The sequence below is a fragment of the Rousettus aegyptiacus genome, unplaced genomic scaffold (genome assembly GCF_014176215.1).
Source record: "Rousettus aegyptiacus isolate mRouAeg1 unplaced genomic scaffold, mRouAeg1.p scaffold_m13_p_5, whole genome shotgun sequence".
NCBI classification, from domain to species: Eukaryota; Metazoa; Chordata; class Mammalia; order Chiroptera; family Pteropodidae; genus Rousettus; species Rousettus aegyptiacus.
Genome location: NW_023416308.1, coordinates 42,483,561 through 42,727,353, shown reverse-complemented (window position 1 = coordinate 42,727,353; position 243,793 = coordinate 42,483,561). Strand labels below are relative to the sequence as shown.

The following is a 243,793-nucleotide window of genomic DNA, read 5'->3' as shown; positions in this document are numbered from 1 at the left end:
CCCCTTTGGAGCAACGCAGACATCTCTTTTAGGCAGGAAGTGCTATAATCGGTCTTCTGAAGCTTGTTCCTTTAAGAGTCCTCTACTCCAGATTCCGGAACTCCTGGGTCTACGTTTATGGCTTAGGTTCTTCTGGCAGCCTGGATGGGAGGGTAGGAGCCAGGCTGGCTCAGGCTACAAGCAGGGTCAAACCCACAGTGCATACCAACGGAGAGCCTCAGGGCAAAAGCAATAGTCTTTATTCCTTTCCCTCAGGCTGTGAGTGGGAGCCAGCCTGTGTCTGAGATAGTCCAAGAAGGTTGTGGATTTAGGTTTGAGGTAATAAATTAGTTTCAAAAAAGATTTTGTGTTTCTCTTTATTTTTATTTTGTACAGCTTGGAGGCGAAAAGGGAATGGCCTCCCTATTTTATAGATGGAAAAACTGAAGTCATGAGTAAAGTGGCTGGGTACCCATTCATTTCTACTTTAGAGCCAGGATCAGAATCCAAAATGGCTGAAGTTCTAGGCAATCTACTAATAATCCAAAATGTTCAGAAAAATATTGCTTTGGTTTTAAGTTATGCAAGAAAAACATGCTTTATTTAAAAAATTTATTCAAATAGTACAGAAGAGTTTAAAGAAACAAGTAAAAGTCCCCAAGCCCAGTCTTTCATCTCCCTGGTCCCATTAGTTACCCTTTGAGAAATTTCCCATCTCTGCACAAGCATGCATGTTTATATATATTTTTTCTCTTTTCCATAAATTAAAAAGTACTTTAACACTGTATTACCACTTTATTTTTTCATTTGTCTATTATAACTTTATTATTCTTTACAGTTTATAAAGTGCTTTCATTCTCACATTAACGTATCAAAGTAAATGGGATAAACATTTTTGTCCCAGTTTTTAGATTCGGAGAGGTTAGGTCATTTGCCTACCATTAGGTATTCGTTTATTGTTGGAATGGGAACTCAAACCTGGGTTTTCCTGACTCAGATCCAGTGCTCTTGTCACAATAACAGCAATAGTAAAGCCTGGACTTCATAATAATGATAGCAAACACTCACGTAGCCCTTACCGAGTGCCAGGGGCTCCTCTACACGCATGTATCTATTATCTCATTGAATCCCCATGACTCTATGAAATGAGCACTATTATTACAATTTTCAGTTCACAGATGAGAAAACCAAGTCACAGAGAGCTTAAAGTACTCACTCAGGGTTACACCACTAGAAACTAGTGGCGCTAGGGTTCAAACTCCAGAGTTTGCACAAAGGCTGTGTTCTTCACTTCTGTACCACACTCTTACTCTGTGCAAGGCACTGCTAGATGCACTTTACATATGGTAGCTCATTTAATCCTCACAACAACACTGTATCAAGTGTTGATAAGAACATCTGACCACAGGACATCTTCACCGATGTCCCAACATCACAAATAAAGAGTCTCCCAACAGCCCTGAGACTCTTCATGGCCTACCTAAATACTGAATAAATCAATCGGTGGCTCAAAAGGAACACCCAACTAAATCTTAGCTGGTGACACTGATAATAATACCAACTATTATCGACTGAGTATTCACTCCATCCCAGGTTTGTACTAAATTTCCGTATACCTCTTGATTTCATTTTTACAACAATCTTGTAATGGAAGGGTTGTCATCCTCACATTACAGATGGAGACCTAAGGCTCAGAGAGGTTAAATAACTTTCCCAAGGCCACACAGTTAGTAAGCAGAAGAGCCAAGATTCAACTCAGGCCTATCTGATCCTGAAGTCTGACTTTGTTTCTGCCCAGCCTATATTTCGTTTTCCAGAGTGATTGGGGGATATCAGTATCTTCTTTCATTTCCATTCCAAGACCTGGGGCAGCCCCAGCTGCCTGCCTGGGGAGAAGTAGTCCATCTATGGCCATAGCATCTTCTATTCCATAAGAACAATGGCTCCTGCCACTGATTCAGTCTGCTCTCACCTCTCCTGGAAAAGTAGCCCCCAGGCCATTAGCATTTGTCAGTTGGTTTGGCTGGACACATTGCCAGAGGTTGAACATCTCGTGTGCTCTTTGAACCCCTTACAGCATTTGAGATGCATCTCTTGATGCTTTGCATCTGCCCTGTATTATGATTAGCTAGCTGGGTCCTTGGCATCTGCCCTACTAGATTGTAGGCACTACAGTACACCTCGAAGCATGGTGTCAGGAGCATGCAAATTAAAGGTGCTCAATAAATGAGCCTTCCAGTAGCACACTGACTTGAATTTTCAGAGTCAGATTTTTCTGGCAAGAGCTCTGTGTATGCAACATTCTTCATGAGCAGCCCACATTTAAAGTTCCATCCCTAAACATCTTTCTTCCTCATGGCCTGTGCTTGAGAGGAAAGACTTCATTCCAGCTCTCCCCCGGTGCTCCTGGACAGGATGCTCATCCCGTTCTCCCTATGTTGATTGCCAGCACCTCGGCCTCCATTGCAGACAGTTGCAAAGGTTATATGTGAGGTTCTGGTAAGAGTTCATAGGTTTGAGCTGAAGAAGCAGCTGTCACTTTGGTTTCCCAGCATTCTCCAGGGCCAACGGGTGTGAGGCCTGCAAAGCAAGACAGACTTTCAGAAATGCAAAGCCTGCAAGTTGATGAACAGCTGTACTTTTGTGCAAATCAAGGAACAAAAATGTGAATGCATATGTTTATCTCTCAGACAATTCGGGGAGGCAGAGGCCAGATGCAAGTTTTCACTGGTTATAGAGGGGAAGGGGAGGATTAGGGTGGGGCTTAATCCCACTCAAGCATGCTTAGCGCTATGGAGTGATTTAGCACTCATGTTTCTTAGTTGTGGGGGAGGGGCAGACTGTTACACTACCCCACAGGCCTTTATGGAATACCTGAGGACTCCCTTCTACTGTCATCCCCTCCAGAAAGCCTTCTTGATCACTTTCCTCCAACCCCAAGTCCCTGGTAACTACCATTCTACTTTCTGTCTCTGAATTTGACTACTCTAAGTATCTCAGACAAGTGGCTTCACACAGTGTTTGTCCTTATTTCACTTAGCATAATGTTCTCAAGTTTTATCCATGTTGAAACATGTGTCAGATTTTCCATCCTCTTTAAGGCTGAGTAATATTCCATTGTGTGTGTAGACCACATTTTGTTTCTCCATTCATCTGTCGATGGACATACAGGTGACATTTTAAGCTCCATGATGGTATAGTTTTCTTCTCTTTCCACATGTGTGCAGCCAATTGCTCATCCATTTACATGTTTATGTATTCGGAAAGCGCACATGGAACATCTATAGTTTACCAGGATCTCTGATAAGCTTTGTAGATGATTAGAGAAGCCAAACAGTGTCCCTGCTCTCCCAGTGCTCATGGACCTGGCAGGGAACTAGTTCTTTAATTAGGGCACAGTGGGGGCTGCATAGAGGTGGGGTGGTTGATTTCTCTGGTGTGAGAGACAGGGGTGTGGATATGGAAAGGTGTCACAGAAGAGGCAACATTTGAACTCTGTCAGATAAGTAGGTGATTGGCAGGCAAACAAGTCTGGGAGGGTATTTTAGGTAGGGGAGCAGCCTGGGTGTGGGGAAGCAGCATGGGGTCCACAGGGAACAGCATGGGGCCTCTGAGAGGTTACAAGCAGTGCTAGTGACTGGGGTCTGGGAGTGGTGGAGGGGAAGGCACACGGAGAGATGAGGCTTCAGGGGCAGCAGGGGGCCAGATTAGTAGGGGGCCTTGTTCTCCATAGGGTGTTATAAAGGAGCCCAGTCCGCAAAAGTCTCACTGGGAGCTTCCAGGGAAAGAGGAATTGAAATCATGCTAGTTTTTCTCCTGCATGGGATGGTAGGCTACTTCAGGAGATATGGTGCTGGACAAAATGATTTTCAAAGTTATTATAACCTTGTCCTTGGTAACTCAAAGATGCAAGATCCCTGGCCTATCTATAGAGAATAACTATGTTCCTAGCTTGGACCCATGTGAGGAAATGTAAGAGGTGCTAGCTGCGTTCAGTGGGGGCTGGTGTTGGCATTTGCTAACTAAGGGAAACCAACCAGCTATATACTTGAAAAACCGCAAGCTCCAAACTGCCCAGACACTTTGGGCCGAAGTAGCTAAGAAAGTCAGCTCTAGCTTTCGCTGGGAAGGAAGCGGTAGAGCCACTGAAACATTGCCAGAATGAACACTTAGGAGCAACCTGAGACTCTCTGCAACTTTCCTAAGAGAAAGAAACCTGGACAACTGATACAAATCCTGGCTCTTTCTGTCCCCAGCTGTGTGACCTGGGAATAACTGCTCAACTTCTCTGAAACTGTTTCCTCATCTGTAAAAGAGGCATGACAAGACCTATTTTGCTTATTTTTAAATAGAAATTCAGGAATGATACAAATGAATAAGAAGGTATAGGTGATTATATCTGTGAGGCATCGCCATCACTCTGAACTCTCTCATCTGGTGCTGAGCTATGCCCTGAAAATGATGGAATGGGGTGGTTTGCAGAGTATAAGAAGGGAAGTGAAAGAGTTAAGCTAGGAGTCCAGGTGCACAGACGAGGCTGAGAATCTTCAGCCCTTGGGTGTTGGTAGCAGAAACTTTTTTGGAGGTTACTTTGAGATATCCTGGTGATAGAGCCTGGACTGAGACCTCATGAGGGGACTCGTCTCTGTGGGCAGAAGGAGCAGAGGTTTTTGAGAGCTGGTGCCATGCCAGACAATCCGAGGAAGAGAGCATCAGATCTGTACTAAAGAAAGAAAGCTGAGGTCTAAGGCCCAGCTCTGCCACCCCTGCTCTGCGCAGCCTCTCTGAGCAGGGCTCCTCACCTATCAATCTGAAATAATTTCTACTTTACCTGGTGGGCATTAAATGTCAAAGTGCTGTTTAAACTGTAGAGATCTGAAGAAATGCTTGTTTCTTGTATCGCCCTTCCCCATTCATGATGGTGCTGTCTGCACACACACACAAAAACTTGTCACTCTCATCAATTCTGGGTCCTGGGGCTCACCCATCCACCTAAGACATTTTGCTGTTTGCCAGCCTTGGCCACCCAGCATGCCTGTAAAAGCTAAGAATACGTTATAAAACTGCCGTAAGGTTTTATGAGCCCCCTTTCCTTCCCAGGGACTGATCTTGGTGCTGTGAATCATACCAGCGTCTATATCTAGGGCTTAGAGCGTGGGGCTGGAGGAGAGCAGATGGGATGGGAGAGGTGGCTGTGGGGGTTTTTGGAGCAGCAGGATTGTGCTGCCTTGAAAGGGCTCCAGTTCTGGGTGACTTTGGCTGTCTCTCTTGCCACCTTGGTTAGTTGGGTCATTTGGTCTGGCCCACGGTAGAAGAAGAAAAAAGAAGAGAAGGGAAAAATGATGTATTGGTTCAACACAGAAGTTTGGAGTCACGCAGACATATCTCACTTCTTCCATTTTCTAGTCGTGTGACTAGGAAGGTCACTTAACCTCTCTGAACCTTAATTTTGTCATCTGTAAAATAAGGATAATAATAGTATTAAACTTACAGGGTTGTTAAAATGAGATAATGGAGGTAAAGTGCTTGGCAATATATCTGCAATGAAGTGATCAATATGTATTAAATATTATTTTTTTGCAGTGTTTAGTAAACAGTGAGTGTCCAATAAACATTTTCTGAATAAATAAGTGAATGAATGAATGAATAAACAAATGCACAAAGTGAAATAGTTGAAGAAGAGGAAAAAGAAAAAGAAGAGAAAGAAATTCTGGCTCAAATGTCACGTCCTCAATCAAACCTTCTCTTACCCTCTTTGGTTTCTGTTTTCCTCACCCACAAATTGAGGGTTTGAGATTAGTTTATCTTCAAGGTCTTCTCCAACTCTCATATTGGAAAATTCTTAATTCATTATTAATTCATTCCTTTACCCATTATTTATTGAGCATCTACTATATGCGAAGCAGCGTTCTATTTTACTGTGATCAAAATGCACAAAATGCCTACTTGACACTCACTTTCTAGTGGTGGCAGAAGTAAAACACACAAAACCTGTTAGATAAATAAGTTATAAAATAAATTAGAAGTTGTTAAATGCTATGGAGAACTGGAAAGCAGGGTGAGGGGAATGGCAAACGCTGGGAGGAAGGTATTACAGTTTTAAATAGAGAGATCAGGGTAGGTCTCCACTGACATGGTGATCTTGGGACAAAGACTTAAAGGAGGTAAAAGAGAAGGTCCATTTGATGTCTGAGGAAGTCCAGATAGAGAGAATGGCCAGTGCAAAGGCCCTGAGGCAGGAACTGTCTGGCATGGCAGAAGAATAGCAAGGACTACCCAACTCCATCCTCACTAAAAAAATAGGATACTAAATGCATTTTCCTTATTTGACCAGGAAGGACTTCAGCTGTGGTCCACCATCCCTCTTCCTGACTTCTGTCCCCCTATTGTCCTGTCCCTAGTCTCCCTTTGTCCTGTCCTGGTCAACTTTCTCCTGCCTGAGAACAGATAGCATTGAGGAAGTTTCTTTTTAAATTGAATAATTGAAATATTATCAATTCCTCTGCTGGGTCTAAACAAAACAGCAGACTTTGGTTGGGCAGTAAGGATTGAGGAGCATTTTAATCTGAAAAAAAGAAGTAGGTGGTGGGAAGAGATAGCACATCTGGTTCTAGCTGTAACCCTACCACAAGCATGCTATGAAATCTTGCTCAAGGCATTCCATTCCTGACCTTTGTTTCTTCTTCTATATAATTTGGGGTGTTGAACTTGAAGATTTGCAATATTCTCCATGTCTAGCAGACATGTATCTGTCTTTCCCACAAGAGCCTAAACTCCTACAAGGGTTAAGTCCCATTCATCTTTAAACCTCAGCATCTGTATCACAAGGACCATACTCTATGAATAAATTGAGGGCTTGGTCTGAGGGGAAGGGGCTTCCCTATAGCCTGAGGCCTCTGTCAGGCAAGCCTTTATCAGAAGGCCCTAAGCTTGAGCCCTTTGCCTGCTCTGACCTGAGATGTTTTGCTCCATTGAATAGTGACCCCTTCAGCCCACTGAACCTTGTATCCAGGGAGTAGTTGATAGGAAAAGTCAGTTTGTTTACCTTTCATTAACTTCTCTCAAGGGGGCTGTGTGTGTGTGTTGGGGGGGGAGGGTGAGAGGATTCTGGGAGCTGGTGGATGGGTGGATAGCCCCACCTTAATCTCTCTTCCTCTGAGAGACCCCTTAGGCCAATTTACCTCTTCTTTTCTTACTCATCCTCAGTTCAAAACTGCCTCAGTGAACTGCTCCTAGGCCCCAGTCGTGGGAGTCTCCAGCCTTATTTTGGTCTCACTTGGAGGCTGGCTTCCCTAATGAAGGGAACCTATGCATCCTCACGCTCCTCCAGAGTGAGGCCCTGCCGGCTACATACAAGTCTCAGTAATTGTCCTGCAATTGATCTGTGGATAATAATTCTGAAGCCGCTATCGGTGCTCTGTAGGGGAGCGAGTGGTGGAGATGTGGTGATTATGGAGTAATGGCCTTGACTGCCGAGGAATCTCCATGAAGTTGCAGTGGCTGTCAACTCTGCATGGCACTGCCAAGGTTCTTGTGGAAGAGAAGATGGGGGACAAGATGAAGGGTCCCACTTCTTGTCCTGATTGGTTGACGAGAAATTCCTGAATGGGAATCAAGAAGTAAATTCTTCATCCAGGACCTGACAGTGCCTTTTCCCATAAAGGAGCTGAGGCATGCTGGTGGCTCAAAAGTGACATTTTAGGCTGGTGTGCCAAGTGAAGTCTCCTCCCGTGGGAAAACAGCTCCAGATGACTGGGTCGCATTCAAGTGAAGAGAGGTTGGCTTAACAAAAATTAATAAGTGTAAAGAAATAATGAAACCTAGTTTTAGCACCTTACTCACATCTTCAGTCTCATGCAGAGAAATCCCTCCAACCCTGGCTCAGCTCCCCAGGAAAGGCTGGGAGACACAGTGCGAAGATGCTGGGCCTGAAGCCTTAGGTGTTCCAATAACAACCTGTGAGACCTCTGGGGAGCTCTTTACATCCTTTGAGTCTTGGTTAGCTTATTCGAAAATGGGGATTCCAATGGAACAGGGAAGTGAGAAAATTATGTGAGAAAGCAGGTGGGAAAATGCTTTATAAACCATAAAGCACTAACAAAAGTTAGCTGTCACTGTTTTGTTCACTTTTAGCAGCTGCCAATAAGTAGCATTTCAAATCAAGATTCATAATACAAATGAGGCTTTTTCTACCTGTCACAGAAGCCACTACAATATCTGCCCCAAAAGGCAGTGAGGGCTTAGAGGGTTTGAACAGCCCTCAATCCCCTCCCAACACCTGCCCATACTCACTCCCGCCCCAGGCAACAACCTTCCAGCTCCTAAAATCTTGGACAAGTGACCTAACCTCTCTTGTCTTGTTAGCTCTGACACAGAATCCGCTGCACTATGCATTCTTGTTATCTTCTGCTACCTCTCTCCTCCTCCCCATTTCTTCACCATCTTATCCTCAGCTTTTTGTCTCTGTGGACCTATATTTGCCTCCCTCAATCTTCTCTTTGCTACCGTCTTTCACACACACCCTTTCTTCATATTCTTTGGTCTTTTCCAGGTTTTGGCCAGAGAGATCTGTGTCTTTCCCCTAAGAGATGCCCATGAGAATTCTTTAAGCCTCTAGGAGGGGGAAAGTATCTCATGTATTTTTGGTGCCAGAGATAATCAGATAATCGTGCAATTAGCAGTAATTTTATCGCTCCTGTAATTTCCTTTTAACAAGAACGCTCTATAAAAAAATAAGCTGGATTTCTTCTTTTTTCTCCCCCCTTGTTGTTTTGTCTGGAGTGTCTGTCATTAGGAATTTGGTCAGACACCCACGCGATCTGAGAAGAAGCAAGGGGGAGGGGAAAAATGCAGGTGGCAGGACTCCTGGGGAAGGGAATCTGCCAAGCGGGCAGCTTTCCTCAGCTCCCAGCCGAGCACAGACTTCTGGAGGCAGCCAGCCAGATGAGGCCACAAAGGTCTACAGGGACCATCTCCTGTCTCTATAACGACCCCCTCCCTACCCACTGCCCGCAGCAACTCGGTACTAGGGCTGCTGGGGAGGGATACTCGGGAAAGATACCAGAGGCTGGGCGCAGTCTCACGCGGGACTTGGTGACAGGGATGGAGACCATCCAGGTCTACGTCGCAGCAGGGGTGCAAGGGGCAGCTCTCCAAGTTCCACCGGCTGGGCTCAGTTCCACCTGGGCCCAGTGCCAGGGCTGGTCACCACACTCTCCCTCCAATCCCGTGGGCTGTGGCACCGAGGGGTTGCGCAAATTCCCGGCGATTTCCTCACCTCCCCCAGGGCAGAGCCTGCTGTGTGTTCCCTGATTTGGGCCAGCTGTGCAATCAGTGCCAGGTTACCTGCGGGGACCCGTAATTGCCCTGGAGTGGCCTGGGACTTTGCAAGGTAAGCACACGCGGCGCTCCTCCCGCGCCCTGGGTGCGCGTGGCGCGGCGCGCCGGGCGCCCGTCCCTGCTGGCGGCGGGATGCCCAGACCCGGGAAGCGGCGCGGGGCGGGGGGACGCGTGGGGAGGGACTGCGGGAGGCTGCGCTGGGCCAGGCAGGGCAGACTTCGACTCTGCGCCGCTGAGACACCATTCTTCCGCTAATGGGGCTGGGGTCGGGAAGCTGGTGGGTACAGGAAAGACTTATGGCAGAAGAGAGGCCTCACCGTGTCTCCCGGACATAGGGCTTGGGGGACATGAGATCCTCCTGTCCCTTCCCTCCGGTAAAGAGGTCCCTCATTGATGAGCCTTGTCATCATCCTTCAAGTGTAATTTTTTTAAATTGCAAAAATCTTACAGAGCTATTAACCTCAAAAGAGTTTAACATATGGCAGACCGAGACTCCCTCTTACCCTAATTATAAGGCTTGCAGTAATGGGGCTGTCTTTTAAGTTACAGCTGCTGCGCTTTTGGCTTTCGCTAACATTACATCCTATTAAAGAGCTACATTAAATGCATGCAAATTGCCGGAGAGACCGCGCTCTCCCGACCAATGAGGGGGACTAACTGCAGCCAAGGCTGCGATACGGAGGGTCAGACTCACCCTGCTGAGAGCGCCATATGATCTATCAATCAAACTCCTCTCATTAATTAACTAATTCATTAAATATCTTTATATATGAAGGCCCGGCCAGGCGGAACATTGTGTTGACAGGGACGTCCCGTCAGCACTTAGCCCTTTGCGCTCCCCTCCCTTCCCTGACACATCACCTGATGACTGAGAGAGGTCAACTTCCTAGGGTCTGCAGGGGACAGAAGCAGCCATTGCGCCTGTGCCCACCCCTGGGGGGCACCCTCCTTGGGCCTCCAGCACTTGACCCCTGTGTGTTTGGCCTGCTCCAGTAGGGTTGTAATGAGCTACATATGGGTCTGGAACCTTGGCTTCCCTGGTACTCCTAGAAAACCGGCACTGGACTGAACCTTGCTCACTTTGTAACCCCAGTGCTTAGCACAGGGCCCGGCACATGCTCTAAATTTTTGTGGAACGGAGGAAGACATGCTGTGTTGGAGTGCTTTCCTCTCTACAATACCCCTAAGCCCCTAGGAGGCCTTCCCTTGCGATGCTTTTCTGGAAGACTGGACATGCCAGGAAGGACAGGAGGACAGCCCTGTGAGCGGATGGCATCCCTGGAGAGCAGTGGCTTAATAATGGTACTGGAAGAGGGGCAGCGATAGGGGGAAAGGAACTTTTGAAGTTCAGAGCTGGTAAACCATGCAGCCACAATACTTGGACCCTGAAACAAACTCTTGCAAGAATGAAGCTGTCATTCTATGAACAAAAGAGAGACATTTTAGAATGCATGGTGGGCTTCCTTAGTTATATATATAGTTATATATATAGTCATATATATATATAGTTATAACTATATGTGTGTGTATATTTGTATGTGTATTTATGGTATATACTTACAGATATACATATATATATTTATTGAACAACTATTATATAATCACTCCTTTCCTGTTATCTCGTTCAATGTTGATATCAACTTTGCCAGGTGGTTATTTTTACTTCTAGGTTCTAGGAGATGAAATAGAGGCTCAGAAAGAGTAAGTAACTTATCCAAGGTCAAGTGGCAGAGCGAGAATCAGACTCAGGCTTGCTGGATCCAACACCGGTACCTACTGCTATGTCATCAGCATGTAAAAAAATAATGCTTCAGAGATCAGTGGATGTGCTGCTTTCCTCGGTTGCCTGCTGTTCCCCCTTTATTCGCACAGTTGCCTTGCCTTGTTTTGCAGCAGCCATTGTCAGCACTGTCTTCTCTGCTGGGCTGGAGGGTTTTTGCTCTATATTTGGGAAAATGGAGATCACAGCACACCCCACGATCGAGGCTGCCGGCTCTTGACTGCTTGGAATGGCTTAGAGTGATTTTTCATATATGGTACCTATGGCAGACAAAACCAGCTATCTCAAAAGACCTGGGCCCTGAGCAGCTGGGTACCAGGAGTGGTGGTGGGATGGGTACCTCCAAGCCAACTCCTGGAGAATTCTCCTCTACTAGGCCCTGGCCCTTGATAGGGCAGTCACAGGTGAGGACTGCAAGTCAAAATAAAGAGGCTTTATGCAGGTGTTAGCTCTAGTTCCTGCTATTCAGTTCATTCAAGTTTCTCATCCACTCAGATAAAGTGAGGTGTGCAGGTAACTTCCAAAACCTTGGAATTCCCAGGAAATACATGCCCAGATCCTTTTATCCTCCCTATTTCCCTGCCGCTCTCCAGCTCGCTCTTTCTCTTGCCCTTCTAAGACATGGGGCTGATGGACTTTGGCTAGTAACCCCTGTGATGTTGGACACCAACCTCACCATGGGCTTCTATAGCTTCCTCTGACCTCCTCAGTTACCGAAAATAGTTTCAGAATGGGGAGTGCTGTGCTAATGGGGGTTAATGGTAACCTCGGAATCAATTTTCCCTCCCAGAAGAAAATACTACCGGCTTAGGCTGCACAGACTGTAATAGTGAAAATGGCTCTAGATTTGAAAAATTGGCACGTTGTAGTCCAACAAGGCAATTTTTGAATTGTTCCATGCAGCTGGGCACCTCTGGATGCTATGCTGCTTGCGTCCTAACGCTGCAGGATGGAGAGCACTTTCCAGCCACACACAGCTCTGAGGTGGCTTTTTTTTTTTTTTTATCCTACCCTAGCCGGAATTTTTGGTTTTCTTTTGTTCACCTGCCCGAAACCCTCAGAGCTTTGGCCTCTCCCGTAGCAGCTTCCAGAACTATTGGTCATGGCTCTCTGCAGAACCTTACTCTTGAGGGCAAAGGGCCTGGGAAAGAGGGTTTCCTAAAGACCACGGGTCTGTACACAGGCTGCAAGGAAAGGCGGAGAATGCTCAGGACCACTACTTCGAACCAGCTTTTTCTGGCAAGTCTTAAAGCTAAGCCTGTCTTGGACTTAATGATGAGAACCAAGAGGAGGGAATGTGTGTGATCATTGTGCAAGACACTTGATTTTGATGAGTTATGTTTTCTCTATTATAAAAGGCAAACCATTCATCTTGTTTTTATAAACATTAAAATGCAAAGCATCTTAGGATAAATCTATATGATATGTATTACAAGTAATAGAGCCACAGGGAGAACTGCAAGGCAGTTAACCAGTTACTTAGTAAACACCCTCATTGTACAGATGGGGATATGGAGGGTTGCCCAGGGTCAGATATCTGGTTGATGGAAAAGAACTTGCTCCTACTATACTGTGTACTAGGCTTGTTGGGTAATGATCCAAGTGGCCAACTGTTAGATTTCTCTGTTCTCGGAGCCACAGCTCTCTTCATCCGGTCTATTCCCCTTTCTGTGAGTTCTCTTAATGGTGGCCCCTATTTGATGACTCAAGATTAGAACCACTTAATGTGTTGAAATTGAACATGGAACAAGTGCTAAACTGAGACTTGACCTATGACTGGTCTCCCTACTGTCCACCTTGCTGCCTTCCAATCCATTTTCCTCAATACATCCTGTGATCTTTGCCATGCCCATAGATGATCTCATTCTCTTACTCCCCTGGATACAGTGCAGCCCCCTCTCTGTGGCTTAACATGCGATTCATGACATGACTTGTGCCTATTTCTCCAACCCTCACGGCTCACAACCATTTACTTTCTACTCTATCTTTACCTCACGATCGCCAGTTTTCCCATCATGTTGCTGTCTCCTTAAATGCATCTCGCCTTCATTCACCTTTGCATTCCTCTTTGCCTTTGCACATTCAATTATAACTCCTCCTAGAAGTCTCTATCTACCTCAGACTGTCCCCCTCATTCCCACTTCCCTTCATTTGGATAGCTCTAACTCATCCTTCCATTCAGCTGAGACGCCAGTTTCTCTTCACTGAGCCCCACAGTCTAGATTAGGTGCTCTTTCCATGGCCTCTTAAAGCATCCTTTACTTCCCCTATGCTATCCCTTTCTACTCTGTATTACAATTGCCCATTAAACAATTTTAATCTTCCATTAGAATGGCAGCTCCAGGAAGGCAGGGTCATATCATGTTCACTGTTTATGCCCAGCACCTGGAAGACTTCCTGGCTCATGACAGGTACTCCACGAGTAGTTGAATGACTTATATAAAAATGCTGCTGCTACTACTACTATAACAAATAACAATAGCTGATATTTACTGAGTGCTTTCATGTGCCAGAAACTACGCTAAGTGCTTACGTGCATCATCTAATTTATATTAGTTCTTGTATGAATTGAATGAGTCCAGAGAGAAAGGTTCTCATTCTGGCTCTGCCACCTGCTGACTATGTGACTTTCAATAATTACCATGGTTTCCTCAATTTTGAATAAAGGAGAGGGAAGGGGGCAAGCCAAATGTAATTTCTCGGTTCTTTTTCTTAGGCAAAGAGGGCGTCAAGAGTCAGTCCACATGGGCCTAGGGGAATCAACCCTCAGAACTGAGAGAACCGGCAGACACAGAGGGTCAGCTTTGTAGTCTGGGAGCAGGAGGAGGGGTATATGGCTAAGGCCGGGCAGGGCAGCGGGTTGCTGTCCCACGCTGTGGTAGAGCTTCAAAATAGAGAAGCCTACTGCTAGCTGAGTCATTAACGCTGGTCTCCTCGCCGTCACCTCAGGCATTGTCTGATTTAAGTGTAATAGCTTGTTTGGTGGATTTTGCCTTCTATAGAAATCCCCCCAAGAGTGAAGTGCTGCATTCAGCTGGGAGAGCACAGGCCTTTGTGCGCTGATGGTTGGGCCTCAGCTGAACGGCTGAATGTGTTTGGAGTTGGTTATCAAAGGGGTGGATAAATTAGAGTGCAGGGCTGAAAAGAGAGGAAGAAGGGGTCCTTTCAGGAGAAGGGCTGAGTGCTTAGGCAGCTGACTTGAGGCTGGGAGACCCTAAGGTGAGCCCTCTTCCTTTTGGCAACTGTACTAGTATTAGTACTAGTATAAGTAGGCCTGGCTATACCTGGGCGGAGTGCAAACTCTGAGGCCCAACCAGGTCCTGGGGGGCAGGAGGAGGGGTGGCAAATGATGTTCCTAACAGAATGGCCTCCAGTGCCTGGAGAAGGGCTGCTGGGAAGTTGGTGCACACAGCATTTTCACTCCTTGCTGCAGTCTCCATTCTAGCTGGGTTAGATAGTTGCACAAGCCTTAAGCGCCCATCCCCTGGATTTATTGGATCATGTTCTGGTGGTGCTGAAGGCTCCAAGGGGCCCCTTTTGTCTTATGGATGTTATTTGGGGCATTGGACCCTTCTTTTTATTGGCCCCACCCTCATACACCCATCTTCCTTCCATCTCCCAACACTCACATAGGCTGGTTCTCAGGACATTTTTACAGAATGCCTTCATCAGCCCAGAATATGGAGCTCTCAAAATAAGAGGTCCTGGGCATTCACCCCTCTCTATGAACTTGGCTTCTGATGTCCAGATTCAGAGGCCAAGCTGGGCACAGCTGTCAGCTGAGTCACAAGCAAGGCTGACTAAATAATAAGTTGTACCGAGTACCCAATTTTTTTTCCTATAAGAATACCTCCCTCTGTCTTTCAGTGGGCCTTTCCCCCACTATCAGTGTCTCTGGGCCCCTCATTGACAGCTTCTTATCCTGTGGGATCTTAATGAACAAGGTCATTCCTCAAGGAACCAGTGACCTGTCTTTTGTTTGTCTATTAGTGACTAACCCTTAACGACAATATCTTAGGTGTATATCGTTTTCCAGGTGGAAGGAACCTGAGACACCAACCTGTAGACCTATTATTAAAACCTGTTTGGAGCTGCACATATTTTAAAGGATTGTCTGTAAGTTATGACCCTCACCCCAGCAAAACACACATAGTCTCACACATACAAAAATTTACTTGCCATTTCTGGGGGTTCACACCCTCTAAATCTATTTGTACATCTCATCTTGGCTGCACATTTGAATCATCTGGGAGCTTCTATAAAATTCCAGAGGTCTGGGCCTTACACACAGAGACTCTCACTTAATTGGTCCAGGGTGGGTCTTGGCATTAGCGCTTTTTTGTTGTTGTTAAACACTCTAGGAGACTCTAATGCAGCCAGGATTGGGAATCATTGCCCTAGGGCCTCTTAACCTCCCTCCACTCCCTGGATTAAGAACCCCACCTGTGGACAGCCAATACCTGTAGAGAAAGGCACATAGGAAGGCACATGCTGGAGACATTGCAGGAATGCATTAGATACCATGAGCAGATTTGTCATTTTGCCCACTGTGTTTAAAATCCTTTTCTTCTTTCCTTACCCCTTGAGGGGTGCTTCCTTGGTGTTCGCGTATAATAATTTAAGTATACCACAGTGGGAAGGGAGCCTGGTTGCCTTGATGTGCTTCTGTCATTTCAAGGAGCTCAATAAAAATTTAGTTTCGGTGTTCACTCAATGCAACTTCCGCATAGAGGTCTTATGTTGCAAACCAGATTTCTCTTTTCATCTGGTCACCCCTGGGGAAATTGTGTATTTGAAATTCAAACAATATTTGGGCAAAGAGAATTTCTCATTATATGTAGTGGGGAAGGCCAATGAGAGGCAAGCGCTGAGAAATGATTGAGTGACATTTCTATTTGCTAGTTTGACTTTTCCACCAGTGGCACCCGTGCTTTGGGGCTGCCAGAGAACTTCAGCTTCCTGGTGTGGACTGGAAATGCCAGACCCTTGGAACAAATCATCTGGAGGAGAAAAATGTGAGTGGGGTAGAAACAGATTTGAAGAGTCAATGTGACCTCAAACCGATATCATTGGAAGCAATGGGTGTAAGATAGGGAAAGAATTGTGTGTTTTGCACAAGTTCTCTCTAGGGAGAAGATTGTTCAATTTATAGACTCTCATGATTGAAGGGAACTCAGAAATCACCAGAATCTACCTTCTTTGGTAGGTGAATCCCCTCTCTAAGTTCCTGACACTGGTCAAGGATTCAAATTGATTCATACATTTATTCATATATTTATTGAGCACAAGCAATATCTGATACTTGGCAAGGTATGCAGGGGAATTCACAGATTGACAGATAATACCTGCCCTTAAGTAACTTACAGTTTTCTGAGGACCCAAACAGCTACAATGTCAGGGAGACATGGTACATGTTGGGAATGCAGGAAGCTGAGGAGAAGAAATGTAACCTTGATTGAGAGTCCGTTAGGAGCCAGGTACTTTCCCCAAATTGCTTCTTTTAATCATTACAGCTCTTGAAAATAAGTAGTATTATCATCACCCCCTTTTTCCAGAAAAGGAAACTGTTGCTCAGAGAGGCAAATTTGTTTTCTCAAAGTGGCAGAGCCAATAACAAGAGTGAACATGTTAGCCCAGCATGTTCCGGGCCAATACTCTTGCTGCTGTAACTATCTGCTTTCCTAAGAGGAGCTCGAAAAGGGCAAGGACTGGCTTTAGGCTGGGGTGGGGAAAGATCAGGGAGGGATATGAGCAGACAGAAATGGGGTGATAGGAGTTACACTGAGAATAAAGCTACACAGTGCTTTAGTGTTTGGAGGAGAAAAGGTAGCACCTTTGGCTGGAATGCTGGGGTAGAGATGACCCGGAATAGGAAGCGGGGTTAGAAAAGATTTTTTTAAGGGCACAGAAGCTGAGGAATTAGGATTTGTGGTGGGTTAGGTAGTGAGAAACTCCTAAAAGTTTTCAAGGAGAGAAGGAGTATAATGTGATCATTGTTACACTTGATTTGGGAGTAAACATGGAGATTCTCAATCCTGGCTCTATCATTCCCCAGCAGATTATTTAATCTCTCTATGATTCAGTTCCTTCATCTGTAAAATGAGAATGAGAAATAACATTTACCTCATGGAGTTGTAAGGATCAGATAAGTAATATATGTGGAACACTTAGAATAATGCCTGGCACGTAGTATGCTCTTCCTAAATTTTATCCTTTGGGAATTTAATTCTAATAATGGTGTGTATAGTAGGAGTTGAAGAGTGGAGAGGTAGAAGGCCCTGATATTAGTTAGGAGGCTATCGTAATAGTCTGGGTAAGAGAGTCTAAGGGCTTTGCCTTCAGTAGTACTGATGGAATGTGAGGCTGTGAGAGGCATGGGGAGGTGGAGTCTGTTACTCTCCTTCTGATTGGCGGTGGGGGTGCATTCAGGAGTCCTCTGCGATCACTCTGGGAGGAGAGCAGTGTCAGTCATAGAATTCAGGGGCATGGGGAGAGGTCACAGATGAGTGGGGCAAGGTGAGAAATCAGGTCTAAAACTATGTTAAACTAGAATGAGAAGCAGCCACAGAGCTGAAAGAGATGGGGAAGGAAGTCAATACTTGCCCTTGGCTTGATTCTGCATGGCTGCTCTGCTTCTTTGTGCCCTCTGGGTCTTGGGAAGCCCATCTCCATGCTGCTCCTATGCTCCTATCTCTTCTGAGCCCTTCCCGAGCTCCCGTCCCCTGCCACGTGCCCTCTACAGCTGTTTCGCCAAAGGGCAGGGTGTGGAATCCTGGGTCTCTGTCAAAGCAGGCAATGTGTCCTGCTGATGCCTTGGGTAGCTGGGTGGGAAGGATGAGTTAGTAGAATGCTCAAGCTGTGTGAGCTAGGAGGGAGAGGAAAACACTAGAGGAGGATGGTAGGTCGTAGTAGAAAACAAGTGTGCCTTGGGAGGGGAAAACTGATGAGTCATAAGCTTTGAGGCTTTCAAGGGTTTCCTGTTGCCTCAAGAATCCCTTGATGTGGGCCCAGTGCCCTTCTAAACTCCCCAGGCTTGTCTGATAGTGTGCACATGCATTGTGGGTGGTGGTAGCACTGGCTTATTGCCTGGAAGGGATGTGGAGGGAGGCTGGATGTCCTCTGGTGAGTAGGGCTGCTCAGCCTGGAGCCCCCCAGCTCTCCATCCTCCATTTAATTCTTCCATTTGATCCCACCCGCCTCTTGGCCACATTGCTGCTCCTGCCACCATTGACATAGGTTCAGATAGTTCCCTGAGTTGAACATAAGGAATTCAGACAAAAGGGGACCTACAGTGAAAAGGAGTGTCTTATAACAAAATTACCAACCTGCTGTCAACTAGGTACTCTGCCTCTGCACAACTGACTCCAGACAGGCTATAGCCTGTCAGGCCAGAGCTTGCCTAGGGAGTTCTGTGGGCAGACAGAGTCCATTACCCAGAAAGGTTCCACTTAACCTCCCCTGCTGTTTGCGGACCCTGCCCCATCCTCTGCAGCATCACTGGCCTCGGTCAAAGCACCAATGGCCTGCACCGGAGCCGGCTGCTTGCCAACCCTGTCCTTGGATATGTCTGGTGCCACCAGTTCCAGAGGGCCAGCCTCTTGCCTGCATCTGCTCTAGGGTTTCCTACTCTGGCTCTTAATCAGTGGATTTCTATTTTTCCCCTGCAGACCTCACAGGATCATCAGGTGAGATGGACACCTAGGGTCTGCCTCATCTCTCATGTTCACTTGGCAGCTAGCCTCCTGCCCTCTTTTGAGCCTCATGGTCCTCATCCTCCTTGGTCACCTGTCCTACTGCAGTGGGTTACGATCTGGAGTCAGGCAGAGATGGGTTTGAAGCCTGGATCAGCCACACACTGCTGTGTGACGTGGCACATTAATTTAACATCTTTAAATTTCAGTTTCACCATTTGTGAAATGAAAATAATAACATATATTTTATTATTACAGTGAGGAGCGGGGAAGATAGGGGGTATAAAGTACCTAAAGTGTCTGGCACAGACTAAATGCTTAACTAACATTCTTCTCTTTCTCCTTCCCTCCTTCCCCCTCTTCCTCCTCCACATCCCCATTTCTCTTCCGCTTCTTTCTTTCCTTCTCCTGTTTATTCCTTTTAAATCCTCACTATCGGAGAGTTTGTTGTTTCTGCTATAGAAACCTACATTTGGAGAAAACCTGGCTTCTAGTACAGACTTGTCTACCAATTTTCTTCATAGAGAATTTAGTCCACCATTCCAAAATATATCATGAAATTAGGATATGTTTTCCCCGACTGGTTAATTTACAGGTCAAGGTTAACCCGACTGGTTAAGTCCTAAGTGACACTAACTTCTTCCTGTTTAATAACTGAAATTTTGGATTTCACAGGCATATCCTCCCTGTCTATCTTCTCAACCAGCAATCTCCCAACTATTTGCTGTTAATCAGAAACATCTCAAGGCACAGTTTAGAGCTCTATAACGCTCTGATAGGATTTCAGCTTCAAACATGTGCTCCATGGATGGAAGGCAGAACCCTCAGTCATTTGGTCATTAAGCCATTCAACAAACACTTATTGAGAGCTTACTATGTACCTGGGAGCTGAGGGTTTGAAGGCAAATAACATATAGTCCAACCCTTCAACAGGTGAGTAGTCTGCTGGAGAGGTGGATAAGTAAACAGATAATTACAATACAATGTACTAAATGCTATGACAGAAGTAGAATAATGTGACTGAGGAAGAGGGGTTGGAGAGGCTTTTTTGACTGTCCGAAGCCATATTCTGCAGTTCAAGTGGGATTTACCTGAGAGAGGCCAGAAATGTGGAGACCTAAACTGTCCCTCCAGCTTTGCTGGGGAGGAGTGGTACCTCAGAATGGGAGCAACTGACTGCTTAGTAGGCCCCAGTCCAGCCATCGGCAATCTTTCCAATTTAGATTCTTTTGTTGCTATCCATTCACAAAGCCTTCTGTCCGAGGGACCAATCCCTGATGGCCAGGACAGCTGGAGCAGAAGGCTCTCTCTGCGTGTCTCTCAGGTTTGGGCCAGTGTCCTCCGTCTATCTCCCTGGCCATGGAGGTAGGTTGGTGAGGTGGGACTGATGGATTCTGTGAGCGGTGACTGCACCCTAGCACTATACTAATTGTGCTAGACAGAGCTGTTTAAATACCACCAGACAGAATATTACTCAAATTAAAATGAGGCCTTAAATGTCATTATTTGTGTCATTATTAATAGCCCCTAATTGTGTTCTCTAATCATCATGAAATTATGTTAGTATTAATATTCACGTCAAAGCTGCTTAGGGAACTTGGAAGATTTAAAAAAAAATTATACCATATGCCAGTTCCCATGAATGTGAAGCGAATGCTGGTTTTAGTGCTTTAGTTCAGGCTGGAGATGAGACAGTGGCTTCGATGGCTGGGGACAGCCCCTGATTGCAAAGATCCCCCTAATTTCTGCCCCCTGAGTGCCCAACTCCTGCGCTCCTCCACCTGGGAGACCCTTTGAGGTGTTAGGAGGACCTGTTCTCACAGAACACTTTGCAGGTCTCGTGCCAGCTGCTCTCGCTGGCGGGGGCACTGGAATCGGCGCTGACTGGAACAGGTTTGGTGCCTGGGACCCGACATTCCTCCTCTTCTCCTGGAGCTTTGAGACTTGCCTATATCTAAACACCGTGATAAAAAACATGTGGCAACCCCACCCGTCTTCACTCTCCAGCTACTCACAGTCCCCACCTCATGGTATTTTGGGTTCTGCTCAAACTGCCCTTCATGGCTTGAGGAAGCAGTGCAAAAGGAATGAGTATGAGTCTCCCAGGGAAATTCATTGTATACTGTAAGATAGAAAAAACTTTCAGATAATGAACTTAGAGACTCAGAATTTGAAAGCATATAGAGTGTCCATAAAATCTGGAAACAGGTGAATCTAACTATATTCTCAAGGATATCTTTGTACTGTAAGGAAATAAAAATAGTATCATTCATGTTTCTACATTTTATGGGGAATCTGTACTTTGCCCTGTGCTAATCCTGCCTGGGCTTTTGGGGTAAACACTGACTTCCAGTATTTGAATTGGGCTCTGGGGCTCTCTTTGGGTGGTTTCTTATCAGAGGCATCACGCCTGAGAGCCTCAATCAGGGATAAGCTGAATTGTGCCTTTCCTCAGCTCACATGGGCTTCTAATTCTGTGTCCCTCTCAGACTGACTCCAGGTACAAGAGGTGAGGTGGTAACAAGGCAGGCAATATTGCCAATTAGAGTTTCCCTCCCTAGGGGGATGTGTGGGGCGACTGCCCTGGGACCCCCAGAGGCTTCAGTCTCCTGCTGACATCACTCACAGACTTCTCTTCATGTTCCTACAACATTCCTTCAGGCTGCCTGCTCGATGCCTCAGTCATCCACTAATGGAGTCCACGTGACCACAATGTGTCAGACAAATCTGGGGCAACCGCCTCACTCTCTTCCCAGAACCCTTGGAATTCTCTGGAACTGAGAATATTTAAATGCCTTTCTTGGTGAAACAGCAGGCTTCCAACCCCCCAAATATTATGACTTGAGTTAAATATAACCCAGAACATAAAAATAACGGCACAACGGGGGGATTGGAGAAGCCGTTGAGTGAGCAGCTCTCACATAGTTACGCTATCTGTCACCCTGAGTGTGGCAGGGTGTTCACAGACCCCGGAGCCACTCACACAGAAAGCCCACCAAAACACGCAGAGGTCTTGGTGCATTCTGGGCTGGCGAATAGCTATATTAGCCTAGGTAGGCCTTAAAATCTGCTCGTTTCTGCATATATTCTCTCTCTCTCTTTCTCTCTCTTCTTTTCCTAATCAGATGTGGTGTTATTTAAAGGGTGGGGGAGGAACTATTTTAATTGTGGTGTGGAAAGGGACACCTGCTACTTTCTCAGATGTGAAGCCGGGATGAGGAAGGAGTGGGGCACTCAGCGATGACTTGTCATACTGATGCTTATTTCTAAGCCAGAGGGCAAACAACATGCACTCCTGGTCACCGGGCTGCCTTTTAAGATAATCTAGAAGGAGAAACTTTGATCTTCAGAAGGGGAGGGTGGGGAGATGTACATTTGGGACTGTAAGCCACATTCTCAATCCTCTCAGGGTTTCTCTCTTAACCCCATGCATAAGTGTATGGTAGAAACTCAGTGGGTAATAGATAAACAAAAGGTCTTCTGAAAGTCAGACTCTCTGAATTCCAAACCTAATGATTAGGGTAATTGTCAGCCTAGGGCTGGATTTGAACCAGTGAAACTAGAATAGTAGAATAGGCCCTCTCAGAACCATTCTACCACTGAGTTACTCAGCAACATGGCCACATGGCTGCTCCTCTCTCCTCTGCTTTAGGCCAAACAGCAAATAGTTCAGGCCAGTCTAAAAGAGCAGATATATTGGCATAGTCTTGGTAGAGTGAATACGTTATATGTGTAGGGGGATTTATAGCGTTTGTGATTTGCTTCTACTTCAACTGCCTCCTTTAATCCCCATAATGTAAGTAGGACAGATATAATTGCTTCCCATTTTGCAGATGACACAATTGAGTCTCAGCACAGGTATTACCCAAAGGCTAGATGGCTTACAAGTGACAGAAGCAGAGCTGACCCCCAGTCTTCTGATTGCTGGTGCTGCATTTTGAATAGCCGCCTTCCATTAGGGACACTTCTCTCTGTCCCTCTACACCCCCTCAAGGCAATTTGGGAATCTCGGGGAAAGTTAAGGGGCCAGATCATGATTGCCATAAAGACAGCAGCAACAGTATTAGTAAGTTCTCTGCCCTCCTCCAAATCTTTTTTTTTTTTCCCAGTTATATCTCAAGGTACGTGAGATCAAGAGCAGTGGGAAGATGTGTAAGAAGGTGGTGAGAAAGATTTTACCCTGTCAAGGTCTTTGCTTTTGTTCTCTATAGTCCCTTCCTTAAAGACTTGTCAGTAGAAAGAGCCCCCATTCCTCCTGAATCTGAAAACAAAACCACAAGATACCTCCTCCCCTTCATTTTCCCACCCTTTAACCAGATGATCAAATTCTGAGACACTTTATCAGAGAGAGGACTTGTATTGAGGAGGGCAGTTCCTACATCACTCAGCTGCTGGTTGAGAGTCTCAGGGAGAGACAAGAGCCATACTGAGGATGTCTACTCAGGATTCACACCTGGAGCTGACTACCTGCCTTCTGCTTGAGGGAAATAGACATAAAGCTGTTCTAAGGTCACTCACAAAAAGACAGATGATATCCCCCCTCTCTTCCATTCTGAGACCCACTGTCCAGTTTTCCACTCCTGTGCCCCCTAATCCTTCCTCTACCCCCATCTTCTGCTCTAGAAGCCCCAGCTAGAAGTCGACAAAGCTGAATGGCTGCTTAATGTGCTACAGGTGTTGTTGCTAGGCAACCACCCCACTCTGCAACTTAGACTCTGTCAGCCCAGATCAAATCCCTGGTAGCACTTAACCCCGTAACTGCTTAACACAAATGCTAATTACTGGGACCCACCAAACAGCATATTTATACATCATGATCAAGGATCAGGAGGGTGGATTCTCAGCACCTTTAGTCCTTCAACCAACACTTCTCACCACTAAGACCTGGGTCAGGCTTCTCCAAGCAAGATATGAAGGGCTTTTGCTTATAAGCATCTGTTCCTCTTTTCTAGCTACATCCGGCAGATACAGAATGTAGTGTTGGCTGTCTCACTTCACTGAGCTAGATTCTTCTAATTCAAACAAAAGCCTTGACTGCACTCTGGCCTCGAAGAAAGAGGTTGCAGGGATTGTTCCTGCATTTTAAACTACTTTCAGGTTAACAGTCTTGACCTAAAATGTCACGGTTATGAATAAAATTTATTTCATTGATGTTTGTACTCAGTTGAGCTGGGGACGATCACCAATTTTGACAATTCTAACACTTGAGTATTTTTATACACTCCTATTTTCAGGCTTCACTTCCCCAGATGGAAGTCCTTTAGCTTGACCAGGAATCATAGGAAGCTATAGACATATATAGATAGATACTTATATTAGAACATAGATTGATCTCTAGTAGAATTGATCTATCCTCGGTTTTGCCTCCCTTTTTTGGACTGTGATCACACTGCCCAGTTCACAATAGGGCCTCAGCAGCTATTCATGAATGCATGAACATAATCATGTTTTTAATTTCTCTTTTCTAAACCACAGAGTCAGATTGACAGAGATGATGAGAGAGACCATTAAGGGCCAAAGCAAAGTCCCCATTCTTTCTTCCTACTCTTTTCTCACAAGACCAAATCTGCTTATAAGGAGATTCCCACATGACGCTGAGTCCCCTTTCTGCTGGAGGGGTGCCAAACAGGCTAGCCATGATTGTGAGGGGCGGGCATAGGTCTGCTGGGTCATGGAAGTGGAGAGTACCACCCATTTCCCTAAAACAGCTTCTCTTAATCATGCTAGGCATCTCCCCATGATGCCAGAACTCTGGAAGGAGTTTCAAGGGGTTACTACTACTCTCTTTTCTAGTTGGAAAATCAGTTATCCCTTCCCCTGATGACAGAGATCTAATTATTCAGGAGTACAGGAGCAGAAAGAACTTATTTCTACTGAGCATCCATGTTCATTATTTATTTATTAGCAAATATTTCAACCTCAGGGCCCCGCTGCTAAGTAAGCATCATGCACCCTGTGAATGGAATATGTCAGGCGCCGCACTAGTGCTATGTAAACAGATTTAGCTAACCTTTACCATAGCTCTAGCACATGGATGTAAATATCTCTATCCTACGTGTGAAATACTGAGGTTCAGAGGGGTGAAATAATTTGCTCAATTTTCACAACTAGTGAGTGGCACAGCTGGCATTCTAAACCACACAGTCTCCTGGGAGATTTGAAAAGCACAGCTCAGGGAGGTTAAGTGACTCGCTCGAGAACTCACTGCTGGTAAGTGGTGAGACAAATTTGAATTCTTATTGATCTGGCTCAAAAGTCCTTTTCCTGTTTTGTCCTCTATAAAACACTATTTTTAAGAGCTATCCCTCCAATTTCTGATTTGGATGGTACCTCCTTAAGTGGTGAAAAATCCATGTGTCCAGCATGAAGGAGGAGCAGGTTCCAAGAGGCAGTATAAACTATCCTGACAGGCTATGTCCTGAAATGAGGGTCTCCTGTCCATCCATTTTTTTCCATTTCCTTGAAAGGACTGCATTAGAGAGAGAGAGAGGGAGGGAGAGAAGAACATGCACGCATACACACACGCGCGCACACATGCACGCATGCACGCAAGACTTCTTGTTCTGCAGCCCCATGGCCCCCAGCTTCCCTCCTGCATCTTGAGTCAGTAATGCCTTGGCTTTGGATAAAGCCACTATTACTAGCTCTTGGCACTAAGAGTTGAGAGTGCCAGTTCAGTTACAGGTGACAGAATTGGGAACATCATGATGGCCCTGGCTCCTTCCCAGTAGACCCAATGGGTCATGGAAAGCTCTAGTTGGGGAATTAAAAGGGGGTAAAAAGAGACAGCACATTATGGATCCAAGTGGGTTGGGGAGGGTGAAGGGCTCCCCCACGAGTTTAACACTTTCATGCAAGTGGTTTCTCCATAAAGTATTAATAATGTTCCTATAATTGATACTTCAGGGCAATAACCTCTGACAAAATGGCCCTGATTAGCAGATAATTGAGTGTGTTGGATTGTGTCCTGAGAGAGCTGAACGCCAGGCAAGGCCCATTAGCCCATCATAATGACCCCTTTTGTCAGGTATTAGTGTCATTAAGAGCCTGCTCTCTGAAATCAGTCCCTTTATTTAACTCTTTTCCCTAATTATATGGATCATTTTACAAATCAAAGCAAATGTTTGCATACAGCCCCAGTCATGCAGTAAAGTAAGGCGCCTAAGAAGCAGGCTAGAGATTTCTGAGTGGAGAGTCCTTCGTAAGGAAGACACTTGTAGTAGCAGGGAGTTATCCAGAGGAGATGGGACACCATTTTCACAAGGGCATGGCACATCCTATCGCTCAGGTGCCTGCATAGGGGAACATCTGGATAGGGGCTGCCTTGCCAAGAGAGTTTGCAGGCCACATACAGGTCACCTCCTGTGCACCTGACTCTATCTTGCTAAAACATCTGGCCTCCTGGACTCAGAATAGTTGGATTCTTGACACAGAGAGCACTAGGATGGAAGAGGTCAGCACCTGAGTCCAGCTGCAGAGCACTCAGAAGATATAGAACACCTGTGTTAATGATCTGGTTTTGCCCAGAGTTGACTCACATCTCTGTCAGGAAGCAGGAGTCTCTGGGAGTGGCTGAAGAGGACGAGTAGGGCCAAATCCTCCAGTTCTGGGAAAATGTGGCCACAGTGGCCACGTGTCCATACATAGAGTTGGCAGCTAGCTATGCAGCTAGCACTTCTGGGACTCCCAGAGACTTAGAGCATGATCAGCCCCTGGGCCACACACACAGAAGTTGACACAACAGGAAGCTCAAGGGACAGAAAGCCGCTTTTGACCTGTTCTCCCTAGCGCCTTCTCACTCATTAAAAAGTATAGACAGTTTCCCATTTATTTGAATCCAGTCACTGCCTGACACCTTTTCCACCCTCCCAGCTCAGTACAAAGCTTTTTATCCTAGGGCAGGTTCAGTGTGGGTGAATCAGAAAGAGGTCTCGGTCTCCAACATGAATTGCTTAGAGACGAGGGACTGATAGCTTGTTGGCAGGTAAGAAGGGTATATTTTTATATGTACCAAAGATGAAGCTAAAAGGATATCATTTGTTATAGGAAAGGCCTAGAGGTTGCTGAGCTAGGGAAAATTTATGTGTTAAGCAAAGTGATGAGGGAATTTCCTGAGGAGATTTAGGACCTGCTGTGGGTCTTGGCATGGGGTGTTTGGACCGTATTTCCTATCTTAACCCTGTACTGCATAGTGAATGCTTCTTGAGTTTGCTTTGCCTTGTTTTAATCACAGAGGAGCTTGTGCTCTCATGATTTGCATTGGGCCTGGTGAATTTCCCAGCACCGGCCTTGGGTGGAGAGCTGCCAGCTGTGCAGAGAAACTGTCGGGGTTTTGCCGAGGAAGCAGAATTTTGGTGGTAGTGTGTGACATTCTCCTTTCAGAAATAATACCTTTCATTTAAGGTAGGAGAGGAGGGTTGACATCCCATGAAAATATGATTTTCAGCCCTGTTCTGCTTGAGGTTGGCTTTTTCTGCAGGGCCTTGTTGCTGAAGCCAGAAATGCGAGCACCTCAGCTGCACGTGGGGAGTGGTGGTCAGAGGGACACGTAGGATGCTGCCGAGAGTGGGCCTGGACTTGGGGGGGGGGGTCTACTTTCTGACTGCGGCTCTCCTGTGGTCCAGTTTTGCTTGAGCCCCAAGGAATGCTGCTTCTATGGAATAAAGAATGTGCACCTTACCAACTGGAAAACAATAGAGCAACAATATGTATGTTTAGACAAATAAATGAACCGATATTCTATATTATGGCAATTTCTAAGTAGTAACTTAGAATTCTATATCTGTTCAATCAACAGAAATGTCTTAAACATTATATTGCCGAGACCCTGAAGTAGGCACTAGGTATACATAGATAAACGGCACATAAAACGTACTTTTAACTAGCTGTTTCCTGTGTGGATGGTGGAGGTGCTGCTGGTGCTGGTGGGGTGTACACAGATGCTTAAATCAGTCCATTATATTGCTGCTGTAATAGAAATGTGGGTTTCTTCTGTTATAGGAATGCACAGGGGAAAGAACTACCTACCTCTGGCTTGGAGAGAAGGGAAAGCTTTCCCAAAGATGTAATACTTAAGCTGAGATTTAAGAGTTTGTCAGATAGAGGAATGAAATAAAGCACCATAACAACAAAGAATAGCTACAATTTATTAGGGATTCTACTATAATAATCACAATACCTAATCTTATGGAGCAATTACTCTATGCCAAAACAGTTTGCATAACTTATCTCATTTGATCCTCATAGCAACCCTGTATGATAGCTATTATTGATATCCCCCTTTATAGTTGAGGAAATGGAGATTTATAGGGAATTTACAAAGATTAAATGCTCTGCTGGGACCACACAAGTATGAAGTGTTAGGAATCAAGATTTGAACACAGACTACACAAGCCAGAGCACAAGCTCTTTTTCATCCACTATCCTGACTTCCTAAGCAATGTATAAATGTACATTGCATGTACAAAAACACATTTAATCCTTACCATGGCCCAGAGAAACAGGGATCCTTTATCCTCATTTTCAGGCAAGAAACTTGGGAGTGTGACATGGCGACCTATGGTATGAAGAGGTAAAAGAGGAAGGGCATGCTGGGGAAACTTCCAGAGGTGACTTGTGTGGTTTCCTGTAGATTCTCATTCCTACCACCCTGGCTCTTCAGATTAACAGCTCTAAGTCTCAAGTTATTTGTGGTTATAATGTAGAGTTTGAGGTGACAGGTAGAAGGAGGTGAGGTTGGTAGTAGGTAGAATAACAGTTCTCCTGTCAGTATGCTTGGTTATATGACAAAGGGGTTACAATGGAATGAAGGGTGCTAATCAATTGACCTTAAGATGGGAGGTTGCCCTGGTTTATCTAGATGGGCCCAATGAAATCATAAGAGTCCTTGTGGAAAAGGGAGGCGTAAGAGCAAGAAGTACAGATAAAGCAGTGTGAGAAGGACTTGACCTGATGTTGCTGGCTTTGAAGATGGAAGAAGGAATGCAAGTGGTCTCTAGAAGATGGAAAAGGAAAGGAGATAGATTCTCCCCTCGAGCCTCCAGAAGGAATGCAGCTCTGTCGACATTGTGATTTTAGCTCAATGAGACCCATTTTGGATTTCTGAACACTAAACTATAAAATAGTAAATCTATGTTGTTTTAAGCCACCATGTTTGTGGCAACGGCTTGTAGTAGCAACAGCACTGGAAAACAGAAAGAGTCAGCATGAGAAAGATCTTGCAACCAGACTGAGTTCAGTTATTAATAGTCAATTTTTAAAAATGACTGAAGAGACCACAACCCTGCTGAGTCTAGTCTGTCTGTGACCCAGAGCAGTTCAGCCTTAGAGGATACTACCCAAATCCTCTCAGAAGCCTGGCTCAGCCAGACCATTCTAGACCATCAGGATCTGCACGTTCTTTGGAGAACTCAGAAACAAGATCGCCATTACTCGACCATAATCACATAAACAGGGAGTGAGGGGATGAGGAGATAGTAACCTAGTTCTGTTCCAAGCTGAGTCTGCCCATCATTGAAGATATATTCTTGGGCAAGACGTTATTTTTTCATTGGATTATTCACTTAACAATTATTGACTGGTGACATAGGCCAGATACTGTGTGCAGGAGATACAATGGTGAACAAACATGTTCTTAACCATAGCTGTCACGAAGCATGGAGCTTCTGAGCAAGTCAGATGTTAAAGAAAAAGTCAAAATAGACATGTAATTACAAATTGTAATAAGTGCTATAAAGCGAAAGAGCAGGATATGAAGAGATAATACACCAGGAGTGCCTTATTTCATTGGGGTTTTATGGGAGGTCTCTTGGGAGGTGAGATTTAGGCTGAGATGCATGCATGAAAAGGACTTTGTAGATAAAGAGCCTTCCAAGAAATGGACGCAGCATGTTGAAAGGCTTGTGTCTGGTAAGAGCGTGGCACATTTAAGGAACCCAGAGAAGGCCTGTGAGGCAGAAAAGTGGTATACGAGGGGGAGAGTGGCACAAGATGTTGCTAGAAAGGTAGACGGAGGTTAGATTGTGTGTGTTGGGGGGCATTGTAGGCCCATTTAAGGACCTTGGACATAACCCAGAGCAATGTGAACAACTGAGTGGCGTGATCTGATTTACACTTTGTAAAGAACATGCTGGCTATAGTGTGGTGAATGTTCTAGAAGGAGGTAAGAGAGGACATAGGGAGAGCAGGGAGAAGTCTATGGCAGTAGTCTGAACAAGAGATGATGGTGGCTTAGACAAGAGTAAAGTGCTGGTGAAAATGGGGTGGGTTTAACATTATTTTGAAGATAGATTCATCCAGACTTGGTGATAATTTGGAAATGAGAAGTAAAGGGAGGGACTGGGAAAATTCTCAGGTTTCTGGGAAAAAAATGACTAAATGCATGGAGGTATCATTTATTAAAATGAGAATGGTTGGGGAGGAGAGAAATTGTGATGTGAAGAACTCCGAGGGTTTTGTTTTGAATATATTAAATTTAAGAAGCTTTCGAGAAACTCTTTTAAAAAGACATCTTTAGCAGTTAAATAAACAAGATTGGAACTCAGAAATGAGGCCGAAATCTGGGCTGACGATATAAATTTGGAAAGTCTCAGTATAAAGGTACTAAAGGGACAGGATTAGATGAGTAGAGAGTGAAAAATGATAATGGCCTAACACGAAGCTGGAGAAACATCAACATTTAAAATTTACAATTGCATGAACAGTTATCTTAGCAGACATTCTAGTTGCCCCCCAATGTTTTTTATCCCCCTTCTGGTTAGGTAGGGCCATGTGACTAGTTTTAGTTAAAAAATAGAAATGACAGGGGAAAGCTATATGTGAGTTTCCAATCTTTCTCTTTACTTCCTGCAGCTACAATGTGGGGTCTTTAATTGCCTGGGTCCTTGAGTGACTGTGTGGAGCAGATTCCTTGCAGCTGTGTCTTAGATAGGTAACATGAGATGTAAATCTACTCTTGTTATATTAAGTTACTGAGATCTTGGGGTTGTTTATTATTGTAGCCTATTCTATCCTATTCTTACTATTATAGCCAGGTAAAGAGACAGCATAACATAGTGATTAACAACATAGCTTAGGAACCAAACTGTTCAAATTCCTTCGCGATTTCTAAGAAAGTAAATTGGGGGAAAACCTTCTCTATGTGTCTTAGTTTTCTCATCTGGAAAATGTGGAAAATAGCATCTATATCATAGGATTGCTTTGAGGATTGAAGCAGTTAAAATATAAAGTATTTAGAATTGTACAAATAATGAGTCAGTAACATTTGCTCAAGAAAGAAGAGGCTGCAAAAAAAATCACAGCAAGAGAGTTAGGTGGAAAGCAAGGAAATGTGACATCACAGGAACTGAAGAGAAAGTGCTTCCAGAAGGAAGGAGGGGTAGACTGGTCAGATGCTATTGAAGATTCAAGAGGATGGAAATGCCAAAGAGTGTGCATGAGATTGAGGAAACTGGAGGTCACTGGTAGTCTTAGCAAAGCAATTTCCATGGTAAGCTGGGGCAGTATGTAGGTGAGGGGAACCTTTTGGGGGAGCATGGTTGGAAAGGGAATAAATACAGAGTTAGGGTGGTAGTTAGAGGTGGGTGTGGGGTCGATGAAGCTTTGATTTTAATGTCTTCTGCACCCATCTCTTTTCAACTAAATCTAAATCATCTTTCTCAGTTAAACTCAAGCCCCAAAACTTTGGTGAAGCCTCTCCACCACACAGTCACCAACCCCTTCCTACAGTGCTTGGCATATACCTCCTCCTGCTGTGAATAACACACTTTGGACCTCACCCCCAGGGCCACTATGCTTTGATCCATGTGAATGGAGTCCTTAAAGTTGTGTAGTTGGCACCTGAGTAGCCCTGGATATATCTCCTCAGAAAGTATGCTTCTTCAAGTGAGGACAGCCATCTTGTCTTATACATTTCTGAGTCTTCCTTGATTCCCCATTCATAACAAGTACACACTAAATATTGATCGATGGATTTCCTAAGGTCAGTAGATATGAGAAAACTCAAATATGAGGATACCGAAGCTCCACCTGGATTTGTTCTCTAACTGGCAGCATTTTCAGTAAGCTCTGAGTCTAGGTTGCAACATCTTCAAATTGAGAGTGAAGCAGTTCCATCCACACCACTCTCACTCTAAAAGATGCATGGTGACCTTGGGCAGAAAGGCCTGGGATGGAGAAAGATGTTATCAGTGCTGATAAAGTCCTTGTATGTTGGTCAGGGCTTGTTAATTGCCAGCAAAGAATGATAATGGGCAGGAATGCTGAGGCAGGAGAAGAAACATGTTTGTGCAGAGTCGGAGGCAAGATGAGGGTCCCCTTGGCTGTCAGGCTGAAATCTTTGCCTCTCTGCTGGTTTCCCATCCTAGATGCTCCTAGGAGAGCTGTGTGGGTGTGCAGTTTAAAATAACACAGTATTTTGGGTTTGTTTGGCTTTGAATGCAGTGCCCTAGTAGTATGTAGCAACGTGCTCACCTGGAGCTTATTTGGGGCCTGGAACCATTTCTAGTTGATTAAGTAGAAGCAAGTGAGCTGGGGAGAGCTGTCCAGTTCTGCCACAGGTAAGCCTTCACCTTCAGGGATCTGAAGGTCATCCAATGAAAGTAGCACTCTAGAAGACAGGCTAATGCTGGAGACCAAACCAAGCTAGACAAGAATCTGAATACCAATTAAGAGACATGGTATCCATCACTCCTCTCCTTTGCTTCCATTCATGCTCCTGCCATTGCCTCCCTTCCCCTCCTTTACTATCCAGAGCCATTGTTATATAGAGGTGGAACCCGTTAAAGAGAAATAGGCAGTGGTTGGCATTATCCTAGCAAAAGAAGAGGTCCTCAGTGGCCAGGCGAAATAAGAAAACAGAGTGGGTGCTCGATGACTTTGTCGAAACGAATTGAAGAAGGCATGAGGGATTAGCTCCAATGAGAGTGGTCCTGGGCTGCTCACTGGATGGAGCTCCTTAAGAAAGGAGCAAAATGAATTGCTGATGGGGAGTTGCAAAAACACTCTGTCAGTCCTTTTAAAGACAGATTTTTTTCTCTAACTGAGGTCCCACTTAGAATGAGAAGGGCCAGCTTGGCGAGTTTACCCTCCCTCCCATCTATCCCTGGCCCATTCACTTGCTGATGGCTGATGGCTTCATAGCCTGCCTCACCATGCAGCTGCCTTCTCGCCCTGCATGCTCCTCACTCCTCCTGCGCCCCAGTAGGTCAGCAGGCTGTCTCTTACATTTTTGTCTGTTTCAGCTAACAGATCTCCGACAGGCAGGCTATTTCCCTTCCCAAGAAGACTGCTGGTTTAACAGCGAGGTGGCCTCTGTCCTCCTTGGAGGGTTCTGAGTGTATGAATCAGAGTGGGGTCTGGGGACAGTGTGCTTGCACCCCATGGTGAGGCTGATATAGAACCTGCTCAGATTTGAGATGGGGAGGAAAGTGCTTTTGAACAGCAGATGGAAATTGCTTATGTTTCTGTCATTCTTAATTCCTTACTTACTCAAAAGGAACAGAGAATTCTAAACTCATCTTTTCTAAGAAGGTGCTCCTGGTGAACTAGCTTCCAGAATCTGAGAACCAGAGTTCTCGGATTTCAATGGCCCTAACAGTGAGGGGCCTTGGGGTAGACTGGAAAAATATTCTGGTGTTTTGTAGCCCATGCTTTTCCCTGATGTTCAGTCCCTGTTAATCTGGGAGCATGAGATGTGTTTTGACAAGGGGAATTCTTTGTGTTCTGACTATAAGGGGTGACTGGTGAGTACCCTGACTTTGCTTCTTCCATTGGGAATCCGAAAAATGAAACAGACAGCAGAGGAGTCATGAGGGAAAAATTGAGGAGAGCTACTGGGTGTGTCAAAGTGAGGCTGGGAGTTTTCTGCATTCCTCCCACAAATGACCTCATTCATTATGGAAAAGGTTTAACTGATATTGAGTCATACATGCAAGAAGGAGAAACAGCCCAATCAATACCTCTCTGGAGCTCCTGGGGGTGGTGAATTGCCAGGGGTAGGGTGGGGAAAAAGCAGAGAGGAAAGAGGGGAGAATATTTAGAAACTAGTCTGGCTTAAGAAGTGGCTGTGGAACATCTGTGCTTTCATTAACCATGGAACATGAGCATCTAATCCCAATTAACTTCTGCTACCATCTCCAATCTCAGCTTCTTTGTTCAGGCCAGTGACAAGACCTTAGCTGTAGGCCAAGAGACTGAAAAGACCTCCCATTACCTAGGTAGGAAGAACCAGATGGGCTTTGCCCGTTGTTGGTGGTGGTAGAGACAAAGCAGTAGCTGGTGTATTACCTAAAGTCTTGCCTTGGCTTCCAACTCTTTCTTGACCGTTGTCCTTAGGCCATACAGAGGGACTCTTTTAATAATAATCCTGAAAGTGGAACCCCTTCACAAATACTCTGTTTATGTGCAAGAAAGCCATAACAGTATTGAATATCAATGTGCTGCCTGCCTGTGAAGGCCAGTGTATGAGCTTGGGTGATGTCCAGGGGCTACTTCTCTGCTGAACAAAGTGAGAATCTGATTAGGTGGTCTATACCTGTACTGTCCAATATGATAAGCACTAGCGACATATGACTATTTAAATTTTAATCAATTGAAATAAAATTAAATGAGAAATTCAGCTCCTCAGTCACACTAGCCACATTTCGTGCTCAGTAGCCACATGGGGCCCGTGGCTACTGTATCAACGGTGTAGGTGTAGGACATCTTCATTATTATAAAAGTTCTGTTGGACAGTGCTCATCTAGACTGTCTTGCAATTCTGCCATAGCATTATTTTATAATTGTCTGTTAGTAAGAGTCCTGCAAAATTAGTTTCTTTGCCTCCTCGAGTTTCTTCCTCCCACCAGCTGTGATCGTATGCCACCACATCCACAGCACACAGCACACACAGCTATTCGTGCATGCGCGCGCGCGCACACACACACACACACACACACACACACACACACACCACCCACGCACATTGCTTTCTTTCGTCAGGGCAGTGTTGAGGAATCTGATAGCCTGGCCTAAGAACAACTGACTAATTGGGTGTTGCCCCTGACTTCTCATTAAATTTAATGAACTCTATGTAATTATTTATTGTACATGAATTCTCCAAATGCCTACTATGTGTCAGGTATTGTCCAGGGCAGGAGTGGAGTGCGGAGTTTAGGGAGGATCCTTTATCATGTATAATCCTTGTGCAGTAGAGGGGCCAGGACCACGTGAGCACAGTGATCCCTTCAGTGTCCACTCGCTAGTTGAACAGAGAGAGTTCTGCAGAGGTGATCTTGCCCTTGAAGGGCTTGCGTCGCCCAAACAACTCTCTGACTTTATAAACGCTTTATATAAACTAATAGGGAGTCTGTGAAGAGCTAATGATTATGTAATGTGATAGTGCTTTATCAGAGGCATGGACAGTATGTTATGGGGGACAGAAGAAAGTCACGGCCACCTCCGGGCTTTAACTCCCCCATGTGAATGAAGGGGCAGGGCCCATCTGTGTTGTCGCTAAGCTCCTCTCAGGAGTCTGGATGTCTGAGAGCTCTTTAAAGGAAAAGGCTTACTATGTGCAAATTTCAGGTTGCACAGGTTTTTCTCAATTTCCCAACAGTGCTGCCCTTTACTTCTTTTAAATCCTGAGGCAGCCTGGAGGCTCTTTCCCCCGGTGCCCCTCCTTCTTTCAGGTTGCACAGCCCCAACCTAGTTCTTGTCATATTTCCTACTGGATTGGGTGTTTAATTAAAATCATAATTAAAATTGATCTCCTCATTAGCATGCACCTGCTCTGCCTCTCACATCCTTGTGTTCCATTATCCACTGAAGATGTCAGGACTGACAGGTGAGAGCCAGACCCCAGGCCAGCCTGGCCTGATGGGGTTGGCTGATGACAACATCTGGACAGAGAGGACTTTGGTGGAGAAGCTGTATTTGCCACAGAACATCAAACAATTAGCACCAGGTGGGCTCTCAGGGGAGAGACTGGGCTGTGTGGTGGCTTGCAGGCAGCTGGCAAAATCTAGTGGTCCTACTGGAAGGACACCTCCCGCTTTTATTTCTCTACCACCCTACCTCACCCTACGCATGTGCATGAGCACGCACACACACACACACACTCACATACACTCAGGTGATATGTGACAAGACAACAAACTTTTTGCTCTGAAGGGTCTAGAGAGTGAAAGAGGACAGAGCCTGTGATTTCCTTGGGGTGAAACTCGATTGTGCCCTCAGGGCTGTTATTACCACCATCACGATTTCCCTCCAGAGGGCACCAGTGAGTGTGAGGCAAGGGACCGCCAGTTAGGAGAAAAGCTGACCTGACCCTCCTCGCTTGAGGAGATCTGTGAAGAAGTGCAGGTGTGGCGGGCTGTAGTGTGAAGATCAGGAGAATGAACCCCGATGGCTACTTGACCTCTTCCCTGGCTCCTCTCACAATGGAAGGGGGAGGGGGCCTGGAGGAGATGCTGACAGGGCACAAACCAGTGGGCATTTCAGAGAGCAGGAATATAAGTGCCATGAGAGCAGGGTGTTTCTTTTTTATTTAATTTTTATTTTTAGTTGTGATAAAAAACACATAACATAAAATTTACCATCTTAACCATTTCTAAGAATACAGTTCAGCAGTGCTAAATATATTCCCACTGTTGTCCAAAATTGACACTCCATATCCATTAAACCACAACTCCCTACTTCCCCCTCTCCTCACCCTGGTAACCACCGTTTTATTTTCTCTATTTTCTCTCTCTCTCTGACTACTCTAGGTACCTCATATAAGTAGTATTATATGGTATTTGACTTCCTGTGACTAGCTTATTTCACTTAGCATACTATCCTTAAGGTTCGTCCATGTTATAACATGGATCAGAATTTTCTTCCTTTTTAAGAGTGAATAATATTCCTTTGCATACACACACGTGTGTGCCACATTTTGTTTATATATTCTTCTGTGGATGGATTGGACACTTGGGTTGCTTCCACTTCTGAGCTGTTGTGAATGGTGCTGCTGGGAGCACACATGTGCAAATCCCTCTTTGAGATCTTGCTTTCGATTCTTTTGGATATGTACGCAGAGCTAGTATTGCTGGATCATATGTAATTTTATTTTTAACTTCCGAGAAACTGCCATCCTGTTTTCTATAGGGGCTGCACCATTTTACATTCCTACCACCAGGGCACAAAGGTTCCAGTTTCTCTATGTACTCAGCAACACTTCCTTTCTTTTCTTTTTTTTCCCTTCTCTTTTTTGTTTGTTTGTTTTTAATAATATCCATTCTAATGAATGTGAAATGATTTCTCATTGTGGTTTTAATTTGCATTTCCCTAACGATAAGCATCTTCTCACGTGCTTATTGGCCATTTGTATATCCTCTTTGAAGAAATTTCTATTCAAGTTCTTTGCCCATTTTTAATTGGGTTATTTTTCGTTGTCGTTGAGAGGGTAGGGCATTTTATCTGTCTTGTTATCTGCTATAGTCCTGGCATCTAAAACAGAACCTGACATATAGTATGCACTTGGTTTATTTATTGAACACTTGTTGAATTAATGAATATCTTTCACTCCCAGAAATCACTAAATGAAGTGGGATTCTTCCAAAGGGGTGGTGGGAACATGATGTGATATGAAATGTGATATCCCACTTGCTTTACCTTTTTGTAAATCCTATGCAAGTTCTTTATTAGAAGGCTAGGTCAAATGGACCTCACATCTAAGGGGGTTTTGACCAAGGGGAACATCCCACAGTGAAGAGAATTTAGGGTCTGGGGTTAGACCTCAGTTCACATCCCAGAGCTCAGCCGCTCACTGGCTATGTGGACCTGGATCTCTCTAAGCCTCAGTTTGCAAATGAATAAAATGGGGACATTAATGACTACCCAATGAGGTAGTCAAAAGGAAGAAATGTGGCAATACGGCTCTGTAACTGATTATTCCCTTTCTTGCTCTTCTTCCTTGTTATTCTAAAACTCTTTTCATAACATCCTACAAAGGACAAGAACACCAGGACTCATATTGTTCCTCTTGTTAAGCACACAGTATCTATTGAGTACCTTCTCTATGCAAGATACTGCACTTAGGAGTGAGGAGCCTCAGAGATATGTAAGATATGGAACGAGGCTCAATGCCAGGTGAATGTGAGGCCAGAGAGGGAGGGAGGACTTTTGGCTGGAGCAGCCTGAACTGGCTTTGCAAGAAGGGTATGGCTTGGATAGGTCAAGAGCATACCCTGAAGCGGGAACTGAATGGCTTGAACATCAGGCCCCTGTGTTTAGACTTCCTCCCACAAGGGGAGGCCACTGAGAGGATTTAAGCAGGAGAGTAAAGGTAAAAACTGGTAAGGGCTAGCTGCGCTGCAGGAGGATGTATAGAATTTATCCAAGGAAGCAAAGCCTCTTTACAGTGAGGAAGTCCTTCCTCTGGGCTACTTAAATTCTTCCTGCTGGAACTGAAGTTTGTTTTTTCTTCCGCAGTCTTTTAGGGGATAGGAGAGTGATGCTAATGACTCTACTCCATTACCCAGCATTGATTTATGGGAGGGGAGCTCCGCCATCACCTGGTCTGCCTTCCTTTCCCTGTGTGTATCTCTCTGATGTTACTAACAAGGGCTTAAACAGAGTAGAGTAAATGCCAAGGCAGCTTTAGCTTACAGCACTTCTCCAAAATTCCTCCCCCCACCCATTCCCCTCTTCCCTCTCCTCTCCACCCCTCTACCTCGCTAGGCCCCGTCCTTGGGGGCTCAGGGCACAGGTCGCTTTCCTGGGGGAGATGATCCCCCAGTCCTACCCAGGTGGGCTCACCTCTGCTTCTCCCCAGGAGCCGCCAGCAGGCAGCTTGGGAGCCCTGGGAAGTCAGGTCAAATGCAGACGATGTAGGAGCAGGAGCCAGGGGGAGGCTGGGTGTCCACCAGGGAGGTGATTAGCTCTGTGTTGCCTCTAATAATAATCTGTGAGGCTAACAAACAGCATGGAGGAGGAGGAGGAGGTGAGGGCAGGCTGTGTCTGGCTGTCTCTGTCCTTGTTAAGGTTAGCTGAGGAGGAAGACTTTGTGAATTGCAGACTTATCCTGATTACTACTAGCTCTCAGCCAGTGATCCACAAGAGAAAAAGCCAAGGCTTAGTGAGAAGACTCAGAGCAGCCTGCTGGTCGGGGGTCAGGTGTCCTCTAGACTCTGGGGACCCAACTTGTGAGAAAACTTGGGGATTGAAAAACTCAGCTCACCTGTCTGTCAGTATTGACTAGCTGCAGTGAGTTCTATAGATATACATTCAAAGTAGCCCTGAATTTTTTATTTTGGAAAATATAAGCCAAGAAAGATTACTCTCCTTCTCCCCCATCGGAGGACCCCTCCAACACACACCTGCACACACACATTCATACATATGCACACTTACACTCAAACATATTTGGTTCTGAGCCCTCCCTTTAGATACCCTATAAATGTCTATTGCATCGAAGTAGACTTAGAGAAGAGGTATGTCTGTTCTTACTCTGGCTTCCTGGGCTCTTTTGCTGCTCCACCCTGTTGCTGGCTAGAAATGAGAACACAGAGTATAGTGGAAGAACCTCTCAGCTAGGAGGTAAGTATGGCTTCTGGGACTGAATTGGCCCACCACAAGGGGCCGCAGCAAAGGCAAAATAAGGGTCAGGCTGGGAGCCAGGGGCTGAGAGAGCACAGACAGGACACCCAACCCATCCTTAAGGCAAATGCAGGCTCGGATCTTGGCCAGAACAGGAGCCCTGGTTAGCGTCGTATGGAACACACTCAGGCCAAGCCCCATGGGCAGGAGCCCAAAAAACTGTGTAGGGAGATAAGGTATGGGCAACAAGGGTTATCAGGTATCAATACAGGCAAGTTTTAAAAAATGCAGTTCTCTGAGGCTGGCCTCTGACAGAGATTGAATGAATCTTACTCCATTGGATTGTAACTGAAGTTCACAAAGGGGCTCCTAGAAATGAGAAGCTTTATGGAGGACACTAGAAAGAAGGGGGTTAGAATTTCATTCTGATTATGTGGAAGTTTGTCTTACACAGAGATCTCCTGGTTTAATTGTCTCTTACATTTGGGCAGTGCATGGGCACAGAAGCCCTGGCTGGCTGGCTTACCATGGACCACACATGGGCCTCTGAACTTGCCCATCTTCTGCAAGAATTTCTTAAAATCCCCTTTCTCCCTGGTCATGCCTCCCTTCTCCTCTGCAGACCTCATTGCTGCCTACAGTGGCCTGGAACTTGCTGCTTCCCTAGGCCCCTACACCTGACATCCCTTCTAAGACCTGATCTACGGTAGCAGGGTACGAGTGGTTCCATTAAATAATAATGATAATAAATGAATGAACGAATGACCATTTATTAGGTTCTTAATATGTGCCAGGGCCCTGTGCTGAATGCTTTATAATGCATTATTTCATGCAAGCCTTTTAGCAATCTCAAGAAGCATCATTTAATGATTATAAGACTTGACTTATAAGTGAGGAAACTGAGGCTCAGAGACATTGCACAACTTACCCAAGGTCATTTAGCTAGCGAGTCACTGAGCTGGGATTGAAACTCTGCAGCACATGCTCTCTCTACTCCAGGGAGGACTGGGGAGCAGGAAGTTTCTCTGTGAAGTTGTCACAGGGCTAGGGTGCCCAGCCTGAATTTATTATCCCCCTTCACCCTGCTTCAATCTCATCTCTAGCCTGAGATGGTCAAAAGCCTGGCTTCTTCACCTGGGTGGAAAGTACTTTACCTCAATGGAAACTCCAAGAGCTTCTATTAGTGCATATATGTGGCCTTTGCCTCTTCCTTATGGTTCCAGTCAATAGACATAGGAGGAAGTCGCTTTAATCCTTCTGTTGTTGGGGAAAAAAAGGGTTAGACAGCCTCAGAAAATATTTTCTTCAAGGTTGTCAGAGTGGGGCCCTGTGTCCTTTTCACCTTGGCCTCCAAAGTGAGAGGCCCCCAACAGAAGTTTCTCTGGGAGTTCAGTCAGCAGGAAGTCCTTCTTAGGGCTCTCTGCTCCTTCCCCTGGGACCCAAGGCCCCTTTATAACTTTTCTCATCTTTTTCCAGCCTCTTGCCCTATTGGCTCTGCCCTGAGCTCATGAGTCATAATCAGCTAGCTCAGAGCTGGTGAGAGTGAGGAGGTGGGGGGAGGCCACCAGTGCCAGCATTTTGAGGCAGGGGCTTTCCCACAGTGCTCTTCACTCCATCTGGGTTGGCTTTTGTAGTTCCACTTTGACAACTGCAGTTACTGCATATTAAACACTTAGTGCTACTCTGAGTGCCTACTGCCATTGACTCATTTAATCCCCACAGCAATCCAATAGGGTGTGCATCGTTTCTGTTTCCCGATGAGCAAATAGAGGCACAGCAAGATTAGTAACTTGTCCAGGAGCACAGTTTGTAAGTGCTAGAGACAGTAAGTAAACCTCTGCAGCCTGAGTCCCCAGCTTCAACTCCTCACTTGTAGTACTGGGTGCTGGGGACATTTAGAAGTGATTGGCTTTTTTTTTTTTTTTTTTTTTTTTTTTTACAGGCTTGCCTAGGAAACTTTTTTCCTACTGTGAAAAACACTGCTCTACATGCCAAATTCCAAGCAGCTGATGTATTAATGAGTATAGCAGTGGCCTGCCTGCTCCTTTATGTCCCCCTCAAAACTAACAAAAGACACGCTTCATAGGTGTTGGGTGGGTGGTTGATTGATTGAATTTCTTACCTGCAGGAAGCTCCACTGGCTTCCACAGCTGCTGAGGTCGGAGAAGGAAAGGCGGTAAGGGAAGGCTGAGACACAATAGTCCATGCTAATGCCCCCGCCACCCGTGGGCAGCTCAGTCCTGGGGCGCATGCCGTACCTCTTTTTTGAGTTGCTGTTTCAAGGCATGTACTGAGTCCCTTTGAAGGTGATGAGGCAGATGTGCTGCCACCTCCCCTCCTAGCGGAACATCATTCTTCTTTTGCCTGGGGAGCTGGCAACCCTGGGGCCCACGTCTGCAGGATCAGCTGAATTGGCCTTTGATTACAGGAAGATAATCCTTAGGGTCAGCTGTACTTGCTTTTCTCTGGACCTCCCATGCTTAGAGACAGTAAAGGGAAACCAGAGGAGGCTTGACTCCTGCCCCCACCTCTAGGAGGGAGATCAGGCTGTGTACAGATACACGGGTTAGTTCTAACAGGCATCTGCCTCCTGCCTCAGGCTCAGGGTACCCACACCTGCTGCTACTTGTCCAGGTACTCCACCAGCTAGATTCCTACTATGAGGAGGCTGGGGGCGGGGATGCCAGGGAAAGAGCTGGGAGGAGAGGGAAGAAGATGTAATACATTGAGCCGAGAGCACTCAGGAAAATAAAGGATCTATTTTTTTTTTTCCATTTGTTCTCAGCAAACATTTGTCATTTAATTTCTTCCTAATTACACAATTACGTAATTATGTAGTATTAGTAAAATAAAGCCTAAAGACGTTTGAGTAAAGAATTACTTAAGTAAATAATGTCTGACTGAAGTAATTATTTCCTGGGTTTTCTTTTTTTAAAGTAGAATTGGATGAAATTAGTTCAGGCATTGTTGTAGAGCTGAGTGGGGGTGGGTGGGGGGTCTGCACAAAGGGTGGGGTGGCAGAGATAAGGCTTCCCTTGTCCCTTTGGGATTTTACTCCCAGCATCTTGGCACTTTCCTCTTTTTTTAGATGAGACTCGGATGGCAAATTTCAACTCTCCTATTAGCTAAGTGGGTTGGGAACTAGCTTCTGTGTTGAGCCTCAGTGGGCCTGTCAAGATAGTTTGTGCCCCAGAGGATGAGGAAGAAACTCAGGGCAGAAGTAAATACTCGGCTATGGAGGGTGTGGCTGGGCCTCACCAGGTTTGCAAAGAGGCAATACATGTGAGGCCACCAGGTCCATCTATAGACCACCCTCCAACTGCAGAATAAAGAGTTAGATGCCATGAACTACTGGTAGAGATTTGGGAAGATCTCAGGGCTGCAAAGCTATGTGGAGACCTCATGTGCGTAGGCCCTGAGAGTTAGGCTGCTGTCGACCCTGGGTGTTTCCTTCTTGGCCTGCAGTATTGTAGAGAAGGCAGACTGCTTCAGGGTTGGCACTCACCTCCTCAAAGCCCTGGGAGCCTGACCAGGTTCTCTGATAGACTTGGGCCTGGCAGTGTGTTTGTGGGAGAAGGAACAAGTCGTCCCAGAAGGGATCAAGAGAACTCTTGTTGGGGGAGCTGGTGACAAGGCCACCAGATTGCCTCCTGGTTGCCTGGCCTAGCCTGCTCTTGATGAGACCAGAGGTCAACTCTCTCAGGCACAGGAGCTTTATTTCCCCACACTTTAGAGTCTGATGAAGAACTGATTCAGCAGCTTCATATGGAATGTGATTCCTGGGGAACCAGGCCAGCCTGCCCTCCCTAAATCGTCCCTCATTTCCACTTTCCACAGTGTTTATGCATCCTTCAAAAAAGATTCCTTCATTCCTTTGATCTAAAAATCTTTTCACACTTTGAGAGTCTCCTATGACAATGCAAGTAGTCCCGGATACATAAATCCTCAAGACTTCTCAGCTCTTTCCTTAAGACAGTAGACCTGTTTTTGAGTTTCCCGAGGCCTCCCGGACCTTGGGAGGAAGCAGAGGTACAAGTTACAGTTTCCCAATGCTCATGGTGGCAATGGGTGTTGGGCAGAGTTGCTGTTTATGGTCTCTGCTTCTGCAAGTCTCTGAGAGCTCAGAGGAGACCAGCTTGAAAATGAAGCAGGTAAGACTTCTTGGTCTTCTCATTTGGTTGTGGAATGGGCCTTTGATAGTTGGCTCACTAAGACCAGCATCCTCCAGGAAGGAAACACAGATGAGGCTCCTGGAACGTTACCGGAGCCACAGGAGAGTATTGGAAAGGAATGCCAACACAGTCCTTCAGGCCAAAACTGATTAGGAGGGTTAAAAACATCAGTTTGAGTGGTTTATCTCTTGTTCACTAAGCAGCAAAAGTTTGGCAATATTTAATAGAGACGAAGATACATTTGTCTATAATCCAGCAACTCTACCCGACATTCACACTCTAGAGAAACTCACTAAGCACATAAAGAGGCATATAACAGGAAATATTTGTAACAGAAGAGAAAAAAAGGAAGAAAACAAAACAAAACAACCTAAATTTTCATTGTCAGGAGAATGAATAAGTTGTAGTATATTCGTTCAGTGGAATTCTTTCCAATAAGAAAAATGGATGAAGTAGAGCTACATGTATCAACATGGATGATCCTACAAACACATCATGGAGCTAAAAAAGCAAGTTGTTTCTGAAGAATATATACACTGCGATATCACTGATAAAAGCTGTAAACTATGCAAAACCATACTGTGTACTATTTATGAATAATATATATGACTATAAACACAAATCCAAGATGGCCCAGTTCAATGGAGTGGGACCAGGGGGCAGTAGGGAGGGATGGGAAGGAGAGGCTGTAACACATGGGCACCACTGTATTGGCCACATTTTATTTATTGTGCTGGGAGGTGGGCACAAGGGTGTTTATCATATTATTCTTAAAATTTTTGAATGATTTTATTTTGAAAAAATAAAAATATGAAAATCTGAACAGCAACAACTAAGGATGTCATTGGCTTTTCCCAGAATGCTGGAATGTGTGGTGTATGAGTGTGTGTGTTTGTGTATGTGTGTATCTCTGTGTGAGTCTGAGATGGCGGAGGCGGGGAGGGGTCATTGATGAGGGGCAGTGGGGAAGACCTTGAATGCAACAGGCCACGTATGGCTCCTGGGAAGTTTTCTAGGTCGAATACTTATTCAGTAAAGTTCCTCTCTTCACATAATATTTGCCTACGTAAGAAGCTAAATATTCATTGAGTAATTAGCCAGTTCAAATTTGTGGTATAAAAAGACAATTTCTTCTAATTATAGGGATGTCAGTTAAAAGATGCCACACTAGGATGCCAGTCACTGCCAAGAGAGCCTTAATAAAATTCTAGCTGTGATTTAGATTCAAAACGCTAAAAAAAATTTAAAAAAAAAGACACCATTATTTTTGATAATTAAATATTTACCAGAGCTGAGAAAATAAATCACATTAATGTTTCAGGCTAATCAAAAGCTCTTTTAAAAGAAGTCCCTATAAAGATATTGTTGCTCTAACAGCTTTGCTGCAAGGTTCAAAGAGTTTCTGGGCTAACATCAGCTCCATGACTGACTTTCCTGGAGGGCCCTGACCACTCATAACTTCACGGGCAGGCAGTCCTCACACATCCATCCCTCCTGGAGGCATTATTTAATTTATGGTTGCTTTTCTGCTTTGTAATTTTCAATAGTTCCACTGTCGTCCCCCCATTTCCAGTTAGATTCTAAGTGTTATGACTATAGAGCTGTGTCTGTTTGAGGGGTGGAGGTAGGCATGGGAGAGAGGTATATCATCTCAAATCCAGTTCTCTATAAGGGAAGCTCAACAACTGCTTAATTAATACGTTAGTTGAGATGGTAGAAATGGCACCCTGATATGTGATCTAGCTCTGATCTGTCCCAATGGTGAGACTTAGAACAAGTTATTTAGCCTCTCTCAGTCTCGCTTTTCTTCTGGAAAAAATGGAGATATTATATAACTACTGTAGAGGATTCTTGTGAAAATTCAATGAAGTAATAACTGGGAAAACGGGTTGTATGTTGTAATTTGTCACATAAATGTAAAGCCTTATATAAACATAAAATAATATTATTACAGATGACAATGATATGTATTGAAAATGGGGAAATTAAGGCATTTAAACTCACTCCTCCTTATAATAGACTCACGAGCATTGTCTGCTCATATTTCTCTTTACATCTAGGACCTGCCGTCCCTCCCTTCACAGGCAGTGGCCAGCATAGGAGCTATCTTGTCTCTGTTCAGCTCCTGGCCTTTCTCAGGACATTCCCCCATGAGCACAGCTGCTTGGTCCAGGGATAGTACCTGACTCAGAGTAGGGCACTCTGAGAACTTTCCCAGGCTTTTAAAAGCAAGAACTGAGAAAGCCAGGTAGACCCTCCTTACTTAAAGTTGCTGTAAATAAGAAACAGCCTAATTGTAGTATGTCAGTTAAGATTTGGTTTTGCTGTACTTAACTGAAATGTCCTCCCCCTGACCTCATGCCACAACAAGATAAAACGAAACAAAAAACAGAAGTTAAATAAAAAGACATACATGTCATACTTAAGTAAAAGAAATTCAGAGGTAGGCAAAACAGGGCTAGCCAGAGAGCTCCAAGGTCAGGCTCCCGTTTTTATGCTTTTCCAGCCTCAGTGCGGTTTCCAGCCTCCAAGTCATCTCATGTTTTAATTAGGGTGCAGAAACTTTAGTGATCTTGTTTGTTTTCCAGGGAGTTAGGACAAAAAGGAGGGGGAAAAAATGTCTCTCCCTTTTTAGAAGCCTTAAATCTTTTGCTTACATCTCGTTGGCTAGAACTTAGTTACACGGCCAAGTCTAACTGTAAAGAAAGCTGGGAAATGTAGTTTTTTGGGGGGAAGCATCACTGCCCAGTGAAACTGTGGTTCTGTCACTAGGGAGGAAAGGAAGAATGCATGTTGGACTAAGCTACTAGTAACCTCTGCTACTTGGAGTAATTCTGCCACATGGAAGCAGCTGGTCTATTGTGGTTTCTGCATTTTCTATGGTGTGGTTTTTCAGTCTTAGCTCAGGTTAGAGGAAATACTCAGGATCCTTTTAAGAAATTCCTTCTTTTCTTCTTTTCATTAAGAAAACAGTCAGCCACTTACAATCATAAGAGTACTGACAGTTCTCTCCTCTAAGACCCCTTTACAGCTCTCTGTGGCGCTAGACTTGAGAAATGGAGGAACTTACTGGTATTCGGCAACCCTTTTTTGAGATCTCAACTTACTCAGAGTCACATTAGAGCTGGTAGGGAGGGACCCTGACAGACGCTGTAGGCCTAGAGGATGGGTGTCTGTGCTGTTTATTTGCCAAAATGTCATGGCCCTTTGCCCTTTGAGCTATTCTCTGCTTCTTTAGGTCCCAAATCAGACTCCCTGGCTCTCTCCTTGGCTTTGGGTCCTAGAACACTGCAGATAACTTAGAGCTGGTTTCTACTTTCTCGTTTCTTCCAGTGTTGTCTGAAATCACTGTTGTTTCTCCTCTTCATTCAGAAGCACTGGGAGATAACTTGAGCTCCAGTGACTCAAGCCATGAAACTGCTTCCTCTTCTCCTGCCTGGCAGGACCCCAGGGCAGGTCTCCAAGTCATTGGCCTGCCTGCCTGGGTAGTGCCAGGGACCAGAAAAGAGTAAGGTGGGAATACAGGAGAGAGGCTTTTTTCCTTGACAATTCTCTGGACACTTATACCACACTTCTGGTGACATCCAGCCTAAGGTTAGTTTCAGTTGACCTTGAGAGAGTCTGGAGGTGTGTTTTGGGGGTAGAGCTAGACGTTCTGAATATTATGTTTTGGCAGACCTAGTAACTGCATAGAAACAGAGCTCACGCCACCCTACCCACACACCCTGTCCCAGGGAGTCTGGAGATGGAGCTCAGAACTGATCACAGGGTTTGCAAGGGCAAGTCATTGTGGTTAGTTGATGGACATTCGAGAATGCATTTTGTGCTGAGTCTATGGGTAAAAAATACTTCCCTATAAGCTGATTTTATTGCTGCAATGAACCTCATCTCTGTGTCAGAAGGTCATCCTCTATAGCAATCATGTGACTGGGAATCAGAGAAAAGAGGAATCGACAGGCTTCCAGAAGTAATTTTATACACCTCTTGCCTCTACTCCATTAAATCCAATTGCCTAATAACTAACAATTATTGAGCACTCATTATCTGTAAGTACCATGCTAAGAGCATTATCTTATGTAATCGTCCAACAGCCCTCTGAGTTCGATAATATTAACATTCCAGTATAGCAGATGGGAAAACTGAGCCTCAGAGTCATCCATCAAGTCGACAGAGTTGGAATTCAAATTCAGTGCTAGTTTTATTCCCAAGGCTACCCTCCAACTCACCATGCTCTACCACCTTCTTCGATGTTTACTGAAGGTCCATTGTGTACCTAGAGCTGCTAGTTTCTAGATCCCCTTGACAGGACCAGCTCCAACTGGAGGTTGTCTTAACCACCTGCAGGGAGGCCCGCTTCATGCCTCCCTTACTATAAAGTTTCAGTGTGTCATGACCCAGAGCTAACACTGAGCAAGCCAATAGAAATGAAATGTAAGCCACATACATATTTTACATATTTTAGTAGGCACATTAAAAAAATAAAAAGAAACGAGTATTAGTATAATTGATGCTGTCTGTATAAAATATTTAAATAACCGCATTACAATGGTACATCAGTGCATAGGAAAAAGGAATCATTCAAACAAAATCAATACATTGACACCAACATAATCAGTGACGCGTTTTTAATACTAGAAATAACACGTTCCCACCACACGTACTATGGTACGATAATAATATCTTATGGGATGCAATGGTTAAAGTGAAATGCGGTTCTATCAAAACAATAAAGGTGGATCTAATGCAAAATTTTTTTACATTGTTTCCACATTTTTAATTTAAATAAAATAAAATAAAATAAAATAAAATAAAATAAAATAAAATAAAATAAAATAAAATAAAATAAAATTTGTTTCCTCGGTATCATTAGCCACATTTCAAGTGCTCAATAGCCACATGTGGCTAGTGGCTACCATTTCAGACGGTGCAAGTCTAGCATCTAAATGAAATTCTTTATGATGTAAATGCATGTAACATGACCTGAACAGAGAGAAGACAAATTTGGCTCCAGGAGGGTATCTGGACAGAAGAGAAGTGGAGAATGACGCCAGGATGGTGTGAGGTCCACGGGCAAGGGAAACCATTGTCAGTTTTTGAAACAGAAAATAATATAAAGGGGATGGTGCTTTAAGAAGATTAATCTGGATGCATGGAGCAGAAAGTGTTGTGAGGACACAGAGTAGAGGTAGGAAGATTACATTGTGGGGAGGACAGATGATGAATTCATGAACTACAGTGAGAGTAGCTAGAAAAGGAAAAAAAAGTCTCAGAAACCTTATGAAGAGGCACTCTGAGTCTGTGGCTGAATGTAAAAAGGGAACGACTGATGCAGAAGAGTTGAATTTCACCCTGCGCTTTTAAGTTTCAGTTGATAGAAAATAATACCATTGATAGAAATAGGGAAATCAGGAGAAAGCGTGCTGCGGCCAGGGCGGGGAGGAGATAGATAATGAGCTCAATTATTTACAGACTGAGTTTGTGGTAATTTCTTCCATCGTTTCTTCTTTCTTACCTCTCCTCCCCTCTCCTTCTCCCTTTTACCCTTCTTTTTCCTGTGTTCCCTCATTTTTCTGTCCCTTTCTTCTCTTGAAATAGATTCATTGAGCACCTATCACGTGCTAGAGACAAGTAAGTGAAACAGGCATTTCCCAGGCCTGAGGAAGGACCATCGAAAGGGGTGGTGGGAACTTCTTGAAGACAACAAAATAAATGTTCTCTATTACAAACATTTTCATTTGCCATACCTACCATAACAGTTAGAATTTGGCCTGAGTGAGGAGTGGAGGTGGCAGAATGAAATGAAAGTAAAAATTGATTGTGTTTCTTAGGCATTTAGTATGGCTCAGGCACAGCTCTAAACATCTCTGACTAGCATCCAATTTCCCATTTCATGGGTCAAGAAAATGGGACACAGAGAGAGAGAGTAACTTACCTAGGGAACGCCACTGGTGAGTGGTGGGCAGGATTTGACTACAGTGTGTGTCGAATATCCATTATGAGTTAGGTAAAAAGTGGCAATCACTTTGTTATCGGTTGATTTTTGCGTGCCCCCTTTTCATATATTGAAGCCCTGACTCTAGTGCGGTAGTATTTGGGGGAGGGGCTCTTGGGAGGTAATTAGGGTTAGGTGAAGTCATGAGGGTGTGACCTTTATGATGGGATTAGTGCCTGTATAAGAAGGGGTAGATGGAAGGATGTCACTCTCCAAGTGCACATACCAAAGAAAGGCCGTGTGAGCCCACGGAGAGAAGGTGGCCCTCTGCAAGCTAGGAAGTGGGCCTTCAGCAGGAACTAACTCTTCTCACACCTTGATCTTAGACTTTCCAGTCTCCACAACTGGGAGAAAGGAATGTCTGTTGTTTAAGCCGCTGGGTCTGTGGCATTTTGTTATAGCAGCCGAGGCTGATTAAGACAACCTACTTCAGGGGTACCTCACCTCTCCAGATGTTTCCAAAGGGCAGTCTCTTCAGACAGTGGGTGACTCCCGAAAACCTCTGAGAGGTTTTCCCTCCCGCAGGCAGGTGGGGCCGGTGACTTAGCAGGGCAGGGAACTTGTGTGGGAAGCGAAAGACTAACTTCCTCTTCCTCCCAGCAGAGGGAGAGGCAGGATGGGGGTATACTCTCCAAGTACCTCTCATCGTTAATCCAGTGACTGTTCCCAAGGATCTGTTTTTCTGCTCTGAATGCTGTGTTTTGATGGTGTTGTTTTTAATATAGTCACTCACCTGCAAGTACATCCCAGAAAATAAAAAGGCCTTCAAGTGAAATAGGAGCTGGGGGAGCCAGAGGAGGGCATAGGAGACAGGAAACACAGCACTGCTACCTTATAGCCGCTCAAGAGATTTACTCTAGGTTTTCAGAGCTGCACAAATATTGCTTATTCATGTGCAATCTAATCCTCCATGCTGCCTGGAGGCTGAGGGCAGCAGGGATGACCTGGTCGGAGAGGACCAAGGAGAGGCTGGAGGGTCCGTCCTGAGCAGGAGCACTGTGGGGCAGACCAGGCCTGTGTATTCTGGGAGAGCTGACAGTAGAACAAATTGTCCCTGGAATGGCTCGGATAGGTGTGGAGGGAGGGAGTAACTATGCGCTGGAGGTGGGATCGGTGATCAGATATAAGATCCCTCAGCAGGCAGATGGAGTGGTGCCAAGTGTGAGGTTCAAACATCCAGGGACAGAAACTCCAGGAACCCCTCTGCCCTGCACCCTTGGAAGGGTGGCAGAGCCACAGACTGATGCACACTCCAAGGCAGAGAACGACTTAATAACCCACTCGGCGGGTGATAGATCATCAGAGGAGGAGCAGCAGAGCTAGGCTTGGCCACCCCGAAGCTCTGACTTGATAACATGTGATAATTCACTTAGGGGCACCGGGAAGGAGAAGATTTCCCAACTGCGGCTAACCAGCGTTGAAGACCTGAAAACAGCCACTTGGGACTGCTTTTATGTTTGGCTGTCGGCTCAGAAGCAAATGTCTAAGAGAACCTGGACACGGATCAAACAAATGTGCTGGGAAACTGCATGCATGCACAAATCTGCTATTATATCCTGCTGAGGGCCTGTGTGCCCAGCCTGCTCCCCTCCAGCCACACAGGAGGAAAGAATCAGAAGAGGAAAGGCCTCTCTGAAACAGTTGAGAGGGCTCACATTGTGGCTGGCCTGGGCTTCGGGGGCAATTCTAGCATAGAAAGATCATACAGCAGCAAGTGGTCACCTCTGTAGGACATAGTAATTGAGCAGAAAGATAAGAGCCCTTGTTTGACCAGCAGAAGCTAAGGGGCCGGTTGCCAGAGGCCCACTCTCTGGTCACAGGGACCTTTGACAGTGTAGATGTGGAGAGCTGGGCTAAAGGAAAACCTTATTTTCTGTGGGGAAAGGGAAGGGCTCCCTAGAGCCCCTGGGTAGAGGGGAAGAAGACGTCTTCTCTACCAAGCCATCTGTTGTTCCTTTCCTCCACTGCCAGCCAAGAAATAACCTGCAATGGTTTCATTTAAACCAAAAACCAAGTTGGCCTAGGAGGTTCAATCCTTTGGGTATTCTAGCCATGGAAAGATGTATGCCACCTTAGGATCGTTCCACCTAAGATGAAGAACAGAACAGATGTTCGGTGTCATAAGAATAATAGAAATAGCAGTAGATATCACTATTGAATGTTTGCCATGTGCCAGACACTATGCTAAATGCTTTGTGAACAGAGTCACATTTTGTGCCCCGTACTCTGAGTGTTGACATACTCCTCCTCTGACCTTACAAATACTCATAACCACATTCCCTAGGACTTAGGCATTTGGGAACATTTACTGAAAATGAGCCCTGGTAATCTCTGAGCAGAGATGTATTACCTTGGGTTGGCTCCAGGTGAAGTATTAACTTACTGATACGTTTATTGGCTGGCTCATGGCAGGTGGGGATGGAAAACAGTAAAGCAACTGAATAGGTGAGGGGTGATAAGACACCTGACGAAGCTTCAATACTGTGGCAACACTACGTAGTTTATAAACAGTAGCTTGTCCTGAGAGAAAAATTCTAGGTTGACAAAAGTACACAAGAAGGTAAATATTTTAGCCGCCATTTTGTATATGAAGCTACTGAGGTTGAGAGAAGTGGAGCCATTATCCCAGAGTCACACAGTAAGCAAGTTGTCCAATCAAGACTTGAATCCATGTCTATCTGGCACCAAAACTATGTATGTCTCCCTCTAGACCAAATCCTAGCTCAGAGGAAAGTATTAACAACCACATCCTGAATATAAAAGAGAAGTTCAGCTTAGCAGAGTCCACACCTTCTGATAGATATTGCTTTGGGGATGAATAAAAATAGGAAAGTGTTCTGTTGCTTCTAATAGAAAATACCTTTATAAACTGGAGGATCATTTCCTAAACCAATTACTCTTTTCCTTGGCTGAATCACAGTGATAGACTCTCAGAGATAGAAGGGGTGTTAGAGGATATCTAGTTCCAGCCCTTATTTTTACAGAAGGAAAATAGGCCCAGACAGAATAACCAGGTTGTTGAGGTAAGCGACATGATTGAGAGTAGGACTCAGGGATTCTGACCCTTGGGCTCAGGCTCTTTCCATACCTCTATGAACTTTCTTACATCTTTGGGTTCTTCTTACCATGAAGGACACATGGCAACTTACCCCTATCTCTCTTAGTCTAAAGATGGAACTTTCACAATATATCTTTCTCCTCTTCGTACTCTTTCCCCTCTTCCCATCCAACTAACTAGACAGATAGTTTGGCACCAGCAGAGTCTACCTGAGACAAGGAAGAGGGCACCCATTTCCACAATTCCTGGATTGCGACGATATTGGCATTGGTTTTTTAAGGAGTATCTTCGGGACTTACATAAAGCTATAATTATTAAGATCGAGTTCTACAGATGAGATGGTAGACATGTAGACCAATTGCACAAAGTACATACAGTCTAGACTCAGGCCCCCATACATATTCATTCGCCTCATTTCTGGTAAAGATGGCTCTGCAATATTGTGGGGGGAAGGACGGCCTTTAGCAATAAGTGGTGTTAAGTCAACTGGATATTCTAATTGGAAAAAATTTTTGTAACCCCTACCTCATACCAAACAGATACGTTGTAGTTCTAAATGAGAACCGTAAAGTGATAAAAGCTTTTAGAAAAAACATAGGGGGATATCTTTAGGACCGAGGCTAGGTAAGATTTCTTCAGTAGGACATGAAAAGCTTAACCATAGGGGAAAAATTGATTAACTAAACTACATTAAAATTCATCACTTTAATTGATCAAAAACATAACTAAGCAAGCAGAAAGGCAAGCCACGGAGTTGGAGAAGATATTTGCAAAACTTATCTATAAGAGGACTCATATCCAGAATTTGTAAAGAATCTTACAGAGCAATAAGAAAGCAGCTAATTCAATAGAAAATGGGCAAAGGACTTGAATTGGCCTTTCTCAAAAGAAGATCTGCAAGTGATCAATAGACATTTGGTAATCAGGGATATATAGATTAAAATCACAGTGAAATATCACAACATTTCCACCGGAATAGTTAAAATAAAAACAGACAGACAATACCACGTATCAATGAAAGTGTGGAACAACTAGGACTCTTGAACACTACTGGTGGGCGTGTGAACTGGGACAACCATTTTGGAAAACAGTCTGGCAGCATGTCCTGGTGCACATGTACACGTACCTTATAGCTAATAGAAAGGCATAGGTATATTTATCGAAAGACACACACACACACACACACAAGAATGTTCATGGCAGCATTTTAATAAAAACTAAATACTGGAAACAGCCCAAATATTTATCAACAATGGAATGGATTACTAAATTGAATATATGCACACTCTGAAATACTATATAGAAATGAGAAAAGGAACTAGCCAACGCAGCGGCATGGACAAATCTCACAGTTTTGATGGTGAATGAACAAAACTAGACACAGCAGAGAACATACCATATGATTCCATTTATGTAAAAGCCTGAAGCAGGTAAAACTGATCTGTAATGTTAGAAGTCAAGGCAGTGGTTACCCTTGAAGGGAGTTGGTGACTATGGGACAGAAAGGGGGCCTCTGAGAGGGGCAGGAGGTAGAAACACATTATTTCTTGGTCCGGTTTCTGGGCAAATGGACGTGTACATTTGGTGACAATTCATTGAGTTGTACATTTATCTCAAGCTAAAATGAAAAACATCACTTTTTTTCTCTCATAAAATGGAGAAGAGTGAGGAGAAAGGAAAGTGACATCTGCTTGTACAAACTTCAGGCCTGCCATTGTGCCAGATTCTACAGGCATTAACCCATGTAATCCTCACAACCATCCTCCGATGTAGGAGTTAGGTTCTCCATTTTACAAATGAGGAAACTGAGATTCAGAAAGGGTACTCGTCCAAGGCCACACATTAGCAAGTGTCAGAACCAGATTTCACCCAGGATTCAAATCCAGGTTTGCCTGGGTCCCGAGCTGAGCTCATCCTTCCTCCACATCATGGCATTTTCAAGGAAAAAGCATTAGCGTTGGAGTCAGAAAATCTGGTTTTGAATCCTAACACTCACATGTTGTATGACCTTGGGTAAATCCCTTAATCTAGCCAGTTCTTCCATTTGCACCTGTGGTTTGGGGAGTTCCTGTGGGGGTGGAGAGGGGTATGCTGGTAGAGGCTGTGACAGGGTCCACAAAAGCACATAACAGAGCCCTGCGCTCAGCAGATACGAAATATTTTTTGTTTTGTCTAAACCCTACTAGGCATTCATGCCCTTCCTAGCAGGGGTGTGGAGCTCAAAGCGAAATTCACCATGCCCCTCTCCCTAGTGTCACTACTCTAGTAAATTCAGATGAACATGAACATCAAGGGCAAGTTGGTGGGAAAAGGAGCAGTGTTCAGCCTGAGGGCGTGTGTGACAGTGGGTGAAAGGCCTTGCTTTGGTGTCGAGGGGGTTTCCGAGCCAACCTCATGTAAATGAATTTCAGGTTTGTTGTAACACCAGCTGGCAAAGTTGAGTCTATTTTCTCCCCTTGAGTTGCCTCCTTCATAGGCGACGGTGGGAATGTGGAGAAGAAACCTCCCCAACCTGCTAGAATCACTTTCTTAAGCACAGAGGAACCTGCAACGTCCTTCACAACAGAACTGAGTTAAACTTTTTTTTTTTTTAAGTCCTTTAAGAATAGTCAGGAAAATGGATGGAAGATAAATAGCATCTGTATTTGTTCAACATTCTGTCACCTGTCCCCAAGTTTCCTTATGTCTGCTGAAGAACTGGGAGCTCCTGGGGTGGGCGGGGGAGTGGGTGTGGGGACATGAGCCCTAGGTGGTGCCCTTCAGGGCAGGATGCACAGATGTGGTTTTATATGAAATTATGCTAATGCTCCTGTTGTACAGGTGAGGCACATGAAACAGAAATGCCAGGTCCATGCCCCAAAGACCTCCTTCCCCTTTTAAAGGCTCAGAGATCAGCACTACTGGGTGGGTGAGAGGGAAAGTGAGAGTTTTAAGAAGAAGGAATGGGGAACAGTGAGCAGGAGCCAAGCCCCTTGTCAGCCTGCCTCCACCCTACCCCTTGGTCCTAACAGAAGTCTTCATTTCTCTGTTTCTAAATTGCACACATTGATCTGCTGTGTACAAAGTTGCAAAGCAAGTTGGCAGGAGCACTGGAGTGTATCAGGTCTACTCGGAAATAAATATACTTGGGTTTTTTAGTTTAAATGAGTTGAGAGCTAGGGAATGGCTTGACAGCTATGGGGAGCCCAAGTGTCTGTTTCCCACCAAACAAGTCCCTTTGTAGGTTGGAACTGTCAGTCAATGCTGCCCCATGGGTACCTGCCCCTGGGGACAGATGTCCCCACCCACGCTGCTGACCTGTCACTGTGGAGAAAAGGTGTGGATGAGAGAGAGGCCAGGGTGGCTGGCTGCTGAGAGGGGAGTTTTTTTTTTTTAACACTTCTCTGACCTCTTCCCATTCAAGGTCTTATCTTATGCAAAGGGAAAGACAGAGGCTGGGGGTGCCCAAGAACAGAGCCTGGCCCAGCGCTCTGGGCTCTTCACACTCCAGTAACCTGGGTACGGCCTGTCTGCTCTTCTACCTTTTCTAATATTAATATCTTGATTAATTCCAGACCAATTGTTCTTTTTTTCCCCCTTATTTCCTAGCCTTTGCAAACCACCTACTCCTCTCTGAGTGACTTTGATTGAAGTTTGACGTTTTCAGGTTCAGCTGTTTTTCTAGTTACTTGTTATTAGAAAATGTAGCAATTTCCCCCCAGTAAAGGCCCTTCCTCCCTCCCTTCTTTTTCCTTTTCCCTCCCTTCTCCACTTCTCTTTGTGTGTCATAACTTTAAAAAGGACTGCAAGATACAGTTATTTATTCTTCCCCATCCTCCCCTTGATTTTGGGCTGAGGCCAAAACTTAGGGGAAACAAAGAAGCTGCCATCCAAATAGTCTCCTTCAAAGCAGCAGTGTTTGTTCCTGTGACCCGCCCTCCTGCTGCTGCATCTTGGGGTGGGGGCGGGGAAGTGGGGACATTCGGTGGCAAGGGGTATGCTCAGCACCTGCCATGGCACGGGCATCCCTACCCTGTAGCCCAGCTCCGAGTGGTTATGAAAGACCTCTTGTGTTTGAAGGCATCAGTGCAGAGGGAGCCTCCTCGGAAGGTAATTGCTGACTCCCAGGGTCAGCCTTGCTGAAATTTATAGCTCCACTCAATAAAGCTATTGTGTGGCTCCTTAGGAAGCTATGGGGTGGATTAGTTTTGGGGAACCTGGAGACATGGAACTCAGGCAGGCGCAGGGGAACCCCTGCTGGGCCAGGCACAGGCAGAGAGGTCGGTGTTCCCTTCCTCTCCTTGTCCTCTCGCTGTACCTCTCTTCAGAAAGAGGACATGGGTGCCTGCATGCCCTCAGGAATGCTGAGAAACTTGGTTTTAGATCTCTGCTCTAAATGTGATGAGAAGGCCTGGGATGGAGTATTTGCTTGGATAGAGTATTCACTTTCACCTGAAAGGTGCTGCTCCCTAAAAGAGAGCAGGAATTCTTTCTCCAAACTTCGTTAATGAGTCAAGACAGAGATTCAAGACAGAGTATACTGTTACTGGGCCTTCTGGATTTTTTGCCTGATTTATTTTATTGCTATTCTGAGAAGGACACACACACACACACACACACTTCAGCAATCAAAGGTATAATGAAAAAGATTGGTTTCAGAAAGCTGGGGAGGTCACAGCACAGGCCCAGAGCCTAATCTGGAATTTCCCTGCAGGGCAGATGAAAGCTGTGGAGTCCAGAGTGGAGACCACCCCCTTCACCTGACTGACCCTGGCCTTCAGCCCTCCTCAACCTGGCTCCATGGGTTCTCCTCTCCAGGGACAGCAGAGCTGAGGTCAGTAGATACTGCCTGGGGCAAGCAGCTGAAAGGCAGGCCAGGGCTGTGCTGGGGGCCCAGGCAGGTAGGGTCTCAGGACTACTGCAGGCTTGGCTGGGGAGGCAGTGGGGAAGACAGGCGGGGAGAGACAGGGTCCAGGCTGCCCTGCAGAGGGGGAGACTCAGTCCCAGCTCCAGGTGGCTGCCTGAGGCAGGGCTATGAGATCTCTCCTCAGACTGGTCCTTGGGATGGCGTGCACAGAGACCCACGACGGGGGCCCAACCAGTGTCGAGGCCCAGAGCTGGCGGGAGCTCAGCCCCCCCTTAGCTCTAGCCATTACCAACACATATTTTCCCCTTGCCCCAGCGAGGCTCAAATTAACCATTTCTGTCTCAAAATTAAAAAGGAAAACCTGTAACCACTCCCACTGATTCTTGAGGTCTGCTCACAGCTGCTGCAGCCTTGCTCAAGAGGAAGTCGCGGGGCATTCCCAGCTGGGAGTTCAGGCTGGAGTGGTCTGTGCATGTAAATGCTGTATTCTGTGGCCAGTTTTGGTGTTGTAAGGGGTATATTTGTTAAATTCTAGTCAATATCCAAGGGGCCCTGTGTTTACTCCAGTAGGAAACCAGATAGAACTGATTGATGCTAGAAGGAGTCTAGTTAACTCCTGAGGGAAGGCAATATAAACAGCGGCATTCAGCTCAATGTAAAAGTCCCCACCCGGTCCCCCTCAATTTGGTTAGGGTGGCTGCCAGCAGGCCTGCACAGCAAGCTAGGGCTGTCTGGGGGAGCCAGGCTCCCTCTTTGAGGGCAGCAGTAGACAAAGGACCTCCTGGAAATTAGAGCCTGGCTGGATTCTGAATCTGGCTCAGGTTCCGCAGTAGCTGTGAGCCTTTGGCAAGTCAGTTGACCTCCCTGGCCCTCGGTCTCTTCATCAGAAGAGTAATCACTAATGTTGAAATCCACTTCACAGCTCATCATGGGCTTTCATGATCTCACTTGATATTTACCACCCTTCGAGGTGGGCATCATTATTACTATTTTTTTCACAGATAAAGAAAATGTAGTTCAGAGAAATTACATGACTTAATAAGGCCACAGGCAGATAGAACCACAGAGTCTTAAATCCAGGTCTTCTGTCCTATATGCTTTCCTCTAGGCCAGAGGTCTCCAACCCCTGGGCTACAGGACGGTACCGGTCCATGGCTTGTTAGGAACTGGGCTGCACAGCAGGTGAGCGGCTGGCAAACACATGAAGCTTCATCTGTATTTGCAGCTGTTCCCCTGCTCTAGCATTGCCACCTCAGCTCCACCTCAGATCATCAGACATTAGGTTCTCATGGGAACCCCTGTCCTGTCCCTAGTGCCCAAATGGTTGAAGACTGCTGCCCTAGGCATACCGTTTCTTGAAGGACTTTACATAATATTACCTCACATGATGCATCTAACCCCATGGGACAGTTACTATTGTCACTACCAGTTTACCAATTACGAAGTAAGTGACTGGCCAAGGTCATGTAGACTGTCCAAGTCCTACCAGTCGACACGCTTGCTTGCTCAGATCATCAAACATTTCAAGGGAGAATTTGGAATTGCTTGTATCTGATGTCTTTTCTATGTAAAACACACTGTGAAACCTTAATTTTCTGTTTCAACTCCACCCTTTTGAAGAATTCCTTTCTTTCATACCACCATGGTCACAAATTAAAGTTCAATGCATCTAGATGAAAGAGCAGTGGGAAGGCTGGGGCGGGGGATGGGGCTGAGAGCAGCTACACTCTCTCTTGATCATGTTTTTCTGCTCTCTCACCTCTGCCTTCCCTGGTTCAGGAATATCCCCTTCTGGTCTTAGGGACAATCCTCCATGGAGCAGCTATTCATTCCCACAACTGTCCCTCTAGATTGTCCATGGAGCTCACCTACCAGCTCCCCGAGATCCTTATTAGACAACAGATCCAGGGTTCTGTAGACTTTATTAGCTCCCCAAGGCTAGGGTTACACACCTCACCAGACTCCTCCCAGGGATAAATTCACCACAGAGTTAAACTCTAACTTTTATTGTTTTAGTTATGACTGAGCTTGGGTCTCTTACCTGCAGGGTGGTGGTTAGCTGGAGCCATGTCTCAGGGGAGTTGCTCCAAGACTTATTTGAGAGAAGATTTCTCTCCCTCCTTTAAAAAGGGGGCAGTCAATAGAGACCTCCTTCACCAACATCTTCTCCTAATGTCCAATTTTTTTTTTTTCACCTTGCGTAGGGAGACTGGAAAAGTTAGCTAGGGCTTTCTGATTATTATTAATAGTGATTTCTTACATAGATTGTTTTATGTGTAGTTTACAGAGAGCACTCATCCACACTACCTTATCTAATCCTCAAAATCAATGTGAGATATAAGATTCCTTTTATCCCTGTCTGGAACCTAGAAAGTCCAAGTTATTTGTCCAAGATCATGAACTAGAAAGAGTCCCGACCTTATTTTATTTTATTTTTTTACTTAAACAGAGTTGTTTCTCAAGCTCTCCTTTGAAATATTGTAAAGGCGAATCTTGGAATGCACTGTTCTTGGGGACCGTGGTGTCCTATTGGTCCTTCTCCATTTTATAAAGGAACCAGCTGTGGATTGGGAGGTAAAAGGTTTCAGGGCCTCAACAAGAGACACTGGTCTCTCTATTCCCAGGATGTAGGGCAACACTTCTCACACAGTAGGAACCCATAAATGTTTGATGTATAAATGAATGAATGAATAATTGAACGGCGAGATATCGGCTTTCCTGATTCCTACTCAAATGTGCCTCCCATTACACCACTCTCGTTCTTGCACTTTCATTGATCTGAAAATCTGAAAATCAGTGTTCAGACCTGAAAAGTAAAACACCAATGGACTTTTTGTTGAGTGAAAACACAAGAAGCAGCTTGGGAGGAGGGGAGAGGAGAGAGATTTTCTAGGTGGAGAAATTGAGGCAGGGACTTAATTTGCACTGCGGTTGAAGGACATCCAGCGCAAGGAGCTGTCCCTGATGCTTCCCTGACTTGCTGATCTTTGGAGTGGGGGAGGCGAGAGCCAATCCCATCCTTTCTGCAGGGCCTGGTGGACATGCAGCCTTTGGCATCCAGCCAGAGCCCGTGCTTCAGAACAGAGGAAAACCACTAAGCAGGAAACGTGGCAGCCTTGTTCAAAATCTCTTCTGAATTTCATGTGTGACAAACCACTCTTCATAAACCTGAGAACTGCCCATCGTCACTGGGGTGAGGGAAGCAATGCTGCTGAGGGGGAAAAACAATTAGAATACAATTAGTGTTATAAAAGCTGGTCATAAATATTTGAGTTCCCTCTCTGGAGAGGAGGGACAAGATGACAGCTCCCAATTCCTTGTATTGACAAAAGAGGAAACAGTCCATGAAACTGGTCATTTGCCTGGGTATTTTTATCTATCAGATCCAAGAGTTGGAACAAGGGAAGCATGAATGATTGGATTAGCAGCCCAGCCTTTCTGTGCTTTTGCAGCATCAGCAATATGCAATTACTGCAACCCTCAGATGGACGTGGGCATGCACACGCAGACACACACACAGCCAACTTGGGTGGGCATACTTCCACACAACTAGGCATAAATGACCACAGGCTCAGACGCACCCCTCTGACAACAGTAAAGAAAGGACTTCTCCGCCAAGGCAAGATGTAGGAAAACATGGATATTTTTCCCTCAGAGTTCTTCTTCCTTATTCTTGGAGGAGAATGACAGAGGCAAGGGCATCATATAATATCCTTGATCTCTCTCAAGGGCCCAAACCTTTTGTGATGCCCTTTGAGTTGGTATCGTTTGTGCCTTGGCCTTTCCTTTCAAGCGTCCATTTGGTTGTTCCTTGGGTGGTCTTGGCTCCACAACATGCTCAATGTGGCAAAGCCTGTTCATTTGGCAGTCCAACCTCTCCAGTGCCTAGATTCTCTTTTCCCACTCTCTACAGCTCCAGGGCCCCTCCATGCCCCTAGTGAGGTTGATTGAGGCAGAGGGTGAGCATGGGAATTGCAAATGCCCTGCACTGTTTGGGACAGACTCCCCTTCCCCCCACCCTCTTTGTAGGCATATGCAACCACCTGGCACCTACACCCACCAGCAGGAAGCAGAGCTCCCCTTGCTGGGGGCACTATGCCAGCATGCCAGATGGGCGTGCATGTCAGCTGCCAAGGGACCTCAGCTAGGATCCAAATAGGTCTGCATTTTTGGAGGGCAGGACAATCTCTTCTTCGCTCCCCTTCTTAAATGCAGGGCCAGCTTATAAAACCATCTCTCTACGTATTGCCTTTGTTGCTGTGTACATGAAATTCTGCTTACCCCATTATTTACACCTTAACTAATGAGGAAGACAAAAAAGGTAGATGGGGCATACTGTTTTTTTTTTTTTTCTTCAGTATTCATATATACCTACATATGCTCTGAGGCTGTGCACCTCTGTACAGAGAAGCATGAAATCCTGACATCTGCTTGCTGGGCTTTTCTTTGGCTTTCCTGACAAATGATCACACTGTTTCAGCTTGATTACCTAAAAATGGTGGGAAGCCCACTGCCTCATGGGCAGCTCCTCCTTTGTTGGCTAATAGTAGTTGTTGGGCAATTTTATTCCATCATGCAAAATCTGCATCCAGATTAATTCCAGTTCTGCCCTGGAGCAACGGAGAACAAATCTGCTTTTTCTTCCTATATGACAGCTTTTCAGATATTTTAAACCAATGCTCACATCCTTGAAGGGTCTTTGCTTCTTTAGGCTAAGTATTTCCTGTCCCTTCAATTCCTACAGTCCCATCTTGAATGACATAGGGACCCACACTGTGTTTTAGGATTGTTTAAAAAAAAAGTAGGCACTGGATATGGGCAATTCTAAATTTGAGTCTCCCTCATCCAGTGGGGTGGATTGAATGGAGACGTGGTGTTCCTGGTCTTAGCTGCCATCTAATGTAAGTCAGTGGCTTACATATTGGATTAAACAGCACTTACTGAACAGAAGCTATGTAATAAGGGGTCCATCCTTATTAAAAATTGGTATTATTATTTGTATTCTAGAAATGAAAATAATTGGTACATAGAGATGACCTAGCTTCTGTTGAGTCAAAGCAAGAGTATGCACATATTATGGCTTTTGGTTCCAAGTCAAGTATGACTCTGTGACCGGAGATTGAGCAGGGTAATGGAAATGCACATGATGTGCATATGTAAGTATATACTTTCACGACGGAAGGCTATCCAACAACTGTCAACAAGAGTACCTCTAGAGTTGGGGTATGGGCAGGGGCAGGGATTTTGAAAGGGGCCCTTCATTCTTTACTCTTTGTACTCTTTTGTTGTTTGAATGTTTTCTAAGAGTATAGTATATTTGAGTAATTCTCATTTATTTGAAATACCAAGAAGATGCTTATGATTTAGATTGTAACTTCCAGATGGTTAAAATCCAATGGGTAGACCAGAATATAATCAAGAATATAGGAAAATCCTAAATGTAAGAGGCAGTATGGCATGATGGCTAAAAGCATAAACTCTGGAGCTTTAGAGCCCAGGTTTCAATCACAGTGCTGCCCCTTACTAACTCTGTGACCTTGAACAAGTTAATCATCTCTTTATATCTCCGTTTTGTCTTCTGTAAAACGGGAATGGTAATTTTTAATACGTATTTTATAGGTTATGTTTGTCAAGAAAAAAGAGCTCTTTCAATATTCTTCTTTGAGGTATAATTTACACTTCTTTGAGGTATAATTAATCGTTTTTAGTGTATAGTTTTATAAGTTTTGACAAATTCAAAATTCAGGTAACTGCTACCCAATAAGATATAGAACAATTTCATCAGTCCTTCAAAATTCCCTTGTGTCCCCTTTTCATTCAGCTACTTTTCTACCACTGATCTGCTTTGTTTGCCTTTCCCAGAATATCTTATAAATATAATTTTACAGTTTATAGCCTTTTGAATCTATCTTCTCTTAGCATAATAAATCTGAGATTCATCCATGTTGTTGTATATGTCAGTACTTCATTCTTTTTTTTATTGCTGAGTAGGATTTCATTGTATATAAACTATTTTTTACATATCCATTCACTAGATGAAGGACATGGGTTGTTTCCAGTTTTTGGTGATTATGCATGAAGTTTCTATAAACACATGCAAGTTTTGTGTGCACATACGTTCATTTCATGTAGTAGATACTTTGGAGTTGCTAGGTTGTATGACTAGTTTATATTTAACTTTGTAAAAATGGCCAAATTTGTTTTCCAAAATGGCTATACCATTTCTCATTCTTACCCACAATGATAGGGCTCCAGTTGTCCCATATACAACCCAGCATTCGGTATGCCACCCATTTATCTATCTGTCTGTCTATCTATCTATCTATCTATCTATCTATCTATCTATCTATCTATCTAAAATATTAGCCATTCTAACAAGTATTCAGTGGTATCTCATTATAGTTTTAATTTATATTTCTCTAATAACTGAAAATATTGAACATCTCTTCATGGGATTGCTTTTCATTTGTGTATCTTTTTGGTGAAACGTCTGTTGCTCATATTTTTAAATGGGTAGTTTGATTTTTTTGTTTTATTTTATTTTTTATTGTGATTTTATTTTTTTACAGCTTTATTGAAATAGACAATTTCTTGATCATATTTGCAGTGTATAATTCAATGATTTTTTTCAATTATAGTTGACATACAATAATATATTAGTTTCAGTTTTACAGCATAGTGATTAGAGATCAATATAATTCAAAGTTTTCAGACCAATACATCTAGTACTCCTCTGCCCCTTACATATTTATTATAACATTATAAATTATATTCCTTATGCTATACTTTATATCAGCATAACTATTTTATAACTATCCATTTGTACTTCTTGATCCCTTTGTCCTTTTTCCCTGATCTTCCCACATCCCTTCCCATCTAGTAAGCCTCAAAATATTCTCCGTATCTGTTTGTTTCCATTTTTGTTGTTGTTTATTTTGTTCTTTAGATTCCACGTGTATGTGAAATCATATGGCATTTGTCTTTCTTTATCTGACTTATTCTATTCAGCACAATGCCCTCTAGGTTCATCACGCAGTATCTTTTTTCATTCCCTTCCTTTTAGTCTCTGTGTGTCTTTTAATCTGAAGTGGGTCCCTTGTAGGCAGCATATGTAAGGGTCTTGTTTTCTTATCTATTTAGCTATACTATCTTTTAATTGGAGCACTTGATTCTTTTATATTTAAAGTATTTGCTGATAGATATGTAGTTATTGCCATTCTTCATTCATAGTTTTGATACATATATTTTCTTCTTCTTTAAGAAGTCCCTCCAACATTTCCTGTAATACTGGTTTGGTGGTGATGAACTCCTTCAGTTTTTTTTTTTGGCCTGGGAAGCTCTTTATCTGTTCTTTGTTTCTAAATGATAGCTTTGCTGGATAAAGTAATCTTGGTTGTAGATCCTGGGTTTTCATCACTTTGAATATTTTGTGCTAATCCCTTCTGTCCTGCAAAGTTTCCTTTGAAAAATCAGCTGCCAGTCTTATGGGAGTTCCTTTGTAGGTAACTGTTTTTCCCCTTGCTGCTTTTAAGATTCTCTCTTTGTTTTTAACCTTTAGCATTTTAATTATGATGTGTCTTGATATGGGCCAATTTGTTTCATCTTTTTTGGGGTTCTCTGAGCTTCCTGGGGTTGTATGTCTATTTCCTTTACCAGGTTAGGGAAGTTTTCCATCATTATTTCTTCAAATAGATTTTCAAATTCTTTCTCTCTCTCTTCTCTTTTTGGTACCCCTATGATGCAAATATGGTTATATTTGATGTTGTCCCATAAGCTCCTTGAATTATCTTCATTTCTTGGATCCTTTTTTCTTGTTGCTGTTCTGATTGGGTGTCCTCCATTACCCCATTCTCTATATCAGTGATTCAATCCTCCGCTTCATCCACTCTGCTGATTCCCTCTAATATACTCTTCATCTCAGATATTGTATTCTTCAGTTCTGACTCTTCTCTTTCAAAATTTTCATCTTCATTTTTGTTTATCTTTTTGTTAAAGTTCTCACTTTTACAAAGAGTAGAGTTTATCTACTTTAAGAGTGGAGTTCATCTACTCTTTCCTTAAGTTCCCTGAGCATCCTTATAACCAGTGTTTTGAACTCAGCATCTGGTAGATTGATGGATTCCATTTTTCCTGGAGCTCTTCCATTTTTTCATGTGGGACATTCTTCTTTGTCTCCTCTTTTTGGCCGCTTTTCCATGTTTGTTTCTATGTATTAAGCAACGCTCCTAAGTCTCCTATTCTTAGTAGCCTGGGTTTGTGTAGTAGATGTCTTGTGGCACAATCCTGAGAGGGTCCAGCTGCAAGCTAAATTTATCCCCAGCCTGTGCTCATCTGGGGCCAGCTGGTAAAATTCAACAAGCAATCTGCAGATGGTTGACACCTGTGCTGTGCTTACAGTTGCCTCAAGAGGCCACGTCAGAAACCGAGGCTGGTTTCCACCAGTGTGGGGCTTGGAGCTGCTCAGCCAGGGGGCACAGGGCACACCAAAGACACCACTGGATGTAGCTTGGATAGGGTTGCAAGTTGGGAGGGGCGGAGTTTCAAGGAATTCTCTGGGTGGAGTGACCTCTGTTATCCAGTTTGATGACCTCTCGGGTATGGCAGAACCTGTATCTGCAGGCTGGGAGTGGAGAAAGCTCAACAGAGGAACAAAGGATATGGCCAGCACTTCTGCCTGGGAGAAAGCCTCGCCTCTGGCCCCTACTCTGAAGCCCCACAACTCAGTGTCCCCCTATGTGTCCCTGGTGGCCCTGAGCTGCCAACCTGGTGCTGGAGCTCAGAGTGAGCTAGGCCGTCACCGTGAAAGTCTAGTAGTGGTTGCGGCCCCTTTAAGAAGAACGTCTGCACCTGCCGCCTGCAGCTGCTTAGCCTCTGTCTCAGCTGTGTGTCACTGGTCAGCCTTGCATCTCCGTCTCCTCCTACCATTGCAGGGTGATTTCTTATTTTTCTCCCTAGTCATAGCGCCTCTGTTCAACCAGACCCCAGGCGACTCTGCTTGCTATTTGCTACGTGGTTCCATATCTGGTGTAGTCACAAGAAGAGATGTACAAAGACTCTACCCTCTATGCCATCTTGCCCGGTCTCTTTGAGTGTTTAGTTTTGAAAATGCTTCATGTATTCTAAATTAGGTATGTGTTTGAAAATATTTTTTTTTCTAGTCTGTGACTTTTCTTTTAAGTCTTTACAGAGTGTCTTTTGAAGATAAGTATCTAGTGCTGATAAAATCCAATTTGTTAATTTTTTGTTTAATGGGTCATAATTTTGGTGCTACCTGAAGTCACAAAGTTTTCTTTTATACTGCCTTCTAAAGGTTTTATAGCTTTAGGTTTTACATGTAGGTCTATGTTCCTTTTGGGTTACATTTTATATATGGTGTGAGGTAAGGCTGAGGCCTCAGATGGGATGGCTGCTGTTGGCCTTCTTAGATCTTCCATCTTCCTCTCAGGCTGTTTGTATTCTTTAAAAACCTTTCATGTAATGCCTGTGCTGATATTTATATCTCTGCTTAACTAGGCTGGCCTTTGGCACCCTGTACATTTCTTAGACTCAAGCAGAATGAGGTTGCAATCATTTCAAGCTACTCAGTAGCTATTTTCCACTCATAGCACTAAGCATGTTAAGAGCTGGAAGTTGCTTAGTGCACATGCTTCCTGGGCCTTGGGTTATGTCCAGTAAAAGATGTGCTGAGTCTAGTCTATTCATATATAACTCATGATTTAGCCTTGAGAGCTGGTTTGTCATGGTGTCTATAGGCCTTGGGCAGGACAACTCAGCTAATTCTAGGCGGGCCTTTGGTTATAAACATCTGAAGAGAGCTGCTAATCAACCAAAGCTGAGCTTGTGAGCGGTGAATAGGTAAGGTAGAGGAACTGAACGTAATTCAGGTCTCTGAATGCCAATGGGAGCCAATGGGAGCAAACATGAGAATCCTTATTATTAGCCAATATCCACTCTCCCCTTTCCTGACTGTAAAACAAACAGCAGTTTTATAGCACCTGAGAAATGTTTGTGGGGCCACTATCCCCTTCGTTTTGTTCACCCATCTCACCAGGTCTCACCTTTCCCTTCCTGTGTGCCCATGTCTGGAGCAGGGGGGAGATGAAGAAAGAGTGGTTCAGGCTGATGTGCAAGGCACAACTCCAAGGCTTTGAAGTATGAACTCAGCAAGGGCTCCAGATGTTCATGTTTCTACCAAGGCACCAAAACAAGATTCGGCTGCCTGAGTTTGGTCCAGAAGAAAATAGACTCATTGGAGCTCTCAGATTGAAAAGATTTCTGAAAAATCACTTTGTCCCCATCTTCCTGCCCCTATTCAGGATCTCACATAAGTTACCTCAGGTAGAAAAGCCTGAAAGAGATGATGCAGTCTTTCTTGGTTGTTATCTCAAGTGTCCATTTCGATTTAAACATTTGGATATTGGTATTGATATTTAGCCATATGGTATCTATGAAGAAGGAGTTAGCTGGTAGGCAGAAGAAGGCTGTGGGATCAGGAAGAGACCAGAGATGGGGCGGAGATGTGAGTGGAGTGAATGGGAAATGGGAAATCCAAGTTCCCATGCCCGTTAACACCCCACTTGTTCCCAGTAATGATGGTCTCTAGTTTGGAGCTGGCAGCTTAGGAATTCTGCTATGTTCCTTTGGCCAAATTTCTATATTCTCCTGGGATGCCGCTTCGCATTTGTAAAATGGGGAAATAACCAGCACCACTACCACAATTTTTGTGTGTACTTACTCTTTGTCAGATTCTTAATGTGCATTTTCTGATTGAATCCTCATAAGATCCTGAGGGAAATTGTCTCACCATCTCCATTTTACAGATGAGGAAGTGAGGTTAAGTCATGTGTCCGAAGTCATGCATCCATTAATGTTCCTCTGAAAGGATTACATTGTGTAAGTGGAAGTCCCATCCACCACTTCCCCATTTTATGGAAAATGTGAGTATGCAAAGCATATATTTACTAAAGTAGGTATTAAGCTCAGGCTTCCTAAAGGGAACTGCGATTATTTAGTTTCATCGGATATGACAAAGGGTGCAGACTTGTGGGGAGTTAGGGGTACTGGATTCTCGACCCAGAACTTACTGTAAGTGGCCAATTGATCCAGGAGCTAGACTTGCCCTCTCTAGGTCTTCATTTCTTCCATGTTAATATGAAGGGTCAGATAAGATGATTTCTCAGATTGCTTCAGATGCTTACCTTCTCTGATTTTTCAATTTTTTTAGTCTGTGCCTTCAGATTCATGAAGAGATAGTAGATTGGATAAAATTACTGGAGATAGGCTCCACTGGTACTGAGAGAAGAATGAGAAGATGCAGTCTTAGATTACAGTGAAAGAAACAGAATTTAGACTGGGAGTACTTCCTTGCTTCTTTCCTCTTCTCTGTATCATACATCTTTTAAGACTCTTAGCTCAGGCCCATATGGTCTGGGAGGCCTTCCAGTAGCAGCTTGGTAAATGTACTCCTTTGTAAATATAATCTGTCTGTGCAGCACAGTTTGAGCTGTATTAATTAATTCATTAATGCACTTACTTATTTATACCTGCCTTGTGCCAGAGTGGAGTTAGGGTGGCTTACACAGACATGTAAAATAGAGTGAGATAACAAATAGTAGGAGCAAATGAAAAAGGAAAGTAGAAAACACAGGAAGGACTGTCACAGGGGATCAGGAATGAGGCTAAAACAGGCCTGCAGAGCGTGAAGCCCTTAAACATCTCCTACTCGTAAGCCCTAATTTAAAATCTTATATTTCTGGCAGCCGACCTGGGCAAGGTAATATAATTAGTCTCACAATTCACGGTGCTTGTAAGATGGGAGGGAACAAAAAAGGGGGGAGAAAGAAAGAAAGAAGGAAGAAAATAACGGAGCATGGAAGGAGGGAGGTAAAGAGGGAAGAAAAAAGGGAAGAGGGCATGAGGAAAAAAGGAAAAATTGTTTAGGAGAAACCCAACTTTCCTAGTGCTGAGCCAGAAAAGGCCTTCCTGGGGGCCATCCTGGAGACAGCTCTGTGTGACCTGATGAACAATGTCCTCAACAACACCCTAAATGGCAAATGCATCTTCTCACTTCTTTAGGTTGCTCCCTGTAGCATCATCCTTCAACACAGATCAAACTTCGACTCAGAAAAACGGGACCAGAGAGAAATGGTACAGTAGATAACTTTTTGCTGACTTGGCTTAATCCTGGGGAAGTTGTTAATATCTCTAGAAGAATGGATGGACTGCATACCCTACAGGCAATCTTTCATATATTTTCTTTCAGCTGGGTTTTTAATGGACACTGCATGGCATATTCCCTTCCAAATACCAGAAGAGCAGCTATTGGGTTTCTAGTTAGAAACAGACCCATATGCCTTACAAACACACAGATAGTTGGAATCTGGCAATCCTAGGATAGAGTTGTCATTCTCTTATGAAAATTGATGCACCTACCTAGGACCTAGGATTGATCAGAGGGCCACACTCTCAGCTCTGAGCTGAGCCGGAGAAGTTTGCAGGATGTTTGATTTTCTCCTAGGTCATGAGTGTCTGCACTATTTCTCCAGGAATAGAGACCCTTGGATACTTCCGTTCCTAAAATGAGAGTCTTTGTATGATTTCCAAATCCTTTCTGTCAAGAACATTGCTAATTCCAGAAGGAAAATACTCCATGGGAGGAGGACTGTTAAACATGAGAAAAGTCTACCACTGGAATGGTGAAATTGACTGCTTCAGAGATGTAGAAAGCCATGCTGTCTGGGGTAAATTGGAACAGATCTGCCTGGAGGCAGGGGGCTGGGCAGGATGGCCTCTGGAATGCTTATCAAGATGTCCCAGGTAGGGTGTATTCGGCTGGCTAATCTGTCTGTCTCATAAGTGTGCATGACCTGACTTCACTTCTTTGCATTCTCTGGGCACACGCTGCCCCTTGCCCCCTGTCCTTGTGTGGAGACACGTGTGTATATTCCGGTCAACATTGATTTTACTCCTCCTCAGTTAGCAGCTGTGGCACAGGGAGCCCCCTCTACACAGTCTTTCCTGGGAAATGTATTAGGCGGCACAGCATCCCCCTCATAAAAATACAATAAACGGCCCTGCAAGCGGTCGGCAGGGTAATGACTCTAACTCAGTGGCATTCTTGGAAGGGCCTCTTTAGAAGCAAAACTGAGAAGACTTAACGGAAATCTTTGGGGTAATTAGGTTTTGGGAGTGCAGAAAACTCTCAAATCATTGAGAGTCAGAGAGGATCTGGTCTCTAAATCATGCATCAGGCCAGGCTGGGCCCTGAGGGCTCCCTCCCCTGCCCGCTTCCTTCTCCCTAGTAAGTGGGCTGTTGGCCACATGGCGGCCCCTCCTTTGGTGCTATTGCATTATGTCTAACCATCAATGGAGACCAACCCTGACCCATATAAGAAAACATTTGTTATCAAGAGGCACCAGCAGGCTGAGAAAGGAAGCTGGTTTTCATGCCTGGGGTGGGACCCTATAAGCCAGACAGATGATTTTTTGTCTGGATGGTGCATGGGTGAAGGGTTCGTGGTGGCAGAGGATATCTGGGATGAATGAACAAAAATTCCTTTTGGCCTCATGATTCCTTGTCATGGACTGAAGGGAAAACTTCCAACCATCTGATTCCCAAAGCCCTTTCCTCTACCCTTATCGGCATTTGAGTCTCTCCAAGAGTGGTTGAGAGCCTGGCTTGTCTTCTTTAGCCTTATTCTCCAATCATCTCCTACTTCCTCTTACATGGAGAGGGAAGTGGGACACTCCTCTGGTTTTCTGGGTTCCCTAGAGTCCCAATTCCTACCCCTGTGGGGAGCCCGAATTGAAAGGCCCATTCCTACCAGTGCTACCTTTGAGCTGGGTCAGGTAGCAGTTAAAGAGTAAAAAGCAGTCAGGGAGTTCTGGGGCCTCTGTGGCATGCAGACCTTCCGGGCATTTAGGGAAAGTAGATTAAGAAATCTTTTTCCAGATAAGAGAGGCCTGTAAAGAGGCCAAAGAAAAGGAAACATACCCCTCCCCCCTTTGATCACAGGGGATTGTAATTACTCAGATATTGATTGGGATAATAAGTTTGCCAAAACTCCAGAGAAGGAGAGATATTCCTCCAGGTATTTTGCTTTTGCAGGATTTGCTGAGCTCTCATGTTAAATCAAAGTCAATTTGGAGGCCTAGGCCTTGCCCTGAAGCCCACAGAATGGGAGTCAGAGCCCTTTTCTGCCTGTAGAGTGCAGTGTATGCACCCTGCACGCTGCCCTTCCTCTTGGGGCTGTTCCCACTATCATTATTAGTATAATCATTGCTATTATTATTAACCTTTGGGGCCTACTGGGGTTGAGCATGTAGTAAGAACTAAAGCTGGACTCAGAAAGAGCTTAAGCCCCTCAGCCTGGACTCCAGAATCTTCTTCAGTAGTTTTTCTACCTGCCTTCTACAAGTCTTTTCTCTCAGATTTTTCCTATACTTTATGCCTGTCACGTGCAAGAGTGCACACATACACACACACACACACACACACACACACACATTTGTGTATAACCTACCTATACTTCAGCCACACTGATCTTTCGCACAATTCCCACATGTCCTCACCCGGCTCACATACTGTGGGATTAAGGGCTCTTGCTTTGGGGTCAGACAGACCTGAATTTCAAGTCCTGCTCTGCCTCTAATCAGTCCTAAAATCCTAACCAAGTCACTTTACCTTGGAGATTCAGAGTCACTTATAGACTGAAAATAATAGTAGCACCTACCTCACCCTGCAAGGTTGTTGAGAAGATTAAATAAGATGATGTAAAACCATTTGGCACAGTGCCTACCTTGGAAGCAATCAATTAAAATATTGGTTTTTGCCATTGTTATTCTTCATCCTCCTCCTGAGATTTTACATAGATAATTGCTTCTGCAAATGTTTCCAACATCCTAGCTGCAAGCTAAGGCTCTTCTCAGTCTTTCAGGCCCAGCCCAGACCTCGACTTTGCCCCATTCAGTGCCACCTTCTTCTTTCTGCTCCTACTGCAATCGTCTGTATCTCTTATGGCTGTCATTGTGGCTTGCTTTACATTCTGATTTTGAAATCGAGGGCAGTGATTATGTCTTCATCATTTTATCTCTCTTGCTCCAATCCAAGATTTTAGCACCATATACATCTTATATATAGTAGGCATGTAATACATTTTTGTTGATTTTTTAAAATAATAGATACCATTTATTGAGCAATTACTATATCCCTGACTCTTTTCATGATTATATTAAATCCTCATACTGACTCTAAGAAATAGTATTACTTCTTTTTTATATACGTAAAAAGTAAGCCTCTGGAGAGATTAAATTATTGACTGGTCACATAGCTGATGAGTGGTTGAGCACTGTTCCAAGCCCAGGACAGTGTGTTTTCAAAGTCCATAGTTATACGCAACTAGACTAGACCCAGCACATCTTTCACTGGACATATCCCAACCCCCAGGCAGTCTGCACACTAAGCAACTTCCAGCTCTTAGCAACATGCTTTGTGCTACGAGTGGGAAATAGCTACTGAGTAGCTTGGAACGATTGCAATTCCATCCTGTTTGAGTCTAAGAAATGCCCAGGGCAGCAGAGGCCAGCCTCGTTAAGCAGGGATGTAAATATTAGCACAGGCATTACGTTAAAGGTCTTTAAAGAATACAAATAGCCTGGCTGAGGGGAAGATGGAGGATCCAAGAAGGCCAACAGCAGCCGTTGCATCAGAGGTGCTTTGAGGAATATGGTGTGATGAAGTGCCAGGAAACCTTGCCTGTCAAGGAAGGGCTCCTCAAATATATCCAGGCTGACAGAAGGCTGTAGAGAAAGTTGATTCCAACAGAAAAAAAAATGCTGTTGGGGAACTGAGACTGAGGGAACTGTGAAGACTTGGCATTAGAGCTAGAAGGACAAGGATGAAGGGACACATTAAGATGAATGATTAATACTGTTAATAACAACAACAACAACAACAACAACAATAATAATGGTATTGATTGTTGTGCTTGCTATGTGCCCGGCACTGTGTGATGTAAGGAAGTGACCAGTTTTCTAGTCTCAGCAAAATAAACATGATTGTTTTAGAATGCAAGGTCACTCCTTTTTAACCTTTCTTGACTGCTGGCATCCAAGAAGATGCTCCACCTTTTCTGCCTCTTTTAACAAATATTTATTTTATGCCTCCTCTGTGTTTGCCACCAGGATGGGCCCTGGGGAGATGAAATAAAGTTGTACTCCAGCCTGGAAGAACTGAGTCTAGTGAGGATAAGGACACACAAATCACTATGATGAAATGAGTGTATATCATTAGAGAGGTATAGTCAAGTGATTTGGGAAATGGAAGACCTCAGAGAAGAGACAGTATCTGAGCTGAGAAGATTTTTAAGGATGGGAGGATTTGGATAGGAGGAGTATGGGAGAGGGGATTGTGAGTAGAGGTGGCCATTTCATGAAAGCTTGGAAGCATGAGAGTGTATGATGTGTTCAAGATGGGCTAAAGGGAGACCCCTATATGTCAAGGGTTGGGGTATGTAGGAAGTCGTGTAGGTAAGGTCTGAATGATACGGTGGAACAAAATTGTGAGAAATCTTTGAAAGACATATTAAATCAATCGACACGTTTATTTATTGAGCAGCTACTAGTTGCCAAGTATGGAATTGGTACTGGAACTACAACAGCGAGCAAACCAATGTTGGTCCGTTTCCTACATGGAATAGCCATATGTCCCAGTTTCCTTTTTGTTCTGGGATAATTATTACTAGCACCTCCTTTTACTTTGAAAAGTGTCTCTGTTTATATCATAAATTATATGGACATGCCACCCATAGAACTTCAGCCTCATGCAGAAAGACAGATATTAATCAAATAATCACCGAAATATATAACTTCAAATTATTCTAGGTGCTATGAAAGAAAGGTGCAGAGTGCTATTACAGCATGCACAGGGGAGCAGTTCAGCCTCCAAAGAAATTTAGATTTTGTGGCAGGCAAAATGAAGACACAGAAGGATTTTAAGGTGGAGATCAGATCTCAGTTTCAGATATAATGAGATTTCTGTTTGTTGGAGATTTATCTCTTTCTCTTTTAATGTCTCCCAGTTATTAACAATAAGAATTAAAAAGCTTTAACACTTTTCATGCTGTAGCATTTCACATTGTAAATGAACTTTCATAGGTATATATTCTCATCAGTGTGGCAGAGTGGGAAGTACAAATGAATGAGTCTGATGAAGCTAGCTTTCTGCCCTTGCTCTGCCTCCAACTAGCTGCCTGACTGTGGGCAAGTTCCTTTACCTGCCTGTGCCTCAGTTTTCTCATCTTCGAGAAGGGAGTTGTATTTTCCACCTGCAAGGATGATTGTGAGGAATTTTCTGTGAACCTAAAACTGCTCTAAAAATAGTCTCAATCAAACAAACAAACACCCTCCCTTTTCAGCCAGGCTCTCCATGGCCCTTAATAAGTAGAGCCTACTTGCCTGGCAGGTGAAGAGGAGTGGGAGAAAGGTGTCTCATGGAGTAAATTCCAAAAACCCAAGCTGTTCTACACAGCCAGGACATGACAGTGAATGTCTAGGAAATCAGACAGCGAGACCTTGACAAGAGTTTACTTGACGCCATCTTTTTTCCTTCTCTTCCTCATTCCTCTAGCTTGCATATGACTCCCTCTGTGGGTTGAGGATGGTTCATGAGCAAAGTGATGCAGGCAGATGCTGTGCTATGTGTTTCCAGAGATCAGGACAACCCTGCTGGGGTCAAAGGAAGAAGGAGCCAGGAACCTCTGGCCTGTGCATGAGGATGAGATAGGGGAAAACTCTGCAGCCCTGTTGATATTTCAGAGCTAGAAGTGTTTTGACCATCTCTATTAAGTCTGGCTAGTATCTTAACTGAGAGGCCAAGCTCCTGGTGCTTGCATCTCATTTTCTTCCTGATTTGCCTCTGGTGTTATTCTGCAGTGTATATGGAGAGATTACCCTAACAAAGTACCCCACACTGGGTAACTTAAACAATAGTAATTTATTTTCTAGCAGTTCTAAAGGCTAAACGTTCGAGATCGAGGTGTCTGCAGGATTGGTTCCTTCTGAGGCTACTATCCTTGGCTTGTAGGTGGCCATCTTCTCCCTGTATCTTCACATGGTCTTTTCTCTATGCCTATCTGTGTCCTAATCTCTTTTTATAAAGACTTCCGTCATATTGGATTGGGCACCCATCATAATGACTTCATTTAACCTTATTATCTCTTTAAAGACCCAAATCTTCAAATATAGTCACATACCGGGGAGTTAGAACTTCAGCATATGAATTTTGGGGAGACACAGCATAGAACTAGGCAAGTTGCATATTTCGTATTAGCCCCTGAGAGAGAATAAAATTGGGTTGGAGGGCCTGCTGGGCATCATTCCCTGGCAAGGAGTGGAATTGAGAACCCACTAGTTTTCTGAAGCAGTACAAATCCTTCTCTAAAGACTCTTGGCTTTACGGAGAGCTACTAGGTAATCCACTGCCAGCTTTGGGGTTCCTGACTCCTCTCTCTTTCCTCCTCAAGATTGCCTTTAGGATGAGGGCCTGCTTCTCTGTCTCTGGCTGAGAAATAGGTATCTTTTCTGAGATTACCTTTCACTTGGGACTGTTGAAATGTATTTTTCTTTTTCAGATGTTCCTTAACCAGAAAAAAGCTCTCAGACCCTGAAGGTCCTGTGTAGGAATCTTTCCTACTGCAGGGTGGGTGAGAGGACCAGGGAAGTTGCTGTGCTTTCTTCTCTTTCATTCTTTTCTTCCCCTGCAAGGGGAGGCAGGAGACCACACCTGTGTTGGTAATATAAACATGCTGAGATCTGCAAATGTATCATTAGCCCACCAGGTTGGCATAGAATGGCTGCATCTGAAGGTGATTTAACACAGGTAAAACCCTACTTACATATGGGCAGGGTTCCAAAGATTTGCTTGTAAGTTAGTTACTATGAATTGAGAATGTTTTTCTCTCATAAAAAAAGTGCTAAGTGTAAGAGGGAGGTGTTCAGAGAACTCCTTAAAATTTTATTTAACTCACACATAACTAAAGCACCAAATATGTCCATTTCTGTCCCCAACACACAAATGCCAGCATTTCTGTGGGAAAATACTTTGTGAGTTCCAATTCTGTGTATCAGGACAAATGTTTCTTCTTTGTCGATTGTAGCTCACCAGACCATGTCCTTGAGGAAAGGGGGTGTTTCATGGAAGGAAAAGAAGGGCAATATGGGGCCAGATACTTAGAACACCAGTAAAGCAATATGGAAAGAACATAAAATATTCATGATTTAAAAAGCATGCTCACATAATTGATTACATTTAAGTCTCAAGGTAACCCTGCGATGTAAGTGTTATGTCTTACTTCAGGGAAATGTAGTATGGGACTCAGAGATGTCAAATGACTTCCTCAGGATCACACAACAGAGAGACACTTGCAGCTATCAGACTATAATGCATCTCACATCCACATTTGACATCTGGGTCAGCACCTTTCCAATTCAACTGTGTTGGACAAAACAGGCTCTAGGTTTTGATGAATCTTGCAATCGCTGGAATGGTCCATCCTAGCATGGAGCATAGGCCCACTCTTCTCCAGAAGTGACCGTGATCCTGGGAATGGCTAGGACAGGGCAATTCATGCTGCCATGTAAGGGCCAGGCAGAGGTTTGGAGATGGTGGCAGCCTGTGCAGATTGCAGAGATTTTAGGATAAATGGTGATTTTCTTCCTTGGTGATTTCCCAAGGCCACTGAGGCCTGACAATTCTGGCAGGGAAACCAAATTTAAATGAGTCCCTTTTCAAGTCTGCCTGAAGGGTAGGCATTAGTCAGAGAACTAACGACCTTGCCTGACTGTTTCCTGTGTTCTGCACATAGCATAAGGAGGTCGTGAAGAAACACAGTCGTTGCTCCAAAGGTACTTGTACCTGGACATAAAACAAACAAAAACAAACCTTGAGCAAACTGATGAAGGAAATGTAGAACAACTCCCTCTACCCTGTGCATACCACTGTCAAGGGCACCTGTGGTCATTGGATTTGGGGCCAGGCTCACCCAGAAAAGGGTTTTGAGTTGGTTGTGAGAACTGCTATAGATGTGAGAACTGGAAAGGTGTTTTGTTTTTAGTTCGTCCCATATATTTTTATATCTGGAAACTGAGGTGCAGGGAGGTTAATGACTAATCTGAGGTTTTAAGCTAGTGATCAGGAAAGCCGGGATTAGTATTCAGGCTCCCTCCCTCTGTGTCTAGTTGTTCTTATGCTTACAGTGGAAGGGGAGGGGAAAGGACCAACTGAAAAAGATGTCAGAGGAAGGGAGTAGGAACAGTGGATTTTATAAACAGGAGACTATACTGAAGAAAAATGAGAAACGGGGAAGATAAGGTTGTGGAGGACCAGGTGGCCAAAGGCCTCGAAAGTTGAGTGGACAAAATTTGGAGGTTTTTCATGAATGGCAACAAGGGACAGAGGGATAAACTTCTATATTCCAGGGGTTTTATCTGCTGATATTGTTTGTAAAAAGGATTATTCTGCAAACGCCCCACCTTAAATTAGAAGCCCAGAGTATTTCAGCTTGTTGAGGTCACTCGGCATGGTAACCTGGGGCAGAAATGTTAGGCTCCCTTCTCCACATCGAAAGGTAAAACAGAAGACCTCCTGGATTCTGTAATTAGAGCCTCTTGTTTTGTAGCATGACCAGACATAAAGACCTTTGCTGCATAGAATTAAATTTTCATTGGTTGGATCTCAGCCTGCCCTTCCTTTTCTCATATATCTTGGGTAGGACCCCATAGGGCTACTTAGAGAAAGAGCCTCTGTATGTGGATGCTAGATTGGGACAGAAAGGAAGGGAGAGGGCAAGGAGCCTGCTGGGGAGGCTGCAAGGATACAAGGCTTGCAGCTGATCCACTGCCTGCTGCCATTGGTTTGTTGGTATTGCAGAAACATGGCTCCAGCACCAGGGGAGAATGTAAGGGTCAAGAACTGCAAATTGTAAACCACACTGAAGTGAGATGAATCAATCTGCAGTGACCTAATAGACAGGAGGAAAGCCTTCTAAGTGGAGGCTTAGAAAAGTCTCCCAGGAAATACAGGGCTGCAGGAGATCATGGTCAGGCCAACTCTGTCCACTCAGACAGCCAGGCTTGGGCTTGTTTGGCCATATGGTTGTCAGGGGTTGGAACCAGGCCATTCAGGACCACACGGTATCTCTCCTGCCACACCCTAAGAGGTCCGGGTTGAAGATGGTTCCTGGAGCAAGCCTGTGTTATCTACTGTGGTCATGACCCTGTAGAGAGAGATATCACCTGTGTTACATGGTTGTCATTCTTTTCTTATGTAATACGTTTGTTATAAGAAATATAGAAAACCTACAGAAGAAAGTAGGATATTGTTCACAGTCCCACCACCAAAGAGAATTACTGTTACTACTTCAGGAAATTTTACTACAATCTGTTTTTTTTTCTATATAAATTTTAAAATAAAATTGAAATTATATTGTTTGCATTTTTATAATCTTTTTTTCACTTAAGGTTATATCATGAACCTATTCTCATCCTATTAATTCTATGTTTAAAAAATAGTTTCATGGTATTTAATTCTGTGGACATAGTTAATCAACCCTCTATTGTTGAATATTTAGATAGTTTGCAAATTTGGACCATTGTAAACACTACTGCAATGAACATCTTGTATTACAATAATATCTGACCACATTTTTGAAGATTTTTTAGGACACTTTCTTAGAAGTAGAATTAGTGTTTCAAAGGTCCTTTTTACATCTTGGCTAATTGCCCTTCTCACCCTGCACCTGAAATGCTATAGCAGTTTGCACTTTCATTAATCAGTGGCTATAACAGTGCTTGTTTCACTGCTCATTTGCCAACACTATGAGTTATTATATTCTTTTAAGTAGAAGGTCATCTTTCCAGAGTCATGCTCGGCTTACTGAGAGTATGAGCTTTGAACATTGCAGCTACATTCTTTGTGTTTATTGGCAGAGTCGAGTAAATCCACACATGAGGACAGTTAGAAAACCTGGAAGGAAAGAACACTGAATTTGATCCCCAGGCAGCCATAGGTGCTAGAAAGGGGAAGAGGGGACCTGCAAATGAGACAGGGCTTGATTCATTCTTCCCCAAAACACAAATTGTGTTGAACTGCTATACACAACCCCTCCTTTCCAAGCTTTTGCTCAGGAATGTTTCCTGGCTAAATCAGGAAATGAAAGAACAAAGCAAGCCTACATAAAGGCGGGCTTAGTGCTCTAGAAGGCCAGCGATGTGCAAAGCCCCTGACGCTAAGCAGAAATGAAAACGTTAATGGCAAGACACCCAAAGAAAATGTATTCCATATGCACAGGCCGCCTGCAGAAAAGGAATACAAATGCACTTGGAGATTAGCTGGGGGAGCAAGAGCAGCAGTGGATAACTTTGGACTTGCTTTCAAACACACTTAGGTGAGTTTTAGCTGAAGGAATCTAGGCTGCTAATTTGACATTTTTCCAACTCCATTGATAAACGTATCAATATTACAATTTATTTTAAATAATCACAAGAACCACAATTTATTGGGTAAGCACAATAGAGTATTAAATGCCTACTATACACTCATGCTAAATGCTTTCATGGAACATGTTTAATCCTCAGAATAGTTGTGTGACATACAAATCATTATCCCCATATCTCAGAGGAGAACAGTGATGCACAATGAAATTAAGTAACTTGCCTAATTCATCAGAGTGGCAGAGCCTGGATCTTAAATCAGTGCTATCTAGTCTACTGCCTGTATTCTTCCCATGCCATTTTGATATCCAGGCTTCTGAAGTTGGAGAGGAGAGGAAGGGGCTTGCAGTCCAGAAGTCTGAAAGGCTAGGCTTTGAAGGCTGTCTGCTCTGGCTGGTAGGAAATGGCAGGTGTTCACCACAAACTGCTAGTGGTGACATGGCAGAGATAAGAGTGGGTATCCTTAAGGTGATAAATAGCCAATGGCTCCTGGCACATTCTTCCTATGGCTGGTGAGCCAAGTCCTGGGCAGGACATTTCTGGACAGCGCCTTGGTGATGGGTGGATTATCGGTGAGATAACCTACACTTTCCCTGCTGTGAAAAGCCACACACACACAAGATAGGCCCTCACAGAAATGGCCCCAGTGTCCATGGGAGGGCTGAAACTTTCTGGTCATCAGTTTCTCAGGTATGGTTGGGAGACTTGCTTTTTCAGCATCTGACTTCTCTGAGTCCCCTGGCTTTTCTTACAGATGGACTCTATAGGTGGCAGGGAATGGAGTAGATGTAGAAGGAAAGAGAATAAATTATTCCTAAGGAATCTCTGGGAAACATGGAAAATTTGTGCCCAGGCAGCCTCTAACTTCCCTTCTCATTAGGGCCTCCTCAAACTTTCCAAAATTCTGCCAGTGCAATATATATTTTGCTGACCAAGGATAATTCTTAATGCTGACTTGCTCTTTTGCTGGAAAAAAACACTGGACAGACAAGAACAGGATGTTTTTTTTTTTTCTATTTAAAAAACAAAACAAGACAAAAAGCAAAGCACAAAAACAAAGCTTTTAAGTTAAGTGCTGGGAGATTGACTCTTCCAGGCAAAATGGGGAATGGCTATTGTCTAACTGAGAAAACCCAGGGTTTGCTAATCCAGTGTGGGATTAGTCTCAGAGAGAATTGACCCATCCATGGTGTTTGCTCAGTCTCTGTACCCAGATTCCAAGTCTGCAATATGTGGTGCACTTAGAGGATAATAATGTTAGCAGAATTTATTGAGTCTTTCTGTGTATGAGCCACCATTATTAAGTGTAGACATGTTACCTCATTTAGTTCTGCGGATACTACCCTAATGTATCACCCATTTTGCAGATGGAGACACTGAGGTCTTAGAGAGGTGTGGTGTTTGTTCATAATCTTGTTAGTCAGGGCCAGAACTGGGATTCAAAACAGGCAATCCCAGAACACAGTGCACTACACTCTGCTATTCTGCTTTCCAGGGATCAAGGGCTTATGCTACGGGAAGGAATATGTAATTTTTTTCTCTTGGTCCTTGAGTATTGCAAATAAATACCAATGGCAATGCCTCTGGGAGGGGCTTTCTAATTTGTTCAAAGTAATTGAAAGGATCTATAGGACTCAACCAAATAGCCTATTTGTTTTCTCAACTATCCCTGAGTGGGACAGGTACTAGGTTGTCTGCTATCTGTCTCTGCCGAAATCCCTCTTTGTTCTTGATGAATAAACAGCCTCAAGAGGGGTTACTCTAATCAGTACAGTGTCCACCCTTCCCCCTCCACATAGTTTAACTGTGAGTAGATTTGGGAGGAAAATCCTTGTTTGACTGAAGTAGGAGGAATCATAAAAACACACTGGGCTTTACAAATGTAAATATCTTTACAGTTAGATACTTGAGGACGATGGATAGATGCCAGAGGAAGCCTGGATGTGAGAATCTGGCAGACAGAGATGGATGCGAAGAAACATAGGGAGTGAGAGAAAAGCAAAAGGCAAAAAGCCACATGTGTGGGTGGAGAGAGAAGCTTCAAGGTGGCCAGGAGATTGTGAGAAGGCAGGGGCTGGGCCACAGCAAATTCAGAGGAAAGGGAAAGGTGAGCCCACCTATATCCTGTGCAGAGGGGGTGAGGGGAACATGGGTCATGGGGCAACACACAGGCTAAGGTATATCTGCTATAGAAAGACACTTGTTTCCTTTGTGCCCCAGGGCGACTGGAGAGGAAGAAGACTCATAGAGGTAGAATGATGATTCTCAAGGTGTGATTCCTAGACCAGCAACATCATCATCACTTGTTACAAGTGCAAATTTCAAGGCCTATATCTGACCCTCTGAATCAGAAACTGTCATATAATCCATTGTTGTGTGTTTTAACAAGCCCTTCAGGTGATTTTGATGCACACAAAAGTTTAAGAAGCACCGGTGTAGAAAGATTGGAAGAACGAAGAGGAGAAATCAAGAGGGTGTGGAAATTTTGAGTCATGTTCAAGTATTGGGCAGAGGGGTAAAGAAGACAAAGAAAAACAGTTTTGTCCCAGTGGTAAAAGTGGACAGTGATGGAGATCGTGGACGTTCATCAGTCATTCCTAGAACAAGATGGGGCATGGAGGAGGGAATAGTAGGCTAGCAAAGTCTGGCTCACAGGCCAAGCCAGAAACAAAACAGCCTGTTAAAAGGTCAATGAATGGTCTTGATGATATCAGAGCTCTAACTGTCCCTTCCAGAAATTGTACTGTAAGTTTCCATTGACTCGTAGAAGAGCATATGTGTATGAAGGAGACATTAGCAGAAGGGGCACTGCAGAGAATTAGGGTGCCAGTGGACTTGAGGAGTAGTCTCCACTCCCATTTCCTTGTTGCTATGGTAGCAATTCAACCAATGGCTAACATGCCCAGAGATCCTTTTGTGTGGATGTTGCCCTTTTCCACTTCGCTCCCCAAGGGATGCTCTGAGCCACCCTTTCTTAGGTGGTGAGCTCTGACGAATCAGGGTCTGGGTGACCATAGTTACTGTGTACAGAGTGCTGCTGTGCTATTCAGCACAGGGCCCAGGCTTTGGGTTGGCATTGACAATAGCAGGAGAAACCTGCTCAGGGGACAGAGGTGGCCAGATGGCTTCAGCCTTCCAGGTTTCTGTTTTTATGTAACCAGTTGATATGACTGATTTTTAATTTTATTTTTAATGTTATTTCTTTGTCTATTCTTAATATTGGAATAAGATGGATGCACTGACAGCCAAAGACATTTGTCTCTGAACCCTGACATTTTGGTTGCTTTACTTAAGACTGATGCTTTGATTGTCTGAACAAACGGGGCTCCTCAAACATCTCAGACCTCAGCAGCAGAAGAGAAGGGCCCAGCCTTCAGGTATCTCACTTATACTCATTTCTACCAAATCCTTATAATGGTCCAGGGAAAGTTTTGCCTGAGAGAATAACCATTACTGTGCTTACAGTTTTAAAAATGTTTATTTTGGGCCTTTTTGATATAGATTTAAATCTGCTCTGAAGATTGCACTTTAAGAAAAGGCACTTTTTTGACCTTCCATTTGGATTAGCTGGCAGACCGACCACCTGGAGGCCTCTTAAGGACCACACTTGGAGACCTACTGTTAGCAGATAGCATGTGTGGAGAGAAATGGCTGCTGCTCCTGTTAATAGAACAGGCGGAACTAGCTAATGAATTTGAGCAGAGAAAAAAAAAAAAAACAACCCAACACCCAGTTGAAAGCAATATCCATTAGTGTAGCACACTCAACACAACCATGAATTATTGTGTTGATTGGAGGAGACAAGCCATAAATTTCTCTTATTAAAGTTCTTGACTCACAATATTAGGCAGAGACTAATGACTTAAAAATAATATGTGCAAATGTCATCAGAATACAGATGACAGAGGTGGTGGCCCCAGCAGGGGAACACATCTGATGTCTTGGACAAAGCAGAGAATTCATTTAGGGATTGGGGCAGATGCATAGCAGTGTGTGCACAATGGAAAGGTTTTCTTTTAATCAAAGGGAGGTACTCCAGAGACATCCTCAGGGACTGTATTTCCTCTGTGAGGCAGTTTCGAGATTAATGTTAAAGCATCAGGAAAGGAAACTCAAGGAGACACTCAGTAGAGTGTTCTGGTTCCCATATGCTCTGAGTCAGGATCACCGGTAGGAAGGGTTCCAGGCCGGTAAACCCAGGGAGGAAGGCAATGAGCACACTAGACACATGCTGGGTCCCAGCTGCCTTCCTTTGCTCCTGGGGAAGATCTCCATCTCTCTCTCCATCTCCATCCCCTCTGTGGCCTCTTCATCTACTTGGGAAACCTTTGGCCAGGCTCTGGAGCCTGTCTTTTCTGCTTCCCTCTTTTGACTATTGTTTTCTTCCCTATAAATAAGTTTGCTTATCAAATCATCTATCATTTATCATTTAGGCATTCTTTAAACCCCACCTGCTCTACTTTACTGTATTAGCAAATGAGAGATGTCGCTGCCCCAGCCAAACCTGTCCTACCATGAAATCCTGCATCTCCCTCCTTCTTATTCACCCTCCAGTCAACCCACCGAGACACTTATCCCCCATGGAAACCAACTTAACCACAGAGTCCTATTATCTGTGTATTTGTATAAAGAAGTATTTACTACAGAATAGCTTCTCCACATCCTTCCTGCCAGCATGGGCTTTATTCCTCGAATGGGATTCTCACCTCTGTGTTTTTTGACTCACTGTTCTCCTTGCTCTGTTCCACCTTTGTCCCAGCATCTTAGTCACTCACAAACTAGTGACTCAGGGAGGGCCATTAGGCAATCTATCATTAAGTGAGGATATGGGGGCATCCCTTGTACTCTCTGCAAAAGAAAGGAGTAAACCCAATTCGTAGGGATTTGGGGTCCATGTTGAAGAAAGCCAAGCCTTTGATGAGGCCCAAGCTCTTATTTCTAAGCAACACAGCCACCTGGAAAGCTGCCTCTCTGGGCATTGCCTCTTAGAGGATTGGGCCTGGCTATCTGAATTCCAATCTTGCCTCTTTAGCTACCTCATCCTACAAACCCATGATACCCTACACAGGATGGTATCAAGTTTGCTTTGGAGGAAAGTTATCAAATGTTATGTGATCACCAGTAATTTCTATAAAAATCATAAGTGTACACGTAGCTAAACTTGCTACAGGTGCCACAATGCCTGGAAGATTAGGCAAGGATTTTGCATTAGTCTTGCACCATTCTTCATGGAGATGGGGCCCTGACTTGGATCCTGACATAGGAGAGTACATTCCTCTCTCTTTTTCACCCTGTATGCTCTGGTACTCTGAGGCCTTTTGCAGGAGAATGGAACATCTAGAAACAGTCCTGGGAGGTTTTGGGAGATCATTTTCTCATTTTCTTCTCCCCCCACCCCCTCCCCACTTTTTATTTTTTTATTAACAAGGATGAAAGTAAATGTGAACTCGAAACAATAAGGCATGGAAAATCACAGAAATAACTTAATTAAGTTTTTAAAGATTTCCATGCTTGAATAAATTAGCCTTCCTGCAAATGTCACAACATTCAGAAAAAAAAATTGTAATCAATGGAGCACAATGCTTCCCTGCTCTGTATTTAAACGAAAGCTCCATTGGTGCGGTTCCTCCACCCCTGCTCCTCCCCTGCAGCTGCTGTTCTCCAGCCCCCTGACTTCAGGCAAGGGCACCAGACTCTCATATCAGCATATTCTGGCTGCTGCTGGGAAGGAGTTGAGGATTGCCGGTGGGGCAGGAGGTGGGAGGGAGGAAGATTTTTCTTGGCTACAGTGAGAGATTGTTGTGGTTCTGGCTTTCCTTTGAAAGGTAGCCAATTCTAATCTCTCTGAGGGTTGGAAGTCTTCTAGTTTTCAGCAAAAGCCAGGGGTAGAGAGATCCTTCCTTCAGAGCCAGGAGGAGCGTATGATGAGGACTCAGACCCAACTCCACAGGGTCGAGGGGGTACGAGGTACGGACTATTCCCCTGCCACCCCTTCCCATGCTTCCCCGACTCCCAGTCCTTCCCTCACAGCCAGGGCTGCCAGAGACTGGAAGGAGATCACAGGGAGGCAGGGCAAGAGAAAGAGAATGGAGGGGCAAGTGGAGGACCCAGGTGCCATGCCTACAGCCAAACGGACAGATTTCCATTGCCATCAAGACTGAGGGCAAATTATGAGGGTAATGAGTACAAGCCTCTGCTTCTGCTGCCTGGACTTGAGCAGTGAGTGATGTCATGCTGGCTGCTCGGCCCTGCTATAATGTAGCTGTCAGGGCCCCATGGGGAAAACTTGGGGAGAAATACGAGAAGCCTAAAAAGCAGCAAAAGGCCCAGTCAAGTGAAGGGAAATGGAATTACAGTAATGCTGAAAGCAGGCACACTGGAGAATTAAAACACTTTGTTTTGGAACCAGATTCTACTCAACTTGGGTTATTAAATTATTTATTGTTTGCAGCTCCAGTAATGGGACAGAGTAATGGGGGAAGCAATCAGCCAGGGCAGAAATTGTTTTAATTATCAAGCACATTTGGGGGCCACCCTGGATCTAGTCTGGTGCTCCCTGAGCATGGGGCTGAGTGAGGTAGAAATGGGACATTTAGTGCTTAATTAGATTAATCAGATCCATTCACTGTAATAACCCTGAGATGGCTGTGTGATGATCTTTCAGACTTACCATTGGGGATGTCAGCCCATTTCCTAAGGACATTCCATGATACCAAACAGTTCTGCTTTTATGAGAGTTGGTGTGCACATTGTTAGATAGCTACCTCAAATGATGCAGTAACTAACATCCTGCCAGCACCACTGAGTTTGGAGTGAGGATGGTGACAGGCCTACCAGAAGGGGTGGATGGAGTCAAGGAAATGGAAGACTTCCTCCATTTATCTGGGTCACTCTTTACCTTTTGGCATTCTGGGAGTTTGGGAAGGTGGGGTAATGATGATAATGAAATGATTTCCGAAAGTCGTTATATATCAAGCATTGTGATAAGCATTTTACATGTATTTTTTTGTTTGATCTTCATAATAACCTTTCTCAATAGGGTAATTATTGCATTATGGTTTGTCCAGATAATTTTGATTGTGCCTATTGTCTCATGTAATTGTTAAAGGTACTTCCTTCCATCCTCAGTAGAGTCCTTATTTGGACCATTTTGTAGGTGAGGAATTGAGGCTTAGAGCTTTGCCTAAGCCCTCCTAGCTGGTAAGTGGCAGGTGTGGTTTTACACTGGCTCTATCTGGAGTCTGGTATGCTGTATACTGCTTCACTTTATGCTAAATACTGCTTCTGGGCTGGTAGAGAAGGGGAGAAGCAGGGAAATTAAGTGGAAAGAGATTTCTGTGGTTCCAGAGCTCCTCCTAGCAAATTTGAATCTCTCTTTAGAGGCTGAGGGGCTCCTTCTCAGAAGTTAGGGGAGCTCAGCTTGAGGAAGCAGTTCAAAGATGCCTCGTTAACTCAAAGCAGTTGATGAAGAAAAGGTGCCCTCCTACTATCAAGCTTCAGGATAGGCTTGTTCTCAATGCAGGACCCAAAGAACCCAGGTTGAGACCAAGCATAGTTCTTTGCCACGAAGTGATTCATGAATGGCTCTTCTTAAAGTTCAGTTGTCGGAGGCAAAAAGCCAGGAAAATGGGTCACTGTGTCCAGTCCTTGGCCTCTGATTTGAAGCCATGAGAAATGACAATAATAAAATCACCCTCCAGTTGGCTGGATACCCTGCCTAAAACATACAAAGTCTCATCCCATTTGTTGAGGAAAAGGATTGGTGAGCCTGGCAACTGTCAAGGGACTGCAAAAGTTGGCACCTGAGAAATGCAAAGTGTTGTTATTATCATGCACTCTGTTGATGTAAAGGACCAGTCTGGAATATTTGTTTTCTTAATTAAAGCTAGTCTTTCTTTTCCTGCAAATTTGGGGACTCTCCTGTTATTAATGACCTTTTTGGATACATGCCCAGGACTTAGAGATATTGTCTTTGGATCCAGGTAATGAGGCTGCTACTGATCCTGAACAAATGGGGGAAGTTATTTAATAATTACTCTGTACTGTCTGTGGGTGACCTTTCATTTGTTGAAATGAGATGCATCTGTTTACCATCATCCCCATGTGGAAGATTTTGATTTTGGGGATTAGTTCTCCTGAATTGAATGCATTTTGCTTTATGAAAAGTTTGCTGCTTAAAGATACCATATCCTATAGCATGTGAGAAGGCTGCAGTTGAAATAATAGAAGTGGAGACCATTCAGATAGGTGAGAAACACAAGTTCTTTTTAGTCTTGGACGGATGATCAGCTCTCAGAGCTGACGGACTTACATGCTGGTGAGGTAGGTTAGTGGCAAAACTTTGAGAACCGAAGTTTGAGAGGAAATAAGAAGCAGATTCCCATGCAAACTACTGAGAGGATGGTGGATGATCCTTTCTCTTTTTTATATTTACAGTGTAAAAGTTCTAATACCCAATTCCAATGTGTGTGTGGTGGTAGGAAGAGGCTGTTTCCCCACACCACAAAGCAATGAATTAAGTTCTGATGCTGTCTACCTGGAGACGGCATCAAATTCCACAGGTTAAGAGTTCAGTCCTATAAGAATACCTCCCTATCCCCACTTTAGACACAAGTTTTAAGGCCAAGTTGTTGCCTATGCTTCCAGCTGTGGATTGTAGGTTTCAACAACGTCCTTCTTAGGTTTGATTAATTTGCTAGAGAGGTTCACAGAGGTCAAACATTTTACTTACTAGATTACCTATTTATCATATATATATATGATATATAAAATATATCATATATATTTAGTATATTATATACATTATATATATTTCATGTATATTTATATATATTTTTATATATATTTCATATATACATTTTATATATATTATATATAAAGGATGCCCATTTATTTTGTGTGTGTGTGTGTGTGTGTGTGTGTGTGTGTGTATAAAATGGTATGACTCAGAAACAGTCAAATAAGAGATACATAGGGCAAAGCATGATGAAGGGGTGTAAAGCTTCCATGCCCTCTCTGAATGTGTCAATCTTCCTCAAATCTCCACATGTTCACCAAACTTAGAAGTTCTTCAGACCCGTCCTTTTGAGTTTTTATGGAGGCTTTTATTACACAGGCATGATTGATTACATCATTGGCCATAGGCAACTGAACTCAAGGAGAAGGAGTGAAGGGACTGAAAGTTCCAGCCTTCTAATCACAATGTAGGCAAAAGTAACCTTATTAACATAACAAAAGATACCATTGTTGCTCTCAACACTTAAGAAATTCCAAGGGCTTTAGGAGTTCTGTGCCAGAAATGGAAGACCAAATATATATTTCGTATTATAAATTACAATGTCATACAGTGCAATGTGGGACATGGCCCTGTGTGCTTGGGAGAGATGTGGTGGCTCTCACATGGGAAGGACTGAGTACCATCATGTTGCATGTGCTAAGGAGAAGAGAACAGAGAGGCTCAGAGCTTGGGGAGGCTCTGAGTCCCTCCAGGAAGGAGTCTCCCTCCTGTTCAGTTTTAAGGGGCCTCTGGAGAGCTTGGTAGAAAGTCTGGGGTAAAGACTGAGGATAGGGAAGGAAGGAAAGTTGACTTGACTTGTATAGAAAGTCATATACTATGGAATATGGACAGTGTCTTAAAGAGCTTGGGCCAACTCAACATTAAAAACAAACAAACAAACAAACAAACAAAAAAAACCTCCAAATAATCCAATCAAAAAAAATTGGCAGAGGGCCTAAATAGACATTTCTCCAAAGAAGACATACAGATGGCCAACAGATACATTAAGTGGTGCTCAACACATAGTCATCAGGGAAATGCAATTAAAATCACAATGAGTTATCACCCACGCTTGTCAGAATGGCTATTATCAAAAAGATAATAAACAAGTGTTGATGAGGAAGTGGAGAAAAGGGAATCCTTGTGCATTGTTGGGATTGTAAATTGGTGCAGCCACTATGGAAAAATATGGAGTCCTCAAAAAATTAGAAATGGAACCACCTTATGACTCAACAATTCTACTTCTGAGTATTTATCAGAAGAAAGGAAAATACTACCTCAAGAAAATATATGCATTCCTACGTTCAGTGAAGCATTATTTATAATAACCAAGACATGGAAGCAACCTAAGTGTCCACTGATGGAAGATTGGACAAAAAAAAAATGTGGGATATACAAACAATATTACTCATCTATAAAAAAGAATGGAATTTTGCCATTTGTGACAACGTGGTTTGACCTAGAAGGTATTATGTTATGTTGGACAAAGACAAGTATCACATGATTTTACTTATATGTAGAATCTAAAGATCAAAACACATGAACAAACAAAATGAAACAGAAACTCATTGATACAGAGAACAAGCCAATGGTTGCTAGAGGGGAGTTTGGTGGGGTTATGGGCAGAAAAGGGAAAGGGGATTATGAAATACAAATGTCCAGTTATAAAATAAGTCATGAGGGTATAAAGTACAGCATAGATAATATAGTCAATAGTATCGTAATAAATATGTATGTTGGCAGATAGTTACTAAACTTAATTGTGGTAATCACTTTATATGATATATGAATGTCCGATCACAATGTTTCACACTTGAAACTAATACAATATTATAGGTCGACTATAATTAAAAGTGAAAAAAAAAAAAAAAAAGAGCTCGGCCCAAGCTCCACACCTTATTTCTATATTCCTTTAAAAATATCCCTGCAAAATGGCCACTGAGCAAATGCTATACTTCTCCCATGGAGAACTCATCCCTCCTTGATCTCCTAAGGCCTCCACTCCATTGCCAGCCATTTTTGTAAAATTCTTTCTTTAAAAAAAATGAGATGAAAAACCTGCTCTATAACTTTTGCGCATTTACTGTTGTTCTCATTTCTGGGCATAGGTTTGTATTTGCCCTTTTCCTTGGGACAGTCCCTCAGGCTTTGAAACGGTCGTGTCCATCCTGCACCTTCTGCTGAAGCCCGTACTTCATTCTATGCTCTTCATAAGCTATGGTTTCAAGTGCCCTCACCACCCTGGTTATCCTCTTTCGATCAAGTCTTGTTTTACACCCCTCACATATGAGCATTGCACACAATAGCAAGTCTATCTCTTTTCTTCCAGAAAATATTGTATTATTAATGCAACCTTAGAAATGGAATTCAAAAAAAGAGGGTGAGGGGGGAGTGCAGTTGCTAGAAGTCCTCATAATTTCTTCTGAAGAATAGATCTGTGATGAGATGACAGAGAAACATAACATTCCACAAACTGATGAGAACTTCACAGGGAGGGAACAGAAGGTGCCTCCATCCCAGTGTTTGGACCTCTCCCTTCTTGTTGGATGAGTAGAGAAACCAGAGCTGGAATTTGGCAGGAGGAGATAAATAGAAGAGCAGCTTTGGATATGAGGACACGAGGTGCCACTGATGCAGGAGTTGCTCTGAACCTGCTTATGTTCACCTTGGAACAAAGCAAGTTCTCGAGGAGAAGGCTCCCTGCTTCCTGACCAAGAGACCCTTGTTTACGCCCCCAGAATGACCTGCACTTTTATAACATGCATCACATGTGTAACCATTTGTTCAACTTCTGACTTTTTCACTAAGCTTTGAGGGCAGAGTCCATACTTGTCTCTTTCAGAATCCTTAATCCACATGCCTACTTGGAGGAGGCACTTGACAAAAATGTGTTGGGTAAATGAACAAAGAATGAATTCAGTGGATCTCTAATAATGCTTGCCCTGAGATTTCTGTTGATGGTCTGTTTTGGAAGCTGCTGTTCTTGCCTAGTTGTACTTGTCTTTCTTCTTTTGCAGTGAATTCTCCATTGTACAGCCATCTTATGAGATAGGAAAGAATCAAAAACACAAAATGGTTACAGCTAAAGAGGATTTTAGAAACCACCCACAGTTTATTGAAGAGAAAAGACTTTCTTCCTCCCTCCCTACTTCACTAAATTCCCTCACTCCCTGTCTTTCTCTCCATATCCAAGATCTACAAAACAATTTCCTTATAAACACCCTTACTGTCCTTTTTTCTATCTCCCTCCACTGTACTCCACTACAAAACCCCACTTACCTGATTACTTTGAATCTCTGAAGCAGCTTAGCATTGCTGGAGAACATCTTCCTCCCCTTGATCAACTGAATGGTGGGAGACATCCCGACCTCACCCCACAGTGATTTCTAGCAGTGTGACTTTTGCAGTCTGTAGGCCCTCTCAGGTGCTAGTCTATTTCCGTTGCCCATTTTAGAGAGTTATTTTTCTGAGGACATCCATTTGGATGACTTTTCTGCATATCTACCCTTGGGCTGGAAAGCATCTTAGGGATCAACTGATGATGATTTTTTATCTTTAATTGGGAAATTTTTCTTTAAGAGAAGTCTTACATAGACCGATCATTTGTAAAAGAGATAAAAATGGAGCTTCCCTTGCTGAAGAGAAGCTGAGGGTCAGGGTCCCTCCACTTGGGCCTTCCATCGCTCCTAAGGCTGCTCCTGTGCCTACGGCTTCAGTGGAGTCCCTTCGAAATAGCCAATTTAGCCTAAGGAGCTTGCTGTTGAGGTGAGGGGAAGCGGTCCAGAGAGGTGAAACGCCTCACCTGAGGTCACCTGATAGACATCCCCAACCATAATGTTTAATTCCTCTGGTCTCTTTCCACCAGAGTATGGCATCTCTTGCTCTAACAGTTATGCCTTTTGGTTTCTGTAGCCTGATTCTGGCTCCTTGTGAGCTGTGCTGTGACCACCATTGCCTCCTATTGGGATCCAGAATGTCAGTTTCCCCGGCAGACAGACTAGCCATCCTGATGCCACATTCCTGAGCACACAGGGGCACTGCCATCCCCTCATCTCTATCCTTTCTAGGGATTGAAGCCCAAAGCCTCTTACAAAACTGTCTTCTGAGGGCCCCTGGGCTGTCATGTTTGTAAAACCATTCACAGTCAGGCTTGCCTTTCATTTCCTTAATCTTAAATTGCATCAAAAAGGGAGAGATTAGAGGTAAAACCTCAATAAAAGACTGAACAAAAGTCTGCTCCCACACTGGATTCTCACACCTAGCTTTGCCTTTTTTCCCTTCCTCTTGTCTGACAGACTGAGTGTATGAACCTCTATTTAAAAAAAAAAAAAAAACTTAGATTAAAACACTATTTAGAAAAGGCCCACAAGTTTGAAGTCACCTCTGGTTCATACATTAAACATCAAATGTACATTAACTGTGAATTATGGTCATGAAAAGTAAATCCTTTAATGCCGTTTTTTGTGTTCCACTGCTGAAGCTTAGCATTAATGGCCTCTTTGCAACCCCATCAATGGGTGGACTTCTTATTTTTCAGCTCTTACAACCACGTAGGCTTCTCTCTCCCTGCGTCTGTAAATATACAGCCATGTGAAAAGATTGTAGGAAAGTTTAAGCTCAGAAGCAGATCTGCCTGGGTGGCATGGTCCATTTATCCCCAATGGGCAGGTGGCCACACCTGCACAGGGCACCACTCTATCTCCCTGATGACCCTCTGGGCTCAGTTCAATTCTGTTTGCAGCAGAATTAAGTTCTGGGGACTGTACTTGTTAGGGAAGTGTCTAACTGGTGTCTCGATCCAGCTATTGATCAGAAATTTAGGCAATGGAGAAGCAGAGTTGCACATGAAGGCTTTCTCTTCCTGAAGAGAAGACAGGTTCAGAAGCCAAGTATGGGGAAAACATACCTGTGATGAGTGACCATCACTGGGTCTCAGTGTGAAAGCCATGCTCTTGCATTTTTGAGTTATCTGACATTTTCTGCAGAACCAAGATGAGTTGAAACAGGCAAAGAGCAGGGGTGACATATGTTCAAAGTGCTTACTCTTATGATGAGGACCCTTTCCTTTTAAAACTGTAGGGGCTCCCCCACAGTGGAGCAAAGATGCAAACTACCTCTAAAAGCTTTTACTACAATCTGATCTAAAGCCTTGGAGGCCAGAAACCTGCTGGAGTTTTGGACAAGCCTTAGCAGGTTTTGGGACAAAACTAAGAAAGTCAGAATGAATTACTCCTTCTTGAACCTAGGTTAAGGGACATGATTAGATAAAGTAGAGTTAATAATGGAAAATTCTTTTAAAAGGCATTGGATTACATTTCAGTGTTTATGCACCTTTAAAGCTTGCACTAAATTGCACAAGTTATTTAAATACATTCTTTAATATTTATGCTTTGTTGTTTTAATAAAGACTTCTATTTTAAAATAAAAATGCATAATTAAGTGGAACAGAATATTTTCCTCTTTGACATGCTTAATTACGCCTCTGGGAAGCTTAAGTTGTTCCAATTATAAAGTCCAGACACTACCATCGACTTGTGTAGCGGCCTGCATCCAGTAGGTGCTTCGTAAATATTTAATGATCAGCTATTATGTGCCTGACACTGTGTTAAGTTATGGAGATACATAGAGGAGAGGAAAAAAGCCATGGTCCTTATTTTAATGAAGCTCCTAATAAGATGAGAGAGTTAGACATTAGTTATATAAATAAATGTAGGCTTACAAGATGAGATCAATATTAAGAGGAATGGGAGCACTGTCCGATGAGAACTTATCACAAAGGAACTTATCCTAATGGTTGGAGAAGTGGAGCGATCAGGGAGGCTTCCCTGAGGAGGTGGTGGCAGAGCTGGGATCTGAGGGATAAGCAGGAGATTGCTGGGTGAAAAGAGAGGGCAGAAGCCTCTGAAGTAGAGCCAGGGGTATGAGCAACAGCCTAGTGGTAGAGGATAGCAGAGTATATTTTTGGGGAACTGAAAGAAGGCAAGGATGACTGACAAGGCCTGAGCTGTGGACCAAGGTGAGGGAACGTGTGCAGGGAGCTAAAACTCAGCCCTGCTCCACTTGCCGAGCTATAGCCCCAATGAGAAGCTGCATCAGCCCAGAGGAAAAAGCATTCTTTTCACATAGGCTATCTAAAAGGAGCACCTTTACTTAATTCTCTCCAAAGTGCCCTGAGTGCTATGATCCTGGTTGGGGGAGCATACCAAGGGAGGGGAAGAGTGAGACCAAGTAAGGCTGGAAAGGCAGCCAGGGCCAGATACACAGAGTTTGAAGCCCTTGTGAAGGATGCGGGCCTTTATCCTAAGAAAAATGAGAGGCTAATAAAGGGTTTTAAGGGTGTATGTGTATGATAAACAGATTTACATTTTGAAAAGATCACTCTTATTGCAGTGTAGAAAACTGATTAGAGGAGCATCAGAGTGGAAGGGGGAGTATGATTTTGGGCAGAAGAGTTTGGTTTTGGACTACTGAGTTCGATGTGTCTTGCAGGCATCCTAGTGGAAACATCAAGTGAGTGGTGAGCTCAGACAAATTGTATAATCTTAGTTTTAGTTGTCATAACCCCGAAGTGTTGGCCACAAGGCACATGTCAACTTAATCCATGGATCAATAGGGAAAGAGAAGGAAGCTAACTGGGGTGGAGTCTACCCCAGTGGGAAGGTGGCTCTCATGTGAAGATATCCTGTGGTCTAAATTAAAGTTCTGTAGAAAAAAAGGTAAGCTGGTAGATTCAGCTCAGTGTGGAGACACTCCAGAGAAGGTGGTAATCATAGTAAGGTTGGTGGCAGCACATTGCTTCTCCTGGTGCAAGCAGTGGCAGCACTTTGGACATTTCAGCTATGATCCAGGCCAAGAACTATGGATGGGTTGGGTAGTAAGGTAAAATTTTGTTTATTTGGAAAAAGGAGCAGTATAGGACGGATAAGTTGGAAGGTTCTAAAACAGACAGAGGTCTCGGGCAAGGTGACAGTTCCAGAAGAAGATAAGAATACAAATCAGAATCGGATATAATCCAGCATTTCTTACTAAGAAGACCGGGTGAGCACTGGTAGGAAAAGTTAACCTCACTGGGCCTCTTACAAATCTCATGAGGTTTAGTTCTGGCCCTACTAAGTACCTAGCTTTAGGAAGCAAGATGAGTTACACCCCCTCAACTTTAGATGGGTTTGAGCTGCTAATAAACAACTGGGCTTAGGCAGGACAGGATCAGGAACCAGGCAGGTTAGAGTGCAGGTTGATGGTCTTTAGTATCTATAGATGGGCAGGGCTGGAAATGGCAGGGGCTCACGGTAATATGATCAGGAGCTTTGTGAATATAAACCTATAAATCATGATAAATACTGTTCCCTCTCTCTTTTAGGTGAGTTGCTGGATGCTCTAGTAGTAGCTCTATCTATTTTGTGTGGAGGAGCAACAGTGTGTGTGTGTATGTGTGTGCATCTGTGCTTGTGCATACATGTGTTTCCTCTTCCTTACCAGGGTGGGATAAATTTTTCAGGCGTAAAGAAAAAGTCACTTAGTCCCAAAAAGAGAAGGTCAAGAAGTATAATCTTTAGCAGTCATTCACCCCAGCAACTTATTAGCTGACAGGACAAACTAAACTTATTAATAATAATGTCTAGTACTCTTCTAAACATTTTAGATAAATTGACTAATTTAATCACCATAATAATCTCACAATACTTTTAGGAGTTCAGTTATTAACCACACTTTATAGATGAGGAAACTGACATAGCTGAGAGGTTAAGGAATTTGCCCATGGCCACATAGTAAGTGTTCCAACCAAGAGTCAAAACCAGACAATTACTCAAGACTTCATATTTAATATCTATATCCTACTGAACATGATGAAAAGAATCTATAAGTTCTCAAGTGCTGTTTTATAGAAGTAGTTTTAAAATCCTCTAAAATCTGGATTCTAGAATTCAGTGGGATCAACCCTGTCTTTCTTCATTCCAAGGAAAACTTTCAGGTCTTGTGAGGAGTAATTGAATATGGAGGGTACTATGGGGATGATTATTCTGATATATAAGAAGTGAAGCTTGAGGAAGCTGGCTATGTTGGACAGGGGTGGCAGAACAGGTAGTGAGCCTGGCCATGAAACCTGTGCTCACCAGGCCACACCTCACAGTAGGTCTTGGGTACATGTCAACTTCCACTTCTGAATCCCCACTGTCAGCCGCTCTGGTCCCCAAGAAATGGGCATGACCATGGCACATGCATATATTGTTCAAGAGATAAATGTATGTGTTACACTCATTTCTTTAAATACCAACCTTGGATCTGTAGCAATGCCTCTATTCTTTCTAGAAGCCTCTCTCCATAGTGGATAAGAGAATATTAACACTTATTGTAAGCTGTTTAAAGTGAATGAACTACCTGGTATAGTTTAAACTACCAGGCAGTTTACAAGTGCATAGCTTAGTTACAACATGGGACTTTGGCTTCACATGCAAATCTGCCTTCTCAGTTCCAACTGGGTTCACTCCAGGTATTGCCCACCTTGACTCCAGAGAAAAGCAAAATTCTTTCTGGTTAGTTTTCTCCCCAGGTCAGCCCCAAATCAGGGCAGACAGGCTCCTGATTTAGTTCAGTGGATGAATCTATCTTTACACTCCATCCCTGCATTTCCTGAATCCTTTCTCTAGTAATTTAGCCATTGAGCAGCATCTCCCAGTCTGACCTTCATCTGAAGGTCAGATAACTTTCCTTTGATCTAGAGCAAAGAGACATACAATTATGATGAACATAAGACTTGGGAGAAGGGTCAATTTCTATGAGGCCATTTTGAGGGACCAAGTCAATTATATTGTGAGAGCTTTTGCCCATGTGGTGTTTCTTTTTATTTTGAAGTTGTTTCCTGGTTACAGGGTTGGAACGAGAGGTGCAGTGAAAGCACCTGGCTACATCCAACCCTCATTTACCTTATGAAATATATTTGCCCACGAAACATCATGCTTCAAAAGGGAGATAAAATCTGCCTGGTCCTTGAGAAGCTCTTTGTTGTAGGAGCCAAGGGCAAAAGGTCCAAAGTGGAAAACAAGACCCATGGTCACCCACTGAAAATCATAATCAGTTGAAAATCTCAGGCTGCGATGGAAACGTGGATGGTCATTTTCCTTTCAAACTCCCATTTCCATTTGCCCGTATGTCTTCTCTCTTTTAGATGAACGGACTCAATCAAAGATAGAGAGCAATGGGCTAAGATTAGATCCAGTTTGGGATGCAGCTGAAGAGCCTGGTTCTGCCAACTTCATTTCTACTTCCTGTATAAAAATCAAGGGATTCATTTGTCCCTTAAATAAACAAAACACAAAACACTGTGGGCATGTGAAGAAAGAGCTCTGAGAATATACAATCTGGGGGGCCCACGTGTAGTACCTAAAACATTCACCTGATTTTCTCCCTTTTCTTTCTGGCATGCCCAACACCCTGTGGTCCATTTTGGCTCAAGAAAGAAACAGAATTCCTCCTTTCCCTTTTCAAATTCCTTTGAGAATGGCTTTGCATTTTTAAAGGAACTACTCTAAAATTGAGAGAAGCTAAAATGGAAATGAAGAAAATACAAAAATGCATAAGCATATGCAGGTGCCTTAAAATACAGGTATTTGTGGAATAAATCATATTAGGTTCTGGGCAGGGAAACCCAGTTTTATACCATATAACCTATCTAAGGAATTTGTCTAGAGTCCCTGTTTTTTGGTCCTACAGCTGTTTTTTTTTAGGTTCTCAAATGAAGTTCTGGTCAGGGAAATGTCTGGAAGACCCTTACAGCTTTTAGTGGAAAGGCAAACTGCTAGCTCCTCTTTAAGCAATAGGGCACCCCTTAATTCCTGGAATTCAGGACCCCACTTGCATGGAGCAGATGTTGACAGTCTGGACACACTTTCTGCTAACCATGGGGAAGGGCAAAGGGCTCTTTTCTCTAGGGACTCTCCACAAATTCTGGTGAAGTATCCATGGAACTGTAAAACCAAACAAGAGAGAGTTCGAGCCCATGCTGCTAGTTCAGTTTATTTCAGCATCTCCTTTTCTGCAGGCATCAGGTACATTACAGACAAGGAAATTGGGTTTCAGAAATAGCACCTGTCGGAGAACGGCAGGCACCACCCCCCACCCCCGTCAGCACCAAATGGTCTTAATTAACTTTGGACACTTCCTTGCCTCACACATTATTTCTGAATGTTATTGAAAGTTGTCAGAACTTGTCTCACTTTTTTCTTTTATTATTAATGTGTAAATACAATGCCTCAGGAGTGTTACTAAAACACAGAATCTAATCCCAGGAGATTAATTTATGAACGCAGCATAGGGTGAAGTTGCATCCTGGCGACTGCAAATTGATATTGGTGAGAGCCACAAGCATTGGCCTCTCCAAACCCACAGGGATCCAGAAGGCTAAGGGGGCTGCAGGCAAACAGGAATGAGGGGAGAGCTGGACTCTGCTGATTTTTGAGATAACTCCAGGACATAAGACCTTGAATTCCTCTTTGTAGGGAAGAGGAGAGGAAGGCTACCTTTATCTCCTGATGGGGTAGTGTCCCCTGGAAGTCTGTCCATCCGTTAGCCAAGTCCATGGAAATGAGGCCTTATGCTACATAATCTAAACTCAGCTCCATGGGAATCAAAACAAGCAAAGTAATAGTTACTGCTTGTGATAGCCCTACCTTCATGGGGGAGTCAAACATAGGCATTTGAAAGAACAAAGCCAGACTCTTGGCAAGCGTGATATTGTGTGCAGCAGATTTGAAATGCATAGGTTCAGTGGAGAGGAGAGTCTGTGTGGACTGGAGTGATCAGATAAGTACTCTGGGTAGAATTGCTGCTGGGATACTCCTATCTCAAGCATAAAATACTAGAGTTAAAGATGGGCTGTTTAGGGTCCTTCCTCAAAGGCAGGGGAGACTTGGCTAATGGTCATTGCAGTGGTATCTTTATTTCCTCAGAGGAGCCAAGGTCAGACAATCTAGTAGGAAGATGGGAGCAGTGCATTTATTTAGAAGCTGTGCTCTATACAGTCTTGAGAAAACATCTGCCCATCCTTGTCCAGAGAGTGTAGCTGAGTACCCCTGCCCAATATTATTGACCTCCACATCCTGGGAGTTCTGAGCATTGAGAAGGCAAGCCCTTCCAATTTTGAGAGGTGGTTCTTATTGGTGAAGGCATTAGAGGGCTGCCCACAGCCACGGGGAGGACCTGGGGGCAGGCAGCAGGGTTGCCAGAGGTTTGGGAGTCCAACTAGCAAGCTAGGATGGTGCCAGTGAAGGAGGGGAGCTTGGCCATCTATTCTGAGCTCCTGAGTTTTATTGGGAACCAGGAACAGGTAGGCACACCTGTGTGGAGGGCTTGGGTTAAGCTCCTACCCACTCCTGAAGTATGCTGGGGATCCTCCCTCTCATATTCCTTTGTCCCTTTCTCCAGATTCCTCCTGCCTGCCCTTCAGGCTTCTGCCTTCCTGTCAACGCTTCCTAGCCCCTCTGCAGAGAAGGTTTAGGTGTGTGTGTGGCAGAGCACAGACCTCCAGGGAAGGCCTGAGGTCTCACTAGGCTCCCCATCCCCAGGATGAAAGAGGCTCCAGAAGGCCCAACGGAGGGAGTGGGGCTGGACTGGGCTGAGGACCAAGGGGAAAGCAGCGGTGCAGGACCTACAGGGCAGGGCTAGAAGGGGTTTTTCTTTTCCTTTTCCTCCTCTTCTTTCTCTGGCCGAGGAGCCAGGATAGGAGGCAGCTTCTCCACCTAGTGCTCCTTCACACGGGCAGCAGCAGTGGCCTGCCCCACCAGCAGGAGCTGGACCCTGGAAAGCTGGCTGCCCAGTCCGCAGGTGGTGAGTGTCAGCGCAGGCAGGCCCCTGGGAGTGGTTGCAAGGCTTTTGCCCAAGGAGCTGCACCCCGGGATTAGAGGAGCCCACGGAGCTGCCTGCTGATTTGGAAAGAACAGAACATTTCTCTATCCCTGTTCTAACTGGCTTTCCTTCTCCCTTTTCTTTGTTCAGCAGTCTCTCCCTCCCTGGAGAGGTCCACAAACGCAGCTGCAGAAGAGAGGCAGCCCCCTCCTCGTACCTCCACGCCCAATGCTCTCGGGCTCCCTCTCAGCCTGCCAGACCGGTGTCACACCACCCTCCCAGGGCTTCCAGGCTTCGTGGAGGTTTTCAGAGAGTCTTCACAGGGGTTGCAGTGGGAAACGGCTGGCTGGCGTGGCTGAGAAGGGAAGGGATGGAGACCAGTCTGGAAACAAAGACTCTTAGCTTTCTAGAAATCCAGAAGCAACAAGGGCCCAACCCTGCTCTTTAGAAAACGGTGATTTTCAATCAGAGTTTCCTCACTAGGGAGTTTGGATCTGAGTGTGTGTGATCTTCCAGATAGGTACAGTGTAGTTTCTATGCTCTTCCAGTTTCAGAGCAAGTAAAGACAGACTCATGGGCCCAGGGCTTGGGAGAAAGGGCAGGACATGAGCCCCACTTTCTTGTTCTCCCCTCCCCTCTCACCAGTCCCCTGCTGGGCGCCCCACGCCCAGCACCATCTCTCTTCCAGAGGCTGACTGATCATGCCCTCCTGAGACTGTGGAGAATTGCAGGGGGCAGGAGAATGAGGAGGTGTGATTTGTGCACATAGTAGGTGTCAAGAAAACATACAAGGGCATGATGCACACAGATGAGGCAGAGTCCTTGGTCACCCTGGTTGCTGGGGAAATGAGATTCAGAGCAGCAAACCGTCAGCCAGGGAGACAAGGGTCATGGCCCCAGCAGCTCAGCCCCATTAGCTTTTGAGGACTCAGACAATACTGGCCATTGAAGGGGCTGCTCTTTCGAGCTGCTGCCAAACTAATCTCAGGCCGGCAGCCCCGTGCTTTCTCTTTAGTCTCAGCCCACTCACTGGCTTTGCCCTTCAGAGAAGGCCCACCGCCTCCTCCTGGGGCTATGGATTAACCCCTAAAAACTGAGTTTTGTTTGCAGAGCTTTCTCCAAAGCCAAGGGAGCCTCTGGAGCCTCTGGAGCCTCCTGTTCTTGCTTCTTGTTGACTAGGGGGATCTGGAAGTCAGCCGATGCTGGCGATGGCTCAGGACCTGGCCTCAGACACACAGGCAATCTGAGAGTCTGCCAGAAACTTTCCCACATGGCCTAGTCTATCAGTCTTGCCTTCCCCAGACCTGCAGGGCACAGTCACCTTTTCCTACCAGCTTAGCCCCACCCAGTTATTGAGCCTGCCTTAACTAGGCTAGGGTACCGGCCCCTCCATTTTACCAGTAGGAGCAATGCTGTACTTAGATGTCTGCCCACAAATTCAGAAGCTGGTACATTTGGGGTAAACATCTTTCCCTCAGTCATTGCTAATATGCTCCCATTCTTACCACCGGAGCTCTTCCTTAAGTCTCCTAATTAGCACTCCAGCCACAGAGCTCCAGTTTTACCTGGTACTGGCCTCCTCTCTAGCCCTTTTCTAACCCAATCCAGGGAGTCGATCTTGTTCCTCTAGGCTTCCTGATGCCATTTGGGTCATGTTATGGCTGGGCTGACCATCCAGAGCCACAGGTGTACTATCTACATGCCTTTTATGTTTTCTGCTACCAGCTCCCCACGAATTATTTGGCCTCCCCTTACCCCACTGGTACTAACCACACCCTGAATCAAGCCCAACTCCCCTACTGTCTTTCTCACTAGTCCAGTCTACCTCCAAAACTTGTCAGACTCCCTATACCATCTCTATGTCTGCTTTGGCTTGACAGAGAACAAGGAACAACAGTGAGCCCTGCTGTTCTTTCTCTATTTCTATGTTTTGCATATAACCCTCTAGCTCTTTAACCCCTCACCTGGAAGGCAACCTGCTTTTTCTGTAGTCCTGCCAGATGAGGCTCCTCTTTGAGAATCTGGGGATGATAGTGAATGAGAGCTAAGGTAACTACACCATTTTATTGGATGATTTTTTGATTCAGATCCCATTCTAGGCACCAAGGATAACAAAAATGAAGAGATAATATCCTACCTGCTCCCAGAGATTATCTCTGTGGTTGGGAATCAAGAAAACCATTTGAGCTGCAATATAAGAAGAAATATAATAGAGGTAGATTCTAGCAGATAAGGGAACTTTAGGGAGAACATCTTGCCTTTGAGTTTATCGGGCCTGCTAGTCTCTACCAGCCATCCCCAAGCAGATGACATGGTCAGGGAAAGGAAAATGAACTGAGTTGAGCTGGGCACAAGGAGCCGGCATGGGTCTGGAAGCACCTTTTAAGTCAAAGTATTTCCCCTTATGTGCTTCATGAAGTATGGAATAAGGAAGTGAATAAGACTCAGTCTTTGACCTCCAAGAGCTCAGTAAGTAACTCTAATAGAAAGAAGATTGAGAAAAGTGCTATAAGGCGTATAATCAATATATTACTAATATATAGAGAATAGGTTACTTTGCCAAAAAGTTTTGTGGGAGACTTCATGAAACTTTCCTTTATTACACATTTTTATTATACATTACTATGAAATAACCCTTATCTTATGCACAGGGTAGGATGGGAAATTATTTTCAGTGGATAGTTTCATATTTGGACACTTAACATCCTCTCTGCCCAATGATTTTTTTTTTCAATAATGCTACTAGAAATATCTTTTGGGGAAACATCTTTCATGCAAACCTCAGTGCCTTCAGTTAGGTATGGGTTTCTCTACCCCTTTCACTCTTCCTGCCCAGGTGAAGTTTGAGATTCAGGGTTAAACTGGTGATCCCATTCCAAACCCTAGGGCATAGTGGTTGGTACAGGGATGACCCAACTCACCCAACTCAACTTGCCATTATTCTAACTCACTCAATGAGTGTCTGGCTCAGGAATCAGGTGAATTATGGAGTAGCTCTTTCTCTGTTGAGCTTGGGATTGTGAGGATGTGATCTTGAAGCAGCTCTGCCATCTTGCTGCCACCAGGTCTTGCAAGACATGGAACCAGGACAGAGGCAGCCTCGCCAAAGGGTGGTGAGAGAGAAACGCTGTTCTGACAGTTTCTCAAATCACCCTCGAGCTATTTAAAGCCAGGCTTAGCTCTAGATTTGTCAGTTGCACAATCCAATAAATTCTCTTTTTATTTAGGCACTCTGGTTGTAATTGCTTGTAACATGTAAGTAACGAGATGTAACTGATATCTGTTTATGGAGCCCTACCTATGTGCAAAGCTCCGTGTTCAATGCTTTTAACTATAGCCACTTATTTAATAGGTGTCTATTACAGTCTCTATATTTCTGATGAAGAGCCTGCAGCTCAGAGAGATTAAGACTCTGGAAGTTGGGAAGTTTACTCTGAGGCAAAGATTTAGGTAGCTCAGGTTGGGTCCTAGCCTTTAGGAAAAAAAATACCAAGTAGGAGTCAAAAAATAAATTTTCATTAAATGACAAGTTTCTCTTCTAGAACCTCAGCCTCTTCTTCCTACTGTTTTTGGCATGGCTGCTGGGCCTCTCAAAACATGGAAAGAGGCAGGACTCATATTGTAGGTAGTTATACAAATTCTGGGTTAGTAGATTTGTTTGCAAAACCTACAGTTATTTCTGCAAGACATCAGTGTAAGGATTCCCCAGATTATCTGAGCAGGGTGGGGGGCAGGTGCATGAGGATGGCAAGATGCCCAGAGTAATTGGGCCAGTATGTTGATGAGCTTTACATGGGTTGTAAGAGCAGGAACAATTTGTAATTTAGCTCTCAACCTGCCCTGTCCATACCAGGGAATGCTCCAGGCAGGGAAGGGTTAATGACCAACCTCCTTCAGAAAAGAAAAAGGCTTCAATAACAAAACCCAACAGCACGGAGGGAAGAGATGCAAGTTACCAGCCACAGAAGCTTAAAAAGGAACCCACCCACAGCTCCCGCTACAAATGCTTTCAGTGGCACGTTAAATCTTCCCTCTAATGGCACCCCCTGTTAAACGAGATATGTCACCTGACCTGAGGAGGCTGACTTGAAAGGCAAATAGTTGGAAGTGATTCCACACGTTATTAGTGAGAGCTGTTCTCACATTTCTGGCAAAAATAATGGAGCTGAGGTCTGAAGAGATGACTAATATCTCCCCATTACTGACCCAAGGCTGGGCATTACATTGTAATCTTGGTCACTCGGCTGGCCTTTCAAGCATATTTTTCGGTGCTTGTCCTCTGGGTGTTTTTATCTGGTGGCTCTGTTCAGTGTTAACCTGGGTTGCCCAACCAGTTGAAATGAGGAAGTTTGCTCTCATCTCCATGGGGGCAGGGAAGGAAGGGTAGGGGACACCCAGGGCAGAATTGACCAGTTCTGATGATTGAGGTTGATCCCCTGCTTCAAGGAAGGGCTGCATCAAACCAGTACCAGACACAGGAATCTGTCCCGATCCTCATTTCATCCAGGGTTCTATCATCTTCTTTAATAGCCTTTATGGGCGTTTTACAGGCCTTCCTGTCAGGAAATTCTTTGGATTTAATCTTAAAGCTCTCCTGTTAAAATGTTAGCCTGTGTCTCTTTTTTTTTTCTTCAATAGGATAGGAGAATATTAGATTTATAGACTTTAAAGGGAGAATTTAACAAGAGCCAACATCTATTGAGGCCTGGCTATGTGCTATCCACCATGTTGGGTGCCTTGCATGCCTTAGCACCTTAATACATGTGACAGATACTGCCATGGCCTGGGTCACCAGTGACCTTGATGTTGGCGTATCTGTCTATGGAACATTTTTCACTCTTTGTTTCTTTGATGTATTAGTGATATTCAACCCTTCTGACCACTCTCTCTGGTTGAAATGCCCTCCTTCCCTGTTCTCTGTGATACTGTGTTCACCCAGATTCCTTTGTCTTGTGTGAGGGCTTCTTCCAGTTTCCTTTGCAAGCTCATCCTCCTCTGCTATCTGATATCTATACATTGGAGTTCCTCAAGACTTGGCCCTCTTTTCTTCTTATTCTATATTCTCTCCAAAGGTGACCTTCCCCATGGGATTGACCTCAATTATCAGCATATGCCAATGGCTCTCTCATGTACCTCCAATCCAGACCTCACCTATACTCTCCAGAGCTGTATTTCCAATGGAATTTGCTGCCACCAGGTCAGCTCTACATGCAATATCCATTTTGCTGTCCCAAAGCTGCCTCCAATTCAACATTTTCAAAATTAAATTTGCTGTCTTCACTCTCAGTTTGTCCTCTTCCACTTGTTCTCTTTCTTTATGTTCAAAAAGGCTGTACTTCCATTTGCACGGGCTAGAAATTTTGGAGCCCCCTTCTCTCTGCAACCCTTATCCAATTGATCATCAAGTTCCTGCTGATTTGACTTCCTAATTATTTCTTGATTTTCTTCTTTTTCTTTCATTCTCTGCCACCACCCTAGGCCAAAGTACAATATTCTTCTGTCGGTTATAGCTTCTAAACTCACCTCACACATGCTGGCCCTTCCAATCTGTAGTCCGAGAGCTCTTCAAAATTTTGCCATGTTTCCCTTCCTGATCAAAACACTGCACTGGTTTCCCATTGCTCCTAAAGTATAGACCAAAATCTTTTCCCAGGCCCTACACTATCTGGCCCTGCTATTTCCTCGGTCTCATTTTACACTATTCTCTCCTCACTTTCTGAGATCCAGCATGACCTTCCCTCAGTTTCTTAAACCATACTCCCTCTTGCCTCAAGATTTTTACACATGCTGCTGTGTTTGCAATGTTGTTTTCCCCTGCCCTTTTGCCAAGTTAACCTCCCACCTATCCTCCAGTAGTCAACTCACATAGCTTCTTTGCATCAGCTTTCCATGACCTCTCAGACCGGATGAGTGGGTTCTCTGACAGTGCTTACAATAGCTCTGGCTCCTGCATGGCACTCCACAACTGCTTGTTGAATGAACTACTGTTTCATTACAATCTCAATCATCAGCTTGCAAGTTGTGCCTCAGATCTTCCTGTGATGACCCTCTTTTCCTGGCTAGAAAGGGGTGAGAGGTTCCCTTCTCATTCATCAGGTGAAAGCTCCAGGCAAGTCTCTCATTTCTAGCCCCTGTTTTGCTCCTAGGGCCATGGGTTCCTCTAGGATTTTCCCTGCTGCCTCTCAAGTCTTACAGTCTGTCCACAGCTGTTCTCTGCACGTACTCCTAATACCTTCCATGTAGATTTCCAAGACCATCCTATTGGTGAAGGAAAGGCTCAGGAGGTTGGCCTGGCCTGGATTAGGGGGGCAAGCTGACAGTAGGCCACACAGGCTCCTGTATTCTTCTGTACCTGTCACCTTGGGTCTTCATGACCTTGGTCTGCTGGCTGGGGGAAGGGTGTCATCAAAGGACTATGCTGACTGCCAGAATCTGCTTATCGGCAAATTCTCTACTCCTTTCGTAGAATCTAACCTGATTTATTTGTTCTCTTTAGAGCATTCACTTTCTTCTACATAAATATCAGTCAATGAGGTTGGAAGTTGTGCTCCATGCACAGGAGTGGTGAAAGCCATACCGACAGGTTTATTTTTAAATAAAAATTGGAAAGTTATGAATCTCCTGAGGTTTTCTGCACCTTTATTTATTTTGTATTCAAAAGAAAAAGAAAGGCAGGGGAGAAAAAAGGAGGGGGAAATATTGCCTGTACTTCTCCTTTCATTTTTCCTGGTTCCCCATTCTCATCTCCTTTTCCCACTTCCTTTCCCTGGTATTGGCCATCTCTGTAAAGAGAGGGAAGGAGTGATTACTTCTAAGAAGGTAGTGGGGGATCTGTTCAAGCCAAGCATTAGGCATGCAGCCCCTGAGCAAGTAGCACGCATAGTAAAATATTACCTTCATAACATACTCACAGAGATCTATGTATAAATGGTAACAGCTGCTTTTTTGATGACCGTGTTATAAATGATTGCAACCTTGATCATTAATAATGCATTTGAACAATAACAACTTGATTCTAAGAAAGAAATACAGCCTCTCATTTTTTCCTGGCACACAAATCCACTCTTGACATTGTGGGAAGTGACTGAGCCCTAGGATTGAAGGCCTACACTGGGCCTTGAAAAACAGGAAATGGTTCAGCTCATTCCTGGCCCCTGGCCAAGTGAAACAAGGCTTCTGAAGCCTACCCAAGAGCTTTTCCTGTGCCCACAGTCTGACCTTTTAGCTACACTACACCCTTTAAGCTTCTCCACTTTCCCTGGAAGCATCAAAAACCTGCCACTTTGATGGTAGTCTGAGGGTGGACCTCCATGAGACATCAAGGTCCTGGAAGTTTCTCAGCCCTTGGTGTTGATTACTCAAGGGTTACTTTTCTTTAACATGTCTGAGGTTACTGTTCTGCCTGAAAGACAAAATTCAAACTTTCTAAGACATCACATTAGAAAGCTTCACAGCCTCGCTTCAAGTCCTTGGCCATATCTCTTGCCACTCCTAGTTCACACTCTCTTCTAATCACCCCCAAACTCCTCAGGATTCCAAAAACATCCCCTGTACTTAAGGCCTTTGCACCTTGGCATATGCGGTTCCCTCTGTTCTGTCTACAGAACTCCTACCCATGCTTTAACACCCTGGTCAAATATGTGCCCTTTCTCTACATCCCCAGGACGAAGATAGTTGTTCCAACCTCTGTGATCCTATCTTTATGACAACGTTTTGCACACACCTCAACTATAGCATTAATCATACCACATACTATAATACTTTATTTATATATCGTTTTTCTCCCCAGGCTTTGAGTTTATTAAGGGTAAGAAGGATGTGTTAGTATCATTTATATCTCTGTTCCCCAGCACAGTTCTCAGTAATCATTAAATATTCAATAAATGTTGAATGAAAAAATAGTTACTTAATAAATACTTTTCTATTTTCTCATGTTGGATGATATTTTGGAAACTTGGTTCCTGAACTGGAATCAAATACTATTGTGAAGGCCCCCCAAAGTTCCTGCCTATTGGGTGCCCCCTTGAAGCATTATGATCCTGAGTTGTGGCAGCCCAGAGGTGTTTAGCTGTTACCAACATCAGAGGGAATGCAGCCCATTGCCCTAGCCATTTTCTATGCTACTCAGATGATAGTTTGCCACTGTCTGTGCTGCTGAAGACTCTATAACTGCTTTCCTCCCTATATCTTTATCTTTAGTTCTTAAACGTCAGTCAATTTATTACTACACTGTGAAGGCCTTGAGTAAGTTGTAGGTATGCAGACCTATATTATTGTATTCATTTTAGGGCTATCTTGTATAATCATTTCTATAACTGGCTCCCCTTCTTGTACTCTTGTTTCAACCTCTACTTGAAGCCCAGAGGCTTTTCTTTAGTTTTTTTTTTTTATCATTGGGCCTTTCTCTCTGGACCCTAAGTTCATTCCTCCACACAGCTATCTGAACCCAGTTGGGGTCCTTCTGCACTGGGGCCTCAGAACTGCAATGAATTAGACCTTCCTTTCTCTGGGTATAAAGACCCCATGATTAGTTCCCTGAAATTGCCCCTGTTTTAACTACTTCTTCCTGCTCTAAAAGCTTTTTCTTGCTTTCTGCCTTTTATGACCACACTCTAAAACCACTCTCATCCCTTCCTGTTCTAAAATTTCATCATCCTTTTTAAATCCATGTTTTCTCTACAAGTCCTAATTTTTTACAACTATGACCTCAGAGATTCTTGCTCCATCTATTTTCTCTGGCCCTGCTTTCCATTAGAATTTCCAATCCAAGGACTCATCTTCCCGGCTAATTTCTCTCCTCAGAATAAAATTAATACAAAAGAATAATCAGAAGATTTGTACATCCCCAGATTCATGGATTTATTTTATTTATAACCTTTCTTTTCACAAAAAGGATTTCAAACTGTTTGCAAAGATGCAAACAATGCGACAAGATAAAGTAAACTAAAAATAAGTTTTAGAAGAGTTAAAAGAAAAACAAGACTAGGAGAATCATTGGAAACATGAGTGGGGTTGGAATGTATTCTGGGCATTGTGAAGTCCTATCTACCTGCTACTGGTGACTATGGATTTCACCACAGGCTGTTCCATGGTCCACACAAGAGGGGAATGAGATCAGTTACAAAATTCAGTATCCAGGGGACAAAGGCTAATCTAAATTTCTCATGCAAACTACAAATCTTTAGGGTACTAAAACCAGAGAAAAAATTTTGCTCCAAGCCTTGGGCTAGGGTCTCCTAATAAAGCAGGTTCTCCACAGTCATTTTAGACTAAATGCTGATGAATGTGCAAATGTGTTCTTATTAGAAAATTTTAACAAATTCTAACTCAGTAGGAATGTTAAGAGGATATTCAAGCACACGTCGGGGGCTTAAACCCGTGGAGCTTCCTTTCAACATGAGTTTCTAGGTTATGAAGCCAGACTAGATGTGGTTCCTGCCCTCAGGGGACTTTTACTCCATGTGGCAGCTGTTCTCAGACCTTAATACACAAGATACTTACTAGGATATTTGCTGGCAATGGAAATCCCCAGGATTGGGCTCCAGAGCCTGCATTGTTAGTAAACACCTTTATGATTCTGATACAAATGTTTCTGATAAGAACTGTGATGATGGGGAACCAAAGCATGGGTCCTCCATTCACAGTGCAAGGCATCATGTGCTAGGTATCCCACAAACACTGAAAACAAAGACTTACAGAAGTCTAGGTGGTGAAGCAGTCACTGCCGGCAGGCATGTTAAGAGAAGGAGATGTGGGTAGCATTTGAGCTGAGCTCTGAGACATGAGTAAGAGCAGACACAGGAAAAGCAGGGAGCACTTCCATGCAGAGACAATAAACTAGGCAAAAACTCAGAAGTGGAAAAGTACAATGCTTATTTACAGAAAAGCAGATAGATCAGACTGGCTGCTGTATAAGGTTATGTAAAGGAAATAGTAGGGGATAAGTCCAGAAAAGTAGGTTGGGGACAAATTATGGAGGGCTTTGAATGCCAGACTGATGAGTGTGAACCTTACTCAGTAGGCAGTGGGGAGCCATTGAAGACTTTAGGGCCCCAGAATGATGTGACTGAAGTAGCACTTGAGGAAGATTAATTTGGTGTAGTGTATAGAATGGATTAGAGAGAGAGTAGAAAGGCAGCATAGGGTTCAGTACATAAAAGGCACCCTATAAATGCTTAGTGAAAGAAATGTTTGAATGGAGTAAAGAAGAGGCTGTTGCAAAAGTTTAGGTTCAAGGTGATAAAAGCCTTAAGGGACTAACAATGAAAAATAAAGAGCAAGGGAAGAATGCTGTGATATTAATAAAGAAGAAATTATAAACCATGATGACCTGCCACACAGGGCAAAAGAAAGTAAAGAGTTATTGTTTCTCTAAAGTTTTGAACTGCAGCTACCAAGAGAATTGTGTATCTACTCTTTGCACCAAGAAAGTCAGAGGAGGGCCTAGATGTGGTAAAAGATGACTTAGGAATGTAAACTGGAGCTTCCAAGAATGGTCAGGGATAGGAGTTCTGCACCAGGAGGGGCTTCTGTAGGAATTTTGACTGGAAGGTAGAATCTTGAGCAGTGCTGATAACTTCAGTGTTGGGAGAACAAAAACAGCTCATCCAAGGAGAAACAAGAATGATCATAGAAGTGTGGGGAGTAAGGTAGGGCAGAGCCTTGAATTCAAGGGAGAGGAGCATTTAAAGAAGGCAGCACTAAGAACAGTACTCTAGGCTGCAGACAGGTGGGGCAATACCAGAGCAAAGAGCTCACGTAAAATTTAGGGAGCTCACTGTTGACATTGGAGAGAGTAGTTTCAATGAGCAACAGGGATGCTGTTTCAGTTCCATTTATCTGGTCCCAGATTAGACCAGAGGTTCTAATCCATATGCATAGTTTCAGATTTTTTCTCTTCTTTTTTTTTAACCCTAATTGCACCTGCTCTTCTCACTGCCAGCTCCTGGCTGAATCTACCAGTTCCTCCCCTTATTCCATATGCCTTAAGAGCAGTTGGCCTTTGGTAAAACCTCAATGACCACAAAATTCCATCCCAAGTAATGGGAGCAGATGCAGTCCAGAATCAGTTTCTTCTAGGCCTGCTGCTTACTGTCCTTCTGGCCAGATTCTCTTCATACCCACACCCTGAGTTCAATGCCAACTTAAACAGCTTGTTTTATGTTTCACAGTTGGCCCTGTAGTTCTCTCTCTATCAGGATTCTTTGGTTGCAAGCAACAGAAAACACAATCTGAATTATCTTTTTTTTAACAAAGGGAATTTACTGGTATATGTATCTGAGAAATTAAGCTACTAATGGATTAAGGGACTCAGATGATGTCATCAGGATGCTTTCTCTCTGCATGTTCACAGTCTACGAGGCTCTGCTTGGCTTCATTAATTCCTTCTTCAGAGAGGCCTTCTATTGGTGTCAGGGAGGGTTTACATCTCTAGCTTCCCCCAACAACACTCAGACTGGAAAAATTCCCAGGGAATAACTCTTAATTGGCCAGACATGGTCCCATTCACATCCTTGAACCATTACTGTGCCCAAAGACATGAGGAGCAACGACTGGCTGGACCTGAGCTGCACATCGTCTCTGCTCCTAGATGTGATCAGTATCCTGTTAGAATCACATGATTGGCATAGCCGAAGCTGTTTCCCAAAGGAAGGAAGAATAGTGCTAGGTGATGGCTGTGGGGGTCACTTCAAAACCATAGATCCAATTACACCCCTTATACTACTTGGTTTACAGCTTCTCTGTTATCTTAGTGAGACATTGCCATATGTCTCACATTCCCATCACTGACCCAATTAGTCAGCTGAGAAGCAAGAGAAAGTTGAATACCAAGGCTTCCCAACCCTCCTTTCCAGGCTCACTATGTGACAGCCATCCCCTACCTGGATAGGTGTCTCCTGATTTCCAGAGGCCTTAGGCTGGGTGGCAAGGGAGGCTTAGATCAGGGCAGTGATGCGTTGGCTGAGGTGTGTGGGAGCAGAGGCAGAGCCAGCCCGGGCTGCTGAGCTAGGCGAGATGAAGGTGTCATAAAGCAGGAGCCCGAAGGCAGTTTTGCCCACTAGCTTGCTGCCTGAATCCGCAGGAGGACTTGGCACTTTATGAGGGCCTGTGTTGACTTGTTCTGTGACCTTAGGCTAGACGCTTAATTGCTCAGGGAAGCTTTCCCTCACACTCCCATCTGGCAAGCAGGGATAATGATATGACTGAACTGGCAGAAGCTGTGCCTTTGTAGGGGATGTGATAACTTGGAGCTTGGTGCTATAGAAAATGGTTTCTAGTCCACGCTGGACCCCAGAAGCTTGTGGGTCTGGGTCCCTCAACCTGTTATGCAGAAAGCAGGTCTCTGAAGATCCTTGACTTAAAGTTTTCTGATTTCAACCTCCTGAACCATGTTTCTCTTACAGCTGAGCTGGGAAATGGAAGAAACTTTTCACACTAATGGCCGAGAGTGGTGCTCTTAGGGAGTGTTCACATGGCATGTAACAAGCAGATTGCCTGCCATGGAAAGATGCAAGATAGGTGGGAATACAGTCAAGCCAAGTGGAAGACTTACCTGCAAGTCAAACAAAGACATGCATCTGTGTTCACACTCTGCCCTGCCAAATGCTAGAGCATGTTTCCTGAACTTGAGTATAGTAGGAAAAAATGCTTATTCCAGGGTACCACCTCCAGAGAATATGAACCAGTAGATCCAGTGAGGGCTTCCAGAACTCTGCATTCTCAATAAGCATCTCAGTTAATTATGATATTAGTGGGGCCATATTCAGTGGAGGGGCCAGAGTCTGTGTCAGGAAAGAGGGTAGAGCTCTGGACTTTTCACCTGTGTTTAACTGGAACAGCTTACACATTTTTCTGCGTTGTACATTGAGATTCTAGACAAGAGTGCATTGGAACAAAGGGGCTCATGATTTCAAAGTAATTTGAAAACCACTGAACAAAAGCAATCTAATCAACTTAGCAAATTTAGAGTCTAGGCTTCTTAGCCTTGCATTCGAGGCCTTCTATGACCCAGTTCCTCTTAATGAGATTTTGGCCACAAGGAGCTCAATATCTTCAAAACATATTTCCTACATCCTTCCCATAGTCCTCTTCCTGCATGAAGCCTTCCAGGACTATACCTGAAAGCCCTGAGCACTTGGAAAAGTGAGCCGTGGAGGAAGCACAGCTGGAAGAAGAGAGGAAGAGGGTACCTCCTCTGAGCACATCCCTCTAACATGATATCTTTCCATGAAATTTGCCAAGGTGACATCTTGACCTGGCAGAAGTCAAGAGGAAATAGTGAAAGTAAGATTCAGGGAGACCAGAAGTCAAATAGTGGTAGAAAACCCCTTCCCAACTCCACTCTTTGCCCAGCTCTCTCTCCCATACTGCTAGCACCTCCTGATGACTCTGGGCACTGGGAATCAGATACTTGTCTAGTCAAACCATCCAAGAGGGTATTGCAGAGGGAGCCCTCTTAGTTTTCACACTGCCTCACTTCTCTCAGACACAGGCACTGCACACTGGCTTTTTGTCAACAGGATGAAAATATGTTGTGCTGGGCACTGGTGAGAAAGGGTGCTGGAAAGGCTGGCTCTCTCAATTCTGTTTCTCCTTTGTCGGGGAGGAGGTGTGAGAGTCTGGGGAGCTGGGAGCACTGAGTTCTCTCATCCTGAGAGCTGTCAGCCTGACCGGAATGGGCATTCATTTTCAGAATAAGTGATCAACTCAAAAAATGTACCAAATTCATTTTCAAATTGGCTTGTCAGATACATGTTTGCCCAGGATGAGTCGGTTGAATAAAATGTATTTTGGGGAGCAGAGTGAACCAGCCTGTCTTATTCCCTAGGGACATCTTATAAATAAGGGTCATTCTTGAGGCCGGATGCAGAGAATTCCCCAGAACAGATTGAATTCTGGCTTTGTCTTAATGAATGTCAATATTTATTACCAAAGGTGTTTTGCTCCTTGGAGTGATAGAGCATTTCACCATTTCAGCTCTCGCCTGTTGCCTACCCAGATACCAAATGCTGTATAATTGCTGCTCATAAAGGCAGCAGACAGTATTGCCAAGGAAACTCACTTCTGGCTGTAAATCTTCATAATCAAAACCAGCAGAGCAATGCTTTTGGTTTGGACAGAGTGTCCCTGAGGGCAGGGCCCACCCAGATTTTCTGGTTTTCCTCCTTTGGCAGAGAGACTCCCAAACTCCCTCTGGTGAGACAGGGGCTCCTCCTGGGTTAGGGAGAGAGGAATCAGCTAGTATGGGCTGGAAAAGGCTGAGAAGTAACAGAAGTTACAGCACCCAATCCTAACCCAGAGCTGAGTGACAGCCAATCACTCATTACAAATTTGGAAAGGTCCTGCAAAGTTGTCCAGGCTAACATTCTTATCCTGCAAATGAGGAAGATAAGGCTCAGAAATAGGTGGTTTTGGTCAAGGTCACACAGCTCCCAGGCCAGTGTCCTTCACATTTGGCCACATCATCTCATGGGTATTAAACAGTGACCTCAGAAGATTTCCCTGAGCTGGCTCTGGTTGCAAGGGTCAATGGCTCCCAGCTAGAGATTTTCCTCCTGGTAGGTCTGGGGCCCTACTGCCAAGAGGCCTGGCTTCCTGGGGCCTTGCCCAGACAATTTCTTTTCCTAGCTGATATAAGTCTATGACCTGCCCTTGTCTTTCTTGGGGAAACCTCTGGAAATCAACTACAAACTATGCCCTTCAGCCAAAACATTCTTGGAAGCAACAATCCCAGTAGAGAATTTGTACAAAAAATGGAGGTTAGCTTCAGCTTTTCCCCTGAGTGAATCATTCATTTGTTTCTAGTAGGACGTTAGCTCTACTAGTGCAGTGTACCTCTCCAAGAAGGTATTTGGAAGGACAAAGGAAAGCTTGAAATGCCTGAACTCAGGACACTAGGCTGGGCCAAGTTCAGCTTCCTTTCTTTCTGCCAACTTGCTAAGGACAGAGACAGCCTCGGGGCAAAGACACAAAATGGGTTTTAGAGAGTGATGTCATATGGTTCTCAGACACCAGTTCGCTCTGCAGAAACTGCCTGGCTGCTGTTATGGGAGTTGTGTTGAAGAGAATTATAACTTTTGACAATGGACATCTCATCTTGCACAGATGCGTCCTTTATAGAATCTGCCAGCAAGATTACAGAGGCATCACAGTGTAATGGGAAGAGGAGTCAATAATTCTGGGGTTATTGATTGTAACCAGACCCATTCTTCTTTTTTAATTTATATTTTATCCACCTTTTTCAACCTGTTTTTTTTTTTAAACCCATCCTCACAAAAGCACCTGCTATATCAAATGTAGTTGATTACATTTTAAAAAATGATAGGAGTCATTTGCTGCCCTTAGGAGAGTAGGGGACAAGGCAGTATGTGGCTAGAAAGGGAGGGAATTTTAGGATGGGGGAAGGTGGGAAAGAGGGAAGAAGGCCTGGATGGGGCAGGGCACAGAGCAAAGCAAGGGTGGAGGTTAGCAGAGGACACCCCTGCTTACCATGTGCCCCCTGATGCTGAGATCTGATAAAAACTCCATTTGATTCTGATTTCCCACAGGTCTATAGCCCCACTGAGTCTCAGTGCATCTCAGAGGGCATCTTATCATCCCTTCAGAGCCTACTTCCTCTAGGAGATCTTTCCTGATAAGGCAAATGGAGATATTGGGTGGGTTAGGCCAGGTGGAAGGTACACACTAACATCCATTTTCATACAGTCTTGTGTGTGTGCTCACATGTATATCTTCACTACGGAATGTTTACATGTAGGATGCCCCAGATAACCTGACATGTTTTTAATTGTTGGATTAGATTTTGTGGGGTGAGCTAACAGGAGCTTGTGAGGTATTAAAAAACTGATTATATGTTTTTGATGTCTCCAAGCTCCCTTTGTCTCTAATCCATTCTAACCCACACACACAATATGTATTGTAGCATGAGAAAACTAGTGGGCGTTTGCTGAATAATCCTTAGTGAGTTAGATGATCATTTGAACATTCTCTCCTTGTAAAGAAGTGACCAGGGACTTCTCTAGTCACCAAAACAGGCACAATGTGAATTTCTGATTCAATTTCTGAATTGTCCTATGACTGAACTTCCATTTGTTTCTCTTCCAGTTGATGAGAATCCCAGACATTATTTTCATTGATTGTAAACTAGAGTATAGAATGCCCACGTTCAGAGGAAGCTTAGAGATTGCCTAGTTCAAATCTCTCATTTTCCAGAAGAAAAAAACTGCTTCCTAGAGAGATTAAAATGATTTGCCCCAAGGGCAACAACTTGTTTGGGTCAAAATCAAGAGCACTTCAGTACACTCTTTCCATGCAAAATTTGTCTCTTTCCCTTCTTTATTTTCTCCTCTGGGCAATAGCAGGTCCTAATCAATTATGCGTCTCTCCACCTTCCCAAACTTGCCCATCTGAGTTATAGAAAGCTCTTTCTTGTCTCTGATCTTTGTTTCTAGGTGAATTTGAAATCAGTGGGAGACTGAAGAAAGCATCATAGGCAGACATGGAGCTGGATTTAGTTTTCTCATTACTCATTGACTAATTTTGTGTAGGCCTAGGCTATTTTTTTTTTTTTTTTTTTTAGGTCAAGGCTTGTCCTGACATTCTGTGGGGTGAAGTTTTGAGGTCAAGTGAAAGGAGAAAAGAAAAGAGAGAAAGGTGGGGGAGAGAGAGAGAAAGGTGGAAAGGAAGATCATATCATTTGGTTTTTTGCGTGGGCAGAAATACTTCACAAGAATTCTGAGTTATATTCCCACATCTAGGATGTGAAGGAGATTTAGGAATGAATGAAAAAGTGAAAGAAGGACCTTTATTTTTTTTCCTCAGTCTAAGGCTGAGGTAATATAAGACCAAGGGGACCCACAAGGATGATCATGATCCATTGGCTGACCTTGACCTTGACCTCTTATCTGTCCCTATCAACAGCCCTCAAGGCCAACCATTCTGGTCATTAGCCAGAAACTTGCACTATCTTCTTTCTTTATCCCTCTCCTCTCTGAGTTGATAATGTTCACTTTAATGAAAGACACAGGCCTCCGAGTCAGAAGACCTGAGATTGAAACTAATTTCTTATATTTGATAGCTATGTGATCTTGAACAAGCTACTTAATTTCTTTAAATCTCATTTGTATAACTAGGGTAAAGGTGCCTAGCTTCCAGACCTTACTGAGGCATTGAGGACTTACACTAATAGTTTGTGTAGTAATGTGACATACACTGGGATGTGGCACATACATATAAAAACTTTAAAAAGATAAGCTAGTTTAGAATAATTTTAGATTTACAGAAAAAGATGGTTCAGAGAGTTCTCATATAACCCACACCTAGTTACTTCTGTCATTAGCATCTTACATTAGTATGGCACATTTGTTACAGTTAATGGACCAAGGTTGATAAATTATTATTATTAAGTCCATAATTTATTTTGATTTTCTTAGTTTTTACTTAATATCATTCTGTGCCAGGGTCCCATCTGGGTTACATTACAGGTAGTTGTTGTATCTCTTTAAGCTCCTCTTGGCTGTGGCCCTTTCTAAAATTTTCTTTGTTTTTGATGACCTTGTCAGCTCGGAGGAGGATTGGTCAGACATTTTGTAGAATGACCTTCATATGTGATTTGTCTGATGTTTTGCTCATGATTATACTGGGGTTCTGGGTTTTGAGGAGGGAGACCAAAAAGGTAAAGTATTGTTTTCATCATGTCATATCGAGGGTATATCAAGACTTTCATGATGCACGCTATTTTATTTTAGAAATATACGTTGCCATTAGGAAAGCCCAGGGACCCCTGTTTTAGAACCCTCTTTCACTGTGTCTTGGTCACATGGTCCTCTTCCGAGCCCTAGAATAAGAGTCCTGGTCAGGTTTTCTTTGGAATATAAGAGGTTCTTTCCCTCCAGTCCACTGAGTGTGCCTTCCTGGTCACTTGGGCCTGTCACTAATGAGCTGTTAATAACATGACCATTACTTATGCAAATGAAGGGAGATGGGCTGGGTGTAGTGCTTGTAGTGACAGCAGCTCCTTCTGAGTGCTAAGTCATAAATCATGTTGCCGTGGTCATTAACCACCTTATCTGAGGTGCCCCAGAACTGACCCCCATGAGCCTCTGGGTTCCTAGCTTATTTACATAGGCAGCTAATTTCCCAGGAGATTCTGGACTTGTAGGGGCTGATTCACCTCAGCCTTGTGTAAGTGAGCAGTGTGGTGTTAGGCAGTACAAAGAAAAAAGTGTAACTCTCAATTTGGCTGATGACTCCTGTGTGTTTTTGGAGACAGTTAGTTACCTTCTCTGTGCCTTGGCTTCTAGGCACTTGTAAGTGATAGCTCTTGTAAATTCTCATCTTCCTCATCAGGATGTGCTCTGAGGGAATGGTGGAACAGATGCAGAGTTCTAGTTAGGACTAACCCACTCTGAATCTACCTGTTTATCACTGTGGGACAATGTGATAAACTATGATATGCTGAGATTTTTTTTGTCCCAGGATTGAAGTCATCACAAAGACAGGGGCCTAGAAGAGCAGATATGTTGGTAGGTGGTAAAGCATGCTCACAGCTACACATATCCTAATCCTTAACTTTTTTAAGAAGAGGTAGAGGGAGTTTGCAGTTAACAGGATGTGGAAGAAAGGACTTTGTATATTAACAAACACTTCAGTTGTTTCCGCTAAAGCTATACAGTTTCCAAATGAAAATGAGATGGTCTCTGAAGAACCCTTCCAACCTCCATGGCAAGTGATGTACTTTTAACTTTCTCTTCTTTGTATTAAAGTGTCATAGGCCTCAGGAATCTGCAACTGAAAATAGTTTTTAGTTCCCTCTGCACCCAAATTTTTAGGGTGTGGCAGAGGTACGTCTTACGGTAGCTGCCTAGCTAAGGATGGTTCTTATTAATTTGGCACTAGTCCTCAAAATACCAATAAATCCTAAATCTTCTGCATTATGAATTATTGAAAAAATGGGCATAAGAATCAAATAAGGATCAATATACCGGTTTTATAAATAATAAAATTGTATAGGAAAATAAGATTTGGATCTGAAGCTTCATGTGGTTTGGTACATGGGCTTTCCTTCCCTTCCAAATTGAAATTTCCTACTTGTCAGAGGTAGAGAAATTGAGTGACTGTGGGCCTGACCTGGTGAGCTAACTACATGGAAAAGATAAGAATGCTTGTGGCCTTTGTGTAGGCAGTTGATTAAAAATGAGAAGTAATGAGAGAGAAGGAGAGTGTACATGTCAAAAAAGAGATTAAAGCCTGCTGGCTTTACATCTCATTGGTTATAAGTTCTTGTGGCAGATAAACACTAGGGTGGCCCCATGATTCCTACTCCTTCAGGTTCATGTCCTATGTAATCCCCTCCTCTTAAGAGTGAGCAGAACCTGTGACTTGCTTTTAGACAATAAAATATGACAAAGGTGAAGGGATTTTGCAGATGTAATTATAGTTACAAAACAGTGGATTTGTAGTTAATCAAAAGAGAGATTATCTAGGATGGGTCTGTTTCATCAAGTAAAAGCTCTTAAAGGATGAATTGGGCTCTCCCCTGAGAGGGAGATTTCCTTTGCTGGCTTGATGGAGAGTAAGTCACCATGTTGTTGGAAGCCTGTGGCAAAGGATGGGGATGGCCACCACAAAATGTGAGCAGCCTCCAGCTGACATCAGCAAAACATCAGGTCCTCAGTCCTACAGCCACAAGGACATGAGTTCTTCGAACAACTTGAATGAGCTTAGAAACAGATTGGTCCCCAGTTGAGCTTTCGGATGAGAACACACCCCGGCTGACACTGACTGATGCCTTGTGAGACCATGAACAGAGGACACAGTTAAGCTGTTTCCTGACCAACAAAAACTTGTAAAATAACAGATGTACATTGTTTTAGGTCACTAACTTTATGATCATCTGTTATGCAACAAAACAAAACTAATATTGTCCTCTTGAAGAGAAGTGAGAGAGGGCAAGAGTAAATGGTGACAGCAATAAAGGTACCGATCTGTGAAGGAAGCAGTTCTTTCATGGATCTGAGCAGTGTGGAAAGGGAGAAAATGCCCTTCCTCTAATGACATAGGGGTAGGTCTCTATTGTCCCTAAAGCCATTCTGATTATTTCTTTTTGAATTGGATTTTTGAAAGAAAAAGACACAGGGTCTGATTCAAAATCAGAGATAAATCACCTCAGTGTCTGTACCTTATATAGAAGTTCCATCAACTCTCATGGTTAAGAATACTTTCCTTTCTAGGTTTTTATTTTCCAATCCTTGCTTTTGTTGAGTGAGATGTCCTAACTATCCTTCCAATAAATCCTTCCTCTCACTTTTTAAAGAAATTTTTCTTAAGCCAGCCAGAACTAATTAATAACCAAGAGAATTTTAATACCCAGTAAAATTTCCGACTAGCCTAATTGCTCCAAATTAGCTCCATCAGAGTGCTCATCACCACTATTTCTCCTCTGGAATAATAAGGGCAAGTGCTTCTACAGTTTCTTTGGTCCACTGGTCTTCCTGCCCTACTACTGTTCCTGTTGCTGATGATCTCACACAGGTTGTTGCCTGTCTGGTCTTAACTTTTTAGCTGGAGGCAGCTGCCACTGAAGACCTCAAAGCTGGCTTCAGGGAGAGGGACATCCATTCTTCCCTCGGCTCCTTCTTAAACATGGCATTTAAATTTCCAATTCCTGTCAGCTCAACTGAGGTCAGACTATAACTTTTAATAAGCTTTTATTAGTACTTTGACTATAACAGTTCACTGCTTCCAACATTGGCCATCCTTAGAATCTATAGACATGATCCCAACTCCATAGTCCTTTACTGGGCTAATGCCCTGTGCAGCTGCTGCTCTGCTTCTATGTACCAGGGGCTATGAATTTCCCATCTCTCCTGATTCCAGACCAACTGATTCTGATTCTCCAAATGATAATGTAGGTATTTTTTCTTCAGCTCCATTTTTCTTGTCCCAAGATTAACTTTGCCCTAGGAGGACTGCTACTGAAAATACCCATCACATTCAAAGGAAACCTGAACTCACCCTCAAGGTTGTATCTGTCTGCATAATCTCAAACATCAGTACAATCTTATTCAGTATTGACATCAACAATTTTGTCTAGGTTGTTTGTGCCAGATCTAGTCCAATTCTATCCTTCACCTCAAAGTAAAAGTTTACACTTCTATTCCTCCAGTCTCCACACTTGAACTTTGGGGAGGAAATCATTGGATAAGAAAACATACACATAGATACATCTCTCAAAAACAAGCAGTAATTTTTAGGTATATTTCTCCTGCAATTTAGATTTAGAAAAAGAAAAATTTTCCAATAAAATATGTAGAGAAATGGTTAGAATAAATAACTCTAAATGTGTAATATTAAATAAGACACTCGAAGATTTAATTTGAAGTATCAACATTCGGGTTACCTCCTAGCTCCCAGATCTTCCTCAGGAATTTTAGTGTGTGCCTGCTCTAAGTTTACATGGTAAAATGTTTCTTTTGATGATTTTTTTTTCTAAACAAAGGAGTAGTTTTCCCCCAAAAGTTAAATTTCAGTCTATAGTGTATTCCTTTTGACATGTGGTTGGCTGTTTGGTAGAATGGAGAGAACCTTCTATCAGCTGTTAGAAGAATGAATTACAGTTCTTTCTCTATCATAGACTAGTCATATTAGCTTGAGCAGCCATTTAACCCTTCTAGAAACTTTGTTTTATCTGTAAAAAGAGATAAATTATATGCTGTCTTTTAGCCTTAAGTTTCTCTGTTTACCTAGGAATTAGTCTGCTTACTTAGGCAGGATATGACTGGGACCAGTGATGCCAGGTACAAGAAAACCAAGCTGCTTATTCCAAGTGGTAATGCAGTTGGAATCAACAGCCTCTAATGTCAGTTGTTCTGTAGATGCCTGTGTGTAACAGATCTGAATAGGAAATGACATGCACCACTTATTCTAATGTTTGTATAGGACCTGCCCTCATGGGTGGAGGTGCTGCTATTTCTCCTGTTCAGTCCATCAGCTTCAAATCATCACTATTCAGGCAAGACTTGTCTGATTCACAAAGAATGTATGCTGTGGAAGATTCGGCACCTTTGCATTAACATCAACTCTAGGTAAGCATCCTCCACGTTATTCCAGCCCATCCAGTTCTTTGTTTAGATTGTTTCTTTGCTAGATTCTTTATGTTATATATGGCTTCTCTCTGCTCTTGCACTTGTCTGATCTTCCTGTTTCCTTCCTATCTCTGGGCCCTGGGAGCTGGGCTGTGTCCATTTTTTCCTTTATCCAGTATCCAGAACACTCTGAACACCAGTGCTTAGCTCATGGGGCCATTCCAATTTGATCCTTGGCTTTCTTCGCTGGTGCTTCTTGCTATCTTCCACATTGTTCTCCAGGCAGCACTCCCAACTCTGAGGCAGGGCCAACTGTATCAGGGCCAGAAACTGTGGCCCTAAGATGAGTTACTCAGCAGCGTGCCTCCTAGTCCTCCTGTCATGTGCGGGGTCCCCTGTTGCCATGTTGGCACAGGCTGGCTTGCAAGGGTACACACTCCCTACCTGCCTGTCCAGCTGTGTTTGCATATATACAAGATGTGGTGCCAGACAGCAAGTTCAGAGCTGTTTAAGGAGATGATTAAATCTCTCCATGTGTTTGTTTTAGTCTGTCAGGGACCCTGATATCAAATAGAGAGATTTTTGCCCCCAACCACATGAATTGGTACCTATCCAGGTCATTGAAAGAAAATAAGTAGTAACTGAAAGAAATGAGACAATGGGCATTTAAGGGACATACTTGCTATTTTCTCTATCCTTCTATAGCAAGGAGGAAGTTGAACATCTACTATGTGTTGAGTTCTTTACTACACTATTCTTTGTCTGCCATTCCCTCTCTCAGTTTATGGTAACTTCATTCACCCAAGTTGTTTCTAGAAACCTCAGTTTCACTTCAAACACCTCTTCTTTCTTGACTCTCCCAGCAGTTAATAATTTTCTAAATCTCATTTATAATCTTCACATTACTCTTATAGGATTGTAATGGTAATTTTTGTTTTACAGATAAAGTATGAATCTCAGAGACACAAAAAGTCTTGCTTAGGTCACAGAGCAATGTGGGAGAGCAATGATTTAACTTGGGTTAAATCACAGTTCATGGAAATTCATTGATCAACAAATATTCAGTGTGTCCCTGAGCCTAGGATGGTGCTACCTGGTAGAGAAACAAGCCATGGTCTTTACTCAAAGACACTTTAGTCCAGTTTTGGGGGAGGGTATGTAAAAAAAAGGTCAGAATACAGTGGGGGAATTGCATGGTTCTATGAGAACATAGAGAAGAGATTGGATGAGTCAGGAAAAACTTCGTGGAAAAGGTGACTTTTGATCTGAGCCTCAAAGGTTTGGAGAAGTTGGCCAGTTAGACTAGAGGGAAAGGGAACTCTGTTAGAGGAACAAACACAAACAAAGTCAGGGGCACAAGAAACAGCATGTGAAGAAAATAGCAAGATCTCCTGTCCAGTGATGGCATGTGAGTTTTAGGGGGACTTTGAGAAATCGCAGACAAGGTGAGTGTCTTAGCTTTTTCCTAAAGCAAGAGGGAGCTCCTGATGTTTGAGCAGGAAAGAGATGCAATCATGATGTGCCTTGAAAAACAAACTAATAGGAGTGAAGAGAAGTGTGTGTTTGTATGAAAATGTGTGTGTGTGTGTGTGTGTGTGTGTGTGTGTGTGTGTGTGTAAGCACTAAGGCCATGGAGACCAAATAAGAGGTTTTTCCAACAGATTAGAGGAAAATAATAAGGGCCTGTACTGAGGCAACAACAGAGGGGATGGTGAGAAGTGAGTGGCCCTGATAAATAATTAGGTTAGACAGTAGAACAGACTCAGAGATGAATTAACTGGGTGGGGGAGTCAAAGAAAAGGGAGGTGTTAGGATTAACAGTGAAGTTTGTAGTTAAATTTAACTTGGGTGAATGATGGTACCATTAGCTCAGATAAGGAAGGTAAAAGAATAATGAGGTTAGTTTTGGGCATATTGGTGCTGGAGATTGCTGCTGCTGTGTGATGAGCATAATGAGGGGAAGGAAGGGAATAGTAGGGGCAGTGGTCCAAAGAGAAAGGGAGTATCCTAGGACATGGTCAGGGTCCATGCTAGTGTTCCTGCCAGTGAGTCAAAGTTTGGATTGGAGAAGCCTCAGCACCATCTGCAAAGTTAGTTTGCTTTTTCAGTTCTCTGGTCACAGTGACCCTTCTCTTTGCTTGTCACGTATCAGGCACTGACAGTCTCAATGGTGCTGACAATTTATCAGTAAGTGGAAAAAGATAATTGACCATCATCTCACCTCACCTAGCCTCACCTCAGCTGATAGAGAGAAATTTAACTGCTTCATTCTATGATAATTTCATATAATTCTCCACTTTTTCTTTCTAAGTTTTACTTGGAAGTTTACACAAGTGAGTGATGATTTGCTATCAAATATAAAAAAGAAGCTAAAATATCACTGGACAGTTTAACAGCCTTTAAAATATAATGGTCTCTCTGGCTGGACATCCACAGTAGCTGTAGAAGCCCATAAGGTCAAGCTTTAATGAACTGGTGAGAATTAGAGAAGGAAAGTGAAAGTGATCAATGCACAGAGTTGGCTCCACAGTCCATTGACCTTGGGGGGAAAAGAGACTTCCTGATTTATGAAAACCCTCTGAGACTGTTCATGGGGCTGTCAGAAGCCACTGCTGTGGGGGGCTGGCCTGTGATAGGGAGTCCTGGATCATGAGGCTATTTGCTCCTAGCCTGATCCTTGATCACCCAGGCTTTGAGGTCTCAGCCCTTTAGCAGAACTCCCTCCAACCTTCTGCCTCAGGGAAGTCCTGCCTCTGACCCTGTCCATAGAACTCAAATATTCCCCTTGCCATCATTTTTGTTCTCTGAGACCCCCTGACTTGTTTGCTGTATACCTCTTCCTTTGTTCTTAAAAGTAGAGACTAGCTTTGTAGGCTTTTCTTTTCCTTACTTTCCTTCTTCTCCTTCTTTTCCCCTCCTCCACCTCCTCCTCTTCCCTTCCTCTTTCTCCTCCCCTCCTCCCCCCTTCTCCTCCCTCCTCGTTCCTCCTCCTCCTCCTCCTCCTCCTCCTCCTCCTCCTCCTCCTCCTCCTCCTCCTCCTCCTTCTTCTTCTTCTTCTTCTTCTTCTTCTTCTTCTTTGCATATAAACTTCTGAACTTATCATTGCAATGTGACAGGCAGAGGAGGGGAGGAACAATTATCTTCTGGAAGTCACCTACTATATGCTATGCATTCTTCTAGGCAGTAACCTCTACATTGTCTCATTTGATTCTTTCTCTAACCCTTGAGGTGGTTATAATCATACTCACTTATAGATGAGGATTTTGTGGTTCAGAAGACAGAAGATGCTATAATGGCTCCCCTGGATCTCAGCTTCCTGGTCTTCATGTCCTTGTGTAACCCCATCCCCTGGAATGAGGGCTGGACTAGTGACTTGCTTCTAACAAACAAAATATGGCAAAAATGATGGGATATCACTTTTGATATTAGGTTATAAAAAGACAGTAACTTCCATTGTTTTCTTTTGCTAACTCATTCTGATAAAATCCTGCTACCATGTTTTGAACCTTCTGGAAATGTCCACATGGCAGGAAACTGAAGGAGGCCTCTAGCCAACAGCTCAGAAGGAACTGTAACCTGTCAACAATCATGTGAGTGAGCTTGGAAGTGTATCCTTCTCAGTTGAACGTTGAGAGGTCTGCAGGCCCAGCTGACACCTTGTCTGTAGCCTGGAGGACCCTGAGCAGAAGGCCCAGCTAAGCTGCCACTAGATTTCTAACCCACAGAACATGTAAGATAATAAATGTGTGTTGCTTTAATCCACTAAGTTTTCGAGTATTTTAATGCAACAACAGGTAAATAATACAGAATAGTCAGATAATACACAGTTAATAAATGGAATAGTTTAGACTCAAACTTGGGACTGCTTGATTTTAGTTATGTGATTTTTCTAGAAAATAGAGGTAAATTAAGTTACAGAGATAAAGGGGGAAATGGAGTATATTGGCAACTTAGGGCTATCTGTCTGGCAGGTGGCCAGGAAGGTTTAGAGTAAGCAAGCTTACTGGTATCCAGAAAACCATTGCACCTCTTTACTATACAGTCATAAAACATGGGCATGATGTGAAGAGGCTGAGGAGCTTGAGAGGGCCGATGAGGTTAATTCAGACCCAACAGCAAATGTTTGTTTTGTGCCTACACTTCTCCCAGTACCAACTTAGGTCCTGTAGTAGGTAAAAAATAAGGGCAATTAAATTCAATTCAATTCGATCCAACAAATATGTATTGAGTATGCTTGTTACAGTTGTGATAAATATGTAAAGACAAATAAATGATGTTTTCCCTCCAAGTGCTTACAAATAGAATGGGCAGCAATATGAACGACTTTCTAAAATGCTATAAAATGCTTACTGGAATATAGACCTGAATGAAAGGCAATTGGAGTTCAGTGGATCCAACCAGAGCTGTGGTTTTTAATTGACTATTCCAGGGCCCAACAGAACTGAAAAAAGATCTATATCATAATGCTATCAAATTCTCTAGGAAGAAGAGACCCATAGACTGAACAATCCAGAGTTGTTAAAAGGGAAGTTCAGATAACACTATGGAAGTTAGGAGAAAAAATTAACCAGGCCTGGGCCTACTCAAAGAAGACTTCTTGGGGTTGTGAGCCTTGCGCTGAAACTTGCATGATGGTACTTGAAAGAAGAATAGGGGGAGAGATGACTGGGGGGACTGAGCCAACCTAAGGCGGTGAAAACATACACGATGTGTTCAGAAACTTTCCTAGTACATAAAGGGTCCACAAGCAACTTCTTTTTTACTTCCTTTCAAGTACCCAGTCACCAAGTTCCAAAGAGGTTTCTTACATGATTCTAAGCCAAGATATTCCTCTTGACCTTTGAGCAAAAGAGCCCATCCTTTATGATCATTCCTAAGAGAGATGTACAGTGGTCAGAGCCCCTGCAGAAGCTCAAATGCTGGAGGTGATTGGTGGCCCACTTTAACCTTGGTCCCAAATCTGCAAGCACTTAAAGGACTGATTCTTATGCACCACCCCAATGGTAGATTAAAAAGCAGAAAGTTAATAATTTTGCCAAATATGGAAAAAATTCCTGTGCCATTTAATATGACAATCGATTTATAAGAATTATTCAAAATTCAATGTCCTCCTCTATGTTATTTCCAGATTTATCCTTTCAGGGCATCTCCAGATATTAAAAACTCATGAAAAGTTTCAAATAAAGATGCAGGATGCTAAAGTATCAATAATATGTACTGAGTGCTTACTAAGTGCCAAGCACTGTTCTCAATGCTTTACATGCACGACTCACTTAACAGAGAGAAGGCCCTGTTGCTGAGACTGCTGAGCTCCCGCTGACTGCAGCATAGAAATGGTGGGCTGACAAAATGCAAGAAACACAGTTCTTAATAATGATCAGAAAAAAACATGACCACTGGACTCATGTAAATGGCTATTCATTTTGCCCAACCTCCTGTCCCTCCCCCATCACCATTTTGACATTTGTTCACACACTAGCCAATGACTTTTGTCCCCATTAACCCTATGTAGTCTGCAGCTTGATAAACCATTACTCATAGCCATTTCCTGGAAAGCTCCTCCGTGGGCAAGTGGCACCACTCACTAAGTTTCTGAGCAGAGTTGTCACTAGGGCCAAGGTATGGCACAGGGAAGGAACCTATTGGCAAGTGCAGGATGGAAGCTCTCTAGAACAATGTCTGATTGTCATGGTGGCATGTTGGAAAAATGATAACCTCACTCTGCCTAAAGAGAAACCACTGCATGTCACCACCAATCATGCAAACTAGACTCTTGAAATGAGATTAGGCTGAAGCACAACCAATCAAAGTTGGAGTCTCAATTTGCTCTGTGACTTCGTTTAAAGTTCAGTGCCAGCAAGAAGAGAAAAGAAATCAATACTACATTCTCTTCATCATCAATTTTGCTTTTTGCTAAATGAAAATGCTTTTATTCTCTCCCTTGTTCCCTCCGCCGTCGAAAATGTTTTTCTCCCCATGTTACTATCTTTACCCTCATCCTGTTATGTCAGTTAAACTCATGCAAAGAGCTCCATGTAGGATAGTGCTGTAAGTATGCCTTTTTGTACTGAGCACTTAAAAATATTGCAGAGGATGTCATCTCAAGTCACCAAAAATTTGCAAGTACAATGGTCCTTGCTCAGCAGGCCTTCCTGCTGCTGCAGCAGAACCCTAAACATGGTCTTCTCCGTGGAACTATTGGCTGCTTCAATTTTTGTAGATAGAGAGTCAATAGCACACTTATCCCAAACAGCTCTCGAGGCCCCAGAAGCACATCCCAACTCCATGCCCTGTGCTAGGCCTTAATGCCATGCCTCGTAGAAGAGAATCTCAAAGATAAGGTGGGCCCATCATGAACTCATTAGTGGGCTTTGATTAGAGTAGCAGCAAAGGGTTTTCATTATAAGATGTTCTCACCTGTTCAGTTAAGAACTTAAAGGCTTTTGCTGAACAATATGGTGGACGGGCTTCCTGTAGTAGTGACCTTTAAGAGCTCTCAATTAGCTCCCGTTTACATTGGCTCCAAGATGGTCCCAATAGAGAGAGAGAGAGAGAGAGAGAGAGAGAGAGAGAGAGAGAGAGAGAGAAAGAAAGGAAAGAAAGAACGAACGAAAGAAAAGAAAGAAAGGAAGGAAGGAAAAGAAAACTTTCAACAGAGAAAGAAAAAAATACAGTTCCACAGGCTGGAAACTCATTTCCTGAGGAACAAGAACACATCGCATGATCTCTAGGACTCACCGAGCTCCAGGAAGCTCGACCAGTCACTTAATAAGTCATTGAGGACGTGTGGTTTAATTAACTCACCCAAAATTCCTCCTTTCCCTTTCTCACTTTTGCTATTAATATTTTTCGATATCTGATAATGCAGTGTAGTTAATTCTTTCTGGCTTTATAATGAACACTGCCATAATGAAAAAGGTTAGCAGTGCTTCAGGCAGCTTTTAATTATCCAGCCGAGCAGGTAAAAGCACTTTATTCTTCTCTTTTTTTCCTCTTACTTAGCAATTAATGGAGGAGCTCAGTGGCACTTACTGTACCTTTTTTGTTTTCTAATGGATGATGCTGCATGAAGCAGGGAGGCCTTACTGTACCACTGTTACTACCAAGTGGAGACGTCAGAGGCTTCACTGCTGCATTTCAGGACTCTGGCTTATAGGGTGGAAGCACTTCTGCTGCTGGCTGAAAGTTTGTCTAATTAAAAAAGCTGACCTACCTGGCGTTGTTGTTACCAATTCCTTGTCTTGCATTTTTCAGTCTTTGCATCTGTGCCCACAGAGCCCCTTAAATGCTTGTTCAGCCCAGCTGGCCTGATGTTATGGCAGACATTTTCCTAGTTCTGTCTAATTGAACCATCTCCCTTCTGTTCCCCCTGCTAGCGGAAGCCTTGAGATTGCTTTTCTTACTCTACAGTCAGGGAAACTGAGGCCCAAAAAGGCTGTCTGCCTGGCCGATAGCCCCGCCTTCCGTTCTGATGATGCTGTTTCTTGATACAAAGGGAGATATCATCAAGCTGATTGTCACACTACCTTACATGAAGGAAGAGTTTAAAAATTACGTGAGCCAATTCTAAGTCCACTAATTGATAAAATCTCAGGAAGCAGGTTCTTATTACAGGTGGAATTATTTACATAATTTCTCTTTATTTTTGCAAATAAATACAAAACAAAAAAAATTTTTTAAGGCATGTTTAAAACATTTTTTCTGTGGCTTGATAAAAGCTGACTGTCCCTCAGACTGCATATGCAGATCTCTCTGGAGGGGCTAGACCAATTTTTATAAGATCCCAGGGTCTTCTGAAAGGAAAAGATAGAGATCCTATGCCCTCTGATTTGAAGTGGGGACAGTCTCAAGGTGTAGAGAATGGTCCTGTGCAAATTCCACCTGAAGTAAAGGACATTGAAAACGTAAGAAGGGAACATCCCAGGGAAAAGGGGTAGCCAGAGCTAGTTATCTGGGCTTGACCCAAAACTTCTGGGTGCCTGGAGCAGGCCAGTGGTTACACTTGCCTGGTGATGTACTGGAAAGATGACTGGCATCTGAGAATAAATTAAAAGAGATCATGATTAAGGCAGGTGCCCTTCTAAAGATGGTTTATGATGTGACACTCATCACTCAGGAGTACCTGTCTAAATGTCTCAGTCCTACAGTATCCCATTGTTGATAAGCTTCAAGAAAAGGAGAAAGAAAAGGCAAATGCTGTTGCATCAATTGTACCAAAAATTTGATGCATTGTCTTCCCACCACATACCAGGTTCAGAAAATCGTTGCTGGATAAAGACCTAACAAATGCCATTGTGGCCAAAGGACTTGACTATTGAACTCAGATCATTGGTATACCCTATGGCATTTTGGTTGCTTGTGGCCCCTGTAATGTGATCTTAATTAAGTTGAGGTTAAAATAATTACTTCCTTTCATTGCTAGTGCAAATTTTAGCAATAGCAACAGCAGTGCTGGCTATGGAAACCTGCCTGCAGGAGCAGCAAGAAATGCCCTGGCTTTGAAATCTATCAGGATCAGCAGCTGCATGAGTTTTAGAGAGAATTCTAGAATATTCCTGCCACTCAATGCAGCTATCTCTGTGATCTCACATCCACAGGACTGTGCAAGATTAATCTTCAACTGTGAACCCCTTGTGGCAGCCACCATGATAAGGAAGCTGGAGAAGGGATCTCACTCTCTGGTTCTCTACCAGGCATCTAAGAGCAGGCTTCTCCCCACGTGCTGAGTGTCTCAGGGGTTCTTGGGCCATCTACAAAAGGCGTGGTAGCTTGAAGGTGGTATACTGGCTTTTCTGTTAAGTACTCAAGTTATGGAAGTCTGTCAAAACAGTTACTTTATGTTTAAAAAGGACTTTGAAGTTTTCAAAACAATATCATATCCATTATCACACCTAATTCAAATAATGTTTTCAAGTGTCAGTCAGGAAAATCCTCCCCATTTTACAGATGAAAAAAAAGAAAAAAGCAACAGAAGTCCCCTCCGTCTTTATAGCAATGTTTCCCAACTAGAGGTGGTTGTGCTTGCCCCCCACCCCCCAGGGTGGCAATGTATGGAAACGTTTAGAGATATTTTTGTTGTCGTATCTGAATTAGTATACTACTAATATCTAGTGGGTAGAGGCCAGAGATGCTAAACCTCCGACCATACACAAGACAACCCCCAACACAAAGTATTATCTGGCCTGAAATGGCAATAGCATACAGGCCGATAAACCCTGATCTAAGAGCATACAGCTAACTGGTGGAGGAGCTGGTGATTTTCAAAATTGATGTCACACAACATCTGCCATTTGTTGAATATTTACCGAATGCTATTCTAAGTACTTCACACTCATCAACTCAGTCCTCAAAACAACCTTGAGTTGTTTTATTACTCTACTTTTGAATTATTGCTCTACTTTAAGGAAACAGACTCAAATAAATTCTCAAAGGCACATGGAAGAATAAGTGATGGAATCTGTGTTGTCTCTCTCTAGCCTCTCTTGTCTCTTTCTCTCTGCATAGCTTTCTGCAGCACAACACAGACAGGAAACTCTCTACCCTGCCTGACCAGCACCGAGCACAGAATGAGTAACTGGTTAATCTTTAGATGTTCAGAAGCCTCATTTCCAGGACAACCACAGAAAGCTATTTTCAAGAACGTTGTCTCAAGAGATAACATGTGTTAGTGTGGATGTGGAGAATAGAAAACACTTGTGCACCTTGGTAGGAATGTCAATTGATTCGGTCACTAGTAAAAATAGTGTGAAGGTTCCTCAAAAACTGAAAATAGTACTACCATATGATCCAGCAATTTTATTTCTGGGTATGTATCTGAAAGAAATGGAATTATTATCTCAAAGAGGTATCTGAACCCTCATGTTCATTGCAGAATTATTTACAATAGCCAAAGACATGGAAATAACCTAAGAATCCATTGATGGGTGAATGGATCAAGAAAATGTGATTTTATATATATATATATATATATATATATATATATATAACGTGTGTTGTATGTGTGCATATATATATGATATATATATATATATCACATTTTGTCTGATTTATTTCTCTTTATATAATAACCTTGAGGTCCATCCATGTTATTATGTAATTATGCTGTACATTTTATCCCCAGAAGTTATCCTTCTACCTTTTGACTACCTTCACTTAACAACATGAATGGAACTTGAGGTCATTATACAAAGAGAAATGTCAAAGACAAATACTGTATCTCACTTACATATGGAATCTAAAAAAATCAGAACTTATAGAAATAAGAAACATGATTGGTGTTGCCAGAGGCAGGGTGTAGGGGTGGAGAAAATAGGTGAAGATAGTCAAAAGTTACAAACTTCTAGTTATGAGTTCTGAGGATGTAATGTACAGCATGGTTACTATAGTTGACAATACAATATTGTATGTTTGAAATTTTCTAATACAATAGGTCTTAAGAGTTCTTATCACAAGAAAAAAATTATAACTGTATGGGGTGATGGATGTTCTCTAAACTTATCATGGTGATCATTTTACAACATACCCAGTGTACATCAAATCATTATGTTGTACACCTTAGGCTAATACAATGTAATATGTCAATTATATCTCAATAAAACTGGAAAAAAGAAGTTGTTTCCTCCGTGTTCTGTCTAAGGTACAAATTCAAGATTCAGGGAACGCAACAGGCTTCAACAATTTCTATGCATTGACAAATGCTTCTTGTACTTTTTTTTGTACCTTTGGCATAATTTCTGATATGCATACACATCATTCATTCATTTATTCATATACTCACTCAAAATATCTTTCATGGTTGAAACTACAAAGAGGAAAGAAATATATACAGTCTCTATTCCCAAGTTACTGACAATCTATTGGGTCAGATGAGGTTAAAAAAATGATATTACAATGTGCTTAGTGCAGTGATAGAGATGTGGCCAAACTGTCAGCCCCTAATCAGCCTCTGGGGGACTAGGAGTCATGAAAGTGCTTGGAGATGATAACTGAGTAGAGTCTTAAAGGCTGAGATGGAATTAAACAAATGGAGAAGGGGAGAGGGGATAACATAAAAATAGTCTCAGAGGCCTGGAGCTTCATAGCGAAAGTGTATCTGCTGAAAGTATAAGTAAGTAGTCTGGTGTTATTAGAGTGAAAAGCACAAATCAAGAAGATGAAGCTGGAGAAGTAGGCTGAAGCCTGAAAGGGAGGTTTGCAAATGCTATGGAGACATTGGGGAGGAGGAGAATGAGTTTTAGTTTTCTAATTACAATCCTTGGGGAGAACCACCTTGTATTTTAGATAGATTGTGCTTAAATCGTTGTGGAAGACAGAATTGAGGGACACAAGGCTGAAGGAAAGGAGATCAGCTGGGAGGTTTTTGCAGGAGTCTAGGCAGAAAACCTAAACCAGGATGGAAGAAGAAGGGATGGGTTAAAAATATTTTGGATGTCAAGTCAGCAGAATTATATATCTAGATTTGGAGCTAAAGGAAAAGAATGTTATGGTTGGACTTGTTGCATGAGCTATCTATGGGACATCAAGAGAGATTTGTCTATCCAGTGAACATTGGATATACAAGCTTGAACTAGTAGGGAGAGAAATAGGCAGGAAATAAAGATTTTGAAGTCATCAGCAGAGAAGTGGGAGTTGCAACAATGAAAATGAGTTGAGTGAATTAGCCCAAGTGTACTCCCCAAACCAGTGATCTGTGACCAAGGTGCCGGGCATAAGTACAAACATGGTGGTTGGAGCCCACTCATATAGATGGCTGGAGGGCATTTAAAGAAGTCATTGCAAGCTGAACAAACAGCCTCAAATTAAGCAACTGCAGCTTGGCAATCTAGCTTGATATGCCTACCCTGAATAAACTCCACAAGAGGCTCAGTAGGAAGAAGCTGCTTTTCCTTCTCATTGTGAAGAGAATGGCTGTTCTTTGGGTTGCAAGGTCAACTGTTAACCAACTATACAATCTTCACTGGCTTAGACTTGCACTATTCTTAATATAATATTCATTGCAGGGCCACGAACCATGGGAGACTCTATCTGGGGTCTGGACTCCTGGCCCAGGCCTGAAGGTCATTGAATTTCGCACATCATTCCTCTTTTTGCTATGTCACTGTCCTTTCTTAATGGCAAAATATGTATGTGCATGCATTCACATGCTTCCACGTGACTGTGAACAAGCAAACACATGTACCCCCCCCCCCCACCCTAACCCTAGTGCATGCACATGCTTTGAGTGAGAAAAACGTGTTCTTCCATATTAACACCTGGCACCTGGTATAAAATAAATCCAGCTTTAGTAATTATTCTAGGACTTTACAGCAGCTTTCTTCTGACCAGTGTTGAAGGCTGGTGCCAGTCACCATAACTAGGTGTGAATTAACGCAACAGCTTCTGTGCGCCAGAGCCTCCTGGGCTTGTGTTTGAAACACAGGCCTGTGTTTTAGAGCCGTGGATAAAGTTCATTAATAGGTGTGAGCACAGTTCTCAAAGGGCAGTTCTACCATATTTCCAGTCACCGTTCAGAATTCTCATTAGCCAATTACCCTGCTTCCGTCCTTCCAGCTCCTGCGGTAATGTGTATTTTAAAGCCCCTGATAAGACACAGCATGTTTTAAATATACCTTAATGTATTGGAAATGCGCGAGCCCCCTTTGGGTTTATATATCTTAACCACCAGCCAATTTTGCAAAGTTATAAATAAATGTTACAGGCATCAGCTGCAGTAGTAGAATCAGCTGGGGATATTTAAAAGCCAGTCTAAAGTCTAACTTACCTCTAAATCTGAGATATAAAGCATGGTGAGCAAAGCAGGTAGAAATATACAGATGATTTCCTGGTAATAAAATCAACAACCTTGACAGATGAAGTGAGATTGAGTGGGAATAGGGTTGGTGAGGGCAGCAGCTTGGTTGAATTAACAAGTATTTATGTGCAAGTGACTGTATTGGGCACTGTGGGGATACAAAATGAAGAAAACCATGATTCTGTCTGTCAAAGGGTTTATAATAAACATGTACATGATGATGAGCCAAGGACACAGGTAACAACCAGAGGTCGAGGTGAGTGACACTGCAGAAGGACAAAATGTTATGATGGTCAAATTGGGAGGGTTCAGAAAAGATTTCTTTGAAGAGGTGGCAACTGAGATGAACTTTGAAAAATGGGTCCTATTTCACAGGTAGAGATTGGGAAATTGAAGTGGTGGTAGGAAGAGCATGAGCAAAAACTGGGAGCTGGGGAAACATGGGGCCTTTCAAGGTACAGCAGATGAGTGGGAGTACTGGGTGGATGTAAGACAGCAACGGAAAATAAGGCTGGAAGGATGGTTAGGGGTCAAATTGTATAAGGCCTTGAATGCTAAGGTAAGGAGTTTTAAACTAATTCAGTGGGAAATGGAGAGATAATTGAAAGCTTTTAAGCAGAAAAAAAATAAAGAGTTCCATTTCAGGAGGATTAATTTGGCAGCAGGGTATACAAAGGACAAGAATGGAGACATACGTAGGGAATTGAGAACACCAGTTGGAGAGCTATTGAATTAAAACATGAGTGAGGGAAGGGAAATCTGAACTAGGGTCTGAGCAGTGGAAATAAAGAGGAAACAGTGCCTCTGAGTGATATTAGGAAGGAAGGTCAACATGCAGGGCCACAGGCATCTGACTGATTGGATATGATGCATGAGTACTGGGGACCGCTAGTGAAAATGGAGTGTTAAAGATGGCACCAGTGTTGTTAGTCCTGGTGATTGGTACCTTGGGCTGAGTCTTGAACAGAACAGAAATAGGGCTGTCACGAAGATAAAGTGACTTGGGGGTTAGGTATGGGTGTGAAGGATGAATGAAAAGTTTCAGGAGACATTCTAGTAATGAAAGGCCTGGAACTTCTGCAAGAGTCTGAGTCCAGAGATAGATATTTGTGAGAGGAGAGAGTAGATGACACCAATAAGAAAGAGAGGATAGAGAAAAATGAGGAGAGAGCCAAGGACAACACTGGAGATGCCATCCTTTAAGAGGTCCTCTGCCTTCGTGCCTCACTGCAGCTCCTATAAATGGTGATCTTTTGACCAGCATTGGGAATATGTAGTCACTTTCAAGATAAGATTTTGCCACTGTCATTCTCATATAGAACAAGGGAATATATGAAGCAAGGGAGCCAGAGTCTGCAGAGAGGTTCAACAAATTCCAGAATGGGAGTAGCATCATGTTGGGGAGGTGGTGGGTGCGGTAGCATTGGAGGAAGAGAGAAATTAAGCAATATTTCTCTCTGAGAAGTCCTTCCGTGGGTTCCTAGGAGTGAATCTACAGATATTCCTTACCTGCAGGAGAGGAGAGACGTGTATTAGTTAACTTGGCATGTGAAGGAAAATTCTTGAAGATGATGGTTAACCAGTCAGAGTTCAATCATAGAAGCAGACCATTAGGAGTATTTTTTGGTGTGTGCATGTGTGTATACATGTATGTACATATGTGGACACATACACATATGTACATACATATTTACTTATATATCTACACATCTACCTACCTACCTACCTATCTACCTAAGTGATTTGTTATAGGAATTGGACCTTACACAATGTGGGAACTAGTTAAACGGTTTTTGTAAGGCTGCCGTCTTTTAACTAATGGCAAGACCTAAAGTCCTCAGGAAGGCAGTCCAGAAAGGAAGAATGATATAAGTGGGGAAATCAAGAACAAACTAAACCCTCCAAAAGAGCTGGAACATATGAGAGTGGACTAGAATCTGTGCCAGTTCTCCATGCCTCCCATTGTGGCAAAATAGGTATACCGAAGCAAAGGTGGTACCTTTCATCAAAGAGTAAAACTGTACCTGGCCCAGAAGTTGGAGAAGCTGAGAGAAGGTCCCACGGTAGGTGAAGCAGTTATATGCCCAATTGGTGCCCAGTGCCAAATAAAAGTGAGAGCAGATAAGCGACAACATGTGTGTGCTAAAACAGCTTTCACCCCAACCCTCTCTTCCTCTCTGAATGTTACACACACACACACACACACACACACACACACACACACACACACACACACACACACAGGCTGCTGCTTCACTTCTGCCCTCCAATTTTTGCAGGAAAATATTCCTCATGGCTCTTCCTAACCAGAAACATACAAAGAGGGAATTTTGTTAAATGTAGTTCATTTGGCCGAGGCACATTGACACTTATAAAGCCATCATAGCCAAGAGAAAGAAAGAGGAAGGGGGAAGGGGAGCAGGATAGCAGATACATAGACTAATCTGGCTTCCCTCATTATCAGGCTCCAATCTGACAGAAAATTAGAATCTGGATTTGACTATAGGCTCCATGAGGTCAGGGGCTACATCATATTTATCTTGTTCTCTTCCACAGCATATATGGATAGACTACAGAGTATCTGCTAGTTTCCACACACTGTACTATTTTATATGAGTATCTTATTTACTATTAAGCATAACTCCAAATAAAGAGTATTATTCTCATTTTGTCCATAGGGAAACCTGAACTTTTCAAGGTAAGTAATGGGCTCTAAGCCATACGGCGAGAAAGTGACAGCTTGTATATAAACCTTAGTTTACTCAGAAGTTTCTGCTCTTGACCACGACTATGTCTAAAGTATCCTCAGTTTCCAACAGAGTGCTTGGCACATAGTAGGCTTTCTATAAATCATACTTAAATAAATGGGTGGATTTATGGGTGAGTGATGAACAAATGGATGGATGAATGGGAAAATGATGAGTAGATGGATAAATGATAGAACTAAGGTGTCTAGGGGAAATAGAGAGCTCGGGTGAAAAAGAGGGTCAGGCAAGAATACGAGCAGCACTTATCAAAGCAAACTTGACTCTGTGGTGTGCTAATCTTTGCTTGGGTAAGATTGAGAATCAGAGTGAAAACCAGACAACTGCTGAGCCCAGCTTTCCTTTTGCTATTGAATTAATCCATAGGTTCTTCCATAAAAAACTGTGCTTCCAATGGATCATCATTTGTATTACTTACTGGGGTGTGTAAAAGCAGTGAACCAAGGATCAGATGTCTGATTCCTAAGTCTGCTTTCACAAGTGACTTGCTGATGAACTTGAGTGTCTAATTCTCCACCTGCCCTGTACAGTGGTGATGCTTGCCAAGCCACCTTGCATGGTTCTATTCTTACCCTCCGTCTGAGATCTGAACTGAGAAAAATCAGCCCATCCTTTGCTCCTTAGTTACCTGGGAAGGATTAGCCCTGGATGTAGGCGTTGCACCCCTTAGAGATAGGAGGAGACCCGGGCCCTTCCTTCTAGAGTGTTTCTGGAAATGTGTTCAGTCTGTTGGTTGCAGGCCTCACCAGAGCTCTTCCTTGGCAGCCTGCCTCTACTGAGGGGCGGGGGAGGTGGCCACTCCGCGTGGGATCTAGTCTCAGAGACAGTTTGTCTGCTTTCTCTTCAAGCTTCCTGTGTATGGGAAATGAACTACTCCCATCCACACCCTCCTTCCTTCTTGGCAGGCTGCTCTCTATCCTTTCTATGAGGTTCCAGGAGCCTGTGACATTATCTGCTAACTCTCAGGAGAGACTCTGGGTCACAGTTGATCCCTGAGAATGATGAATATTCAGGAAGGGATAGTGCATGGACAGAGGAGATGCTGAACTAGTGTGATTGGCTGGTTGCGCCACCAAGCAGGGCAGATGAGCCAGGGCTGGGCTGGGGGGTGGAGGATTTTCTCAGGATCTGAGCACCTTGGAGAGGGCCTCAGCACAGGCAAGCCCATTTGCCATCCTTAGGAGCGAGGAGTTTGTCATAAGTTATGTCTACATTCTCCAGAGCTATGGACTCTAGAGTTTTAGAAATCCCCCTGGCAGCTGAACATCCCACTGGCTACAATTAACCTGTTCAATACTAGGTCAGCAACTTTGCAAAGAATGTTTGCTGATGGCACTGTACTAGATTCACTGGTATTGTTGACTCTGGTCCACAGAAGACCTGATATGTACCTTGTGGCAGAAGAAAGCTAGGAGCCAATTTTGTCTACATCACAGAATCTTTAGGCTGAGTGTGACATTTAGAGGTCACCTGGTCTATCTACTTGCCTGCAGGCAAGTCTGGACATAAACCAGCCTAGACAGATGAGAATATGTTCTCTTTCTCTGCCTTCAAAAACCTTCACACATAGAAGGACATTTCACGCATACCTTTAATATCTAGTATTTCTCAACTCTGAAACAGTTCTTCCTTAGGGCTCATATATATTGCTCTTTCTCCCAATGGTTCTTTGGTTTGTATCTCAATGGAGGTGGGGGAAAGACCTATCATATGTCGTGTGCAGTGGGGTAGTGGAGCTTCTCAGAGGCAATGGTGCATATCTCTTTCAACCCAGGGTTCAGTGATATTACAATGGTAGCTTGCAATCAGCCATGGTATGAGTATTTACACCATGAAAATGGCAAACGCTGAAAATCAGAATTTTGCTTCACCCCCTCCCCAAACCCAGATAACCGACTGTACATTTACCAGCACACAACTGGTTGGGTATAGCAATACTCCTTCATGGAACTTGAGTAACAATTAATCTTTGTATATTTCACTTTAATGCCCTCAGGTGAAGCTCACTTGTTGGCAGGGCTATAATTTCCCAGAGAGCAGAGGCTGTGACTTGCATTTCCCAATGCTCAGGACTTTTTATACGGCAGCTACACATTGACTGTGTGCTGAAGGAATGAAGGACACATATCAAATCATCAGGCTGAATTACTCTTGGTTTTTGTTGTTTTAGTCCTAATGCAATCCCACTGTATGAGTCAGATTTGGCAAATGGCAGATATGTTTATCTCAGCTGACTTCAGAGTTGTACAATTCAATTCAAGCAGGATTTATAAAACCTCTACTCAATGTCCACCCTGTTCCAGATTCTGGAGCTTAAGAGAAGGTGAGGTTTATGAGTAGCAATAACCTAACACTTCTATTCTCAAATAACTTAACAATCTGATTTTGAAGCTAAGCATATGAACAGAGAGTGAGAGATCAATATGTATATGCTTGAAGACGTGCCTGAGGGATTTTGAGTGGTCATATAACAGTGCAAGAGCAGGTGGCATTGGGGTGAGATTGCCTGAGGTCAAACTCCAGGCCACCACTTAGAAGCTATGTGACCTTGGAAGGTTTGCTTAACATCCTCCACTCTGCCCCACCCCAACTCAGGTACCTCATTCTAAGGGTGTAATGAAATCTATCCCATAGAGTAGTTTCAAATTCAGTATTAATGTCTACAAAGCACTTCACACATTACCTGGGAAAGAGCAAGTCTAAAATCTATAGTTGTTACTATTTTTATCATATAATCTACTGGCCTCTTTTTAAAAATAAACTAAGACCCAGAAATGGTAAAATGACTATTTACCAATTAGCAGCCTGTCTATCTGGGATTAGCAGCAGCAACTAATTTTTTCAGTATAGAGGAAGTTCCGTGCTGTGGTAACAAATATGTCCCCAAATCTCAATGCCATGACACAATACATGTTATTAACTATGCAAAGTCAGATACAGGTCAGATGCAGGTTCCATTCTGTAGCTATAACATCTAGAGCCCATGGTCTCCAAGGCCACGATACTGTGTGCAGATAGAGGTGGAGAAAGAGGTGTGCTAGCTCCTAACTGTTTCATCCAGTCCATTGGTCAGAACTAGTTACATGGCCCTCGCCCAAGAATGGCTGGGAGTATATGCTGGCACAGGTTCTCTATGAGCCCCGTGTGTGCCACACTAACAATACAGAAAATGCCCCAAGGAAGCATGGTATTAAGTCCTTGATAGTAAGACAGATACCTTGTGTGTCAGTCTGTGATTAAGTGGCCTAGTGAGGGGTCTAGACAAGTGCTGCAGAAGATTAGAGAAAGGCAGATAAGAAAGGACAAAAGGGCTAAACAATACTTGTCAAAGGACCCAGGATACGAACAAGATGGTGAAAGACAGGTGGAATTAAGCAATGTGGAGGGAGGGGTGCCCCCTTAAAGCAGCACAGACAGAGAGGAAGCCCTCCTGTGGTTATGATCTTAACCATTACCAACAGTAGTCGCCAGAGGTCGAGTGTGGAGGCGAAGGAGGACATCACTGAGATCGATGGCAGTTATCAAAAGCTCAGGCTCCTGCTACTGCCTTCCCTCTTATAATCATCTGGAGAAACTTCCATGGAACTCAGCTTTCTTCCTAGTCCCTGAAATAAAGCTTCCCGACAAAGCGCAACATGGTAAAAAGAGGACTGCAAATGTAATAAAAAAAAAATGTGTTTCCTTCTCCCACTGATGCCTGTGTGACTTAGAGTAGCTTCTTTCCCTCTCTGGGCTGCGAGCCCAGTTGGTGAAATGACAGGTTCCCCCAGGCTCTTTACAGATTTGATTTCTAGGGCTTTAAGCCTCTCACAGCCATTATTTATAGAAATTATTTGGGATAAAATATTTGGAGAGCTAGTCTGGGACTGTCCTCTGGGGAAAGATTCAGGGAGGTGGGGAGGGGATTTGACAAGGGATATAGCACCTTAGAGGGTGAGCAGGATAGAACATGGCACATGCAAATTTTTGTTGAGGGGCTGAGCTTACCTCAGGCTAGAGATGGGATGAAGAGGCAGCCTTGGAAGCTTGGCGAGCCTCATAAATCTCAGCACTGACACATCAATCAGTCAGTTCAATCAGTTGCAACATCTTTTTTTTTTTTTGAAATAAATAAAGATGAAGGTAAGAGATACCACCCAAAGAGGCAACTGCAGAACAGGGTGGATAGTCACATTGCCACTGAATCCTGGAGCTGGACTCTGATGAATGGAGCTGGCTGCATTTGATAAATTAGACACCTCTCAACTGAGTGGATTTAGGCTCTTCTTTTGTCAACGGGAACTTACTGTTCACTCATTCACCGGTAGGATGCTGTGTCAGAAAACTAATATATAAATCTGTCATTTACAAGGGTCACCATGTTTATTTGTTTGTTTGTTTGTTTGTTTAAAACAAACTTATAAATCAAATATATCTCAGGTAGAAACTTTTCTGGTATAAACTGTCTCCTTCCTATAGATATCTCATTTAAATTCTTCCAGATCAGTCAGGCCTCATGCAGCCAGGGCAAGAGAGCTGGGAGTAAGAGGGTGGGATCTAGACGAGGAGAGTGGGACGCTGCTGGAGTCAGTGGCAGGGCTGGGGCGGAGGGTGCAGGGAGCCCAGGAGTAACGTGGTCCTCATTTCTCCTTGGGTTCCTTTTATTATTTATTTTATAGCCTATCTGGCTCTGGGAGTTCACTGATTTTTTTTTTTTAAAGAAGTTTCAAGCCAATAACATATGCAACAGGAGATGGATTCTGGAACTGGTTTATTAGGCAATTTCCTGCATAGCTCCCTGGGGAAACATATAGACCCCACACCCTGCTTGTGGGGGTGCCTTCAGCCCACCTCGAGGGGCACAGGAGCCTCATGCACCCTCAAGCCCCTGGCTACCTGCTGTGGTCTCCCCCCAGGGCGAGCTCCTTTTTCTCATGCCAGAGGCTTCCCAAGCCTCCTGCAAAAGCCAGAAATGTCCCTGCCATTGCGATGATCTTCTCCAGTCCCCTCCCTTTCTGCCTCTTTTCCTCTAGGAAGTCATTTCCTCCAAGAAGTCTTCTTTAACTAAAACCATTTATTGCTAAACACTTTAGGATTTATATTAGCAAATTCAAACAGCAGCAACATTGAAGCAGACACTTTAGCAGAGATGAATAAAGGAAAAGCTCGTGTTTTTAGGAGTTACTTCATGCTCATATGCAGACAGAGACTTCTGAGTCTATGTGGATGGAATGAAATAGAACCTAGAATGCTGACATTTCTCCTGGGATGGGCTCCCATCTGGCTGCCCACAGGTACAGGCAGTTCCTCTCACTCGTGGGCACTGGACCTCGAAGCTCCTAACTGCCCAAAAGAACTTTTACCTACTTCTCTCCACCTGCTCTCTGCCCAAGCCACCCTTTTCTGAGGACACACCTTTCTGCAGAATTCAGGTTGACTTTATCAGGAAGAAATTTGTCTCAAAGAACATCTTCATTGAGAAATTGAAGTGGTTTAATTTTAACTACAAGTAAAATGAAAATAAAAGAAATCTTTAAAAAGCATGGAGAGAGTTTCTATTTAAAGCAATCTTATAACAAATCCTTTCACAAAGAATTGCTCTGGTCCTGAGCAGCAGATTTGTAGTTTTATCTTCTATTGGACATTTCCACCTCAATAATAATAATAATAATAATACTAACAGTACTGGCCGATTGGCTGCTTATTGTACCAGGCATGTGTGTGTGTGTCTGTGTGTGTGTGTGTGTGTGTGTGTATGTGTGTAAAATTTTCCTACCACAGCCCTATAATGAAAGTCTTATATTATCCCCATCTAACAGATAAAGAGTCTGAGGCATAAAGAAATAAAGTAACACAGCCAGTGAGTGATAAAGTCATTATAGTCTACTAGAAGCTCACAGTCAATATACCTAAAACCAAATTTTTCATATTTCCACTTTAGTCTGTTCAGACTTGCCTTTTCCTTACCTTTGTGTCTAGCAGATTATCCCAATTGTGGGCAGAGCTGAACCTTAGAGCATGGTTTTCTCTCCCCACTTCTTTTCCTGTTCTACCCACTCAGTCAGTTGTCAAGTCCCATTGATTTTTCCACAATTCCACTCCTTCTTTTGTCACTTCCACGTTCCTTTGTTCCTCTCCTTCTCCACACAAGGATTGTCTCTTTGGTATTCTGTTGTGGTAGTTTGCCAACCAGCAACCCTGCCCAGCATCCTGATCATTGTTAACCAGAGTTATCTCCTAGAACACACTGAGACCCCATGCTATGTCCCCTCCTCAGAACTGGTCAGTGTGACCCTCAGCTACAGATGAGCCTGGCAGTCATGGCCTTGCAGTCTGTCCTCAATCTACTTCTTCATTCTCTGTGTCCACCACTTCCTACTCCATGGAGTCCTTGCCTTGCTTGCTCCCGCTTGCCTCACCCCTGCTTCTACCTTTCTCTCTGTTTAAGCAGTGGCAGTCATCACTCTCCTTTCTCCCATTGTTGACTTTGTCCCTGCCAGAACCAATGATCCCTCGCCTGGACTCTAGCTCTCTGAAGACCCATCACTTTCTGCCCTGAATTATTAACTTGACTTATGTTTTATTTCTCTTTTCTAGTTTTCTTTAGGACACTCAATGATGCATGGGATAGATTAGGTATAATACTATACTCATGCAATGGGACTGGTGAGGTAGAAAAGGACTAGAGCAGAAATGCTTACCTCAGTGGCTTTTAATCTATTTTTTTTAAATCCAGTATATTACTCTCTTTAAATGAAAGCTTCATAGTGCTGCTCTGGAAAGAAGAGTGTTGTTTCCAGAGTACCTTCAAAGGGGCTCCCCTGAAACCTCCACTTATACCCTGGTGGCCCTTGGGACTTCTAACAGATCCCTTGCATGCTTAGGAGCAGAGTTTGAAAAACCTTATTTCAAAGGGCAGGGGGATTGCTGGCCGGAGAGTGAAATGATTTTCTCGAAGTCCAGGAACCAATTTTGGTGCTAAAACCAGTGACACTCTCCTAAACAAGAGCTTCTTACAGTGTCTTCCATCATGGGATTGTCGATACTATTTTAGGACTCTGTGGGATCACCAAGCTTTTTTCTACTATGGTTGACCCAGTAATTTTTGCTCAGAGATTGTCTTCACGCCAATAGGAGAAACAGGTAGATTGTGCAGGAGTGTCTCCTAAAGCTCAAATTGCCTGGCAATGGATAGAGTACAGCAAGAATTCCTTTTCTCTTAACAGGAAGGGTTGAGCTTCAACTCAGCTTCCCATGTGGCCAGAATACCCCTTCTCCCAGCAACCTGAATCCACCTTTTCACAAGGTGTCCAGGTGCTAACAATTGGCACTCTTAGATAAGTCCCCACACAGCTTGCATTTACATGCAGACTACTTGGCACCTGGCTCTGGCCTGTTTATCTTGCTCCCAGGCTTCTACTTAACACTATAAGTAGAATCCTTCCCTGAAGCATAACTCCATGGTCTGATCTCCAGGGCTTTGACCTACAGGACAGAAGCGCCTTCTTTTGCTGTCTTTGACTTCAAAGTTTCTTCAATAAAGGCTGCCCCTTTACTCTTGCCACATGAAATTATAATGTTGCCTTCTCCCACCTAGACTCTACCCCTTATTTCATTTTCTTGTCTTTCTAGTTGGCATTCCAGTAGAAACTAGGGATGAGACAGAGCCGACAGATCCTCTACTGGAAAATGTTCATGGTCAGAACGGAACCCTCTCTCTCTTCACTTTTGATCTTGTACATCTCCAAAGGACCATTTGTCTTCCAGGATATCTCCCACAGGCCCATTTCTGAGTGCCGTCCTCAGATAACCAGAGACTCTCAGGAGAGAGGTTTCCAGAGTGATGACTGAGGCAGTGGGCTGGAAGAAGCCTCTAGTTGACATATACATTACTACTCTGAAATACCTCTTACTACAGATAGTTTGATACTTAGGTATTCTCAATCATAATATAATCTCTGAAAAAAGCAAAGACCATATTTGTTGTGTCCATTATATACAATAAATCTAGAATAGTTCAAAGTAATTACGGTGGCCTGTAAGGCCCTACGGAGTTGGCTCCCCTCCACCCTATTACATCTTGACCTCACTCTTATTCTCCTATCCCCTGCTCACCTTCATTCTGCTCCAGGGTTCTACTGTTTTCTGAACACTCCAGGCCCACTGGATTTCTGCACTTGTTCCATCTGCTTAAATGCATTTCCCTCAGATATCTCCAGGGTTTGTGGCTTCACTTTTTACAGGGCTTATGTCAAATGCTACTCTCTCTATAAGGCCATTTCTGACCACCCATTTAAAATTGGTACCAAACATAATTCTTATCCTGCCTACTAAATTTATTTTTCTTTAAGGCACATATCTACTAATAGGCTCTATATTTTACTTATTTTCCCTTGCTTGTTACTAAAATGCGGACTTTATGAGGGAAGGGATTTTGTTCTGTTCTCTTCACTGCCCTACCCCTGATGCCCAGAACAGTGGCTGGCACATAGTAGGTGTTGAATAAATGTCTGTTTAATACATGCATGAATCATATTGAGAACTAGAGCAGGCTCCAGGCTAATTTCTGTCTTTGTCTCTATTTTCTCATCATTTAGGGAACTAAATGTGTAAGACTGGCCATAGAATACCAGAGATGGCATGTTTATTCTTCTTCACTTTTCATTTCCTACTAAACTACCTAAATAGGCTTTATGTTTAAGAACTGCCTTCATTCTCAGCATCACTTAGAGGAGAAAAATATTTATTTGGGTTTGATGTTGGTAATACATCAAAATCCAATAATCATACCATAGTGCAAATGCATTGAGGGGTATGAGATCCATACTGTAATAACATGTAATCTGCACATCAGGATCACAAAGGCGAAACTATAATTTCATTTTATTTATTTTTTTAAAATGTGACAATCCCACATGTTGCTCGAAATGGCAGAAGCTGGGACAAACTGAAATGCAGGAGGTTTATGAGCCATGTCGGCCAAGGCTTGGGGATTCCTCCTTGGTTGTGCTTGCAGGATAGGCTGAAACAATTTCCCTTTTTACTGCAGCAGTATCCTGTCTGCATTCAGAAGAAAGACCCCCAACCTGTAAACATATTCTCAGGCCTGTCTCTTTATGAGTGTGTAAATTTCTTCACACTGTATGCATCCTGGGTCTTGGGGACCTTTTTATTGGTGTGAGTTGTTTTGAGGCTTGGGCTGAGCAGCCTGTGTGGGAGAAAGCTCTAGTGTAGTCTATACTTGTGCAAAGTGGAGGGTGGAGGACAGTCTGGGAAATTTGAAAGAAGCAACAGTGGGCAAGAACTGGCTCAAATAAAATAACACAAAACAACTGCAAAGGCCTGTGGCACCAGGATTAGCGATGCACATATTTGGACTTTCCAAAGCCATCCAAAGGATCTTCAACCCCAAGAGAAACTTAACCTGCTTCTCCCAACTACCCCTAATCACAGCTTCTCTCCAGGGCTCTGTTCTGTCTCATCATTGCTCTGAGTCTATTCTCCCTTGATAAGTGACCTCATGTTAAAGACAACAACCACTGTGTACTGGAAGCTTCTTACATGGCAGAAATTTTCTACAACCATCTCATTAACTCTTCCCCAAGGTAAGAGTGCCATCTCAGATTTGTCCAGGAAGAACCTGCAGTTCAAAGAGGTTAAATGGCTAAGAAAGCAATTGTAAAGATTTGGGTCCAGGCCTGTGTGGTTCCAAAGTCTTTACCCCTTCTTTACTGTTTTAGAGTCACTAGATTTGTCATCAGTATTGTCTTTAGACTTATGCAACCAGGGCCTTGGCACTTGGCCCCATACTTAGAAGGTCCCAGACCATTTCCTGTCCTGCTGTCCTTACATCTTCAGTACCCATGGAACATGACCATCTGGACCTCACACACCTCCTTCAAGACCAAGTTTCTGAGGCCTTGGGTGCTCAGATTTCTTCATTAAATGGCCCTGAACCCACATCCAGGGTCCTCCTCCCAGGATGTTTTGGTGTCCACATGTAGGCCTAAGTACTAGGCAAAGGCTGGCATTTTGAAAGGAAGGCAAGTGAACAGAGCTTGGACATGTGATCTGGGGTATTCATACAAATGCACACAGGGCCTCTTGTCATATAGAAGACAACACAGAGTTTTCCTCCACAGGCTGGCTGCAGATTTTTTACCATTTGCTGGTGAGATCACAGGGAAATGTGGCAGTTGGGGAGAAGAACATTGCATTTACTAAACAGCAAGCAACTTCTCATCGCCCTCTTTTCTCTGGCTGTCCCCTATAGGGTCCACAATCACTGGGGCTCTCATGATGCTGTAGCACCTAGCTATGAGGAGATTCCTTTAATCCCAGAGCAGGCTCCTTTTTGAATGAAAGAGATTGTCCAGTGTGTTCTTTATCCACTGCTAGCTTCCAAGGCCTCCATATTTAGTTCTTCTTAGTTATCTTGTCTACTCTTAGTTATCTTCTGTAGATTAAAAACTCATTGAATTTAGGGACCATTTCTTAGGTAATTGCTTCTCATGTATATAGTAGGGAGCTCAATAAAATACTCTTTAAAATGATTACTTTCTGATTATAAAATATATTTATGCTTAAGGAGAGTTCAGAAACTACCAAGTATCAGGAATGATACAAAAATAATCCATAGCACCATCACAAATGAACGGCTACTGATAAACATGTTTATACATTTCCATTTAGTCATAAAATATATATTAATTTTTTGAAATGATGAAAACAAACTTGTGGGGAAACTTCATATTTTTCAAACTCAAAGGAAGTGGTAACCAAGAAACCCAGTCAGGCTTCTGGGATGGTGCAGAACTTGGTCCAGAACTTTCTGCTATTGAAACAGAGGCAGGAAGAGGCTCTGAAATCACCGGGGGCTACTGGCTATTCCAGGTGAAAGTGCCCAGCAGTCACTCGGGAAGGTCTCCTTCTTGCAGACTGTGTTTGCCTTCTGACCCTAAGATGTTCTTTATGGCCCAATGTGCTCTCATTCTCTACAATTACCAGGGGGTGTCCATAGGGACAATTAGCCTGGCTGGAGATGTGTGTGTGTGTGTGTGTGTGTGTGTGTGTGTGTGTGTGTTTTCCTTTCTCCCTAACTCAATGAGAACTTGGCAAGGCCAGGAGAGGCAGCTGATTATTTTTAGCCCCTTGTTCCTAGGAATGGATTGTGCATAACAAAAGAATGCTAATGCTCGGTGTCTTTATGAAAGCACTCGAGTTCATCAGCTTTGCAAAGAAGTGAAATTAAATCAAGATTTAATTGGGATATGCATGTTTTATTCATGCTACTAACCACAGGAGAAGCCAGCAAGCTGAAGGTAAAAAAGAGAAAAAAAAATCTTTTGAAAAGTTGTTTCTCTCTGATTAAATAGAGATAGTTTCCAACTTCAAAGAGTGCAAGCCTTTAATGTATTTTAAATGCTCAACTACACTTGGCCTGGCTAGCTCTGCTGCTGATGGGCGACAACAACCCAGGCATGCCCTCCTCCTGCCTTCATGTCCTGGCCTTCAAAAACAGATATGTGGCTCTTGGTTGTACCTTGCATGCTTCAGTATGGAGTCCTTCAAACGGCTGTCCCAGGGCCCTTGGGAGAGGTGAACACAGCTCAGAAGATTGACAGCTACCCTTGGAATGTTTGCATCTCTCACTGCCAAAGTCTGAAGGACAAATAACACCAAGGAATAAGACTTTTCCCCTTTGTCAGAGATTTCTCCCCTGGAAGGGAACACTTGGTGAACATTAAGCTATGTTAGTTCCAACAATAAGGGTGCCCAGGCTAACAATGTAGGACAAGAGATGAAACAATGACCCAAATAACATTTTGAAAGACACAGAAAAGCAGAGGTTGCTGAAAAAGTTTCATATGCTCTGAGAGATCAAAGGAAGGAGTGATCCAATAGGAGGACCAAAGAAAGTTTTAAGACAGAGGTGGTGCTTGAGCTAGGTTTGAAGAACGTCTAAATTTTCCATGTGCGGAAATAAAAAAACAGACATTTCAAGCAGTAAAACTCCAAGTCAAGTTGCTGAAGATGAAAAGCTTAAAGGCTGTTTAGAGGAGGAAGAAAGATCTGATTGTCTGTGACTTGTGGTACATATGGTTTAATAGAATCTGTAATTATAGTTTGGGACAGGAGCATGGGGAGCCTGAAACTCAGGTTGAGCAGTTTCTAAAATGAGAAGAATAGTTAAAGCTTAGGGGGTAAATGGCTCTTTATATTTATAAATTCAAAGGCCCATAGAATTGGAAGAGATTTTCAGAATTATCTGGTCCAAAGATTTCCCCTTCTGTGGTCCACCATTTTCTGTGACAATAGCAAACTTCATTCATTCATCTTGGCTCTTTTTCCTTCTGAGCCCAGAAGGAAACTTTAAATCTTTTTGAACAAAGGAAATCAGTAGCCACTGCTAGTGTCTGGCTATCCAAATTCTTTTTCTAGAACACTTAGGTATTTCGTACCTCAAAATATCTGTATGAGGTCAGTGCGACAGGTGTTTCTAGATTTTCATAATGGTGGGATGGTTATTTGGCTCTAATTACCCCTTGAAAAAACTACAAGTCTTCTTAAAAGTATGAAATAGATAACAAGATAGTATGGAATTACCAGGAAAATTAATGAAGGGGAAAGTTGAGAGATAAAGGCAAGACAGAAGACATTTTTGCCTTAAGAGCATTGGCCAATTTGGGGAATTTTGAACTTTTGTTTTGAAGTTCTTACGGACAAAAGGTAACAGAAATCAAAATCCAAGATCTGTGCAAAATTTGAAGTCAAATAGTGACACGTTCTACAATAAGCCGGCATAATTCAGCCCTCCTACAAATTTGCAGTTCTGTTTTGCATCTCCTAAGTGGTGGAGGGAACCATAGGACATGAACTTGGTAGAGGGCAGTCCTATACTTATACATTGATGATACTTAGAAGAAGCAATGTAAATTTACCCTTCAAAGAAAAATACTTTTACCCGTGATCTCAAATATTACAAATATTGGCTTCAAGTACAGCAAGTATCATAAAATAATCAAAGTCACAAAGAAAAAATATAATGAGTGTGAAAAATCAGAAACAAAACCAATAAAAACATATCCACAAGGACTTTAGTATTAAAATTATCAGACACATTATAAAACAACTATGCTTACTCTGGGTTGCAGCGGACAACCAAGGTAAGTTCTAAATAAACTATTAGACAAGAACATTCCTATCAGCTGAGTAAATAAATCCCTAATTTCTGAAAGGGGAATGGGCAGTGCCTCACAATCTCTATTACACTGTTTAAGGAAATAAAAAAGAAGTATGAATTATTCATATAAGTAGAAAACTATAAAGATTGACATTGTAGGTTTTTTATTTTTAAAAAGAACTTCTGAAAATGAAACATCCAATTACTAAAGTTAAAAACCCAAAGTATGAGTTTAACCACAATTAAACATAACTAAAGAAAGAATTAGTAAACTGGAAGATAGTCAGAAGAAATTAGCCTATATATGTCATAAAGAGACAAACGGTGGAAAATACAGACGAGTTAAGTGATATACAAGATATACAGGATACAGTAAGAAGGTCTAACATACATACATTTGAATCCCAGATGAGGAGAGAGAAAATAGGGTGGAAGCAATATTTGAAGGGATAGTGGATAAAAATTTTCAAGAACAAAAATATCATGAATACACAAATTTAAGAAGCCTTATAAATATCAATTCAGACAAATAAGACATTTAAACACATTATAGAACACCAGAGACAAAGAGAAAATCTTAATAGTAGTTATTAGAGAAAGGCAGTATGTTTTCAGATGAATGAGAATTAGACTAATTGCTGACTTAACGATAATAAAGGAAGGTAGATGACAGAAGAATAATGTCTTCAATATGCTGACAAAAATTCATAGCTAATGAATAATTCCATACCCAGTTAAATATTTTTCAACAATGAGGACAAAATAGAGACATTTTTAGGTAACACATGAGTATATTCATTGGAAGACCACAAACTATACTTCAGATCTGGTGTCAAGGAGTCTGAGAAATGTAGTTTCCAGTTTTCTAGCTCCTGGGATATACAGGCAGGCACAGAGAAGGTGGAAATTAAAGATGATTAGCACTAAACATTATCCAGTACCAAAAGAATAAAAACAGTTGATGATATACAAAAATGTAGATTTTCTACTATGTTTATTCCAGAATTTTTATACTTTTCAGTTTTGCATTTACATATATAATATGTTCCAATTTTCTTTTTATTTTTTTTACACATGGATCAGAATTCATTTTTTTTTTTTTGCATATTGATATCCAATTGTTTCAGCACCATTTGTTGAAGATTATTTTTCCTCCATTGAAGTGTCTTTACACCTTTGTCAAAAATTAGTTGTGTGTATATGTGTAATTTTTATATTGTTCACTCTGTCCCATTCATCTGTCTATCCTGATGCTAATACATCGCTGTCTTTATTACGGTAGTTTTTATTGTCTTGAAACAGGTAGTATTACCCCTCCAACTTTGCTCCTCTTTTTAAAATTTATTTTGACTATTCTATATGCTTTATATTTCTATATGTCTTTTAGAATCAGCTTGTCTATATCTACCAAAAAAAGCCTCTGGCATTTTAAATAGAAATTGTGTTGAATCTAGTTGAGGATAATGGACATGTTGACAATACTGAGCCTTTCAACCTATGAACAAGGTATGTTTTTCCCTTTACTTAGATCTCCTTTAATTTCTTTTGGCAATATCTCATAGCTTTTACTGAGACGTTATACATATATTTGTCACTTTTAAACCTAATTTTATATGTTGATGCTATTATCTTTTAGAAAATAATTCAATTTATGATTGTTCATTGCTAGTATATAGAAATACAATTGAATTTTTTATACTGGTCTTGCAACCTACTAAATTCATTTATTAGTCTCAGTAACTTTTCTTTGTAGATTGTATCCCAGTTACTACATAGACAATTTTATTGTGTGTGAATCATATATGTATGTGAAGATAGTTATACTTCTTTCTTAGCAATCTTAAATGACATTTATTTTTCTCTCCTCATTGCACTGGCAAGAAACTCCAATATATTGAATAAAAGTAATGAGAGTGGATATTCTTGTCTTATTCCTGATCTCAGGGGATAAAGAATTCAGTCTTTCCTGATTATGATGTTGACCAAAGGTTTTTGTAGCTGCCCATTATTTGATTGAGGAAGTTACCTTCTAATTATCAGTTTGCTGTGAGTTTTTTTAATTGAAAATTAATTTTGTTAAATGCTTTATCTGCATTTATTGAGGTAATCATATAATTTTTGCTTTTAGTTTATTAATGTAAATTATATTCATTTATTTTAAAATACTAAATCAACTTTGCATTCATGGGATAAATTGTACTTGGTAAGAATATGTTATTGTTGATTTAATTTTCTACATTTTTGTTTATAATTATGAAACCTATTTTTGTGAGAGATAGTGTTCTGTAGTTTTAATGTTTTTGTCTGGATTTGTTACGGTACTGCTAGATTTATAGGATGAATGGAAGACTATTTCCTCCTTTTCAATTTTTTGAAATAGTTTAAATAGAATCAGTTTTATGTCTTCCTTCAGTGTTTAGCAAAATTCACAAAAGAAGAAGCCATTTGAGGCTGAAATTTTTGATCAAGATTTTTATTTGCAAATTTAATATTTCTAATGGATACAGGGTTATACAGTCTATTTCCTACTGAGAGAACTTGACAGTTTGTGATTTTCAAGGAATTTTTAATTTAATTTGTTATTACATTTATTAACATAAAATTGCTCATAATAGCCTCCTATTAACCTTTTTAATATCTATAGACTCTGTAGTGATGTCACTTTTTCATATTTGATATTGGCAATTTCTGTATTCTTGTTTTTTGTCCCCTTGCTCAGCCTGGTTAGAGGTTTATCAATCTTTTCATTATTAAATAATATAAATTTATTTATTATTAGTTGTAAAATTATATACATATATGTATTTTTAAATGCTGTTGGTTTCATTGACTTTTTATGTTTGTATTTCACTGTGATATTCTGATCTATATTTCCTTTATTCTGTTTAATTTGGATTTTATTTTTATTTGATTTTTTCCCCCATTTCTTAAGGAAGAAGTTGAGTTCATAGATTTGAGATCTTTCTTTTTCTCTAAAATAGGCATTTATTGGTATAACTTTGTCTCTAGGTACTGCTTTAGTGGTATCCCACAACTTTTGATATGTTATGTTCATTTTCATTCAGTTTGAAAAGGTTTCGATTTTCTCTTTTGGTTTCTTTTAACTTCTCTTTATTTAGTGATGTGCTATTTAGTTGCCTAATTTTCTATTTTTGATTTCTATTTACTTCTGCTTTGGTCACAGAACATACTTTATACAACTTGAATTTTTAAAAATATATTTAGATTCATTTTATGGGCATGAATATGGTCTACCTTGATAAATATTTCATGTGCATTTAGAAATAATGTATTCTATTGTTGGATGAAATGAAGTATTTTATATAATCAATTAGGTTAAGTTGTTTGCTGATGTTCAAGTCTTCTGTACCATTGCTGATTTTCTGTTACTTGTTTACCAAGTATTAAGAGAGTAAAATTTCCAAAAGAAATCTCCAATATATCTATGGATTTGTATATTTCTTTTCTTTGTCTTGTTCATCTTTGTTGCATGAATTTTGAAGCTCTATAATTAGGTGCATAAATATTTAGGATTATTACATCCTACTGATAAATGGACCCCTTAATAATTATGTCATAGTGGTCTTTATCCATGGTAGTATTCTTTGCTATGAAGTCTACTTCCTGATACTAATCTAAGCACTCCAACTTTTTTTTTTTACCTCGTATTAACATATCATGTCCTTTTCTATCTTTTTATTTTTAATGAAATATACTATCTACTCATAACACTTAGCAAAGTAGGGATAGAGGAAATCTTCCTTATTTTAATAAATTATATGTACCAAAATCTTTAACAAGCATCATACTTAATGTTAAAGCTCTAGAAGCTTTCTTTTTGAGAATAAGAACAAAACAAAGAATACCACTACTTCTATAAATTCAACATTATACTAGAGGTTTTGGCTAGCACATAAAGAGCTTTCCTCCTCACCCCTCCCCAATTGATTGAAAAGGAAAAAAAAAGTCATCACTTAAAAGTGATATAACTGTGCACATAGTTATAGCTAATCCAGACAGATGCCATGGATTAAGTTTTAAATTTCATTAGACAGTGTTAACTTGCTTTCTGGATACAAAATGAATATTTTTAAAAAGTTTGTCAGAGTATTTGCAATAGCATATACAAAGACTTACTATAATGATAGGTTAAATAAGTTGGTGTTGTATTGATGCAAAGACAGTAAAATAAAGCAATTACATGGAATAGCAAGCCTAGCAATAGACTTTCTTTGTATAGTACAGAGGTGAACCCTAAAGAGAATTAGATAAAAGAGAGAATTTTCAAAAATGGTGCCAAGACAATTGGATATCCATATGGCAGAAAAAAAAGTTAGATATCTGTCTCACAACATACACTAAATCAATTTCAGAAGGCTTAATGATCTGATTGTGATGCCAAAATTATGTTGCTTTCTGAAATTTTAGTTATAGAACAAGATACTATCGATTGGCATCCCTCTGCTTCTCCTCTCTGAATATAACTAGATATCCAAAAAATTATTAAACAGAATAATAAAAGTGCTCTGAAAATTGGAAAGAAAAAGACTAGGGATTTCAGGACTTGAAGAATGACAATATGGTGAGTCCCTGGGTTTTCTTTTATCTCCAATATACCCTTGAACTGGGTACTGGAGAGGCCTACAACCCAGAACCAATGACAGTAATCAATAATTCCCATCCAAAACAAAAAACAAAAACAAAAAACAAAAAACAAAAAATAAAAAATAAGAAAAAGGAAAGCTTTCTTTATCTGACCAAAGACAAAGAAAAAGGAAGCTCAACAGAGATCTAATGAAGACCTTCAATTCTTGCTTCATAACTGGGAACACCAGCAGTGGCAGCAGTGAACACAGCCATCTCAAACCTGCTCTACAACCAGGACCCTGGCGGGTAGTCTGATGAGCTTGCAGCAGCAGCAGCAGCAGCAGCAAGAAATCCTCATAAGCCAAACTCATTGAGCAGTCTAACTCATGGGCAGCAGTGAAGTTCTAAGTTTTCTAAGCCCCATTGTAAAAATGGGGCAATGGTGAGTTATCCTATGCAGCAAAAGTGGCAAGAGGTATACAACCTTGTGTTGCCCTTCTTTCCACCTGGTGGTATAGGGAGACCAAGGTCAAGGGTTTTTCTCCTGTCTTCCACTAAAGGTCTCTCAGCAACAGCAAGTAGCTTACAGAAGTACCTTCTGCCACTGTAGGCAGTGCTAGCAGGCACTGAAAAAACAAAGCAGGCCAAAATAACACTGCAAGGGCTGAGAAAATTAAACTTTTGTTAAAACAAAAGCCGCAAAAGTAGGGCAGAACCTATATGCTAAACTTAGAAAGAATAACTTCTTGCTAAAATTAGATAGGCTTCCTTAACATAGTTACCAAAATTATCATAATTACAATAAAAAAATCATCCTTCATACTGAGAACCTGGAGAACCACAACTTGAAAGAGAAAAGACAATCAATAGACGCTAATCCTGAGATGTTGAAATTACTTGACAAGCAACTCTCATAAAAATGCTCCAGTAATCAATGGCAAATTTTCTTGAACAATGAAAAAGCAAGAAAATATCAGCAAATAAATAAAAGTAACAAAAAAAGAACAGGACAGAAATTATGGAACTCAAAAATACGATAATTTAAATTTTAAAACTTGCTGGGTGGAATCAACAGCAGAATGGAGATGACAGAGCACAACATTCATAAACTTGAAGACAAATCAATAGAATTTGTTCAATCTGAACATTAAAAAAGAAATCGACTGAAAAAAGAAAAATCTCAGGGATTTATACAACAAATATCTAACATTAGCATTATTGGAGTCCCAGAAGAAATAGTGAGTGACAATTTTCCCAACTGGTGAAAGACAGAAACCTATAGATCCACGAAGCTGAGTAAATTCAAAATAGAATAAACCAAAATGAAGCACATACCAAGAAACATCACAATTAAACTTCTGAAATCTAATGGCAAAGAAAAAAATCTTTAAAACAGCCAGAGAATAAAGATACATTGTAAAAAAAATCACCAACTTGAATGACAGAGGATTTCTCATTTGAAAACATGAGATCGGATAGAAATAATATAACATTTTTCAGCTCCCAAAGGAAGGAAGTGGCAGCTCTGAATCTCCTGAAACAGACATCAAGATAGGTGGAGCCATCTAAAGGTATAAAATGGGTCTTGAAATAAACTGTACACCCTATATATGAATATTAACTCAAAATGTATCATGGACCAAATTGCAGGGCGAGGGGAGGGGGAAGCAAAACAGAAAACCTTTGGGTTCCAAGGCAAAGCAACGAGGTCTTAGATTTGACACCAATAGAACAATCCATAAATAAAAAAATTAATAAATTGGACCTCATCAGAAGTCCAAATAACATTGCAAGGACTGAGAAAATTTAACTTTTGTTAAAACTAAAGCCACAAAAGTAGGGCAGAACCTATATGTTAAACTTATAACTTCGTTGCTCTGCAAAAGACTGTAGTATGTGAACAAAAAGACAAATACAGATTGGAAGAAAATATTGTCAAACTAACCACATGTCTAACAAAAAAACTGTACCTAGAATACGTAAAGAACTATCAAACCTCAAAGAACTATCAAACATTTTAAAAACCAAACAATCCATTTAGAAAATAGGCAAAAGACACACACAGACATTTCATGAAAGGGAATATAGAGAAAACAAGTAAACAGATAATGTTAAACATCATTATCCACCAGAGAAATGCAAATTAAAACTCCCATGAAATAGTACTACATGTCTATTAGAATGACTAAAGTAAAACATAATGATAATATTACTATGATCTGTTAAATACTGGCGAGGACATGGAGAAACTGGTTTCACATATATATTGGTAGTGGAAATGTAAAATGGTACAGCCACTCTGGAAAATAAGTTGGTATTTCCTTTATAACTAAAAATAGATTTACTATAGGGCCCAACAACCACACACTTGGGAATTTATTCCAAAAAACTGAAAACTCATTTTCACACTGAAGCTTGTTCAAGGTCATTCATATAGCAGCTTTATTCGTAATAGGCCAAAACCAGAAACTGTCCAGGGCCCTTCGTAGGTGGAAGATTAAATAGGCTGTGGTACATTTACATCGTGGGTTGCTATTGCAATAAAAAGAAGTGGACTTGATACTGCAACAACTTGGGTGAACCTTAAGGAAATTATGCAGAGTTTAAAAAGCCATTGATAGAAAAATAGATGCTGCATGATTCTATTTGTATTGCATTCATGAAATAACATAATTATAGAGATGGAGAACAGATTAGTGGTTGTCCAGAGATAAGGACTGAGGGAGAGACAGTAGCTATAAAGGGGTAGCATGAGGGAGTCTTGTGATGATGATACAGTTGAGTATTCTGATTTTGGTGGTGGTTCCATAAAGCTACATGTGATAAAATTGCATAGAGTGATACAAATGCACACCCACATATGTATAAGTGCATATATATGAGTGCATGAATAGTCAGTGAAATCTGAATATGCTCTATAGATTGCAGCAATGTCAATTTCCTGTTTGCGATATTTTATTCTAGTTATGCAAGATATTAACATTGGGGGAGGCTTGGTGAAGTATACATGGGACTGTATTGGGACTGAAACTCATACATTTTTTAGCACCTTCTTGTGACTCTATAATTATTTCAAAATGAAACAAAAAATTTACATTATATTGATTTTAGATGATAAAATAGTATATCCTCATGACATCATGGTAGAGAAGAATTTCTTAAATGAGGTACAAAAAATCTCAGATATAAAGGACATTTCCTCAGTTTTCAATCTTACTCAAGGTCCTTGTACTACTTACCTTGAAATCTCATTTTGAAATTATTTTCTAACTTGGCTTCTATGGTATTTAAACTTACCTGAATTTTTCTTTTACCCTTCTGACTTCTTTATTAATCTGTTAAATACTGAGCACCTATTATCTGCCAAGAACTCTTTAAGGTGTGGAATATAGTTGTGAACAAAACAGATATTTTCAAATAGATTTTTTCCCTATCCTGACAGGGCTTCCAGTTTAGTGTCGGTTGGGTGAGACGACAAAAAAAAAATGTGTGTGTGTGTGTGTGTGTGTGTGTGTGTGTGTGTGTGTGTGTGTGTATAAATAAGTCAAATATAGCACTATGTCAGTTGGTGTTAAATATTATGGAAAAAATAAATCATGGAGGAATCATGGAGGAATAAAGATGCTTGGGAGAGATAAAATGTGCAGTTGTAAATAGCTTGGTTAGGGGGTTCCTCCCAGATGAGTCTTTTGAGCAAAGAATTGAAGGCAGTGAAGAATATGCCCTCAGGCTATCTGGGAGGAGAGTGCTCAGAAGAGTGATGAACAAGAGAAAGACACCAAGGAGGGTGTATGTCTGGCCTGTGCAAGAACTGGCAAGGGGGCCAATGTGTCTGGAGCAAGAAGGAAAAAGTAATTGGAGATGAGGTCAGAGAGGTATGTCCTTATGATAGCCTTGTGGGTCATTGTAAGTACCTTTCTTTTACTCTGCATCAGTGGTCTCCAAGTGTGGCTCCCAAAATCAGCATCATCGTTCCCTGGGAATGTGTCAGAAATGCAAATTTTTGGATACCTGTCTCATAACTGATGAATTAGAAACTCTAGAAGTGAGACCAGCAATCTGTTTCAATAAGTTCTCTAGATGAGTCTGATGCACACTAAAGTTTAAGAAATACTGCTCTAAATGATAAACACCATCTAAGAGCTTTGAGCAGAGGAATGACAAAATCTGATCTACCTGGCTTCTATGTTAAAAATACTTTGTAGGAGAAACAAGGATGGACACAGAGAGACTAATTAGAAGACAGTGATCTATGGGAGACTTGGTCTAGGGTCATAGTGGAGGATACACGAAGTGGATTATAACCACTGATTGCCAAATGCTCCTTTCTCCATGTGAATTATTTTCTTTAGAACTTAAACACGTGGTTTCATGTGTCAGTTCCACAGAGAATATGTTTAGGTTCATGTACTCACACTTTGCAGAGCTCTATCCCCTATATTCAGCTCCATGAAATTTTGTAGAAAAATATCACCATATTTTCACTTTAGTGGAACTACTCTGCATACTTCAGTATCTGTGGCATATACACATATGCATATATTCCAAAGGAGTTTAACATTTCCATTTCTGGAACCCATTATCTCCCACAGGACCTATCAATTCCCTTACTCTAGGAATCAGGTCACTCTGACTCCAAAGACCATTTTAATAAAATATTTCATTACCTATTATCCCAAGAACTGAAACCTAAGCTAGGATGACAAATCTGTCTTTATGCAATAGTAAAGTGTGCTTTCCCAAGTATGGTTGGACTGGTTTTCATGGGATCACTATGGCCAATGAACTTGCAAGCCTTTACTTGATTCAGTTATAAATGTTGACAGTGACAGGTGAGGAGAATGAAATTAATGTTTATAAAAATTATATGCATCTCTTGAGTATTTATTTATTTGATCTTTTTGAAATTAATCTTAGAGTTTCTACAACATGTAAGGCTAAACACATGTCACTTATTTTGAACTTAATACAGTGCATGGAAATGTTTATAAGAATTAGAGGCACTTCAGAATCTGTCACGGGGATAGACTATTAACACAATCTGCTTATGCCTTCTGAAATCTGTATTTAGTCACGAACAACTTTATGTTGCTCTTTTAAGAGCTCAATCACTGAAATTGTTATTGTGTCTGAGAAGAATGATATTGTTAGTTGTGTTTACAATAAAATATGTGAATAAATAAACAAAGTCCATTAACCCTTAGGATTTGTTAAAACAGCATTCATTACATTGGGTACAACTAGTAGATTTCATTTCTCATGCCAAGTCCTATTGGCTGTTTAATGACTACTTAGAGTTCTGTGACAAGAATTCTAAGACCGAGTTTGCTTACAGCAAGAAAGAGGGTCACATTTGGTACAAATTGTCTGCCATTGGTATGGGTGATGGGGGCAGTGGGAGTTTTGGAGCCTTATACTGTCTAACTCTTCCACTGAAGCAAAGAGAATCAGCTCTATTAAGATAAATTTAAAAATTCTCAAACTAGATATTTTTCTTGGCTCTCCACTCTGAACATGCTCATCTTTCTCTACTTTTGTATTTTTCTCATGATTGCACTGCTCATCTAGTTTCTGGTCTACTTAGTATAAAATTCTCAATTTGGCTTTTAGGGTCCTTATGCTTTCTCTCCACCCCTCCTATGCATATTCAGTCCCATAGGTCCTCTATGCATATCCTTCATTCCAGTTACTCTGGCTTTCTTGTTGGCTCACATAGAAATATTGATAATCTTATCTCTGAGCATTTGCGTAAAGCTACCATATCAGTCTGAAATGCCCGTCTTCCTCCTCTTATCTATTCAATTTCTACCCATCTTTTAAGATGTGATACCAGTCCTTTACAGATTACAGAGTATTTCCTCATTACCCTGACCTGTCTTGCTTGACATTCCAATTCTTGATTTTCCAGAAATCTTGGGTTAGCTGCAGAAGACAGAAACCATGATATATTTCTTTAAAACAAAACAAAAGAAAACAAAACTAGATGACATATGGAAAATTGGGTGGTGTTGGAAAGTCTGGAGGAGCTTGCTCGAGGATGGGCTTCTAGAAAGACTTGAAAAATGCCACAGAACTCATCCACTTGGGAAGTCTCTCCAGAGGCCTAATCAGAAAGGTGAGGAATCAAGAAAAAACCCTAGAACAGTTGGTTTTAGGAACAAACAATTTTGGGCAAAGTCCAGGAATCAGAGTGCTACCATCACTATAACTTTTGATTCAAGAACCACCTCAATGCTGCTACAGTAAACTGGAAAAAAAGAAAATACCCTATGCCCAGCATTTAGCATTCAAAAACCTAGTGACTGGATTCTGGAATATGCTGCACAAAACACTATACCTTAAGGTTAATCTTGACAGCAGAAGCCTTCTAGATCTTGCATGAGTACACATGACTGCCTGAACCGAAATCTCAAAATTCAGGTGCCAGAGCCTGGGAGATGTAGTTTTTAGCTTTCTACCATCTATAATACAGGAAGGAACACCAGAAGGAGGATGGAATGAATGTGGGTACTTATCTGCCATTTTTGCCACATCCATCACGACTTGTTATATTTTGAAGCTGCAAATTGCTTCTTGATATATCGTTGTTTAAGACCATTCAATGCCTCTGAATAGCCTCCAACATGAAGCCCTAATCCTTTAGCATGGGATATAAGGCTCTCTGCTGGGCAAAGGAGAATGGACAGTATAAGAGTAAAATAGGGCTTATTATGGAGGAATGGTCACTGTAGATTTTCTAGCTTCGGGGCAGTTCCTTCTTCTGTTATTTCACAAACTGATCAAAAACATAGCTTTCTGTTATTGTACTTTTTGAGATATTACTTCTCTGACTCCCTCTCTCTTTTATCTGAAGCTTCCTGTTCTTATGCTTCTATTGTCCCTGTCCTGCCCAATCTGAGTTGTACTTCTAGAATTTTTTCCTTGGTGTAATTAATGTTTTGCCTTGGAGCAAGCTTTAGTTGGTAATGTCCATAAGCTTTAGGGTTAATACTGGTCCAGTACCATCTGTTATTATTGCACTCACCCACATCATGCAGTCAGTACTGTACATATTGCAGTCTTCCCTTCCATTCACCCAAAACTTGAATCCTGCAGAATCCTTTCTCATTTTGGCTACTGTTCAATGGCTCCACAATTCCTATTAATACTACTGGCAATTTTGGGTTCTCACATTCTCGGGGCCATCAGAGCCCAGTGGTCTTCCCTTTTTTCCTCCAGCACAGATGCTGCTGTCACACGGGTCTCACACATGTTGGTGATTTGTACCTACATATTTGGGTATTCATCAGGATTTCATAATTTCTATGAGTATTGTAGATGTTTTCCATGGTTCTTTGGTTTTGATATTCTGGGTGCTTATTTTTATTTCCCCCACTGAGAGAATTAAGGGGAAAATAAAAACTGTCCCATTACTGCCATTATCTTCTTTTAAAAAATGTTGAATAAATACATAGAAAATCACCTGAATTAACCTCCTAGTATTGTTTTTTTTTTTTTTAAAAAAAAGACTGTCTTAGAGAATAATGGGTTTGCAGGGATCCCTCCAACAACCAGTCAACATCCTTACTAAGATGATATTTTTGGTTTGTCTCTCACTCCACCCAAAGATTACTATGTTGAGCCAAACACAGCCTTTCTCTACCCACTGCCTTTTTCCTGTGTGAAACAGATGCTACTGTGGGTGTCTTAGAAAAAACTTTTTAGGAGCTTCAGGTGATGTAATGAAAGACAGAGGTTGGCCAATATCATCAATTATGTTAATGAAGCCTAGTCATCTTCCATCTTCTCACTCAAGAGCTAAGGTCTGGGATAGGGAAGGTTAAGTGCAACTTATTAGCCAAGTCTAGAATTGTTCCTGTAATTTTCTTGCTAGAAACAGAGGATGAAACTAGTATTTCAGCGTCAGTAGTATAGGAGGTAACACTACAGAATAGGTGGTTCTTCCACAACAATAAAGGGGCTAGATATTGGAAAAGTGAGGGGAGACAAGTTTCTATTGCATTCCTCCCATTTGCCTGGTGAAAATCCACTTACTCTTTCTTAAGTTTTAAAACTTACCAAGACTAAGTAAATAAATGAAGGAAAAAAAGAAAGGAAAAAAGGAGAGAGAAAAATAAAATGCAACTATCTTTCATACAACTGAAAAAAACTCTTTCACCAAAAGGAGATAGCCTAAGAGCTTTCATTTCTTGCTCCACAGTCATGTACAGCATTTTTGGTGATGCTGTTTCAGTATTAGGCAGTTTATATTGTGAAGTTCAACACAACCAATGTACATTATACCTAATCATGACAATAAAAAAGAAAGTAAAAAGAAAAGCATTTTATTACATCATAAATAAAGAAATACAGATAAAGTCTCTATTTTTCCTATAGCTGGCTATGACACTTTAGTTAATTTTTATGACTTCCTTTCATTATTATCCATTTAATGTTTCCTTTAAATTTGGGGAGCTAGTTGAGATTCTTTCGTGGTGGAGGTGGTGCATATGACCCATGCCTTCATTTCTGAGGGAACTAAACTGTTGATGATCCTGGTAGAGACTTCCATGAACTTTTACCACTGTAAGTGATGCTACCAGTAGGTGTCCCAGGAGAGTCCCTGAATTTATTCGTTTCTCTTCCCTGATGCCCTTTTTCAGCAGCAATCTTATTTCATCTCGATACTGAAGATTAACCATCCCATCTAACACTACAAAATCATTTTTTTCATGTTCTCTCAGGAGCATGAGAAGCACAAAACATCTAGAAGGCAATTATAACTTCTGATTTGGTGGAATAATTTTTGTATTTCCTCACGGAAACATACCTCCATTGAGAGGTAATGTAGCATAGTGGTTTAAGGGCACGAGAACTGAATGTAAATGGCCTGTGTGTGAATTCCAGCTCCATCATTAACCACTTCTCTGCACTCAGTTTCTTAAGGTGCAAAATGTAGACAATATAGTAATTACTAATAGAATTGTTATGATGACTAAATGACTTATTCCAAGTAAATCATATAGAACAGTGCCTGGCACATAAATGTTTGCTAAATATTAGCTATGATCAATGCGCATTAAACAAGCAGAGCACAGGTATGAGGACAGGTGATAAACAAAAAATAATCAAGAAGATTACTAGATATAACTGTGAGCCTGTAGAATCCTTCAACATTCTATGCATATATAATTTCACATCTTCATTTCTGGGCCCTGAAATTACATTAATGGGAGAAATATCACCACATATTTGTTGCTTATTTAAAGCATACAGTTTATCTTTCAAAGTGTACTCCAATTTTCCAAGATTCTCCCACAGCTGTACTGATTTTTACAAAGGCCCATATCCTTGTTCTATAAGGCCATCCAGTTCTGGGTGATAGGCACTGCTACGACCATGAATATTGACCCATCACCTTAATTTTATTCTGTAAAAATATTAATTTTTATATTATTGATATTTTGATTATTTGATTAAAAATAATATCCTGTGGGCTGTTGTAATGATCTATAAGGCATTATTTAGACCACAGATGGCATGTGACAAAATCATGTTAAAAGATCTAAACCAGAGTAATTATTTCTTTCAAAGGATGGGTAACTCATTGCTCCTTCATAATGAAGAGGTTCAATGTAATCATCTTGTCAATAGGATACTAGGTGCTCACTTTAAAATATGATACCACATTAGGGGCTAGGATTGTTGGTTGTTGCTTCTACAAATTGATGAAGAAAAAGCCTTGTTCTTAGTCTTTGTTCCTGTCAGCTCTTGGTTACATGGACCTGGTGTTTCATGTGTGAAATAGCACTATATATCGTTCACTTATTCAGAACATAGACTGTACTCTGAAGAATAGAATCCAAACATCAAATTTTACTTTGTTCATGAGAACCCTGAGTAATGTTTTAGTTTTCTATTGCTACAATAAATAATTACCACAAATTCGGTGTCTTAAAACAATACAAATTTATAATTTCACAGTTCTGTATGTCAGAAGTCTGACATGGGTCTCTCATGGCTAAAATCAAAGTGTTGGAAGTCAGTGCTCTATTTCTTTATAGAGGCCCTGGGGAGAATACATTTCCTTGCTCGTTCAAAGTGTTGATAGAATTCAATTCCTTGAGGTGTGAGACTGAGGTCCCCCCTTTCCTTTCTGGTTGTTCGCTGAGGGCTGTTTTCTCAGCATTTAGAGGCTCCTGTATTCCTTAGGTTGGGGTCCAGTTTATCTACCCTTAAAGCCAGAAATCCTTTCACTTTGAATCTCTCCTGACTCTTCTGTTACATGGCTCAGATTCTTCTTCAAGGATATGATCTCAACTTTTAAGGCCTCATGTGTTTAGATTGGGCTCATGAGGGTAATACAGAACAATCTTCCCATCTCAAGATTCGAAACCTTAAAGACATCTGAAAACTTCTTTTTGCTAAGTAACATAATATATTCACAGGCTCTAGGGATTAAGGCATGGACACCTCTGGAGGGCCATTATTTTCTCCGCAATAAGCAGGCACTATAATGGTTGGAGAAGGAAGCCAACAAATATATTTATGATTTCTGCAGTAGGAAACTTTAACAATTATTCACATGGGACTCAATATTATAATACCAATCCTCAAAATTTTGATCCTTCCAACTCCTTAACCATTTTGTGAAGCTTTTAGCAACCACGTAGATCCTTAACTAATCTCATCACTCTTTCTAGGCAAAGTGAAATAAGAGATATACTGGTAAAAGAAAAGTTAAGACATTTTTGAGAAAGTCATAAAGGTGTACACTTGTCTCATCATGTGAAAGAAAATTGCTTTTAGTGTCCTCCATTTGTTGGAAATTGAGGAGAAAAAAAGCATTTGTCAGATTAATAACTCCATACTCAATATCAAGGGCTGTACTGATTTGTTCTAATAAGAAGACCATGAAAGGAAAAGCACCTGCAGTTAGAGTTATACATTATTAAGCTCACAATAATCCACTGCCATTTTCCAAGGTTCATCTATCCTTGGCAGGGTAAACCAAAAAAAAAAAGTCTATGAATTGAAATCATCACTTTTGCATTTTTCCAAGTATTCGACAGTAACACTGATTTCCATGATTCTTATAAGGATGTGGTTTCTATTTTAATTTATTATTTTGGTAATAAGCAGAAAGTATAGAGACTTCCTCTTGTCCCTCTCCCTCATGATTTCTTCCTTCCATTGGTAAGGGGACTGAGAATGGATTATTGCTGAGTATATTTCTTTCATTAATTGCCATGTTTTTTGATTCCTATTGGTCTACTACTATGACTCAGGTCAAAACTCCATTTTCTCCTTGTCTTGCATCAGCTTCAATTCTGACTGTTAGATCACTGTGGTATTCTGAGTATCCAAGCAGTAGTATCAGTTTAGACCTAATATGCAATAAATATAAAGATTTAGATATTTACCTTTCTTAGAGGTTAGATTGCCACAGATACCTTTGAAGAAAGATAGGAGGAAGATAATAAGCATGCATTTGGATATTTTTGCAGGACCTTTACTCAAGTGTACTCAGTCTTTTCTTAATTCAATGGTTTCTGTTTCTTTTAACTTAAGTCTAGGAATTAGGTAAAGGATCATGACCACCATAGAATTAGTAGGAATTGAAGTCAGGCCTCTGTTTATTCAGTTATATTCATAAAATGGGACTTTAATATCTATAGTGGAGAAAGTAATGTTCACAAATGTTCTATCTGGTTCATTTACTTCCTTGCCCCTTTGTAGTTAAGTGGTGCCATATGACTAGCTCTGCTCTATGGACTGTGAGCAGAAGTAATAGGTGTAACCTCTGGCCTTAAGCCTAAAAGAACAGGTATGAGTTCTCCATATAGTTTCTTCCCTTACCATAAAAACTGTGATCAGATAACACCAATGAAGCAGGCTAAGTCTCTAAGCCAAAGAATGATCAATAGTCCTAGAGAGTCACTCAGATCTGTAGCAGACTTTGTGTAAATGAGAAATAAACTTTTAAGTGCTAAGCTTCTGACACTAGGGGGTCATTTTATTAGTATAGCACATCTAATTCATTGGGGAACCAATCCTTACAGTTAAAGAAGGCCATGAGCAACCAACATTAATGATAACCACCACATAAACCTTGTGGATTAAGCTATTCTGTTTACCATGATGATACGTCTTTCTGTTTTGGTAATCAAGCTCATTCTGTCTCTGCCATCCTGAACTCCTTCCATCACTTTGAAACCAAGGGAGACCTTTTTAACCACAGCATCTTCCTTAACAGCTCTGGACTACATAGAACAGCCATCAAAGTGTTTTTCAAAGACGCTTCACTTCCTTTACCAATATCTATCTCAAGATTTCAGTGAGGGGAGCTTTTTCTGCACCCTCTCCCCCTCCTTCACCAAGGACTTAGGGAGTGGGTGAGTACATTATGATTAACCAGACTTCCCATATCCTCCCAAATTCAAGTTCCTTTATCTACATTAGTCCAAAATGTTTCTGGTATCTCAATTATATTTAATGAGGATAAGCACTGAACACAAGGTGTACATTAACCAGTTATACAAACAATTTTTGCCTATATCAGCAAACACACAAAAATAGGGATCTTTGGTAAATTTATCCGTATTAATTAAGTTATGTTTTTTTCCAATTTGATGAGGATCTTCTAAATTCATTCCCATGTGCATTTGAAATACGTTTGCAGATGTAAATTAACAAAATACTGCAATTATTTTGATATAAGTTTCTTCCTTGATTAGATTTATTGTTTTCTTTTTAGAGTATGCTGTGATCTAATTTAATTACAGCTTTGGAGGAAAAAGGGGTTGGGGCAGAGGTATAAAGGATAGATTAAAAGGGAGATTAGCTTATTCTTATAGAGTAACTCTCTCAGTCATAGGCACAGGAAAGTTATTTTTAAGGGCATGGAAAGTTCAGTGATAGGTAGGGTCCTGGATAACAAGACATCTCCAAATCCTACCACATATATCTAATCCAGTGTTTCAATGCTCTCGTCTTTCTTGAACAGAGGCTCAATTGAAGAGACATTACAACTTGGTTAATTTAGCAAATGTCACATTTTGGCAATCCGAAGGAAGAAAAACTCTCTGATAAATCTGTTTTTTTACTTCTCTAAATCCTAAAGATGCAATTGAGAGATTTTTTCGTATTATTCATAGAAAGCCTGATAATTTAGAATTTTAAGTGCATTGTTTTTTTTTAAATTGACTGCCAAGATAAGTGACCCCCTCACTTCGTAGTCCTTGAATTAGCAGCATCAGCCATATCCTCAGCTTTGCTTTCCTTGAGTACATTATTCCAGATGACTAAAGGTACTACTTTAACTTTTTTGCTACTATGTGTAATGTACTAGGATTCTATCCTGGAATATTAATGGAACATTAATTGCTTTCTGACTTATCTAGGCTAGATATCCAATTCCAACTTTCCCATAATTTACTGGAGGCATGTTAATTACAATGTGCTTACTATGTGCCAAGAACTGTTCTAAGAGGTTTTCGTATATTAACTCATTGAGCATTCAAACAAACTAACGAAAACGAAAACTTAAAAATGAGGAATGGATATATAGAGAGGCAGGTTCACGTAATTTGTAAGTGGTAATGTGGAGATTTAAATCCAGGCAGTCTGGTTCCTGAGTCCGTGTTTTCAACCACTGTGATTTGCTGTCTCTCAATTTGAAAGTGGATTCTTATCAGTTGATATGCTGTCATTTACAAGAAATAGGAACTAATTTTTGCTATCTTAACAAAATGATGTTTCATTAGAAGTTTGTCAGAAATGACAGAGGCAGGATGGAAGACCAATCTTGGATAACAAACTGGAACTGAGGTCCCTATAGTGGGCCAAGGAGAAAGAAGCAGAACACCTTCTGTAAGGAGAACTGTCTAGGACACTGTTCTTGTCACTACTGCTGCCATCACTGTTAATTTCATGATAGAATCCTAACCACTCCATCATCATATTGTAATGCACTCAAATGTCCAATTCCAGGGCAGAAGCCTCTGATCTGCTGAGCTTGTTCAACTGCCTGCACTATGGTTGCCAAGGAATGGAGAAATGAAAGATGAGACATTTTAAGCTCCTCTTGTGGGAGAGAAGTGAAGTCCAACTTCATAATGAGAATAAATACAAGAGGAAATCTCACAAATAGTAAAGAGGTTGCTTGACAGATATCAAAATGTTAACTGTTCACTACAACTTGTAAAGTTCTAAAGAGATTGTGACCCTATAATTTTATTTGTGACTGAATATGCAAGGAACCAAGGAATATCTCTTCAGTATTCCTACCCTCCAAATATCTCCCAACTCCATTGTGTAGTTGGATAGACTTCAGTAAAGAGAGGTAAACCAACTATCTCCACCCCCATCCCTAAAACGCAGCAGGCTAGATATAAATTCTAGGCTAAGTCTATTTCATGAGGCTATTTTTCCCCAAGGGCTTTGCAAACTCAGGACACACCCTAGACTATTCTAAACTCGGGGCTATTTTTTATATCCCTTAGTGGTATTGGTCACCCACAGTCCCAGTGGTACCAGCCCTAGCCCCAAACCATTGAATTCAGCTCATTTGGCTTTCAGATGAAATCTGATACACTAGTCAGCAACTACCTCTTAAGATGCTCTGGGCCTTTCAAGATGTGAGAACAGGCCAACTGCCTAGATTCCTTGCACTCTCTTCCTCCCTGCCCAAATCAGCTTTGAAGTATTATAAAAAGAAACACCAAGATAATAGATTGAGGTGATGCTGTAGGCAGATAAAACAGGAAAATAACTGAGAAGGTTCTCCTCTTGTTTCTTTCCACCATTGTCTTAGAAAACTCTTGCTAAATACCTAGGGCTACTCACAGCTTTAGTCCAGTTGTCCTGAGGAGTAAAATCAGTGGAATACAAAAACTGCCTGTGAGGAGCTAATATAAAAAGGTGTACACTCTAACTCTTGGATTTCGCTTCCCCACCCTTCTCATCATTGTCTCTTTCTAAAGTTGCCTTTCTTTGTGAGTGATAGGCAAAGTACTGAACTAATTAATTGTTTGTAGGATGAAAAGTTATTGACTGTGTTTTCCAATGCCTGGTCTCTTTACCCTAGGGCTCAATAACCTCCTACCTTATAAATTCACTGGGATCTCCACAGACTGGGGTCTGAATTGCCCACAAAACATTGTCTGACAGATAACAAAAACACTTATGGGGTCTAGAAACCACCAGAGTATTTGAGTTTAAATATAACACAGAGTTGATAATGAGTAGAGAGAAAAAAGGCAGTGCCACTTAAAAAAGATGAACACTTCCCAAATGACTCAGTCTCCAGAGTGGTGCCCTCTTTATTTGGGGGAGTTTTATTATCCCCTGCTTGCCTACTCTCTACCAGCATATCCTGCAAAGAACTCTCCTTGTCAATATCTGCAGTCATTCTTCCTAGTGCCCAACTGCAGATGTGAAGATGGAGCTCATGAAACATACACCAACTTACTAAACTAATATGCAGAGTTCTTCATTCATAAATATTAATAAACAGCCACTAGATACAGGAGTAAAAGCTAAAATAGGAATGAAGGTACAGGTGAACAAGCTGAAGAGCTGACCATTGATGAAACAGAGATGATAAAGGGAGCAGAATAGCATTTTACATACACTTGAGAGGTTATTGCAACCAGAAAAAAGATGCAATCAAAAAATTAAAAGAGGAAATATGGAATCTATACTATTATTAACTTAAAAAATTAATAAACCAGTTAATAATAGAACAAATATGGTTGAGGACAAAGTTCATTAATTGAAAGGTAAAAATCAAGGAAATAAACTATAATGAAGAAGAGCATAATGTAAAACATGGAAAATCTTATAGAAAACTTGAGACTTAGTGATGTCTAGTATCTAAATAAAAGAATTTTGTGAAAGGCTAGAGAAAACAGAAAAATGCAATCAAAGAATAATGGAAGTATAGTATCCATAGCCAAAAAAAAGACGTATATTAGCAATAAAGTTTATATTTCCAAGTTTTCTTTTAATTTGTCTTCTCATTACTTATATACCTCATTCTTATCATCTGTTCCCTTAATTATCTGTTTCATCTGTGGTTAATTCTGTTTATTCCTTAAACATAAGCAAAATATATTTAAAAATCCACTTGGAAATTCTATTTCCAAACATGAAGAAGTAGCTGGTATTGGATTTACACTCCTGCCATAAACAACTATAAAAACTGGACAAAAATACATAAAAGTTTTGTTTATAGGTATTGGAGAACAACCTGGGCCAAAATAATAGTCAGGGAAGAAAGAATGCTTATGGGATAAGCCCATCATTTATTCTTATTTTCTTCCTGATGGCATTTCCCAAACTGAGGTGTGGAGAGCCTGAGCAGAGAGTAGTAGTCTCAGAGAGACATAAATCAAAGTTTAGATGGACCAAGAGAGTTGGTAATTGTAAGGTTGGGCCGCAGGTAAGAAGAGACCCACAGACGAGTCCCAGAAATCTATATAAAATTTCTTTTGTTCCTTCAACAATTTCTAAACTATTCATGCACAGGGAGAGACTCCAAAAGAATAGCTGTAGGTTAGGAGGTAAAGGTTGTGATTCTAACATAAACAGAATGACGATATCTTGGTAAATCCCATAGGCTGTCATTCAAGATCCAAGAATGGCCATGTCCTAGTACTAAGTGTCAAATGTTAGAAGTCATATCTACACCCAAAGAGTAGTACAAAATGAGGTAAACCTGCTTAATTCTAAAGCTTAGCCTCTTCAGTGATGCCGGAGAGCTCAACAAGGCAGGAATCCAAAGGGAGATCCCGACCTGGAGCTCCAGTGACCAGGTTCTTATCTTATGTTGTGAGAAAGAATTCAAGGACATGATAAACAGCAAAGTAGCAAAGCACAAGTTTTATTAAAGCGAAAGTACACACCTAAGAGAAAAGTGCAGGCAAACTCTAAGAGAGGGTCTGCTCTGCATTGTCGAATTATAAGCTTGTTTTCTTGGGGTTGGGGGGTATTCCAAGGCTATCCATTCTGCCTTCTGGTCTTGGCCTGTTTCTCATGCCATCTGGAGGGGAGGGGTGGCTCAAGGGCATCTATCTTGTCTCTCAGCCTTAGGTCATTTCTCACTCTGGAGCTTCATGCTTAAAATAAAAACAGGGAAAGGGCTGAATAAAGACTAAGGGAAAATTCCAGAGCCACATCCTGGAGGGGAGGGGAACTTCCCTAGGCTAACTATCCTTCTGAAGTAGGATAGAAAAGTACTCCTTCAGTAATTTCTTGTTTTAATTTTTAAATCAATTTTATTAAGGTATAATTTACATACATAAGGCATTTTACCAACTTATTTTAATTGTAAAGTTTTGTGAGTTTTAACAAACGTTTGAATCTACATAACACCACTCCAGTAAAGATGTAGATATTTTCTATTACCCCAATATTTCTTTTGTGATTTTTTTTGCAGACAATGACTCCTACTGTTTCTCTGGACTCAGAGAACCGCTATTCTGATTTTCATCTGTAGATAAGTTTTGCCTGTTCTTTTATTTCTTTGTGTCTGTCTTCTTTTTGATCAGTGCAATGTTTTTGAGATCATCTATATTGTTGGGTATATCAGAGGTTTGTTATTTTTTACTGCTGAGTAGTGCTTATCATATAAATATACTATAATAATTTACCTAAAGATAGGCATTTAGGTTGCATTTTTTTTGCTATTATGAATAAAGCAGCTATACACAGTAATGTATAAGCTTATTATAAACATATGTTTTCATTTCTTTTATATAAATATTTAGTAGTGAAATTTCTTAATCATAAATTAGGTGTAGTTGTAACTAAACAAGAAATTGCCAGACTATTTTTCAAAATGTTTTTTTCATTTTACACTCCGACTAGAAATGTGTGGGAATTCCAGTTGTTCCACATTCTTGTAAACACTTAGTATTGTCAGACTTTTAAATTTTAGTCACTCTAATAGATGTAGAATACTATCCTCTTAAGTTTTCAATTTGCATTTCCCTGTATCTTTTGAGTTTTAAGTGCTATTGCTATTGGTCATTGTATATCTTCTTTTGTGAAACTTTTAAAATTGACCTCTTTGTATTCTTATTGATTTGTAAGACTTCTTTATATACTCTGGATACAAGTCCTTTGCAATATATACACATATATTTATAATATCCCTTTCCAGTGCATAGGTTATTTTTTTAATTTTCTTAATGGAAACTTTTGAAGAACAGATTTTAATTTTAATGAAGTAATATTTATATTTTTTTCTTTTTTATCATTTGTTTGTGTTCCACCTAAAAAATTTTGCCTAAAATTAGGTCACAAAAGTTTTTTCTCTGTTTTCTTCTACATGTGTTATTATTTTAGCTTTTACACCTAGGTTTATTATCCATTTTGAGTAATATTTGTTTATGTTGTAAAGTAAGGGCCCAAGTTTATTTCTACCCAGATATCTAGTCCCAATACCATTTTCTAAAATAATTATCATTTCCGCATTAGATTATCTTGTTGGAAATTAATTGAACATACATATTTTTCCCCATGAATTTTCAATGTTTCATTTGGTTCTTTCTATTTTGTAATTTCAATTAATTTCATTATTATTGTTGGTATTATTGTTGTTTTCTATAAATTCTTGAGCTTTTTCGTAAAAGTGTTTAAAATTGTCTGCTAGTTCTATCATTTTTCCTATTTTGGGGTCTGTTTTGTCAACTGATTTTTCTCCTGATTGTGGGTTACAGTATACTACTTCTTGCTATGTCTGTTAAATTGTGATTGGATACTAGACTTTGTGATTGCTGTTGAATGTCTAAAATATGGTAACATACTAAAGAGTTTTTATTTTGTGGGGAGCAGGTAATTATTTGTTGATCAGTTGATCCATTTTAAGCTTCAAGAAACTTTTGCATCTGCAAACCTATATTAACATTTACTTTACCTGCTAGCAAGATATAACTCTTTTGAAACTACTAGTTAATACTTGGATGTTCAAAAAGCTCTCTCCACTATTACTAGTAACAAGTTGAATGCCTTCAAGCCTTATGTGAATTATAACATTTTTAGCTTACTTTAAAAATCTTTTTAGCTTTGATAACCTAAAAGTTTTCATTTCTCAGCCTCATGGAGATTCACTTCATACATGTGTAATTAGTATTCAGCTAAGAAATCAATAATATCCCTGTGCATATTCCTGAAGCACTCCTCTAGCATAGCCCTCTCCTCTTCAATACTATGTCCTGAAAATTCCAACCACTTTGGCCACCTAGAAATCCTATGTATGTCTTCCAACTCAGCAAAACCACCTTTATGTAATTAAGTTTCTTTTCCTAGTGTAAAAGTCCGGAATTCTCTTTCTGGCAAAAGCATAAGAGACATGTACAACATGATGTAAAGGTGTAATATATATGTACTTGTGTTAGAAATGAGGATACATATAGCACTGATGCAATATTTGAAGAAATAACAAATGAGAATTTTCCAAATCCAATGAAAGCTTAGGCAGAATAAATAAATTTAAAAAACCCACATGTAGGCACATAATAGTAAAAGCACTGAAAAGCAAAGACAAGGAAAATATCTTTAAATTTTTTTTTAAAAGGGCATATAAGAACAATAACAACAAAAGAACAAGATTGCTGATTTTTCAACATATACTATAAAAGCCAGAAGACATCAAAATGACATATTTAAGGTGATAAAACAAATAAATAGAACTGCCAACTTAGAATTGTATACTCTACTGAAAATATCCTTTAATAATAGGGGAAAATAAAGATGTCTTAATATAAAATACCAAAAGACTTCATTTTCAGTAGACCTACACTATAGTAAATACTTAGGAAAAATGAAAGGTAAAAGCATGCTTGGATGTTTAGAAGCCCATAACATTAGAAAAGAATAAAGAACACTAAAAAAGGATAAATAAGCAAATATAAATTAATATTTACTTTAAAAACAGTAATAAAAGTGTCTTGTCAGATGCAAAACTTATATAAAAGTAAACTACCGTAAAACAATAGCACAAATAAACTAAAGAAAAATCCATGGCGCTAAATCATTATATGTTTATTGCTTTGCTGGAAAGTAGTATAGTTTTTAATTTAAGTACACTGTAATAAATGAAGGACAAATGTTAAAATCTTCAGTATTTAAAATAATATAAAATAAAATTTAAAAAATCTTCACAATAAAAGAAGACACAATTTAAAAAGCAACAAAAAAGAGAGAAAAATGAAAATACAAATAAACTTCATTGGCTTGGAAAGGAACAAGAGTGGAGAAAGAAAAGCCAATTCAATAAATGGTGCTGGGAAAACTGGAAAGCCACCTGCAAAAGAATGAAACTAGACTATTGTCTATAAAAATGAACTCAAAATGGATTAAGGACCTGAATATAAGACCTGAAATAATAAATTGCATAGAAAAAAACATAGGAACTAAACTCATGGACCTTGGACTTAAAGAAGATTTTGTGAATTTGGCTTCAAAAGAAAGGGAAATAAAAGCTAAAATAAATGAATGGGACTACATCAAACTTAAAAACTTCTGCACAGCAAAGGAAATCATCGATGAGGTAAAGAGACAACAATCTGAATGAGGAAATACATTTGCAAGCAATGCCTCCAATAAAGGGCCTAATATCCAAAATATACAAAGAGCTCATACAACTCAATAACAACAAAAAACCCCAAACAATCCAATCAAAAAATGGACAGAGGGCCTAAACAGACATTTCTCCCAAAAAGACATACAAATGTCCAACAAACATATGAAAAGACGCTCAACATTACTAGCTATTAGGGAAATGCAAATCAAAACCACAATAAGATACCATCTCACACCTGTTAGAATAGCTGTTATCAACAGGACATGTAATAACAAGTGTTGGAGAGGATGCAAAGATAAGGAACCCTCAAATATTGTTGGTGGGACTGCAAATTGGTACAGACATATGGAAACAGTATGGAGGTTCCTCAAAAAACTAAGAATTGATCTACCATTTGGTTCAGCAATCCCTCTGCTGAGTATTTACCCCAAAGACTTGAAAACCTATATCTGAAAAGGTATTTGCACATTGATGTTCACTGCAGCATTATTCACAGTAGCCAGGACCTGGAAGCAATTGAAGTGTCCTACAGTAAATGATTAAATAAAGAAGCCGTGGTACATATATACAATGGAATATTACTCAGCCATAAGAAGAGATGAAATACTGCCATTTGTGACAAAATGGATGGATCTCAAGATGACCATGCTAAGCAAAATAAATCAAACATAAAAAATCGAAAACCACACAATATCACTTATATGTGGGATATAAACCTAAAAGCAACAAACAAACAGGACAAACAAACAGAGACTGATGGACATGGACAATAGACTAGTAGTTACCAGAGGGTAGAGGGTTGGAGGAGGTAGATGTGGTAAAAGGGGTCAAAATGTGGTGATTGAAAAAAATCTAACTATGGGTGGTGAACACACAATACAATATATATATGACTTACTGTTGAATTGTACACCTGAAATGTACTAGATTTCATTAATCAATGTCACCATAATGAAAATAAATAAATTTAAAAAAATTGTCTTTTAGAACAAAAATATAAATAAATAAAAAGGAACAAGAAAGTAAGAATTAAAAACAAAGAACATATGGAACAAATAGTACACAAAATATAAATATAAATGCAAACCATTAAATAGTATAATTAAATGACAAAACTTGTCAGAATAAACAAATAAACCTCAACTATATGCCTTTTATAAATGATACTCTTCATTAAAAAACACTGAAAATCAAAAATAAAAGGATAAAAAGATTATTTGTAATCACTAACTCAAAGAAAGCTGGTATAAATATATTAATATCAAGTAAATTATACTTTAAAGCAAGAGATATTATAAAATATAAAAAGATACATTTTGTGATAATATGAAGACCAATTCAATAGGGTAGTAAAATATTGCTTAATTTGTGTGCACTCAGTAACAGTTTCCAAATATATAAGGCCAAAGTTGACAGAACTAGATGAAGAAGGAGATAAATACATAACCATGATTGGAGAACTTAACAAACCTCTCTCAGTAACTCAGTAAAAAGTAATTGGAAAAACAGAATAAAGGAAATTTGATCAACATATTACCTAACATGAACAACTTGACAGTATACAACACTATATCCAGCAACGAAGGAATATATATTTTATTTCAAATGGACACGGAAATTTAATAAAATAAACTACGTCCTGGGTCAAATGCAAATCTCAATAAATTTCCAAAAAATTGAGATTATATGGCATATTTTCTCTGATCGCTGGGTATTCCATTAGAAATTAACAGCAAAAAGATATTATAATTTCTCCAAATGCTTGAGATATTATAAGCAAAAGCAAAATACTCCTAAAAAACCCTCTTGGCTCAAGGAAGAATCACAGTGGAAATGACACAATAATTTGAGCTGAATAATAATATATATGACAAATTAAATTTGTGGAATGCAGCTAAAGCAGTGCTTCGAAGGAACATTCATAGATTTAAATGCATTTATTAGAGAAGTAGAATGTCTAAAAAATAATTACGTAAGTTTTAAATTTAATAAATAGAAAAAGAACATAAAATCAAACCCAAGGAAAGTGAAAAAAAGAAAATAATTCATTTAACAAAAAGTCAAAGCAAGAATACAGACATAAAAGAGAAAATTAACAAAGTGGAGGGGTTAGTTCTTTGACAAATTAATAGAATAGACAAACCCACAGTAAATATTAATAAAACAAATAAGAGCTAAAACAACAAATCATTATTATAATAAAGTAAAAGAAACATTATTACATTTCTGAAACATTAAAAAATGAGAAGGGGATATTAGAAATATTTTTATGACAATACATCCATAATTTACACAAAATGTATTAATTCCTTAAAAAACACAACTTATTAAACCTTTCATAAGGAGAAATGGGGAATATAAATAGTGATATACTTATTGAAGGAATTAAATCATTAGTAATTATAAATATTTACACAAGAAAAATTTTCAGGCTCAGATTACTTCAATAGTGAATTCTACCAACAGTTAAAAAAGAGATAGATATGTCAATCCGAAGAATAAAGAAAGAAGAAACACGTCCCAACACTTTTTATAAATAGCCTTTATACAGAAATCTAATACATTGCAATAAAAGAAAATTCTATACTAATAACTCTTAAGAACAGATGTAAACATGCCAAAAGAAATAGCAAAAATCCATTAGTATATAAAAATAATAATTTTTCTTGTGGACTGTATTCTAAGAATCAAAGGTTAGTTAACATTTAAAATTAATCAATGCAAATGACCTTATTTTAGAAATAAAGAAAAAGTTTATATAATTATCTAATAGTTGTAAAAAATATTTGATAAAATTTTATGTTTATGATTTTAAGAACTTCAAGCAAATTAGAAAAGAAGGGAACTTAATTAAATTCATAAAGAATATTTACAAAAACCCTACAATATTATACTTAAATAATACAACAGCGAATGTTTTTCTCTTAGGAAAAAAACAAATGAACAAGGATATTCAAACTACCACTTTTGTTTAACACTATAGTGGTGGTCCTATCTATTTAAATAAAGTGTGTAAACAATCAATATTGGAGAAGAAGAAGTAAAACTGTCATTATTCACTGATGACATGATTGTGAGTAGAAATCCCAAAGAACATTTTAAAAAAACAATTGTATATAATAAGTGAATTAAGCAAGTTTACTGGATACAGGAAATGTATATCAAACAATTGAATTACTGTACATTAGTAAAAAAAAGTGGAAAACAAAAATAATTTAATATTATCACAAAACAGCAAATATCTAGAAGTTAATCCAATAAAAAAAATGTATATGATCTCTAGCACAGTGCCTGGAACAGGAGTCCTCACAACAGCTGGCTGTGAAAATCAGCAGGCACTCAGTCCAGGTGAGACAGAGGACTGCTGTGGACCCAGGTGTTCTCTTAATTACAAAACATTACCAAGAGAAATTTAACTGGACCTAAATAAATGAAAGAATATACCAGTTTCATGGACTGGAAGACTCATTATTATTAAGATATGAAATATGTCCGAAGTGATTTATAGATGCAGTATGACCTGAGAATTGTATTTTTAGTAAAAATCAACACCTTGTTTTAAACTTTATATAGACAATTGAATGACCTAGCATATCCAATGCAATACTGAAAAAGAACAAAGTTAGAGTACTTGCACTACTAGACTTTATTTATTATAAACATATAGTAATTAATGTGGTATTTAAATATGAATAGATACACCAATGATATAGAATACAGAGTCCTGAAACGGTTCTGCATATTTGACATATATGGTCATCTATTTTTAACAAAGTTTCTGCTGCAATTCAGAGGGGGAAGAGAATGATTTTTTAAATAAATGATGCTAGATCAATTGAATATTCACACGGAAAAAAAGAAATCTTAGTCTCTACGTTAAAAAGGTTACAAAAATTAATTTGAAATAAATTATAAACCTAAATATGGAAAATAAAACAATCAAGATTCTGGGCCAAAAAATAATAGAATACATTCATTATTCTAGGTTATAAATTCTTGAACAGAATTCGGGGTCAAAGATATTTTATACAAGGCACAAAACGCATTAAATATAAATGGAAAAAAACTGATCCATTAGACATGATTAAAAAAGACAGAGGAGAAGAAGACCTGATGAAATTTTAGAATTTTGTGGCTAAGGGAATAAAATCTTAAAACAACATGGAAATAAGATGAGATTATCTGAAAAAGAATTAGAAAGAATGATACCAGACCTCATCAACAGCATTGGATGTCAAAATATACTGGAGCAATATCTGAGAAGAAAATATCTGAAAAGCTGAGCTGAAGGGAAATTTTTTGAACCTAGAATTCTATAACTAGCCAAATTCATTCAAGTGTTAAGGTAAAATACAGCCTTTCTGGACAGGCAAGATCATAGGTACTTATAAAATAATATGTCAACAAGATCAAGTAAAGTAAAAAAGAACCAAGATAGAGAACATCATGTGATAAAAGAAATAATGGGATTATTCTTAGAAGTGTCAGAATTATGACTCAGAGGAGTGAAGAAATTAGAAAGAAAGTGGAACAGGAGCCATTAGACCTTGACATTTAATTACGTTTTCTATTCTATGGGCTCAATCACCCTGCTTGGTTCTACTGAAAGAACATTTCTATAACCATAATATTGTAAATGTGACTTACTGATTTCAATTTTGAACCAACTGTTACATAAAAGAACAGCAAAAAGAGAAAAGTAGAAGAAAGTATAGTTAGAGAATAGAATGTGATTGCTACCTTGATAACATGAAAAAATAATATAATTAACAAAACTTAGGACATGAAAGGAGAAGAAAAAGTAGAAGATAAAGTGAGTTATTAGCCTCAAATTTTACTATAAGGAGTCAATAAATGATGCCTATTTTAATAAATCAAGAATGAGATATTTAAATACATTATTTAGTCAGAGAGGCATCCGGTAGAAAGAACAAAAGTATATAACCATTAAAATTAAAATCAAGAGTGATAAATTCCTTTTTTTCGTGTTGGAGGGTGATCAATAGATAAGGTTTAAACGTGGCAAATCAAAACACAAAAGTCCGTATTATTAATAGCACAATGGTAACCAGGGAAAGAAGAATTGTTAAGGCAGTATTCACTGGACAGTGCCCATAGGGCTAATGACAGCCCCAGAGAATGCAGAGAGGAGAACAGGGGAGAGCTAGTGGTATAGATATCAGAGAGAGGCTGTACACAGCCTCTATGCCACCCCAGATGAAGTCTTAAGGAGAGGGTAGAATTACAGAAACCTCACATAGGTTTCGAGGATCCATGAGAAGAGAAAACACATGCTGTACTGTCCAAGGGCAGCCCTCAAGATAGCAGAAGAAAGTTCTCTAAGCCAGCATGTACTTTAAATGGCAGCTGGGTAAAAAAAGGCAGGAAGTCTGACCCAAGCTTGGGAGAAGGACTGAGAACCTAAACCCTCACCCATGCCCAATCTCCTGAGGCCAGAAGAGTATGGGTGAAACAGGAGATTTAAGAGCTAAAGAAGGGGAACTGTGGATATCTCAGCAGCTGTCACTGGGCCAGATGATAAAGATCAACACCTAAGAATATGAGGAATATTTCAGAGGGTGTAATATCAAGACTGGACACAGATTAAAAGGCTCTGCGCCAATCATAATGCTATATGAGCCCCAGAATGTAGATGGCACTCTGAGAAGAAGGGTTCAAAAGGAAGAAATTTGGAATTGACTGAGTTTAAATCTGAAATGACTGGACCCTGAAGTGAGTTTAGTGGAATTGACAAGATTATATTTTCTGTTGCCAAACATAATGGGGAATTAAAATATAAATTAATTTGAGTTTTAAAAAATGTGAGTCACTGTTTTTTGCACAATTTAATATGTGGCTATAAAATTCAAACCCCATATAGTTCTATAATTAAAAACAATAGATTATGATATATTGACCCAATGGAATGCCAGAGTACTTAAAAATAAAATAAAGTGATAGGTACTGTCATATAAAAATGTTGACAATATATTATGTTTTGAAAAAGTTACATAATGATGTATGTATATAATATGATACAAATGATATAAAGACACATAAACATATATACATATATGCACATGTATACACACACATATGTGTATATCTATATGAAACACACCCACACCAAGCTTTTAATAGTGATTAACCCCAAGGATGGCATCGGGTATGGGGATGTGCCAAAACAGGATAATTGTGTAACTATGTAGGGTAACAGAGTTAACAAGACTTAGTGTGGTGATTGTTTCTCAGTATATACAAATACGAATCATTGTGTGGTACCCCTGAAACTAATATAATATTATATGTCTATTATATCTCAAAAACAAATACCTTTAGGATTTCTGGTCAAGATGGCAGAGTAGGTAAACACTGTGCTCACCTCCTCCATGATCACATCAAAATTACACAGGAAGTGGCTGATCTGGGTCTGCTTTAGAGCCCCTCTCAAAATTATGAAACAATTACCCTTGAGAACCACCTGAATACTAGCTAAATAAAACTATAACTAAGGACATATAGAAGAAACCATATCAAGACTGGTAAGAAGAGCGGAGATGCAAAACAAACTGGTCTCACACACATGTGTGACGACTAAGAATTGGGAGGGTTATCTTGGCTGTGGAGGTCACTACTGAGGAGTGAGGGGTTCCAGCCCCACACCAGGCTCCCCAGCATGGAGCACAGTGCCTGGAACAGGAGTCCTCACAACAGCTGGCTGTGTAAATCAGCAGGAACTCAGTCCAGGTGAGACAGAGGACTGCTGTGGACCCAGGTGTTCTCTTAAAGGGCTCAAGAACAGACTCACTTACCACAAACACTCACTCTAAGCTTTAGTGAAGAGACAGCAGCTCAAAAATCTCCAGGGACATACAGGAAAAAATTGAATTGTCTGGTTTCAGGAAGAGGGCTGGAAGGGCAGCTCTCTCCAATGTTGGAAGGTGCTATTGTTTCTTCAACAAGCCCTCCCCACACATAGCCAGCAGGTACACGTGGGCACCATATCAGAATCTTGTAAAACTGCTCTCTCCACCCTGGTGATTCTCTGAGGCCCTGCCCCACCCAAACCAAGCACTGTCCCAACTTCATTCGGCGGTTGTTCCTCACAAACTGCTGGTCTTGTTCCAAAGTGTGGACTTTTCTGAAATTTCTCAAAGGTCCACAAACCCCCCAAAAATGAGTCTAACCCCGATGTGCCCTATACTTGCTAAGCGGCCTCAAACCTGGCATTAGTGGCAGTTGGTTTCAGTTCACAGCATAGCCTCTGCTAGGTACCTCCAAGCCTAGCACAGGCAGCTATCAATTGCAAGTCACTGTAGCTTATACCAGGCGACCCTGAGCTGGACACAGGAAGTGGCTGATCTTGGCCTGCTTTAGAGCCCCTCTCAAAAGGCCCCAGAACCAACACACCTAGTGGCCAGCTTCAGATCACACCCAGTTAGCACCACAAACACACCCAAAAGGTGTCCTTGGCAGGCACGAGAGTCTTGCTCCATGGGGTCAGCCCCTGCACAATAACATGTCCACTGTAGTCATAGTCAGTCCTCGCAGCCAGTCAGCCTCAGGATTAATTCAACCCACTGGCATGCCAACAGCAATTAAGGTTCAAATACAACTGGAGGACACACACAATCCACAAAAAAGGAACACCTCTGAAGCACCCAGCTCAGGTGACCAGGGAGTCTGCACCACTGGGCCCCACAAGAAACCTACTGCATAAAGCCACCCTGCCAAGACTGAAAGACATAGCAAATCTACCTAACACAGAAACACAGGGAGGCAGCCAAAATTAGAAAACAAAGAAACATCTCCCAAATGAAAGAACAGAAAAAACTCCAAAAGAAAAAAAAAAGAATTAAACAAAATTGAGACGAGCAATCTACCAGATACAGAGTTCAAAGCACTGGTTATAGGTTGCTCCTGAACTTAGGGGAAGAATAGATGAACTCAGTGAGAACTTACACAAGGAGATGGAAACCATAAAAAAAAAAAAACATTCAGAAATGAAGAATATAATAACTGAAATGAAAAATATATTAGATAAACTCAACAGAAGATTATATGAAGCAGAAAATCAAATCAGCAATTTCAAAGACAAGGTAATGGAAAACACCCAATTGCAACAGCAAAAAAATATATATATATATAAAATAAAAAATTTATAAATATATATAAAATACATATTATATACATATACGTGTGTGTGTGTGTGTGTGTGTGTGTATAAAATAGAGAGAGAGAGAATTTAAAAAATGAGGATAGTTTAAGGGGCCTCCAGGACAACATCAAGTGTACCAACATTCACACAATAGGGGTACCAGAAGGAGAAACAAGAAAGCAAGGAATTAAAAACCTATTTGAGGGAATAATGATAGAAAAGTTTCCTAACCTGGTGAAGGAAATAGATATATAAGCCCAGGAAGTGCAGAGTCCTAAACAGGATGAACTCAAAGAGGCCCACACCAAGACACATCATAATTAAAATGCCAAAAGTTAAATACAAAAAGAGAATCTTAAAAGCTGCACAAGAAAAACTGTTAGTTACTTAAAAGGAGCTCCCATAAGATTGTTAGCTGATTTCTCAACAGAAACTGCGAGCCAGAGGGATTGGTACAAAATATGCAAAATGATGAAAAGCAAGGACCCACAGCCAAGATTATTCTACCCAGCAAGGCTACCACTTAAATTAAGTGAGAGATAAAGGTCTTTCTAGACAAGAAAAAGCTTAAGGAGTTCATTACCACCAAACCAGTATTACAAGAAATGTCAAAGAAATGTTCCTTAAGAAGAAGAAAAAATATGAAAAATATGAATAATAAAAATGACAGTAATTATAGAGCTATCAATAATTACTTTAAATGTAAATAGATGAAAGGTTCCAATCGAAAGTCATAGGGTGACTGAATGAAGAGGAAAAGCCCCATACATATGTTGCCTACAAGAGACCCACTTCAGATCACACACACACAGACAAAAAGCAAGGGATGGGAAAAGATACTTCATACAAATGGAAATAAAAAAAGTTGGGGTAGCAATATTTATATCAGACAAGATAGACTTTAAGAGAAAGGCTATTACAAGAGACAGAGAAGGACATTTAATATACAATAGCCAAAATACAGAAACAAAATAATTGTTCATGATAGATGATTGTATAAAGATGTGGTACATATATACAATAGACTATTACTCAGCCATAAGAAAAGAATGAAATATTACCATTTGCAACAATATGGATGGACCTAAAAGGTATTATGCTAAGTGAAATAAGTCAGACAGAGAATGACAAATATCATATTATTTCCTTATGTATGGAATCTAAAAAATGAAATGAGCAAACAAAAGAGAAACAAACTCAGATACAGAGAACAAACTGATAGGTTGCCAGATGGGATGTGGGTTAGGAGGCTGGGGGAAAAGGGTGAAGGGGTTAAGAAGAACAGATTCACAGTTAAAAAATAGTTATAGGAATGTAAAGTGCAGCACAGTCAATAATATGGTAATAACTATGTATGTGTCAGATGAGTAGTAGACTTATCTGGGTAGGGGGATCACATTATAAGTGATATAATGTCTAACCACTATGCTGTACACCTGAAAGCAAAATAATATTGAATGTCGATGGTAACTGAAAAATAAAAAAAAATCATTAAAAAGATACCTTTACTTTTAAATTATAAATTTCTATAAGTGTTAGGCTTTCTTTTTTTAAAAAACAGCTAACAAGTATTACTTACATGTACTTAAAAAAATAGAAGATATGCATGACACAGAGTAGATAATCAAATGATAGGTGCTATTGGAAGAAGGTAGCAGTCACTGAATTTACTATGTGTCAGGAGCGAGGTTAGTTACTTTCACCTAAATTATCCCATCTAATCCCCTCCAGCCTCTAAGTGCAGAAGCTGACACCAGAACTTCACATTATGACCCTCTGCTGGTCCTCTTCCTATCATACTCGCTGCATCTTCTCCTTCTCCAATAACACGCAAACCCCAGATTCCCGGCTCTGCTCTAACTCAGCTCCTGTACAAAAGCACACTAGGCATTGGCCTATTCCAGAGCAGGAGCAGAAACCAAAAGAACACAGGGCACCTCCTCAGAGGACAGAGGTATGCAGGTGCCATGCCCAGAGCAATTAGAGGCAGGTTAAGACAGAAACAGTGTGGGGGCCAGGTGTGATGTGCTTTAGCCATCTGATCTGGGATTAGTAGTATCTGCTAGTGTGGACATATGTGCTTTCACTGATTCTGAGCCCTGTCAAGCTCATGGTTCTAGATTAAGGCATAATCATGCTGGCTGAACATTACTAATTTAGCTATGTTTTTTTCTCTTTTTTTCCCCCCATCTTCAAATTTTAATGTGAATGCAGCAAGGAGCCACTCTCTTCCAACAGGATGATTTAGGAAAGGAGCCTCTAATTCACATATCCTGAAAAGGAGCGATGGGGAGGCCTAAACCAGAAGATGGGGCCCGAGAAGTCAGGTGCATATTGGGAGTGGAAGAAGAAGAGACACGAGAGAGGATGGGAGTACAAGGGGAGCAAAGGAAATGTGAATTTCCAGTGAGCTTTCTGGCATAAAGAGATCTAAAACACTTCCCCATTAAGCAACGGACAATCATCTCCTCCAACAACAAAGCAGAAAGCTCCCCATATATTTCAGTCCATAGTTTTCTTCCACCTCCCAGAGAATCATACTTTTCTTCTCTGATGTCCCCGTCTTTTAGGCTGGATCCCCAGTTCCTAGGCTTATCACTACTGGGCTCCTTCCCTCGCAAAAGGCAGTGTGAGCTCCTCTAACAGCATTGGTGCACACAGGTGTATCAGTTACAGGTGCACCATCTCATTTTTAAAGCCAGGTTCTCAACAAGTTCTTCCCCTATTTTTCACACCTAGTACATTCATTTAACTCCGTTGTTGGTTAACTCAGTCATTTCTTGCTGGCTTCCCAAGTTCTGTCTCTCAATTGGAGTTGAGTTGAGTCACCTCCAGAATCCTATCTTTGAGATTCTGTTTTCCCTTGGTCTCAGCCCAAAGTCTACTTTTCGTTGGTCCAGACAAGATCTTGGGATTTCCCCTTATTCCACTTTAGCTATTTTTTTTTCTTTAAGACAATATGATCCTATCTGCTGTCTTTGTATACTTAATTTGCATCAATTTATTCTGCCCATTCCTCTTTGGTTTCTTATACTTTTCTCAACTTCTCTTTGCTTTTAACATTCGAGACATGTTAAACATCTTTATTAACCAAGAAGAAACATAACAGAAAACATATGTCTTCTTTTGAAATGTTATAGCCAGATCTAGAAATAAAAAATGAGGTTTAGGAATTAATGCAAGATGCCAGGTAAAGGGGATTACAGTATGAACACTCTTTAAATGAAAAAAAGTCAAGCTGAAAGTCAATATGGTATCTTGGGACAAAGGGAGGGAAGAGGAGACAGGAATTCAGGTCAGGTTAGGAACACTGAAGAAGAGAGCAGAGCTGAGCACAAACAGAAAGGCATGGGAAGTGGTAGGACGGCAGGGGCTCTGGGTCCTAAAGTCAGTGGCTGAATCTCTTTTACCCTCTACATAGCTTGGGACATCAGTAGCCTCAGATGGCATTTGCCTTCTCCCCAACTCAATCTAGGAGAGCAGGCATCATTTAGCTGGGCAGTCCCTCTGAGTACTGCTCCACTCCAACTCCAGCAAAATAAAAGGCACTTGCAAAACTCAAATTCACCCTCAGAACCAGCGGAATCTTACTAATGTGATTTCAAGCTCTCCCTCTCCCTGCCCCCTGAGCTCTTCACCTTCTTGCTGATGTCTCAAATTCTTTTAACAAGGGAAAAAGTCTTTCATGCCACAATTAGGGATAAAAGACATAAAATGCAAACGCCTGGCTGAGCTCCAGTCAGAGAATAATCAATCAGTCCTTGGACTATAAATTACTAATATCCGATTCTTTCCTAGTATGATAGAAGGAGGAGAGTTTAAAGAGCAAGATGATACTGACTCCTAAAATGAGGAGTTGCCAAGGATATGGGAGCAGAGGATGGGTAATCCCTTCCAAGTATATAACACACTAAGTTTTGAAGAGAGGTGTGTGTGTGTGTGTGTGTGTGTGTGTGTGTGTGTGTGTGCATTTTGTGTCACTTACTGCTCACAACTCTGGGATGCAGACATTTGTATTCTCCCCATCATGCAGAAGAGGAAACTGAGGCTCAGACGTGTCAAGTAACCATTCACAGGGCCAGTGACACTAAACTATAGATTTTTAATTTGCTCTTGAACTTAAGGTTCTGACTGCAAGCCCAGGGATCTTTAAAATACACTAAAGCTACAGAACGAAACTGGCAACAAAAAAATACCCTACTGCAAACTTTTACAATTTGCCTTGGCCGAAGCTTGTTTACTTTCAGATGCGGGAGGACACATGAATCTGTGCATGAAGTAATTTTAGTGCAGAACTGCCAAGACAAGCAGCCTGCTTTGCATGATTTATGAAGACTTTTTTAAAAAGAGGTTCGATGTTGACTTTGTAGAAAAGGAGCTTTATTTTTTTTTCTGGACATTTGCTATTTGAAGTACCTCCATATTTTTGTTAATTTATTCTCTCCTCACAAAATTCCATTGTCCTTCCCTTCTTAATTGACCTAGGTAGTCCAGGGCTTACACTATGTCTAGTTTAGTATAAATATTTATGCTTTTTTTTTTCCTTAAAAAGTCTTATTGAAGTGTAACACCCATAAAAATACATACAAAACATAAAACTATAGCTTCATAAATTATCATGAAACAAACCTGTGAAGCTGTCACCCAGACTGAGAAATAAAATACCTCTAGCACCCCAGGAGCCCTTTTTTACCCTCTCCTTGTCACTACTCTCTCTCCTCTCCTGTCCTATCCTGGTTTTCTAAGATTATAGATTGATATTGCTTATTTTGGGACTTTATATAAATGGAATAATACGATAGATAGATAGATAGATAGATAGATAGATAGATAGATAATTGATAGATAGATAGATAGATAGATAGATAATGTTTGTGTTTGACTTATTTTGGTGACTTATATGTGTGAGATTCACACATATTATTGCATGCAGCTCTAGTTTGTTTCTTTTCGTTGCTGTGTAATGTACCATTGTACAAATATACCATATTCATTCATTTATTCTACTGTTGGCAGAATTTGGATTGCTTCCAGCTTGAGGCTATTATGAATAATTTTTCTAAACATCCTTGTGCATGTCTTTTGATGTATATGTGCATATTTCTGCTAGATACATACCTGGGATTGAAACTTCTGGGACAGGGAATAAATTTAAGTTTAGTAGATAATATCAAGCTGTTTCCTAAGCAATTGTATGAAGTGTAGTCCCGTCAGCAGTGTGTGAGTGATCCAGTTGCTCCACATTCTTGTCAGCACTTGTTATTGCCAATCTTTGTAAGTATAGCTACTCTGGTGGGTGTGTAGTAGTATTTCATTGTGCTTTTAGTTTTTCTTTCTTTCTTTCTTTTTTTTTAATTTTTATTTTTTGATTACTAATAAGGATGATTATTTTCATATGTTTACTGGTTATTACAATGTCCTCTTTTATAAAGTACTTTTGTCATTTTTTATTGAACTATTTGTCTTTTCTTATTGACTTATAAGAGTTCATTATATATTTTGGATTGAGTCTTTTGTCAGCTTATCTGGCTTTCAAATAACTTCTCTGGCTCTATGCCATTTTCCTCTGAATGGTAACTTTTAATAAAGAGATGTTCCTAATTTTAATGTAGTCCAATTTATCAATCTTTTTTTATGGTCGGTACTTTCGTGTATTTTAAAATAATTCCTCTATTTTTTTCCATTTTTAGATATACAAACCACCTGAAATTAATTTCCGCGTATGCTATGGTGTAAAGGTCATTTAATTTTGTTCCATATAAATATTCAAGAGTTTCAAAACCATTTATAGAGAAGATTGTCCTATCTCTATTCTTCTGCAGTGTCAGATTCTGGACTCTCTTCTGTTCCATTGGTCTATTTGACTATCTTTGTGCTAATATCATACTGCCTTAATTGTAGCTTAATGGTATGTCCTTCTACCTTTTTGTTCGTTATCAAGAACGTCTTAGCTTTTTGACCTTTTGCACTTCTCTATAAATTTAAGAATAAGATTTTCAATTTAAAAAAGAAAAAAGAAGATGAAAATTCATTGAATTTTGATTGAATTGAATATTTAACTAAACTTGGAGATACTTAATACTTAGTTTTTAATCCTTAAAAATTATATATATCTCAATAAATTTAGATTTTTTCCAATAATATTTTATAATAGTTTTGATTTTATTTTTGTTTGGTGTATGTGTAGTAGTCTTCCATACCTTTTATTAGATTTGTTGTTAAGTATTTTATATTTGCTGATGTTATTACAAATGCATTATAAGTATCTAAAGAATGTTTCATGTTCTTTGTGTTGATATTATATTGTGTTGATTTTTGTATATTGACCGTGTATTAAGTAACCTTGCTAAACAATTTTAAATTTTTGATTACTTATCTATATATTCCTTTGGATTTTCTATGTACAAAATATTATATACAAATGTTGAGTTTTAATTATCTGTTTACAATTTTTATTTTTTTATTGCACTGTTTAGAATCTCTAGCTTAATTTTGAACAAAAGTATATCCTTGTTTTCTTTCCCTCTTAAAAATCTTCAAAAGGAAAACCTCTATATTTTCTATTAAGAATGATGTTTGCTGTTTTTTATAGTTACCTTCTATTTTTATTTTGCTTAGAGCTTTTATCATAAATGTTAGATTTTATTAATTCTTCTTTCTGCTTCTATTCAGAAGACTATGTGTATATATATATATTTATATATATCTTCTTTATTAATATTGTGAGGTAGATCATTTTCAAATATTAAACCAAACTTGCATTTTGTAGTAAACTTTGTCTATATTAATGGTCTTCTTTTCATATATTTCTGAATTGTTTAATAATATAATGTTTAGAGTTTTTTAATATAGGTTTGTGAGTGAGATTGATTTAGACTTTTCCCTTTGTGTAAGTAATATTCTTGTCTGCTTTTTAAAATCAAGGTTTGCCAAACCCTTAAGTGAGTTGGGGAGTATTGCCTCTTTAAAGTTTCTGGAAAACTTTTCATAAAATTGTTACTATCTCTCCCTTAAATTTGGTATAGTTCACTACAGAAGACATCTGAAAGGTGTGTGTGAGAACATATTTTAGTATGAATTTTACTTCCTTATTAGAAGTAGAACAATTCATTTTTTCTCTTTTTTCCTGTATTAGTTTTAGTAAGTTGCTTTTTTTTTTTTAAAGAATTTGTCTGTATTACATCTATAGTTTTAGATGTATTGGTATAAAATATAACAGCTTTATATTATTTTTTGTTCTGTAGGATCTGTAGTCATATCCTTTTCATTCCTAATATTAGATACTTGCTCTTGTACTTAATCAGCAAAAGTAGATTTATTTTTTAGATCCTGGAGCTTAATGGATGTAGGAATGCTAGTGCAGATATCTTTCACCTGTGTTTCTATTCCCAGAACCCAGATCTGACCTCCTACTGTTGCAGAAAAATCAGACCGGTGAGAGTTGGAGAACTCAGGTTTATTATGCTGGTGGTCCCAGAAGAGCTAGCGTTCTGAGATCTGGGCCCCGAGCTCAGGGATAACCTTGCTTTTGTAGGGCTTATTCATGTAGTTACAGTTGGCATGGGCCAATTGCTTAATTTGTCCTCAGGTGGTTACAGACTGTGGGAGTTGCTATGGGCTCCGGGCAGTTACAGACCGCGAGATTTTCCGACAGGAACTCAGGCAATACGTCTGTTATCTAGACAAAATGAGCAAAAGGGAGGATGAATCTTTAGTTAATTTCGAGGTCACCCTGTCCTTCGGCCTATGCGGCAAGCATATCTACAGAAGCAGAACAAAGAGCTGATTATAAGGTTGAACTTTTGAGTGGAAAATTCCTCCACTACCATCACCTTTAAACACCAACTCCAGGCTAAAGAAGGCAGAGGGAGTCTCCCTAAGTACTAAGGATATCATTATTTTCTTATTTCTACAACTCTATTTTAGTGTATTTTTAGACTAAAATTTATACATTTAATCTTTTTATTAGAATATAATATATATACACAAATCGTATATACCATATAACTCAATGTTTGCATATGCTCCACAACAGTATAAATAACATACAGCCAAAAAGTTTTATAGAGTGATCCTATGAATCTACTCTGCATCCGTGCCAACACTTGATATTTTCCACTTTTTAAATTTTACCATTTGAATGCATAGTGTCATTGTACTGTGACTTTTTTAAGCTTGAAAATGTTCTTGCTTTTATTGTTAATTTTTAAACATTTTAAAAAATTCTTTAATGTTACCACATATTTGACTACTTTTACCCTATCTACCTCTCTCCTCCTCCCACCCCTCACCCTCTGGTAACCACTAGGCATTATGATTTTTAAATGGAATTTTCTTGATGTCTAAAAGAAGTCAGGCGTCCTTTTGTATGTTTATTGGCTACTTGGATATCTTCTGTTTTTATTCAAGTCTTTCACTCATTTTTCTTTTGGGTTAATAATTATTTTTTGTCATTATAAATAATAATGATAGGATATTTTTAAAACATAAATACAAAATAAAAATCATGTATAATTCCATTAATATTTAAATAACTAAACATTTATAGTTCAACCACATTATATCATGTAATATAGTAGTTATGGTTGTAAAGTCATCATAATATAGTAGTTATGTTTATACTGGTCAAAACAATTTCATTGTCTCCTATTTTATTTAGGATCCTCCAAACACACACAAAAGTGAGCTATGAAGGGAGGTACATTTTTCTCTCAGCCTTAAAGGTCGTTGAGGTCATTAACCCCTTAATCTCATATCTGATCAGAGGAGCCCCACTAGCTGGTCACAGAGTCAGGCTACTCCTGGATTCTCTGTGATTTGAGAAAGGCACAGGAGGGGATCTTTTGTGTGAAGTTAGTTCTCTTTCCAAGTTGATGACATCACCACCCTCCCTCTTTCCTGAGCCAGACACCCAAGTCAGCTTCTATTCTTTTATTTCACAAAGCTAAATTTTCACCAAGTTCAAAATCTGTCCTTCCCCATGGCTGGTTCCATAATTTGAGCCTTATCTGTCTTCTGAATTATTTCCATCCTTCTTGACTGATTTTCTTACCTCTATGCTTATCCTACTTCCTACCTCCCTCCCCCAGTCCAATAGGCAGTCTTCATACAATAGGCAGTCTTTCTAAAATGCAAATCTAACTGTGTCACTTCCCTGCTTATAGCACCTAAGAGGCTTCCCAGTACTCTTGGATAGGGTCCAGTTCCTTCACATCGTTTGTGTGAGTTCCTCTTAAGGTTAAGAGGGTCTCTGCTTCCTCTAGCCTCAGTTCCTGCCACTGATAGATAGACTTCTGTGTTTCAGAGACTTTGATCAAAGTCTCTCTGCTTGAAATGCCCTCACCTGGTTTTTTACGCTTTGGTGAAATCCTGTGCACATTTTCAAGGCCTGGGTCAAGTGCCATCCTGAGCTCCTAGATAGGATTAATCTGTCCTCTCTCAGTTGGTTGTACAAACCACTCAGACCACTGAATTGTTATGGTTTCTTTCTCATCCTAGCTACACAATGTGTTTCTTACATCTTTATCTCTTGCATCCTGAGTGCTTGGCACAGGTCTGGCATATAATAAGTGCTTAATAAACATTGAAGAACACCTAAAATAATTAATAAAAGGTAAAAAGAAAAGGTAACTAACATCTGTTAAGAACTTGCCATGTACCAGACACTTTACCTGTGATATCTCTTTTAAACTTCCCAACAGTCCTATGAATTAGGTGACATTATTCCCATTTTTATGAATGAGGAAATTAAGGCACAGAGAAATTTAATAATTTATTCAAGGTCACATAGCTAATAAATGTAGAGCCAGGATTTAAAGCTAAGTTTAGCCTTAAACAGGTTATTGTAATAATGATAATAATAATTATCAATAGGATGATTGTATTAATAAAATGGTCATAGCACTTTACGTGTCTGTGTCACTTGTCATTTCACAAAGCAATTTTTCATCCATTATTATACTCGAATCTCATCATAAACAGATGAAGTTGGCAGAATCATCCTCCAACTCTAACTAATGAAGAAAATACAGTTTGAGGATTAGCATGCCTGGCCTAAGGTCAGTCTTAGTAAGTAGCACAGCTGTAACTCAAATCCAGGTCTTCTATCTCTAAGTCCAGTGGGGGATGGCAAGGAGGATGGAATCCCATGGGGAAAAGTGCTTTGAAATAATAAGCTGACTGCTAACTCTGGCAAACATCCTTTCTGTTTCTCTTGCAAGTCTGCTGGAGCCATAGCAGCTTCTAGGAGATGGAAAGAAATCACAGGCTAAAGGTTTCTGCCATTTCTGGAAGGTAGGGAATTCTTTACATAAAAGCCATTTTTTTTTTTTTTGCTCTGGCAAGAAAAAAAATAATTTAAAAATTTAAAGGAAGAGAAAGCAGTATATACGATAATTTTTTAAAAGCTCTGTGGAGCCTGGTCCTGTATCGCAAACAAAAAGCTCTCTTGGGCAGCTGCCCTGTGAACCACCCCCAGAAAACCCCCTGTAGGCACTGCCCACAAGGCCCGCCTAGGGAATCTCAGATCTCCATGAAGAAAAGCATAAAACAACACAAATTCTCTAGGAGCCTCATTATTCAAACAGTTCCAGAGGCAGTGAGAGGACAGCAGTGACTTTGGGAGAAGCACAATCTTATCTCTAGGGTGAATAGGACCATTTGTTGTTTATGTCCAGGAAAGCGGAGCAGCAGAAAAAGATCGGAGAACTTGGAGGAGAAGGGCGCCAAAAGCCAGCAGCTGATCTAAAAATCCTCTGCAGAAACAATGGCTTCTCCCTGAATGTGCTGCAGCCCTCCTGTAAACAAAAGCTCTCGCTGAGGAAATTGTTTTTTTGTGGTTCTGGTAAGAAGCAACCCAGATAAACCTAGCCTAGCCTGACCCTCTCCCTTCAAGCAAACGAGACAGAGCTTGTCAGGAAGTGGGGGCAATTTGGCAAGGCTTCCTAAAATTCCCCCTGACTTTCCAGTTCTATGGATGCTCCACAAAGACTTCCACTCCTCTCCCAGGGAGGCCGCAGGATGTCCTGGTGACTGGTCACTAAGTTTCCTTTCAGTGTCCCTCTGTGGCTTGTGGTCTGTCCCTTTCTTGTTCCAGCCAAAACTAAATGCTGTTGGGGCCAGAGGCCTCTGAAGTTTTTCTGACAATTTTTGAGCTTAAGCTAAAAATAAAAATTGTCCGGGGACTTTGAAATAGGCCCAAGCCTTACCCTTACTTGAACTCATTTGCCCCTTCTCGCCCTGCCAGGAAAAGCCCCCAAATTTCAAAGACAGCACAGTAGGACAGGGAGCAGGCTGCCAGCCAGCAGCTGGTTCTCCTGCTAGATCGCCAAGGGTCTCTCAGGTGACCCCAAGTTCTACTTGTTCCCTGAGACCTGAGCCTAGTGTATAATTTAAGCTGACTTTGTAGAGTTGTTGTTGTTTTTTTTAAATAGTTCCCAAACTTGTATTTAGGTGGGACTTGGGAGAGGTAATTTAATTAGAAGAGGGTTCTTGGGACAGTTTCTTGAGAAATTCTGGCATAGGGAGAGAGTTATTTTTATTTAGATTGCAGATTTAATTTGGGTGGTCTCTAGAAAGAACTAAAGTAGATTGCTAGAAGGTGAAGGCCACCAGAACCTCTCCAGACCACTTCTCTGCAGTTGTTCTATAAAGGAACACATCAGTGGCAGGGAGGAGAGACCACACCCAGGAGCAGAATGGAATTAATTCTACCCACTGTCTGGGGAAAAAAAAAACACAAAGCTTGGCTATTCCCAAGGCTTCCAGTGAGAAGGACTCAAGCACCACCAACATAAAGTGGTCCATGGTACCCTAGGCCAGCCTTAGAGAAGGGAGAGAGAAATCTTTTCTAGAGGAGGTGCTGAGATCCCTATCTGCATGGGTGATGTGGATGAGAAGCCATGATGGAGACTGCAGCTGGGCAAGGATGTCCTGCCTGTGCACAGGCAACAAGACAGTGACCAGACTTAACCAACTAGTGTTTGTTAATAATAATAAGCAACATGCATCTTGTTCTTCAGAGCTAATCAAGTACTTCCACATACCTTATCCTACATAGTCCTTCCAAAAAGACTGTGAGGTGTTAATAATGTTAATCAAAGCTATCTCTCATTGAGTCTCTTCTATGAGCCAGGCAAAGTGCTCAGTGCTTTACACAGCAGATTTTTAGCATATTAGGTCTATAGATCCCCAAAAGAGGTAGAAGTAACTTTGGGGTCTCCATGAAATGTTGACACTCTAGGAACGATTTTGTATTTGTGCATGACTGAGCTTGTTTCCAAAGTGAAAGTCCATGACTTTCTTCCTTTTCTTAATGGCATTTAGGAACTATTAAATGTTCTGAACCACTGCTCTAAAGTTAGGATTTCGTGTTTTCTGTTGTTTTGATACTAGGGTCATTTCCCATTCTGGCAGATTTAGATAATTTATTCCTATTCTCACATACACTTCACAAATGCTTTCGTTGGAACAACTTTAAAATTCTATTATATTTTAAAGGGCTCTTTTTGAAAAATGTCCTTCCTCATTCATTAGAGCATAAAGTCTTTGAGGGCAGACATTTTGTCTTATCCACAATTTTACCTCTGGTGACTAAAGTAAGTTCTAGTATTTAGTAAATGCTCAGTAAATTTCGTTTCATGAATGAATGGCAATAAAACCTCATTATATAGCAACCGATCCTGTTTAAGTATGTGAATGTGTAAAAGTGTGTACATGTGTGTGTGTGTGTGTGTGTGTGTGTGTGTGTGCGCGCCGTTGTGCAGAATGCAAGTCCTCTCAAACGTGGCGGTGGAGGGTGTGGGGATGGAGAGACCTGGGGTTGGTTTGCAGGAAAGGAGAAGTAGCCTGAGTGTCGGGCGCACAGCCAAGAGCAGCCATGTCCTCACATCCTGGTGGCACGAAGATTTGGCTCTGGACCGGAACATCTCCTGTGCGCTTCTCCCTGCCAGCACCCCTGCGCCTTCACTTTCCACAGCATCTATTAATGATAAAAGTCCCCGTGGTTTATAATTACCAGTTTGACAAGTTCAGGAGTTCTCTGTTAATTATTATAATTAGCTTTCACTCAGTGCGGCTTCAGGAGTTTAACAACAATATTAACAACAGGAGGACGACGATCAGGAATTGACTACAAAGAATTGACTGGAAAGACTTCCTTCTGCTGTCAGGGAAACTTATTAATGGAGGCGCAACCTGCACAGCAGCCCCTTCTGTCTGCCTTAACTCAGTGATTGGATCTAAATCTGCCTTGGGGAATTGAAAACAACAGTTGTGGCCTAGACTTGCAAACCCCAAGTTTAAAATCAACCAGGGAAGAAAGAAGCAGCAACTAAACTGACAGCTGTGGGCTATTCCTTGACCAGAAATCAAGCAGAGGCAGTAGCCAGAGAGGAAAGCCTGAACCAAAGCTGCCAGTCACGGGCCCAGACCTGGTTCTCAGGGAGATCTGGGCGATCACTGGGAGCAGCCGATGGAATTGCAAAGCAGATGGCCACTTTTTTCAGCCCATCTCTCAATGCTAGGACAAAGTCTAGTCCTGTGATTATTCCCTGAGTTATGGCCTTTAGTATCTCTTACCTGGACATTGATGAACTTAACTAGACTCCTGGCATGCACTCCATTTTCCAACTCCTCTCAAAATTCACAGACCTGCCAGATTTCCCTTCCTGGAGAACAATGCTCATCTCCCAAACCCTCAGTGGTTCCCCATTGCTCACCAAATACAGTTCAGTCTCCTCATTTTGGCACCTGAGTCCACTTGGTAAGGCCCAACTTGTCTTCAAAGTATTGTCTTCTACTAATCATCCTCTTAGTCCTTCTCTTAGACAATACACATTTACTGAGTGCCCATTAACACCAGTGTTTCAAATGCTGTTGAGTCAGCAGCCAAAAAGTCAGACAAGTCCTTGGCCTCATGGGATTCTAATTCTAGCGGAGGAAGTTAGGAAATAAAGTTATAAACTAATAAATAATATCAACCAAGGAGATGATAAGTAATCCATTGTTATCATAACCAAAAACAGCCTAAAGGCATAGAGCATAATGGGGAAGACCACTTCAGGAGGTGACCTTGAGACAAGAACTGCAGGAGAAGCTGGTCTTCTGAAGAGCATTCTAATTAGAGAAACAGCAAGTGCAGAACCCCTAGGCAAGACAGCTTGGTACTTGTGAGCACAGAAGGAGGAGGCCACAGGGTGGGGCACATGAATAGGCAAAGGGGCTGCTGTTAGAGAGGTTGGCAGGTGCAGGTCATGAGGACCTGGTGAGCCACGGAAGAAATTTGGTCTTTATTCCCAAAATTGTCAGAAGCCCCTGGAGAGTTTAGGCAGGGTTCTTCCCCTTTAAGTACAATGGACTCCTGCTGGGCTGAGCATTCCAGCCTCAGTGGTCTCCTGCCAGGCACAGCTTCCTTCCATAAAAGGAACTGAGGCTCTAGATCTTTTGAGGATAATGCCCCTTCAAGTTTATTTTTCTTTGACCAATCGCTAGCTCTTTAATAAACTCCTTTGTGCTCGTGGGTGTGAGTGGGTGATCTTGGCTGGACTTACCTGGCTTATCTGGCTATTCCACATGCCTTCATTCTGGGACCATTTGAAGGGCAGGTGCTTCCCAGGGCATGCTCTTCTTATGGTAGGTCATGCAGCACACAGAGGCATGCCAGGTCTCTCTAGCTCCTTTAAAGCCTCCCCTCCTATCTTGCTTGCTAACATATCATTGGACAGAGCAATTCATGTGCCCAAGCCAACCATCAACACACCCTTTCTCATTGAGATTACTGCAAAGGATAAAGTATATGTAAGTCTATTAAAGGGGAGCAAGACTCAAGGTCAATAATCTAACCTACCACACACTCATTATACCTGTATTTTCACAGATATCTTGAAAACATCGTTGCAAGTGGCTCATTCTGTGGGAATTCTAGGTGCAAATGGGGAGTACTCTTGGTCTCAGGGAAGGCATTTTATGTCCCTCAAAACCTTTCTTGGACAGAGCAGCATCTGTTTTGCAGTAAAGGAGGAAGGAAAGACATTAACATTTATTCAACATGTGTTATGGGCCAGAGATAACAATATCCCTTTGGGAAAGTTTTATCAACTTGACATTAAATAGGTATTTTTATGCCTGCTGTGGAGGAGTTTGCCAAGGAGGAGTGAGGAGCCGGTCCTAGAAGTCTTCAGGAATTGGGAGTACCAGGGTCCTCTGCATCATGGATCATGGGTGAAGCTGTGGGCAGGGAGACTGGCCGGAAGTTTGTTTAAGGAACACTTGGACTCCCAGATCTCTCCATCCCGGGCAGCCAAATGACTACTCCTCCCCTAACCTGGTAGGGAGGTGCATTTTCTTGAGAAATTGAGTGAGGGATGGTCTATATATAGGGCCATCAGGCAAGGGTTAAGGTAGGAAGATTCTTTGGGAAAAAAGGTATTAGGTACATTCTGAACTCCAGTGGCTACTTCTCTTGACCATTCCCTCACCTGTGCCAGCCAGACAGTGGGTAGGAGGGCTGTTCTCTAGTGAAGACTGTTCCCAGAGAAAGACCTGACATTTGAGAACCCCTAAAGACATGGTTGAACCATGTCCTACAAACTAATGAATCCCATAGTTGCTAAGCCCTTGTGCATGGGGTTTTCAATCAGGTATTTGTACCTTGTTCCAAAGGATTACCAAGGATCACCAGACATTTGGGGAAGCATGAAAGCAGTGACTAAACCATGAGAGAAGTCAGTTTAGAGAAACAAAATAAAACAAGTAGCATAAGGAAAACATTAAAAAAAAATCCTTGTAAAATCTGCAGAGAGATAAGAGAAGATTTGCATTTAAGAAACAAGAATAGGATACTATTTTTTTTAAGGGAATAATGAGATAACAAGAAAGAGCTCTTGAAAGTTAAAAGAATAGTCATTAAAACTTACTTTTTTAAAATCAGTGAAAGATTTGTGAAATAAAGGAGAGCGTATCTCCTAGGAAGTGAAAGCAAAAGACAAAGGGAGATGAAATGAAAGAGAACAAACATATCTGAAGTGAATAACTGCGTTTTATTGGATTATTAGAACAATTGTATAAGGTGGGTGTAATTTCTTCTATTTTACCAAAGAGAAACTGAGGCTCCAGGGAGCTTGAATAATCTTCCCCAAGTCACGCTTAGTGAAATAGCAGAGCTAGAATCGAAGCCACGTCTTATGACTCCAAAACCACGTGTGTCTGCTCAGTTGCTCCCTGAGAAAAGCAGATTTGGCAGAGCTTGGCTAGAAGATGTGCAGCAGGAGGGGCTGAGAATGCAGTTTTATTGGAGGGCACCATATTTTCACCTTTATGGCACATGCTAACTGTAAGACACACACTTTCTATCTTCAAAAGCTTTTTGCGATGACATGTAAGAGAGACGTCACATGTACTGTACAGGGTCTCAAAATAATGTTATTTTTTTTTTCCTAATCTGCAACTGGCCTGAATCCCCAGTAATTCTTTGTGGTAGGATTTTATCTGATAAAGTTATGAGCATTCAAAACACAAAGTTGTCCTTTATTAGACTTAGTGGGGCATTTTCATAAAGTGGCAGTAGGATCGAGGAGACAGTTATACATCAGACCTTTCATCCAGGTGGATTAAGTGATGACATATATTTCAAGTCAGGGAAAAATGTAGTGTCAGAGGAAACATAACCAATAACAACCAGGACTGGCAGGGCTTCTGATTAATGGGACCTCAGCTCAGCTGCTGGTCGTGGGCAGTGGAGGGAGACAAGACCCCCAGCAGACATGTCTCCTGTTTCTTGGGAGAGAAGAGAAGAGAAAGATTAGGAGACAGTGGCTCTGTGTTGATCAAACAATGTCTGGTGGACTAGACATTGTGAGATTTCACAGCTTGCAAAAGTTTTCATTCTTATTTTTTTCCCTTCCTTCTTCCCTCCCTTTCTTCCTTCCTTGAAACAAGATAGAAATAGACACAGGCACCTTGATTATTGATACAGGTTAGTTTGAGGACTGGACTTAAATATGTAAAACAATGAGCTTCCAGACAGTGAACTGGAATGGAGAGACACAGTCACGGGTCTCCGGAGATCTGGCTGGCTGACTGCATCAGCTCCTCCCCCAGTCAGTTTCCGGGTAGAGCCTTTATTTACTAGTCCTGTCCGGGATGCGAGATGCGTGGGTGAAGAATGGAGAAGGGCTAGGCTAATCAGCACTCCTCTGCGTGAAAGGAAGACTCAGAGGTGGGGACTATGTTCTCTTATTCCATAAGCAAACACTGGCATAAAGGGTGTTTAATGGGAGGCAGGGAGGATTTGTAGCATACCAGGGAGACAATGTCTTTGCAGAGGGGTTATGGAAGAACAACAGCGTTTTGGTTTTCCTTTTGCTCCCTTCCTGGAGTATGTTTTGATAAGCATTTGGTAACTCCGAAGTGATTAATTTCTATTTCTTCCTCCTAGTAGCTGGAAATCTGTGATCAGGAGATGTCATTATGCTACTCCTCCTCACCCCCCTGCCATGCACTCCATCTTCTTGTGGTTTCAGCTTGCTTGTCTGTGAGCCGAGTGTAGCTCCAACTGCCTTATTCACCTTCCAGGGGTGCTGTGGGGATCAAAGTGCTACACTGTTGTGAAAAAGAATTGTAAGCGCGAGCTCAGAGGATTGTTCCAGTGATACCTGGTGATGCCTGCTATGGCAACATTTCAATGCTACAGAACTTCTCCTCCACAGATGAGTCCCCCGATACCTCTCCCCACATATGCTTCCTGAGTCTGGTCCATAGAGACACTCAAGGGAACCCCCGCCTCCATCTCACCCATGTCCACAGGATGGCCTCTTTCGTTTTCCACCCTGTCCCTGCCTCTTAGTGCCTTGTGCCTTTGGTAACAGGCAACAACCTGCCCAGATGCAATGCACAATAAAGAAGAAAAAGACAGATTTAAGAACAAAACAAAACAAAAATCATATCTGTACCTTTTGCTCAGAAATGGCACAGCCAAAGAGATCTTAAGGCATAGTGATTAACTTTCTCCGAAAGCCAGTGCACCTGGGGATACACAGTGAGACACAATAGGGCTGAGTAAATATTAGATGAATATCTCTTTTCTGCATTGCCAACTTTTGTGGAGATGAATGGATTGACTTCTCAAACACTACAAGAGTGAACAAGTCAGCCTGGATTCAAGATCAACATCGCTTGACTTTCTTTCCTTTCCACCCCTCCCTCCTTTTCTAATTTCTAGAGAAAATGTATACGAAATATTTATCTAAAATAGAGGCACTCAGAAAAGCAATCTGTGTAAATAATTAGTGATCTACAGCCATTGTATGTCTGATCTGGGGGACCCCCGCGCCCAGGTTGGTTCCACCCTGGGCTTGCAATGCAGAAGCACATGAAAAAGGTTTGTGGCACCACCTTGGCTCAAAGGTAATGTTATCTGGAGTCTTTTGACCCCTCCATGCAGTGATGGGACGGAAGAGGGTGTGTAAGGAGATGTGAATTCAGGAACCCAGAGAGCACAGAAGCATGTGCTCTCTCACGAAAGAGCCAGGTATCTGCAAGTGCAAGAAAATGTGAGAAAACATTTTCTGGTGGATACTGTTTGACTCCTCAGTAAAGTGAATAAACAAGACAGTAGAATGACTCCCTCAGGTACAACAGGAGCAAGTGGAGGGGAAGGGTCACAGGTCAGAGATGGTACCTACGAATGAAGGCAAGTTTTTCTTGAGGCAGAAATATACTCAACATGATCTTTTGATGTCCCCATCTGCTGGAACCAGAATCATAAGAAGCCAGCATTGAATGGTACCTCTGAGGTTGTGGTGCTTTATCTGAAATTGAGGATATGAACCCCAGAGAGGTGTAGGAGTTTTATGAGGTCACAAAGGAGTGGTGAGGCAGGGATTGCAGGCTTGCCCTGAACCATAGCTTGCCCAGTTAAGCCCAAATCTCCTGTTCTTTATCCTTCTGGACTCAGCTGTCTCTGATCCCCCAACAAAGGCTGGTTATGCCCTGAACAGACTGGTTCCTGGGTTGTGAGCTACCCATTCTTTAACTTGGAGCATTCCTGTGGTCTAGACCCCTGACCGATGCTCCATGCTCAGCCTGACACCACCCTATGGACTGTACATCTTCCCGTGCGTCAAGATGCTAAGCTACTTTCATGTAGGCACTCAGTCCCCTAATCCTGGTCCTACATAGTTCAGTTATTTTCCTTCTCCAGTTTCTAAGGTGAAGGTCCTACCATGCCTTTCTGATTAGTCTGTTTGCATTAAGACAAAATGGGTGAAAGCAGGATTTTCTTACTGTTCTAGACCCCACATGATGGTGGACAATAGAATGTGACATTCTCATTTTTCCTGCAGGAGGAAGAGGGATTTTATCTTTTCTCTGGAAGAGGGAATGACAGGAAAGCCACAGCAGTCAGGGCTGGAAGACAGACTGTGGTTTCTCATCATTAGAAAAATTAAAGTATACAGACAGAAATGTGGTTTTGCTTCATAACTGTATCCTGTCAACTAAATATTTCATTTAGACCTAATGCCTGAGCCAAATGAGAATCTCGAGCAAAACTGCACTATTAGAATACACTTAATTATTGATTCAGCCAGGCAAAAAATAAAAAATAAAGAAACCGGGCGGTACTCTAATTCCTCTTATCAAGCATCTCGAGTGCTAATATGCACTTGAACAGCTGCTATTATCCTGGGGAGCCCACTGCCTTCAGCTGCAAAATGTACAACTTCACACCAGCCACATGGAGCCAGATTGAAAGTGACAATGAAAACACGTCCTCTTTTTCCAGCTCTATTTCCTCACTCAGGGATGGGTAGCAGCAAAGGTCCTTTTGCCTGCAAGAGGGGAACCTCTCCCACATTTTTTTAAACCTCCTATTTCTCATGTGAGAAGAAAAGGAACCACATCATCACATGTGCAGGAGATACCAGATTATTTCATGAATTCTCAACCTGGAAATTTTGGACATACCCAAAATATCATTCTTTTTCTATCTGAATATCTTGCATTTCTTTATTTTTTAAAAATAATAGCAACAATGGCTTATGATCCTAGCACTAACAGGGACTTCAAGCATCATTTCATCCAGTGCTCTTATTTATACAGATAAAATTATTGAAGCTATGGAAGCTGAAGTGATGGGCTCAAGGTCACGTCACGTTAGTGGGAGTGAATTCGTTTCATCTAAAATTTTTTTTCTAGAGGAGAGGAGAGAGAGTAGAGGAGTTCGAAAGGAGAGTTAGGAAGTGGTGGTAACCACTGTGTGTGTGTGTATGGGGGTGGGGGTTGATGTGGTGTGATTTCATAATGTGTCTGTAAGAAGGCAATGTTAGAACGTCAGACCCAAAACGTTTTTGAAAATACAACTTCATTTTCTACTTGCTTTTTTTCTAGCCACATCATATCACTTTTCCTGTACAGATTTATTATTTTAACCACTATGAATCATCTATAATTCCTCTAGTTATCTATTCACCTGTTCATCATTCCACTCACAAAGCTACTATTGAATTTCATCTCTCTTTCTTCCCTTTCTCCCTCCCTCCCTCCTGTCCATCTAACCACCTGTCCATCTTCCAAGAAACACTTATTGGGCTCTTACCATGTGCAAGATGTTGGAAGATAAGTGTTACCAAGTAACATTACTCTCCTAAAAACAATCTTCCCGAGGGAAGGCACTGTCTTCTGACTCACATAACAGAACCAAAATAAGAGTTTTATCTTTAACCAATATGTGCTCAGTGAGACATTTATAATCAAAATTGAAAAAGTCTAAAAGTCTTCTGAAGACAGAAGTGTTAGATTTAGCAATTAGGAAGCAGCCATCAGACTGTCCTGTCTCTACCTCTGCTTTCAGGGTAGTCTTTGACCTCAATCCTGCCATCTTGTCAAAATTATGTCCTTAATGTTTCCACAAATTACATTAATTCATGTTTCTCTTCCTTTGGGATGACCAATTATGCCAGTTTGCCCAGGACTGAGGAGATTCCCCATGTGAAAAGCCCAAGATCATCTGCTGGAAGATGAGAAATAATGTGGCCCTGTTATACTGGCTGTGGTTGCCACAGCTAGTGGTCATCCACCAGATATAGGAGTGAAACAAGTTGGTCACCCCACTTCCTCTGTTCATATAGCTCCTGTCTGAGTTTTAATTGTTTTGCTTCTCTCTATATAAATCCCTCTTAGATCAAATCCTACCACTTCTACAAAGATTTACTTAGCTAATTTTCCTTATTTAAAATTTTATTGCAACTAAGTCCCTGCCAAATCACTTGTGTATGTACAGTTAAGTTACATTGCACAATCTTCTTTACTGGTTTATATGCATTGCTGTAGGATCTCTAGCAACACTGGAAACTTCTCAAGGGCGGAGACTGTGCCTGACTCCTATCCTGTATCCTGTTTGCTGCAGATTCTCCAGACAGAAAGTTCTCCATTCCATTTAACATAATTCTCTTCCGAATTTTAAGTCTGAAATTTCTTACACTTTCCTAAGAAGAGAGACAAGAAATTGCTTTCCACCAGCACTAGTCCTTATAAGATTTGCAGTCAATGACTAAAACCCCTCCAAGTCCTTTTACTCTTTCTTCTTAATGAGCAGCTTCTTTTGCTCTGCCCTCCAAAGTACCAATTTTCTTTCCATTCTTCAAATGCAGACTCCAGACTGGACATGGTATCAAAAGGGAGACTGGCCAAGTGTTATAGCTGTTGTGAGCCTCGAAGGCTGACTGGCCAAGTGCTGACAAGCTTTATCACACAGTCCTATGGAGGAGGTAGGGAGTTTGGGGACATCTAGGCAGCAGCATGATGTCTTTAAGAAGGACTGGCATGCAAAGGTCCAGCTTTTCTTTGGAAATCCCTACTTCCTGTCATCGGCAGGGCCTGTGATCACTGGCCTTGCCCTAACACTCACCTTGGCAGCCTGGGGGAGTGCTATAGCTTCTTTGTGCACTAATGTAAAAGAAATGCCCACAGAGGCCTGAGGGACACACAAAGCAACAAACAGTTTGTGGTGTTAAGGAAAACAACATTTGAGAGTCAGAGGATGGAAAATAGGAAATCGATGGCATGTGAAGACTGGGCAAAGCAATTAGGACTGGGACGCTGGTTGTTGCTTGTGATTGGTTGGCCGGTATGAGCCAAGGCTAGATTTGTGTCCTCCTGTGGCTCCTAAAAGAAAGCATGTTTCTGAATCCCTTCCCATTTCCAAAACATGAGGAAACTATGGAGGCAGTGACGGTTCTGGAAGTGTGGCAGGTCCATTGCAATAATGACTGCAATGTTTTTGATCCTGTAGCCATTCCTCTTTGCAGCTCCTCTCACAAGGAGGAGCCTATTTTTCTCATCTCTCAAATAGGGACTGACTTTTTCCCCCTTGTTTTCTAATAAAATGCTGCAGAAGAGAAAGTGTGCTAATTCTGAGCCTAGAAACCAAGAGCTTTTGTGAGCTTTCACTCCCTCTCTCAGAGAAGACATTGCCATGCAAAAAGTCCAAGCTAGCCTGCCAGAAAATGAGAAATAATGTGGCCCTGTTATGTTGGCTGTGGTTGCCACAGCTAGTAGCCAACTATTAGATACAGGAGTGAAACATCCTAGAGAAGCCATCCCCATCCTATCCACCAGCTGACCACAATCACATGAGTGTGCCCAGTCAAGATCAGCCAAGCCTGGCCCAAATCAGCAAAACTACCCTGTGGACTTACAGATTTATGAGCAATAATAATTTAAGCCATTGAGTTTTGGAGTTGCTTCTTTGTAGCAAGGGTTAACTTTCTACATAAATGAAATTAAAAGGGTAGAGGGAAGAGGTATTGTCTTCCATATCTAAGGGAGTTGGGATACAAATGGTTCCTGATTGCACACAGTAATCTCCACAATCTGGATTCCTTTTATTTTTTTGGCTATACTTCTTGCCACTAATACACCCTTCCCCACCTCTTCACTTGTCTTCCTCCCCTTCTCCATATACATACCAAGCTCTAGCCATACTGAGTTCCTTGCACAGTTTGAACTCTGGGTTCAATTTCTTCTTTTTCCTCTTCATGGTACATTGTTCCATAGCTTAACTCTTTTCTCTATACTTGGCTAATTCCTACTCAGTCCTCAGGCTTCAGCTAGCTGCCACTTCAATCTGTCATTGCCACATTGCTGTTTTTTTTTTTTAGTTCTGTTTATTTATGCCTCTTAAACACATTATAATCAGGTCTGAATGCCCCTCCTCCCTTCAAGGATCACCATTCTCTGATTCAAATAATACTGATACTTACATTCTAACTCAGACAAATCAGATCACATTGTTGAGCAACCACACATTTATAAGTACCCAGGTGATTCTAATGTGCATCAGAGCTGAGATCCACCACAAGTCTAGTTTATTTGGGAGGGCAAGTCCCTGAAATCCACATCTGAGGTTCATTCCTTCTCAGCTCTGCTTTTATCCTCTACTCCTTGTGACTGACCATGCCCTGAAATTCCAGGGTTACTCTCCTCTCTTGGAGCCATATTATTCCATCATTATGGTATCAATGGAGAAGTGATGTGTGAGGATGAGGTTTCTCTTTGTTGTCCTGTCCAAAAATTTACACAAAAGTACAAACAAAGGCTGTACTATATCACATATTTTACTTAGGAGATATAGAGCAAAGCACATGAGTAGAACATAGCAAAGAATGTAAATTAATTCTGGCTTGGTGAGAAAATCCTTTGGATGTTTCCACCACTGCCAACTTCTCTGACCTTTGTTTTTGTGGTAATGGGTTTATTCTTTTCCCAAAATGCATTTGGCTTTACCAATTGTCTCTTTACTCTTCCCAATTGGGCTACCAGAGCAGATTGAAATTCCTCTTTATAATGCAGAGCAATTGTTTGATTCACTCCTTTTGGCACACTCAGCTTTTAGGGCCTGACTTTTTGCCCTATTTGACCTACCAAGGTATATTGTTAAACAAGATAGCTATCCACTTTCAGAAATTTCGCTTCAAGCTTTAACATAAAAATTATTTTTTCTTTGCTACCTGTAATTTTTGCCTGCATTTTTCTCTCTCTCCAAAGTAGAGAGTAAGAAACTCAGGGGTCATGTTCACCAATGTATTCTCAAGGTCCAGCACAGACACAAAGTGGGTTCTTAATAAATATTTGTTGGATGAATGAAACATGAGTGAAAGAATTCAGGGATCCTACAGACCAGTACAAGGAATGTACCTGAGCCTAAAAGAAAGCAAAATCTTATTGGGGGAGGGAGGATCCTTAGAGAATGCGAAGGGTCAAAAACTAGGGAAGTGCAGTTCAGTTGTCAAATCTACAAGGAGAAAGTTTGGTTTGAAACAAGACAGGCTAAAGGGTCCTAAGATGAATGGCCTAAAATGAAGTAGGGGGTAGGAGCTGTAAGGTTCAGCTGCTCAACAGACAGAATCTGACTCATTATTAACAGGTGTCCTTTATTGAAAGGCAAGTGGTCCCGGGCGAGGCTCTCTGGTCCTGAAGAAAGGGGCCGGAGAAGTCTCATGGAAGGTGGGCGGGGGGGAAGGGGCAGAGTTTTAAGGGTCACGTCCAGGAAGGGGAAGATTCAAAAAGGCAAAAGCATAGCGTTTCACTGGTGCAGCGGTGTGGCGCCACAGCCTAGTCCTGGCACCCGCGGATTGGTCCATGGGCCTCAGGTGGCTAGCAGGTGGGAGCTAGGGGCGGAGAGCTGCCCCTGAGGCCTTCAGGAGTACGGACAGGAGTGGCGCAAAGTGTGAGACTGGCCTAGGGCCTGTGGGATTCGTAAGTTGTGGGGGCCAAAGGGACAAGGGCCAGGGATGTTCTAGAGCAGAGCCAAAGAGGACAATGGTCGTTTTGTCCCCCTAAACCACTATTTAGAGTCTTTTCCCTCTTCCTTAGTACAAATCGGGATGTGAATACTTACACACATACACATATACACGATCACACAGACTTAAGTATGGACCACATGGATCAGACTTTTAAGATCAGGTATGAAAATGTCAGTGACTTCGAAATGCAGCTGATGTTAAGAACACTTTTTTGGTGGTTATTTAAAGAAGTAGTATGATCAAGTGCTTAAGAGGATGGAGTTTTGGAGTCAGATAGTCTGTAATGCTGGCCCCACCTCTCAGCACTTACAGAACCTTAAGATGGGAAATTACTGGAGCCTTAGCTTTTTCAACTCTAACAATGGAATGACAATATATAATGCATAGGTTTATTAGAAACATTTTAAAAAATGAAATGGGTAAAGCACTTAGAATAGTCCCTGGCCTTCAATGAAATAAAGCTAGAGTCAACAAATACTCTCTGACTGCAGACCCTATGTCTGATATTTCACTAGGTTAGAGGGATACAAAGAATAAGGTAGTACTCATAGGTGCTGGTGGGTAAAGACATCCTTTATATATTACCCTTATACATACAGTCTAAGGCTAAGAGGAAGCCAGTGGGGTTTATTCTATGTTGCATCCAAGTATCAAAAACTTGGACTTTTGAGGCACTGAGGAACCTGGGCCCAGAGAAGAAAAAAGGCACTGCCTTCTGGGGAGAAAATCATCTATGGGGCAGCTCATTCGACCGTGTCCTAGGTTTTCCTAGGAGATTTTCCTATCATCCAAAAACCAATGAAGTCTGACCTTGCAAGACGGGATGAGCTCTCAGCCCAGAGTGGTGTGACTGCCGCTGAGATGGGCCCATTCATAACCCAGGCACAGACAGGCCCGTTAGCAACATTGCTGCAGGCGGGCTATTACTTACGATATAGTTATTGTCTCTTAACCAAAACGGATGGGACACAGTGCTTGGGAGAAGAGCCCTGAATCTGACTGAGAGGAAAATAAGTTGCAGCAGTGGTGGACTGGTCTAAGGAAGCAGGGGCAGGGCAGGGTGCTATCGAAGTCAGGTTCTCCCTGCTCGATGCACTTGCTTTCCATTTTTTGGTAAATGTTCACGATTAAATCTCCCAGGGAAGGATGCAATATGATAGTAAATCTTTGGGGAAATGTGGGCAGGGCTGCAGTGAAAGCAAGAATTTAAAAGAAAGTAAGAACATAAGAGAAAGCACCAGGGGTTAGTGACAGTGGGGGCATGGCCATGGGGAAGGGGGTGTGTAAGCTATAATTGTTTGGAAATTTTCCAAGGCCTGATGTCCATATAGCTAGTCTAGTTCTGTCACCTTAAGGGTCTATGCCTCTGCAGTCTTCAAAGTTCAGACAATCCCTCCCTGAAAACCATCATAGGCAACACTGGCTGTCTCTGCTGAGATTTTCTTTTAAACTTTCAAGTTCTAAACCCAAGCATGATTTCTTTTCCGTTATGGAATTCTTTTGTCCATGGGGACTACCTACAAATCTTAGAAAGATATAGGTAAATAAATTTTCCATTCTCCTCAACTTTGTGCTCTTTCTAGTTTCCTTAGAGATCATTGGGAATGTCAAAAGCACAAGAAAATATATGTGAATCCTTTCTCTTTTGAAACATTTTGTGGCCAGTCTCTGAATAGGACACCTCAGTTTGAGTCTTATCTTTCTAGTGAGGTTTTCCATGAACTACCTTGACTCATGATGATTTCTTCTGCACTTGGTAGGATGGTTATAGTTACAGAGCTTAAGAGTAAAGGTCTGGGTGATACAAACTGGCTCCAAATCAAGGTCTGCAACCTTTGAGCTCTGTAAACTTACCTACCCTTGTAAGTCCCTGATACTCACTATAAAATAGATTAATTATAGTAATATACTTCACAGAATGGTTGCAATAATTGAGAAAATGTGTATAAAGTATTTAGCACCACGAGCACTCAATAAGAGTGTTATTTTTCTTTATTTCTTTGTTTTCAGAATTGAGAAGCATCAGATAATTCTGTTCCATGAGTCAGTGACTGAAGTTTTAGTTTCAGCTTCATCACTAAATAGCAGGGTGAACTTCGATGGGTCATTTTTATCCTAATACCTCAATTTTTTTAACTTATAAAAGTGAAATGATAATTTCACAGATTTGTTATGAGGATTGAAACAAAACGAATGGGAAAGTGCTTTGAAAGGTAATGAGAGGTAGGGTATTAAAACTGGAAGGTATCGGCTGAGAGGTAATCTAGGTCAACCTTCCACTGCTCGCTGAGACAGAGAACTTTCAATACTGGAAAATTTCTCTCCATGATTCTGTGGAATAGCACTGTTTTGTTGGTGAATGCAAGGGGTTTTAAAATTATTTTTAAAAACTTATTTAACAAATGTTATGGAATATCATTTTTTTTTTTTTTTTTTTTTTTTGCTAGCCACCATGATTTTTCCTGGGGCATAGCAGTGAACCATACAAACATGGTGCCTATATATGGTGCAGGTTTAGAAAGATCTTCCATTCATTGAAGTGAATTGAACTTCCTGTAACTTCTAACAATTGATTATTCCTGCTATATACATCAATAGCCACGATCATCTCCCCCAATACTCATATGTGTATTTACACACACACACACACACAAAGGATTCTCAATTTCAGCTTCCTTTCAACAGTTCCTCATGAGATACATGAGTTGGGATGAGGAAAGTATCCTCCTTTGCTTTCTTCCATCTCCTGGAAATTAGAGAGGTAAGAAATTTGCATATGATCCCAGAGTTATTTTTTTCAAAAAAAAATAATATAACAGTTAGGGTAACATTAGATGCTGTAATAAATTAGTCTCCCCCGCCACCCTCTTCTCCCACACAAATTTAGCTCAACACAATAGAAATTCGTTTTTTTATTCACCTAATAGTTTAATACTGAGGGTTTTTCAGATGGTGATTAGGGTCCAAGATCCTTTAGTATTGTCTCTATATCCAAATCAAGGGTCTTGGAACCCTCTGCATTTAGCTGGTGGATGGGGAAAGAGATATTGGAGGAATTTTACTCACTTCTTTGATTTTTTAAATTTAATTTTAAAATATTTTAATTTTTTAATTACAGTTAATATTTAGTATTTTACATTAGTTTAAGGTGAACATTATAGTGGTTAGACATTTATATAATTTACAAAGTGATCCCCCCAATTAGTCTAGTACCCACCTGGCATTCTACTTACTTATTACAATATTATTGGCTATATTCCCTATGCTGTACTTTACATTCCCATGACTGTTTTGGGACTACTAGTGTGTACTTTTTTTTAACAGTTTTTTTTTATTTTATATTGTTGGCATACAATATTATATTACTTTCAGGTGTACAACATAGTTATTAGACATTTATATAACTTACAAAGTGATCACCTAATCTGTACTTCTTAATTCCTTCCCCTTTTTCATCCATCCTCTCCACGCCACAACATCCTTTCCATCTGGCAACCTTCAAAATGTTCTCCGTATCTATGATTTGTTTCTTTTGTTTTATTTTGTTCTTTAGATTCCACATGTAAGTGAAATCATATGACATTTGTCTTTCTCTGTCTGACTTACACCTTTCAGCACAATACTCTCTAGATATATCCATGTTATTACAGATGACAAGATTTCATTCTTCTTCTTTTTTTTTTGCCTGAGTAATATTCCATTGTGTATATATGTACCACCTCTTCTTTATCCATTCACTTGTTGATGGACACCCAGTTTCCCTCCATATCTTGGCTATTGTAAATAATACTGCAATTACCATATGGATGCACATGTCCCTTCAAAGTAGTATTTTGTGTTTCTTCAGATAAGTACCCAGACTACACTCACTTTTTAAGCTTATAACTTGAAGGTAAGGCATATACTCCTGCTCACATTCAAGTGATAGGAACTCTAGTCATATGGTTCTTCCTAGCTTTGAGAGAGGCTAAGATGTTATAGTCTCTAACTATAGAAACTATTTGTCAGCACCAAATCTCCAGTACAAATGCTAGCTGTCTCTACCATAAACAGTGCCATTTTCATGACAGTAAGAGTCATATGCATTGGAGGGCTACATAGGTGATCTTCGAAGGAAATTGTCATTGTGATAAGCTTATATTTCATTTTAAATTTATATTTCATTTCTTCCATTAAATTTGCAGCATGGAGTTTATCTTTCTCTTCATTTGGGGAGATAGCAGAAACTGTGAAGAAGAGAATGTTTGAGGCAGCAGAATTTGAGAGCCAAGAATGAACTGGGATTGATCCTTTTTTATTCTGGCCTCTAGGATAGGCACATGGTACAGAAACATCAGATCAAGGAAGTATTAAAGGGTAAGGAGATGAGTGAAGAGGTGAATGCAGGAGAGTTAAAACACCCACATGAGACCCCTTATAAGACTAAGGTCCTCATCCCTCTGCGTAGTGTTAGGGACCAAGGAAGCTTAGATGAACTGACCTCTATTTCCTTTTTGCTCTTTACTTCTTCATTTCTTCTCTGTGGCTTTGAGGCAGATCATTTGAATCATTTACAAAAGAACTTTTTAAATGTCAATGGGATCCAGTGTATCTTTTAATTAAGAAAGGTAGGCTAGGTGGTGTTCAGAGCTGGTCAAGGGTAGCCCCACTCTTCGTTCTTACGACAAGCATCAGCCCACACCCTCAGTAGGAAATAGTCAAAAGGGAGGAATAACCACGAGCAGGTAATTACCTAACTTGAGAGATATAAAGCCATTTCTCTCAATGCGTATCTCTCTAAAGCAATCGCTAGAGATACATTTTGAAAGCAGTGAGAGTTTTAAGCCCATTATATTCTGACCACCTTTCTGTTGATGCTTACTATTTCAAATATGGCATTGGAGCAGAGCACAATTATCCCCATGTGTATAGACAGTTCTGTGCACAATACATTGGGATTATTAACTCTCTTTCTCAGGACACTACTTTCTATTAATGTTACATTAGCTTTGTTGAAAGTCATGTACCATACTATTACATAATGAGCTTACAATCAACTAATCCCCTATGACTTTGTTTTACATGAATTTCTGGGGAACTAAAGCCTCTCCCATTCTGTACTTGCACAAATAATTTTGGATCTGAGGGTGGCATTTTAAATGTAGTCTGATAAATTTCATCTTATATTCTATGCCACCTTTCTACCCTGCCTTTTGAATCTAGATTTTGTCATCCAGAGTTACTAGCTATTCCTCCCAGCTGGGTGCCATCTGAAACTTTGATAAGCAAGCTTTCTCCCTGATTTAGTCAGACTTTGTGATGGTCAAGTTTCAGCAGACTACTGTTCTGCTGTTGTTAAAGTGAGTTTCTATCCCTTTAAATATATTAGTTTATCCATAGATTAACAGGCTAGTCAATCTATGGATAAACTACTATCTGCAGACAGGGTTACATGTAAAAAATTTGAATTAATTTTGTTTTACTTTTTACATTTCTCCTGAAAGGTGAAAGGGAATATCAGGAAAATGCTTCTTGGTGCAAAACATCTTGGTTAAAATTTTTGTTTTTGTTTGAAGGCTAACAGATGTTTAATAGTCATATTAACCTTCAGCTATCCAAAGCAATTCCCTTATTTTCCCAGTTAAATCAGCTTTTCCTCTAGTCTCCCCCATCTCAGAAAATGATGATTTCATTATTCCATTTGCTCAGGTCATAAAAGCTTGGTGTCATCTTTGACTCTTTTTTTTTCTCTCTCATATTACAAATTCACATCAATAGCAAATCATTTTGGCTCAACTTTTAGATGGTATCTATAACCTGATCATTTTTCGTCACTCCAACTGCCACTGGCTTTTCTGAGATGCCATAATCTCTTGCCTGCATTTTTTCAATAGTTTCTTTACTTATATCCTGTTTCCATCCTTGCCCAACTATAGTCCATTCTTCGCTCAGTAGCCAAAATGATCCTTAAAAACTAACTAAGCAAAACCAGGTCACTCCTTTGCTTAAAACCCTCCAGTGGCTCCCAGGTCACTCAGAATAAAGTCCAAATAATGTACAATGGTGTACAGCATCCTAAATGCTTACACCCCTCTGATGTCTAGGGTCCATCTCCCAATACCTCCCCTTTCAAACTATTCTTCAGCCACAGCTTTGGTTGTTTCTAGAACATCCCAGGCAAGAGACTTTTCTGTCTGGTGTTTTCCCTGCTGGAATGCTTCTTCCCCAGTTATCTGCATACTCACACCCTCGTTTCCTTCAAGTCTTTTTTGTAACCTTATCATAAGACTGTCTCTGACCATCTTATATAAAATACCGTGTTCCCTCTACCCCATACATTTCCTCCCTCTTTTTTCTATTTTAGTTTTTGGATAGCATTAGCGCTACCTGGGATAATGTACATTGATCTGATTCATTTTTTATCTCCTCCGACTAGAATATAAACTCCTTGAGGACAAGGCTTTTGTTTAGTTCACTGTTATACTCCAGTACCTAGAACATGCTTAGCACATAGAAATATTCTGATAAATATTTGTGAAATGAATGAGTAAGTGGTATTGATATAGACTTAAAGTTATCTTTCTGGTCTCAGTTTCCCTTGATATAATATATGTTCAGTGAATTTCAAACTCTTTCTACTCCATCCCTCAAGCTAGAGAATTCTTCCTTTAAGTGAATTCTTGTGCAGAAATCAAATAGACAATTTCAAACAGAAAAGCTCCACTTTTAATTTTAATAGTACATAGTTTTATTGAAGTGAGCTCTTCTGGTTGAAATGAGGGTAGAAAATCAAAGACCTTTCAATCATTGTGTTGGCTCCAAATGTTCTTCAGATAGAAAGTTTAAAAACCACAACAACAAAATATTCTATAACTTGAACACTATGATGACTGCGAGTTACCAGAATTCATTACTAAGAATGATGGTGGTTTATTATCATTGATAAGGTTTTGTTGTTGTTGTTGTTGTTGTTTTTAAAGGGAAGCAGTTATTTTTTAAACCGTATTGGAGCTCAGTTCTTCCTTCCTTGGCAGAGGACTGGAATGGATGATTTTCAAAGGCCTTGTTTCAGGATGAGATTACATGATGAAATATGAGCGACTGGTGCTGTCATAATGGGTGCTTCTGCCTGAGATGGGAGAAAGCAGCTGTGAAATTTGGGAGAAGATGCAACTGAAATTCCTACTGGGACTCAACCCATTGCTGCAATGGAGGAACATCAAGTCTTCAAAGTTAAATGCAGATTCAATTAGAAATTTCACTGGAATTTCAAATTACAACCATTTTTCACCTTAAACGACAGAATTATATGGCGTCACAGAGAAACTGACAGGTAATTTGGGAAACTAAAGGTTCCTTGGACTCTGTAGTTAATGGAGAGTTTAGCACCAATTCCTGTGTAATTTGCACTTCTGAGAAGAAGAATTATTATAAAGTCAGACATCTCCAGCACTTTCAACTCTTGGATCTGCCAGGCTCTAAGATGACCAGGAATGTAGAAGGACTGAGGTCAGAGGTTGCCATTTCAATATCTGAGGCTGCCTGGCTGCCCCAAACTGGCATTTGAACTGAAGAGTTGAAAATTGGAGGTGACATTCAGAAGTCTCTGAAAATTATAACCCTGACTTCCTCCTTGAAAAGCTTATCTGAATCCTAGCTTTCCTTTGATGAGGTTACTGAAAAAGCACTCTGCTCTGAGCTCTTGAAAGATAACAGTCAGTGCAAGAGAGACTGGCTGTTTCCCTTGGGGGAAAACAGTGGCAGATGTAACAAGCTGGGGACACTAATTAAATGGTCTGGGAAACTTTCTGGGGATGAGGGAGGCTTCCCGGTAGACCTTTTCTTCCTGGTTCCTCCGGAGAGTGATATCCTGAGTGTATGGGGCCTTATTAATAGAGGAGCCCTCACTCCTGCCCTAGGAAGAAGACATTTGTACCTAAAATGGGGTTACTAGGAGAGCATGGCTTTCCCCCTACTCCTCAGAAGGCTGCTCTGCTGGTCCTTCTGCCAAAGAGGGGTAAGAAGGAAATGAAGAGCTCTGGTACTAAAGATTCTGCCTTCCCTAGACATTGGTTAAGTCTCTGCCAAACCGAAGACAGAAGCCTTGTTACTGCTGGAATCATTTCTGCTGGTGTTTTTTTGAGAATGCAACTAGAATGGCCACCCAAGCTGGTCTAGCCCTTCTCTGGACTTCACATGACTTAGGGTCTTTCACGCTTATTTTGGCCCTTCTTACAATGATTTAAATGTTTGTTTGTAGATAGCAGAGCTTCCAGCTGAGGGGGTAGGTACCACAAAAGCAGAGACCCTTCTTGTTCTGTTACTGCTCCCACATCCTCATATGTTGCTGAATAGAAAATAGGTGCTCATTAAATACTTTGTCAGTTCAGCAAGTATGTAGTGAGTGCAGTCTTTCTGTAAGACAAGGCACAATAAGTAGGAGTCAGTCCACAGAACCACAGTGCTGGCTCAACTGCTTCCTGCTGACTGAGTGGCTTGAAACAAATAAGTTCACCCTTGTGGCTTCAGTTTCTTTACCTGTCATGAAGAGCTAGAAAAGCCAGCCTTGACTACTTTATAACATAGTTGTTATAAATGCTTAAATTAATTCCTTTGGTTGCTGGTCAAATCATGATTTTTGTTCGTAAGCCAGAGAGATTTAGGTTAGACTTTTAGATACTTCTCTGGGCCTAGTTTTTATTTTTAACAATATTTATAATTATACTTTTGAAATGTATTTATTATTTAATAAATATGCAATGAGTACTCACTGTGTTTATAGTATTGTGCTAGCTGTTAAGAATAAAAGGATAAATCTAAGCTATGGCCCATGCCCTACAATCTTTTACTTCAGTGAGAGAGAGAAGGTTGACAGACAACTAACAGATGAAATAAATGCTTCTATATGTAAGAGACGAGATATATAATATGTATTACATATTACATGTATAATTGTCTCTTGGTATCTGTGGGGATTGGTTCCAGAACCCCTGTAGATACCAAAATCCATGGAGGCTCAAGTCCCTTATGTAAAATAGTGTAGTATTTGCACATAACCTCTATTTGCATATAGGCTACAGAAGGGTGTGTCTACACATCACTTCAACTGATACACCACTCCTCAGTCACCAGCGGTTTTGTTACAGAGTTGGAGTTGGGTCTGAGGTGTCCCATGAGCTGTCCACTGACCCCTTTACCTGGAAACTTGGCTGTGGGCCTCCTAAAGCCACCTTTTTCATGCATAGATATTCTCTTGGTAGATGAAGAAAGTGTTTTTATTCTTCCAAAATAAATGCTTATTTTAGTAAAGAAACACCACCTACAAATCAAGTTGGTTTGTGTTTCTCGAGGTAAAAAATTAAAAATAAACCATATTACAGTTAACTGACACTTTTGAAATCATATAGGTACGTGCTTGCAGAATCAATGCAACAAATGTAATGCATAATAAAAATTGATATGATATAAATTAATATATCATATATATAGTTAGCCTTCCATATCTTCAGATTCAGCCAACTTCAGATCAAAAATATTTAAAAAAACAAAAATCCCAGAGAGTTCCAAAAAGCAAAAGTTGAATTTGCCACACTCTAAGCACCACATCACTTTGGAGCTGAGAGTCCAGGTTGGCCAGTAAAAAAATCATTGACTTTGCAAACAGTGCATTCTTTCCCAAACCAAAGAGTAATCTTGTGTGCATAGTGTGGAAAGGACAGTTGGTCCCAGGATGGTCTTTTCAGCCATGGGCACACACACAGATAACAGTTATCGTCAGTACTATCATTCTCTGAAATAAATGATAAATAGATACAAATCCGAGTAGCACACATAGACACACTATCTTCATAAAGTCCTTGTGGAATATAAAAATTTAATAACTGAGGTCATAGGTAAGGTAGGAAAAATCCGTAAGTGGCGTTTTAAAACAAATGAACTAAAGTTTGTGGTAACTATACCATTCATTCATGTTGCATAAATTTTGACTCCTTTATGCATATTATCAATCTTGTACTCCTCAAAATGTCTAGAAGAGTATCTGGAAATAGTAGGCATCAACAAATTAGTTGTACCTAAATGTTGCTAAAATAGTTAAATTGGTAGTGAAATATTAAGGCATCTTGTTCTGTTAAACATCAATGAATTAGATTGGCTATTTGTTTTCTTTTCATTAGAAGGTTAGCTCATGAGAATAGACTTTTTCTGTTTTATCCACTGATGTATTCTGAGGACCTAGAACAGTGTTTGGCATACAGCAGGCACTCAATAAATATTTATTCGGTAAGTGGTTGAATGAGTAAATTGATTTCAAGTCACTGTTAACAAGTAAGGCAGCTTCTGTACTAGTAAAATTGAAATGCATATTAGCTATGCAAGGGTAGTTCATTCCTTTATTCATTTATTCCCATTTATTTACTTATTTATTCACTCATTCAAAAGACAACTATTTAGCATTGACTGTGTTCAAGTTACTGTGATGGGAGACACAAAATCACATTATGGGAGAAACAAAGATGGACAAGAAATATTTTTACCATTAGAGAAGTTATTCTTATGTTTGTGTCATGGAGAGAGACATGATCAAATATAACAATTGGATAAGAGTGAAATTAGAAAGATAACCTCTCAGGTTTCCTTAATTCTGAGATTCCGTGATTCTATAATTTAAGTGCATATTTCAGATAATTCCAGTGATACACACGACCTGAAGTTATTGAGATTTAAAATTAAGCACCTTTAAAAACAAAGCCTTTGTGAAAAAGTTGTATTTTAAGTGAATTATTATCTGAAAACTAGTTTGTGTGCTGCTTCGGGTTCTCAGTAGCCTCCAGATCATTGGGTCAGATGCTGCCTTTTGCATTTTTTTCAACATATAGCAAGTTTAATGCATTAGCATTTACGAAATAAAACTATTTTCTACGAAAATTTTTCTTGTGCTTCCCCTTAAGTACTAAGCTTGAAAGACCAGAAAGATGATACTTAAGGAAATTTATTTATGTGTTTAAAAATACAGTACTGTGGGGGCCAGGAAAGATGGATAAATATCTGCTGGAAGATTACCGCGTCTTTTAAAATTGTTGCTTACTAAAATCTACAAACTTGAACTGTAAGTCACAATTAAAAGAAAAATCACAAATTCTTCAAAATAGATTAGAATATATGAAATGTTTCATGAAACTGCTGAGATATTACTAGTTCTATGGCTAGTATTGAAAACATCCAAGATGCCTTTGGGCCCTGTGGGAAGCCATTCCACAGAACAGTTCACCCTCTTATGTACCTTTCCTTTGCTGAGTCATTGCGGTTCGGCTGCTAAAACATGGATAGGGTGTGTAAAGTCATAGACAGGCTAAACTTGGGGAGAATGATAGATGCAACCCAATGGGTCATAGGCATTATCTTCAGGCAGAATAATCCCTTTTACTTGTAAAGACCTAAGTTCCCAAAATGCTTTCACATACATCATCTCATTGGCTCTTTTAGGGTACCTGCTTTTTTCTCCACCCATTTTATTGAAGAGACCTCTGAGTCTACAGATGGGAATGTCATTTGCTCAAAGCACCATGATTAATCAGTGGTAGAACTGGGACATGTTTATTCTACACCATGAAGCCTATTGTCCTGGGCACTATGATTCTGAGGGAACACTATGAGTCCTTCCTTTACACAGTGAAGTTCCCTTTACCCAAAGATGGAGTATAAAATAATGACATTTCCATGCCCCAAGAGCCTCCTTAGTGTCAGACGCAGAGTACATTTCATCTGATCACTAGTGTGGCATGGACCTACTGGGTCCCCACAGTCTAATCAGCTGACAGCTGGAGGAGAGGTACCCCATCCTCTATGCTTGTCAACTTCATGAATGGATTAAGGTATCAAGGATAGATGGCATCAGAGATACTTTGGGCCAAAGCCGGGACCAAAGATGTAAATCAAAGGGGTGTACGGGGTTGGAAGACCTCTTTCATTAAGTTATCTGGGAGGGTGGCATGTGCAGCCTTTCTGCTCCAAATCATATCGGGTTGAGCTACTATAGGGTAACAAGGTCTATTTGTTCCATTTATCTTTTGAAGCCCCCAGCATGAAGAACAACCTCAAAGGATATTAGGGGCATATGCCTAGAGGTTTTGCAGAGAAGTCAGAAATCCTGGATTTCAGTTTCACTTCTACCCTTTATAGCAATATGTGGTCTTGGGCAGGATACCAGAAAATATCAGTAAAATGCAGATAAAATGATATACCCCCGTCCACATCACTGGCTTTTAAAGAGGATAAAATAAAAGCATTTATGAAAATTCCTTGTAAACACTCATATAGCCTATGAACATGAGTATTTTCCCTAGGGCAGAAGGGTACAAAGAGTTGCCCTCAGCTATCATCCCCTACCACTCCCTCAGGGCCTAGTGTTCCCTCCCTAGCCACTGACCAGGAGGCAAAAGGTAGCCCAGCCAAGTTACTCTGAGAGGAGAATTTTAGGCTTCCAAACACTGGCTTATAACCTAAGGGATAAAACTAGGACCAAGAGGTAGAAATTACAGGGGGACAGAGTTTTAGCTTCACATGAATTACTATAATAATAATGACCAGTATATATTGGATGCCTGTGTAAAGTCCTCTTCTAAGTACTTTGCCTATATAAACTTATTTACTGTGTTAAGGTTAAGGTTACCACTAATCATTCAATAACTACTTATGCAGCATGTACAACTTATCAGGCTCTGAAATAGGAACCAAACCACAGAGGTGAAAAGATATAGATTCTATCCTCAAGAAGCTCATGGTCTTGGGGGGAAACAAACACACAAATACAAAATCATGTATTAAAAGGCATAGTAAGAATACATACAAGAAATTCAGGGGGATGGAGGACCTAGGTTTGCTAGGAGGTTTCAGGAAAAGTCAAATGAAGTGGCCCCTTTTGAAGGGCACATTTGTGACCAAGACGAGACCTGCTCATATGTGCAATTTTGTAGGAAAAGTGCCTCTCAAATAATCAGTAGGAAAATAAATATTGCTCTGTAACATGTGGGCTAAATTAGCTGCTCCAGGGGCCAGATAATGACATAAATATGATCGTGCAAAGTGAGATATTATAACTTGCTTCATAAGCTGCAGTGATATTTTTGCGGCTCATGAAAAACAAGATAATGCCCATAAAAATAAGATATTATGGCAAAATCGGTATTAATTACTAGGAGCCAAAGTGCACTGCTTAAGGCTGTAAAACTTTTAATATTCTAGAAGAAAGCAGTTCAAGTAACAGGCTAACCACGATCGCTTAATCGCCTGGCAGCTTCCCAGCCTATCTCTGTGAACAACAGAGCGGAGGCAGCAGAATCAGCCCGAAACAAACAGCCCCGTGAAGCACTGCTAATTTGGCTGAGATGACTGGGTGGGGTGAGGAAGGCTGAGAGCAGAAAAGTGCCCTCCTTGCAATTTACCTTCTTACTAATGATGAACTAGGATCGGCAGAAAGCCACTGGGTTAGCCTCTTTGCGGCTTTTAAGATGAAATGGGCCATTTGTTCCTTGAGCTCGGCTTTTCCAGTTGCTGTCGATACGGATGAACTACAAGCGTCCTTGGCGGGGTAGCAAATTTTATACTCTCCTCTTCCTCCACCCTCTTTAGCCATAAACATACACACAGATACACACACATGCAGAAATACACACATGTATACGTGTGCATGTGCACACTTGCACATGTGTACTCAGTACGCAGAGCTCCTACCTAATGTAAAGGTCAAGGTCTCACTGCTTCTATTTCCCACACTTTGAATGTGAGACCAATTTGGTGACAGCCACTCATGTGCAATAAACGAAATAGAAACATATGCACATGCAGCGATAAAACAGATCTGTAACGACATCCCTGCCGCCTGTTGGGTGGCAGCTGAAATCAGACATCTTAATGTATGATATTATGGGAATTACCCACATTAAGATAAAATATCTGGATTTAAGTAACTGTCTTCTGCTCTGAATTAACTCAGAGATTGAACTCAGGAAGCAAAAGCAAATGAGTAGGGGCTAAGGAATTTATTTACTTTCCACTGTGCCCAGCTGCCACTCTAGTGGTGGCACTGTTATAGAAATGCCAATAAGGAACAGGGTCTGCTTCACCCCTAAGTCTCAAGCACTTAGCAGATGCCCTAATGTGTAATAGTAGGTCCTATAATATATTTATAGAGTGAATAATGAGGTGCGGTAAGTACTTTCTCAACCACCAAGTACATTCCCCATTCCGTCTGCTTCTCCCTTCCTTTTCCTGTATATCTTACATCAGTAAAAACCTCTACTTCCCTCACCTGGTTGGAATCTATATTACAGCACCATTGGCATTAGGCTAGTCCAGGAAAGTTCCTTCTCTGAAGGGGCTTTGCAAGACTTTGTGTCAGTTCTATTCCTAGTTGCTAGGGGTTCCTTCCGGCACTCTCCTTGGAGGGCTAATGATGCATATCCAAAAAGGAAGATAGAGGTGGTTTTGTAAGTTGGAGTAGGGGCAGCAAGTATAAACGTCTCTAAGGGTTCTCTGTTGGTTGGCAAAGGACTTCAGTCTCCTGGGATGATGAAGCAGTGTTTCTCCCATGGGCTTCAAAATAGACCCGGATGCTACCTCCAACCTTGCAGATATTTGCTCTTGTAGCATTTGGCCCATTCTCCTGGATGTCTTACAATTTCATGGGAAGGACAGGTAGGAGATTTCCAATCCTCACCAAAGTTTCTTCAACCTCACTCACTCCATTAAGTTTACCAAGCTAGGACAGGAAAAATAACTGTGGTTAAGGTGTAATGTATCCTGAAGGGCACAGTGATTGCTTTTTCTAGAATGATGAAGTCCATTGAGATTTGAAGATATAAATTGAGACTGATCTTTGAATCTTTTTTTACAGGTATTCACTATGTTTACTGTGTGAGATGTTGGGGGTGGGGTGAAAAGAGCAGGGATAAAAAGAGGCAAAAGAAATAATCCCTGTTCACAGGAATTAATATGTGACATGAAGATATACATACATGACACTATATGATAAATTGTAAGTAAATAGTAAAGGAAGGGAGAGAGAGAAGGAGAAAGACAGGGAGAGAAAGAGAGAGAGAGAAAGGAGAGGAGAGAACTGGTAGATAAAGGATCAGGGAAAAAGTCATGGAAGGGGAAATTCTTGAAGATTGGATTGGATCAAAGGGTCATTGAGGAAAGGCCAATAAGAAGGAGATTTTCGTGTAGATATTTAAGACACTGTGGTATTGATACAGGGATAGATTAATTAACTAATGATCAGATAGAGAAATAGCAACAGCCCCACTCATATATAAAAACTTAGTATGATGGTGGTCTTGCAAATCACTGGGAAGGGGAAGGACAACTTAACATTGGGGCTGGGATGATCATCTGTACTTATGAAAAACAAGTGAAATTGGATGCTAATGCATAAATCATAAAAATAATATCCTCATAAACTAAAGTCTTAAATGTGAAAGGTCGAACTTTAATGCTTTCAGAAGTAAATAAAGGAGGATATCTTTGTGAGTATGAGGTATGGAAGATTTCTTAAACAAAACACAAAAAGTATTAATAATGAATTAAATAATTGATAAATTTAGCTACATTAAAATTAAGAATGTATGTTCACCAAAACAACGGCATAAAGAAAGTGAAAAGACAAATCACAGATGGAAAGAATATATTTGCAACAAATAGATTCAGTAAAAAATTAGCATCCAAAATATAAAGCTTTCAAAAAAATCATTAAGGAAAAGATGAACAATCTAATAGTTAAATGGGGGGGGTAATATATAAAAAGACATTCTATAGTAAAGAAAATAAGAATTAGCAAAGGGCCAGAATTGGGTGGCCATCAGGCAGGTTGGGGGCATGGTAGAGAAAGGGGCAGAGGTGTAGAAATTTGGCTGGGGACTCAACTTTTCAGAAGAAGAGTAGGGGCAGAGATTTGTGACAAACTCCACCTTTTGAAACTCCCTCCAACAGCCTTACATTAAAAGCATGGGTTTAGTCTGCCACTGAAAGGTCATAGAAGAAGCTTAAAAAGACTAGCTATAGATAGTATACAAAATAATTAGCCAGGAAGTCCCTACTTAGAAAACCACATCTTGGGCACCTTCTGTAATAAATCTGCAGCCTCCAGTCTTTGTGGAGACAGGATACAAAACCTGAAGTAAAGGGATTGGATGTGGCTGGGTTTGGCAGTTGCCTCTATTCATCACCCTCCTTGACCCCATGGTTCCTGCTGGGGTCTCTGCAATGTGGGGTTGAACTGTCGTTTTCCAGGGAAAATAACAGAGGCGTGGCTGATAAAACTCTCTCCCTTGGCTATAGAAGCCAGCACTACTAGGCAGAAGCCGCTCTTCAAGGAAATCCTTCAAAGGCCCATTGCCTTGAAATGCTGTGCACTATTTCTATGGGCTCTTAAACAGAATAATTCATTAGTCAGTGAAGAACAATCAATACCACATTCTGACAAATATACACTGACTCTGTTTACCCAGTGGACCCTCTCTGATAATATTATTTATGATTCTAAATAACTCCATTGGTGTTCAATAGAGCTTGGGGTGCCTCTGGGACCAGGACACAATCAAATTATAAAGACATATGGTTTGCTCAGCCCTAGAAACGTTCAGATGCATTACAGTGATGTTAGTCTCAAAGTTGTACCTTTCCCAATCAGTTCCACAACTTTCCTAGCAGTGCCTGTAGGAGGGGCCTCCTCTTTGGGGAAGGGACTCTACATCATATGAAGGAGATACAGCTGTCAAAGGTATTTCACTATAGCTATTTCAGTATTCTCTACAGTGAAGGACACAGTAAACAGTTCAGTGGATTCTGGACTAGAGTAGCAATTGAGATGCTACCACACTTTGCCTGTAGGAGATTATGAAACAAATGTGGCTGGGAGAGATTAGTAGGGCAGCAGAAATAGGGAGATGAGAAAGTGGCATGTGTGTGTGTGTTTGTGTTTGTAGATATGAGTCCACAGTAGGAGGTGAGGGGTTAAGTGAGAAGTAGAGAATTTGTGAGGGCCGAAGTTCAAATATACAGGGGTTTGAGAGGGAAAGTGAGATTATTCACCTAAAACACATCTTATTATTTGACATGTGGCAATGAACATTATTGTTAATGTAATCAAAAATATATAGATGGCATTTCCCTCTCTTTTTTCCTCTTTTTCATTCCCTCTTACACCTTCTTCCCTTTATCTCTACCTCTTTCCTTCTCTCTGATATTCTCTCTCTCTCTTTCTCTTTCTCTTTCTCTCTCTCTCTCTCTCTCTCTCTCTCTCTTTCTCTCTCTCACACACACACACACACACACACACACACACATCAAATTTGAGAAGTACATCAAGAGGGGCTTCGATGCCACTTCATAGCGACTGCAAGCTGGAAGAACATGAAAATGGAGTGCCTCTCAGTGCACACTCTGAGCCCATTAGATAGAAAGTAGTCTGAAGGAAAGGGTCAGGAGGGCAAACAGAATTCTGAGGGGGAAGCATTGAAATCGCACTATTCTGTTTCTAATTGACCTTTCTCCAGAAATAGGTTGGACATGGGAGAGGGCTGTAGTTATGAGGAAAGGGAGGGCATAGTCCAGGATCTCCTTGGCTGTCTGTATTGTGGTCTCCTGATCAGAGCCTAGTAGGGAAGTGTCCAGAGCCAAGAGAAAGAGTCCAGCCTCTTTGGTCTGTGACAGCATTTCAAAGGGCAGCTGAAACCTTGGATGGATGCCAGCACCTGGCATTCACTTTTGAAACCTGGCCCTTTCCAAATACCCTTCGTAACAATCCTGAGAGCTTGGCAGAGAGTATGTTGTCATTCCCACTTACTAGATGAGGCAGCTAAGAGTTCCAGGCATGCATCCCTGGGCCTTGTACCAGGGACTTCAGAATCCCATTCAACCATCTCTCCACTAGCCCAATAGCATGCCTATTTGTCTGACCAAAGTAACTAATGACCAGAGGCAGATAGCTGTGTGCAGGTCTGGACCAAAGGGTAATCTGTGGCAAAGTATTCAAAGACCGGCAATACATTGCAGAATATGGGAAGCTGCCCTTTAATTTTAGCCTCTCAGCTCTCTGGTTCCATTGAAGACCAATGGTCTTTTCTGCACACGAGTTCCATGGATGCTCTGATCTCTCTCACTTCCTTCTCTCCCTCTCTCTTTCTCCCTCTTCCTTTTATCCTCAAATATTTGCTGAATACCTGCCATGATTAGACAATATGATAGGACTTATAAGAGATGATAAAGAAGACAGCTGCCTGCGAAGACTTACAGTTTACTGGTCAGAGATGAAATGTGCCCACCAACAACCATACTGCAAATTAAATAGAGAAGAATCCATAAGGGAGGCACACGTCAAGCACTACGGGATTGTAACCTGTACTTTGAACAAGCTTGATATGTGATATGTAATCACAAAGCAATTTTGTTTTGTTTCCCAGTATCCATTTAACATTTATTCAAGAAGGATGTTCTTCTACCCCTGGATATATACTTGGACAGATCCACAGCTTTGATGAACACGCTTTTCAGTAATAAAAAGTCCAATGACACGTTAAATAACAGTTAGACTCATCCTTAGACTCCAAGATCCCAGGTAATAGTCAAAGCTTTCGGCTTCATTTAGAGTTGCAGCTACTTCTATTTTCCATAGCCAGCACCTGCCACAGCATGCCTCCTGCCTGCTGTCATCTGAGAAGGGGTAAAGGATGGGCTTCTCTCCTCCCTCCTCCCACACCACTCTCAGATCCTCTAGTGTTGGGTAGGAGTAGGAGGAAAGAGACATGGGGATGTGGTGACTTCCATGTGGAGGGAGAAGCAGGGGTGTTACCAGAAGAGTGCCATGATGAGCCCTGTGCACTGGAGGGTGAAGGTTATAAACTTTGGGCTGCTGTCATGCACAGATGGGGATCCTGCTGAGGCTGAACTAAGACCACCTCTGGCTGTCCTTCTCCCCTTGGGTACCATGATGCTTTGCTGTGGGCTTTGGCCAAACTGAGCACTGGTGCTGGCAACATAATTTTGCTGAGGACAACTGTCCTAAGGACTTTATGTTGTCTTATTTTAAAAATTTTATTGGTGTGGAGACAGAGCTTTGATAATCTTTAATGTGTTATTAGTTCATTTGGCTTTTTAAAAAAGGGTGCACCAGAGACTTGGGGTTGAAATATCTCGTTTCTGAGGAGCCTAGGAAGCACACACACTACAGCTAAAGACAATTCAGGATCCAGCCACACAAGAAATGTCCACTCTCCTCAGACACGGAGAACACCTTTGTCTGAGATTGAACTAAGTGAGAAGAGGGGCAGGACCCCATTTCTTTGTATGTAAATTTAACTTGGGCAATTTAGACATTCTTTGGACTTTAATTCATAGGGGCTAAATACTTTGAGTTTGGACTTTAATCTCCCTGGGATTCTAATCTCTAAATTTTCCCTAGGAATTTGATAATGGGAAGGGTTTATATCCAAATTTGGGGCATCTTATTTTGGCATTTATTATTGAAGAATCTTTATGCATTTTTTATTAGCTCTTTATGCATTTTATTATTGAAGTATCTTCACACTGCTATTAAATCTCATTACAGAACTTCTGATGAGTTTATTGGGCCATGTGGCTGGACATAAATTTGGATTAGAAAGAGAATAAGCTCTGAACTTTCTGTCTTGGGTGTGACATAGATTTGGAGTCAGTTTAATTAATGCACTATTCTGATCCATTTTAGGGCCTCATGGGAGCAAAATCAACACTGTCTGACAATGGTCCCAGGAAGATAAATGAGGGAGCAGAGGTTGGTGCTGGGCAAGCTGCCTCAGGTAAGGTGAGGCAGAACAGCTCAGGTAGTTGGTACATTCCCTTCCTGGAGTAGCACAACCACACTCCTGGTTGACCAGAGGTTTTAAAGGTTTAATTCAATTGGTTAGGAAAACAAACCGCTGAGGGATGCTCAGCCCCTCGTTCTCTGGTTTCCACATGGATGGACTTCCCTAGAGTAACACTCCTTGCTCCTTGCTGCCCCTTCCTCACCTACCAAGGAGGGTGGGTTATGGGTGGCCTGCCTTCTTTGTCCCTTCTCGACATTTTGGGATATATTTGCCTTCAGAGGAAACACAATCTCTGCTGTCAGTAATGTGGTAAGATTAATGGGGCAAGCTCTGCGCCCACCAGGGGAGCCTAACATTTTAGTGTCAGTTCAGTTCAGGGATATGATAGCAAGTCATTTTGGCTAGAATTAAGCCACACTCTTTAATTTAATATTATCAGTAATAAAGGTGATCCCCATTTCTCTGGCTCTTGGTCTATCTTTGAAGTGGTTCTAGAATCAGAGAAGGAAAAAGCGGTGCTATGTATTTACCCCTTCGAATCTGCGAAGTAACCCTTTTGGACCAATAGTCGAGTGATTTCTCAGCTGTGAACTAACAGATTTCTTTTGGAATGAGTCACGCACTTTCAATTTTCCACTTCAAAAACACACACTTCAGCAGAAGTCACTTTATAGCAAATGAAAGAAGGAATTTCCCGAGGGAAGAGAGGGGTTTGATACTTAGCCAAGGACAGAGGGTAAGACTTAGGGCATCTATTTTTCTTTAGCTGTAAAGTCACCAAGAGGGCTTTTTGATACCACTGCCCTTACAGCCAATAACTCGGTGGTTTGCAAAATGCTAATAATTAAGCAAAGCTCTGACCGGCTGAATTGTATCCTACTGTCTATGAGTTCTGAGAGATCGTTAGAAAGGGTCTGACTCACAAAGAAGGCAGCAGGGACTGGGTAAGCTTTATTGTGGGATAACGGGATAACTTTCTTAGAGAGTGTCCTATTTAGGGCTTCAGACAGGAGCAGGGCTATTAAGATGGTGTGTGGTAGAGACCGTTCCTTAATTCAGAGTCACTATCTTTCTCCTCCCTCTCACCCTCCTTTTCCCAACCACTATCTTCATCACCTTCCCCATTTATCATTATTAGTATCATTTACTGAACACTTGGCCAAGTGCTAGGCACTATGCTTCGCCCTTCTCATGCAATATCTTTTCACGACAACTCTGTGAAATAGATACCACTATTACTCCCCCCACCCCCATTTCTGATGGGTAAACTAAAGCTAGAGGAAGTTAAGTCAATAAATGGTAGAGCCAGAATTCCAGCTCAGACCAGTGTGACTCCTGAATCTGTGTCCTTGGCAAGTACACTATCCAATGTGGATGTTTACCTCATGTCTTCTTGTATGCTTCCAGTGATGAGGTGTTCACTAGCTTCTGAGGTTCCCACTGCACTGTTGAGAAGTCTCTTTCTCAGAGTCTTTGACTTTCTGCCAGTGTCCACCCAGGATGCATCTGGGAATGCTAGGATAACATGTTAGGTTGCGGCAGGGTCCTGGTTAATGCTCTGCAGTCAAGCAGGGACACTGGGCTGGTGCAGTGTAAAAGGCAGACGTGTGGAGACGGCATTTCACAGAATGCAGCGAGGCTTGAAATGGGTGTGTTGTGAACAGCATGGCCTTGGCCCCCTGAAGGGAGGACCCGAGGGATAGTAGGGAGTCTGGCAGCAAGCCCTTCCTCTCTGTCAGCATGCCGTGTCCTTCTGTGGGGGCTGTGAGCTACATGCTGAGGCTATGCGTCCTGCTCCAGGGGGCCCGCCGCTCCCACATGCTGTTTGCAGTGTTTCACATCTACCTCTGCAAACCTACCAGGCGTTCTGGCTAGACGATGCTGATCACAATCTGAATGCTTGTGTTTATCCACCTCTCCACTGAACAAATTTACAAGGTAAACATTTTGGGACATCTCAGAGATTAAAAAAATAATAATAAGGCAAAACCAACACAACTGTGTTGTCCTCCCCAACCCCTTGTTTCTAATTAATAGATCATAGGGTGGCATTAACCACAATTCAAGCTTTTGGCACTGGATCAATTTTGAGGTGCCATCCCCATCCAGTTCTCATCCCCGGTCTTTCCCCTAATTCTTACTGGAAGCCTCACTGTTCTGATAGGTAACGGTGAACAGAACGCAGGCTGATGGGTCAGCTAGACCTTGCTTTAAATCCCAACTCAGTAGTTGTGTAATGATGAGATAGTTATTTACTATTTACCTCTCTGAGCTTGCTTTCTCATGGGAAACTCTGCACTGTTGCAGTGAGTTTTTGGTAAAATGTCTGGGACATGGGCAGTTTGGGTTGTTAATCAGTCATTCCAGGATTCCATCCTTTCAACCTTGACCAGTTCAATGATTAGTGGTTTTCTTCAGTTAAATCTGGATGACAGTGTGATGAGTCAAGTCCCTGAGCCTCCTTGGGCAAATCCTTCCATTTTCTGTGCTTTTGTGCTTCCATCTGTTCAGGAGAGATCATTTTGTTGCCTTTTAGCAGAAGGCCATGAGGCTGAGATGGGAAGAGGAAGAGGAAGTACTCAAAGGTCTGCTGAAAGGTGGGTAAGCCCTCATAAACCCCAAATGTTGCTGCTCGCTCTCGGCCGTAGTGGGGAAATAGCATAATTCAACAGCCGTGGAGCAACCCAGACTTCTGCTTAATAACCGTTGGCATCTCCTGGTCAAAGGGCCCCACCTCTTGGGGTGTTGACCACGCCTTCATGCTCTGGCCCCAGTGGACTTCTGTGGCTTCATCTCTCTGCTCCTGTGTCTCATCCTAGAGACCACCCACTAAGTCTCAAGCATACTATGCCCATTCATCTCTTTTTGGAATGTCCTCTGTTGAACCTCCCATGTCACACCACTGTCTCACCACATCAATTCCAATTAATCCTCTAAAGCTTCCTTTAAAGTGTCCCTGGCTCTCTGTGACTCTTCTAATTCCACCTTCCTTCCTCTCCACTGTTCTTCCTTTCTCTGCTCCCAGGACACGCAGCAAAAGCCACTATGACAGCACCTAACAATGTGCTGTAATTCTCTATTTACATGACAGCCTCTCCTACCAGATTTAAGACAGGGACTATGTTATTTTCCCCTATGTCCTCAGTGCCCAGCACAGTGCCGGACAATAGACAAATAATAAGCGATAGGCAATTAATAAACATTTGTCGTTGACTTATATTCAAAGCCGTGTACCTCCAGCTCTCTCGTCCTCACTCTCTTCCCACAACACACTCACATTCTCTCCTCTTGTCCTGCTCTCACCTCCCTTATCCCACTGCTGTCCCTGCAGCCCCCTTATTGAACATATCTGGGCAGTAACAAGGCCAGAAATACCTCACGAGGTGAATACACAACCCCAAAATAATCAAGAGTTGCCACCATTTTTCTAGGTGAGCACTATTTTGGGGATACCATTTATCTCCCCTTCTTCCCACATGTGCAGCGCCAGGGTGGATCATGAAGGGGACAAAGCCAGCTCTTCTAATTCAGTGGCATCCAGCACGGAGCCAAGCAGCTGGCACCCCATCTCCTGCTCCTCTTATCTCTGTAGGCAGCTCTGGGCAAACAAGTCAGTCTTCATTAAGACAGGACACACCTGTTACCTGCGCGAACTCTGCCCTTCTTCCTGGTGTCAATTAGCCCTGCTCTGGCTGGTGGAAAGGCATTTGCTTCCCCTGCTCTCTCTGTGAGACTTCCTTAGTGTACGGGCTATCAGAATCTCCTGCCCAGGGGTCCTGCTGTCTGTTATTATATTGCTGCCCTTGCCATCCCTGCCTCTAAAGCACCCCTTTGAGAGGAATTTTAATGTGTGGTGAAGACAGCAGCAGGACTGGGAGGGGGCGCGGAAAGCCAAGGACTGGGTTTCTGGGCAGGTGAAGGGGGCCAGCACTGGATTGTTTTAAACTACAAAGAGACTGTTTCAAGAATCCTGCATTTATTTATTCCTTATTTCCAGCAAAGGTGAGGATGAAGTGACAATGCCAGTTCTCAGAGGACCAGTCTATTGTAAAATCTAGCTGCCTATGTGGTGGGGTTTGGGGTGGGAGAAGGAGGAAATGTGCTTTGTGAGGTCATTATGTCCATCCCCCTGCCTACAGAGCACACTGCTCTATGAAGTTCTTTCCTTTCTCTCACGTAGTGACAGAAGCACGCAGGGCTTTAATTCAGTCATTCACACTGGCCCTAGTCATGGTCATGACCAGGAGGGTATTTTTATTGTATATCTTTCCAAGCCTTTGCAAACCAATGAGTCTGCTTACAGCCTTCTATTTCAGTGGGCCGTCGAAGAAGAGCTAAAGAGTGACAAAAGAATAAGTACTTGCATTTATTTGAGAGCCTATTGGACAACAGATATTATGTTTGATCATTTAAATCCATAAATTTTTAAATTTTATTTTATTATTAGTTTCAATAGTACATTGGTTAGTATATTTATATACTTTATGAAACAATCCCCCTAATTGCTCTTTCTCTCCTCTGGCTCTCTCCTGGCTCCCTATGCCATGCTCCCCATCCCCGTGTTTATCTATCAACTACTAACTTGCACTTCTTTAACTTTTTACCACTTTCTCCCAGCCCCTAACTCCCTCCCCTCTGGCTGTCACTGTATTTGTGAATCTGTTTTTGATTGGATCGTTCTTTTCATTCCTTAGATTCTGCACATAAGCGAAATCATATAGCATTTATCTTTCTCTATCTGATTTATTTCACTCACCATAATAACCTCTAGGTCCATCCTATACTCACAATTTTATTTAATTTTCATGATAACCCAAGAAAGTAGGTATGAATGATTCCCCCACTTTGCAGATGTAGTAACTAAGACCCAGAGACGTTAAAGAATTGCCCAAACATTACACAGCTGTGAGTAGTGGAGCCGGCTCTCCCTGCTTGGTCCTCTAACTCACGGCACGTGTTCTTTCCAGGGGCCTCCCAGGCCACTGGAGAGACTGGGCACAGGAGCTGAGCACAGTTCTCCCTTGGACTCATCCTCTTCTTTCTCAGCTCAGAGCCCACAGCCCCTCAAAGGTCTTGTCCCAGCAAGTGCACAGACCATAGACCTTTTACTTCTGACTTGCACAGCAGCCAAAAGAGCCTGATCCTCAAGGGAGAACATGAGTTGGTGCCTGTCTGTCTTGGTTCTGGCTGGGCTCCATGCCAATGGCTCCTAATTTGTACCCAGTTTTTCCAAAGGGTTTCAGCTCCCCTCCCGAACATCATCAGCACAACCGTTCTCCCACCTGTATACATGGGGTTCAGAAATTACATGTTGAAAGCTCTACAATGAGGTGCTCTGTGCTTCTGTGGTACAGCAAAAAGTGCCCACCCCTCCACTGAACTCTTCTCCTCAAAATCACGGGTGTCCTATTCTCCTCACCCTGGAGAAAGCCTTGGTCTGGCTCACCTGCTCCCCTTGCAGCTCTAATTACCCTGGACTAGTCCCACTCCTGTGTTTTAGTCAGCCCTTGGCAATGATCAGCTCTGCCAGCTGTCTTGGTCATCTGAGCCTGCCCCTCCTGTGCTTTTCTCCCCTGGCATAATTCTCGCTATAAGCCTGCAAGGGGCTGAACTGTGTCTCTCCCTTTCAAACCATTTCTGATAGATGGCTCCCCTCTCTGTCCTGACTTCCTCTTCTTGCTAACTGTCCTTTGTTCTAGAATCATTCGCCTCTACTCCCAGCCTATGGGATGCCTTTAGTTCTCCTAAAGCCCACTGGGGTCAGGCACTTCAGGTTGGAGATGCAGTTCCTAACATCTACTTGTGGAACTGTCACAAGTCACTTATCTCATCTGCACTTGGTTTCCTCACCTGGGAAATAAGAATCTCAACATTGATGTCACAGAATAGTGGTGAGTATTTAATGTGATGGCCTTTATGTGAACAAACTACTATTTATCTCCTTCCTCAGGAGTCTGAGTTTGAGTCCTGGCCCTGCCACTGTTAGCTGGAGTCTCTTGGACAAGATTTTTTATTGTTTTGCTGTTACTTTTCACTAAGGCTTTCCTTTTTAAAAAAATGTTAATAACTTTACTTTTAAAAAAATTATCTTATTTTCTATAACTTTATTTTTATGACAAATAATATGTACCACTGTAGAAAATATGAAAATTTTGGTCATGAAAGAAAAGTCATCCATATTCTAAAACACAGATGAGCACTGTTAACACTTGGAGTGAATGTGTTCAGCTTTGGCTTTTTTGTATGTATATAATAATGCCCATGGCCATATATGTAAATACAATCACATTTTTAAAGTGGGATGATACATGTATCTTTTTATATTTGTGATAAAATGCTCATAACATAAAGTTTATCATCTTAACCATTTTTAACTGTGCAGTGCAGTAATGTTATGTATATTTACATTGGTATGCAATAGATCTCCAGAACTGTTCACCTTGCAAAACGAACTCTGTATCTACTAAACAACAACCTGTATTTCCCCCTCCCATTAGCCCCCTGGTAACTTCTATTCTACTTTCTGTCTCTATGATTTGTCTATTTAAGGAAACTCATATAAGTGGAATCATACAATATTGTTCTTTCTTGACTGGCTTCTTTCATGTAACATAATGTTTTCAAGCATCATCTATGTTGTAGTATGTGTCAGAATTTTTTTCCTTTTTAGGGCTGAATAATATTCCCTTGTACATATTTGGGCAGTTTTTAAAAATTCTCACTTCGGATTCTCTAATTGTAAAATAGAGCAAATAAGAATAGTAGCTTCACAGTATTGTTGTTAGAATTAAATTAGTTAATATATGTAAAAATTTTAGAGGAATGCCTAACACATTGTAAGCCTTTCATAGTTGTTAGTTATTATTACTACTTTTAATCTTTCATCCATTTCTACCAAATGAGTTTTTCTGAATTTAATAAAAACAATTACTATTTATTGAACACCTATGTTCTAAGCATGTACCAATTTTACATTATCTTATTTAATCCTCAACAAATTTATGAGGTTGGTGAGGTGGTGTGATGATCTCCATGTTTCAAAGGACTTAATTGAGGCTCAAGAACTTAATTAGCCTACGTTTGTAGAGCTATGTAAGCAGTAAGGCTGGCATTCAAAGCCAGGGTCATCTGATTCCCAAACCCACTCAGCCACAGCACTATACTACCTCCCAGAGGCACCTGTTGGGCAGAGATGAGCCTGTTTTCACATGACCCATCTTTACTCCCTATCATGTGAGGCAGCAGAATCTCCTTCCATAGCAGCAAACATCCCAATTTCAGCTGAGAAAGGCAGAAAGTGGGCACCAGGTAAATTATTCCTCTCCTTTCTCCTCTCTCCTTCCCTCCTCTCTCCTCTCTTCTTTCTCCTTCACCTCCAGTTCCTCTGCTTACATCCTGAAGTAGCCCTGTAGAGGCAATGACTATGATACCCTAAAGGAGAGCTGCCCCTGTGGGGTGTCTAGTAACTGAAGCAGGTTAGCTGGGAGAGAAATGGGGCAGAGGGCATTTTGGGCTCCCCTTCTATCACAGAATGCAAAGTTCAGAGGGGTTTGGCAGTTGTCCATTACCCATGCCTACACAATGGTCAGTGGCATTAGAGAAACATGAGGCAAAGGTAGCCCATTACCAGAGGAATTTAAATAGAGGCTAGATAACCTTTATCAGGGGTCTTATAAAAGTAATCCTTATTACAGCCTATTGTTCTGAGATTGGAAGAATTTCTATGGTTTTAACACATGGGAGAGTAACTGAGGAGACATAGAGCCAACACCTGGAAAGACTCCTACAGGGGCTAATCAACATATCACTTACAGTTACCTCCAAAGCCCATGCCAGCGCTTCCTAGGAAATCAAGCTGAAATGGCATTAGCATTTTCCTGGAGGCTGTTACTCTTAACCCACGCTCTCTGTTCTTTTTACACACACATTTGATTGTGCCAAATCCCCAAGAACAGAAAGACACAGTAGAGAGCCAAGAAAGAACCTTCCCATCCGACCAGAGAAAGAGAAAGAGTGTGTGTGTGTGTGCGCGCGCGCACGTGCTGTATGTGTGTAAGTGTCTGTGGGTGTGTTTGCATGTCTCTATGTATGTGTGAAAGTGTGGCATAGGTAAAAGATGGCTCTTGGTTGCCTCTCCTGGTCCTTCAAGCTCCTTGTTCTGAATGACTTGGGTTCCTGGCAGCTGGTTCTGTCTCACCTTTGGATAAAACCCAGCTTCTACAGTTTTGGAAATCCAAAGAGAGGTCTACTAGCTTGTGAACCAAGGATTGACTAAGACAGCTCAATGGCATTGCGATGAAGTTCCTGCTCTTCGGGGTCATAGTTCAATGCCAAGCTCCGTACTTACTCAGTCGTAGGAGTCTGAGAAGGCCCCTTAAACTTAGTGAGCTTTCTTTTCCTGAGGTGTGTAAGTAATAATAGTAATAATAACTAGCAATAAAACAGCGATAATAAAACAAATTCTGCAAAAACATGGTAGGACCAACTGGATAATAAATGTGAAAACACTTTAGAGCAGTGGTTCCTAAACTTTTTGGCACCAGGGACCAGTGCTCCTATGAGAATCTAATGCCTGATGATCTGAGGTGGAGCCGAGGTGGTGATGCTGGCACTAGGGAGCAGCTGCAAACACAGATGAAGCTTCGCTCCCTTGCCACTCACCTCCTGCTGTGTGGCCCAGTTCCTAATAGGCCATGAACCAGTACTGGTCCTCAGCCCCAGGGGTTGGGGACCCTTGCTTTAGACTATATATATGTAGAGGAAGGGGTTAACTTCATTATGCGGGACCCAGTAGCTTAGAGTCTTGGAGAGTATCATAGAGGAGTGGATTCAGGAGGACTCATGTGGGACTTCCTGTCCTGCCCCTATTATCTATGAACCTGACCAGCTGACTCTGTAGGAGTCAGAGAAGAGCTCAGGGATTGTTGTGAGAAGTTAGTGCAGTGGGTATTTTGTAGATCATTCTCTCAGATTGGTGGAACTTCACAGTGAGTACTCCAAGTCTTATAACCCCCCAGTGTCTCAATGTCCTTATCTGAGAAATGGGTGGTGGTATTGCCCTGTCTAGCTCATAGGATCAATGTGACTTGAAAAGCCTGAGATGTTACTGGGTAATGTGCTTTTGGGTTCACACAGGAGACATCCTGCACACTGGCCATGTCAGTGCCTCCCTGAACCAGGAGGGATTCAGCTCTTCTATCCAGCCCCATTCCCAGACACCTACCCTGTGGCCAGGCAGGAGCTCTGTGGTCCTAGAGGAAGCAGTTTCCCACTGAGGGAGAAATAAATCCACTCCTGGAGGAGAACCAGCTGCAAGCTGCTAAGGAGCCCAACCCCTACGGATGGATGGGGAGCTGTGACCAGCCATCTCGTTCATTGGTGGGACTTAACAGTCTCTGTTCTTTAAAGGGTTCTTTGTACTTTCTGGTGTTTTCAGTTCCTCCCCTCAGGATTTGGAAATTGAAAGTAGAGTGTTCTTTCAGCTTGGGCATTTGCTTACACACCAGGCCCCAGAGAGATACTCTTTACACCCTTTTCCTCCTTGCCTTCTTCCATGGAGAGAGAGCTGGTATCTGCCTCAAGAGCCTTGGTGAGGGGTTCACATACCCTTCTGGAGGCTTTCATGAAGAGGCAGTGGCAGAGGATGAAAGGAAGGAGCTGAAAAAGCAGAAAAGGGAAAAAGAAAGGAAGAAAAGCCAAGAGATTACCAGGGATCGAGAAAAGGCTGTTAAGTACATAGCGACTTACACAGAGCTGGGCTTGAGCATTGTGCGGGGCTGGAGACTGCTTGGCAGCTAATGCTGAGAAGCTGCATATTCTAGAAGCCAAAGTAAGATGGTCTGTCTTCCAGCAGGACCCTGGAGACCTTGGGCAACACTCAGCTAACCAGAGGTTAGGCCTAGCCCATCTGCATGCTTTATCTGGGCATGTGGGTAACAGACGTTTATCTGAAGCACTTCTGCTGAGACAGATGTCAGAGAGGGGCTGTGTGCATGTACGTGCATGCATGTGTGTGTGTGCACATGTGAGGTACATTTATCACTGCATGGCCTGCATGCATTCACCTCTATGTGTGTCTAAATGTGCAAGTATGCATACCTGCCCAAAAGACGAACAGGCAACCTGCAGCCATGACTAGTTTCCAGCCCATGTCACATCAACTGAAGTGACAGTACCCTCTCGTGTCTGAGCTACTCTGCCTGCTCACTAGCTAGTTCAAGGCAGGGCAGTAGTTCCAGGTGGCTGCTTCATTGCCTGCTGGGCTGAATTCATAACTGACATGCAGCCAGGAACTGGCAGTTGACCAGGACTTCTACCCTCAGGCTCTCATGTGATCCACACAGCAAACATGGGATGGACAGAGCAGCTTCCTTTACTGAGATGGAAACCAAGACTTGGGGCTCAGGAACAGCTGCTTTTTGAAGTCAGATCCAGTAGTGTTTTCTCTGCACACACACACACACCCCCACCCAGTGCCACTGGGTACTGTTTCCTATATATTTGGACTGCCTGCTCTTATCTTTCTCTATTCTCTCAACCCCCAAAGGTCAGAAATGTGCAGGGCAAGTCAAATTAGGGGCCTGGCTCCCCCCATCAATGGCCTTTGTGGCTGGACTTATACGGCCAAGGTCAAGGTGGGTCATAAATCCAGAGCTTAGCTCCTAGGTAGGACTTTATGCCAAAGCCTACAGGCCCATAAATTCTGAATTTCTGTACTTAGAGGGATGTTAAGGTTGGGAGGTCTAATGTAGAGGAGGGAGGAAGTAGTGTTATCAAAAACGCAGGGAACTTTTTGGCTTTAGAATTGTTGCAACTGTGTTCAAATCCTAGTTTTATGATAGAAGTCAATCATTACCCTCTGCATCTCAGTTTTCTCATCTGTAAAATGGGAATAATAACAATAGCTAATATTTATGGAATGCCAATCATATGACAGACTCTGTTTTAAGTACTTAATATATATTAATTTAATCTTGTGAGCCAAGAATTAATATACACATTTAACAGAAGAGGAAACTGAGAATATCAAGTAACTAAACAATATCACATTGCTATTACACAATGAGTATGTGAATTGGGCCCAGGCAGCCTGGCTTTAGCATTTGCATTTGACCACTGAAAGACTTCTCAACAGGGCTGGATAGCCACCTGAATCTAAAAAAAAAAAAAAAAAAAATTAATGATCGATGGTGGTTTTAAAACATGTCTGTAAACCTTTTGATACTCCTCCATCAAAAGGCAGAGTCTAGGTCTCCTCCTCTTGGAAGTCCTAGGTGGACTTTGTGGTTGCCTTAAAGAATTAGAAGGGAACAAACATGATGCTACATGGTTTCCAAGCCTGGGTTAGGAAAGGCTTTTCACGTTCTGCTGGTCTCTCTTGGCATTCTTGCTCTGGGAGAGAATACTGAGAAAAGGCAAGATACCCAAGAGCCCCAGTTGTTTTTGTCTTCCCGGTCCAGGCCCCAGACATCCCCGGTCCCAGCTACCTCCTGATTGCAACTGCAAAAGAGCCCTCCAGTGAGAACTGCCTAGCTGAACCCAGGCAACTCCCAGATACGTGAGCAAAATAAATGATCATTATTGTTTTAAGCTACTGTTTTGGGCAGTATGTTATTCTGTCGTAGATGTTCGGAACACAACCCTTGCGTCACATGGTTACTGTGAGGAATAACTTAGAATGTATATGTCAAGTCCCTGGCAGTGAATGTCACCTCCCTTCCCTTCATCCATCAGCACTCTCTGGATCTTCTCACCAGTACCTCTGGTCTTAAAAACAGAAGCCGTTTACACACAAGCTGAATAGCCACATCAATGAAACTATGAAAAACAGTGCACTGAATCTTAGCTGTCTCATGCATGACCCATGATCTTCAGGGCCCTTTCAAAAACAAAATGTTGCATGTGATGCTAGGAACTGGAGGACCCTGACATCTACAGACAGTGAATTACTTGCATCCTGTGTCATTCAAGAAAGTCATGTGGAACTTATTCTGGGTGTGGTCCTTTCGTTGGAAAATTCTTATTGGGGTCACACTGTGATGTTTTTTCCTTAGATGTAAGTTTTGTGAGGGTAAGGCTTTAGCTTCATTTTATTATTCTATTCATTTCACGAAATTCAACACTTTCTCCACAAAAGAGAACAATGTATATTAGAATATAATGGAAATACAGGCCTATCCAAGGGAAGAGAAGGGGGAAAATGAAAGAATAAAAAGAAAGAGAGAGAAAAGAAGACAAGAAAGAAGGAGGAAGGAAATGTACAAGGAGGAACAAAAGAAGGGGGAAAAAGGTAGTGAGAGGAACGAGAATGAGAGAGAAGGAATATGAAGGAGACATGGAAGAAAGAAGATGAAGGGGCTTAAGACGAAAGGCAAAAGGTAACAAAAAAGATCAGTGTTTTTATGATCCTTCTGTTTTTAGCTGAGTCCTGGAGTCAAGAGGCTGGAGGGTCCAGTCCTCAGACCTGCCCATTTCGCTTTGTGCCAGTGCTGCCTTGCACACATAGCTCTTGCCTGCAGCTCAACATCCTGTGCTCCTTAAATAGCTCTGAACAGCACTGAGTGGTGGATAAACATTTGTTTCACAGCTCACAAAGCAGAGCTGCTGGCTACCGGCAGGTTTGATGTAATGAGTTCCATTCTGGACCCCAGGGAGCATTTAGATGGGCTCTTCTTTGCCCAGGCTGCCAGTCAAGCTGGTACCACAGGGAAAGAAAAAACACAGCACTAATCTCTTCCTCACCATCTCTGTCCAGATCTGGAATCCCCAGAAACCACACAACTCCCTTCTCCTTGGACAGGATTGGGGAGCAGGGTGTCCCAGGCATCTTGATGGGGGTTCCAAAAAGAGTGCCTAAGTGACCTCCTTTCTCTGCATCCTCAGAAAATTGCCTAGTTTATTGATCAGTCCAGAATACAGCCCTTCTCAGAAGCTGAAAATTTCAGGCGGTGTCCACAGTCCTTTCCTTCTCTGCTTGCCCTATTCAGCCTTCTGTAGCTGTGGCACTTGATTCTGAAGAAAGAAGGCAGGGTTAGGACGGCCTGGCATTGCCATCCTGAGTTGGCAGCCACGCTCTTTGACCACTGCTTTTTTACCATCCAGTGTGTGCCCAGCAACTTTCTGCTCACGTTGCTACTCAGAGACCCACAGGACTGCTAGGAGCCACAGTGCCCTGAGGTCTGGCCAATGTTCTTATCACAGTGGGGAAGGTAGGCAGGTGGAAATAGGGTGGCTGATTCTCCTCTTTATTTGCCTCTTTTTTCCAAACTCCCCACTTCAGGACAATATGACATGCTGCCAAAAGAAGCTGAGGACCAGTTGATATGACAAATAAATGGTAATTACTTCATTGGCCTTTCAGCATTTCCTCTGTGTATATTAATAGCCATTAATGTCCTGCTGTTTGTGTGGCCCCAGAGCCTGCCAGCCAGAGCATGAGGGCGGGTCATTGCCTCAGGCCCCTTCCTCACCACCACTCCTCTCCCACACCTCACCCCTCATTTGCTTCAGACTTTCAAGAAGTGAGCTAGCAATGACGGTGGATGAAAAATTAAAAGCAGAGAAAACAAATCCAAGAGGAAGTGATTTAGTTTTTCAGCAGTTTGTTGTTGAATTGGCTTCTAGGACAGTTAGTATTGGAATCTCCTAGGGGTCATATTGTTCCTCCCCAGACTCCAGGCAAGAATCACCATGAAAGTTTATATCCTTTTCCTTGAAGTTACTGGGGCTGAAGAAATGGCCAAATGAGTTCAGAGGCAGATCTGAATTTCCTCACTACTGCAAGTTAGGTGGCAAGAATGGGACAAATCAGATATAAATGGCAGAAGTTTAGACGAAGGGCGGACTTCCTTGGATCATCATGGCAGCCTGGTGGACTGAAAGAGCATATGCCTTGGAATCAGAGACAAGTGTTAACAGCTGGCTCTATGCGTTGGCTAACGGAGATGGTGAAAAAGGAGCAACCTTTGGGTAAGGAGACTCAACTTCTTTATAACTATGTGATCTTGAGTGAGTTATACATCTTCTCTGAGTCTCAACTTCCTCATCAGAAAGCAATGCTCCTAGAACAGAACAGTATATAAAAAATAATAAATAGTAGACCTTGTCCAGTGGTGTGCTGAGTGGCTGTACCAGCTCATGAGCCAACAGTGCTTATCTCTTCCTAAATCTGTGTTCAGTGACTTCACATTGGTAGCTTAAAATTGGCCATCGTGGGAGAATTTACACCACAGAAGTTGGCAAATGCTACAATTGGGCCTTGTATTTTTTTATAAGAGTGCTGATTACCAGCATACCACTGCTTCTGCCCCATTTCAACTGTCTGGAATTGTGAGGTCTTAGAGCACATCTCAAGCTTCTGAAAGCTGCAAGCCAGCCCTTTGGATGATCTATTTGCCTCCCATCCACTACAAGAAACTGCTCACTTCTAGCAGGGATTGTCAAAATCTCCTTGAGGCCCTATTAGAAAGCTGCGGCTCCTTGATCTATTCAACACCAAGAGGCAATTGTCAAGGAAGTTGATTGTAGTCCAAATCCA

At 41.6% G+C, this 243,793-nt stretch overlaps 2 long non-coding RNA genes across 5 annotated transcripts; both read left to right on the top strand.

Annotated features, from left to right (window-relative positions):
- Positions 1-8,857: 8,857 nt before the first annotated feature.
- LOC107505065 lies at positions 8,858-153,418 on the top strand. Of its 4 annotated transcripts, none has more exons than XR_004950824.1 (4): positions 48,359-57,380; positions 68,234-69,560; positions 122,458-122,603; positions 152,708-153,418. It is a non-coding gene; the product is annotated as an uncharacterized LOC107505065 (long non-coding RNA). The 4 variants fall into 4 exon arrangements; XR_004950822.1 differs by lacking the exon at positions 152,708-153,418 and adding an exon at positions 126,134-132,539; XR_004950823.1 differs by lacking the exons at positions 122,458-122,603; positions 152,708-153,418 and adding an exon at positions 8,858-9,370 and having other exon boundaries at positions 57,261-57,380; positions 68,234-81,580.
- Positions 10,875-20,201, top strand: LOC118602815. Its single transcript, XR_004950825.1, has 2 exons — positions 10,875-15,214; positions 16,001-20,201. It is a non-coding gene; the product is annotated as an uncharacterized LOC118602815 (long non-coding RNA).
- Positions 153,419-243,793: the final 90,375 nt, after the last annotated feature.